This window comes from Mesoplodon bidens, assembly GCF_964165515.1.
Source record: "Mesoplodon bidens genome assembly, chromosome: 2".
In the NCBI taxonomy this organism is placed as follows: Eukaryota; Metazoa; Chordata; class Mammalia; order Artiodactyla; family Ziphiidae; genus Mesoplodon; species Mesoplodon bidens.
This window is the reverse complement of record NC_138177.1, coordinates 62201058-62410696: the sequence shown is the minus strand read 5'-3', so window position 1 is coordinate 62410696 and position 209639 is coordinate 62201058. Positions and strand designations below refer to the sequence as shown.

The 209639-nt window shown below is 40.2% G+C and overlaps 1 protein-coding gene across 3 annotated transcripts; it reads right to left on the bottom strand.

The window, feature by feature from the left end:
- Positions 1-44283: 44283 nt before the first annotated feature.
- On the bottom strand, positions 44284-170891 carry DRC8 (dynein regulatory complex subunit 8). 3 transcript variants are annotated; one of them, XM_081225527.1, is made up of 9 exons: positions 170191-170375; positions 169666-169824; positions 145244-145314; positions 102821-102905; positions 66482-66554; positions 50260-50339; positions 49389-49431; positions 49213-49279; positions 44284-44725 (listed from the first exon to the last, which is right to left on the bottom strand). In XM_081225527.1, the coding sequence occupies exons 3-9, from the start codon at positions 145284-145286 to the stop codon at positions 44610-44612; spliced, it is 507 nt and encodes a 168-aa protein (XP_081081653.1). In that variant the 5' UTR covers positions 145287-145314; positions 169666-169824; positions 170191-170375; the 3' UTR covers positions 44284-44609. The 3 variants fall into 3 exon arrangements, with proteins under 3 accessions (XP_081081653.1, XP_081081652.1, XP_081081651.1); XM_081225526.1 differs by lacking the exon at positions 66482-66554 and having other exon boundaries at positions 102826-102905; positions 169666-170891; XM_081225525.1 differs by lacking the exon at positions 145244-145314 and having other exon boundaries at positions 169666-170841.
- Positions 170892-209639: the final 38748 nt, after the last annotated feature.

Sequence of the window (209639 nt, the reverse complement as noted above, 5' to 3'; positions counted from 1 at the left end):
ATAAATCAGAAATAAAAAACCAAAATCAGGCTGGCAACTTCTAATTGCTAAGCAGAGGGCAGACTATGATAGATTTCACTCCTCTTTAATATTTTTCTTTTGAATAATTTCCAAGTTGGTTCAGGCACCAACATGCCAACGGAGCCAGTGGAGTGCATGTGCCAGAGGCGCCTGCATTTCTCCTTGAAAGAGAATCAAAGCAACTTACACCGTCCATGTGGTACCTTGATGAATATGCAAACAATATTTGCATATGATCTACTGGTATTCTGGGGAACCATATGACCATGTGTGGGCTGCCAAAAAGTCATCAGCAAGCTGATAACTTTAATTTGTGTACTTGGCCACTGCAAGAGAAGGGTTGTTATCCTGCAAGCTAAGGAAGGCTTTCCACTCTTAGATGATCATTTCAATCATTAATCATTTTATGCTCATGAATTCCTTTCATGCTAAATTCCAAGTTTGATTCCTGTCCAAAGTTCAGACAGTTCAGAAAATAAAGGTATACAAAGAGAAAGGGTGTGAACCAAATTTGTGTGGCTAGAGGGTTTTTTTTGTTTGGTTTGTTGGTGGCGGGGAGAAAAGACATTATTAAAAACAGAGAGGAAGATCAGACAATGAGTGCTCACCCCCTGACACTGGACACCAGATGCGATGTCTATGGACTGTGCTGCCACTTACCACAAGAAGTAGCCGGCTTTGGAAAGGGATCACAGCATCCTATGCATCACTGTTTATAACAGTGAAGGAAGAGAAACAACTTACGTGTGTATCAGTAGGGGATAGGTTTAATAACTTACAGTAGTCAGACCGTGGAATACCATGCAGCCATTAAAAATGTTTTCATAAAAGAATAATTTTTTGGAAAAAAATGGAAAGATGTTGATGATATCATAGTGTTAAGTATTTTAAAAAGTTATGTACAGTAAAATGATAATTCAGTGAAACCAAAAGAAAATTATATATGCAACAGAAAAAAAGAGAGTAGAATCTAACATCAAAATATTGAGTATAACAGCTCTTTCTGGGAGTTTCCAATTCTATGTTTTCTGAGAGAAGTTTAACATCATCATTATTATTATTATAAGAAAAGTTACTAAAGTATAAAAAGGAAATTAAAGCAAGTGTCAATTATTTTATTTATTTATTTATTTTTTGCGGTACGTGGGCCTCTCACTGTTGTGGTCCCCCCCATTGCGGAGCACAGGCTCCGGACACGCAGACCTAGTGGCCATGGCTCACGGGCCCAGCCGCTCCATGGCATGTGCGGTCCTCCCGGACCGGAGCACAAACCCGCGTCCCTTGCATTGGCAGGCGGACTCCCAACCACTGCACCACCAGGGAAGCCCAAGTTTCAATTTTTAGAAAAGGGATCACAAGGAGCTAGAGGGTAAAGGAGGTGGGTGCCCCATGAACATCCATAGCCATAAGTGTTCACACACACACACACACACACACACACGTACACACACACACATACACGTACCTGCACCCCTAGTCAAAGGATACAAAAACAAACAACAAAAACAAAAAAACCCACCATAGCTGGAGAGAGAGATGGGTAGAGAATACTGGTGATTAAAAATAAATATTTTGGGACTTCCCTGGTGGCGCAGTGGTTAAGAATCTGCCTGCCACTGCAGGGGACACAGGTTCGAGCCCTGGTCTGGGAAGATCCCACATGCCATGGAGCAACTAAGCCCGTGCACCACAACTACTGAGCCTGTGCTCTAGAGCCCGCGAGCCACAACTACTGAGCTCATGTGCCACAACTACTGAAGCCTGTGCACCCAGAGCCCGTGCTCCACAACAAGACAAGCCACCGCAATGAGAAGCTCGTGCACCACAACAAAGAGTAGCCCCCGCTCGCCGCAACTAGATAAAAGCCCGCATGCAGCAACGAAGACCCAATGCAGGCAAAAATAAATTAATTTATTAATGTAAAAAATTTTTACAACAAATTAAGACTTCAGAGCGCTTTACCAAAAAAAAAAAAAAGAAAAAAATAATCATACATCATTTATCTTTTACAACTTACTAAATTTGGAGTTAGGAATATAAAAGGGGGACCCCAGAGCCCTTTAGAGGTGAGGTGACTTGCCCAAGACAGAGATCCAGCAGGGAAGAAATACAGGCCCTTCTTTGGTCCCCAACCAGGAGCCACACACAGTCGCAGGATCAGAGGTGCAGCACATGTTGGTGACAGGTGAGACTTTAAAAGGCTGTGAAGGAACTTCCCTGGTGGTGCAGTGGTTAAGAATCCACCTGCCAATGCAAGGGACACAGGTTTGATCCCTGGTCCAGGAAGATCTCACATGCCGTGGAGCAACTAAGCCCGTGCGCCACAACTACTGAGCCTGCGCTCTAGAGCCCGTGAGCCACAACTACTGAAGCCCATGCACCTAGAGCCCATGCTCTGTAACAAGAGAAGCCACCGCAATGAGAAGCCCACGCACCACAACAAAGAGTAGCCCCCGCTCACCGCAACTAGAGAAAGCCCATGTGCAGCAACAAAGACCCAACACAGCCAAAAACAAATGAATAAATAAATAAATAAAAGGCTGTGAAGTCCAGGATATAAAGTAAAACAGAACCACTGCCTATCTGTTTGATGACTGTTCCGATGAACTTGTAACAGAGCTGGAGCAGAATATCATTATGTGTTGGATGCTGGGAAACATTTTTATTTAAAAGTTCTGAAACAGCACTCAGTTTAGAGGCAGGCCAGGTAAGCAGGTCAGCAGGACAAAGGAAACAAGGAGTCAGGGTAGTCAGAGAAAGGTGGGAGAGTCCCCCAGGAGGAGTCAGTGAGGGGACCCTTGGGAAAGTGACTTGACTGGGCCTTGCAGGGTGGGTCAGAGACTAGGGAGGGTGGGAAAGACATCAGAGACAAGACAAACACCCTGAAGGAAAAGGCAGGGAGGTCACAAGTGAGCTATTTTTCCAGAACTCAGAGTGCCTGTGGGAGTATGGAGAGATGGAACCACGTTGTGTAATAGTTTGAATGTCAAGTTTAGGAGTTTGAACTTCAGACAGTGGAGAACACTGAGGGGTTTCGAGTAAGTGAGGAACAGTGCCTAGGCCACACATAATATCAATCTGGTAGCACTTTGTAAAAAATAGTACATGGAAGCAGGCATACCAGTTAGGAGGTAAAAGGTGATGGGAGGTGTTAGAATTCCATGATTAGGAAACAAACAACCTAAAGACAAAAGATGTGGACAGTGTTTCATCAAAGCTATATAAATGGCTACTAAACCACATGAAACAATGCTTAACATCCTTAGTCATTATGGAAATGAAAATTAAAAACCACAATGAGATACCACTTCATACTCACTGGAATGAGTATAATCACAAAGGCAGACAATAACAACTCTTGCTGAGGATATGGAGGAATGGGAACCCTCATACAGTTGCTGGTGGGATGTAAAATGATGTGGCCACTTTGGAAAAGAGTTTGGCAGTTTCTCAAAAGTTAAGTATAGGGCTTCCCTGGTGGCACAGTGGTTGAGAGTCCGCCTGCCGATGCAGGGGACACGGGTTCATGCCCCGGTCCGTGAAGATCCCACATGCCATGGAGCGGCTGGGCCCGTGAGCCATGGCCGCTGAACCTGCGCGTCCGGAGCTTGTGTTCCGCAACGGGAGAGGCCACAACAGTGAGAGGCCCGCGTACCGCAAAAAAAAAAAAAAAAAAAAAAAAAGTTAAGTATAAAATTACCGTATTACCCATCAATTCCACTCCTAAGTATCTACCCAAGAGAAATAAAAACATACACCCACACAAAGACTTGCATACAGAAGTTCATAGAGGAATTATTCATAAAAGCCAAAATGTACAGACAACCTAAATGTCCATCAATTGGTGAAGGGATAGACAAAATATAGTATATCCATACAATGGAATATTATTTAGCAATAAAAGGGAAGGAAGTGTTGATACATGCTACAACATGGATGGACCTCAAAAGCATTAGGCTAAGTGAAAGAAACCAGACATGAGAAATCATATATCTTATGATTCCATTTATGTGAAATTTTCAGAAAAGGCAAATCTATAGAGACAGAAAGCAGATTAGTGGTTGCCTGGGGCTGGGGTTAGGAACAGGGATTAACTGTGGGCATGAGGGATCTTACTGGAGTGATGAAAATGTTCTGAAACTGATTTATGGTGATGGCTGCACTATTCAGTAAATTTATCAAAAAAAAGTTCACTTGTGTAAGGTGAATTTTATTATATGTAAAATATATCTCACTAAAACTGTTTTTAAAAAGTGATGGGAGGGACTTCCTTGGTGGTCCAGTGGTTAAGAATCCGCCTTCCAATGCAGGGAACGTGGGTTTGATCCCCAGTTGGGGAACTAAGATCCCACCTGCCACGGGGCTACCGTGTGCTCCGGAGCCCACAACTAAGACCTGATGCAGCCAAATAAATAAATAAATAAATATTAAGCATTAACTGTTAAACAAAAAGTGATGGGAGAGGTAAAATGGGATGGAAATGAGGGATTCGTTTCAGGGCTATCAGCACTCAATCAGCTAAGCTTAGAGACCAAACGAATGGAAGGAGGACACTTGAGGAGTCAAGGGTGATTTTCAGGCATGTGAGCTGAAATAGCATTTTCGACAACAAGGAAAATGGGAGGAATATGATGTGTTTGATTTAGAAAAGATACAGCCACAATAATCCAATTGCATTTTCCCTCTGAAGCAAAATTCCCAGAGAGAGGGTTGACCTGTGTGCCCACTTCAGGAATTCCGGCAGCTCCAGCTGGAATCCCATAGGGTCTCTCTTCACATTGACCAGCACTGAGAAGAACATCAAGAGACCCTGGCTGACCGCTGGTGGGAATAGAAGAGCCATGAAAAAAAAAACTGAGAATAGGTGCTTAAGAAGAACAGTTGTGATATTAGGATCTCTGTAAGGAACTGCCAGATGAGGGTCACTGTGGCTGGGAGGAGGGGGTGAGCGAGCATCGGCAGGGGCAGCAGTGGCTGGAAGCAGGCGCTGGGAACGAGCTCCACAGTCAACCACAGGAGGTGATGGGCAGAGAGGCACACGCAGCCCAGGGGAGGGCTTCACAGCCCATGGTGGAGGACAGGTGGCCATATGAGGATCCTGCTTGAGGGAGAGAGGCACTTGCAGGAGATGTGGGATTCCACAAGTTCCTCCAATGAGAGCTTAGAATCAAGACCAATTTTTCTAACCAGTGCTGTTGTTGCCCACACCCTAGATGGTCATCTCCCAGCTATGTGTTGCCTGAGCCCCGGGCACCAGCCTGAGGAGCCTCTGGTCCTCTGAACTGCTGAAGCCTCCACTTTCACTGCAACCATGCCCTCTGTTGCCCCCCACCCCCCTTGATCTCACCAGCTCTACGAGATCTGCCATCACACATCTGCATCACCAAAGACACCCTCTCTGTTCTACACCTGCTAGAAAGTCAATAGCTCTGATCTACTTGCATTTGCCCCCATTCACCTCATGAGTTGGAAATGCAGTGTGATGGATGGATGGATGGATAGATGGATGGATGGAGACATGACCTTGAAAAAAAACAGTGATCAGGTGAGAGTAACTGGTTAACAGATGCTCCTTAGTGGGGAAGCAGGGGCAGCCCACACTGTTTCTTATAAAAAGGTTGTGATTGAGATCAAGCTGTGATCCTTCCTGCTACTTTTCTAATATAAAAAAACCGCAGGATTTAAATATAAAGCTTCTTTTAAAAGCAAAACACAGATAAGTGTCAGAGAATTCAGGAATTATGGTTTCCACAGCAACGTTCACGTGGCCATCCAACTACTATTAAATAAATAAAATTAAGCATTTCTGTTGCCCTTGACATTCAGCCATATGCTAAGCAATCCCTTTATTGGTTTCTAATTCCTTGCAGCCACCTGTGCAAGAGGCAGCCTTCTCAGTCCCACATTAAGGATGAGGAAACCAAGTCCCAGGAGAATAATAATAATGTGCTCAGAGAAACCGTGGCCGTCTGACTAACTGGCTAGTCTGACTGTCCACGGAACAGCAGGCAGCAGGGTGAAATGTCAGTCCCAGGGCTGCCTGGAGTACACGAGGAATACCAGTCATCAGTTAATGCCTCCTGCACGCTGGGTCCTGCTAGTGTGCTTTTTCAGGCCCCTGACAATGAGGACAGAGCCACAGGCAACTACAGAAGCAATAAGAAAAACCAGGGGCCTCAGTGTTCCTAGTGGAGGGGATACGAAGAAATACTGTGTAGCCTCGGTTCAATGGGTCTCTCATATGACCAACTTCACTACCTGTCCAGAACTCTGAATGTATACTAAAGAAAGAAAATTATTCCTCCAGTGGTTCAGAAGAATGAGAGGCAATAAACACCTAGGTCTTACAGAACAGAAGCCAAGCCTAGCACACAAGATTGCCTTTGGAGAGTTCCCCTTGTTTGACAGATGAAGAGACCCCACAAGAGGTGACAGGTATTTACCTTGATAAAGCTTTTACTGAAGCAAATCCTAGCCAATCTCGTCTCTCAGACGCACCCTGGCGCATGGATTGAAAGTACAACCCAGGTTTCTGAGCTGCAAAATGTGATGCGTGGCCCACAGTCCCAAGGCAGGGAGGCCTGAGGCCTTAGTTGTCATCTTAATGAGTGATTTTAAGGACGAGTAAATGAGGACTAGTGAAATACAGAGCTGTGCTAAATTGAGAGGTGTTGCCAACAGTCCTGAAAAAAGTGAAATAACGTGTGAAAATGCAGTCTCAAAAGTGTGAGAAAATAAAAAGCACAAAGGCAAGCCAAAAACAGCAAACTTCCTACATCAAGGAGATAGATTTTGAATCCAGATTCTGAATGGTAGACAATTAGAAAGAAGTTTTCCCTAAAAGACAAGCAAGAGATAATAGGCTCAGAATTAATATAAACTTTTGCTATATTAAAGCAGACCCACCTCCTGCAGGAAGCTTTTCCCAATTAGTCCAACTTACATTCTCTACAGCCTCTCTGGGACTGCAGTCTTATCCTCCCAATATCCCTAATTACTAAGCATTAAGCAGATAGCTGTATAACAGTATAACTATGCATGAGCTGTCCATGTATCTGTTTTCAGTTGCCATCTTTTCTCTATTAAATGGATTACTCCTAAACAGTTCTAAAGCCACAGTGCAGTGCTAAGGTGCAACATGATTGTTAACTACAGAGCTCCAACTCAAGATGTGAGGCATCCATTTAATATTTCAAAATTGTGTGCACAACGCCTGTTAGATTATGAGCTTCTTAAGACCAGTGGACACATCCTTAATCTTTATGTCCCTAACACTCAGCACAGTGCTGGGTGTGGCTCTTAATACATGTGTATGGTGGAAATGAATGTGTACCACTATTTGAGTGCTGCGCTTTTCATGTGAAAAAGGTCACTTGAAATTTTTTTTTTTTTTTTTGGCAGTACGCGGACCTCTCACTGTTGTGGCCTCTCCCGTTGTGGAGCACAGGCTCCAGACACGCAGGCTCAGCGGCCGTGGCTCACGGACCCAGCCGCTCCGAGGCATGTGGGATCTTCCCGGACCGGGGCACGAACCCGTGTCCCCTGCATTGGCAGGCGGATTCTCAACCACTGCACCACCAGGGAAGCCCCAACAGTTACTGTTTGATCAACCCACTGCCTGACAACCCCTGTCCTTGAATCTGCATTCCTGCTGAATCTTTGCTTGTAGCTGAAGCAATGTAGGGAAGCCTGGTCACTTGAAATTTACCTTGAACACTGCATTCTGTTCCGAACGTCTTACAGCCCAAAAGACAAATGTAGTGACCAATCACAAGTAATTATAAAAATAACTATAGTAAAACAAGACCGTTTTCAGTAAGTCCATTTCCAGGGGTGAGAACAAAGACAGGAATATACCTCGTTCTAGAAGATTAAGATTTAGGAGTGATGGGTTTAGATTAGAGCTAAGAAAGTGCAGGCTTTCAAGGCCAAAATAATGACTGAAAAATCCAGCAGACTGTGTAATCATCTTCCTTAAGTACTGGAGGCAAGCCCTTCACTGTTGAATTTTCAGTGACGCCTGGATGATCCTCTAGTCCAATATTCAATTCTATGCCAGCACAGAACATTACTCTTTAGCAGCTGGGTTTTCAGAATAATTTATACCAAGTGATTAGTATCCCCCTCACCCCTTATTCTTCTATGAGGAACGCTGGCATAGGTATTTCACTTACACCAGTGAGATGCCCCAAAACACAAGAAGGCTAAACATCACAAAAGAAGTTAAAGTAGCAAAGAAGGGATTAGCCTTCCAAATCACAAAACATCCTTCTCTACTTACCCCCTCTTTGCTACAGTGAGCAAGCGATGTTGCTGTTCCAGGATTCCCTGACCCAGAGGACATGCTTCCTGAGACCTGCTCCTAGCTCATGTTTCAAACTCCCAGGCATTACCTTCGAATAGTCTTTATTTTTATGTTACTGACAAATCTACCCAGACTTATAAAACTGTTCCCTCCTCGTGCACCTTCATACAGCTGAGAGCCTCAGAACTAGTGTTCACACTCCTTAGGGCGGGGCACGGGGTGGGCGGGGAGGAGTGATCGAATGGTTAAAAACTCAGGCTCCAGGGCTTCCCTGGTGGCGCAGTGGTGGAGAGTCCGCCTGTCGATGCAGGGGACTCGGGTTCGTGCCCCGGTCCGGGAAGATCCCACATGCTGCGGAGTGGCTAGGCCCGTGCGCCATGGCCACTGAGCCTGCGCGTCCGCAGCCTGTGCTCCTCAACGGGAGAGGCCACAACAGTAAGAGGCCCACGTACCGCAAAACAAACAAACAAACAAACAAAAAATCAGGCTCCAAAGAAAAGAAGGTGGACATATTCTGCCTTTGATGGAATTTCAGCCGCATTCTCTACCCTTGTATATTCTCCCTTAGCAGGGGCTGGAAACCTGGGGACTACATTTTCCACCATACCAACCAGGAGGATTTCAGGTTAGCTTGTGTGATATTTGGGAGAAGGAAGCAATCTCGTTGCTCCCCCATCAGGAACAGGCAAACATGACCCACAAACATGAGCTTTGCCTTCACACATTTCCCCAGTAAAGGCCCGCCTCCGTGCTGCAGGCAAATGTGACACTGGCAATTGTTCCTGCAGGTTCTGAAATTTCCTGATTTTCCATAAGCTAGTGGTGGGCCTGAGCGCTCATGATGATTTTCCCTCACCTTTATACCTCCACTCTTCCAGAGATTTTGCAAGCCCTCTATTCCTTATATTAAGTCTCTTATTGCTTGAAATACCTAGAGTGGTTTCTGTTTTCCTGATTGGTTCATTGCCTAAGGAGTGAGAAGTCTCAACATACTCATTCATTCAACAGTTATTTACTGAGTACCTAAGACAGTCAAGGCACTATTCCGGGTGTTAGGAAAGCAGCAGCAAACCAAACCAAATAGACCTGCTCTCCTGGAACTTCCATTTTTGTGGGGCAACATACTGGAAATAAGTGAGTAAACAAACAAATATGGCAGGGGTTGATAAGTTCAGGGCAAGGAGGACCGACAGTGTGGGATGGGGTAAGGGGCACTATTATAGGGCAGCCCTGGAAGACTCCGTGCTAAGGTGAAATTTGAGCTGAGACCTGAAGGGAATGAGGGAACAGGCATGCAGCTATCTGGGGCAGAGTACTTCAGGCAGAGGAGATGGCAGGAACAAAGGCCCTGAGGTGCTTGGCCTGTTGAGGGAACAGCAGAGTCAAGCCTCTGTGGCTGCAAAATCAGAGCAAAGGAGAACAGTAAGAAGTGACCGCAGAGGGGTACAGGGAGCTAGCCCAGCATCTCCAAGTAAGATGAGGAGCCATTTGGAGGTCTTTAAACAGAGGAGTGACACAATCTGATTTATGTTTCGTTCAGATCGCTCTGACTACCACGTTGGGAATAGAGAGTTGGGGGCCAAGGCAGAAGCAGAGACCAGGTAGAACGTGGTTGCCCTAGCCCAGAGGAGAGATAAAGGCAGCCTGGACCAGGCTGGTAGCCGTGGAGGTGGTCAGTGCTGACCATGTTTCCTATCTTCTTGGAATCTATGTGTAGGTGCACTTTCTTAAAAAAGTAAAATATACATAACATAAAATGTGGTAAAATATACATAACATAAAATTTACCATCTTAACCACTTTGCAGTGTGTGGTTCAGTGGCACTAAAGCACCTTCACAATGTTGAAAACCATCACCACCATCTACCTCTAGAATTTTTTCGTCTCCCCAAACTGAAACTCTGTACCCACCTAACTCCCTATTCCCCCCAGCTCCTGGCAACCACCATTCTACCTTCTGTCTCTAGGATTTGACTACTCTAGATGCCTCACCCACATGAAATCACACAGTATTTGCCTTTTTGTGACAGTCTTTTTTCACTTAGCATAATGTCCTCAAGGTTCTCCTTGTTGGCTGCCATGTTTTGAAGGTAGGACTTGGCAGAATGAATGAGGAAGAGAGAACAAGAGGAGGCAAGAACGATTCCTAGGGCTTCCCTGGTGGTGCAGTGGTTGAGAATCTGCCTGCCAATGCAGGGGACACAGGTTCAAGCCCTGGTCCGGGAAGATCTCACATGCCGTGGAGCAACTAGGCCTGTGAGCCACAACTACTGAGCCTACGCATCTGGAGCTTGTGCTCCACAACAAGAGAGGCCACGACAGTGAGAGGCCTGCGCACCGCGATGGCCCCCGCTCGCCACAACTAGAGAAAGCCCACGCACAGAAACGAAGACCCAACACAGCCAAAAATAAATAAATAAATATTTTTAAAAGGCAACTATCAGAAGTCAACAATTAAAAAAAAAAAAAACAACAACAATTCCTAGATTTTTTGACCTGAGCTGGATGAAGGGAATACTTTGTGGAAAGCTGAGCTAATACATCAGCCCACAGCAGTGTCTCCCTTCCAGCATGTTCTCCCATCCCATTCGCCCCTCCCACTCCTACCCTCAGCACTTCGTGGGCCTCACTACAGCTGGCATGTCAACAAGGGACTGGTGAAACATTTAAATCTTTCCATCATCCAGATGAAAGAAACAAGGCGGATTTGGACATTCATCTTGCCTTCCCCCAATGTCAGTGAAACAGAAAACAGCTCAAGAGTCTAAGAACACCATCAGAGAACAAACGAGCATCTCAGTCACCGATCTACACACCAGAGTCGGCAATTCACCAGCTAAAATGCTACAAGATAAGATGCTGAGAGAATCTGGTAGACATTATCTCAACCTAAATAAAGAGTGAACGTCAGCAAGGAAAGCTTTCCCACCGAATCCGGCCCTGGAGCCTGACAGTTCAGTCCCTGTTCACAGAGAAGTTCTCAGAGCCAGTTGCTTTCCTCTTTTCTCTTCCCATGACCATTCCCCTTGGTCAGCACTCATTTCCTCATAACTAGGGTGTTGGTGGTGGTGTCCCCACAGGATTCTGCCTCTGGTTTTGCCCCACCCCAGTAAGTCTTACAAGGAGATGCAGATGAATCATCCCCTGCTCAGAGGTTTAACGGTCCCCTTTTGCTAGGGCATCAGTCCTTGGGTAGGAGGGATGGCTCAGTGGACATATGACACCCTTTGGAGGGGCTATTTCCAACTACCTCCACTCCTGGAGACTCTCAAACCACCCTCCTGGGGCTGTGTGTTCCCTCCTAATCTGGGAAGGATGGATCTGCACAACAAACTCCTTTGCATGACCTGCAAGGCCCTCCCTGAGCCGGCCCCAACCTAACCTCTCCACACTTAATCTCAACTACTTTCTTCCACACACTCTAATGTCCAACCAAGCTGAGCCCCTCATTATTTCCCCACACACATGCTGTGCAACCTCTCACCCATACATCTGTTTTTGCCTTTGCTTAGAATGGCTTTCGTCTTATCACCACATATTCAGTCCTCCCTCCTACAACGTCCAGCTTCAATGCCACTTCCTCCAGGAAGCCCTTCTTTGATGCCTCCACCCAGATTTACTATCTTCTCCAAATCCCCATGACTGTCTGCTGTGGGCTCCTTTCCTGTGAGAAGGTCCTTCTCTCCTATCAGACCATGAACTCTTTAAGGGCACCGTTCAGTCACATTCTTATTGGTTCCTCTCACAGGGCCTGACACGTGTCTTTAGGATTCAAAATTTGTTAAATCAATGAACAGATAAAACAATCATTTATGTGAGTCAAATATATAACTAGAAAATCACTCAGAACAGGGACTCCTGGAAATGTCAGTATCATATTCGTTTCCTTGCTCTATGCCTGCTACATATCATTTGTATTATCACACACAAAATCCAATGAGATAACAGAAAAAACACGTCAACTTTTATCATAGGTTTGTATTCACTTTCAGGTTCTCAATTGCCCTGTTTTTTCTCAGTCCTATTCCATAGTTTTAATATCTTATTATTGATCCATTCATTTCACTTCTTTACCAAACAAAGCAAAAACAAAAAAAGAACTTTAAAGTTTGTCCAATACTCCTGAGAAATCCTCCCTCCCACTTAAGTCAAAACAAGGGTAACTATAGTAGGTTGAATTTCGGCACCCGACGAGATACATCCAAGACCTAACGCTCTCCCATCACCTGTGAATGTGACTTAATTTGGAAATAGAGCTTTTGCAGATGTAATTAAGTAAAGGATCTCAAGATGAGATCATCCTGGACATGGAGTGAGCCCTAAATCCAGTGACTGGTGGGGGATCTGAGACACACAGACACAGAGGAGAAATGGGGGAGAGGGCCATGTGAAGGCGGCGGCAGAGATTGGAGTGATGCTGCAACAAGCCAAGGAACTCCTGGAGCCACCAGAAGGTGGAAGAAGCAAGGAAGGATCCCCACCCCCCAGAACCTTTGGAAGGAGCATGGCTCTGTTAACACCTTGATTTTGGACTAATGGCAGAACTGTGAGAGAATAAATTTCTGCTGTTTGGAGCCATCGAGTTTGTAATTTATTATGGCAGCCACAGGAAACTAATACTCATTGTATCAGTCCCCAAATGACACCCAAACCCAGTTCTTCAGCCAGTCTCCTCTCTTCTTATTACGTCTTTTTAAAAAAAAAAATCATCTCCCTTTCCCCATCTTATTTGGCTTTCCTCTCTCCCACCTTCTACCTTTCAGTCCCTGTCTCAGTGTGGGCTGCCGTAAAAAATGCTACAGACTGGGTGGCTTAAACAATAAACATTTATTTCTCACGTTCTGGAAGCTGAAGTCCGAGATCAGGGTGCGGGCATGTCGGGTTCTCGTGACTTCTTCCAGGTTGCAGACTGCCGACTTCTCCTTGTGTCCTCACGTGGTGGAAAGAGGGCAAGCTAGCTCTCTGGCCTCATATAAGGGCAGTAATCTGTTCCTGAGGGCTCCACCTTCATGACTAATCATCTCCCAAAGGCCCCACCTGCAAATACCATCACACAGGGGAGAGTGGGTTATATAAACATTCAGTCCATAACAATCCCCTTTCTGCCTTTCTGTTTTCTTTCTGCTTCTTACTGTTCCTTTCTGGTTTGGGTCCAACTATTCCTAACCTCGCTTCGTCATGCCAGTGGCACCTCTGGACCTCCCCCCTGAAAGTCCCCCGTGATGAATGCTGGGTTTACCCTGCACACTTCACCGTGTGGGAGCTGAAACCTCTCATTTGGAGCAAAAGCCACAGGAAATAAGCAAGAAGCTACTCATCATGTCAGTAGAGAATCTTAGCCCTCTTCCTATCCACTTGCCTCCCACGTCTTCTTTCTCTTTCAGGTCATCATCTCTCCTGATAACCAGTAATTTCAATCATTTTCTACATGTGTTTCTGTTGGTCTTCTGAGAATTCTCATTTTCCAGAATAGAAAGGCCTCATCGTCTTTGGTGAGCCTGGGTGGTGCAGGGGATTGGTGTGCTGGGGGAGATTACAGTGTGACAGGGATGGGGGCAAGATGGCATCACCCCACTTTCTGCCGACCCTCAGCAGAAGGGAGAAAACAGAGCAGACAGCACCTGGGAGAAAGGAGAGATTTCTAATTACTTCCTTCCCGGGTTCTTCCCCTGCGTTATTCCTACCCTTCTGGGGCTCTGCATTTCTCTCACTGAGCCAGACAAGAGCTTAGTGAATGAAGAGTAGAATGTCCTAGCTGCATAGGATGAGTGTAGGAAGTCATCAAACCAGGGCAGGAGGCCCCCAGCACAGCAGGGCTCACCTGGCGAAACACCACTCAGAAGTCACATTTTGTGTGTGTGTGTGTGTGTGTGTGTGCACGCACACATGCAAAAGTCCTCTTTTTGCGTCCTTTAAATTTTCTCTATCAAAGAAATGTATGTAAAATAGTTTAAAATCAAATATCCAGAGGTACTTTTACAATTCCTCTGCCCCACTCCTCTATTCCCCACCTGTGCCCCTCTTCCCTGGGGCACCAATTTTGAACTTCTTGAGGCAGTTATCTCCAATTTTTTTTTTTTTTTTTTTTGGCGGTACGCGGGCCTCTCACTGTTGCGGCCTCTCCCGTTGCAGAGCACAGGCTCCAGACACGCAGGCTCAGCAGCCATGGTTCACAGGCCCAGCCGCTCCGTGGCATGTGGGATCTTTCCGGACCGGGGCACAAACCCGTGTCCCCTGCATCGGCAGGCGGACTCTCAACCACTGTGCCATGAGGGAAGCCCTCCATTTTTTTTTTTTTTTTTTTTTTTTTTCTTTTTGCGGTATGCGGGCCTCTCACTGTTGTGGCCTCTCCCGTTGCGGAGCACAGGCTCCGGATGCGCAGGCCCAGCGGCCATGGCTCACGGGCCCAGCCGCTCCGCGGCATATGGGATCCTCCCAGACCGGGGCACGAACCCGTATCCCCTGCATCGGCAGGCGGACTCTCAACCACTGCGCCACCAGGGAGGCCCAGCCCTCCATTTTTAAAATGATGCTTATACTGTTATTTCTGTCACTTCTTGATTTGTCCATTTTAGACACTGGCTCTTCACTCTGTGTCATGATGCATGGAATTTTAGCCCTCTGCTCTCTGCTTCCTCTCACCTACAATACTAATAAAAACCAGAACAGGCTCCTACTTATGGGGCCCTTGCTGGGTGCCGGGCACTGTTCTGTTTTGGCACGGCTGGTCACCCTTTCCTCCCAGACACACGGTGGCTCCCAGGACCCCGCACTCCCTCTGGCTCGTCCCGCCTTACCAACCACTCCCTTGGTCACTTCTGCCGGCTCCTTCCCTTCTCCCTGCCCTCTTCAGGATGGAGCACGCAGGCCTCAACCCGGTCCTCTCTTCTTCACCATCTACTCTCCCCTGCTTGGTGGTCTCATCCAAGCTCATGGCTCTGAGTATCTCCATTTCTTGATGACTCCTGCCCTGACCTCTTCCCTGACCCCAGACCCTTATGTCTGACTCTCTTCTTGACGTCTCCACTTAGACGGCTAGTAGACGTCCCACACTTAACACATCTCACACCCACTCTGGCTGATCATTCCAAAAGCTGCTCCCCCTGCCAACTTCATCATCTCTGTGATGGCAGATCTATCATCACAATCGCACAGGTACAAAACCTGGGGGGAGGCTGCGGTACAAAGAGAAGACAGAGCCAGTGAGAAATTCCCCACAGCAGATGTGGTGAAGACATCTTTAAAACAAGCTACTATCACCAACGTTCATAGCAGTATTATTCATAGTAACCAAAAAGTGGGAAATACATAAGTGTCCATCAACAGATGAATGGATAAACAAGATGCGATATATCCGTACAATGCAATATTATTCTGCCATAAAAGGAACGAGGTTGATAAATACTCCAATATGGATGAATCTTGAAAACCTTACGCTAAGTGAAGGAAGCCAGACACAAAAGACCACATGTTGTATGACTCCATTTGTATAAAATGTCCAGAATAGGCAAATCCATAGAGGCGGAAAGCAGACTATTGGTTGCCAGGGGATGGAGGAAGGGGGAAATGAAGGCGAACACTAACGGGTACAGGGTTTCTTTCTGGGATGATGAAAATGATATGCCGTTAGATAGTAGTGATGGTTGAACAACGCCATGCATATACTAAAAACCACTGACTTGTACACTTTATAAGGGTGAATTTTATGGTGTATGAACTACCTCTATAAAGCTATTTTTATGAGCTAATATTCAATTTTAAATTGTTTGCTGTAATGTGTTACTAAGTAACTCATTCTCATTACTCCAACCTTCAGTTAAGGACTGCTACATACTCTGTCTCTGTTAGAACACTTTAAAGCAAATTGAGGGAAAAGAGTGATGTTCTGTGTTTGGGTGAATATGGAGAAAAGCAGACAGCCACACAAGGTGAGATGCAGAGAGGAGATCAAGAATTAAGGAAGCAAAAAATTAGATCAAGAAGTAGCCAGGAGAAGCCTGAGAGCTGTGAGGCTCCTAGAGGTATCAGTGGCAGGGGTGCCAGAAGGCAGGACCTGCTGGTTTTCCTCCCGTTAGAGGCATGGGGACTGTAGAGATATTTGCTCATTTCTTCCCAGCCTCCCATCCCTAGTTATGTTCAGATATGTACCTCTCCCTGACCCAGCTCATACATTTCATGGAAAGCCTTCTGTTATAGGGGCAGGGCATTGCCTCAGAACTAAGCTAATCAGTGATGGTCCCAAGAAGGACTTAGTGTGTCAAGTCAGAATAAAGTCCAAGACTATTGTTCCGTGACTGGGGCTGGAAACAGTGTTTCCTGGTGATATATCTCTGTGAGGGAAAGTCCAGGAACTGCCTTCAGCCATCTTGAGAATATGAGAGAAGAGGTGGTTTGAAAAATGGAACCAACCCAAGATACTAATTCTGACATGAGCCCTGGATCAAGCTGCATCTAAAGTTCTGTCTACTATTGGACTATTCAATTATATGAGACAATTAATTCCTTTTTATGGGCTGAGCTTTCTGTTACTTGGAGCAGCAAAGATCACATCTATGGTCAGGTGATAATGTTTGAGAGTACACAGACTATGCAAAATACACCTTGCTATCCCCCTACTATGTTACTAGTTTCGTTATCAGAGGTTTATAAAAAGGGGCATAAAACCTCCTGAAAATTCTGCTTATGAAATATTTGTCTGGGTTTCATGATAATTAATACAAATCCATAAATGTTTTAAAACTGAAGAAAAATGTAACTGACAAAATTAATTTTGATTTGTGTTTGCCTTAAATATTTTGAAAATAGAAGTCTAAGCTTGGCAAACCCAAGTTAGAGCTGGACTAAAACCATTCCTGTCAACATGTCCACTATTTGGTTTCTGTAGGAGGCCAGGTGCCATGTTGTTTTGGAGTTTAGTGGGCTGCAAGTCAAAGTTGGCCATGCCCAGCATCACTCTTCACCTGTAATCCACCCAGATTGCATGATTCCACACAGTTCATGTACCAGCTTCTAGGGGCCTTCCCATTCCAGGAACTAGCCTGGAAACTTTTCATGCGATGTTCTAAGTGACAAATGTCTCTGTATCTAAAATGGAAAATTATAGCAATTGCTGGAAATGTCACCATTATCGCTTGAGTATGCAAGAGATGCACCCAAAACAAAATGCTTGAGCAATGTTGAAAATAAAGTATGAGCAAAAAACTACCAGGCAAATGAAATAAGGAAAAAAGCTGGGGTCCCACGATATTTATGAACTGAACATAGAGGATCTCTTGCTTAGTGAAAAAAGTGTGATGTATAAAGACGCATAAAGCATGCTACTTGGGGCTTCCCTGGTGGCGCAGTGATTGAGAGTCCGCCTGCCGATGCAGGGGACACGGGGTCGTGCCCCGGTTCGGGAAGATCCCACATGCCGCGGAGCGGCTGGGCCCATGAGCCATGGCTGCTGAGCCTTCGCGTCCAGAGTCTGTGCTCTGCAACGGGAGAGGCCACAGCAGTGAGAGGCCTGCATACCGCAAAAAAAAAAAAAAAAAAGCATGCTACCTGCCTACACACTTACACAAACTCCCCCAAACTGGTGAACGAACTGAGTGGTTGAGGGAAAAGTTTCTAAGAAAGAATTCATTTTTACCCTCTGAGCCTTCACACTTTTTTTTTTTTTTTTTTGCGGTACGCGGGCCTGTCACTGCTGTGGCGTCTCCCATTGCGGAGCACAGGCTCTGGCCACGCAGGCTCAGCGGCCATGGCTCATGGGCCCAGCCGCTCCGCGGCATGTGGGATCTTCCCGGACCGGGGCACAAACCCATGTTCTCTGCATCGGCAGGCGGACTCTCAACCACTGCGCCACCAGGGAAGCCCCGAGCCTTCACACATTCTGAGTTTTGTAGCAAGTGCATTTTTATTCATTCAAAAAATAAATTAGATTATTTATTATTTTTACCTCCTCAGGTTATGATCATCCATATTTCTTTAACTAAATGGTGAACAGCCTCTCTAAGGCCCCAGCATACACACTGGGATCAGTTCCTTACTCATAATGGTCACTTGCAGTATGAAAAAGAAATCACCTCTTCAATTTCCTGTATTTTTCTTTCTAATGGAGGAAATTTGGGTTAATAAGCCCTTAAATGTTACATTTAAGTTTGTGGCTGGTCATTATTATTAAAGTCATTGGAAGTGAGAAATACTTTTACCTGATAATCATGACTATACCTTGGTCAATAATCCACATTATTTATTTACTCATTCATTTATTCCTTCATTCATTTTTCCTACTTGTTAATTAGAAGCACTTACTATAGCAGACTGTAAACCTACCCATAATTTCTCTTCTTGCTACCAGTAGGTCACTGGAGGGTTAATGGTTTTAGCAAACTCGAATATTCCCATCCCCACACACTAACCAGAGGCATGCATCGGGCTCGGCCAACACCTCATAGCCATCAGTAACCCGAGAGCACCCAGTTCTCTGCCACCTGGGCCCAACTCCTCACTGAGTGAGTGAATCACGCCCCTCTCCCAGCTGAGGAGCTGGTCAGCTGTCCCTGGGTAGACACAATCTTTTCTGTATAGAATGTCTGCTACAATCAAAGCTTTCTAAAAAGCCCTGGGAGCTGGTAAGCAGGGTTTTCCCAGTTCTCCAGAGGAAGCTGGAGGGTGAACTTCAAGGCAAAGCAGGAAACTTCACAACCTTCCTCACCAGCTCTGCCAAGTTCACCTGCCCTCATGTTGTTCTTGGCCCCTTTCCTTCAAGATTTACTAATGGTTTCCTGGAAGAGACTGGTCTGCAATTTCAATCTCAAAAAATGCAGTATAAGTGTCATAGTTTGTTCTAATTCCCTTCTCATCTATGTCTCGTGGCAGATCTTGGATATTTCGGACTCTAGGATCTTTCATTTGCCAATATAATTAAATACAGAGCAGAGCAGCCCACCCCATAGCCTCAAAATTATTCAAATTTTGCTCATCCTCGTGTGCCATGACTGTGGCATCTGCTTGAGCAACCATCCCCCTGCCTGGCAGTCATTATTTCCCATTTGAGGCATATTTAAAACTAAGTGGATGTGCTTTAGTCTCGCTGTTATCATTTACCAATAAAAAGAAGCCAGATTCAGTGACAACAAGCTCTCTGCAAATTGCTTAGCACTGGATATCTTTGGGAGCTTCTCAAAACCGGTGAAAAGAATGAAGAAAAACAGCAATTTTCTTTACAGGGTATAGAGGCTTTTCCATTGATATTTCTGAATGTCAGATAAGATCATTGCTGCCTTTATAAGTATTAGCCACAAGAAGAGAGACAAAAACAAAATAGTTTGTACCACACAGCACACAGCTGAAGAGCCAGGATATTATTATACAGTTCATCCACGTATTTAGTTGATAAAATATTTCTACAAGACCAGCTTGCATGCTATTTTGACAACTTTAATCTTTGTGTCTATAGATTAAGACAAAGAAAGGTTTTAGCCAGATACTCAAGGTGTCCAAAAGCTTTAGAAAAATATAAATAAAGATTTTGTACTTATAGTACAAAATAGAAACAAGAAACCCAGGCACTTTCTTCTGCCCCTAGTAGATTTCTCGTTTTTGACGCTTGCACCTGTTTGAGGAGGCCTAAGCTAGCTGGCTCCGGAAGTTTGTGCCCTTGCAAGTGCTATCTCTACCTGAAACAACCTCCCCTCTCCACCACTTGTCTGGAAACTTCCTACTCATCCTTTAAGACACAGCTCAGATGTCACCTCCTAATTTTTAGACTCCCCAAGCTGGGGTTGCTGCTCTATCTTCTGTGCTCCAGCCACACTTTGACCATCACTCGACCAGGGCATTGGCCATGAGTGTTGTGATTCACCCATTCACACGTCTGTCTCCCTCACTACACAGCAAGCCCTGTGAGGGCAGGCTCTGTGGATTAATCTTTAAGGCCCACTACACAGTTTGGTGTGCCTCACTCAAGGAAGGAGCTTACTCATGAACAAATAAATGAATCAGTGAGTGACTGAAAGACTGAATGAGATACATACGTCAAAGGTGGCAAACAGCTGGCTGGGGAAAGATAAATCAGTTGTCACCAGCTGCCAGGTCCTGCCAGCTGCACTGCTCCACTTAAGAGCACACCTCTGGTATCACTTGTGAGAACTGCCTCCCCAGATGTAACAGCCCCTCTTGAGGATCCATGAAGTAACAACTCTCCTCCTTCCCATTGATAAAGAGTGGGCAATAATTTTTTAAAATAATAATTTAAATTACTTGGTTGATAGCATCTCCCTTTAATATGCTTTTAAGACATGAAAACTCCACCATATTTTACCATACAATCAGGCATGCTCTTCAAGCATCACTGAATATCCTCTTGAATAAGAATGGCGGAAATGGGCCTCTGGCCAACCACTGAGCTTTGCATGGTGATTTCCACAGGAAAGGCATACATGAAGGGATCTAGAGACAGCCTAGGAAGACAGTTTTAAAAAAAGAAACTTGGCATGGAGACTAATGAGGGACTTGGCAGGTGAGACCAAGGATTATATTATAAAAAAACCCTATGTCATCTTTTTGGATGCTCTTTTAATAAATTGCTCCCTTTTCTTTTTCACTTCAATGAAAAATAAAATATAAAGTGCAAAATCAAGTCTCTTTTCTTTCCAAACCAGACATCCCATATGATGAAATGGTGTACCAGTGGTTGGCCTAACAACAGTGACAGACATAAGCTTGGTCCCTGGAGTCAGATCTGGGTTGGAATCCCCATTTCATCACTTCTTAGTTCCATGCCCTTAAGCTCTTTGTGTGTCAGCCTTTTCCACTGTAAAATGGGGATAATAACACTAACCAATTGTGAAGTTTCATGAGTAAAGTGCCTAGTGTGGTGTCTGACACGTGGTTAATGCTCAGACTGTTAAGTGTTAACACCGTTATTATCGTTAGTATGCTAATATTTCAGAATTCAGTTCTGTCTTCATATCGGAACATATTAATGTTCACGTTGTATGTTCAGAAGTGGCATATTAATTTTAGACTGGAAATCACCATGTTTTTGGTAGCCAGCTCTAAATGAATGTCCTCCTTCTATTGCATTTTTCCCCAAGGAACTGCATTATTGTACCAAGTGGTAATCACATTTTCGACTTTTATATTTCCCATGGTACCTGGTACACTGCAGAGCAAACAGTGGGCCTTATAAAATGGTACTGAACCAAATATAAGAAAGTGAAAAGAGGGACTTAACCACTGATCCAGTGGTTAAGACTCTGCGCTTCCATTGCAGGGGGCACAGGCTCGATCCCTGGTTGGGGAACTAAGATCCTACATGCCACGTGGCCAAAAAAAAAGTGAAAAGACAACAGAGTAATGCTTAGATATAGTCCATGCAGCAGAGGTGACCTGCAATCAACAACCTAGACACGAATTGAGTAAAGATCAATGAAAGTAACTCTAGGTACATTCTTAATAGCTTTCTCAGAAGCTTTATGGAGAAGTACCTGGAAACCTCATAAAACTAGCATTTCAACTCTGTCTTATCTGGTTGACTTGCTTCAACTGTGTCTCATTTGGCTGACTTGCTTATAAGACACTGTGATGAGCTTTTCAAGGCCCGTGGGGAGGTGGGGAGAGACTTCACAGAAAAACGAATCTTGGAAACACAGCATAATGAGCAAACGTTATTTAAGGAACAAGGTTAAGTGTGTTCTGTTTTTCAAAATATAAGCCTTTATTATAAAAATCACACTCAAAGTATAAAGCAGGGACAGGGATCTATTGTTTCATGGGTACAGAGCTTCAGTTTAGAATAATAAACTTCTGGAGATGGGCAATGGTGATGGCTGCACAACATTGTGAATGTACCTAGTGCCACTGAACTGTATGCATAAACTGGTTAAAGTGGTAAATTTTGTGTTATGTATATTTTACCACAGTAAAAAAAAAGAGTATAAAGAAGTTTGAAAATCACATGCTTTCACATATCTCTCTAAACATATGAACACACATATATAAAATTTGCACTGACTTTGTCTCACTCAGCTACAGATATCTCTTTTAAACTCCAATAATCTTAAGGATGACCTTAAATGAAATAATTAAAGTAATAAGGATCATTCATATAAAACAATAAAGTCAAATCCTTCAAATCAGCTGGTGGACCAGAGGGCTTTCAGGAAGTCCCCAGGCTTCTTGTTATGTTCCCTTAAATGAGCTCAGGTACAATAGATAGCATGTTGTTTATACAGGAAATTTCAAAGTCAGAAAGGAAAAGCTGTCTTTTATGAAAGTGAAGAGAAGAGAGACAAAGAAAGTAGGTACTGGAAATACTTTCAAGAGGTAAGAAAGACAAAATCCATAGAAATCATGAAACTAAACGATTCATGTCACCTTCATTAGTCTTACTTTTTGCAGCCCTAGAAAAGTCCAAGTGCACTGCAAAGAAATTGTTCATAGCTCCTTCCTTTTCTGCAAATGACTCGTGGGAGACCGAGGGGTTGAGAGAGCCATGCTTTTCTTTTACAATCACTCTGCCCTGCAGTCAGCAAGGGGGCAGGGGCTTGGGCACTGTTGTCCTCTGCAGGTCACCCTCAGTTTCGGGCACCAACCCACCCACATGCACTTGGTGCTCTCAGCACAGTGCACACGTGTGCCAAACACCCATCCAGGAAAGAGTGAAGAAAGAGGGGGAAGGCTGTCTCCCCTCTGTCTTTCTTATGTCTTTGCTGTTCATTCTCATTATCCCCTATTGCCAGAAAGTAAATTATAAAGTCAATTTTTAGCAGTAAAGTCTGTGTTTTTCGGTCTTTGTTTTCCTAGGATATATTTATTAGCAGGTTCAGTATATGATTGTGTAGTTGGGTTTTTACAAGTTTGCACATGCAGTTCTTTTCTGTTGTTTTTATTAAAGAGAAAAGTATTCTTTTCCTCAACACTCTGTAAGCTAGTCTATTACACTGGACCTGGGTGGAAGTTTCTTCCAGTAAGAAGCTTTCTCCCTCCCATTTTAGGGTGGATAAGTCCACACGAAAACCTTAAACCCCTTTGGCTATGTCAGTTCAATAGCCTTTTAAGGAGCAAAGATGGCAGGGCTCTGGAGGGGGAGTCGTCCATTGACATTTCCTCTTATAGCCTTTCTGTGGCCACAAGCCACTGCCAGCGTGGCTCAAACATGTCCTATCAACATGCCCAGGACAGGCGACAAAAGCAAAAACAGGCAAGTACAACTACATCAAATTTTAAAACTTTTGTGCATCAAAATTAACAGAGTGAAAGGCAACCTACAAAATGGGAGAAAATATTTGCAAATCTCATATTTGATAAGGGGTTAATATCCAGACTATATAAAGAAGTCCTACAACTCAACAACAAAAAAATCAAATAATCCAATTTTAAAATGAGCAAAGGACTTGAATAGACATTTCTCCAAAAGACAATATACAAGTAGCCAACAAGGATATGGAAAGATGGTCAACGTCACTAATCATCAGAGAAATGCAAATCAAAACACTCATTAGAATGGCTACTATCAAAAAACCAGAAAATAACGTGTTGACAAGGATGTGAAAAAAACTGGAAGCCTTGTGCACTATTGGTGGGATTGTAAAATGGTGCAACCACTATGGAAAACAGTATGGCAGTTCCTCAAAAAATTACAGATAGAACTACCATATCATCCAGAGGTCCCATTTCTGGGTATATACCTAAAAGGACTGAAAACAGACTCTTTTTTTTTTTTCCAGGAATTTAAAAGTTTCCTTTTTTTTTTCTTTTTTTTTTTTACAACTCACACACACACACTGTATTTTATTTTTACAAGAGATAAATACACTGACACCAAGCATTGTAAATGGATGACCACAACAAAAGCCAAGATTGCAATTACCAAACACGAAACACACTCATACTATGTCATAATATTGACATTCAGTCCAGTAATCCTCCACTGTAACAGCTCCTTTACTTTGCAGTGAAAATTGATTTGTATATTTTTTGCCTCTGAGTCCTTCTGGGACTTTTTTTTTAATTCAAACAGAAAGTCACAAAAATTATAATCATCCTCATCAGTTCACTCAGTCCCACGTAATTAATTTTTTTAATCTTGATCTTTTGTTAGCAGTTTTATGAATTCATCAGTTTTCCATTAGAGTTCTGAAAATGCTTATTCATTCAGTTCAGCAGTATAGTCAGTTACCAGAAACCTGTACTTGTCAGAGTCTTTTCCATGAATTCCTTGAAGATGAAACCCTTTTATAGGAACATTTTTGTAAAAGCATCAGAGTACACCCAGAACTGTCTGAAAACAGACTCTTGAAGAAACATTTGCATGCAGGCATTGTTAGCAGCATGATTCACAACAGACAAAAGGTGGAAGCAACCAAGATGAACAGATAAACAAAATATATGTACATACAATGGAGTATTATTCAGCCTGATAAAGGGAAATTCTGACATATGCTACGACATGGATAAACCTCGAGGACATTATGCTAAGTGAAATAATCCAGGCACAAAAAGACAAATACTGTATGATTCTACTTATGTGAGTTATCTAGAGTAGCCAAATTTATAGACACAAAAGGAGAATGGTGGTTACCAGCGGCTGGAGTAGAGAGAAAGGGGAGTTGTTGTTTAAAGGGTGTATACCATTTCAGATTTGCAAGATTAAAAAGTTTTGGAGATCTGTTTCATAACCATGTGAATATAACAACTGTACACTTAAAAATGGTTAAGATGGTAAATTTTATGTTACGTGATTTTTACCACAATTTTTAAAAACATGCTCCAAATCACAGAGACTTAAGAGCTTTAAGGAATTTTTTTTTTTTTTTTTTTTTTTTTTTTTTTGCGGTATGCGGGCCTCTCACTGTTGTGGCCTCTCCCGTTGCGGAGCACAGGCTCCGGATGCGCAGGCTCAGCGGCCATGGCTCACGGGCCCAGCCGCTCCGCGGCATATGGGATCCTCCCAGACCGGGGCACGAACCCGTATCCCCTGCATCGGCAGGCGGACTCTCAACCACTGCGCCACCAGGGAGGCCCAAGGAATTTTTTTTTAATGTTTTGGTTTTCTGTGCATAAACTAAGAAGAAAACAGACTCTCCCTTGATTTGAGTAAGGGTCTTGCCTCTGTCCCTTGGGGGAAACACTGCGTAGATGGAAAGCCACCTAATATTTCAGCTGACTTTCTAGAGGATGCAAACCATGCACCATTAGAGTTATTGTACCTCTTTCTTTCCTGCCCAGCAAAGTATGTCTGGAAAGTCAAAACAGGCCCCTATCTTTTTTAAGAAGTTTCATTCCTCAGTGCTTGTGTGCATGATATTAAAAAAAAGTCGAATTTCAATATTAATTCAGCTTAATTTTAATTTTAAAAGTTAATGAAGGCCTTAGTCCAAGGTACGCAATGGGCCAGGCATTCCAGATGAAACATGAGGGACTTACAGTTTAAAAGAGAAGTCAGATGAATGAATAAATCACTGTGCTACAAAATGACTCCTGCTAAAACAAAAACGCATACATATAAAAAGGTACAGCACAGTATGGGAAGACGAGGAGAGAATATCTAGTGGAGATAGAAAGAGTAAGGACAGGTCACCACTGAGCTGAGTCCAGAAGCATGAGGCAGTTCATCTTAGTGGTTAACCTACAACACAGACTTTGGAGCAGAGGGATTCTGGATGTCAAAACATGGCCCTGCCACTGCTAGCTTTGTGCCAGAAGCATATTAGTTAACCTCTCTGAGCCTCAATTTCCTTACCTGTAGAATGGAGACAGTAATTTTTAAAAACTCAATGTATAAAGTTATTATAAGGGTTACATTAAATAAACTAACATAAAGAAATGACCTGCTTGTAGCACATGCTCAATATATGTTAACAGTGTAGTGTTATCAGTTAAGCTAAAAGAGAAAGGTGACCCAGAGACAAGAACATGTGCAAAGGCATGAAGGGGGAGGCACGAGAGCTCTTCTGTTCTTTGGGAAGAGCCTGAGAGCCCGTGTGCATGGAGGGGAAGGCTTGCAGGGAGGAAGCAGGAGAGGAGGCTAGAAAGGCAGTCTTTGGGCAGTGGGGACCTGTGGAGGGTTTAAGCAGGACGGTGATGAGGAGACATTATCTGTGTCCCTCACATAGTCCCTTGGGCCTTACCATTTTAATAGCTGGTCTGATTTCCCTGTCTGAGGGCTTCACAGGCTCCCCGCCTCCAAGCACTGCAGGAGGGCCATGAACTGCTGCAGAACTGGCACATCTCACCCACCCCAACCAATGCCTGATGAGAGCTGGAGTATAAATACCCCAGCTCTCTCACCCCTCAGGTGGGATAAATCTGAGGCATATATTCCACAGTGACTCCACTGGTTCCCCAGCAGTACTCAGCTCCAGTTACTCACATTGGTATCTGGCTTGATAACACATCCCTTACTGGCTGGCTTCCCTTCCCCCATCTCACTTCCCTACTCCCACGGTATCATTTCCTGGGATCACCTCCCAAATAAATCAAGGACCAGAATCCTTGTCTCAGGGCCACTTTTTTTTAAATTAATTAATTTTATTTTTGGCTGCATTGGGTCTTCATTGCTGTCCGTGGGCTTTCTCTAGTTGCAGCAATTGGGGGCTACTCTTTGTTGTGGTGCACAGGCTTCTCATTGCAGCAGCTTCTCTTGTTGAGGAGCATGGGCTCTAGGCAGGCAGTCTTCTGTAGTTGTGGCATGCGGGCTTAGTTGCTCCACGGCATGTGGGATCATCCTGGACCAGGGCTCGAACCTGTGTCCCCTGCATTGGCAGACGGATTCTTCCCCACTGTGCCACCAGAGAAGTCCTCAGGGCCACTTTTGACAAAACCCATACTAAGACGTGTGCCATGACCTTACCTATTTAGAAAGATACTTCTTGAAGTAGATGAAGAATGGATTGGACTGGGTGGAGCTAGAGGCAGAATTAGGAGACCACTGTAATAATCTAGGAGGGAGATGATGAGGGCTTGAACCATATTGTATTACAGGAGTAGAGTGGAAGGGACACTCCAGAGACAGTGAGGCAGGTCCTGAGTGACTGATGCACGTGGTCTAGGTTGGGCAAACAAGATAGTTGAGGAAGAGCCTCCTCTTGTAGGTTTTGCTGCATATGAGGGACTTGCAGGACATTCACTGGTGAAAACCTCAGCAAAAGGTTGGATCTCGAGGTTTACGTATGGAAGTTCTTGGCTTGTAAGTGGTAAATGGGATCATAGGGATGAATGAGGCCACGTGGAGAGAGGATTAACGAAGAAAAGCTAAGACTAGCATCCTGGGGATGCTAAATATTTAAGGATAGTAATAAAAGGAGGCATCGGTCAGAGGTAATAAGTAGTCATCAACAAGAAAGGAGAGAATCTAGAATGAGTATGTCTTTGAATCCAAAAAGCAGGAAATGCTGTAGTGAATTCAAATAGATTAAGGCCTAGAACAAGGTTACTGGCATTGGCAACTGCTATGTCGGGGGTGACCTCCACCACAGCTTGAGTAGAGTGATGAAGGCGGAAGGCAGACTGCGGAGCCAGAGAGACAGAGGGAGGTGCGGGTGTGAGCTCAGAGAGGACGGAACTATCTTTCAAACTGCTGGGTGGTGACCGGAGGGAAACAGAGGGACCATGGACATGGTGGGGGCGGGGTGAACACATCTAAGGGAAGGGAAGGTGTCTTTTAATAGATGGCGTGGACCTGAATAAGATTATGGTCTGAGAGAAATAAGCACGTGGATAAAGCTAAAGCTAAAAGGACAAAGAGAATATTTGATAGAGGAAGGTCAGCACTGATGCAACCGGGGAGTGGGGACAACTGCATAGGAGGAGGCTGGCTTTGAAGAGAGTGTGAGGGCTTCTGAGAATGAGGTTAGGAGGTAGGGATGAGTAAAAACAAAGGTAAATTTAGAGATTAAGAGGACTGCACGCTGCACAATTGCACATAGAGGGAATCTGGGCTGGCGCGGGTTGGTAATGGAGAGTGTCAGGAATTAAAGGGCTGCTTTAGGAGCTTGGGCAGTGGTGGAGTGGGGGGCAGTGAGGACTCCAAAGGCCTGTGAGCTAAGGGATCTGAGCACCAGGAGAGGGCAATGTGGAGGCAGGTGCTGGCGCCAAAACCAAGGAGCAGACACTCCTGGGACAATCCCTGCCTGGCACCTGCACCTTCTGGCCCCGGATCTTACAGGTGTCATTTGGTCTTAGATGAGCAAGACTGGAGAGCGTGCAAGCCTAAGGGTGTACATTCTCTATGAAATAAGAGGCCAGGTCCTCCGATGAGAAGGCCCAGGGGTGGGGAGGAACTTGGAGAAGAGTTGCAAAGATCGGGAGCAGCCTTTGATTTCGTGTTGATTAAGGAGGTCAATGATGGGATGCAGTATGCAATCTCAGAGGGCCAGGGCCAGTGAACAGCTAAATGCCCACTTGGCTCTGTAAAGTCTGTTACCCGAATGCACACACATTTCCTTTTCCACATCTTGACTCTTGGTTCCACCTCCACTTTTGCAACTTGCAAACACCTAAAGCCAATAAAACTCCCGGTGCTGACCTTCCCCAGCATGGCACCCTGTAGGTCTCACGGTGTCCATATCCACTTGGTGGAATGACACCCCAATCACCTCCCTCCCAGCACGGTTTTCAACTGTTACGGATTGTGCCTCTTGTCTCCCTTTTAGGCCCATGGTCTCCACTTCTCTCTGTAGGTAGTGCTGACCCCTGCCCACTCACCCCCACTATTGCTTCACTGCTCTCAGGATGCTGAGGTCTGGATCTTAGCCATGTATTTGGATGATGTCCATCAAGGAATTAGAAATGCAATCTTTCTTTGGAGTTAGGTTGTCACTGTTTGGAAATAGTTCTATTTCCTATATCATATGAATTCTTAATAGCTAGATAAAGAGAATTTTAAAATTATCTGGTTAATCCTGATTATTGCAGAAATTAACTCAAATTTCTACCTGGCTTACAACTCCAGATTCAGTGGTAACCAATATGTGTTGTTGAATGACCACATTTAAAGTGGAAGAAACAGTAATAACAAGTTGCAAATGAGTTGTGTGATTTTCTTATTTTTCAGTATATATTATTTTGACATATAACTTAAATATATTAAATATCAAAATACACAAAAATATATGTGTGTGTTAGTTGATTATTTAATGTGTTTAGTTGGGGACGAATTATATTCAGAATTATTATGAATTCTTGCTGTGCTATTATTTATATAGTTATTTTAAATCAATCTTTTTCCCTATAACCCTATGATCTTTGAAACCTGTTTTATCAAACGGAAACAGCTTTATTAAAGCAAGTCAAACCCAAACACTTCACTTCCACCTACATTAAAGAAAAGACAGATTCACCGTGACAGAAACAGCAGTGTAAATGCTAACGCAAACACTGTAAATGCCAGAAAATAATAAGGTAAGAATGTTACCCAATTTAGCCTTGGCTGGCATAGGTGCCAAATGGGGGCTTACACTTCTGATAAGAACACAGGCAATTTCAAGCCCCCCTGTAACACACACAATTATAAAAATAAAGTGCATGTTTTTAAAAGAAATCAAGAAATATTTGTTTTGAAAAATTAAACAAAACAATGAAGGGAACTGCTGTATCCTTGCTTGTACATACTGCATTTCAAAGAAACCAAATGGCCCTTGAAGGAAAATTATCCTAAATAGAGTAATTCCAGCATATAAATGCAAAAGAATGATAGAATTTTTTAAAAAATCACCATTTCACAACTTCTACTAAATCATATTTATAGGCAAGCATTAGGGAAAGGTTAATGGGGAATGTTATACTGGCTGGATCACACTGACAGCAACTGAACCTGAGCAAGTGACAAAAAGAGAGACAACTCAGACATTACATGCCACCTGTGGGAAGGTGATAAAAATATGCCACCTCTGATGAAGTTGATTTACAGAAAAGCAAAAACAAAAGCAAAACTGACCCTGAATTTGATCAAGCCTCTAGATATAACAATGGGTCTATAGAAAATACAGGGAAGAGAGGGACATGTCAAATACCACCACAGAAATGCAATCAGACAAATCCAAAATGTGGGAAATAGAACCAATACAGAACCAACGGCCAGGGTTTTCAACAAATAAAGAGCAAGAACAAAAGTGGACAGGAGTGTTAAAGACTAAAAGACACATCAACCAAACTCAATGTTTGGATCTTGTTTGGATCCTGATTGGAATAAACCAGTAGTTAAAAGACATTTATGAGACAACTGTGAAAATTTGAACAATGATTGTGTATCAGATGATATTAAAGAATCATTGTTAAAATTTTTGTTATGATAATGGTTTCATGGTTGTGTGGAAAAAAGAGGAGGAGATCCTTATCTGCTAATGGTAATATCAAAGCCCTTACAGATGTGATGTCTGGAATTTCTTTTGAAATAATCCAGCAGGAGTTAGGGTGGAGGTGAGGGAAACTGTGGAGGGGGAGTAGGTAAAGCAAGATTAATAGGTAATGGATACATGGGGGTCCATTTACCCCATTCTTTCTGTGTTGAAATTTCTTAACAGAAAGTCCTTTTTTAATCACCTAAACTGCTGATGAGTCCGTTGCAAAGGTAGTTCTAAAGCAACTTAAACTTGGTTGTGCTCCATCCATAGACTCTTCCCTCATGTCCCCACCTTCTCCCATCAAAGCAAGCACCCCATCTTATTTCCAGTGTCCCCATAAAGGCCCTTGAAACCAACTGGTCATTGTCTCTGGCTCTGTATATTCAGTCTACTGCTCCCTGCCTCTTTTTACTCTGTCTTATCCCCGAACCCACCCTCCCTCCTTAGGTCTATTTTTATGGATTTTAGACTGTGAACATGACTTCTTTTGCCGTCACCCTCTGGCCAGCCTCTAACAGTCCACTCTACACATAGCCACTCTTCCTCTGTCCACATTTCTTCAACGGGTCTTGCTCCTGGTACCAGGGAGTTCTGAGCCAAGTGGTGGTCCACAGACCTCCTCAGTCTGGTCTCACCCTCCTACCTGTGGAGAGGAACACCTGCGATCCTCCTCCTCGTTACGGAGGTCGAGTACTACAGTAACAACCCTGGCTGTCTCCAACTGCTAACGTGGTCCTCCCCTTATGAAGAAGACAAATCTGATTGGTCCCAGACAAGGGTATGTGTTGAGCTTTGCTTTTACTGCTTTTTACCACTTTTTTGAAAAGTCTGTACTGGGCCTGCCTCTCCTGTATTTTTTGTTCTACCAACAAACAGGAAATTAAGGCAACCAATAAATCCTTCTGCCACTGGGATGTAAAAGTCATTTATTACACGGATCATAACAATGGATTCAGAGGTTCTACATGCACTGCTTTCCCCATAGATGAATCCTATCTTGATTTGAGAAAGAGGCCCACACTTTGGCCTCAGGTTCCAGCTACATTCTCCAATCTATCTTCTAGAATCAGAAACTATTAGGCTGCTCATAAACTGTCCTGGAGATGTCTTTGATCCCCATTTACCCGGTGAGTTTTGTGCCTGTGTACTATTATGTAGAACTGTGATGGAAAAGCAGGTAAGGGGACCTGCAAATCTCTAACACAAACCAAACTCTTCTTCCTCTACTTATTGTCTAATAACACATCATTGGAAAAGGCCACTGTTGGCCTTGATTTCAGGTCACTAAAGATTGACAACATGTCATTAAAAACTAAATACTATACAAGATCAACTTAAAACATCATTATATTATACACCTAGGAAGTGCTCAGAAGCCAACCCGAGAGGCTTTCATTAACCAAAGACCGTGAGCATCAGTAAGAAAAATAACTATAATGGATTGAAACATACCAATAGTCATAAGTTTATAATGATATTAAAAAAACTGATCACTGTTAGAGAATGCTAGGAGGCCAAATCATTATTTTGAAAATTGGTAAATAAAGGAAAATATTCAAACATTTATCCTGCTTTTCTTATAGGACTGAACCACAGGGTAACTGAGTAGTGGATGAGAAATATCTTTCTTTAAAGAACAATTTCAACTGATAAGTGAAGAAAGAATGACAGAATTAGATTATCACCATTTCACAGCCCCTGATGTATTAATAAACCCAGCATTCATCAATAACAGCATTGACATCATAGACAGACAACCAGATACCACATACTTCCTGATGGAAGGACAGAACACCTAAAAAGTCATCTTGCCCCACCCCCCCACCCCCACCAAAGCTGAATTTGATCAAGCCTAGATCCAACGGCCAATTTACCAATTGCAGAAGTCAGAGGAACACGTTCAACTACGTGTATACCAGAGGGTGCAACCAGCAAAATCCAGGCTGTGGGAAACTCTACAGGACAACTTGGTTCCTTCAATAATTAAGCGTCAAGAAAAAAGAAGTCTGGAGGTGAAAACTAAATGTCAAAGGAAACTTTAAAAACATACCAGCCAATCACAATGCAATCAATCTCATTTGACTTCTAATTCAAATAAGCTGTTTTTCTAAAAGCCACTCATCACATTTGTGGGAAAACTGATCATTTGAACACTGGAAAATTGATAATATTAAGCAATTATAATTCTTCAGGGGTGATAATAGTATTGTGGTTGTGTTTTTTTTAAAGAATCTTTTATCTTTTAAATATACATGCTGAAAAATTATGGATGAAATGAAATGATGTCTCGCATTTGTTGCAGAATAATGAGGGGGAGGTGATACCAGCAGATGGAGACAGGATCAGCCCTGAGCCGATGGCTGCCTAGGAAGGAGATCCTACGTGGGGTTCATTGTACCTTTGCCTGCTGACTCACCAGGATAAAACACCACAAAAACATGCATATCGGAGTCTTTTTGAAAGTGGGAGGATCCTCTCTGCCTAGCAGGACAATTCACAGAGTTATTATTTTGTTGTTGTTGCTGTTATTACTGCTGTTAAAAAAGAAAAAAAGGAAAAGAATTCATCCTCTCCTCCACGCCGCCCACTCCCTCAAGGGGGCAAACTGTGCTTTGAGTCCCAGAGAAGTGGGCTTCCTTTGCAAACGTGGCAGAATCAAAACCTTTACACAAACAAACAAACAGCTGACCTGTCTGGAGAATGCAGGTGGTCTCCGGGCCTGGGAAGCGGGAAGGCAGGAGAGGCAGACCTATGACCCCCATGAGGTTCTAACATCAGGAGGTATGTGCTGCCGGGGCTCTGCGGTTGGCTGGCGGGCAGTGGGGAGGGAAATGAACTTCCCATTCTCCATGGTTTGGCTTTCACACAGCCTTCTCTGCTACAGTTTCACTATAGTCTTAACAACCCTCACGTCAACATATTCCCTTGATGGATTAAGAAGATGTGGTACATACATACAGTGGGATAGGGCTCAGCCATAAAAAAGAATGAGATAATGCCATGTGCAGCAACACAGATGCAATCAGAGATTATCATACTAAGTGAAGTAAGTCAGACAGAGAAAGAAAAATACCATATGATATCACTTACATGTGGAATCTAAAATATGACACAAATGAACCTATCTATGAAACAGAAACAGACTCACAGACATAGAGAACAGACTTGTGGTTGCCAAGGGGAAGAAGAGATAGGGGAGGGATGGAGTGGGAGGCTGGGATTAGCAGATGTAAGCTATTATATATAGAGTGGATAAACAACAAGGTCCTACTATATTGCACAGGGAACTTTATTCAATATCCTGTGATAAACCGTGATGGAAAAGAATATAAAAAAAGAATATGTGTGTGTGTGTGTGTGTGTGTATGTAATTGAATCACTTTGCTGTAGAAAAGAAATTAACACAACATTGTGAATCAACTAGACTTCAATAAAAATAAATAATAAATATTCTCTTTAAAAGTCTGTCGAAAAAGCCCTATTTTTTTTTCTTTCTATTGGCTGTGCCATGCAGCATGCTGGATCTTAGTTCCCTGATCAGGGACCAAACCCGTGCCCACTGCAGTGGAAACTCGGAGTCTTAACCACTAGACCGCCAGGGAAGTCCCAAGCCCTAGTTTTAAAGAATGTGCTCAGGTGTCCATCGGTTTTTTCACAAGGGTCATTCTAGTTTTCTTGAGAAGGTGACAGGACTTGTCAGGTGGTGATAGGTGGTGATGACAATGATTGAAGTCAGTTTTGATGTTCAATGATTGTCATGTTCTTGGCCAAAACTGTTAGATTTTAGAGGTACCATGTAAGTGCCCAGATTCTTGTGTGACACAAGGTCAACTGAGGGCTCTTCCTAACATGATTGGCCAGTAGGGGCTTGGGGCCAGACCTGATTTAGAAAAACGAAGTCATGTTTCAGGCACAAGAGTGTGATGGTTCCCTGTCACACCTGAGAGTCACATATTATCCGTTCCTTCCTTCCCAAATTATTATAAAATTAAGAACCCCCGATCTCTTCCCACTTACCTTTAGACACAAAATTTTTGTTAATGGCTTACTTTTGGTACCACACTGGCTCACTGAGATCTAGCCCCTTTAATTTCTAACGTAGCCCCAAAACAGTGCCAATCAGGCCCTGCCTCAACCCACTTCCACTCGGATAAGAATGGTGACTGGAACCGAAGATCAAGAGAGTTTAAAAGAAATTCAGGCAATCATGGGGATCAGGATAGTTCAATTAGAATGAGATAAAAGGAGATTTAACAGATTTCACAAGCAAGTAAAAAAACTGGAGCTGTCATTGAGTTGGACATAAAATACTTGTAGTATTTTCTAATCCAGGTAAGTAAGTCCAGTTTGTCTCGGGGAATCTGAAGGACCACTGAATAGAAAGAACTGGGTGAGAGTCTAAACAGAGGCCCTCAGTGGCACTGGTGGGTAGGGACACAGTAGGATCTGGGATCGCCGGTGTGCGGTACGCGGGCCTCTCACTGTTGTGGCCTCTCCCGTTGCGGAGCACAGGCTCCGGACGCGCGCAGGCTCAGTGGCCATGGCTCACGGGCCCAGCCGCTCCGTGGCATGTGGGATTTTCCTGGACGGGGGCACAAACCCGTGTCCCCTGCATCGGCAGGCGGACTCTCAACCACTGCGCCACCAGGGAAGCCCCGCCTGTGTCTCTTTTGCTGATCTTGCTTCTCTTCCCTGTCTCTAAATGTGGACTGCCCCCAGGTTCAGTCCTCAGAGCCCTCCTCTTCCCTACCCACGCTCCCTCCTTAGGCGATCCCATCCAACCTATGGCTTTAAACATCATCTGTCTACTGACTGCTCCAAGCCTAGCCTCTCCCCTGGGCTCCAGGCTTGGAAAGTCAACCTGGATGTTTAATTGGCCTCTCAATGTTAACATGACCCCCACCACACTCTCCATCTTCCCCCTAAACTTTAACTAATGGCACCCAGTCACTTGGGCCAAAACCCTGTAGTCTTCCTTGACACTTCTTTTTCCACTCACATCTAATCCATCAGGAAATTCTTTTGATTCTGCTTTTCAAATGGATCCCAAATCCAACCACTTCTCACCACATCTACCATTATCACCCAGGTCTGAGACACAATCTCCCACGTGACAGCCCACTAGCTCATTCCATAGCACTCAATGGCTTCTCTTCACGTTTAGCAAATATCCAGGCCTTTTCCCTGCCCACACAGGGCCTGGGCCCCGCCTACCTCTCCATCCCCAGCTCCTACCCCTCCCTTCACTCAGGCTACCACAGCCTCGGGGGTCTCCTTGCTGTCCCTTCAGGCTGCCAAACACTTGGCACTTGATGTCCTCTCTGCAGGGAATGCTCATCCCCAGTACTGCCTCCTGTCTTCCAGGTCTCTGTTCACACGTCACCTCTTTGGAGAGGCCGTCCTCAGCACTCTAGCCAGAACAATACCCCATCACTCTCTTACCCCTTATCTTGCTTTGTTTTTCTCCGCTAGTGCTTATCCCCACATGACAGATATATCTATTGATTTATTATTGATCTCCCCAAAGAGAATTTAAGTTCCATAAGGGCAGGGACTTTGTTTTGTTTACTAGAGCAGTTCCTAGCATGGAATATCACTAAATAAATGTTTATGAGATGAATGAAGTTAAAATGACATGAAATCCATGCAAATCCTTTCCATGAAATCCCTGAGGTCCCTAGATTAGGAAAACAGCTTTTCTTATTCCCAGAAATCCTACAAGTATCTGGATCCAACCTCATTATATAATTTTAAAAGATTTAGAATATAGAGAAAATATTTATATTCAACAGATATTTACTGAGTGCTGTAGATACCATTATCAACTCCTGTGCAGGTAGCCCTTAATGCTCAGAATAACCCTATAAGGTAGATATGGTTACTGGCATTTCATAGCTGGGCAACAGAGGTACAGACACATCAATGACTTTTCCCAGGTCACATATCCTGTACCTGGCACAGCTGTAATCCAAAAGCAGGCCCATTTTCCACCCTAAGCCATGCTATAATTCTATTTTAGTAGGAGCCTCAAGCAATCCCATTCCAGAACATTCTCTCCCACCCTGGACTGGCAGCAATACTGCCAATATGAGCACAAACACCATTTGTGGTTCATCTTATCACTTCCTCTATGAAGTACTCTGAGAGTGCCACCAGCAGAGCTGGCTGCTCTCTGCGTTGATGCCAAAGCAATTTGCTAGCATTGCTGAACAATTATTCCTTGCTATAATTACTTGTCTCGCCGTCTCTCCCATAAGACTGAAATCTCTCAAGGACAAAGACTGTGTCTCCTATTCATCTCGGCACCTCTGGTGCCCAGCACAGTGTCTGGCATGTAGTGGGAATTCAATAAATGTTGACTGAATGAGCAAATGAACTACACTGGGAAACACATTCCCATCCCAAGAAGCGGGTAGTGGAGCAGATGGCCAGTCGGGGCCTCGTGTTCTTGCTTTGGTGATCATTCCTCACTTCTCATTTGCATGTTTATTTCCCCAGGTCCTATTTCTTTGCTTGAATATCTGTGACATCTCCTGCTAACTGTTCTGTGCAACAGTGGCTCATTCTCACTAATCACCTCCTCCAAGTGAAAATTGTTCAGAATGAAAGTGTACCTCTTGAATTCAGATTCTGCCTGTAGTGCTGTGCTTTGTGGGATCCACTTCACAGCGACCAGAGGGGTTCTTCTTTCTGACACAAAACAATCTGTGAGGTTGAAATTTGGTGCCTCCTTGAGTTAATCCAATTGAATTCTTTAGTATACATGGTCGTGAGCCTTTAGAAAGCTCAAGTCATCAACAGAATGCAAATTTCAAAAAATCAATTGAGATTATTTTTTGCCTATCAAATTGGCAAAATTAAAAACAAAAAAAAATTGCTGATGAGGGATTGGGATATGAGAACAATCTTCCTCTGGGATACCCTGAAAACACATTAACAATAGGCTTTTAAAAAGGTTCCCAGCTCTTTAAAGTTGACCCGACAGTCCCATTTCTAGGAATATGTTCTAAGAAATAATTAAATTAAGATTTAACCACCGGGATGTACGTAACAATTTATTATAACAGAGAAAAATTGAAAATTATTTAAATAACCAGGAATAAGGAATTAGTTAAATAAATTAAGGTACATCCCAACAATTAGATACATTAACAGAGAAAGATTGTTCGTGAGGTATTAAAATGTAGATTATATAACAGCATGTGTAATATGTACCTATAATAAATATTCATGGTGTTTATTTATTTCTCCAATAGCAACCTGATTTCTTACTGGAGTGTTTTCTCCCCCTCACTGAGTATAGCTGTTTGTTGGATGATTCTTAGGATGACCCCCGCTGCCTCAGCTCCCTGGGCTGTCTCTCCCAGGACCCTGACCTGAGTCAGTGCAAGGCCACCCCTGGAGCAGCGGCCCCTGACAGGCTGTGCCAGTCATAAGATGGTTGCTATGCCTTGCTCCCTGCTTCTTTGCCTCCGGAATCTTGCTTGGCTCCTGTCTGCCCTGAGCCTGGCTCCCCTGGCTCCTGTGGGCTCTGTGAACACCCCTTCCTCAGCCAAGGTACCAGCCTGTGAATCCCCTTTTGCTTCAGTTAAGCAGGCTTGTTTCTGTCCTTATAGTCAAAGAACTCCAACTGATAGCTTCTACAGTGATACTCCGAAGAAGTTATATAGAGATACATATTCTTGGGTTTTCTCTTCTTTTTGCTTACTGGTATTTTCCAATTTGCTTTAAAAATACCATAATAATTTTTAGAGTATTTTACATTTTACATTGAAAGTGAGATAACTGATTAGGGTGCAGCAAGAAAATTAGAATTTCTATTTTAATTTATACGCTATCTTCAAAATTAGAATGAGAGCTCACCAACATGTAATACGGATGGACACTAGCATCATCACTGGATCTGTGTGTGAGGCAATCACATATCCGGAAGGCAGGCATGTGTCCCAAGGGCAGCATGTGGGTGGCTTCACACCCACACACACACACACACTTTCACCTTGCTTAGTGCAGTGGTCTTACTAATTTTATGGGTGTCAGATAAGTGGAGGATTCACAGGTGTTATCTAGTTTTAACAAAACTAGCCCTAATAAACTGATAAGAGGCTAAAATAGTTTCCTACAAAGTAACCTTGAATTGAAAATAATGCTAATACCCTAAACAGAAGTGAACTTCAAGAAAATGGCAGAGCTACAATTCTCCTCCAAGGTAAAAACTATGACAGTCTAATGCGATTTGATGAGAAGTAACTAAGAAATATTGTAAATTATCAAGAAGAATGGTTGTAAAATAGATTTACCTTTACTATCACTAACAATGAACTCTGCCTAAGTAAATAAATATCATGCCTTCAGCAGGTAAACAGGTTCAGAATGGAGCCATCATAATTAGCAAGACATTTAGAAACTAAGCGTTCAGAACACAAAAATAAACCTCGACATTTTTCAAGCTATACTCAAAGTCAGGTGATACTCAATCCATACTTTAATAAATTTCATGATCAGCGATAAATGGTTAGAAGCCTCTTTCAAGATTTCTTACTGAGTAGCTGAAGACTTACTAGGGAAGAACCAAGAGATATCTGGCACTTTGTTCAGTCACTCATAGAAAACTATGTCCTGAATTTCAGAATGTGCCGCTTTATCTTATCTCTTTCTTCAAAGAACTAGAGTTGGCCCCAAGTTTTCAACTTCGTGAATATTTTTGTCAGAAAAGTGAAACACCTTTCCTCAAATGAATAAGAGCATTTTCTCCAGTAGGTGAGATGAATAATTCATGTTGCTCTAAAAGCACTATGACTGATAGCAATTTTTTTTTTAAGAAGAAAGATCCAGCAATCTCACTTACCAATATACATCCAAAAGAATTGAAAGTAGGGTCTCAAGAAGATACCTGCACACTCATATTCACAGCAGTATTATTCACAATAGGCAAGAGGTGAAAGCAACTCAAGTGTCCACCAATGGATGAATGCATAAACAAAATGTGGTACGTACAAATAAGGGAATATTATTCAGCTTTTAAAAGGAAGGAGGGGCTTCCCTGGTGGCACAGTGGTTGAGAGTCCGCCTGCCGATGCAGGGGACACGGGTTCGTGCCCTGGTCTGGGAAGATCCCACATGCCGCGGAGCGGCTGGGCCCGTGAGCTGCCGCAACGGGAGGGGCCACAACAGTGAGAGGCCCGCGTACCGCAAAAAAAAAAAAAAAAAAAAAAGGAAGGAAGCTCTGTCACATGCTACATCATGGTTGAACCTTGAGGACATTATGCTAAGTGAAATAAGCCAGTCACAGAAGGACAAATACTGTATGATTCCACTATATGAGATACCCAGAGTAGTCCAACTCATAGAAACAAAGTAGAATGGTGTTGCCAGGAGCTGGGGGCAGGGAGAAAGGGGAGCTTGTTGATGGGTATAGTATTTCAGATTTGTAAGATGAGAAAGTCCTGGAGATCTATTTTACAACAATGTGAACATATTTATTAACACTACTGAACTGTGCACTTAAATATGGCTGAGATGGTAAATTTTACGCCAGCTGGTTTCTACTACAATTAAAACAACAAGACAAACCACCTCCTAAAATCTCCTAATTGCACACTCTAGAAAGAAACGTGACCACTTATAACTAATAACACCACGATAGCGAATCTCCTGGTATCTGCACCAGTACCTCAGGTGGCTCATCACCTTCACGACATAGATCATATTATTATCTACCTGCAGTCCCACACTCCTGTCTATACCCAGGCAGCAGGTTGGCCTATCTGTCTGTCTCTCCCTTCCTTCCCAAGCCCTCTCTTTCTGCTTTTGTTCCTTCCCTTCCTCTCTGCCTCCCTTGCTGTTTTCCTGTAAATAATCATTTCTGTCACACTTTCATCTTTAAAGAATTTTCACTTTCATTATCTCATTTACACACCAGCCCTGTAAGGTAGGTGTTCTTTCCACTTTACGAATAAGACACAGAGACCCAGCAATATTAAACGTGTGCACCTAAGCACTAAGTGGCACAGCCCAGTTCCAAATCCCACACTTTCACAATATAACACTACCCCAGACAGTGGTTCTTACACTGTAGCATGCATAAGGCTCCCTTGGGAATATCTGTGAAAATGTGGGTTCCTGGGTCCCACCTCCAGAGAGTCTGTTCTAGGGGTCTGGAATGGGGCCCAGGAGTCTGAATTTCTAACACGCACCCCCTCCCAGGTGCATCTAAGCAGGTGATTAGTAACCTACACTTTCACTAGGTGCAGGCCTCGGAGACAGCCACGCCTGGCACAGGCAGGGCACATGTTACCATGAGGATCTCTGCTTACTTAACCTGCCCAGAAGGGGCAATGTAGTGACATGGATCTTCTATAGGGAATTGGCTATATAAACAATGTACTTTCTTAACTGGAAGCAGTTAGAAAAGGGAAAGAAAGGAAAGCAGGAAGGAAGGAGAGAAAGCCCTAAATGCACCTTGTTCCACAGAAAATAATCCTGTCAGTGAAAGTCCCAACCGGCCTGTCGTCTCAGACATTCTTCTTAATCTCTTACCATTGGACACTTGGACATCTGGTACATGCAAAGGGGACTACATCTGCCCTGCTTTTGGAAGGTGGAAGAAGAACTAGAGTTGGGCGCTTTATTTTCCAGACAGAGAGGCACAGGAGGGAAGCACCTGATCCAGAGTGAGTTACAAGCAAAGCCTAAACCAAGGTGCAAGGATCTCCAGACTGCCAGGCCTGCACCCCGGACCCTGAGCCATGCAGCTTCCCCAGCCCAGAGGTGTGAGAACGGACCTGTCTTTCCACAGGGCCTGGTATGGCAGGCTTTGCAGAAGCCCAGAGTCATTAAGGACAAGCAAACTATCTACACAGGAGACCGAGCACTCTTCTTGCCAGGAAAATGCCATTGTGATTTAAGTTGGATGTTGAGGGCTAAGAGGAGTGAAAAAAGGTAAAATATGAATCAAAATGGTTAGAGTATAAAGAAAAGTGTTCCTTTTGCAAATATGCTACATTTATTCTGCAGCTAGGAGATAAAGATGAGATTTCTGTGGGAAGCCTGTTGTTCTTTTTCATGGCCTTATACAAACAAATTTATGCTAAAGTGAATCATATTCCATAAAGCTAACTCTTACGACTACTGAAGAGATAGTGTTTCCTTGAGACGGGGTGTGAAGTTTGACATCAGTCAGAACTTTTGAAAGAATTCTAGAAGGTGAGACTTGGGGGTACCCAATCCTGAGGCATCCTTCCCGAGAAGAGAATATGATATCACCATTTATGAAGCAACTGGGGCTAATTCACCAGCCTGTATTTCTCTGGTATGACCAGGGTCATGCAGGGTAACGGGCTTAGAGAAGACAACTCAGAGCTGCCTTGTGGGCTCTGAACAAGTCCGTGCCTGGGCTTATGCGTTGGGCACCAGCACACGCTTTCACGCTACATGTTGGTGCCGGCCGCTGCTGCTAAATGATATGCCCCTAGGTATACTTCCCCCTTCAAGGGTGTTCATGTCTCTGGCACCCTCTTTCCAGCTGCAGTGTGTCGCCTACCAGAAGCCACCTGTCTGCTAAAGCTCTGGGGGTCACCACACCCTCTGCCTCATACTTCTCTGCCCTGGCCTAAGGGCATGTGGCTCATGTTCACCTCTGGGTGGTGATTCTAACAAGCACGGCTGAGTGAGTGGCACATCAGGCCTCCATTTGGCTCTCACCCCGGCATAATCTCGGGACACTAGTGAAGGAAGAAATGCCTCCCATTACTACACTTCTGTGGTTATTTTTCATAAAACCTTCTACAAATGATGACTCCTCTGCATCATTTCTATTCACTGTTTTTCAAATGGGATGACCACATATTAATCATTTAAACCAGGACACTTCTAAGAGAGAGATCTATTAACAACTACACTGGGACAACAAATGTAGGCTGAGACCACCCTGGGTAACCCAAGACACATGGTCACCCTGCTTAGGAAGTAGATGAACTGCACGAAGACGACACATGAAGCAGAGTCCCAGCCGCCTCCAGGTGACACAAAACATGAACAAAAAAGAATTCATTGTAGTAAGCCCTGAGCTCTTGAGTTGTTTGGTATCACAGCATAACCTAGCACAAACTGATGAATACAACCCCTTATAGCTGTGACCCGTATCGCTGGGTGGCTGGGAGGATTAAATCAGCTAATACATAAAAAGCACTTAGATCAGTGCCTGGCACATAGTGAGCAGTCCCCAGATGTTAGCTATTATTATTAATTACAATAATAACATAGGAGAATGAAGGAACACTCTAAAAACACAGTGAAGTCAAATTTCAAGCAAAGCATGTAATTACTCAGGAATGGCAGGAAAGCCCATCATCTCTCACTCCCGCTGCACAGCTGTTTGCCCCTTTGGAGGTCCTGAGGCCCTGCCTCCGCCTCTCAGTCTGAGAGCCCACTGCTACCTGTATGTATCTCTACTACTCAGACTCCAGAGAGCGTTGTTACAACTGCTTTCTTGTGAATTCCTCTACTCCCTTGACCTTTGGTTGCCTCCATCTCACTCAGATGACAAACCTTAACCCTGAATCAATACAACAATACATCATTTTTGTTCCTGGGCCTGAGTTACTGAATAAAATCCTCCAGGATTTCTTGAAATTCTTACATGGGCTCTTTCTCAACTCTTTCTCCCATTTCCCACGAGAGATATTTCCAAATTTTACCATTCTCCTCAAGCTCTGTAACCTACCACCGTCCTCTTCACTCAGAAAGCAACTAGAGGCCCTGAATGTGCCCTGTCTGAAATGTGGTTGCTGATTGACTTGCAGGTCTCCCTCACTAAACTGTGATCTCGACTAGTTAGGGACTGATTCATCGTGCAACTCCAGTTCCTAGTACATTATCTAATAATTCTCAGTAAGTGTTTCATGAATGAATGAATGAACAATGATAGAGTCTGTTAAGTAGCAGCCCCCTGCATGCCTAGGAGGAAGAATCACAAGCAGCATTAAATGTTTATATGTATATATATAGGCACATGTAGTGGTGAAGCATCTTTAAATAGAGATCACTGTGTGTATGTGTGTATGAGAGAATGATACAGGTTATGGAAGATTATTCATTTTCCTTTATCTTACTTTCCCCTTTGCTTTTCCATTGTGATTCTTTGTGCTCAGATAACTTTATCTCGCTCTTTCAACAGCTGTACCTCCTGCACCCCATAACATTTCTCAATTTTCTTACTCAGTATTCAGGACAATATTCTCATGACAGGTATTCTGAATAGGTTAAGAATTCTGAAGACCACAAGAGAATTGCCACTTCCATACATTAGCAATTTCCAATCAGTCTTCTTTTCTCAAGGTTCAATGATCTCAACTCCTTTACCTATTCCATAAATGGTAGGTAACTCGCTAGATCAGCAAATTTAAATTTTTATGCTAAGTTACTAGCGTCTAAAAGGAGATTTATAATTGGCACTCATAAGAAATTAATTATTAATATCCATTTCAATGACTTTCCTTCCACATGCTGATTGCTGAAGTGTTTGCTGTTTCAAAAAGAAGCTGTCGTCCCATTACTCCTCATCTTCAATTTATGGTCATTCTGCCCCAACCCAAGATCTTCACATGCAAAACTCTGGGTCATTCAAATCATTCTTCATTCTGTCAGCTTAATTAATTTGAAAGTAACATGGATTTTATTGCAGAAAATTAGTAACAATCCTTGGATAATGTTAAATATTTTAAGAATAGTTTTAAAATAATTAGCAGTTTGTCATTTCATAGAGCTAGCCATACTAAATAAATTTGTGTTTTAAACTGTTATGATCACCTTTAAAAAACAAAATATCTTGAAATAGTTGTCATAAGGCATTAATTAGCAATACGTAGGAATTATAAAATAAAATGTGAAATTAACAAGGACAAGCAATTCTTAAAATGATCTTTCAATTAGAAATGAAGGCTGTAGAGTGTTTAATTTTCATCTATCACCATCATTGTTATATAGTCCTTGTAATGAACTGAATTCGATTCTGGATCAATTGCAGCAGACAACATTTCTTCCATTTCCTCCTGAGAAAAAGGCTCACCTGGGAGGAACAAGAAGGGAAACTCATCATTTACAATCCTCTGATTTTTTTTCTTTCTCTTTCCACTAGCCCACTTAATTGCCATGGAGCCCCACCATCCCCCATTGTCTCTAGTTACTCTCCCTGGGGCCATAAAGCCAGCACATCATGACAGTCCAGAGGTTCAAAGAGCATGCTGTTGGACCCCTGGCAAATTCTGGAGTTATTTTACCTTGCAGGTATCATATCTCAAGCAACCTATAGAATCAATCGTTTCAGCCAAAACAGCAGGAGGACATGAAAACATCATAAATAAGGTTGTTTATTTACTTAAATTAAAATCACTAAAATCGCCAAAGTATTAACCTGAAGTCATAGTTTTACAGGGAGTCTAATCATTGTATTTAGTAAGGGTATGAAGAAAGAATTAACTGGTTGCTACGCAGAAATGCTGAAGAAGAGATAACAGAGGTTTAAGCTATAACAATGTCTATGAATATTCTCTAACCAGAGTAGGTCAATTTAGTGATCCAGCTGCACCCAGTGACAGATGCATTCATCAGCCATTTCAAAACAGTCCTCTTTGTTATAGTTTGGCCCAGTGCTGCTGTCAAATGAAACCACAAGCTGGATAGAAAATCTGTGGGCTTTAGCTGGATTCAGGTAATAGCTGAAGGCCATCTTGGATATTGGTTTCACCAAGATGAAAAGCAAATTCAGGAAGAACACTGGAAACACTGTCATCTATTTAATATAGAACTTCGTGCTGATATTAAACAAAAATACAGAAACATCCAAATCGCCAGCTCACCCCTAAAGAGTCTTAATCCAAGCAGGTAAATTTCTGAGTTTGTCACCTGACACTACAAACAACGTTTTCTAAGGTGGAATTCAGTTAATAATACAGAAATTATTCAAGTGGGGATTTTTATGACAACGATGATAGTGTTACCAAACAATGGGAACGTGCTTGAGTTCTTCTGAAATCATGTTTACGTCCTAAGGAAAGAAAGAATGCCTAAAAAGACAATTTCTTTTTTAAAATTTTATTTATTCATTTAATTTTTTAGCTGCATTGGGTCTTCGCTGCTGCACATGGGTTTTCTCTAGTTGCTGAGAGCGGGGGCTACTCTTTGTGGCGGCGTGTGGGCTTCTCATTGCGGTGGCTTCTCTTGTTGCAGAGCACCGGCTCTAGGTGCCTGGGCTTCAGCAGTTGTGGCTCGTAGGCTCAGTAGTTGTGGCTCGCAGGCTCTAGAGTGCAGGCTCAGTAGTTGTGGTGCACAGGCTTAGTTGCTTCACAGCATGTGGGATCTTCCCAGACCAGGGCTCAAACCCATGTCCCCTGCATTGGCAGGTGGATTCTTAACCACCGTGCCACCGGGGAAGCCCCAAAAGACAATTTCTGAATCTTTCTTATATCCTGACTGTTAAATACTAAATCCACTGCCAATGAACTTTGCTAGGCATGTAAGTCTTTATGAGAATACTGACAATAAACATTTATCGGGAACTACCGTGTGCCAGGCACTGATCTTAGTGCTTCACAGATATTAACTAAGTTAATCTCCCAACCACCTCATGAGAGGTAAGAACTATTATCCCCACTTACAGCTGAGGACACCAGCACACAAAGAAAACAGGCAGGCAGCCCCAGCCAGTGAGTGGTGGAACTGGATCTGCATGCCAACTCAAGGTCCAGGAACCACACTTGACTGCTTGGAACAAGGTTTTGCTCACAGTGAAATACAGAAGGTGGTCACTGCTTCCTCAGGCAAGGAAAGAGATACATAGTATTTGATTAAGGATGGGAGGAAAATAGCTTAAGGATTAAAAACACAAGCTTGGGAGCCAGACTGCCTGGGTTCAAATGCTCTGTCTCATTAGCTTTAAGATCCCAGGCAAGTCACTTAACCTCCCTGTGTCTCAGTTTTTCTGTCTGTAAAATGCAGATCATAATAATACTACCTATCTCATAGGCTTGTTACGAGAATTAAGTGTTATTATTTGAATAGCACTTAGAACATTGCCTGGCACATAGGCAGCAATATGTGTTTGTTCAAAAAGTTTTTTCAAGATCTTCCCTGCTGCTAAATGCTGTCTGACACAATTCACATACCTGGACACGTGCGGACTTCTATCTTGTAGGAACTTGATTCTATGTGATTTATTACATTCACCATACAACATCCTGGGCATTTAGAATGCATATTCTCAAAGTGATTAATATTCTGTGGACACTGTGAAAAGTTGCACTGTCTCTGTATCCACTGCAGTCTGTTTCTGATTCCCCTATTTCAGTCAGTAGCATTACTGTAATACCCATCGTCCAGGCCAAAGCCTTGTTACTTTTGACTCAGCTCCCGTCTTTGTCCCCGGCACTCTGTTACTCATCATGACCTGTGGATCCTTCTGTAGACAGTCCTATTGTATCAATCTCTTCTTTCCATTCCCACTGCCACTGCCAGATACAGCCCTTCAAAATGCTGAACTAGCCTCCTAACTAGTCTCCCCAGTCTCTCCTCTTTCTCGCTCATCTCACAAACCTACCAGCACCAGATTAACCTTCCCACAATCTCTCTTACATTGTGTGATTCACCTGCTCAGAACCCTGCAATGCTTCTCCATTGCCCGTAGGATGAATTCTCCTGAGCCCCGGCCTCCGCAATCTAATCCCAGTCAATCGACCTAGATTCATTTCCTACCGTTTGCCAACAAGACCCTCTGGGCCCCGTCTTCTCACAGGCTCCCGAAATATCATGCTCATTCCCACCTCCCAGTTTTTGTTCATACTTTTTATCAATCTATGTCTCCCCCTCATCAGCCCCTTCACCCATTCTACATTCATCTCCTCACTCATTCGTTAATTCAACCAACATTAGCTGAGACTTACTATGCGTGGGAGGTGCTACAATGCCGGAAGATTTTACCCCTGCTCTCAATAACCCACCCAGGTAATTCTACCATCTTAACAAACCTATTTTTTCTTTAAGTCTTCCCAGACCAAGCTTTCCAGGCTGGTCCAGCCCACGTTGATCTTCTGATACTCACTTTTTTCTACTGTCTTATATTTTGAATTGTTTTATAAGTTGGTTTTATTTCCTCCAATAAGACTATAATTTGCTTGAGAAAGGGAGCAGATTTTAGTATCATTACCTCTTGCTGTGCTTAGTATACCTCACCTACACAGTGGGCATGTCATACTAATGACGTTGAACTGTTGTGGCTGTTTTGACGAAATCCATATTGCCTAATATAACCTAGGATTTACTTCCCTTCAAGTAATTCCTAGGTTGGTGCTTTGAAACATAACATTTCCGTCAAAGTTAACCCCTAAGATAATTTTAACAAGGTCATGAATTCTTGGATGGCAGTTATGATGATCATGCCACTTACTCTCACCCCCTGTATTCTCACCTAATGGTAGATCAAGTCAAAAATGGTCCCATCAGTGGCACATGGAGATGCAGTCTTAATCTTCCTGACTCAAAATTCCCTGCACTTCTGATTGTCTCAAGTGATTAGCAACTCTGAATCACTCAGGACTCATCTATGAACTAGTGAACTGAACAGAGACAGAGCTCTAACTTTATATAGGAAGAGGGGAAGTGACTAATATGAGAATGGCTTCAAAAGAATGTCCATTAGGCTACTGACATTCAGGGAAAACAAATTTACACATCAGCCTAAGCAGAGAGAATTCCTAAAGGAAATATGTTGGCATATATAGGTGTGCATATATATGTATGTATATGTGTGTGTGCATGCATGTGTGTACAGTTCAAGTGCAAAGCAAATACATATGGTACCATTAGCATAAAAAACTGAAACATTTTATGTGAATTCATATTTATTTGAGGCTTTATTATCCCTAACTTCACCAACTGAAAAGTTTTTATAAAAGGAATTTTTATAGACTCCAATTCAAATCTTCAATCTAGTAACAAGCATTGATTTATAGTGATTGATAGTTCATGTTTTCCTGGTGGCATACCCTTTATTCTGGAAATACTCTAAGTGAATGGAATGACTTCAATTTATAGAAGTATCATTATACTTTACAAAATCCTATAAGGCAATAATCCATCTCCCCTTAACTTACTCTTTGTCCTCTTACCCCCTACAAAACAGAAACCACACCAAAACCAAAATAATAAGAAGAGTAAATAACTCCTTTTAACTGGAATGACTGATTTTAAAGTATCCCCTAGAATTTTTGCCTAATTGTTTTAAAATTATTAATCACTTAAATAAGTTACTGTTATAAGGTAAGTAATAAGTCACTCTCACTGGGCTTCCCTGGTGGCGCAGTGGTTGAGAGTCCGCCTGCTGATGCAGAGGACACAGGTTCGTGCCCCGGTCCAGGAAGATCCCACATGCCACGGAGCGGCTGGGCCCGTGAGCCATGGCCGCTGAGCCTGCGCATCCGGAGCCTATGCTCCGCAACGGGAGAGGCCACAACAGTGAGAGGCCCGCGTACCGCAGGGAAAAAAAAAAAAATTCACTCTCACCTTCTTCAGTCATATACTTGATCAATTCTTCCTTAGAAAGAAACCCACGTTTAGCTGGATCTAACACCTAGGGGAAAAGAAAAGATAGAGATTATATTTTTTGTTTGGTGAATAAATTCTACATGATGAATTTTTCATGTAAATATAAATATATATAAAATCTGGAATTTACACACCTCAAAAGCTTGATGAAGGATATCTTCTGGAATTGGTCTATATCTAATTATAAAATAAAAGGAGTAAATGCCACAGTGTTTAGCTCAGTCTCTATGTAACAAATGATCACATTAAAAAAAAAAGCTGCTAACATACTAGGATATTTAATAATACTTCCCTCACTGAAATATTTTTAGATATCTAGATAATGAAGTTGAAAGTACTCCACACCCACAAGGAATACTTAGTTAAAAATCACTGGCATGTTTGATGTTATCTATTAGCTTTTTCATTATTGTGCAAAATAATCCGGACAAAACTTGTTCCCATTATTATCTCCTCCCAGGTAGATGAAATTACATGCACTAAGACCCTGTGGGATGCATTGGAGGCCAGGAGGCTGGAGCATAGGAAGCAAGGAGGAGAAGGTTTTCAGATAAGGCTGGAGAGAGAAACAGGGACCAGAATGTACAGGGCGTTACCATCCTTGAAAGTGACTTTGGTTATTTTTGTTGATTTGGGGACAAAATTTCTACAGTAAACCAACTATGGTAAGCTAATGCTACAGTTTCTCTAGAAAAATAATCAGGGTTAATTCTTATTTATCATTGATAATTCAAAACAGAAGATAATAAGAATGCTGTTGATCTATGCTTTTTGCAGCTTATTTGCCCTTTAATTACACTTTGCTTATTAGATTAATACTGAAGTGGTTGATACTTCGGAGCACATACCAACCAGCAGTTCAGAAGTATACAGAAAAATTAGAAGGAAGCTATCCTATGATAAATATTGGTTGAGTATAACATATAAAGGGAAAAAGCCACGTGTTTTGAAATTAATGCAAGTCCAATCATTACCTTACCTTAACAATTGCACTTATTTTCTTACCTTCTTTCCAGTAGTACTTCAGTCATCACTGGAAGAAATTTTTCAAATCGAATGTATCCAGTGGGTTCTTCTTCCTCCACCTAAACATTCAATAAAAAATAGCCACTTAGGGCTTCCCTGGTGGCGCAGTGGTTGAGAATCTGCCTGCCGATGCAGCGGACGCAGGTTCATGCCCTGGTCCGGGAAGATCCCACATGCCGCGGAGCGGCTGGGCCCGTGAGCCATGGCCGCTGAGCCTGCGCGTCCGGAGCCTGTGCTCCGCAACGGGAGAGGCCACAGCAGTGAGAGGTCCGCGTACCGCAAAAAAAAAAAAAAAAAAAAAAAAAAAAAAAAGCCACTTATTCATTCAACAAATGTATTGAACAACTACTGTTTTCCAAGCACTGTGCCAAGTGCTGGGGATTTGATAGTGAGCATACTTGGGCATGGTCCCCACTGACAGAATTTATATGCTGGTAGTAGAGACATATATCCATCAACAAACAACAAAGCTGTGTCTAATTATAAGTTGATATTAAGTACAATGAAGTAAAGGAGCATAAAATAAAGAAAACTTTTCTGGGCCAAATCATCAGGAAAGGCATTCATGAAGAAATCACACTTGAGGTGACTTATAAAGGAGGGTAGAAGACAATCAGACAAAGACAGCAGGGAAGACACTCCCAGGTAGATGAAATTACAAGACCCTGTGGGATGCACTGGAGGCCAGGAAGCTTGAGCACAGGGAGCAAGGAGGAGAATGTCTTCAGATGAGGCTGGAGAGAGAAACAGGGACCAGAACGTGCAGGGCGTTACCATCCTTGAAAGTGACTTTGGTTATTATCCTAAGACACTGCTACCCTAAATCACTGAAGGTCTCATAGATGTGTGTCTGAAAGATCACACTGGTTGTAGGTGAGGCAGCTTCTGCTGTAGTCTAAGCAGATATGACAAGGGCTTGGATTAGAGTGGTGGCCATGGAGAGAGAAGTGGGTGCTTTCAAGAAATATTTAAGAAGTAAAACCAATAAAACCTGGCGCAGCATCTAATATGTGCAAGGATAAGAAAAAAAGAGGAGTCAAGGACAACTCCCAGGATTCTGACTTGCACAAACGGGATGGAGTAATGTTTTTCCTTGAGATGAGGAACACTGGGTAAGAGACCAGGTTAGGGGACCAATCTCAATCTCAAGGACTAAAATATCTATCGAATCCTTGTAATATTTATTAAATAACCAGATGGTCTGTGGAACATTGTTATATCACCATTAATTAAGCGAAGACAACACCTAAGAAAGGATTTTTGGTACCCAGCACCATTAGATGAGAATGAGGAAGACTCGTGCCCACAGGGTTCAACTTTGATGGTGTGGCTACCAATACGCTATTGATTTTAACTTTCATGTCACGCTATTTATGAGGGGCTGTAAATTTTCCACTCCCTGTCAAAAATTCTATTAAAAGGCTCACACATCCCAGTTCAGCAGTGGAGATTTTTAAAGATTTATTCTTTGAGCAAAAGATAAGAAATCTATAGGTGCTGCTAAGCGGAACACACTGTCATCAAATGACAACTATTTTTGAATGTTTATACTAGATTCTTACCTAGTATGAGTGAAGCCCTTGGACTCCACTATCAGCAAAAAATGTCATCCATCTAATGACAGAATGACGTGTTTCAGAACTTCTGAGCCCACCAATACATGAACAATTATTTTCAGCTGCCTCTAGATCCAAGGCAAGCTTTTTGCAAATTTAGGTTCATATGGCTCCGATGTGCTTGAGTAGCACTCTGTAACTCCCAACCCCGCAAGCCTCTTAAAAATAAAATGTCAATCTCATGAGACTGCCTCTGGAGGGATAATTTTTAAATTAAAATGTTGAGTTTCTATTCTAATTAATCCAGAAATCTGTTCCAGAAGCTAGAGCAATGGTTTGTTTCCCTTTCCCTACCCCCAACAAACCACTGCAGAGCAAACAGTCTTGACCTTAAAAGATCAAAGCTCCTCTTTAATTTTTGAGCATCCTCATTAATCTACAAACTGTTTTTAGTTTTTCTAAAGGGAGTTCAATTCTATAGCACTCTCTCCATCACATGAGAATTCACAAACACATACTATGTCCCTCATAATGCTTCCCCCCCCATCGCCACACTCCTGCACAACTTCCACAAGCCCTCGGTGCTCTGAACATGGGTGAAAATGTTGCAGGTCATTCTGGCCTGATAGATCTGTGTAGACCTAAAACTCCATAAAAATAATAAGTTAAAGCAAATCTCCAATAAATCAGAATAGCAGATGAAGCATACATTTTCCTTAGTTTTTTTTTTTTTTTTTTTTTTTTTTTAAAGAGGGTTAATGAACAAACAGGAGCCTTGGGGTTAAAAAAAGGAAGAAAAAATGTGTAAGTCCATCTTCAACTTGGGAAGATTGTGAAAATCTTTCTATGACTCAACACTGTCCTCTAGAGGTCACAACTAATCTGTTCTTTTGTACTAAAAGACGTACAAGCAATGGCATAAAAACAATACAATTATATGATATTTCTAAATACAGCATTAATGTACTGTATAATATATACTATATACTACTTTCTATTATAAAAAGTTTTTTATTCTTTAAATAAATTTATTTTTGAATAGTTTTAGATTTACAGAAAACTTGCAAAGATAGTAGAGAGTTCCCATATACCCCACCCCACCCCACCCCAGTTTCCTCTATTGTTTACCCTTTCCTTACTATGGGACAACTACACTTGGTTCATTATCACAACTAATGAACCAATACTGACACATTGTTATTTACTAAACTTTATGCTTTATTTGGATTCCACTAGTTTTCTAAAAGGCATTTTAGGGAATTCCCTAGTGGTCCAGTGGTTAGGACTCTGTGCTCTTACTGCTGGGGGCCTGGGTCCAATCCCTGGTCAGGGAACTAAGATCTTACAAGCTGTGCAGCATGGCCAAAAAGTAAAAATAAAATAAATAAGTTAAGTTTAAAAAAATAAATAAAAAATAAGAGGCATTTAAAAAAAATCTGGTATGTTCCTCTACCATAAAAGAGAAACAAGAAGAGTAGGGCAGAATACCACTCCTGGCAATCTGGAAATGAGTGGGTAGAGGGAGGAGAAGAGGTGTTTCTATTATTTCTGGTGCAGGACAAACTAGTTAACTTTATGAGGCCATGAGTAAGACAGGACAAAAACACTTCTTTCTAGAAATGTTATGCAATGATGGCTCAATGATTATTTAAATCCACATATTAAAATGTCTTTAAGATTTAATAGAAATATATCAAATATTGAACCATTCTTTATAGTATATTGTATATATACATATATAGATAGGTAGAGTTATGGGTTGAGTTGTATCTTCCCAAAATTCATAGGTTGGAGTCCTAACCCCTAGTACCTCGGAATGTGACTTATTTGGAGAGAGGGTACTCACTGAGGTAATCAAGTTAAAATGAGGTCATTAGGGTGGGCCCTAATCAAATATGACTGACGTCGTTATAAAAAGGAGAAATTTGGACACAGAGACATGCACACAGGGAGAACATCATGTGAACATGAAGACAAGCCATCTACAAGCCACGGAGAAAGGCCTGGAACAGATCCTTCCCTCATAGCCAACAGAAGGAACCAACCCTGCCAACAACTTAATTCTGTACTTCTAACCTCCAGAACTGTGAGACAATAAACTTCTGTTGTTTAAGCCACTGTTTGTGGTACTTTGTTACAGCAGCTCTAGCAAACTTTATACACACACACACAAACACACACACATGCACATTGTTGTGAACCTTACATGAGATATGACATAAAGGTTCTTTGTGAGCCTTGAATTATTATGATTATCTTTTTTTTTTTGATGTTGGGGGTAGGAGTTAATTAATTAATTTATTTTTGCTGTGTTGGGTCTTCGTTTGTGTGTGAGGACTTTCTCTAGTTGTGGCAAGTGGGGGCCACTCTTCATCGCGGTGCGCGGGCCTCTCACTATCGCGGCCTCTCTTATTGCGGAGCACAGGCTGCAGACGCGCAGGCTCAGTAGTTCTGGTTCACGGGCCTAGCTGCTCGGCGGCATGTAGGATCCTCCCAGACCAGGGCTCGAACCCGTGTCCCCTGCATTAGCAGGCAGATTCTCAACCACTGCGCCACCAGGGAAGCCCGATTATCATTATTTTAATCACTTCTGATTCTGTATCATGCAATGATACCTCCTAAAAGAATCAATCTCTGGTGCTAAAATTTTAGACACATCCTCCTTGACCCACCATATGGACCCAACTTTTTACAGAAGTTTGATCTTGCCTCCTATCTGTAAAATGTCACATGGAATGTGACCTGAATGTATTAAACTGCTAGGCTAATATCTTGTCCCTTGAGCCCTGGATCCCTGCCTAGAGGACAGGGTATGTGGATTACCAGCAGTGATGTCTGCTCCTTTGCTGTTCCCCTACATGCTTCCTGGACTGATAGGAGAGGGAGAATAATAGACAGCCACCAAACACCTCCCTACTCTTCAAAAGACAAAAACAAACAAAACAAATATATCTTGTTACTACAAACATGAATGAGGCAAAGTAAGTTATAATCTAGTCTGTTTCATCTAAGAGAAAGGCTTATGAGCTTGAAACGAGACAATAATTAGAAAGTAATCTCAGTAGCATTTATGAATGCAAAGCAAATAAAACCTCTTTGCAGGAAGATCCTCAGCTTAGCCTTCAAGTACCATTTATAGTGAATTCATCTTAATAGCCTGCCAGCAGGTGTCCGCCCTGATACACCTGGCTTCTCCTCCTCCAAAGAACTATGGTGGTAGAGGCGACCTGAAGACACTGCTTCCTTGCCACACAAAGGGGCCACCTGCACAAGGCTAGCACAGTGCCTTCAGACAGTCCATAGTCTCTTTGCATCCTTTTGCCCAATACAGAGAAGCCTCAATAAATATGTAAATACTGTGGGATTTTTTTTAAAAAAGCAACATTTATCTAAGTTTCAAAGCATGAGAAAAATACTGTTTCTCACTCTATTTTGGTAAAAGTCAATTTTCTTAATCTGTTTTGCTTCTGAGGAAACTCAGGCACAGGGAAGTGAAGTGCCTATCTTGGTCCTCAAAGTCGGTCAGGTGTTCTGATGGGATCATAGCCCAGGGTTCTTTCTCTCATTCCCATAGTGAAACCATCAGGCCATCTCTTTTCTCATTAAAGCATTATTTATTTTAACGCTGAACTTACTGATAGGTATAATAAAACACAGTGAAAATTCATTTCTCCCCAGTGACATACAATCAGTCAATAAACCGAACTATTTCATGCTTCAAGAAAGCAAGATAATACCAGTAGTTAAGATGGTTTATAAAGCACCTACATTTCATCTAGCTCCAGGTCACCAAATAAGATACACATATGATTTTTTAAAGCTACTTATAGTAAAAAATATAAAAACAAGGAGATACTTCAAGTTCAACTTGAATACCACATATACAAATTTGGACATAAATCATGTTTCAAAACCAAAACACAAATACAATTTAGAAAATATTTCTCTACTTTGGATAGAATAAAATAATAACAAAAATTCATTGGCATTTGCCAATTATATTATCTTTACAAATAAAAAATCTTAAAGCTACCTACTTTAGAAAAATTATTTTCTCCAAACATTCCAGAGGCTGTTGTATAAAAATTGGGATATGTACTTCTTTTGGGTTATAAGTCTCTTTCTTAGTACTGGAAGTACCAAAAAAGACTGAATCATCTTTTGGCTGGACTATCAGAAAGTCTAAGAATCAACAGGTGGCTAAACCACATAATCAATAAGGTCCCTTCCAACTGTAAGTTTCTATAATTTGAAGCGATGGGGGGAGTTCAGCGGCTGTCAAGCCATTAATTTCCCCATTTTATCCTCAGGTCAGGGTTGGGGTGGGGAGGGTAAGAGGCTCCAGCTACACTAATTGTTTCACACCCTTCAGTTTCATTTTCTCTCCACGGAGGCATTGAGTGTCCCTCCCTACTCCTAGTAGAGCCCTCTCCTGTTTGACAGAGGCAGTTAAGTATTGAAGCAATTACCACTAAGGTAATCCCCTACCCATTTATATCAAAAGCAATTGTTTAAAATTGTGTTGCAATAAGACTGGAGGAAAAGCTCTATCCTGGGTTGAGATTTGGTTAGCACAATAAATATGCAAATACTGTATAAACTTTATTAGGTCCACAGAAATATTTAAAATCACATTTATAACAACATGTTAATTTAAAAATATCACTGTTTTTATATTTTATGAAGCAATTTTACTCAAACTCTCTATGTATCTTCAACAACAGACTTTCTGGGTTTTTTAAATATTTAATTAATTAATTAATTAATTAATTAATTAATTAATTTCACTGTGCCAGGTCTTCGTTGTGGCAAGTGGGATCTTCATTGCGGCATGCGCGATCTTTAGATGCGGTATGCAAACACTTAGTTGTGGCATGTGGGATCTAGTTCCTTGACCAGGGACTAAACCTGGGCCCCCTGCATTGGGAACATGGAGTCTTAGCCACTGGACCACAGGGAAGTCCCTAGGCTTTCTAAGAGTTTGACTACTTTAGATACCTCATGTAAGTGGAATCATGAAGTATTTGTCTTTTTTGTGACTAGCATTTTCACATATCATAATATCTCCAAGTTTCATTCATGTTACTGTATATGACAGGATTTCCTTCTTAAAATGTTACTTTTTAAAAATTAGATAATAGTATGGAAGAATCATCTTGATGTAATATTGAGTAAAAAAGGTAAAATATTCTGGTTGTGTTTGAGTGATGGATACGAGAGATCACTCCCCTACTTTCTTCTTGTCCAATTTTAATCAGCATGTATTTTTTTAATAACGAAATTTTTGTAATAACATGGAAAATCGTTGTGATATAATTAGGGAAAAAAGCGAGGTTCAAAACTGTATATACCGAACTCTACTATAAGATTACTGTCATGTTAAAACCATGTACAGGAAAATAATATGGGAGGAAGCGCACTGAAACACTAACAAGGATTATATTAAGGTGATGGATTGGGGGTGTGGCCAAGATGGCAGAGTAGGAAGACCCTAAGCTCACACCTTCCCACAGGCACACCAAAATTACAACTACTTACAAAGCAGCTCCCTATGAGAATTATTTGAAGACTATCAGGAAAGACTTTTCACAACTAAAGATATAAAGAAGTAACCATAACAAGACAGGCAGGGGGGCTGGAGACACTGTATTGCCAGAACCCATACCCCTAGGTAGGTAGCCCACAAATAGGAGGATACTCACAATTGCAGAGGTTCCCCCCAAGGAGCAAAAGGTTCAAGCCCCATGTTGGGCTCCCTAGCTCAGGGGTCCTGTACCAGAAGATGAGCCCCCAGAATGTCTGACTTTGTGTATAAGAGAGCTGGAGGGCTGTAGGAAAGAGAGACTCCACTCATAAAGGGCACACATAAAATCTCACACACTCTGAATCCTAGCACAGAGGCAGTAGTTTGAAAGAAGCCTGGGTCAGACCCACTTGCTAATCTTGGAGAGCCTCCCAAAGAGGCAGGAAGCAGCTGGACCTCCGAGGGATGAAGACACTGGCAGCAGCCATTTCTGGGAGCTTCTTCTACCACAATGACACCAGCACTGGCAAGTGTCATTTGGAATCCTCCCTCTAGCATATTCGTGCTGGGGGCTTATCCAACCACCAGTGAGCTGGCAGCAGCCCCTGTCTAATGCCCCTCCCCAGGCCATACAGACAGCCTTGGATGGACCAAGCCCTGCCCCCCAGTGGGCCGGCAGTGGTTGCCTCCCCTCACCAGGCTGCTCAGCCAACCACACGGGAAGCCTACCCCACCCTCCAGCAGGACCACAGCCACTGCAGGAGGCAGGGCCTTGCAGCCAACTGGGCTGGGGACCAGCCCCGCTTACCAGCATGCCCACAGTAGTCAGCCCTGCCACAATAGAAGGACACACGCAGCCTACAGAGGGGGCATATAGCTCTGGTGACCAGAGGGGAGTGTGCTGCTGGGCCCCATGGGACTCTCCTACATAAGGCCACTACTCCAAGATTGGGAAACAAAACTGGCCTACCTAATACGTAGAAATAAACAAAGAGAATTAGGCAAAATGAAGAGACTGTAACAAGAGACAAAGAAGGACATTATATAATGATAAAAGGATCAACCCAACAAGAAGATATAACAACTGTAAATATATATTCACCAAACACAGGAGCACCTAAATACATAAAGCAAATATTAACAGACATAAAAAGAGAAATCAACAGTAATACAATAGTAGGGGACATTAACACCCCACTTTCATCAATGGACAGATCATCTAGACAGAAAATCAATAGGGAAATACAGACCTTAAATAACACATAAGACCAAATGGACTTAATTGATATTTATAGAGCTTTCCACCCCAAAGCAGCAGAATACATTCTTTTCAAGGGCACATGGAACATTCTCCAGGATAGATGCTAGGCCACAAAACAAGCCTTGGTAAATTTATGGAAATTGAAATCATATCAAGCATCTTTTCCAACCACAATGCTATGAGGCTAGAAATCAATTACAAGAAAAAATCTGCAAAAACCCACAAATATATGGAGGCTAAACAATATGCTACTAAACAACCAGTGGATCACTGAAGAAATCAAAGAGGAAATAAAAAAATACCTAGAGATAAATGAAAGTGAAAACATGATGATCCAAAACCTGTGGGTTCAGCAAAAGCAGTTCTAAGAGGTAAGTTTATACTGATACAAGGTTACCTTAGGAAACATGAAAAATCTCAAATAAACAACCTAACCTTACACCTAAATCAACTAGAGAAAGAAGAACAAACAAAACCCCAAGTTAGTAGAAGGAAAGAAATCATAAAGACCAGAGCAGAAATAAATGAAATAGACTTAAAAAAAATCAATGAAACTAAAAGCTGGTTCTTTGAAAAGATAAACAAAATTGATAAAACTTTAGCCAGACTCATCAAGAAAAAATGAGAGGGCCCAAATAAATAAAATCAGAAATGAAAGAGAACTTACAACTGGACACAGAAATACAAATGATCATGAGAGATTACAATTTTACACCAATAAAATAAACAATCTAGAAAAAAATGGATAAATTCCTAGAAACATACAATCTCCCAAGACTGAACCAGGAAGAAATAGAAAATATGAACAGACCAATTACCAGCAATGAAATCAAATCAGTAATTTAAAAACTCCCAACAAACAAAAGTCCAGGATCAGAAGGTTCACAGGTGAATTCTACAAAACATTTAAAGAGGAGTTAACATTTATCCTTCTCAAACTATTCCAAAAAAATTGAATAGAAAGGAACATTCCATGAGGACAGAATCACCCTAATACGATAACCAGACAAAGACACCACAAAAAGAGAAAATCACAGGCCAGTATCACTAATGAACATAGACACAAAAATTCTCAACAAAATGTCAGCAAACCAAATTAACAATACATTAAAAGGATCATACACCATAATCAAGTGGGATTTATCCCACGCATGCAAGGATGGTTCAATATTTGCAAATCAATCAATTTTCAATTTGATACACCACATTAAAAAACTGAAGAATAAAAATCATATCATCATCTCAATAGATGCAGAAAAAGCTTTTGACAAAATTCAACATCCATTTATGATACACACTTTCAATAAAATGGGTATAGAGGGAATATACCTCAACATCAGAAAGGCCATATATGACAAACCCACAGCCAACATCATACTCAATGGTAAAAAGCTGAAAGTATTTCTTCTAAGATCAGGAACAAGACAAGAATGCCTACCCTTGCCACTTTTATTCAACATAATATTGGAAGTCCTAGCCACAGCAATCAGACCAGTGTACACAATATCACACTGTGCACAATACCACACAATATGTGTACAAATAAAATACTGTCTTGATTACTGCAGCTTCATGTAAATCTTGCAATGAGGTAGTGTAAGTCCAACTTTGCCCTTTCTTGTCAAAATTATTTCAGTTGTTCTAGGTCTTTCACTTTTCCATTCAAATTTTAGAGTCAGCTTGTAAATTTCTTCAAAAAAGCTTGCTGTGGGGCTTCCCTGGTGGCACAGTGGTTGACAGTCCACCTGCCGATGCAGGGGACGCGGGTTCTTGCCCCGGTCCGGGAAGATCCCACATGCCGCAGAGCGGCTAGGCCCGTGAGCCATGGTCGCTGAGCCTGCACGTCCGGAGCCTGTGCTCCGTCCGCAATGGGAGAGGCCACAACAGTGAGAGGCCCGTGTACCGCAAAAACAAACAAACAAACAAACAAACAAAAAACAGCTTGCTGTGATTTGGCTGAGAATGTATTGAATCTATAGATCAATCTGAGAAGAACTGCCATCTTAAAAATATTGAGTTTTCTAATTCACAAACAGGTATATCTATGCATTTATTTAGATCTTAATTTCCCTCTACAATGTTTGTTTTCAGTGTATATGTCTTGCCTCTGTTAAATTTCATTATTTCACTTTTTATGTTATTGTGAATGGAACTGCTTGCTTAACTTCATTTTCCTAATTGTTAATTTCTAGTTTATAGAAATATAATTAACTTTGTATGTTGACTTTGTAGCCTGTGACCTGGTTAAATCCATATATTAGTTCTAATGGCTTTTAGTAAATTTCTTAGGATCTTCTAGATGAACAATCGTGTTGTTTGAAATAAAGACAGTTTTACTTCCTATTTTCCAAACTGTGTATTTTTTATTGTTTCTTGCTTTGTTGCACTGGCTAAGACTTCAAGTACTATGATGAACAGGAGTGATGAACATAGACATTCCTGATTTTAGGTTAAAAGCATTGAGCTTTCACCACTGAGTAAGATGTTAGCCTTAGGTTTTTTTGTAGATGCCCTCAGCCAGGTTGAGCTTCCTTTTATTCTTAGTTTGCTGGATATTTTTATCTTCAATGGGTGTTGAATTTTTTCAGTGTTTTTTTCTGTATTTATTGAAATGATCATATGGTTTATCTACTTTGTCCTGTTAATGTAGTAAATTACATTGATTGATGTTAAGCCAACCTTAAATTTCTGGGATAAACCCCACCTGCTCAAGATGTATTACCCTTTTTAACATATTGTTGAAATTGATTTGGTAAAATTTTATTAAGGATCTTTTGCATCTATGTTAATAAGGTCCATAGTTTTCTTTTCTTGTAATATGATTGTCTGGTTTTGGTATCAGAGTAATACTAGCCTCAGAAAGTGAGTTGGAAAAGTGTTCTTTCCTATAATATTTTCAGAAGGATTTTTGTATAGAATTGGTACTACTTCTATAAATGTTTGAGAGAATTCACCAGTGAAGTCATCTGAATCTCTAGCTTTCTTTGTGGGAAATTTTTAATTATAAATTTAATTTTGGTAATTGATATGAGACTATTCAAATTCTCCAGTTTTTCTTGGGTCAGTTTTGGTAATTTTTGTCTGTCAGGGAATCGGTCCATTTATCTAAGTTGCCAGATTTATTGGCATAAAGTTTTTCATAATGTTTCCTTATTATCCTCTTAAAATGTCTGAAGGATAATGATAACTCCTCCTTTATCGTTTTTTTTTTTTTTAACACAGAAGTTACTCTTTAATTTTTACTTCAAGAAGCAGGGATCAGTGACTACAGATCTCATACTATTAAGAATTGGTAGAAGGGAAATTTCATAATTAAATTGAAAGATAATTTTTTAATTTTTATTGAAGTATAGTTGATTTACAATGTTGTGTTAGTTTCAGGTATATAGAAAAGTTATATATATATATATATATATATATATATATATATATATATATATATACTCTTTTTCAGATTCTTCTCCCTTATAGGTTATTACAAGATATTGAATATAGCTCCCTGTGCTTTCCTTTAATCTTGACATTGGTAATTTGTATCTTAATGTCCTTAGCTATAGGTTTATCAGTTGTATTTGAAAAGACCAGTATTTTGCTTTCAGTGATTTTCTCTGTTCATCTTGTATTTCACTGATTTCTGCTCTTTATAATTTTCTTCCTTCTATTTATATTGGGTTTACGTTGCTCTTCTTTTTCTGGTTTCTTAAGATGAGAATTTAGATAATTACTTTTAGATCTTTTTGTCTTTTCTAATATAAACACTTAAAGTGGTAAACTGTCCCCTAAGTGCTGCTTTACCTGCATGACACAAAGTTTGACACACTGTATCTTCATTATTGTTCAGGGAAAAATATTTTCTAATTCCCCTTGTGATTTCTTCTCTGATTCGTGAGTTATTTAGAAGTGTGCTGCTTAGGGACTTCCCTGGTGGTCCAGTGGTTAAGACTTCACCTTCCAATGCCGGGGATGCGGGTTCGATCCCTGGTCGGGGAGCTAGGATCCCACATGCCTCAGGGCCAAAGGACCAAAACATAAAACAGAAGCAATACTGTAGCACAGTATTGCTTTAAAAGTGGTCCACATTAAAAAATCTTAAAAAAAAAAAGTATGTTGCTTAATTCCAAGTATTTGAGGATTTCCTAGTGATATTATTCTCAGTTGATCTCTATTTAATTCTTTTTTTTTGGTATAAGTAAACATATCCTGTATGATTTTAATTTTTAAAAATCTGTTATGACTTGTTTTATGCCCCAGTACTTAATCTATCTTAATGAACATCCCATGTACACTTGGAAAGAACATGTATTTTGTGGTTGTTGGGGTTAGTGTTCTATAAATAACAATTAGGTCAGAATGGTTGATGATGTAGTTTGTATCTTCTATATCTTTGCTGATATTTTATGTAGCTGTTCTATCAATTACTTAGAGAGGGTTACTGAAATCTTCATCTGTGATTGTGGAATTGTCTGTTTCTCCCTCTAATCTGTCCATTTCTGCTTACTGTATACTAAAGCTCTGTTATTAGTACATAGACATTTATGATTTTTAAACTTCCTGATGAATTTACCTTTTTTTTAAATCACTGTGCAATATAATGATCTCACCAACATTGGTATTATTTTCCAAACATCTTTTAGTTCTCCTTTGTAATTACTTTAAATTCTCCATAATACCACTTAGGTTTGAACTTTAAAGGATATAGACCTCTAAATATCCTTTCCACTTGTACTAAAATGCCATTATCTCCTCCCAGCTCTTGCACACTGAAGATCCTAGATAGTTCTAAATTAATATTAAAGAAAGAATTGTTTAGTAAGCTGTATGTTGGCAAAATTTTTATTAACCTTTCTCACAGTTGCTGGGTTTTGTGATATTCCACACAGGCAGAGATTATTTGGGGCAAGTGGCTGACTACAGAATATTAAGTGATTTTTTAAATGATCTATTTCAAGAGATACATCAGATTTCAAGTTGATCTCCAGGAAGTGGAGGGCTGAAAGTTAGTATGCATCGACACTAAAATTCAAGTAAATGACAACTAGAGAACCACACACAGATTTCAATTTTTTACAGAAGAATTTTAAAGCATAGTCATTATTTCATTTCAGAGCAAATGAGGCAGAAACAGTTTTAGTTCTGAAACTATGACAGAGCATTTAGCAACATGACATTTACCCCTAGATGTTTACTATTATGTAGCTTTGATTTTCTAAATGTATTTGAATCATACAAATATCTACATGCTTTTTTTCCTCTTAGTTATTTGGGAAACTTCAAAAAGGGTAGTCGCACCCAAAGCTCTTTAAGCATTTGGTTAGAATTTAATCAAAATAAACTGTGTTGTGAGCAAGTATAGAAAAACATTTATGGGCTTAGACAGCTCAGTGATCCCTACTTGTCCATAACTGTTCTAAATATCTGTAATTTTCAAAAGTTGTGTCAATGTACCTAAGAAAACTGTAAAGACAAAATAAAACATTGGGATCTGAGCACCTACTGTGGTTAACTACCCAAACCCATGGGGGCATTTTGGTAGAGAGCCACCTACAGAGCAAGCAAACCCAAATATGCACTGAGGGCCCACAAAGTAACAGCTGATTCCTCACAGTTATTAAATTTAATCTTCATAAAAACACTATGGTATTGTTGCATTCCTTTTGCAGATGTGGAACCAGGCTTTGAAAGATTAAGTGGCTCACCAAAGGCGACATGGCCGTAAGTGGTAGCTATGGGATGTGAACCTAGATCTCCTGACACTAGATGTGGTATTTGCTCTACTTTGCCAGAGAAACCTATAGATCAGGAGTTGGCAAACTTTTTCTGTAAAGGACCAGATCCTTTAAGCTCTGCAAACCATATGGTCTCTTAACTCCGTTCTTGTAGTAAGTAAACAGCCATAGATAATATGTAAGTAAATGAGTCTAGCTGTGTTCCAATAAAACTTTATTTACAAAAACAGGTGGTGGACTGGTCCAGGGGTTGTGGCCCAGGGGCTTTGGCCCAGGGGTTGTGGTTTGCTGATCCCTGCTACGGATTAAAACATACAAACAAACCATAAAAGAATTAGGCTCTAAAGTTTCTCATCTACTGACTTTCAGAGACATTTTCATTACTGCTCCCTTACTCTACTCAATTACACACAATAATTATGATTTCGCTGTAAATTCATCTTCCAGTTCCTAGGTCTTCCACAGTGCCAACTTTCCTCTCCCTAACACAAATTCTAGCTTTGATGATGATCACTTTACGGGAGTGATCAAAACCTTTTTTTTAAAACAGTGAGGACCAATGAAGGAAAACAGATTCTCCCCCCGCCCCGCTCAGTAATAATACCTTTACTGGATCCCCAAATGAAAAAACAATTTCCTGCTTTACTGAATACTTTTAAATGCTAATGAAAAACTGGTACTTCTTTTTAGTTATCAAAATGCTAACGTGGAGCAACAGAGTCATCTTTCTAACCTTCCATGTGCTTTAGGATTCAAAACATGTCTTTTTTTTTTTAGATGTTGGGGGTAGGAGTTTATTAATTAATTTATTTATTTTTGGCTGTGTTGGGTCTTCGTTTCTGTGCGAGGGCTTTCTCTAGTTGTGGCAAGCGGGGGCCACTCTTCATCGCGGTGCGCGGGCCTCTATCGCGGCCTCTCCCCTGCATTAGCAGGCAGATTCTCAACCACTGCGCCACCAGGGAAGCCGAAAACATGTCTTCTTATACATTATTTCATTTACCTTTGAAGCAAACTCTGAAGTAGGTGTCATTATGGAGAAACTGATATTCACAGAGGTTAAGCGACTCACCCAGAGTCACAACTCCTTCTCTTCTGTGTAACACTGAAGAAGCAAGTACTGTGCTGGGTGCAAGGAAGAAGGAGAAAAATAAAATCACACTTCCTTGCCTTTCTCCTTATCCTCTTTGTTGATCCCTGGCCTCCACCAAAACCCACATACCTAGATAAGCAATTCTGAAAAGATTCTTCTCCTGGTGGTTGCCCAGGTAGTTTTTTTTCCCTTCAGGCCTCTGCCTTGTTTTTTGTTTGTTTGTTTTTTGCGGTACGAGGGCCTCTCACTGCTGTGGCCTCTCCCGTTGCGGAACACAGGCTCTGGACGCGCAGGCTCAGTAGTTGTAGCTCACGGGGCCAGCCGCTCCGCAGCATGTGGGATCTTCCCGGCCCGGGGCACGAACCCGTGTCCCTTGCATCGGCAGGCGGATTCTCAACCACTGTGCCACCAGGGAAGCCCACCTCTGCCTTGTTGAACTGAAAGCTGTACTTGAAATCAGATTGGACACTTTTCTGGAAAACCAAACAGGGCATGAAGCTCTCTGGTCTTGGGCTGTTCATCACCGCTTTATGAGATAATTCCCTCCAGCAACTCATCTACACTATTACAAATAAGCATTTTCAAAATTCAGTGTCAAGGTAGTTATTATTTTATTTACTACTGCTTCTGAAAGTTAGTTATATTTCCCCAAATATATTCTGTAGTCTCTACTACTTCTATCCCCTTTGAAATGACGTTATTTACTATATTCCTTCATCTGTCAATATTCCCTCTGCATATAGTCAGTCCCCTGTGTCTACTGGCCTTTCTTCAACTAATTATAAAGTGGGTAATATCTAAAGTGAGGTCCTTACTTGACCCATTGCATTACCTGGTCATAAACATTTCTTCAAGGTCTGATATTAATTCTTGCAGATCCTGTTGATTTGCTAATTCATATAGCTGTCCTAATGTCTTCACTAAGCACATTTGGTAGTTTAGGGCATTTTTCACTTCAGGTAAGGATTTTTTTTTTTTTTTAATTACAAGAAGATAGAGTCGCGCAGAGAGTCTGCTGAATGGAACTTTCTTAGCCCTACTTACCTCTGCAACCAGATCATGTAGCTCTCCTTCACTAGGGCAGCATCCTAATGACCTGATAATTGTTCCGATCTCTCTGGGGAAAAAAGCAGTCAATTGCTTTAGAATATAAACTATGAAAAGACAAGTGCTATATTTCTCTAAATTATTTCAGAGCAGATGTAGCGTAGCAAACAAAGTCATACAATAAATATTGTATCAAGAGGATGGAAGATACTTTCTGAGGAAAGGAAAAGGCCGACAAGTGAACCCAAGAGAGAAGAAAGAAGTATTTGTGTTGACTGGCAAGTGCAAGCCCTGCTTGGGCCAAAATCAAAAAGTTCTAGAAAAGGAAAAGGAAGGAGGGAGAAATAAGAAAAAGAAAGGTCAGCCACTTACTAACTGGCTTTAAGTGTTAGTTGATTCTTTTAAGCCTCAGTTTCCACATCTGTAAAATGAGGATGATAATTTCTAATGTGGTGAAGTCTACATTAGTGGCAGAGAACCTAAAAGCAAGGGCTCTAGTGGCAGACTGCTAGGGTTCAAACTCCAGCCCTGCAATTTGCTAGACTGGGCAGGTTAATCCCTGTGCACATAATCCTGCCTTGGTAGGTAAATCCCAGTACCTCCCTTGAAATACTCAGAACTGGACTGGGAGCAGTCTAAGGGCAAAGAGCCGTCATAACATAAGCACAGCTTTCAGCAGAGCAGCCACCCAGTAAATATCAGCTACTCCCCACCCCGCCCCATGGTAATTTAATTCAATTCAACAAATAGCCTAAGGAAAGTAGAAATTATATTCAGTACTCCCTGGGTGCTGAGACAGAGGATTTATAATAGATTGTTAAATATTTCCGCTTAAAATGATTAAAAAGTTGTGATATTTTGAATGTTAATTTCACAAATATTCACTTAACTAGAATATTTAGCTTCTTTACCATTCTGGCTAATATTGGTGGTGTTATATTTACTGTCTATTTTACTGAGAAAATATTTTAAATAAGAATTTTTAAGTTCTTCACTTAAGGAGGCTGCAGGATGAGTATCAACTTAAGAGAAAAACCTGAAGTCAGTAACTGTGGAAGACAGGATTCTTGATGCTCACTGATTGATCTGAAGGCCAGCTAAACATGTAAGGTCTTCACGCCAACTCTGTTTCACATCTCCCTGAGCACCTTAGGCTCAACACCTCTGCACTGCTTTTCCTGCCCACAGCCCTCACTGAGGCAGGATCTGAACATGATGCTACTACTAGACACTAAAAATATTTTATGAGATTATACTTTCTCTCAAGAAGCCCCTAAAGATGACCCATAAGACTGGTTAACACCAATGTAGTAATGTTCTTGTAACATCAGACGGGGCTATTGCATACATTAGAACAAATAGTTAATGAGGCAGGGACAAAAAATATAATTTGAGAAGTATTCACAGATTTATCCCCTCCATAACCTCCTAGGCCTTCTGTTCTTCGAATCAGAGAACTGCTTCAACTCCAGACTCAGAAGGACAAGAACAAAGGCTTCCTTAACTCACAGAAACAAAGGGAGGGTAGGGAAGGGAGATGGGAAAGGCCTGAACGCCCCTGCAGGTTAGAAATCTCAGGGAGGTGGGATGGGGAAAAAGAGAAATTTCAGGCCTGAGCCGTGCAGTACCGTAGCTACTACCTCCATCTGGCTATGGGGCACTAGCAATGTGACTAATCCAGACTGAAATGGGCTCTAAGTAAAAAATATACATGGACTTCAAAAACTTAGTGTGAAAAAAACGTAAAATATCTCATTAAAAAATTTTAATTGATTACATGTGGAAATCATAATATTTTAGACATATCAGTTAAATAAAACATATTATTAAAATGCCCTTTCTTTTACTTCTTTAAAATATGGTTACTAGAAAATTTTAAATTATATGTGTAATACTCCTTTTGATGGTACTTTTCAAGGCAATAGCTGCCATCATGATTCACACTTTGCAAAGACAAGTACAGTACATAAAGAGAAAATTAGAATTACAGTGTGCTGTGTCAGCAACATAATCAATCCCCTCCTTGTGCTGCTCTGAGAAAATTTCAACCTTATTTCTTTATTTATTGGCCGCACCTCACAGCATGTGGGATCTTAGTTCCCTGACCAGGGGTTGAACCCGTGCCCCCTGCCGTGGAAGCATGGAGTCTTAACCACTGGACCACCAAGGAAGTCCCTCAACCATACTTAAATGAAGTCCTTTGTCGCTGACCCAGGTCTCATGTCTTCTGCAACATCTATGAAACAGTAACAGACTAACTTACTAGCTTTCAAGGGGGATAAAAGCAAACCATAGACTTGACATGTATAAGGATGCACAGGAGAAAATCTGGGCTGGAAACACAGGTCTGGTAACGAAGCCACAGGAGCAGAAGAGCTCCTCTAGGAAGAGTATCCCGGCTGGAAGAGATGACGAGCCAGGAAGAGCTCAGAGGAGTACCTACACTGACACAGTGGTCTAGTCCCTGTACTAGACACAGGGAAGAGCAGCCATGCGGTAAAAGCAGAAATTCAGGACAGGGTGGCGTCATGGAAGCTAAGGAAAGAGATGGAAAAACGGAGTCATCTTTGGTGTCAAATGCTGCTGGGAGGTCGAGTAAGACAAGTTCTGAGAAATGTCCACTGGATTTAGTGAAGAAGGAAATCAGTTCTGATTTTTGATCAAGGATGTTTCGCTTGAAAATGGGGGAGAAATCAGATTGCACTGGGTTGAGGTAGATGGATCTATAAAGTGAAGGGGAAGAAGAGATGTCTGGAAGGGGACATGGTGTCAAGGAAGATTTTTTTTTTTTTAATTTAAGACCAGAAAGAGGTGAGCATGTTTTAATACCAATGGGAATGAGCCAGTGCAAAGTAGAAGGGTGATGAGGTTACCATCAACTGAGCAGGTGGGCTTCCAGAGGAGGTGGGAAGGGCTGGGCCAGGTGCTTAGTGCTGCGTCCACAAAGCCATCTGATCTGAGGTCCTGCCACCAGCAAGTTGCTACCTGTGAGAGGGTGGCAGGATCCTCCTCACAGCCTTAGAAAATTTTACTCTATCCCTCTTCCTACTTCCCTTTGAAGAACCTATCACCGTCTTCTGCTCTTCTGAGTGCATCTAGCTGGATTGTCACACTCTGCCTACGCAGACCACAGAAAACAAAGCCTAATGATGTCCTCTAAGCATCAAGAAACTTCCTTCTCTCTAGTCCTGAAACACAAAGACCTGATCATATAAGAGAAAAGGGCAAAGACCCTTTGGCGGATGAGTCCACAGTGGCCTAAAGAACAATACAAAACTCAAGAGCTCACCTGTACACAATCAACAGGTCTGCTAGCTCACGCACCCTGCCTCCTGTGGAAAGCTAACCTCTTCCTCTGTACTCCGGGGCTCTGGAAGCTGTGGTCGGGATCCCTTCCGCTGAACTTGGCACAGAGGAAGGCGATGCTACCCCCGCCTTCAGGCCTCGACATCTCAGCAGTACAGTGATCTTCCTTCTCCTTGTTTTTCCTGAAGACTGCATCAGCCTTGGGATCCCAGAGCAACATGAGAGAGGAGAAGGAGAAGCCAACGAACGGCTAATGTTGACCTTTTCCTGGTCTTGGCACATGGGAAAATGGAATTTGATTAGATTTAGAAAAATACAGAAATGTGACACATCTTTGTCCTCTACTTCGTATCTGTAAGCCTAGTTTGTGGTTGGGAGTGGGATATGAAGGCCTGCCTTGCCTCTGTGTGGAAAGGCAAGGTCCTCTGCCAAGAGTGAACGGGGAGGCACAGGCTCTTATCTGCCACTCACCACCATGACCTGCCTCTCTAGGCACCCGTTTTCCAGACGGCGAGCCCGGCCCTCGCTCTCACACTCTAAAGCCTGGGCTTCACCGGCTCTGCTGCATATTCTCTGTGTGCCCCTCCAGAAGCCCTCTCCATTCTTCCCCTGCTCCACTCCCTGAGGGCCTGACCTCCTACTGCACCGGCTCCCTTAGCCCCAGGCTTCCGGTTGCAGCTGTCCAACTCAAGGCAGAGCATTGCAGGTTTCCGTTGCTGGGTCACATGCTGCCCAAAACGTAGGAGCTTAAACAACAATGAGTTCTTATTTTTCATAATTCTGTGGGTTGGCTGGACGGTTCCTCCACTGGTTTCCCCTGGGCTCACGCAGGCAGCTGTGTTTAGCAATTAATTAATCTACACATATGGTTGTTCAATATTCTATAGTCAACCATTCAAAATTGCCATTACCACCATCCTGGATTCTGGGCCCCTTAACTTCCATCCTGCCTGCTCTAATGAGCCAGAACCCTGAGCATCTCTAACTTTTACTTTCCTATTCCTGCAAAGCACTGCTGGAAGAAAATAATTAACAAAAAACAAAACAAATCAACCATGGTCCACTACAAATTCATGCCATCCAGCATCAAGTGTCCTGGACGTCGCCTGACAATCCTTTCTTTCATCTCCTTTTTTTTTTGTGGTACGCGGGCCTCTCACTGTTGTGGCCTCTCCTGTTGTGGAGCGCAGGCTCTGGACGCGCAGGCTCAGCGGCCATGGCTCACGGGCCCAGCCGCTCCGCGGCATGTGGGATCTTCTCGGACCGGGGCATGAACCCATGTCCCCTGCATCGGCAGGCAGATTCTCAACCACTGCGCCACCAGGGAAGCTCTTTCATCTCCTTTTGATTCCCTAGAAAACGCCTCCCAAAACAGCTCTTCTGAAGCCTCTCTTGCCTCAAGCTCCAAAGCACTGACTCCCTTAATCTCAGCAGAAAACCCTGTCACCTCCTTCACTGAACAGATGAAAACTGCTAAGGCTGGCACCATCACCAACCCTCCGACCACCTGCTCAGTCAGCTCAGGCTGCTCTAACAATTAGGTGGCAGATTAGGTGGCTTAAACCACAAACATTTATTTCTCATAGTTCTGGAGGCTTGAAGTCTGAGATCAAGGCACCAGTGGATTCGGGGTCTGGTGACCGCCCTCTTCCAGGCTTGCAGACAACCACCTTCTTGCTGTGTCCTCACAGGGTGGGAGGAGAGGAGAGCAGGCTCTGGTCTCCCTCTTCTTCTGGGGGCCCTGATCCCATCATGGGGGCTCCACTCTCATGACCTCATCTAAACCTAATCACCTCCCAAATGCCCCACCTCCAAATGCCATCACGTTGGGGGTTAGGGCCTCAACATATGAATATGAATTTGAGAAGGACTCAAACATTCAGTTCATACCACCACCTTTCCAGGCACTTCCCTCACACCACGTTAGAAGTACGCACATACCCCCTTCCTTACGCTCTCAACCCTGAAGGAATAAAAAGTGCTCTTCCTAACAAAGCTAACACCTCTCAGTTTTTCTTAGTTTCAGTCGTGGCTCTTAGTCTTGACACACCGGCCTCTCTCACCATCTTCACTCTTTTCCTTTATTAGTTGCTTCCTCTCTTGCTGTAAAACATTCACATATCTTCCTTATCCTGAAAAAATTTCTGATAGGTGCCCTACCACCTTCAACCATGCTATTTCTCAGCTTCCTTTTGCTATCACAATACTTCTTCTAAATTACTTATCTTGTAACTGTCGATTCCATTTCCCACTCATCCACTCCACACCTAACCCCTCTGCAAAATCCTGCCGTCACTGGGTCTCAACCCATCAATCAGACCATGTCTCTCTCTCGCTCCCATGTTCCCTTCCTTATCTTCATCTGACCCTCTCTTCTTCCTATAGCCCCCTTAAGTGCCCCCTGCCCAGTACCCTTACTTGCAAGATGATCTCTACTGTTAAAAATATTACAGAAGGCTAAGAGAATAAGAAGTATTTTAGATTTGGACAAAAAGAAGACCACTGGTATCTTAATAACAGCACTTACAGAGGAGAGAGGAAGAGAACTGCTCCCCCTCTCCGCCCCCAAGAGTGCTAGTGGTAAGAAAATCTAGACCACAAGTACAGAATACACAGTTGAGGAGGATGCCTACTGAAGAGAATGCACGTCATACCTAATGGCACAGCTCCACAGCACTTACTCTGTGCCAGGCACATTCTAGCACAGTGCATATATCAACTCATTTAATCCTCACCACACAATGAGGTAGGTACTACTATTATCTCCATTTTACAGATGAAGAAATTAAAACCCAAAGGTGTTAAAGAACTTGCCTGAGGTCACATATAGCCAATATGTTAAAGCAACGACTTCCTCAGGACTAGGGAAATCTCGGCAGCTGTGGAGAAGTCTGACAAGAGGGCTAAGTAGAGAATGGGGATGAGAACAGAAACAAAATCTCTCACGATGTGAGAAAACTAGATTAGTTAGCTTTCTGGCTTAGGAATGGACATCTCCTCTAAGACTCCTAGAAAGAACAGACTTCACATCTCACTCACCTCCCTTATACCACGATCATGATTTGTATGGATGTGAGAAAAAAATATCTCCTCACAATAGCTCTGTGTGGTAGGTACTGTTTTACAAATGAGGAAAACGTAACCACAAAAACATCAGGTACATTTCCCAAGATCCTAGTAAATAGTGGAAATGGGATTCAGACATACACAAGCTAGAATCTATACTCTTAACCACTGCACACTGTTGTCTCTCATAAATCTCAACTGAGCATATACTTAGGCTTAAAGGAGAACTTCTTGACCATAACAAGGTGCTTCTAAAGAAAGCTGTGGATGTGCCACCCTATGAGAGCCTTGAAGATAGATCCACAAACTGATGACCCAAAGAACAAATGTGGCCCTCAGATAAGGTTTTGTTTAGCATAGCATTGGTTTGCTTCTTCGTTTAGAAGGGACATACATAAATATCATGAGAACTGTCCTACACTTCTGATTCACACACTTACATTACAGGCCCGGTCTATGTAGGAATCTGTGTTTATCACTCTTGGAAAATATCAATTTTGTACTGTTTAGGAATTTACCTGCAAGAAGCAGGGGAAGGAGCCAAATGGCTTCTTAAAGTTCTCCCCAAGTGGTCTGACTCTAAGATTATTTTTAAAGACCCAGACACACAAAACCTGTGGCTTATAAAAGAGAATGTTCTTGTTCTCAGAGGATACACACTAGAGTACTTAAGGGAAAAGGTCCCAGTGCCTACAACTTACTCTCAAAGAGTCCAGCAAAAGGAAAATAATAATAAAATGCATAAATACATACATATAAATATATACATGTATGTACCTATTAATATATATGTACATATATATGGAGAAAGTGCACACAATCAAAAGCAAGTGTGGTAAAGTGTTAAAAATTGGCGAATCTAAGTGAAAGTACACAAGGGTTCAGTGTACCATTTACTATCCGTCCATAAGCCTGAAGTTTTTTAAACTTCATTTCATTCTCATAATCAAAACCAAAGTAGTAAGAAATTCTGCCTTGTATAAACTATTCATAAAACAATTTGTTTTTTCATGTTATACTATTTTTACCATTTTGGCTTGAAAAGCTGATTATTAAGGATGTCTTCGCCCTCAGTTTCACAATAAAATATATTAGTTACAACATTTTTCCTCAGTATTTTAGAATTTAATATTGAAAACTTACCAAGATGATAGATCTAAAATATTCTGTTTCATGAAGTACAAGTAGAGGTGAAGCTGGATACCAGTCTACCATTCTTTCAGGTAAAAGAAAAGCGTATGAAAAGGATGGAGCCCTTTTCATCCCTCGACCAAACAATGAGAAGGCAGCATGGGGAACTGTTCCTGCTGCTGCAGGAAAAGGGCTGTTTTTTTTTTTTTTTTTTAACATCTTTATTGGAGTATAACTGCTTTACAATGTTGTGTTAGTTTCTTCTGTATAACAAAGTAAATCAGCTATATGTATACATATATCCCCATATCCCCTCCCTCTTGCGTCTCCTTCCCACCCTCCCTATCCCACCCCTGTAGGTGGTCACAGAGCAAAGAGCTGATCTCCCTGTGCTATGTGGCTGCTTCCCACTAGCTATGTATTTTACACTTGGTAGTGTATATATGTCCGTGCCACTCTCTCACTTTGTCCCAGCTTACCCTTCCCCCTCCCCGTGTCCCCAAGTCCATTCTCTACGTCTGTGTCTTTATTCCTGTCCTGCCCCTTGTGAGTGACTCTAACAAGCACTGGGCTCAAGCTCTCTAAAGATGAGTAGCACGTCCAGGCGGAACAGTCAGATCAGCCTCTGACCCATAAGGCAGCTCAACGGGAGGTGGCTTTCTGTGGCCATTGGTTGACTGCACCGCCTTGTAAAAGCCACAGAGAGGGCGACAGAGAAGAAAATAATGCAAAGGCAAGTGAGGTGGAGAAGGGAGATGATGTTTAAACACTCATAGTCCCTTCCTCTCTTGTGTGCTCTTTCTTCAAATGATACCGGATGAGGTATCATATTTCAAGAGGCCTCCCGGGTTCCTAAATAGAGTCCTAGAGAGGACAGTAAAGGGAAATGACAGCAGAAGTAAAGGTAACTCAGAGCTTCTCTTTTCTTGCAGATCCTGAGGCACCAAAGACCAAATGATCCCCTGGGCTCCTCTCACATTATAATCCTAGTGCCAAGAACACTGGACGCAGCAGAAGGGTCAGGTGGGCTCTGAAGAACTCAAGATGGACCTGGGTGGGGCTGAGACCCTGGCCATTCTGAAGAAAACCATATTGTGAACATTCAGCCCCATGTATTGTAAGGCTCCTAAAGGTGAGCTAAGAAAAAAAGAGAAATGCAAGAAAGAACAGAGGCCAGAAAAAGACCAGACCATTAATTTTTTAGGAAGAGAGAGGTCTGAAAAGGAAGAGATCTAAAAAGGAAAATGTAAGAAAACACTGAAAGAGGTGAAAATATAGTTTTAGGGGGCAAGGAATAGAAATGTCAAAGCTTAATGAAAATAAAAGAGAGAAGTTCAGAAATAAGAGAAAATAAGATAGTAGACAGGAACTAGAAAATGAAATAAGAAAGTAATTGATAGAATTATATATAATATTAAGGCTGATTAACCTATCTAACTTCTACTGAATAAGATTGTGAATCAAGTGAATTGATCGAAAATTATTTTAAACTAACCTTTTAAAATAATTTTAATATTATTAAAATTATTAAAGTACTTAAAATTATTAAAGTCACCTTTAAAAATCTATTTAAGAACATACTGATGTCAAAGTAGTAAAATAAAATTAAAACAGTTTTTAAATTTTAATAATTTCTTCTAAAGTCTTTCTGTTAGGCTTTTGGAAGAGTAGAGAGAGAGAGAAGGCATAAACAAACTCATGTGTGTACAGGAGTGTGCATGTAGTCAACTGGTTCCTCAGGAGGAAAAGCCCTGATCAGGAGCATTTGCATCTCTATCGGTCAGTTTAAAGATGCCAATCTGACATCACTCAAGGCGGAGCTGGGAAGAGATGCACAATAGCACACCATCACGTGGTACCCTCACCATACAGGAGACATAAGTCATCTCCAGGGCATAAATAAGACAAAAACATAGTAGAGTAATTAGGAAGTGGTAAGTTTTGAGTATTTACTTTTGTTATTTTTCACTGGTAATAAAAATATTTATTTTACATTTTACATAGAACAACTTGGAAGAGTATAGAATGCTTTATAAGTTTGTGTGTCACCTTCGTGCAGGAGCCACACTAATTTCTCCGTACCATTCCAATTTTAGCCTAAGTGCTGCCCACGTGAGCACATTTGCTTTTACTGTCATTTACTTGTAAGTTTATATAACTTATTTTTTATGAGTTAGGTTTTGACAGTGGCTTGCAGGATTCCTGAAAACTTACTCATCAGTTCTTGTGAGCTGGTACAAGTCAACGTGATTTCACTCCAGCACACCACTGATCCTGTGAGTCCCAACCACATCATTCAACAGGTCAAGTGACTTCTGCCCTGCCATCTCTAGACAGGTGCATCTCCTGAACAACCAGCGCGGTTAGGACCAACTCACTTGAGTTCGGTTAGGACCAACTCACTTGTGTTCTACCATATACACAAACCAGAAACGAATACAAACTATGTAAAAAAAACAAAACAAAACACTTTTTCCTTTGGAAGAAAAATTTTCTTCCTTTTAAATCAATTTCATGGACTTTTTTCAGGGAAGTCCAATTTTAAGAACTTGAAGTGAAACAACTGATTTTCATTTTCTCTGAAAGCCCTACCAAAATTGGTGTTGGTAACTTTTTAAATAGTCCATGAGGGATTTCCCTGGTGGCGCAGTGGTTAGGAATCCGCCTGCCAAGGCAGGGGACACGGGTCCAAGCCCTGGTCCAGGAAGATCCCACATACCGCGGAGCAACTAAGCCCGTGCGCCACAACTACTGAGCCTGCGCTCTAGATCCCATGAGCCACAACTACTGAATCCCCCACCTAGAGCTTGTGCTCCGCAACAAGAGAAGCCACTGCAATGAGAAGCCCGTCCACCACAACGAAGAGTAGCCCCCTCTCGCCTCAACTAGAGAAAGCCTGTGCACAGCAACGAAGACCCAACGCAGCTGAAAAAATAAATAAATATATTTATAAAAAATAAAGTCCTTAAAATCTGCAGAGACATTTATCAGAGTAGATTTCTCTTACATTGATAAGAACTGCAAACTAACTCCAAAAGCTTTTTTGGTTAAATACTGGTTTAACTTTGGTTAAGAATTTGTTTCCATAGCTGCACTATATACAGAGTAGTAGATATGGAGGTGAAGTCATTTCACAACAAATGAGTCACAATAAGGTTGTCCAATAGTGGCATCATCATTTAATTTACATATGGCAATTGGACCACTTAAGATGTTTAGCCAAGGGGCAGGCTGGCTCTTGGTAGGCTGCGTTTTGGTGAGTGCAGTATCATGTTCCTGACGCAAGGTGGAGCCAGTGGCATTGAGCTAGGTTGTGAGTCTTCAGCTTAAGGGCAGTCTAAGGTCAAAAAGACCATAAAGTGAAAACCTAATTCAGGATAACTGTAATTCTAAGGGAGAAAAGAATAGGCAAAATATTGTACCTCCTCTATGAAATAGCTGACACTAGGCTAAGTATGAGAAAATGTTTAAAGCAATTCAAAAATGTATAAGAAGGAACAAAGTAGGATTTGAAAATGATTTTTATTTATTCAATAAATATTTTTGAACACTACTATGTGTCAGGTAGAATAGAGAACAAAACAAAGACCTTGGCCTTGTGGAAGGCATTTTTTCACAGACTAAGCTTATTTTGGCAAAGCCATGACATGAAGCTGAAATAATGCCTCATCTCCTTATTTAACAGAACTACTCTGCTCAAAGAAAGGCCTCGGGACTTCCCTGGCAGTCCAGTGCTTAAGACTTCGCGCAGCACTATTCGCAATAGCCAAGACATGGAAACAACCTAAACGTCCAACGACAGACGAATGGATAAAGAAGATGTGATACATTTATACAATAGAATACTACTCAGTCATAAAAAAATGAAATAATGCCATTTGCAGCAACACGGATGGACTTAGAGATTATCACAGTAAGCAAAGTAAGTCAGAAAGACAAGTACCATATGATATCACTTATATGTGGAATCTAAAATATGACACAAATGAACTTATCTATGAAACAGACTCACAGACATAGAGAGCAGACTTGTGGTTGCCAAGGCGGAGGGGGGTGGAGGAGGAATGGACTGGGAGTTTGGGATTAGCTGATGCAAACTATTATATGTAGAATGGATAAACAACAAGGTCCTACTATACAGCACAGGGAACTATATTCAATATCCTATGATAAACCATAATAGAAAAGAATACGAAAAATAATGTATATATGTATAACTGAATCACTGAATAAAATACTTGAATTAAAAAAAAAAAAAAGACTCTGTGCTTCCACTGCAGGGGGCGCAGGTTCAATCCCTGGTGGGGAACTAAGATCCAGCATGCTGCACAGCACGGCCAAAAAAAAAGAGAAAAAAGAAAAGGCCTCTTTCTCCAAAGTTTCCTATAATAAGTGAGGATCATTCTTCCACTGCTAAAATATGCTTTCTGAAAACCTTCTGTTATTTCTTATAGTTTCCTATGAGCTACAGTTCACAGCCTCCAAATGAGGAACTCTGGATCTACTGCGTATTAATTTAAAAAAGGCTCTATAAAATATTGGACATTATATAGAGAGATACAATAAATAAATAAGTTAATGACATCTTTACTTTTACATCTGCTATGGCTCAGACACTGCCCTAAGCACTGTGGTTACTGTCATGAATTAAATAGACTAGGTCCCTGCTCTAACCATGGAACTCACAATCAGGTAGCAGAAAGTACACACACACACACACACACAAATAAGTATGAGATAATTTTAGGCAGTGATAAATACTATCATGAAATCACAGACTTTCCTGGTGGTGCAGTGGTGAAGAATCCGCCTGCCAATGCAGGGGACACAGGTTCGAGCCCTGGTCTGGAAAGATCTCACATGCCACGGAGCAACTAAGCCCTTGCGCCACAACTACTGAGCCTGCGCTCTAGAGCCCGCGAGCCACGACTACTGACTGAGCCCATGTGCCACAACTACTGAAGCCCGCACACCTAGAGCCCGTGCTCTGCAACAAGAGAAGCCACCGCAACGAGAAGCCCGCGCGCCACAACGAAGAGTAGCCCCCGCTCGCCACAACTACAGAAAGCCTGCACGTGGCAGCGAAGACCCAACAGAGCCAAAAATAAATAAATAAATAAATTTATTTTAAAAAAAAATCACCATCACCATCACCATCATCATCATCACCATCATCATTACTATAACTGTATTAGTTTACTAGAGCTGCCATAACAAAATACCATGACTGGGTGGCTTAAAGAACAGAAATTTATTTTCTCACAGTTCTGGAGGTTAGAAGTCCAAGGTCAAGGTGCTGGCCGGTTTAGTTTCCTCTGAGGCCTCTGAGCCCTCTCTCCTTGTCTCGTACGTACCTGTCCTCTTGCTGTGTCCTCACATGGTCTTTCCTCTGTGTGCCTGCATCCCTGGTATCTCCCTGTGTGTTCAAATTTCTTCTTGTAAGGCCACAAATCAGATTAGATTAGGGCCTGCCCTAATGCACTCATTTCAACTTAATCACTTCTTTAAAGACCTTATCTCGGGGCTTCCCTGGCAGTGGTTGAGAGTCCGCCTGCCGATGCAGGGGACGCGAGTTCGTGCCCCGGTCCGGGAGGATCCCACATGCCGCGGAGCAGCTGGGCCTGTGAGCCGTGGTCGCTGAGCCTGCATGTCTGGAGTCTGTGCTCCGCAACGGGAGAGGCTACAGCAGTGAAAGGCCCGTGTACAGCAAAAAAAAAAAAAAAAAAAGACCTTATCTTCAAATAAGATTATATCCTGAGGTGCTGGGCACTGGAGACATAACTTGTGGGGTAACACATTCAGCCCATAACAAAAATAATAATTATTAGTATACTCCTACTCCCACCATCATTCTCTGACCACCGTTCTTGCCTGGACTGCTGCCATAGCCCTCAGGTAGTCATTCGGCTTCTGCTCTTACCAGTCACCTCAACGCATTCTCCTCACGGCAGCCAGAACAATCTTCTAAAAGTGAAAATCACAGCACGCATTCCCTCTGCTTAAGACCCTCCAGTGGCTCTCCAATGCACTGATAATCTAAACTCACTTTCATGACCTACAAGGCTCCACATAATTTGGGCCCTGCTGACCTTTCTGACTTGATCTTATACCACTCTCCTCACAGCTACATTGGGTTTTTTTCGCTTTTCTCCAACACACAAACCCCTCCTCTTCATAGGGCCTTCATATTTGCTCTCCCCCAGTTCATCACATGGCTGTCTCCTAATCTTAAAGATCTTAACTCAAAAATTACCTCCAGAGAAACTCTCCCTGACCAGAATGTTTAAACTGTTCCATCCCACCTAATCACCCCTCCTTCTCTAATACATCATCCTAGTTTTCATTTATAGCACATTTTATTACCTCATCCTGTTTTAATTACTTTATAGCACTTATTACTATGTGAAATTATATCTATTTATCTGTTTGCTTGTATACTGTCTGTCTCTTCTTTCTAAAATACAAGTTCCATAAAGACAGAAGCCTTTCACTGCTGTATTTCAACTCAGAAGGAGCTCACACCTAATAGGGACTCAGTAAATATATGTTGAATAATAAATGAATACTTTTCTATACATTCACTCATTTAATTCTCACATCAATCCATATTATAATACCCACTTTAAAAATAAGGAAACTGGAACTCAGAGAAGTCACTTGACCCACCCTATAGGAACATGACTTGTATGGAGCAGACCTGGAAGCTGGTCCCCATCCTCTGACCCCCGAGATTCTGTCTCTCAGCATTCTTTGCAATAATACCTTCTTAGAACAAATCATTGTGGTTAGTGTAATTTGGGATGAAAAGTAGTGACAGAGAAGAAGACTCGGATGCAGATCTGAATCACTATGCCTTCTGCATTTTTCTCATGGATGCTTTGGTTATAACAAGGGTTTAATAAATGTTTACTAAATTAATTGACTAAAACATTTTTCATTGTTGTAAAAGGGCTAAATAATTCCAAATTCAACATTGCCAAATGGCTGCTCACTGCCCAAACAAAGCAAACAAATAAAAAGCTTAAGAAATAACACTGAAACACCATTGGGCAAACACTACAGTAATCATTGTTATGGGTAAGATCAACCAATGGATGCTAAAATTAGTGGGCAAATATTAAGGAGAAATAGGATGTTTGCATGGCCTTGATATATCTCCCCAGGATATTTACTAATTACAAAGGGGAAAATAACAACCTTATAGTGGGGAAAACCTGGCAGACACTACCTTAACCAAGAGAGCAAGGTTAACATCAGCACTGAGATATATCAACATCAAGTACCCCAGCCATGGTGCTCTGAGAAAAATACAAAATCACTTCTATGGTATTCTTGCCCAAAATGCATTACCTCAATCTATGCATGACAAAACATCTGACATACCCAAACTGAGGGACATTCTACAAAATCACTGAGCAAGACTTTTCACAAGTATCAAGGTCATGAAAGACAGAAAGATTGAAGAAGTGTCACAGGATGGAGGACCTAAAGAGATACAATAACCAAAAACAACATAGGATTCTGCACTGGGTCCTGGAAGAGAGAAAGGAGATTAGTGGAAAAGCTGGTACAAATCAGTTAAGATCTATAGGTGGAGTTCGTGGTTTTGAACAAATGTTAATTTCTTGATTTTGATAACTGTGCTATGGTTATATAAGATATGACCATTAGAAGAAGCTGGTTGAAGGATACACAAGAATACTCTGTAATATTTTTGCATTTCTGTAACTCTAAAATTAATTTCAAAATAAAATGTTTTTAAAAACATCAAAAAGATTAAATTTTAAAATAATGGCATACTAAGTTCCTTTTTTCTCTATGGGCAAAGAATGGAGATTTCTGGTTAATCAGATATTTTTAAGGAGTTACCACTTTTACATATTAGGGATATTAGCCATTTGCAATATAACATTCTCTCAAGTTGTCATTTATCTCTTGATTTTTCAATGTGTTTTTAGCTTGAAAAAAACCTTTTAAGCAGAATGTGTCAATCTTTTTACTTCTGGATTTTATTTTGAGTCATTTTCTCTACTCCAAGTTCATAAAGGAATTCATCCACATATTTTTTAATACTTGTAAGATTTTATGTTTTACACTTAGATTTTTGTTGCATATAGACTTTACCTTGGTATACAACCTGAAGTACAGACCTAATTTTATATTTTTTTAAATGGCTATCTAGTTGTTAAGTCTATCTTTTCCCCACTTACTGGAGATGTCACCTATATCATGTATTACCTTTCCACTGGCACTTGTGACTATTTCTGAATTTTCTGTTCTATTTCATTGGTCTGTTATGCCATACTCTTTTAATTATAAAGGATTTGTCATATGTTTTAATATCAAATAAAGCTAAATTTACCTCCTTGCTCTCCTTTATCTGCATTTTCTTGGCCATTCTGCTTATCTATTTTTTCATATGAACATTAAATTCACTTTTCTAGCTCCAGAAAAGAATTTGTTGGTATTTTAGCCATATTTATATTAAGTTTATAAGTTGATTTAGGACCACTTGACATCTTTGTGATTTCAAGTATTCCTATCCAAAAACACGGTATGTCTTTCCATTTATTCAAGTCTATTTTTATATATTTTTCAGGTTTTCCTAATGTAGCACTGTATTTTTTTGTTATATTTATGTCTATACATTTTAACTTTTTTGGTGCTATTGTAAATGGGTCTTACCTTTCATATATCACCTAACTGGTCATTATTGGTATAACTGAAATCTTTTGCTTTCTGTATATTAAATTCATTTCCTACAACTTCATTAAACTTTCTTTTTCTGTGCAGTAATTTTTCCACTGAGTTTTTGGGTTTTCTAGATATTTCATGATTTCATATCTGCAAATACAGACAGTTCTCTTTCTTCTACCTTTTCTACATTCTACCATTTTGTGTCCAATATTTAGGCCTTTGTTATTACTTGTCTAACTGCTGGCTAAATCCTCTAATACTAAATAATAATGGGGAATATGGATATTCTTATTTTGTTCCTGAATTTATTGGAAATGCTGATTGTGTGTCCTCATTAAGTAAGAAACTGGATTTTAGGCTGAGATATACATATTTCATGTTATGGAACTATTTCCTCAAAATCTATTTCATTGAGTGTGATGGCTAATTTTATGTGTCAACTTGATTGGGTTTAAGGGATGCCCAGTTGGCTGGTAAAACATTATTTCTGAATGTATCTGTCAGGGTGTCTCCAGAATCTAGCATTTGAATTTGTAGACCTAGTAAAGAAGATTGCCCTCCCCAACTTAAGTGGGCATCATTCAATCTGTTGAGGTCCCAAATAGAACAAAAAAGCAGAAGAAGGGCAAATTTGTTCTCTTTGCTTGAGTTGAGACATGCATCTTCTCCTGTCCTTGGACAACCATCCTCCTGGTCCTCAGGCCTTCAGGCTCAGAATGAATTACACCACTGGCTTTTTGATTCTCCAGCTTGCAGATGGCAGATCATGGGACTTCTTGGCCTACATAATTACATGAGCCAATTCCTAAAATAAATCTCCTCTTCTCTTTCTCTTTCCTTCTCTCTCTCTGTATTTTAAAGATATACATGTCTTTAAAATGATGAATGTGTGCTGAAGTCTGTCAAATGCCTCTTAAGTATCTATAAATATGATCCTATGCTATTTCTTCTCAGGTCTACTAATATGATGAAATACATTAATACACTTCCCAACACAGAACTATTCTTTCATTCCTGATATAAATCCCATTTTGCTTTAATATGCTATTGCATTTTGTTGCAAGTATTTTATTTATAATTTTTGTATAGATGTTCATAAGTAAGATTGTTTTGTAGGGTTTTTTAATGCAATCTTTATTGTTTTGGGTATCAATATTATAGTCACTTCAGTAAAAGAATTTGGAAGTTTTTCTTCTTTTCCTATTTTCTAGAAGAGATTAAGTACCATTGGGAGTAAAATATTTTTAGGTTTGAAAAAATTCTATGAAACCATCTGGATTGAAGCCTTTTTGTGAAAGAGCTCTTTGAAAACTTGCCTACCGATTCTATGTAATTTAGTGTGTTTAGATTTTCTACCATTACTGGGATCAGTTTCTCTGTTTGTTTGCTTTGTTTTGCTTTTTATTTTTGGCAATTGACTTTTTTTAAAGTGTATAATTCAGTGGTTTTCAGTATATTCACAATGGTGAGCAGCCATTACCACTACTAATCCTAGAACATTTTCATCACCTCCAAAAGTATCCCCATACCGGTTAGCAGTCACTTCTCATTCTCCTCTCCACCTACCTCCTCACCATCATTAATCTACTGTCTGTCTCTATGGATTTGCCTATTATAGACATTTCATGTCATACAATATATGGCCTTTTTTTGTCTGGCTTCTTTCACTTAGCATAATGCTTTCAAGGTTCATCCATGCTGTAGCATGTATCAGTACTTCATTCACTTTTTATGGCTGAATAATATCCATTATGTGGATATACCACATTTCTTTATCCATTCATCAGTTGATGGAAATTTGAATTGTTTCTACTTTGAGAGTAGTATGAATAATGCTGTTATGAACATTCATACACAAGTTTTTATGTGGACATATTTTTTCATTTCTCTTGGGTATATACTTAGGAATGAAATTCCTGGGTCATATGGTAACTCTATGTTTATATTTTTGAAGAACTACAAAACTGTTTTCTCAAGTGGCTGCACCATTTTAGATTCCCACCAGGAGAGCGTGAGGGTTGTAATTTCTCCACATCCTCACGAACATTTGTTACTTTACTTTTTAAAATTATCCTAGTAGATCTGAAGTAGTATTTCATTGTGGTTTTGACTTCCATTTCCCTAACAACTAATGATGTTTGGCACATATTTATGTGTGTATTAGCCATTAAATGTGTTCTTTGGAGAGATATCTATTCAAATCTTTTACTGACTTTATAAATGGGTTATTTGTATTTTTATTATTGAGATATAAGAGTTCTTATATATTCTGGATGCTGGACCCTTATCAGATATATAATTTGCAAATATTTTCTCCCATTCTGTGGTTGTCTTTTTGTTTTCTTTATGGTGTCCACTGAAGCACAGAAGTTTTGAATTCTGATGAAATCCAACTTACCTATTTTTTCTCCCTTGGTTGCTTATGCTTCACGTGTCATATCTAAGAAACCACTGCCTAATCCTTGGTCACAAAGATTTACACCTATGTTTTCTTCCAAGAGTTTATGTTTCTTCCTCTATTTTGAGTTAAGTTTTGTATATGGTATGCTTCATTCATTTGCATGTGGATATTCAGTTGTACCAGCACCATTTGTTGCAAAGCCTATACTTTCTCCATTGAATTGACTTGCCAACTTTGCTGAAGATCAATTGACCATAAATGTAAGGGTTTATTTCTAGACTCTCAACTCTGTTCCACTGATCTACATGTCTAGCCTTATGCCATATGCCAGTATCACAGAGTCTTCATTACTGTAGCTTTGAAGTAGATTTTGAAATAAGAAGTGTGAGATCAACTTCTTTTTCAAGATTGTTTTTGGCTATTCTAGGTCCCTTGCAATTCCATATGCATTTTAGGATCAGCCTGTCAATTACTGAAAGAAAAAAAAAGGCAGCTGGGATTTTGATAGGGATTGTGTTGAATCTGGTGATTAATTTGGGGAGTTTTGCCATCTTGACAATATTAAGTGTTCCAATCCAGGTACACAAGACTAGGATAAGCTTTGACAAATTATATTTAACTAGGAAGTTGCCTTTTTCAGCTAGATTTTCAAATTTGCTTATAAAGTTGTACAAACCACTCTCTTATGATATTTTAAAATTTGCTGTTTTGATGGTTATTTCCACAAAGTCATCTGTGCATTTGTGCCTCCTTTAAAAAAAAATTGCCATTGGTTTATTTTTTTAGCCTTTTACCAAAAAACAGCTTTTCATTTTATTTATTAGTTCCTACTATTTCCCTGATTTCCAGCCCCATTAATTCTGTTTTTATCTTCTCTCATTCCTCCCTTTTGCTTTCTCTCAGTTTACCCTTTTTCCCTAGCTTTTTGAGTTGAATGTCCTATTCATTTTTTATGCCTTTATTTTTCTTGATATAGGCATTTAATGAGTTTTGATTTGGTTATATCACATAGATTCTGATGTCATTTCCATTTTCATATCTCATTTCCATTATAGTTATTTTCAAGAAGTTTTCAATTTCATGGTCCTAAAATTTCCCCTTTGACCTAAGAATTGTGTATAGACTTTAAATTTTTTCTAGGTTGAGCTCCAAATTTGGGTGTGAATGAGATCTCCCAGGAAAGGATGTAAAGTAAAAAGATGGATGGAGATGAAACTCTGGTGGACATTAATAAGCCAAATAGAGGGAGAGCTGTCCCCAAAAGGAGCTAAGAAGAGTCGAGTTGGAGATGTTGGATGAAAACAAAAGGAGATGTCATGGAAAACAAGGGACAAGACAATTGGTGACCTCAGGGAACACAGTTAGAATGGGAATGGGGTTGGTAGACAGAAGTCAAATTACAAACTGCATGTTGAAGAATGAACAGAGTGAAGGTTATCACTAAAGCAAACTCCTTTTTTTATTAAGATTCTTAGCTATGAAGAGAAAGACAACGAAGGAACATTAGCTGGGGTGGGGGTTACTGGGTAGAAGTTTTAACTGTTGTTTTTATATGGGAGACATTTGTGCAGTGGGGTAGTTTAGAATAATAATGGCGGCTTTTCCATCCATAATTCTTTGTACCCTTCCCCCCAACCTAGGCAGCTAGGGCATTCCAAGTTCACTGCCTCAGGGAGAGGATAACTCAGCAGAATACAGAGATCAGGGTGAATGCCAAAGAAAGCTTAGTTATGGAAAGGAATCATTACTTGTGAGAGTGTGGGTAAGGCATTTACACTATCCATGCCTGCCCCTGTGGAGACATCCTTGTTTCTGCCTGGCTTCAGGCTATGTGCTCAGGAGAGCCACCAGGCCTTGTTAGCTTGGAGAGCTCTCAGCGGCAGCTCTATGCTGCTTTTTCGCTTGCAGTCCTAACAATCGGGGCTTATTATGGACAGCTCTGTAAGGCCACCGCACACACATGATCATCCAAAAATTTTCCCAAGCTCTAATTAAGATTCCTTTGAGCACAGTATAGGAATCCCTCTTGCTCCATATACCCTTGTCTATACCTGCTACTGTGAGACTTTGTAGCACTGAAATTTGTTCTTCAAGTCTCTGGTTCAAATCTGCTCATTTTTCTGTGGTGTTTTACCTTCCCAGGTTTTTAGCTCCCCAGGTGATTCTAATGTGCACCCAGCACTAGGAACTACTGCTGTAGTCCACATGCCAACCTACCCACCATCCTGTAGCTAATTTCCTTTCTAAAAACCTGAGTCTAGTCTTATCAATTCTCTACATTTATGGATTTATCTTGCCTACATAACTGAATCCAGTCTCCTTAGGGCAGCGAACACTCACTCTCTGGCCCCTAATCCACCTTTACACATGCATTTCCTAATAACTCCTCACAACTAGTTACATACCTTCTGCTGTATATAGACAGACAAGCCTGTACACGTTACAGAACCCAAATATTAAATAGGTTTGTCTTTAGTAAGTTTATAACTTAGGAGAGACAAGACTATAAGCTTTCAGTTAAAAATATAAATACTTCTAGAGTTAAATTAGCAAAGGAAAGCCTAAAATGAGCTCTCAAGGTTAGAAACTATTACAAAATGCATCAATAGTTTTCAGAAAAAAGTAGACATTTGAGTGCCACTTCTCAGTAATTCAAAAACTAAAATAGAAGAAGGCAATGGGTTAGGAGCTGGTGAGGCTACCATGCCTTTAAATAAACCAAGAGCTGCCTTGAATTACAGGGCTGATGGCCTGGCTTCTGGCCTGGTTTCATTACTGCATTATACAGTGGCACCTCTAAACACTTGTTTCTGAATCCTTCAAAGACAAAAATAATGAATTCCCATGCTCCTTGGGACCCTGCTACTGTAAGCGAATCTTCTCCCTTTCATAGCCACCTGAATAGAACCAATACCTGTCCAGTCTTTCTCACCTCCCCCCAGGGAAAGAACAGATTTGGACATCTTGCCTTATTATCTCTGTAGATAAAATGGATGCACTTCCTGTCATTCACTCTATCTAGAATACATAGAACACTCAACTTCACTGCTGCAATTGACCACAGTTTAGATAAAGTTACTTGCTCTGTGTTCAAGGTGGAACCACTAGTTACACCTACTGACCTCCAAATAAATTTGGGGCAATTTCAAACAATGTATCTGATATCCATAACTTGTGATTTGTGGAAGAAGTCTTAAAGGGAGACATTCTTCATGTCATGCTTGACTGGAGTAGCAAAACAATGATGGCTCTTCTTCTCTACCCCAGCAGCCCCCTCTGAAGGAGCCACTCCATCAACCAACTTCATTCAGCTTAGGACATAGCTTAGTAAGATACCTAGGGGCCCCAAAGCCTTCCTTGAGTTCCTGTGAAGAAAATTCAATGAGGACAATCTGTGAGGATAATGGTCACTGTTATAACAAACACCAACATCCAGTGGCATAATACTATTGTCATAGAAGTGGCTTATACTAAATTCAGAATGAGTTTTCCTGATCAATAGGTGGCTTTCCTCCAAAAAATCATTCAGGGACCCAGCTCCTTCTATCTTCTGGTTCTATCATTTTCAATACATGACTTCCAACATCACTCTGCTTGCCTGTATCAAGCTAGAAAGGAAAGAAGCCTGAATGATCACACGTGGAGGTTTTTATGGATCTGGCCTAGAAGTGGCACACATCACTTCCACCTACATCCCATTGGCCAAAACTCAGTCATAATTCCCAGCCTCCCTGTATCTGCAAGAGATTCCAGGAATTATAGTTTAGTCCATGTTCAGGAAGAGAGCAAACAGAATTAGACCACCCAATCTCCACCACAGTCGACCAAAATGACATGAATCACTAGCACTATCAGGGAAAGGGGGTGTTAAGAAACCAGTGAGTTTATCACAGAGTTCCAAGTGGCCTAGAAATTGGGTTGGAATGGTCTATTATTAGGCTTATACAACCTCATCAGGATTTGGGGGTCACCATACCAGACAGGCAATAAGGTACCTGAAAGATCCACAGTCTTCCTGAGAGTTTCTTAGTGTATATATTGTTATGTTTTGTACCATTTGATCCACCTCCTTAGGCACAGCTGCTTTAAGCAGAGATGGCTACTTAAACAAAAAATGATCTCTCTCTCTATAGGCCTACAAGAGAGGCCTATGAAGTTGTCTACTGTAAGAGCACTGCTCAACAAAAGCACTCTCTACTCAATATTGACAAATAGCCAAAGCGGACTTTTCTCTCTTCTTCCTTGGGAGTTTTAAAGGAAGAAAAACAGATAGAGATACAGATGAAAGAGAGATGAAGAGGAATAACAGAGAGAGAGAAAACAGCAGAATCAGAAGGCATCAGAAGCCATGAGTCAGTAGAAGCAAAGGGACAGGAGACACACAGCGGAGGTTAAATTAGTCAGTAGCAAAGTAGGAAGAAGAATCTGGAAGAGAGGGAATAGAAGTATATGAGTAAACAAAGGGGAAAGGTGTGGGGGGCACTAAATTAGGAGTTGGGGATTAACATATACACACTACTATATATAAAATAATCAACAAGGACCTACTGCATAGCACAGGGAACTCTACTTGATATTCTGTAATAACTTATATGGGAAAAGAATCTGAAAAAGAATAGATATATGTATATGTATAACTGAATCACTTTGCTGAAACTAGCATCTGAAACTAACACAACATTGTAAATCAACTATACTCCAGTATAAAATAAAAATTTTAAAAAGAAGTGTATGAGTCAAATCACCAGCATGTTAGGCTATCAGAAGTGGAGTTGAAGTGGAGTCACAGAGCGACTGCTGAAACACTAGTGCTCTGTGTTCCCTTAACAGCAACAAATGTCGCTCCAGTGAGCTAAGAGGTTGAATGAACTACAGTCAGTTTTTTGCTTATTCCTTATGATTATAAGAAATAATTACTTCTTATATCACTTATTTCCAAATAGATCCTTACAATACCTTTCAGTAACTAAGAAAACTTAAAAGATTATCTGGTCCCATGCAACCTGAAAGAGTGCAACCAACAGAATGAAGACAGGGAGCCAGATTTCCAAACACGCCTGTGGCTATCTGAGCAGACAGTAATGCTTCTTGGGTGCGTCCCCTCTAACTTTCAAAGCTAATGAAGATACTGCCATGAACTGTCCTTTGTTATGCATTTGCATCAAGTCTTCCACATTTAATAATGCTGACAGTTTTCAAATGGAAACCAATATTTTATTTCGATGTTAAAGAGAACAGGTTGAGGCCACAGAAGTACGAACTTGGAAGCCACAGAGGGTACACACCCAGAGGCCCCAGGAAGTACACTCCCTGAGATCACCAATACTCAGAGAGCCTCTGGCTCCCAATTTTTGTAGACACACAGCAAACCCTGCACCTGATCTAGATAATAACAATAAGTACAACAGACAGATACCTACAATCCAGAGTCAAGAAAAGTTGACCTCCAAAGATAAAATACAAAAAGAGTCTTCTTTATAAAAACAGGCAATTAAGTACCCTGAACAGGATAGCCCGAACCCAAGTGTTATTTTTATGTCACAATGCCATCATATTAATCAACTTCCATCTATAAAGCCTGAGACATAGTTTACAGGGATACCTAGAATCCCACACCCTTTCTGATGCCCTCCAATACATTTATGCACTCAGCCTAAGATTAACTGGAGAACTACATCCATTCCAGACTCCTGAATGCCACTGAGAAGCCATAAAAATAAACTTCAGCACAGGTTTGACCCCATCCCATGAGAACATTATCATACTATAAATGTAACTGTATGAGTAAAAAAAAAGGGGGGGGCAAGAAAATAATATATATGCATTTTCTTGTATATACATAGCATATTCCTGGGGTGATCCCTAGAAACTAGTACTTTCATTGTTAGTATGGTTTGGAGGGGTTTTGAATGGCTGGTGGAAGGGGCTTAGAGGGACTTTTCTCTGTACTTTGTTCTCTTTGAATTTTTAACCATGTGAATATATTATCTATTCAAAAATATTTTTCAAAACAAATTTTAACTCCCTTTCCTGATTATTCTCTTCATATCCTATAACTGTTTAAGATCCACTGCTCTCCCTCAAATCTTACTTTCTCCTTTAACATCTTTAACAAACTCTTCTTTCAATCTCATAGAGTGAGTTTCTGTCTTTGTTCAGACTGCTATAACAACATACCACAAACTGAGTGCTTATAAACAACATATATTTATTTCTCACAGTTGGAGGCTAGGAAGTTCAAGGTCATGGCACAGGCAGATTTGGTGTCTGGTGAGAATCTGCTTCCTAGTTAGCCATCTTTTTGCTGTAACCTCACATGGTGGAAGGGATGAACTAGTTCTCTGGTCTCTTTTATACGGCACTAATCCCAGTCATGAGGGCTCCACCCTCATGACATAAGCACCTCCCAAAGGCCCCACCTCTAAACACTATCACACTGGGGGGCAGGATTTCAACATATGAAACTTGGGCGAACACAAACATTCAGACCATAGCAGTTTCTTATTTATCCTCTCCACCATCCTACTGTCAAAATTTAATTATGTAGATCAAAATACCCTACCTGCCAGCAACAATAATAAAAATCTTCCTCTTTAGGAAAAGGTAAAAAATAATTTGAGCTTACAGGATTTATTTTTTGGCATTCTAGGAAAGGGATAAAATCTTTGAACAATTCCACATGAATAATTTTAGCCCTGATACAATGGTAACATAATATCACAAATAACCCAAATTTCCAAAATTAGGAGATATGTCAAACTATGAAATGCCTTGTAGCCATTAAAAATAATAATATAAATTTATAAAATGTCATTTAGATACAAAGTATTCAAGTAAAAGCAAATGTTTTAAAGATGAAAGAACTCTTGGGATTAACATATACACACTACTATATATAAAATAGATAATCAACAAGGACTTACTGTATAGCACAGGGAATTCTACTCAATACTCTGTAATTACCTATATGGGAAAAGAATCTGAAAAAGAATAGATATATGTATATGTATAACTGAACCACTTTGCTGTACACCTGAAACTAACATAACATTGTAAATCAACTATACTCCAATATAAAATAAAAATTTAAAAAATAAAATAAAGATGAAAGAACTCAGGGAAAAACACCCATGAGCACTTTCTGAAAAAACAAACAAACAAATAAGAGAATCTAGACAACAGAAATAAATCAAAGAATTCAAGGATGGAGGAGGAAATGGTGGTTAGCAGAAATTCCATTGAACTGCGGGAAAAATATACTAAAAGATTGCATGAATACTAAAGTATGAACATTCTACCTTATCAATGTAAAAATATTAATAATAACATACCTAAGATAAACTGAGGTGGGGGGGGGGCCTGAGGGAGAAAAAGTAGAAGGAATTTTGAAAGTACTAACACCCTCATCTTCTACAGCAGGAAGTCAACTGATACTTTTATATTTGAAATGGGTAGTTTTTTTCAAAAACACAGTGACTACAACCTGTTAATGTTTTTCTTGTTATCTTTTCTGAATTTAACATAAATAATGTCTCTCATGGCTAACAAACATTTGAGGTTACACAATTTCTTCAATTTAAATTAATTTTTTTCTTGTGTTACATTCAAGTAAAATTAATACTTTTATTTTTAAAGAGCATGATTACTGTGATCTTATTTTTATAGGAATAGTCTCTTCATTTATTTAATAAGTTTTATTGGTGATCTACTACGTGCCAAACACAGTTCTAGGTGTTGAAATACAGCAGTGAACAAAACGACAGAAACCCCTGTCCTTGTGGAGATTATACGCTAGACTTTTATCTTCCATAATTTCTTTCTTTTTCCTTCCTTCCCTTTCCTCCTTCCTTCTTTCTTATTAACTCCCCACCCTTTTATCCATTTATCCTATTACACGTGGATAAAAAAGATCTAGAATAATAGTTCTCTGACATTAATAATTGTTATTTCAAGAGGTGGAATTCGGGATAATTTTTTTAAACTTTCTTTCGTGATTCTTTAATCACAGTTCATCAGAAGGACTATTACAAGCAAACCAATTTTTTACAAAGCGACTTCAAAGTGAGATGGTGAAATAAGATATAAACCACTCTTTAAAAATATTTATTGTTATGTATAATTGTGAACTATTTCAGATAAAAGTACAGAAAAAAATATTACAAGGAATTCCCTGGCGGTCCAGCGGTTAGGACTCTGCGCTTTCACTGCCAAGGGCCTGGGTTCAATCCCCGGTCAGAGAACTAAGATTCCACAAGCCACTCGGTGCGCCTCCCCCCCGAAAAAAAAAAATTACAGAGAGCCTTATATCCAATACCAAGATTTAACAGAAGTTAACATTTTGCCACATTTATTTGCTTCAGATTTTGTTCCCTAACAATAAAATATTGCAGAAACAACTAAAATTCCACTCTTCATCCCTCTCCCTCCATCTTCAACCACTATTCTAAGGATAATGTTTATCACTCTCATGCATGTATTTGTCTTCATAAACAATAGACTATCACTTTGTATATTTTAAATTTACATTATGCGGTTATCATAATGTTCACTTCCTTTTGCAATGTTTTAAACTCAACATTATTTTTGAAATTTATCCAAGTTACTCACGTAGTCTTATTTCATCATTTATTTTATTCATGTGTGTGAATTATCTTTGTATGAATAAAATTATAAAAATTCATTCCCTATCAAGGGGTCTGTGGGTCCAACAATCCCATTCCTCTTTTATAATATACTTTTCCATTCCACAAAATGCAGGCCCATTTACCTATTCAGTTTTTCAAAAGCTCTTTGAGTGGCTCCAAGCTTTCTCAGGTAATAATTGCTTGGGGAAACTGTCCATGCCACTTCTCCTCACTGCTCACACTTTTTACTACCTGATAAAAATGAATTGTGAAATGTTGTATTAACTTCTCTTCAAAAATAGTATTAAAAATGAAGAAGTTGGACTTCCCTGGTGGCACAGTGGTTACGAATCTGCCTGCCAAGGCAGGGGATATGGGTTCGAGCCCTGGTCCAGGGAGAGACCACATGCCACGGAGCAACTAAGCCTGTGCACCACAACTACTGAGCCTGCGCTCTAGAGCCTGTGAGCCACAACTACTGAGCCCGTGTTCCACAACTACAGAAGCCCATACGCCTAGAGACCATGCTCCACAACAAGAAAAGCCACCACATTGAGAAGCCCATGCACAGCAACAAAGACCCAACACAGCCAAAAATAAATAAATAAATTAATTAATTTTAAAAAGTGAAGAAGTAGAAGCAATATTTATGGCACCTCCAGTCCTCTTAGGAAGAGTTATTTCTAAATCATTACAAAAAGGTTCTTATTACCTATATCTTATTGAAGTTTAGACAAGTTCTAATACACTTAAGGTTCTTGCCAACTGCTTCAGAAACTTGTCTCCTTATCAGTAAAACAAATGAATACTGGGTGTTGCATGCCCCCAGAGACTCATGCTGAGTTGAGACGAAAGCTGTGAAAAAGAGACTCTGCATTAGCAAAATGATACCTGAGGCTGCTAGACTGCATAAAGTTTGCCTAAGACTAAAAAAAAAACAAGAAAATATTAGGAAGAAACTCTTATAGATGCAGCAGGTATAAAATAAACACAAAATAGTGTGGAATACTAATAATAAGGTCACTCTGCAAAAGCACTGAAGCTTAGGAACGGCTCAGAGGGATCTGTTTGGAGAAAACAGAAAGACTAGAACTTTTAAAACCAGCATTGAACACTACCTCACTTTGGTTCACCAAATTCTTAAGTATCAGTTTGTTCTGGAATTGATTAAAATTGAGTGTTTAAAAATATATGTTGGGGGCTTCCCTGGTGGCGCAGTGGTTGAGAGTCCGCCTGCCGATGCAGGGGACACGGGTTCGTGCCCCGGTCTGGGAAGATCCCACATGCCGCGGAGCAGCTGGGCCCGTGAGCCATGGCTGTTGAGCCTGTGCGTCCGGAGCCTGTGCTCCGCAACGGGAGAGGCCACAACAGTGAGAGGCCCATGTAACGCAAAAAAAAAAAAAAGATATATATATATATATGTTGATCTAACTTTATACTTTTCAAAAGTCATATTTTTTCACTTGATACTCAATATTCTTGTGGCTTAGGTCATGCAGGTATTATTATTGCAATTTTATAAATAAGCAAAATGAAATAAAAAGAGGCGGCCTATTGTAAAAATCACTGATAGAGCCAGCAACTGACTCTATTGACTTCTGGTGTACTTTTATTGCTAGAATCAAAGATGAAAAGAACACAGATTATAAAAAATGAGATATGTTTGTATACAAGATTAGAGCTACTTTCAAATTAAATTTATCAGCTACATGGAAAAATTAGCTTCCTTACTCCTTTCTTTTTGGTTGCGCTGCGTAGCTTGAAGCATCTCAGTTCCCTAACCAGGGACTGAACCTGGGCCATGGCATTGAAAGCACCAAATCCTAACCACTGGACCACCAGGAAACTCTCAAGCTTCCTTACTTTAGGGGTATTCCTTGTGGAGTGGGTTTTACTTTTTACCAAACTAGCTTTATTCAGGGTAACTTAAATTTATTTTATTAAAACTACTCTAATGACTTTTGTTTCCAAAAATTAAATCCATACTCACAAGGTGTGTCATATGATTAATTTTTCTAAACTTTCTGAATACATGAAAGTAGAAAAATAGTCGAAAAGTAGATGGCATACATTTCACAGCCTAAGGCTAAGATCTTTCATGTATTAAAAGATAAATCACTAAATGGAAAAATGGGGAAAGGTCATGAACTGCCAGTTCAAACAAAGGAAAATACAAATTGTCTTTAGACATGCAAAAAGATATCTATAATTAGGGAAATGAAAATTAACACTGAGTTTCTAATTTTCACATATCAGATTGGCAAAAGTCCTAAAGTTTGATAATTAAACTTTAAGACGGAGTGGGGAAATACACATGCTTGTATAATGATGTGAGAGAATATATTGTCAAGATAGCAACACCTACCAAAAATATTCATGCAATTTGACGTATTTCCAAGAATTTATCCTAGAGAAAAATCTCAATTTTGCAAAATGACATGCATACTCAGATATTCTTTGCAACATGAACTGTTGTAGCAAAAGCCTAGAAACAACCTATATATCCATCAAGGGTAGATTAATTCAATATATTATGGTTCATCCATACAATGAAATGAGGAAGCTCTTTATGTACTAATAAAGAATAGTCACCAAAATATATTTATAGGTGAAAAAAGCAAAGTGCATAGTGATTTATATAATATCTCACCACTTACGGTAAAAATACACACACATTCTGCAACTCAATGTCAAAAAAACAAACAATCCAGTTTAAAAATGGGAAAAGGACTTAAGTAGACATTTTTCCAAAGAAGATATACAAATGGCCAATAAGTACATGAAAATATGCTCAATATCATAATCATTAGGGAAATGCAAATCAGAACCACAAGATTCCACTTTATACCCATTGGGATGGTTATTTTAAAAAACAAAATGTATTGGCAAGGATGTGGAGAAACTGGAGCTCTGTGCTTCGCTGGTGGGAATGTAAAATGGAACAGCCACTGTGGAAAACAGTACAGTGGTTTCTCAAAAAATTAAACATAGAACTACCACATGATCTAGCAATTCTACATCTGGTTACACAACCAAAGAATTAAAAGCAGGGACTTGAAAAGACAGCTATACATCAGTGTTCACGGCAACATTATTCAAATAGCCAAAAGGTGGAAACAACCCAAATGGCTGTGGACAGATGGATGGATAAACAAAATGTGTTATATACACATAGTGGAATATTATTCAGCCTTAAGGGATGGAATTCTGATACATGCTACAACATGGATGAACCTTGAAGACATTATGCTAAGTCAAATAAGCCAGACACAAAAGGACAAATACTGTATGATTCCACTTACATGAGGTACCTAGTATACTCAAACTCATAAAGATAGAAAGTAGAATGGTGGTTGCCAGGAGCTTAGGAGAGGGGAGAATGGGGAGTTATTGTTTAAAGGGTATGGAGTTTCAGTTTGGGAAAATAAAGTTCTGGAGATGGATAGAAATAATGTGAATGTACTCAATACCACTGAATTATACACTTAAAAATGGTTAAAACAGGGCTTCCCTGGTGGCGCAGTGGTTCAGAGTCCGCCTGCAGATGCAGGGGACACGGGTTCGTGCCCCGGTCCGGGAGGATCCCACATGCCGCAGAGCGGCTGGGCCCGTGAGCCATGGCCGCTGAGCCTGCGTGTCTGGAGCTTGTGCTCCGCAACAGGAGAGGCCACAACAGCGAGAGGCCCGCGTACCGCAAAAAAAAAAAAAAAAAAAAAAAAAAAAAGGTTAAAACAGTAAATTTTATGTTATGCATATTTACCACAATAAAAATACATACATACATACAAACACTTGTACTTGCGTGGACTATCTCTGGAAGAATTAGAGAAACATAATAAATCTTGCCTTTAGAAAGGGGAACCAGATAGCTAAGTGAAGAGATTTACCTATCACTATATATTTTTTGTACCTTTAGAATTTTACCCCATGTGTATATATTATCTATTCAAAAATTTAATTTTCAATCACACCTATTGATTAAAATCTGAACATAGAGCAGGATAATGTATATAAGTAAAAATGTATTATGGTCTATGTTTTGTATGAGGCAAAATAAAAATGCCCCTAATTAATGCTACTGAAAACTTGCCTCAATGTTTTTCAAGATGCAACCTTCAAAAACTATTTAACAAGGAAAATGGAAAATAAAATGAACTGCTTCAGAACTTAAAAGATCAAAACAGAACACCCAGATATAAGTAAAAAGTTCTTATGAGACTAAAATATAACATTGCTAATCCAGATTAAATAGAGGAAAAACAAATCTAAATTATGTACTTCAAGAATATAAAGTAGAATAATAATACTAGCTAATACTGTTCTAAGCTTTAAATCCCAAACTAATTCGTTCCAAGTTAAAATTGTTCTAAGAGCTTTAAAAATGTCCACTGACAACAGCTGTTCTCAAACTTTTTGGTCTCAGAACCCCTTTTACACGCTTAAAATTATTCAGACTCACAAAGAGCTTTTGTTTGTGTGAGTTATATTTATCTATATTTACCATACTAAAAAGTAAACCTCAAAGTTTAAAAATATTTATTTACTAATTCATTTAGAAATAATGAGAAACCTATTATATGCCTACATAAATAAATTTTTTATGAAAAATAACTATATTTTCCAAAACAAAAAATAAATTTAATTAGAAAAATGGCACTGTTTTACATGTTTGCAAATCTAATGTCTGGCTTAACAGAAGGCAGCTGGATTCTCATATCTGGTTCTGCATTCAATCTGTTACAATATCACACATGTAGCTTTTGAAAAACTCCAATATACACTTGTGAAAAATGAGAATGAAAATAGCAAATACTGTCTCAGATTTTTTATGAAAATAGTTTTGATTTCACAGACCCCTGAAAGAGTCCTGCGGATACACAGGGGTATCCAAACCATTTTGAGAACTACTTACTTACATCAATCCTATGTGGCAAATGTAAAAACTGAGGCACAGAGAGAATAAATAAATTATAGTCACAAAGCTAGGAATGAACCCAGAAAGTCTGATTCTAATCCCCAGGGTTGCCCCTCAGAGCCAGGAGGAAAGCAGCAGGGGTCCATTTCATAATGTTTTACATAATGATTAAAAAAACCCCACTAGCTGCCTGGCAGTCACAATACCAGACCTCTACTCCACCTAATGTGCTAAAATTTCAAATTAAATCTTTTAATTCATGCAAAGCAGAGGTAAGGGGTGCTAGTCTGCCCTTCAAGGGAAACAGCATCACTTGAGGGATCAAGCACCTTAGGGCAGGAACAGCCAGATGCCCTGGAAGCTTCTCAAGGAACAGCTGTCTCTTCCAAACAGAGCTATTATGTCTGTCTCTGGAACTCTTACTCCATTCAGACTCCTCCTTACACCATTCAATCTACACAGAATACTGCCTTCAATTCTTAATTAAAATTTTGAAAAAGAAGAGTAATAAAGAGACTAGTTGTATCAGATAGTAAAGCATACTATAAATTGATAGCAATTAATATAGGATTGTCCTAGTATATATGATCAGGAGGTAAGGCAATAGATCAGAATACATAGCCTAAATTAGACTGAATTATAGAAAATGCAGTACGTTATAAAGTGGATCTAATAATTCAAGAAGTCAATAAACTGAACTGTTTAGCAATTTGAAAAAAAAATCTATTTAGACCTTCACTTTTAATCATATGCCAAAATAAATTCTAGCTAGATAAACTGTTTTTACAAATAGAGGAGCCTGCTGAGGCTGGGCAAGGCAGGACCAGACCTTATTCAGCACTGCATCCCCAGGCCTCTTCCAGGGCTGTGGCACAGCTGCCCCAAACAGAAGAAACTAATTTGAGTTTCAACTCTGTGGCTAGTCTATTATTCGATCTTGGGCAAGTCATTCTGCTTCTTGGTCCTTAATTTCTGATTTATAAAGAGTGGATAGTAATGATACCTGCAGCATGAGAACACTCACTGTAAACTTTAAAGTGCTATACAAATTAGCAAGAGTATAGACTAGAAACTGCATTCATCCATGTTCCTACCACTCAGATATGCTTAGCATTAATATTTTAGTGCTAAAAACAATGCCAATTTTCTTAGTAACTTTATTTTATAAAGTAGACATTTTAAGAACATACACTTGTCCTCGGGGCCTCAGTACAATTATTTTAATTCTGAATGGGTAAAAGATGCATCCCCTAAACATGTTTATTTCCCCTGAATTGGGCCTTCTATCAAAAAAGGGCCTGGCATCACTGCTCTAAGGGATTTGGGAAATTTTCTCTTCACTGCTACTTTCAGGAAGCCTCAAATCAGGAGATGAGCCCATGAAGTCCATGAAGGGTGGGGTGGAGGGGAGCAGGGAGGGAGGGGGCGACTCAGCCCAGCAAGACACCGAATTAGAGAAATGCTGACATGACCTTGAGCAAACTATTTACCTTCTCCTAGTCTCCAAAAACTGGAGATGCCAACCCTTACTGTACCAATAAAAAGACTAAAATGAGGTAATGTACACAAAAACCCTTAGCACCCAACTACAGGTAGACATCAGAGAGCAAGGCTTGAGTAAATGCTGGTTCCCCTTCTCTGTTTCCCCTCTCTTTCATAAAGCTATCCTGGTTCTTCTTGCACTTCCCTGACTTCTCTGACAATACCCCTCCTCTCCTTCCCCAGGAGAACCCTTCCGCTCCAGTGAGAGGTTTGAGGTAAAGGCACGTGCCATCCATATATTTAGTTATTCAACTTGCAGGCAAGAGTCGCAAGCTCCCCACCCCATCCCAAACCCTATCAACCACCACTCCTGTCCCACCCAGTTTCCCGCTAGGATACTCACACTGCGGAGTGTCATTCACAGTGCATACAGTGAGGCTGGTGCCACTTGGAGCTGTGCAGTGCCTAGCCCTGCACTTTACCCTCACACTTCCCAGACAATGGCTGAGCCAAGCCTCCCACAAGGCCGACTATAGTTGCAGTGCTGGAAGTTAACTCCATTCTCTACCCTATCCACTGCAGTAAAGCCCATAAACATAGTTGAGGTACCAAACAAAACTTTGTAAGGTGTTACTATAAGGTAATGGAGCTGACTGCACTTATCACTCTCCTTTCCTGTAATCACACCTTGTACCTTCAGGTGTGAGAAACTAAGGAATACATATACAGTCAGCCCTCCGTATCCGTGGGTTCCACATCCGAAGATTCAACCACCCACAGATCTAAAATACTGGGAGAAAAAAACGCAGAAAGTTCCAAAAGCAAAATCTGAATTTGCCACATGCCACGGGCAACTATTTTCATAGCATTTACACTGTATTAGGTACTATAAGTAATCAGAGATTATTTAAAATATACGGGAGGGACTTCCTGGTGGCGCAGTGGTTGAGAGTCCGCCTGCCACTGCAGGGGACACAGGTTCGCACCCTGGTCCGGAAGATCCCACATGCCGCGGAGCAACTAAGCCCAAGCACCGCAACTACTGAGCCTGCACTCAAGAGCCCGTGAGCCACAACTACTGAAGCCCGCACACCAAGAGCCCGTGCTCTGCAACAAGAGAAGCCACCACAATGAGAAGCCCACATACCGCAACAGAGTAGCCCCCGCTCACCACAACTAGAGAAAGCCCGCGTGCAGCAACGAAGACCTAATGCAGCCATAAATAAACAAACAAATAAATTTATGTATAAAAAATAAAATATACAGAAGGATGTAGGTAGGTAATATGCAAATCCTATGCCACTTTTTATAAGGGGTTTGAGCATCCCTAGATTTTGGTATCCTCGAGGGGTGAGGGGTTGGGGGTGAGTCGGAGAGGAGTCGAGGTGTGCCTTGGAACCAATCCCTTGTACATACCGGGGGACGACTGTAGCTGCAATTTGTCATACATAAAACCTCCTATTGTTCATTCAGTTTAGCTCATATTTAAAGCACTTAGTCCTGGGAGTTCCCTGGCAGTCCAGTGGTTATGACTCTGCACTTTCACTGCCGAGGGGCTGGGTTCAATCCCTGGTCAGGCAACTAAGATCCCACAGGCCACGCGGGGGGGGGAAGAAAAGCACTTAGTCACTTCCAACTGTTTTGTTGGCCTCTGTACGACTAGTTTCTGACTCTTGAGATTGTGATCCCATCAAATACTACTCATTCACCTTGGTCTCCTGGAACAATGGTTCCATTGCCTTTCTTTGATGTACATATGTGGCACAGATTCTACAGCTTCTGTTTTATGCATGTATAATCTCCTCTACCTTTTGCCTCTTCTTTTCTCGCACTATTCTTTGTCTCCTGTCCTCCATTCTAGACTTACCAGTATTCATGTCTTTTTCTCATCTTCTTATGCTCTTTTGTTTTGGTTCTTTTGGTTATTTTACTTAAGGAGTGTATCATGTTTAAGTATTATTAATCTTTCTTTGTAATATCACGTTCATAGCTTGATTACACATACCTATATATTTTATTTTATTTTTTATTTTTTTAAATTTATTTATTTTATTTATTTATTTTTGGCTGTGTTGGGTCTTCATTGTTGCGCGTGGGCTTTCTCTAGTTGTGGCGAGCAGGGGCTACTCTTCCTTGCGGTGCGTGTGGTTCTCAGTGCAATGGCTTCTCTTGTTGCAGAGCATGGGCTCTAGGCACATGGGCTTCAGTAGTGTGGCTCACGGGCTCTAGAGCACAGGCTCAGTAGTTGTGGCACACGGGCTTAGCTGCTCTGCAGCATGTGGGATCTTCCCGGACCAGGGATCAAACCTGTGTCCCTTGCAATGGCAGGTGGATACTTACCCACTGAGCCACCAGGGAAGTCCCCATACTTATGTATTTTAAAAGCAAATTCTATTCATTCACTCAACAAATATATACCAAGTGCCAACTATGTGTCTAGTACTAAAGCTATAGTAGAGTTAGCCTCATTCACAGAATATAATCTGTAGGTTAGAATAGGCAATGTGGATATATATTCTTTCCACCAGATTATGAAGAATAAGAAACAGTATTGATCTGAAGCAACAGATAGAAAAGACCTTTTACAGGGTACAGAAAAATAAGTACTTTAAATAGCATAATAAGTCCAAAGAATGTAAAAAGAAGAGAATGAACCCTCCTCTACTTTACAAGTTGTATCAGCAATTTAGAATTAGAAGAAAACATTTCCAAACCTCACATCCACTGTATTATTTGACTCATGGTCAAATACTTCAAAAGCTTCTTTGATTTTTTTGTGAAATTCTGCTACTGTTATCTCTGCAAAAGAAAAAGTAAATAAAAATTATTTTTTAACTTTAAATTCAAAACAAAAATTTCAATAACTAGAAATTCTAGGAAGGAAGAACATGACAGAACTCCTTCCTAATATTTTTTATTGGTGGGGGGAGAGGCTATGTAGGAGAATGTCTTTAAGCTTAGGAGAGGCATGCCGAACTCTTTAAGAGTGAAATGTTACGATGTTTGCAATTTACTTTTCTCCCCCCTTCCCAATATTCTTAATGTATCATTTGGCATGTTTAACTTCCTCTAGAGATCTCAAAGAATGGAGCTTTTTAAAAAACTTTTTCACTGAGGCATAATACACAAACAAGAAAGTACCAAAGGGGCACTGATCTCAAGTACACAGCTTACTGAGTTTTTATATATGTATATAGTCATAGAGCTGAACTACAACCCAGATCAAGATATAGAACATTTCCAGCACCAGTCTATCTTCCATCTCAGTTTGGGTAGATCCTAGCCTGAGAAGCAGAAGGAATCCAATGCCACAGATATTGTGTTTCTCTAGTGTGTCCACCTGTCTTGCTTTACTTTATGCTTGAGGAGGTTGGAAATTGGGGAGTGGGAGGCATACAAAAGCAACATGTTACACTCGCTCAAAAAACTTTCAAACTAGTTTTGAGACTAAAACTTACTTAGATGAAACAATTAAAACATCACTTATTCAGTAAATATTGATTGAGTACCTACTATGTACTACACACTATTCTAAGTGCTACGGTTAGAGCAAGGAACAAAATAGACAAAAATTCCTGCCTCTGTGGAGCTATTTTGTGCGTGGTGGGGGAGATACATAAGCTTATACACACTTGGTAAAATACACAGTAAGTCAAATGGTGCTAGAAAAAATAAAGCAGGGAAGGGACACGGGCGCTGGCAATGTGGGTAGGGGAGAATGGGATGGGATGGTGGTTTGGGAAGGCCTACCTAAGTGATAAGGTGACATCTGCACAGACCAGAAGGAGGAGAAAGAGCCAGCCTTGTAAATATCTGCAGGAAGAGTTTTTAGCCAGAAAGAACAAGAAAGGCAGAATGGTAGGAAATAAGGTCAGAAAGGTATGAGAGTTTGGGGGTGGGGACAGATTCTATAAGGGCTCTGCAGGCTACTTTAAGGACAGTGTCTTGTACTTTGAAAGAGATGAGAAACCACTGGAGGGTTCTAAGCAGCAAAGTGACATGGTCTGGCTTCTATTCACTTTGGCTATTATGTTAGGAATACCCTGGAAAGGAACAAGGGTGGAAGAAAAGAGACCAGTTAGGAGGATATTGCTATATTCTTTTTTTTTTTTTTTTTTTTTTTTTGCGGTACATGGGCCTCTCACTGTTGTGGCCTCTCCCGTTGCAGAGCACAGGCTCCGGACGTGCAGGCTCAGAGGCCATGGCTCACGGGCCCAGCCGCTCCACGGCATGTGGGATCTTCCCGGACCGGGGCACGAACCCGTGTCCCCTGCATCGGCAGGCAGACTCTCAACCACTGCGCCACCAGGGAAGCCCTGCTATATTCTAGATGAGAGAATATTGTACTTACTATTTGAAAAACAAATAATTTTTCTAGAAAAAGTGGAAAGGGAGAGACTAAACATGAGTTTAGATAATTATTTTAATTATAAATATATTCCCTTTACCCTAACATAACCACTAACATAACATTTTGCTGTATTCTCCTTTCTTCGTACACAACCTTTTGTAACTACCATTCATTCTCCTAACTGCTTCACTGAAATGTTTTATTTTTCCAGGTTGCAACATAACCTTCAATTCTGAACAGTACCAAAGGAATGTAACAATTTATTGATAGTGTTAATTTTTCTTTATTATAATAAATAACATGGCAGCAAACTTCTACTAGTTTAATAAGCAAGTAAATGTTATCTCATTATTTAAATTTACAGCTCTTTGCTTACAAGTAAGTCTAAATAATGATCCTTTATGCTTGTTTACCACCTCTATTTTCTATGTTATGAATTGTCTGTTCATGTTCTCTGCTCATCCCTACTGCCATCTTCTGTTTTTTCTTAACAATTTGTATGAGCTCTTTAAATAATAAAGACTTAACCCTATGTCATGATTACTGAAAACAATTTTCCAGGCAGTTGTTTTCATTGTTTTCCTAAAATGAAAACAGTTCCATCTCCTTTATGATCACCAAAATCACACATGATTACTGAAGAAAAAAAAAATGAAAGAAGTTTAGACTAAGTAAAAACCACTTCAAATCCTACCAAGCAGAGTTAACTACTCTTAATGTTGTCCTCTAATCTAATTTTTCACTCAACAATAAACTGTGAGCATCTTTTTATTCTCAAAAAAAATTTATTACATTATCATTTTTAGTGTCTGACATTCCATTATAGAACTTTATCATAATTTATTAAACCAACTCCCTAATTGTAGACATTTAGGTAGTTCCCGATTTTTTTGTTTTTACAATAATTCTTGAGTGAACCATTCTTCCCAATTCGTCTTTGTGCATTTGTCTTATTATCTCGCTGAAATACAGTAAGTTGAATTTGTGTTAGATATTGGGAAGGCTCTTATTAGTCTTAATAGTACCTTGGGAAAATCTCACTGGTTATAATACTGCCATTGCACAAAGCTGATGTTTGCTTTTTAAATTTAAGATTATTTTTTAAAGTACATTATCTTTTATTTTTATTTTAGTCACATCTGTTAAGATTTCTTCTCATCCTTTCAAGTTTAGAAATATATCCTTTGAAAGGACCACCAAAAGAGGGAGAAAATCATCCTTTTTCTATAGGTTTGGTGAATACTCAATTCTATTTTCTTCTTTTTAAAAATACACTTAGGGCCTCCCTGGTGGCGCAGTGGTTGAGAGTCCGCCTGCCGATGCAGGGGATACGGGTTCGTGCCCCGGTCTGGGAGGATCCCATATGCCGCGGAGCGGCTGGGCCCGTGAGCCATGGCCGCTGGGCCTGCGCATCCGGAGCCTGTGCTCCGCAACGGGAGAGGCCACAACAGTGAGAGGCCCGCATACCGCAAAAAGAAAAAAATAAATAAATAAAAATAAATAAATAAATAAATAAATAAATAAATAAAAATACACTTACACTTAAATCCATCTGAAAGTTATTCTGTCATGATTCAAAGTGAAAGATTAATTTCTAATCTTATTTTAGTAATTTCTAATTTACTAAGCACTTAAGTTCTTTCCTCCTACTTTATAATGTGTTATAATCCTTTATGTGATGGAGACTAGTTCTATTGATTGTCTATTCTATCAATTCCATTCTGAATTGCATTTCTAGTCTTACACCATTACCATCCTATTTTACTTATTACCACTGTTATTGGTCTTTTTTTAAGGAATGTTCTTTAATATTCTCACCCGTGTATTCTTCCGAATGAAATTTAGAAATCCAAATAAAATTTAGAAATTCCAAATAAAACACCATTGGGAGTTTTATTGCTATTGCAATGAAGCTATATGCTGAGAAAGAATTAACATTTTAAAATAGTTTTCGGACTTCCCTGGTGGTGCAGTGGTTAAGAATCCGCCTGCCAATGCAGGGGACATGGGTTCGAACCCTGGTCCGGGAAGATCCCACATGCCACGGAGCAACTAAGCCTGTGCACCACAACTACTGTGCCTGCGCTCTGAAGCCCGTGTGCCATAACTACTGAGCCCGCGAGCCACAACTACTGAAGCCCACGCACCTAGAGACCGTGCTCCGCAACAAGAGAAGCCACTGCAATGAGAAGCCCGCCCACCACAATGAAGAGTAGCCCCCTCTCGCCACAACTAGAGAAAGCCCGTGCGTAGCAACAAAGACTCAACGCATCCAAAAATTAAAATAAATAAAAATTTTAAAAGTCTTTGAGATATTCTAAAGAAACTTGTTAACTTTAATGTAGCATTTTCCAAATTTACTGGAACATGGAATCTCCTTTTTCCAATTGTCATCTGTCAGGAATAAATAATGCTTTAATTGACATTTGGAACTTCCCTAACTCAGGAATCCTCACCCACTGGACACAGGTATGATGTGAATGGATTACAGGGGCATCCGAAAATACCGATCCTCTCATTTCTCAGTGTGGCCAGGTCGAGGTTGGGCAGCAAAACGCAACTATTCCAGGGTTTCCTAGCAGGAGGCTCAAAGCAGTACAGGATCTGATGGCAAGCCCCTTGGTCACACAGGTGGCAAGCACAACAAATGCTATCAGGTACCCACTGCTCCACACTTGCCATGAAGGTGATCTACCACATGGGCTCCTATTTCAGAAGCCAGAAATCAAATGCACCACTGCTCACCATGGACAAGGAACCCATGGAGCCACAGGAATAGTTTGTGTTCCACATGCCCATGGAACATAATATGCAATCCAGTGCTGGGACTGAGGAGGCTTGTGGCTCTAAGAAACAGCCCCCAATCCTTATCTTCACATATATTGGCTAATTCTATCCCTGTGCAGCTGATGTGCCCTTTTAGTATCAGCCAAGCCTGCTTCATGGCTCTAGCAACACATACATGTTATATAAATTAAATCTTCACCATTATTTTTAAATAACTGATATGAGAAAGTTCAACTGGATTAAAAAACCATTTGCATTATATCACAAAATTTTCTAAGTTATATTTATTAATTAAAGAAGGAGTTTTTGACAGAAACAAACTCACAGATATAGAGAACAAACTAGTAACTAGTGGTTATCAGTGGGGAGAGGGAAAGGGTGAGGGGTGAGACAGGGCTATGGGATTGAGAGGCACAAACTACTATGTATAAAATAAGTAAGCAGCAAGGATATATTATACAACACAGGGAAATATGCCATTATTTTGTAATAACTTTAAATGGAGTATAATCTATAAACACTGAATCACTATGTTGTACACCTGAAACTAATGTAATATTTTAAATCAACTACACTTCAATTTAAAAAGGATACATTTTTGAGATTATAAATATAATTTCAACTGTTTTAAATTTTTTAGTGGTTGAGAAAAATACTTTTACATTTTTACATAAAGTTTCCCATTGGTAATAAACTATCAAAAATTGAGGAGCTTATATTTAAAAATCTGATCAGGAACTGAAAAAAGTCATCCCTCGAATCCACAGGGAGATTGGTTCCAGGACCCACGGATACCAAAATCCGAGGACACTCAAGTTCCTTATATAAAATGGCGTAGTATTTGCATATAACCTACACACATCCTGCCATATATGCTAAATCACCTCTAGATTACTTATAATATCTAATACAATGTAAATGCTATATAAGTAGTTGTTGGGCACACTTCAAATTCAAGTTTGAATCTGAAATTGAAAGCTTCGTATTGTAAACAACTCTATACCCATCACCTGTATCAAACTATGACTAATATTTTGCTGTTTTTTGCTTCTTCCCTATGTCTCTGTCTCTAAGTAAATTGCAGACATTACAATTATTCATCCCTAAATACTTCAACATGCATCTCCTAAAAATAAGGACATCCTCCTACGTAACCCCAATATAATTATGACATCCTTAAAAACTAACAAAAATTCACTAAAATCATCTAATATCTATTCAATATATAAATTTCTAAATTGTACCATGTCTTTTTTATAGTTATTTTTTCAACTTACACTCTAATTAAAGTTTATGTACTACATTTGGTTTTAATATTTTTTGGTCTCTTTTAAACTACCACAGTCCTTCATCCTTCCCTAGTCTCCTATACCCCTATGAAATTAGCTTGTGGAAGAGACCAGGCTATGCAATGTCTTAGAAAATGTCCTACATTCTGGACTTGTCTGATAGCAGTTCTTGTTTCACCTTCATGTTAAAAAACTACTTCTCCATTAAGTTTCATTCCTTCAGGACATATCACCTGCTACGCCTTCTCACTGCTATCTTTTACTGATTCTCTGATCACTTTCCTCCAAATTTATCACCCCAACTAATTCAGTTTCCAACAACCCATCCTCACAGTTCGATTTGATCATCAACACCTTTTGATTCCACTTATTAAATTCTTTTAAAATCTTTCTCTCTCCTTCCATTTCCACTGCCACTGCTTAAGTTTAGACCTTCATCACTTCTGAATTGGATTAATACAGTCACTTCCTGTCTTTTTGCCTTTAGTCTCTTTTTTCTCCATTCCCATTCCATCCTTCAAACCATAGTCCACATTTTGCTAGAATGATCTTTCTAAAACAAAACTTTGCTCATATGACTTCCTGGTTTAAAATCTTTCAATGGTTCCCAAGGTCTTTAAAAAAAAAACATTCAGTCTCCTTAATCAGGTACACAAATCCCTTTACAATCTTGCCCACTTTTTATCTCAAAAATGCCATTTCTCAGCACATTCCCATACAGATTCTCCACCTTGAAAATCTTTGTAGTTTTTCAATTAATATGTTTTTCACTGTCATTGTGATTGATAGTCCTTCTGTATGGAACAGTCCTCTCCTTTTTCCGGGCTAATTCTACTCATCATTCAAGGCAGTTTAAGAGTAACACACACCTTTCTGAAGGCTACCCTCATCCTCTTTTTCAATTAGGTACCCTCCTATGTAATCATGTAGTATCCATGATATCTCTATTATAATATTATATCAAACTATGTTGTAATCAGTGGTTTACTTATTTGTCTCCCCTTCCATACCTGTAAACACCTTGAGAACAACTTTGACACTGCCTGGAACATACTGAAATCTCAATAAATGCTTACTAAATAGTTAATAAATGCATGTGAGATAATCCATATCCCATTTGGTTATGACAATTCACAATTTCCCTTTTTAGTGTTTTGTTGGGTATTAACAGAATTATATTTATTTCCTTCATACAGTGAAACTAGGTAACGTTTATTTTTTTTCTATGTTATAGAACAATTTGTATAACAAGAGAATTATCTGTTGGGTAAAAATTGGCAGGGAAAGAATTAAGGTAGTATAACAAAATGACAGACAGTAAAATGCAGTGGTTGACAAATTCAGCCATGTATTAAAAGGATAACACATCATGACCAAGTGGGATTTATTCCAGGGAAACAAGATTGGTTCAAAATACAAAAATCAATCAAAGTTACATACCACTTTAATAGAATGAAGGCAGAAAAGCCACATGATTAGGACAATTGATATAGAAAAAGCATTTGACAAAAATTCAACACCTTTTCATGATAATAATATTCAGAAAACTAGGAACAGAAGGAAACTTCCTCAACATGATAAAGGCCTTATATGAAAAACCCACAGCTAATATCATTTTCAATGCTGAAAGACAAAGCTTTTCCTGTAAGATCAGGAATAAGACAAAGATGCTCTCTTTTACCTCTTCTATTCAACATAGTATTGGATGTTCTAGCCAGAGGATCTGGGCAAGAAAAAGAAATAAAAGGCATCCAAGTTGGAAAGGAAGAAGTAAGATCATCTCCGTTCACAGATGATATAATCTTATATGTAGAAAACCCTGAGTCTGCCCAAAAAAACCCAAAAAACAAACAAAAACAAACAAACAAAACCTGATAGAGCTAATAAACACATTCAGCAAAGTTGCAGGATATAAAATCAACACACAAAAATCAGTCACATTTCAATAAAAATTTCAATGGCTCACGGGCCCAGCCGCTCCGCAGCATGTGGGATCTTCCCGGACCGGGGCACGAACTTGTGTCCCCTGCATTGGCAGGCGGACTCTCAACCACTGTGCCACCAGGGAAGCCCTGTGGGATCTCTTTTATAAGAGCGCTAATCCCATACATGAGTGACCTAATGACTTGCCAAAGGCCCCAACTACTAATATCATCACCTTTGGGAGTTAGGATTTCAACATATGAATCTGGTGGGGGACACAAAAATTCAGACCATAGCACTAGCACTTACAGTATCTTGTTGAAAAGGTATGGTGAGATGGGACATCCTTGCCTTGTTTCTGATCTTAGTGGGAAAGCTTCAAGTTTCTCACCATTAAGTCTGATGATGTTAGCTGTAGATTTTTGTAGATGTTCCTTATCAAGTGGAGGCAGTTCCCCTCTATTCCTAGTTTACTGAGAGTTTTTAACATGAATGGGTGTAGGATTTTGTCAAATGTTTTTTCTGCATCTATTGATATGAACGTGTGATTGTTCTTTTTTAGTCTGTTGATGTGATGAATTACATTAATTGACTTTTGAATGCTGAAGCAGCCTTGCATACCTGGGATAAATCCCACTTGGTTGTGGTGTATAATTCTTTTTATATATTGTTGGATTTGATTTGTTAATATTTTGTTGAGGATTTTCCCATCTATGTCCATGAGAGATACTGGTCTGTAGTTTTCTTCCCTTATGATGTCTTTATCTGGTTTTGGTATTAGGGTAATGCTGACCTCATATAATGAGTTGAGAAGTATTCCCTCTGTTTCTATTCTCTGAAAGAGATTATAGAGAAGTGGTATAATTTCTTCCTTAAATGTTTGGTAGAATTCACCAGTGAACCCATCTGGGCCTAAGTGCTTTCTGTTTTGGAAGGTTATTAATTATCGATTCAATTTCTTTAATAGATATAGGCCCATTCAGATTGTCTACTTCTTCTTGTCTAAGAGACAAAAAGTAAAACGGTGGTTGTGGGGGCGGAGAGGATCACAGGAGGGATTGGGGGGTGGGCATTGGAGATGGGGAGATATTGTCTAATGGGTACAAGTTTCTGTTCGTTATGATGAAAAAGTTCTGGGGATGGACAGTCATGATGGTTGCACAGCAATGTGAATGTACTTAATGTCACTGAACTGTATGTACACTTAAAAATGGCTGTGAAGGGCTTTTTTTTTTGAAGAGAACAATCTCTAAAACTATGTTTTTACATCTAAGTATATACACCTAGATACATGCTAGTACCACTGTTGTGGCCTCTCCTGTTGCGGAGCACAGGCTCCGGACGCGCAGGCTCAGCGGCCATGGCTCATGGGCCCAGCCGCTCCGCGGCATGTGGGATCTTCCCGGACTGGGGCACGAACCCGTGTCCCCTGCATCAGCAAGTGGACTCTCAACCACTGTGCCACCAGGGAAGCCCCGTCGTCAGGTTTCTAACTGTGATGATGAAGCATGGTTACATTGGCGAATTTGAAATCATCGATGATCACAGGGCTGGGAAAACTGTTGTGAACCTCACAGGCAGGCTAAGTGTGATCAGCCCCAGGTTTGATGTGCAACCCAAAGTTCTAGAAAAATGGCAGAATAACCTGCTCCCATCCCGTCAGTTTGGTTTCAGTGTACTGACAACCTCAGCTGGCATCATGGACCATGAAGAAGCAAGACGAAAACACACAGGAGGGAAACTTGGATTCTTTTTCTAGGGATGTAATACATACGTGCAAATAAAATGCCTCAGAGAACAACAAAAAAAATCATATCCTTTATGTTAACTTTGGTCAATTATTTTTCTCTTCCTTAAAAAGTAATTCAAAGTAACAAGAAACAAAATTGTACTACAGTTTCAGAAAAGAAACTAAAAAGCATAAGGAAGAGTTCAAGTTTTTGCTCCTTTACTTCCTTATAATTGGATGTAACTAGAAGAGAGATTGCAAGGTGGGGACAAACTCAACATTATTAAGGGTCGTTTTTAGTAAGACATATTAAAGGAATTTGGATTTTATTCTAAGGGCAATAGGTATCAAGTTAGGATTTATAAAGTACGGAGTATCAGGCTAGATTTATAATCAAGGAAGATCACTCTTGCTGCTAGGAGGAAAACTCAACTGGAAGCAAAGAAATGGTTAGAAGATTCACACAGTGATCCAGAGAATAGATGATGAATGTATCCTCACTGTGCCCTATGCTTCTCCATAACTTTGTAATTGTTTGACTGTTCCCCTCACCCAGGGACGCTGACCTCCATTAGACTGTAAACTCAGTGAAGTCAGAGGCTTCATCTGTTCTCATCACGTTTATAACCCCAGGCCATAGCACAAAGCAGACACATAGTGGGTACTTAGTGCTCAATAAAAGTTGTTATATGAATGATTAAATGATTTAAAAATAAAGAATAACCACACAGATGCTAAACTTAATGAAAATACCCAATAAGCATTGCATTCTATAGCTCAGACAAGCTTCTAGTCTTTCTCTCCTAATCACCTGTGACTACAGATATACACCACCATATTTAGCCACATTTGAGAACTTAAATACAGCAATTATATATTCTTGAAAGAATGAAGAAGATGATGGGAAAGAAACAGTAGTTCAGATAATTTCAGATGGTGTTTCCAGAATAAGTTAGTTACTAACTGGAGGCTTAGAGTGAAAAGGGTAAAGGAGAGCCCATGTTTGTTTCATTCATTAGTTTATTCATTTACTCAACAAATATTTGTTGAACATCCCTTATATACTAGGCACTGTATTCTTTAAAATATTTATAAATAATGTAGTCCATACACTCTGGACTCACTACTCAGATCCCATCTTTGCCAAGCTACTATGTAACCTTGCACAAGTTGCTTAACCTCTCTGTGCCCTAGTCCTCAATCTGTACAATGGAGCTAATGAGAGTTACCTATTCCATAGAGCCGCCATGGGCATTAAATGCTTTATGTAAAGTGTTGGGCACATAGTAAGCACTCAAAAACATAAGCTATTTTTATTCTGTTACATTGGGAATTTGTAACTTGGGGATTGCCTTTACTTTGTATCCTAAAATGTGAAATATGGAACATTTTAGCTTCATTTGCAGGATGGGTATGGAGAATAGGTTTGAACAAATTTTATACATGTAATATATATCAGATCCAAGGGTTTTATATACATTTTATCTAAAAGCTAGAGCTCTGGAATCAGAGAGAACTGGCTTGAATCCACAAGGTCATACTAGCTACAGCAAATTACCAAATTTCCCTAAGGCTCAGTTTCCTCATATATAAAGTGGGGGCGACGGTGATGATCATGATGATGATGACAACTACCTTGCAACACTGCTGTGAGGATTAAAGGGAACAACGTATATAGAGACTCTGGCACACAAGAGTGCTTCGTAGGTGTGAGCTGCTATAATTATTTCCCACAAAAATCATCTGGATTAGGCATTAATATCCTTATCTTAATGATAATGTTACTGAGGCTTAATAAAGTTAAATAAGTGACTTGAGGGTAAATATCTAGTAAATGAGAAATTAAAGATTCAAGCCTAAGTCTGTATGGCTTCAAAGATTCTATTCTTTTAGCTACATTACTCTTCTTCTCATTGCTTTTAAAAACTTGCTTAGGTTACAAATAAATATTATCATATACAAGAGTTGGCATTTAAGATTGATATATCTGTAATTCTGCATAATAGGAAGCTTTGAATCTTTGAAATGTTTTTATGTGTAAGTTTTATAATGCTTGTAAGAGTTGTAAAAAAAAGACACAACAAATTGTATAATTTTACATTAATATATGGCACAATGAAATAGGACTTAGGGGTCCTAAGTTTTTGTTTCCTACTCAAGATAACTGTTCCAACTGTGACCAGTTTTATAGCCTATTTTTTTAACATCTTTATTGGAGTATAATTGCTTTACAGTGGTGTTAGTTTCTGCTGTATAACAAAGTGAATCAGTTATATATATACATACATCCCCACATCTCCTCCCTCTTGCGTATTGCCTCCCACCCTCCCTATCCCACCCCTCTAGGTGGACACAGAGCACGGAGCTGATCTCCAGTGCTGCTTCCCACTAGCTATCGATTTTACATTGGTAGTGTATATATGTCCATGCCACTCTCTCACTTTGTCCCAGCTTACCCTTCCCCCTCCCCATGTCCTCAAGTCCATTCTCTTATGTCTGCGTCTTTATTCCTGTCCTGCACCTAAGTCCTTTTTTTTCCCCCGTAGATTCCATATATATGTGTTAGCATACGGTATTTGTTTTTCTCTTTCTGACTTATTCCACTCTGTATGACAGACTCTAGGTCCATCCACCTCACTACAAATAACTCAATTTCATTTCTTCTTATGGCTGAGTAATATTCCACTGTATATATGTGCCACATCTTCTTTATCCCTTCATCTGTCAATAGACACTTAGATTGCTTCCATGTCCTGGCTGTTGTAAATAGAGTATAGCCTATTTTTAACATGATTCCATCATAGGGTCTTAAAAGTTACAGGTCATGTACATACTACAATGGGGGTTCTAGCCAGACATGAAAGATTGCAAGCAAGTTTTATTTTATTATATTTCTGCTTACCCAGCTTCAGGGAACATTTCATAACAACAAAAAGAAAGCAAGCAAACAAAAAAAAAACAGTAAAAACAACTCAAAATATTATTTATTTTTTGGCTATGCCACGCTGGCACCCTTGGCACTGAAAGCACGCAGTCCTAACTACTGGTCCACCAGGGAATTCCCAACCCCAAATTTTTAAAAACACAATTAGGTTGGTTCTCATTCTTTAATAGAGACAACTTAGTAGGGAATAAAGCAATGAAAAAAAATTAGAATCAATAGAAAAACTAAAATGAGGAAAATACAGCTTGAATAGAAAACATATAGAAAATGGAAGGATTACAGAAAATATATAAAGGGACTTAGTGCTTTTTATTTTAGTAAAATGCAACCATATTGGAGGGTCTCACATGATTATGATCCAAACCAAAGTCAAACTGAATCCTTTTTTTTTTTTTTCACCACATCATGTGCCTTGCAGGATCTTAGTTCCCCACCCGGGGGCGGAACCCAGGGCCCTGGCAGTGAAAGTGCACGGTCCTAAACACTGGACCACTAGGGAATTCCCCCTTATATAATTTTAAATTCTAATATGTCATGATAAACTAAACTTCTCATGATATACTTGTCATGCCTTTAGTGGAAGAATTTGTTTTCAAGATATAAAGAACTACAATATATGAATTATTACAAAAATAATTAATGAATTTAATGCATTAATTACTCTCAGAGTCTGAAGACTTCATGCTGTGGACTAGAACATCTATTTGTTTAACTTTAAGCCCTCTCTCACCCAAGTGACAGTCCTATATTTCTACTACATATCTCACCTCCTGAAACTCAACCTATCCAAAACCAAACTAATTTTCTATCAGAACTTCTATCCATCTACAGATGGAAGGCCCTATGAATTATAATTGCCTGTGGGCCATTTGCTCATACCACCAGTTCTTAAACAGGCTAGTGTGATTTCTCCACTCATGGACAATTCTCTCTACTCCTTTATTTTATTTTTTATTTTTTATAACATCTTTATTGGAGTATAATTGCTTTACAATGGTGTGTTAGTTTCTGCTTTATAACAAAGTGATTCAGCTATACATATACATATATCCCCATATCTCCTTCCTCTTGCGTCTCCTTCCCACCCTTCCTATCCCACCCCTCTAGGTGGTCACAAAGCACCGAGCTGATCTCCCTGTGCTATGCGGCTGCTTCCCACTAGCTATCTATTTTACATTTGGTAGTATATATAAGTCCATGCCACTCTCTCACTTCCTCTCAGCTTACCCTTCCCCCTCCCTGTGTCCTCATGTCCATTCTCTATGTCTGTGTCTTTATTTCTGTCCTGCCACTACATTCTTCAGAACCTTTTTTATTTTCTTAGATTCCACATGTATGTGTTAGCATACGGTATTTATTTTACTCTTTCTGACTTACTTCACTCTGTATGACAAACTCTCGGTCCATCCACCTCACTACAAATAACTCAATTATGTTTCCCTTTATGGCTGAGTAAAATTCCATTGTATATATGTGGCACATCTTTGTTACCCATTCATCTGTCGATGGAAACTTAGGTTGCTTCCATGTCCTGGCTGTTGTAAGTAGGGCTGCAATGAACATTTTGGTACATGACTCTTTTTGAATTACAGTTTTCTCAGGGTATATGCCCAGTAGTGGGATTGCTGGGTCATATGGTAATTCTAGTTTCAGATTTTTAAGGAACCTTCATACTGTTCTCCATAGTGGCTGTATCAACTTACATTACCAACAACAGTGCAAGAGGGTTTCCTTTACTCCACACCCTCTCCAGCTTTATTGTTTGTAGATTTTTTGATGATGACCATTCTGACTGGTGTAACGTGACACCTCATTGTAGTTTTGATTTGCATTTCTCTAATGATTACTGATGTTGAGGATCCTTTCATGTGTTTGTTTGCAATCTGTATATATTCTTTAGAAAATGTCTATTTAGGTCTTCTGCCCATTTTTGGATTGGGTTGTTTGTTTTTTAGATATTGAGCTGCATGAGCTGCTTGTAAATTTTGCAGATTAATCCTTTGTCAGTTGCTTCATTTGCAAATATTTCCTCCCATTCTGAGGGTTGTCTTTTGGTCTTGTTTATGGTTTCCTTTGCTGTGCAAAAGCTTGTATGTTTCATTAGGTCCCATTTGTTTGTTTTTGTTCTTATTTCCATTTCTCTAGGAGGTGGGTCAAAAAGGATCTTGCTGTGATTTATGTCAGAGTGTTCTGCCTATGTTTTCCTCTAAGAGTTTTATAGTGTCTGGCTTTACATTTAAGTCTTCAATCCATTTTGAGTTTATTTTTCTGTATGGTGTTAGGGAGTGTTGTAATTTCATTCTTATACATGCAGCTGTCCAGTTTTCCCAGCACCACTTAATGAAGAGGCTGTCTTTTCTCCATTGTATATTCTTGCCACCTTGATCAAAGATAAGGTGACCATATGTGCATGGGTTGATCTCTGGACTTTCTATCCTGTTCCACTGATCTATATTTCTGCTTTTATGCCAGTACCATACTGCCCTGATTAGTGTAGCTTTGTATTACAGTCTGAAGTCTGGGAGCCTGATTCCTCCAGCTCCATTTTGTTCCTCAAGACTGCTTTGGCTATTCTGGGTCTTTTGTGTTTCCATATTTTGTTCTAGTTCTGTGAAAAATGCCATTGGTAGTTTTATAGGGATTGCATTAAATCTGTAGATTGCTTTGGGTAGTACAGTCATTTTCACAATGTTGATTCTTCCAATCCAAGAACATGGTATATCTCTCCATCTGTTTGTATCATCTTTAATTTCTTTCATCAGTGTCATACTTTTCTGCATACAGGTCTTTTGTCTCCTTAGGTAGGTTTATTCCTAGGTATTTTATTCCTTTTGTTGCAATGGTAAGTGGGAATGTTTCCTTAATTTCTCTTTCAGATTTTTCATCATTAGGGTAAAGGAATGCAAAACATTTCTGTGCATTAATTTTGTTCCTGCTACTTTATCAAATTCATTGATTAGCTCTGGTAGTTTCCTGGTAGCATCTTTAGGATTCTCTATGTGTAGTATCATGTCATCTGCAAACAGTGACAGCTTTACATCTTTTCTGATTTGGATTCCCTTTATTTCTTTTTCTTCTGATTGCTGTGGCTAAAACTTCCAAAGCTATGTTGAATAATAGTGGTGAGAGTGGGCAACCTTGTCTTGTTCCTGATCTTAGAGGAAATGGTTTCAGTTTTTCACCATTGAGAATGAAGTCGGCTGTGGGTTTGTCATATATGGCCTTTATTATGTTGAGGTAAGTTTCTTCTATGCCTACATTCTGGAGGATTTTTATCATAAATGGGTGTTGAATTTTGTTGAAAGCTTTTTCTGCATCTATTGAGATGATCATATGGTTCTTCTCCTTCAATTTGTTATGGTTTATCACACTGATTCATTTGAGTATACTGAAGAATCCCTGCATTCCTGGGATAAACCCCACTTGATCATGGTGTATGATCCTTTTAATATGCTGTTGGATTCTGTGTGGTAGTATTTTGTTGAGGATTTTTGCATCTATGTTCATCAGTTATATTGGCCTGTGGTCTTCTTTCTCTGTGACATCTTTGTCTGGTTTTGATATCACGATGATGGTGGTCTTGCAGAATGAGTTTGGAAGTGTTCCTCCCTCTGCTATATTTTGGAAGAGTTTGAGAAGGATAGGTGTTAGCTCATCTGTAAATGTTTGATAGAATTTGTCTGTGAAGCCATCTGGTCCTGGGCTTTTGTTTGTTGGAAGATATTTAAACACAGTCTCAATTTCAGTACTTGTGTTGCTCTGTTTATATTTTCTATTTCTTCCTGGCTTGGTCTTGGAAGGTTGTGCTTTTCTAAGAATTTGTCCATTTCTTCCAGGTTGTCCATTTTATTGGCATAGAGTTGCTTGTAGTAATCTCTCATGATCCTTTGTATTTCTGCAGTGTCCATTGTTACTTCTCCTTTTTCATTTCTAATTCTGTTGATTTGAGTCTTCTCTCTTTTTTTCTTGATGAGTTTGCCTAATGGTTTATCAATTTTGTTTATCGTCTCAAACAACCAGCTTTTAGTTTTATTGATCTTTGCTATTGTTTCACTCATTTCCTTTTCATTTATTTCTGACCTGATCTTTATGATTTCTTTCCTTCTTCTAATTTTGGGGTTTTTTTTGTTCTTCTTTCTCTAACTGCTTTTGGTGTAAGGTTAGGTTGTTTATTTGAGATGTTTTTTGTTTCTTGAGGTAGGACTGTATTGCTATAAACTTCCATCTTAGAACTGCTTTTTCTGCATCCCATAGGTTTGGGGTCATGTTTTCAGTGTCAGTTGTTTCTAGTTATTTTTGGTTTTCCTCTTTGATTTCTTCAGTGATCTCTTGGTTATTAAGTAGCATATTGTTTAGCCTCCATGTGTTTGTATTTTTTACAGATTTTTTCCTGTAATTGATATCTAGTCTCATAGCACTGTGGTCAGAAAAGATACTTGATACAATTTCAATTTTCTTAAATTTACCAAGGCTTGATTTGTGACCCAAGATATGATCTATCCTGGGGAATGTTCCATGGGCACTTGAGAATAAAGTGTATTCTGTTGTTTTGGATGGAATGTCCTATAAATATCAATTAAGTCCATCTTGTTTAATGTATCATTTAAAGCTTGTGTTTCCTTATTTATTTTCATTTTGGATTATCTGTCCATTGGTGAAAAGCAAGATGTTAAAATCCCCTACTATGATTGTGTTACTGTCAATTTCCCCTTTTATGGCTGTTAGCATTTGCCTTATGTATTCAGGTGTTCCTATGTTGGGTGCATAAATATTTACAATTGTTATATCTTCTTCTTGGATTGATCCCTTGATCATTACGTAGTGTTCTTCTTTGTCTCCTGTAACAGTCTTTATTTTAAAGTCTATTTTGTCTGATATGAGAAGTGCTACTCCAGCTTTCTTTTGATTTCCATTTGCATGGAATATCTTTTTCCATCCCCTCACTTTCAGTTGGTATGTGTGCCTAGGTCTGAAGTGGGTCTCTTGTAGACAGCATATATACAGGTCTTGTTTTTGTATCCATTCAGCCACTCTGTGTCTTTTGGTGGGAGCATTTAATCCATTTATATTTAAGGTAATTATCAATATGTATGTTCCTATTACCATTTTCTTAATTGTTTTGGGTTTGTTATTGTAGGTCTTTTCATTCTCTTGTGTTTCCTGCCTAGAGAATTTCCTTTAGCATTTGTTGTAAAGCTGGTTTTGTGGTGCTGAATTCTCTTAGCTTTTGCTTGTCTGTAGAAGTTTTAATTTCTCCGTCGAATCTCAATTAGATCCTAGCTGGATAGAGTAATCTTGGTTGTAGGTTTTTCCCTTTCATCACTTTAAATATGTCCTGCCACCCCCTTCTGGCTTGCAGAGTTTCTGCTGAATGATCAGCTGTTAACCTTATGGGGATTCCCTTGTATGTTATTTGTTGTTTTTCCATTGCTGCTTTTAATATTTTTTCTTTGTGTTTAAGTTTTGATAGTTTGATTAGTATGTGTTTTGGCTTGTTTCTCCTTGGATTTATCCTGTATGGGTCTCTCTGCACTTTCTGGACTTGATTAACTATTTCCTTTCCCATATTAGGGAAGTTTTCAACTATAATCTCTTCAAATATTTTCTCAGTCCCTTTCTATTTCTCTTCTTCTTCTGAGACCCATATAATTCGAATGTTGGTGCATTTAAGGTCGTCCCAGAGGTTTCTAAGACTGTGCTCAATTTTTTTCATTCTTTTTTTCTTTATTCTGCTCTGAGGTAGTTATTTCCACTATTTTATCTTCCAGATCACTTATTCATTCTTCTGCCTCAGTTATTCTGCTATTGATTCCTTCTAGAGAATTTTTAATTTCATTTATTGTTGTGTTCATCATTGTTTGTTTGCTCTTTAGTTCTTCTAGGTCCTTGTTAAACGTTTCTTTTATTTTCTCCATTCTATTTCCAAGATTTTGGATCATCTTTACTGTCATTACTCTGAATTCTGCTTCAGGTAGACTGCCTATTTCCTCTTCATTGTTTGGTCTGGTGGGTTTTTACCTTGCTCCTTCATCTGCTGTGTGTTTCTCTGTCTTCTCATTCTGCTTAACTTACTGTGTTTGTGGTCTCTTTTCACAGGCTGCAGGTTTACAGTTCCTTTTGTTTTTGCTGTCTGCCCCCAGTGGTTAAGGTTGGTTTAGTGGGTTGTGTAGGCTTCCTGGTGGAGGGGACTAGTGCCTGTGTTCTGATGGATGAGGCTGGATCTTGTCTTTCTGGTGGGCAGGACAACGTCCAGTAGTGTGTTTTGGGGTGTCTGTGACTTTATTATGATTTTAGACAGCCTCTCTGCTAATGGGTGGGCTTGTGTTCCTGTCTTGCTAGTTGTCTGGCATGGGATGTCCAGCACTGTAGCTTGCTGGTCATTGAGTGGAGCTGGGTCTTAGCGTTGAGATGGAGATCTCTGGGAGAGGTTTCGCCATTTGATATTACATGGAGACGAGAGGTCTCTGGTAGACCAATGTCCTGAACTTGGCTCTCTCACCTCAGAGGCACAGGCCTAACACCTGGCCAGAACATCAAGACCCTGTCAGCCACACGACTCAGAAGAAAAGGGAGAAAGGAAGCAAGGGAGGGGGGGGAGGGAAGGAGGGAGGGAGAAATTAAAATAAAATTATTAAACTAAAAAAATTTTTTTAAGTATTAAAAATAGAAAAATTAAAAAAAAAGAAAGAAGGAAGAGAGCAACCAAACCAAAAAACAAATCCACCAATGATAACAAGCACTAAAAAGTATACTTAAAAAACCAAAAAAACAGTCAGAACCCTAAAACAAATGGTAAAAGCAAAGCTATACAGACAAAATCACACAAAGAAGCATATACATACACACTCTCAAAAAGAGAAAAAGGAAAATATATATATATACATATATATATATATATATATATATATATATATATATATATATACATAAAGGAAGAGAGCAACCAAATCAATAAACAAATCTAACCATGATAATAAACTCTAAATACTAAACTAAGATAAACATAAAACCAGGAACCAATTACATGCAGAAAGCAAACCCCAAGTCTACAGTTGCTCCCAAAGTCCATCATCTCAATTTTGTGATGATTCATTGTCTATTCAGGTATTCCACAGTTGCAGGGTACATCAAGTTGACTGTGGAGATTTAATCTGCTGCTCCTGAGGCTGTTGGGAGAGATCTCCCTTTCTCTTCTTTGTTTGCACAGCTCCTGGGGTTCAGCATTGGATTTGGCCCCACCTCTGCTTGTAGGTCATCTGAGGGCATCAGTTCCTGCCCAGACAGGACAGGGTTAAAGGAGCAGCTGATTAGGGGGCTCTGGTTCACTCCGGTAGGGGGGAGGGAGGGGTATGGAAAGCGGGGCAAGCCTGCAGCGGCAGAAGCCAGCATGACATTGCAACAGCCTGAGGTTCTCCCGGTGCCGTGTGTTCTCCCAGCGAAGTTGTCCCTGGATCACAGGACCCTGGCAGCGGCAGGCTGCACAGGTTCCCAAGAGGGGAGGTGTGGATAGTGACGTGCGCTTGCACAAAGGCTTCTTGGTGGCTGCAGCAGCAGCCCTAGCATTTCATGCCCATCTCTGGTGTCCGCGCTGATAGCTGCAGCTCGTGCCCGTCTCTGGAACTCGTTTAGGCGGTGCTCTGAATCCCCTCTCGTCGCACACCCCGAAATAATGTTCTCCTGCCTCTTAGGCTGTTCCAGCCTTTTTCCCGGACTCCCTCCTGGCTAGCTGTGGCGCACTAGCCCCCCTTCAGGCTGTGTTCACGCAACCAACCCCAGTACTCTTCATGGGATCTGACCTCCGGCCCAAGCCTCAACACCCAGCCCCCACCTGCCCTGGAGGGTGAGCAGACAAGCCTCTCAGGCTGGTGAGTGCTGGTCAGCACCGATCCTTTGTGCGGGCATCTCTCCGCTTTGCCCTCTGCACCCCTGTTGCTGCACTCTCCTCCATTGCTCCGAAGCTCCCTCCCTCCACCACCCACAGTTTCTGCCCGCGAAGGGCCTTCCTAGTGTGTGGAAACATTTCCTCCTTCATAGCTCCCTCCCAGAGGTGCAGGTTCCATCCTTATTCTTTTGTCTCTGTTTTTCCTTTTTTCTTTTGCCCTACCCAGGTACGTGGGGAGTTTCTTGCCTTTTGGGAGGTCTGAGGTCTTCTGCCAGCGTTCAGTAGGTGTTCTGTAGGAGTTGTTCCACATGTAGATGTATTTCTGATGTATTTGTGGGGAGGAAGGTGATTTCCACATCTTACTGCTCCACCATCTTGAAGGTCTCCTCCCTCTCTACTCCTTTAGATCCCTTTCTTAGATCCCAGGTATTTTTTTTCAAATCAAATCTGAGAATGGATCGTACTTCCAAATAACATTCAATGAATACTGAATGGAAGATGACCTTGGAGAAGACATAGGGTAATGGTGTGAAAGCTGGATTGTTAAGGGTGAGGCAGTAAATGAGAAGTGATATTTCTTAAACTGATTGAAAGCTGGCATTAAGTATAGCTGTTTCTTTTACGATTTTAGCAAGGATAAAGAGGAAGCACACACAACTGAAAGGCTGGCAGGACTAAGAGAAGAAAATATTTAGAGATTTGAGAATGCTTGTGGGCAAAAAAGGAAGAAACCAGTAAAGACAGAAATCTGAAGATATAGGTTGCCTGCAACCTCGTACCTTCAACTTCATCCTTCATATGGTTAAAGTGGTGTGCATAATTTGCATATCTGATTACATCACTTACAGCTTAAAACCCTTCGGAATCTCCCCATCACCTACAAGATAAAGTCAAAGATCCTTAGCAATACATAGGAAAATCTGTCTGATCTAGTGAGCTATTCCTGTCTTGCTCTCAACGTCATATGCAGTGATTCTCAAGTGTGAGAAAACCAGTACCACGCCAATTATATGAGAACATACACCTAAAAGCTTGTTGCAAATATGTAGCTATAAGCTCTGGCCCTGGAAATTCTGATTCAGTATCCTGGGTAGGGCCAGGAATCCGTATTTTTACAAAGTACCTGAAGGGATTCTGATGAGCAGCCAAGTTTGGTTAATATAGCATGGTAATTATAAAGGACATCAGACTTTGCATCCAGAAAGACCCCAAAACAAAGCCTTGCTCTACTCTTTAGTGGCTAAATGCCCTTGGGTAACTTATTTAGTGTCCCTAAGGACAGAAGATATTTTTCTTTTCTAAAATGGAAGTAGGGACTTCCTGGTGGCGCACTGATTAAGAAGCTGCCTGCCAATGCAGGGGACACAGGTTTGAGCCCTGGTCTGGAAAGATCCCACATGCTGTGGAGCAACTAAGCCTGTGCGCCACAACTACTTAAGCTAGTGTGCCTAGAGCCCATGCTCTGCAACAAGAGAAGCCACTGCAGTAAGAAGCCTGCGCACTGCAACAAAGAGTAGCTCCCTCCTGCTGCAACTAGAGGAAGCCCACATGCAGCAACAAAGACCCAATGCAGCCATAAATAAATAAATAAATAAATAAAATTTTATTTTAAAAATAAATAAATAAAATGGAAGTAATACTCTATCCACAGAATACTGTAAATACTTAGAATATGTATGTAAGCATATGCTAAGTATGCATGTAATAGATGTTAACTGTTAATAATTCTGTTTAACACCTAAGTGCTCAAACCATCCACTTACTCCCCATTTACTACCTTTGTTCATACTCCTCTCTCTGCCTGGTACTCTCCCCTCATTTTCTTTTCTGCTGACTTCTAAACCTTTAACATGCTGCTCCCCCAATCTCCTCCACCAAGCCTCTAGGACACACACCAAATCTTCCTTCCTTCATTCTCTATGTTGAGCCAAGAACACATCCTCAGTGATTCCACGGCACCCTGTACTTACTCCCTTCTCTTCATTCATTGAGTCCTACTATGTACTAGATGCTGAAGACAGTGTAGAACAAACAAACATGCTCATAGTCTAATGGAAAATTAGTAGTAAACAAACTACACAAATAATTGTGATTGAATCATTGTACTGCAATCAGTTGTTTGCTCCTGTCTTTCCCCCACTAAATACTGTCCTTCAAAGCTATATCAAATTCATCTTTATCGGGTTTCCCTGGTGGCGCAGTGGTTGGGAGTCCGCCTGCCGATGCAGGGGACATGGGTTCGTGCCCCGGTCCGGGAGGATCCCACATGCCGCGGAGCGGCTGGGCCCGTGAGCCATGGCCGCTGAGCCTGTGCATCCGGAGCCTGTGCTCCGCAGCGGGAGAGGCCACAACAGTGAGAGGCCTGCATACCGCAAAAAAAAAAAAAAAAAAAAAAAAAATTTCATCTTTATATCTTTTTTTTTTTTTTTTTTTTGCAGTACGCGGGCCTCTCACTGTTGTGGCCTCTCCCGCTGCGGAGCACAGGCTCCGGACGCACAGGCTCAGCGGCCATGGCTCAAGGGCCCAGCCGCTCCGCGGCATGTGGGATCCTCCCGGACCGGGGCACGAACCCATGTCCCCTGCATCGGCAGGCGGACTCTCAACCACTGCGCCACCAGGAAAGCCCCATCTTTATATCTTCTGGCACTCAACAATGTCTGGCATAAAAGAGGTATTAATAAATAATCTTAACTAAAGGGGAGGAAGGCTTAATTAATGAAGGTCCTGGAGTACCTCATTCATGATGAGATCATGAATACAAATGAGAAAATTAGCCTTGAACAAGAGTAGGAACAGCTCTTCTATTAGGATAACTAAAGGAAGGTGGGAAAGGAGAGTGCTGATGAAAGTGTGTTTATAGGTAGAGGCAACAAGTTAAGAGAGTTCAGGTCTGATGGCTACCATTTTTTAAATACAAGCAAGATCAACTACAGAGAATAAAGAGGCTGAAGTTGGATCAGATGGCTTAAAGGCAGACTTCCCCAATCCTCAAGCCAGTATTAGGCTAAATTAGACGTTGTGGATGCTGCCATCTCCTCCTTCCCCTTCCCCTTTCTCCATCTTTTTTTCTCCTCTTCTTCCTCTCCTTTTCCTCTTCTTCATTTTTTTTCACACCCAGAATCCAAAAATTCTTCCTGCTTGGAGAGAATCCCTTTGTATATAGTAGTATTAGCAGAATACAATATTCTCTCTCTCACTAAGTAAGTCAAAAAGGATAGATCTTCCCTCTCCTAGTCTTCTGGTGACAAAGGAACAGGCACGTGATCTAGGCTCAGTCAATCAGATGTTCTTGTGCAGGATTTTTGAATCTTAGGAAGTAATACAAAAATGTAGAGATAATTTTTAAATTATTTATGGGAATGGCAGAAGCAATAACAGCAAGAATTTAGTACCAGTGGTCCGGGGCAGTGGCACATTAACCAGATTGTCCTTACAGCATGACTTTAGCTGTGGTATAGGCTCCTTGGTCCTTGCCCTTTTGTCCAAGCTGGTTTCCCAGCTTTCCTGTTGATTTTGTGAACGCTTTACTATCTTCTAATAAATTCCTTTTCTACTTACATTAGCCAGAATCAGTTTTGTTTGATTAATAAACTGAGAGGAGGGAAGGGGAGAGAAGAATCAAGAAAACTAGAGGTCTTGATAAGATCCAACAGCAGGTATTTTATATGTAAGGAAGCAGACCACCACTGGAAATCTAGGAGATTGTAGCTGGCCAATATAGTGAAACAGTAAAGATTTCAAAGTGTCTCACAGGGTTTAGCCATGAAAATAGGATGTTGAAAAGGGGTAGAAGGTCACTGAAGTTGAAAATAACAAGAAATTATGAAACTAGTGCATTAGATGAATGAACCTTGTCACTGAAGTTATCCAGAATGACAGTAGAATTTGGAATGGAGGGAAAACTGATAAAGAGTACCAAAGGCTTTGATCAACAAAGAGTAAACTAGAGGGAAATTGATAAATGACAGTGACAAAGAGAGAAGCTGAATAAGGTGGAACAAATTTCAAAGGAAGAAGAATTTTTATACAACAACAAATGAGAATAATTGGAACTGGAAGTGGGCTGATTCAACTTACTACTTGAAGACAAAAAGACAGAGGGGAATGAATAGCCCTTACTCAAGATGGCCCCAAAAGAAGTGGTATTCCAGAAGGAAAAAAAAAAGCCAGGGTTAATTTAAGTAAGAGATGTGAAAGATGTTTATTTACTTTAGAATAAGTCTGAGGCTCCAAAAAAAACCTGCTGTATAGCATAGGGAGCTCAGTTTGGTGCTCTGTGATGACCTAGATGGGTGGGACGGAGCGGTGTGAGAGGGAGGTCCAAAAGGGAGGGAATGTATTTATCCATATAGCTGATTCACTTCACTTTACAGCAGAAACTGATACAACACTGTGGAACAACTATACTCCAATAAAAAATAATAATAAATAAAAGTAAAAAGGCAGAAAAGAATAAGTCTGAGGCTTCAAAGGACTCCGTGGAACGTGGTGAGAAGAAGTCAGAAGGATAAGGTCAGAGGTATATAGAGAAGGGAATACAAAAAAGGATAATTGATCAGAGATGTCCACATATGAAATGAAAGTCAAATACCAACTGCTGAACATAAGTATACTGAAGAAAATTCATATTTAAATACAAAGACAATAATCCTATGGGCTATTTATCTACTCTTTTATCTAAGGCCTAGGCTCCCAAGTTTTTTTTTCCCAAACTTAGGTTTAAAATCTATGTTCTCTACTGAATTCTTGAACAACTTACTTGATCTCTATAAGCTTTAATAGGGGGTAGCAGTTCCTTTCAGGACTGTAAATACCAAATGAACATGTGGCTATCTAACACAGTGCTTAGAACCTGTAGGCATTAATAAACACTCACGGGCTTCCCTGGTGGCGCAGTGGTTGAGAGTCCGCCTGCCGATGCAGGGGACACGGGTTCGTGCCCCTATCCCGGAAGATCCCACATGCCGCGGAGCGGCTGGGCCCGCGAGCCATGGCCGCGGAGCCTGTGTGTCCGGAGCCTGTGCTCCGCAACGGGAGAGGCCACAGCAGTGAGAGGCCCGCGTACAGCAAAAAAAAAAAAAATAAAAAAAAATAAACACTCACTACACTATGAACTTCTTAAAGGCAGGAACATGGTAAACAACCTCCAGATGGCTCCCATTGATTCCTGCCTCTTGATTTTCACTCATATGTATAGTCCCTTTTCACATTATACCAGCGTTGACTGTGTAACCAATAGAACATGGCAGAAATAACAGTATGTCACTTCCATTATTAGGCTTTTATCGTAGTCTCTCTCTCCCTTCCTCTCTCTCTCTCTCTCTTTTTTCTCTCTCTTTCTCTCCCACTCTCCCTCTCCCTCTCTCCCTCCCTCCCACTCTCCCCTCCAACCCTGAAGATAAGAAATGGCTTCTGGGCAAAGATCAAATTTGGAGCTCTGCCAGGAAAACAGAGTCTAAACATAAAACAAACTATGTGGCTGTAAAATTCTTTGTTAAGACCTCAGAATGATCAAATATTTGACCTCAGGGCACCATTCGAACTAGCAAAACAACCTCTAAAGAGTCTGAGGGTGTCACAGACCCTTTCAACCAAACAATAGTGTTTCGAAAGAAGCTTAATGTCTCTCAGCTCTCTCAGCAGAAGCTCAAGGTAAAAAATGGCTTATCTCTGGGCTTCCCTGGTGGCGAAGTGGTTAAGAATCTGCCTGCCAATGCAGGGGACATGGGTTCGATCCCTGGTCTGGGAAGATCCCACATGCCGCAGAGCAACTAAGTCCGTGTGCCACAACTACTGAGCCTGCGCTCTAGAGTCCACGAGCCACAACTACTGAAGCCCGCATGCCACAACTACTGAAGCCCATGCACCTAGAGCCCATGCTCCGCAACAAGAGAAGCCCGTGCACCGCAACAAAGAGTAGCCCCTGCTCACCACAACTAGAGAAAGCCCGTGTGCAGCAAAAAAGACCCAACACAGCCATAAATAAATAAATAAATAAATTTTAATGGCTTATCTCAAATTTGTGTATGTGGCTTTTATCTAATGGACAATAAGATTCACAGGCGGCCCATGAATATTTTAAGAGAATTATATTTGCAGAAACACCTCCATCTTGGAATGAAAGGGGATAAAGACAGTACAAAATGAAAAAAGTCTTTAACTCCCAAAAATTCTATTGACAGAAAACATGTTTAGAAAACTGACTAGCTGAAAACATTTACCATCTCTCATAAAATTAAGGATGACAAGAGAATATAACCAAGAGCCCAGAGGGCTGAGCTAAAAGCCACCTAGAATCATTTCTGGTCAATGGGGCCAGGTCCTAATCAAGAACCTTCCAAAATTTGCCCTGCTGGATTTTATGGACCAGTAACTCCTGTGTGCCTCCTATTTTCACCTTTTTTAAAGAGAAGTGTCTATGGAGGTTGTCCTTTACCCATTCCACCATTTCATGTCAGGTGGTAAGCATCAAATAACTTGTTTCTTTAGTTCGTAAGTCTACAGATGGACAGAAATTATACTTGAAGAGCTGTACTGTAGAACCTCATCCACACCTGGGCTTGATTTAGATATGACATTTTGGACTTTTACCTAATGCTGTAATGGGATGAGGCTTTGGTGGGTCTTGGAAGAGGGTACAACTATTCTATATGTGGGAAGAATGTGAATCATTGGGGACCAGAGGGAAGACTATGGTAGTTTCCAAGATGGTTCCCAATTATCCCCACCTTTTGGCAGTCACACCATTGTGTAGCTGTCTCCACCATTATTCCAGTGATGTCACCAATAGTATATGGCAAAAATAATGGTACGTCATTTCAGAGGTTAGGTTATACAAGCTATTGTGGCTTCTGTCTTGACCTGTCTTTCTATCTGTCTCCTGGATGACTCACTCTGAGGGATGACAGATGCCAGGTTATAAGGACACTCAGATGGCCTAAGAAGACTCCCATGCATCAAGAAACTGAGGCCTCTGGCCAACAACCAGTAAGGAACTGAGGCCTCCTGCCAAAAGCCATGTAAGTGAGCCTCAGATCTGTGAGACACTCTGAGCCAGAACCCCCCAGTAAAGCTACATCTGGAAATTGTGTGAGTTGTTTTAAGCTGGTAGTTTGGGGAAGTAATTGGTTGCACAGCAATAATTAACTAATACTGGGACTATGTTGAATTCATTCCTTTATTTCTGTAATCCTAGTTGCTTCACAAATTTTGCTAAATCTGATTAGTTTTATTTTCCCTTCCCTCTCACATCTGGGTTTGTCATTATCTAAATTTTATAAAGAACTTAAGGTTTGAAAATTTATTTTGGAAGTAGTGTTAAAAAACTTTTACTCACTAAACATATACTAAATTGTGCTCCACTGCTGCTGTGGTCTGCATTTTGAGGAAAATATGGTCCAACTTAGCTTTAAAATGAGCTGGATAGGTTTCTATCTTTTCATAGTTTGCTATTTTATTGTAAACAGCTTTTACAAATTTTAAGGAAAGGTTTTCCTTGATGAAAAACTTTTCAAGCCTAAAAAAAGTGTGCAATCACAGGCATATCTATAAAAAGATGTCTATCAACTGCACTTTATGGTTTAGAAGAAAGCTTATTGCAGTTTTCAGTTCCCATCAGCTATTCCTATCTCTGCTTTTTGGTGTGGTTTAAAACACACAGTCACAAAATGTAAAACGCCTTCTATAAAATTCAACTGATTTTTTTCTTGAATTAATTGGTCAATTTTAACAGCTTTCTTTACTTTCTGTACTATGAAAACCAGTGACCAAAAAAACAGTTTCCTTATGGATACTCATTTCCTGACTTTAAATAAATGTCAAGATGTTTATTTACATGATTTTCTAAAAATTTGGAGCATTAATATAAAAGTTTAAAATAGCAGGTAACAGCACAAGCCCTGCCTATTAGTAACTATATATTTAGGCCCTGCCTCCTACTAGCCTATTTCTTTTTTTTTTTTTTTCGGTACGCGGGCCTCTCACTGTTGTGGCCTCTCCCGTTGCGGAACACAGGCTCCAGACGCGCAGGCTCAGTGGCCATGGCTCACGGGCCCAGCCACTCCATGGCATGTAGGATCTTCCCGGACTGGGGCACGAACCCATGTCCCCTGCATCGGCAGGCAGACTCTCAACCACTGCACCACCAGGGAAGCCCCCTAGCCTATTTCTTTACCTATGAAGTGAGAAAAATACCTCATAGAGTGGTTATGGAGATTAAGTATAATAATGTATATAAAGAGATAAGTATTGAAGTTGGCTCATAGTAAATAAGCTCTCAATAATGTACCCAGAATAATAATCAGGAAGACTAATACCAAACAGAAAAATGTCCACTAAATTTATTTTATTAACTAAACAAGAAAAATATAACCCAAAATGGGCAAAAATGGGCATTTTCATCTCTCTCTCTCTTCCTCTCTCTCTCTCTACATATACATATGTACATATATATGAAAAGATGCTCAATACCATCTGTCATCAGAGTTAAAAATTATAACAATGACAGTACTGCCATTTTAACAGTATTAATTCTTCCAATCCAAGAGCATGGGATATCTTTCCATTTCTTTGAATGCTCTTTTAATTTCTTTATTAATGTTTTATAGTTCTCAGCATATAAGTCTTTCACCTTCTGGGTCAGGTTAATTCCTAGGTTTTTTTTTTTCTTTTTTTTGGGTGCAATTTTAAAAGATATTGTTGTTTTACATTCTTTTTCTAATACTTCATTGTTAGTGTAAAGGAATACAACAGATTTCTGAATGTTAATCTTGTATGCTGCTACTTTGCTGAATTCATTCATTAGATCTAGTGGTTTTTGTGTAGAGTCCTTAGGGAACATAAGTTGGAACAGCCACTATGGAAACCAGTACGGAGGTTCCTCAGAAAACTAAAATAGAATTACCATATGATCCAGCAATCCCACTCCTGGGAATATACCCAGACAAAACTATAATTCAAAAGGATACATGCACTCCTATGTTCATAGCAGCACTGTTCTCAACAGCCAAAGCATGGAAACAATCTAAATGTCCACTGAAAGATGACTGGATAAAAAAGATGTGGTACATATATACAATGGAATACTACTCAGCCATAAAAAAGAATGAAATAATGCCACTAGCAATAACATGGATACAACTAGAGATTATCATGCTAAGTGAAGTAAGTCAGAAAGAGAAAGACAAATGTCACGTTATCACTTATATGTAGAATCTAAAATATGGCACAAATGAACTTATCTACAAAACAGAAACAGACTCATAGACATAGAGAACAGACTTGTAGTTGCTAAAGGGGAGGGGGGAAGGGAGGGGGTGGGCTGGGAGCTTGGGGTTGGTAGATGCAAACTATTACATTTAGAATGGATAAACAACAAGGTCCTAACGTAGAGCACAAAGAACTATATTCAATATCCTGTGATAAGTCATAAATGGAAAATATTAAAAAAAGAATGTCTCTATGTGTATAACTGAGTCACTTTGCTGTACAGCGGAGATTGGCACAACATTTTATTTTATTGAAGTAAATCAGCTTTACTTCAATAAAAATAAATAAATAAATAATAGCAAAAAAATTAAAAATTAAAACAATGAGAATCTGCTTCAAGATGGCAGAGGACTAAGATGTGGAGATCACCTTCCTCCCAACAAATACATCAGAAATGCATCTACATGTGGAACAACTCCTACAGAACACCTACTGAGAGCTGGCAGAAGAACTTAGACTTCCCAAAAGGCAAGAAAATATCCATGTACCTGGGTAGGGCAAAAGAAAAAAGAAAAAACAGAGACAAAAGAATAGGGACAGAACCTGCACCTCTGGGAGGGAATCCTGTGTGCAAGCACAGGTCACCACCCACAATCCCCGGGAGCCTGCGCAGCACACCACTGCCAGGGTCACGTGATCCAAGGACAACTTCCCTGGGAGAACACACAGTGCACCTCAGGCTGTTGCAATGTCATGCTGGCCTCTGTTGCCACAGGATTACCCTGCATTCCAATTATGACTATATTACCCCTCCCTCTCCCCAGCCTGAGTGAGCAAGACGGCCCTAATCAGATGCTGCTTTAACCCTCTCCTGTCTGGGCGGGGAACAGACACCTCAGGGTGGCCTATACACAGAGGCAGGGCCAAAACCAAAGCTGAACCCTAGGAGCTGTGCAAACAAAGAAGAGAAAGGGAAATTTCTCCATGCAGCCTCAGGAGCAGTGGATTAAATCCCTACAATCAACATGATAAACCCTGCATCTGTGGAATACCTGAATAGACAATGAGTATTCCCAAAATTGAGACAGTGTACTTTGGGAGCAACTGTAGACTTCGGGTTTGCTTTCTGTATCTGATTTGGTTTTGGTTTTATGTTTATCTTAGTTTACTTTTTAGTGCTTGTTATCACTGCTGGATTTGTTTATTGGTTTGGTGGCTCTATTCCTTTTTAATTTTCTTTTCCTTTTTTCTCTTTTTCTGAGTGTGTATGTGTATGTTTCTTTCTGTGATTTTGTCTGTCTAGGTTTGCTTTTACCATTTGCCCTAGGGTTCTGTCTGTTCGCTTTTTGTTTTTTTCCTTCCTTTTCTTCCAATCTGTTGGTCCTCTGGCTGAGTGTCGGGCCTGAGCCTCCAAGGTGGGAGAGCTGACTTGAGAACATTGGACCACCAGAGACCTCCCAGACCCACGTAATATCAATCAGTGAGAGCTCTTCCAGAGATGTCCATATCAACACTAAGACCCAGCTCCACCCAATGCCCATCAAGCTCCAGTGCTGGATGCCCTATGCCAAACAACTAGCAAGACAGCAAACCAGCCCCACCCAATAGCACAGAGGCTGCCTAAAGTTATACTAAGTTCATAGACTCCCCAAAACACACTACCATACACGGCCCTGCCCACCAGAAGGACAAGATCCAGCCCCACGCACCACAGCACAGGCACCAGTCCTCTCCACCAGGAAGCCTACACAAATCACTGAACCAACCTCACCCACTGCGGGCAGACACCAAAAATAACGGGAACTGAAAACCTGCAGCCTGTGAAAAGGAGACCCCAAACACATTAACTTAAGCAAAATGAGAAGACAGAGAAATATGCAGCAGACGACGGGGCAAGGTGAAAACCCAGCAGACCAAACAAATGAAGAGAAAATAGGCAGTCTACCTAAAAAAGAATTCAGAGTAATGATAGTAAAGATGATCCAAAATCTCAGAAACAGGATGAAGAAAATACAAGAAACATTTAACAAGAACCTAGAAGAACTAAAGAGCAAACAAACAATGATGAACAGCACAATAAATGAAATTTAAAATACTCTCAAAGGAATCAATAGCAGAATAACTGAGGCAGAAGAATGGATAAGTGACTGGAAGATAAAATAGTGGAAATAGCTACCACAGAGCAGGATAAAGAAAAAAGAATGAGAAGTATTGAGGACAGTCTCAGAGACCTCTGGGACAACATTAAACACAACAACATTCGAATTATAGAGGTCCCAGAAGAAGAGAAAAAGAAAGGGTCTGAGAAAATATTTTAAGAAATTACAGTTGAAAACTTCCCTAATATTGGAAAGGAAATAGTCAAATCCAGGAAGCACAGAGAGTTCCATACAGGATAAATCCAAGGAGAAACATGCCAAGACACATATTAACAGCAAGGGAAAAGCAACAAATAATATACAAAAAAATCTCCATAAGGTTAACAGCTGATCTTTCAGCAGAAACTCTGCAAGCCAGAAGGGAGTGGCAAGACATATTTATAGTGATGAAAGGCAAAAATCTACAACCAAGATTACTCTACCCAGCAGGGGTCTCATTCAAATTCGAAGGAGAAAATAAAACCTTTACAGACAAGCAAAGTTAAGAGAATTCAGCACCACCAAACCACCTTTACAACAAATGCTAAAGGAACTTCTCTAGGCAGGAAACACAAGAAAAGGAAAAGATCTACAATAACAAACCCAAAACAATTAAGAATATGGTACTAGGACCATACATATCGATAATTACCTTAAATGTAAATGGATTAAATGTTCCAACCAAAAGACACAGACTGGCTGAATGGATACAAAAACAGGACCCATATATGTGCTGTCTACAAGACACCCACTTCATACCTAGGGACACATAGAGCCTGAAAGTGAGAGGATGGAAAAAGCTATTCAATGCAAATGGAAATCAAAAGAAAGCTAGAGGGCTTCCCTGGTGGCGCAGTGGTTAAGAATCCACCTGCAAATGCAGGGGACACGGGTTTGAGCCCTGGCCTGGGAAGATCCCACATGCCGTGGAGCAACTGAGCTCGTGTGCCACAACTACTGAGCCTGTGTTCTAGGGCCCATGTGCCACAACTACTGAGCCAGTGCACCTAGAGCCCATGCTCTGCAACAAGAGAAGCCACTGCAATGAGAAGCCAGAGCACTGCAACGAAGAGCAGCCCCCACTAGCTGCAACTAGAAAAACCCCACACGCAGCAACAAAGAACCAAGGCAGCCAAAATAAATAAATTAATTAATTTAATTCAAAAAAATGTTAGAGTAGCACTACTCATATCAGACAAAAGAGACTTTAAAATAAAGACTATTACAATAGGCAAAGAAGAACACTACATAATGATCAAGGGATAAATTCAAGAAGATATAACAATTGTAAAGATTTATGAACTCAATATATACGGCAAATGCTAACATCCATAAAGGGGGAAATCGACAGTAACACAATAATAGTAGGGGACTTTAACACCCCAGTTTCACCAATGGACAGATCATCCAACATGAACGTAAATAAGGAAACACAAGCTTTAAATGACACATAAAACCAAACGGACTTAATTGATATTTATAGGCCATTCCATCCAAAAACAACAGAATACACTTTCTTCTCAAGTGCTCATTCTCCACCATAGATCTTGGGTCAGAAAGGAAGCCTTGGTAAATTCAAGAAAATTGAAATCATATCAAGTATCTTTTCCAACCACAACGCTATGAGACTAGATATCAATTACAGCAGGAAAAAAACTGTAAAAAATACAAACACATGGCAGATAAACAATACACTACTAAATAACCAAGAGATCCCTTAAGAAATCAAAGAGGAAATCAAAAAATGCCTAGTAACAAATGACAATGAAAACACGATGACCCAAAACCTATAGCATGCAGCAAAAGCAGTTCTAAGAGGGAAGTTTATAGCAATACAATCCTACCTCAAGAAACAAGAAAAATCTGAAAATAAACAATCTAACCTTACACCTAAAGTAATTAGAGAAAGAAGAAGAAGAAGAACAACAACAACAACAAAACCCCAAAGTTACCAGAAGGATAGATATCAAAGATCAGATCAGAAATAAATGAAAAAGAAATGAAGGAAATAGCAAAGATTAATAAAACTAAAAGCTGGTTCTTTGAGAAGATACACAAAATTGATAAACCATTAGCCATACTCATCAAAAAAAAAGGGAGAAGACTCAAATCAACACAATTAGAAATGAAAAAGGAGAAGTAACAACTGACACTGCAGAAATACAAAGCATCATGAGAGATTACTACAAGCAACTATATGCCAATAAAGTGGACAACCTGGAAGAAATGGACAAATTCTTAGAAAAGCAAAACCTTCCGAGACTGAACCAGGAAGAAATAGAAAATATAAACAGACCAATCACAAGCACTGAAATTGAGACTGTGATTAAAAATCTTCCAAAAAACAAAAGCCCAGGACCAGATAGCTTCACAGGCGAATTCTATCAAATATTTACAGAAGACCTAACACCTATCCTTCTCAAACTCTTCCAAAATATAGCAGAGGGAGGGACACTTCCAAATTCATTCTACAAGGCCACCATCACCCTGATACCAAAACCAGACAAAAATATCACAAAAAAATGAAAACTACAGGCCAATATCACCGATGAACATAGATGCAAAAATTCTCAACAAAATACTAGTAAACATAATCCAACAGCACATTAAAAGGACCATACACCATGATCAAGTGGGATTTATCCCAGGAATTCAAGGATTCTTTGATATTTGCAAATCAATCAATGTGATACACCATATTAACAAATTGAAGAAGAAAAACCATATGATCATCTCAATAGATGCAGAAAAAACTTTCAACAAAATTCAGCACCCATTTAGATAAAATACCTCCAGAAAGTAGGCATAGAAGACATTTACCTGAACATAATAAAGGCCATATATGACAAACCCACAGCCAACATCGTCCTCAATGGTGAAAAACTGAAACCACTTCTTCTAAGATCAGGAACAAGAAAACTCTCGTCTTGAGAGGTGCCCCTCTCACCACTATTATTCAATATAGTTTTGGAAGTTTTACCCACAGCAATCAGAGAAGAAAAAGAAATAAAAGGAATCCAAATCGGAAAAGAAGTAAAACTGTCACTGTTTGCAGATGACATGACAGTATACATAGAGAATCCTAAAGACTCTACCAGAAAACTACTAGAGGTGATCAATGAATTTGGTAAAGTTGCAGGATATAAAATTAGTGCACAGAAACCTCTGGCATTCCTATACACTAACGATGAAAAGTCTGAAAGAGAAATTAAGGAAACACTCCCATTTACCACTGCAATGAAAAGAATAAAATACCTAGGAATAAACCTACCTAAGGAGACAAAAGACCTGTATGCAGAAATGTATAAGACACTGATGAAAGAAATTAAAGATGATACAAACAGATGGAGAGATATACTATGTTCTTGGATTGGAAGAATCAACATTGTGAAAATGACTATACCACCCAAAGCAATCTACAGATTCAATGCAATCCCTATCAAGCTACCAATGGCATTTTTCACAGAACTAGAACAAAAAATTTCACAATTTGTATGGAAACACAAGACCCCAAATAGACAAAGCAGTATTGAGAAAGAAAACCGGAGCTGGAGGAATCATGCTCCCGGACTTCAGACTCTACTACAAAGCTACAGTCATCAAGAGAGTATGGTACTGGAACGAAACAGAAATACAGATCAGTGGAACAGGATAGAAAGCCCAGAGATAAACCCACGTACATATGGTCACCTTATCTTTGATAAAGGAGGCAAGAATATACAATGGAGAAAAGACAGCCTCTTCATTAAGTGGTGCTGGTAAAACTGGACAGCTACATGTAAAAGAATGAAATTAGAACACTCCCTAATACCATACACAAAAAAAAAACTCAAAATGGATTAAAGACCTAAATGTAAGGCCAGACACTATAAAACTCTTAGAGAACAACATAGGAAGAACACTCTTTGACATAAATCACAGCAAGATCCTGTTTGACCCACCTCCTAGAAAAACTGAAATAAAAACAAAAACAAACAAATGGGACCTAATGAAACTTCAAAGCTTTTGCACAGCAAAGGAAACCATAAACAAGACCAAAAGACAACACTCAGAATGGGAGAAAATATTTGCAAATGAAGCAACTGACAAAGGATTAATCTGCAAAATTTACAAGCAGCTCATGCAGCTCAATATTAAAAAAACAAACAATCCAATCCCCAAATGCACAGAAGACCTAAATAGACTTTCTCGAAAGATATACAGATTGCCAACAGACACATGAAAGGATGCTCAACATCACTAATCATTAGAGAAACGCAAATCAAAACTACAATGAGGTGTCACCTCACACCAGTCAGAATGGCCATCATCAAAAAATCTACAAACAGGGGCTTCCCTGGTGGCGCAGTGGTTGAGAGTCCGCCTGCTGATGCAGGGGACACGGGTTCGTTCCCCGGTCCGGGAAGATCCCACATGCCGCGGAGCGGCTAGGCCCATGTGCCATGGCCGCTGAGCCTGCGCGTCCGGAGCCTGTGCTCCGCAACGGGAGAGGCCACAACAGTGAGAGGCCCGCATACCGCAAAAAAAAAAAAAAAAAAAAAAAAAAAATCTACAAACAATAAATGCTGGAGAGGGTGTGGAGAAAAGGGAACCCTCTTGCACTGTTGGTGGGAATGTTAATTGATACAGCCACTATGGAGAACAGTATGGAGGTTCCTTAAAAAACTAAAAATAGAACTATCATACGACCCAGCAATCCCACTGCTGGGCATACACCCTGAGAAAACCATAATTCAAAAAGAGTCATGTACCACAATGTTCACTGCAGCACTATTTACATTAGCCAGGACATGGAAGCAACCTAAGTGTCCACTGACAGATGAATGGATAAAGAAGATGTGCCACATATATACAATGGAATATTACTCAGCCATAAAAAGAAACAAAATTGATTTACTTGTAGTGAGGTGGATGGACTAAGAGTTTGTCATACAGAGTGAAGTAAGTCAGAAACAGAAAAACAAATACCATATGCTAACATATATATATATATATATGGAATCTAAATAAAAATGATTTTGATGAACCTAGGGGCAGGACAGGAATAAAGACACAGACATAGAGAGTGGACTTGAGGACACAGGGCGGGGGACGGGTAAGGTGGGATGAAGTGAGAGAGTAGCACTGACATATATACACTACCAAATGTAAACTAGATAGCTAGTGGGAAGCAGCTGCATAGCACAGGAAGATCAACTCTGTGCTGTGTGACCACCTAGAGGGGTGGGATGGAGGGTGGGAGGGAGGCGCAAGAGGGAGGGGATATGGGGATATATGTATACATATAGCTGATTCGCTTGGTTATACGGCAGAAACTAACACAACATTGTAAAGCAATTATATTCTAATAAAGATATTAAAAAAAAAGTGAGACACCACCACTCACGTATTTGAATGGCTAAAAGTCAAATAACTAACAGTACCAAATGCTGACAAAGATGTGGAGCAACAGGAAGAGTCATTCATCGCCAGTTGGAATGCAAAATGACACACTCACTTTGCAAGACAGTTTGGTAGTTTCTTACAATGGTAAACATAGTCTTACATACATGATCCATCAATTACACACCTTGATATTTACCCAAATGAGCTGAAAACTTATGTCCTCACAATAACCTGCACTTGAATGTTTATAAAACCTTTACTCATGGGGCTTCCCTGGTGGCGCAGTGGTTGAGAGTCCGCCTGCCGATGCAGGGGACACGGGTTCATGCCCCGGTCCGGGAGGATCCCACATGCCGCAGAGCAGCTGGGCCCGTGAGCCATGGCTGCTGGGCCTGCACATCCGGAGCCTGTGCTCCATGGCGGGAGAGGCCACAACAGTGAGAGGCCCACGTACCGCAAAAAAAAAAAAAGCTTTACTCATAACTGCCAAGAATTGGGAGCAACCACGATGTCTTTCAATAGGTGAATCGATAAAATTAACTGTGGTACATACATATATTGGAATATTATTCAGTGATAAAAAAGAAATAAACTTTCAAGCCATGAAAAGACATGTAGTGATCTTGCATATTACTAAGAAACCAGTCTAAATAGGCTACATACAATATTATTCCAATAATGTGAGATTCTGGAAAATCAAAACTATAGAGGCAGGAAAAAGATCAGCTGTCAGGAGTTTTAAAGCGAGTGGGTAAAATTAAAAAAGAAAAAAAATTTTTTAAAAACGCAAAGAGGGCTTCCCTGGTGGCACAGTGGTTGAGAGTCCGCCTGCCGATGCAGGGGACACGGGTTCGTGCCCCAGTCCGGGAAGATCCCACATGCCACGGAGCGGCTGGGCCCGTGAGCCATGGCCGCTAAGCCTGTGCATCCGGAGCCTGTACTCCACAACGGGAGAGGCCACAACAGTGAGAGGCCCGCATACCGCAAAAAAAAAAAAAAAAAAAACACAAAGAAAGAGAGTAAGTGATGGAATTTTTTAGGGTGGTAAAACTATTCTGTAGCATACTATAACAATGGATACATGACATTGCATTTGTCAAAAGCCACAGAACTTTATATAACACAAAGTATGAACCTTAGTGTATGCCAATTACAAAGAAAAACATTTAGGAGGTGGAGGCAATCTCAGGATGGGATACAGATTGTGACAAAAGACACTGTACTATAAATGTATGAAACAATCTCACTGAAGGAAACGGGGGAGGAAAGATGCTGACCTAAGTAATTTTAGGAATGAGCGGGATCTGTAAGACTAAAGACAAAAGTAACAAACGGCACATAAGCACTGTCCCTCAGTTGACAAAGTTGTTTCCCACGGGGATATGAGTCAACAATCTGACACTGCTATACATGTATGCTGAAATTGAACAATAAAGTAAATGGATAGTGTATGGTGGGAGCCAGAGTGGAAATTTACTGATAAGCAATAGTAGGAGGTTAGAATGATCCATGTAATAATGGATTAGAGTTGGAAATATCAATATGAACTCATGTTCAGCTTAATATTGTTCCACACACACACACACACACACACACACGTTAGTGTAAACACATATATTTCCTTGCTCTGTCAGCCAGGAGCACCTAGAAGCAACAACACCCCAGTAGCAGTGAGCACACCTAGAGCCTAGATCTTGGTTTCTAATACCATTCTCCAATAAAAGGAACCAGGGTTCTTTGAGAAATGGCTGATTCTAGGACTGGGGCAAGAAATATGAAGGATGAGCCCAGAGTATCTTGTTGTCAGAAAGTAAGGATGTGCTTTAATTTTTTTTTTTAATTAAAAAAAAAAACCCCTCACATTGATGGGACTGCATCAAAGGGACACAGGAGTCAACTGAAGAGCTCCCAATGACCAAAGCTGGAAGAATTTGAGCAACAAGATAAATAAGGTAGTAGTGGATTATAACCCAAAGTATAAAATAAATATCCATGAGGCTATACTGACACAAATGAATGACTGATTAAACAAATAAAAAGGAGAGAAGATACAAATCTCCTGTGCAGAAGAATTCCAAGTAATTTATGTAGATTTTCTGCCCTTAAGAAGGCAGAGCATTACTCCCCACTCCTTAAGTATGGGCTGTGCATAGTGACTTCCTTCCAAATAGTAGAATATGGAAAGGGGGAAAAAAGATTCTTACAGTGGAGAAACCTAACAAATACTACCTTAAATCAGGTGATTCAGGTAAACTTCAACAGTGATATAAATTATACTGACAGTATGTACCCTCGATATGATGTGAGGAAAATGGCACTTTACCTCTGTAGTCTCCCTCCCCACGTTCCATAACCTTTGTTTAATCATGAGAAAAACATTGTACAAATTCCAACAGAGGGGCATTGAACAAAACAGCTGACCATTAATCCTCAAAACTGTCAAAGTGGTCATGAAAAACAAGGAAAGTCTGAGAAACTGCCAGGGCCAAGAGGAGTGAAAGGAGACATAACAACTAAATGTAATGTACTATCGGTGATGGGATCTTGGAACAGAAAAGGGTATTAGGTAAAAATTAAGAAAATCTGAATAAAGTATGGCTTTAGGTAATAAAAAAAATTATTAACATCTTACTTTGAAAAATTTTTGCCACCATTTCTAGGTTGCAGCACAGTATAATGTTTAAGATCACAGATTCTAGTACCAGACTAGCTGGGTTTAAAGATCAGATCCACCAATTACTAGCTCTGTAACCTTTTGGATAGGTATGCTCAGTTATTCAGTTCCTCTCATCCGCAAAAAGGTATCAACGCTATCTTAACGTCACAAGGTTGTTTTGAAAGCTACTACCTGACTACGGTAATATTCAATAAAAGTTACCCATTAACAGTCTAATTTTTTCTAATTTGGGGGAAGTTGCTTAGTATCTCAGGAAAGTAAGTTACATAGATTTGATTGAGAGAAATTAAGTTTTCTGTTACCGTTGACCCTTGAACAACTGAAGTTTGAACTGTGCAGGTCCACTTACATGCAAATTTTTTTCAACAGTAAATACTACAGTACTACATGGTCCATGGTTGGTTGAATCTGAGATGCAGAACCGTGGACACAGGGGAACCGCATATGTAAGGAGGACCAACTATAAATTATATGCAGATATTCAAATATCTAACCCCTAACCCCACATTGTTCAAGGGTAAACTGTACTCATTTACATGAAACATATAAAGAAAGAGAAAGAAGGCAAAAATCTAATTTCACACCCAGGATTATTAGCATTAATTTTCATGAAGTCATAAACCTTACTAGAATCTGTTGGTATTTCACTAATAATATTTTTTGAACTAGTAATTACTATAATTATTATATAAGGTTAGATATGTAAATCATCTTTTTAAAAATAGTAAATAAAACTATATATTTCATTCTGTTAAAAATATATCTTTACATTATTCTTAGTTGTTCCTACTCTTCTAGGTCACAAAAGTATACAGCAGACTTCTTTATTACAAAGTAAATGTAACTAAATTAATATATCATAATACAATGCTTTTTAATTGGTGAAATTTCAGAGGCAAGTTATATCATTACACAGTAATTCCTTTTTCCTTCTTCCCATATTAGGCACTACCAAAGCCAACAATTTGACATTGTATTTGTTTTTCAGCAATGGAAACGCTAAAGCCAAAAACTATCTATTATACCAAGTTAAAGTCAAACCATACAAAGAAAAAACCAAAACAATTTAACATTTAATTTCAAAAGAAGAAATTAACGATAATAAACACAGAGGGAGCTGTCTTAACCAAAATATATGTCACACTGCCTAAGAAAACAGAGGTTTTTAAACAGTGCAGCTGGCTTTTTTTCTAAAGCTAAGATGTCTGTATACATATTTAAATATTTAACTAGGTACTCAAAACCCCACCTACAGAAATGAAGAGAAAATAATAAGCCCCAGGAGGAATCCTTACCATGAGAACTGTTTAAAACACAGAACAAAGAAGGTAAAGAAATGCATTCCAGGTTAATTAACTAGAAGTACAAATGATGTTGTTGTTCTATTTGACCCAAGTAATGCCAATACCTTTTCCAGAGACATGCTGTTTAAAAGGAAAAAAAAGTCAAGACCCAATTAAGTTGTTTTTTTGGGGAGGAGAAGGAGTTCTAAATGAATTCTTATTTTATAAACGACTTGATCCAAAAACAATATACCACCAAAACACCTGGCTTAAAAATAAAATACCGTATTCACTCATCATCTAGCTTTACGTTAACACACGCTTTCATTTATCAAATATTTATTGATCTACCACAAATACATTTTAATTTAAAAGGAAAACAAACCAGCTATAGTAAACTGTAACAGCAGATGTACTAAAACTCAGCAAAGTATGCAGACAGTACTATAGGAGCACAAGAGTGGCACCCAACTCAGTTTTGAGGGCGGGACTTAGGTAGAGACCATAAGATAGTCAGAAATTGAAATGGAGAGGTGTTAATTCATCCATAATCCTCTCCTCCAAATCTCAACATGCAGTCACAAAGAAATTTAGAATCTCCAGACTCTAAAACCTTCTTTATTTCCTCTGCTGCCACCTAGTCCAAGATACCACCATCATCTGCTCTTGCCCTGGTCCAATCTGCCACAGTGCAGGCAAGTGACGTCTTAAAAACATAAACTGAATTGTATTATCTCCCTAATTAAAAGGCTTTAATGACTTCCTCTTGGTCTTGGATAGAAGTCAGGACCCCTGACCCGGTCATCGAATAGGTATGGCCTCTGTCTACTTATAAACCTCATTTCACAGTCTTACAGTCTTACCTACCCTCACCTCTCCACTCCAGCTACACTGGCCCTTATATTCAATGCCTCTAATAAGCCATGCTCCTTTATTTATTTGGGCTTTTAAACCTGCAGTTCCTTTAGCTGAAAACTAGTAGGTTTTTCAGTATAGCAACTGCCACACTCAAAGCCCCTGAAGTAAGAAAAAATTAAGTCAGGAGTCCCTCTTCTAGAACTTTTTGAACTTATCCCCAATATCATTAAACGTTATGTAAGTATGGTTCTCTCCTCTACAGTATATAATCTCTAAGACGGTAAGGCCCAAATATGTTCTATTCTCCAATGTCCAACATAGTGCCTGACACAATAAGTTATAAGTGATAACATGTATGGAGCTCTTACTACATGTGGAGCTCTCTGCTACATGCTTTACCACCGTATGAGGTAGGTTCTACTGTACTCCTCACGTGACATGTGAGGAAGTTAGAATAGTTATGTACCTAGCCTAAAGTTACCCAGCTCTTAAGTGGCAGAGCTGGAATGTGAACTCATAAAGAGTTACTATAGATTTCATGTTCTTAACCACTAAGCAATACCATTTATTCGATGAAGCCCAGGATGAGAAAACAATATATGCACAGGCTTAGTACTTTCATTACAGGAACTTTCAAACTGTTCATTATGGTGAAGTATAGAACACATGGAGGATGGTACCTACCAGACTTGTGATTAGAGAAAAACCTGGAGAAATAAAACATCATAGTCTGCTCTGCTAGAGTTGAGACCGTTCTAAGGCAATGGGAAAACATTAAAAGGTTTTAAACAGAGAATACATCACCAGATAACCAGATTTTCAACACAGTAAATGAAAATAATTAAAACAATTAAGAGGCTTTTGCAATAATCCAGTAGATGCAGATAAATGTGTATGTGTCAGGAAATTGAGGGAGTTTCTATTTTATGGCTTGTATTTTCCCTGCCATATCAGTGAAACAGTGAATAGGGTGATGAGGGAATTAGAGATATGAGATCATGAATTGATATAGATGACCCAAACTCTTTTTGAATCAGTTAATGTTTATCCATGTCATGATAGATAACAAAGACTAAAGTACTGCTCTAGATTAAAGGGGACTAAAGAGACATGATCCTAAATACAATATGTGATCCTGGGCTGAAACCTGTACTAGAAGGGGAAGATGCTATAATAGGCATTATTGACAACAGGGACAACTGACAAAATTGGAATATGGACCATTGAATTAAATTAAAATGGTGTATCTACACCCCATTAACAAAACGAAAGACAAAAATTACATGATCATCTCCATACACACAGAAAAAGCATTTGACAAAATTCAACATCCATACATGATAAAAACTCTCACTGAAGGGGGTATAGAGGTAGCATACCTCAACATAATAAAAACCATTTATGACAAACCCACAGCTAACATCATATTCAATGGCTGAAAGCCTTCCCACTAAATTCTGGAAAAAGACAAGGGTGCCCACTCTCACCACTTCTATTAAACATAGTACTGGAAATCCTAGCCACAGCAGTCAGACAAGAAGAATAAAAGGTATCCAAGTCGAAAGGGAAGAGGTAAAACTGTCACTATTTGCAGATGACAAGATACTCTACACACAGACCCTGAAGTCTCCACACAAAAACTATTAGAACTAATAAATGAATTCAGCAAGGAGCAGGATAGAATTAGTAAACAGAAATTTGTTGCATTTCTTTTTTTTTTTTTTTTTTTTGCGGTATGCGGGCCTCTCACTGTTGTGGCCTCCCTCTCCCGTTGCGGAGCACAGGCTCCGGACGCGCAGGCTCAGCGGCCATGGCTCACGGGCCCAGCCGCTCCGTGGCACGTGGGATCTTCCCGGACTGGGGCACAAACCCATGTCCCCTGCATCGGTAGGCGGACTCTCAACCACTACGCCACCAGGGAAGCCCTGTTGCATTTCTTTACATGAACAATGAAATATCAGAAACAAAAAGTAAAAATATAATCCCGTTTAAAATTGTGTCAAAAAAAAAAAACAAACCTAGGAATAAACTTAAACAAGGAGGTGAAAGACCTATATGCTGAAAACTATAAAACATGGATAAGGAAAACTGAAAATTATTCAAAGAATGGAAAGATATCCCCTGCTCTTGGATTAGAAGAATTAATATTGTTAAAATGGCCATACTACACAAAGCAATCTTCAGATTTAATACAATCGCTATCAAAATACCCAAGACATTTTTCACAGAACTAGAACAAATAATCCTAAAATGTATACGGAACCACAAAAGACCCAGAATTGCCACAGCAATCCTGAAGAGAAAGAACAAAGCATAACCCTTCCAGACCTCAGACAATGCTACAAAGCTACAGTAATCAAAACAGCCTGGTATTGGCACAAAAAGACATATAGATCAATGGAACAGAATAGAGAGCCCAGAAATAAACCCACACACCTATAGTCAATCAATATATGACAAAGAAGGCAATAAAATACAATCTCTTCAGCAAGTGGTGTTGGGAAAGCTGGACAGCTGCCTATATATCAATGAAATTAGAACACTCCCTCACACCATATACAAAAATAAACTCAAATGGTTTAAAGACATAAATATAAGATATGACACCATAAAACTCCTAGAAGGGAACACAGGCAAAACATTCTTGGACATAAATCTTAGTAATATTTTCTTGTCAGTCTCCCAAGGCAAAAGAAATAGAAGCAAAAATAAACAAATGAGACCTAATCAAACTTAAAAGCTTTTGCACAACAAAGGAAACCATCAACAAAACAAAAAGACAACCTATGGACTGGGAGAAAATATTTGCAAACAATGTGATCGACAAGGGGAATATCCAAAAATACAAACAGTTCATACAACTCACTATCAAAAAAACAAACAACCCAATCAAAAAATGGGTAGAAGATCTAAAAAGACATTTCTCCAAAGAAGACATACAGATGGCCAACAGGCACATGAAAAGATGCTCAACATCACTAATTATTAAAGAAATGCAAATCAAAACCACAATGAGTAGGGACTTCCCTGGTGGTCCAGTGGCTAAGACTCCATGCTCCCAATGCAGGGGGCCTGGGTTCGATCCCTGGTCAGGGAACTAGATCTCACATGCTGCAACTAAGAGTTCACATGCCGCAACTAAGACCTGGCACAGCCAAATAAATACATAAATAAATATATTAAAAAAAAACCACAATGAGGTATCACCTCACACTGGTCACAATAGCTATCATCAAAAAGTCTATAGATAATAAATGCTGGAGAGGGTATGAAGAAAAGGGAACCCTCCTACACTGTTGGTGGGAATGTAAATTGGTACAGCCACTATGGGAAACAGTGTGCAGGTTCCTTAAAAAACTAAAAATAGAATCTCACACAAACACACACAGGAATATTACTCAGCCATAAAAAAGAATGCCTATAGAATATTATATTAAGTGAAGTCAGTCAGACAGAGAAAGATAAATATTATATGATATCACTTATATGTGGAATCTAAAAAGTAATATGAATGAATCTATATATGAAACAGAAACAGACTCACAGACATAGAAAACAAACTAATGGTTACCAAAGAGAAGAGAAGGGGGGAGGAATAAATTAAGAGTATGGGACTAACAGATACAAACTACTATACATAAAATAGATAAGCAACAAGGATTTACTGTACAGAACAGGGCACTATATTCAATATCTTGTAATAACCTACAATGGAAAATAATCTGAATATATATATATATATAACTGAATTACTGCTGTACACCTGAAACTAACACAATATTGTAAATACTTCAATTTAAAAAAAAGTGTATTAAGTTAAACTTCATAGAGATTTTACATAAGAGATTATCTTTTTTCTTATGAAATACATACAAAAGTATTAAGGAATAAAGTGACACAATTGTATGTAACATACTCTCAAATGTTTCAAGCAAAAAAATACATATATTATAGATACATAGTATGTTGGATTTGTGTGTGTGTGTGTGTGTGATATGTGGGCCTCTCACTGTTGTGGCCTCTCCCACTGTGGAGCACAGGCTCCAGACCTGCAGGCCCAGCGGCCATGGCTCACGGGCCCAGCCGCCCCGCGGCACGTGGGATCTTCCCGGACCGGGGCACGAACCCATGTCCCCTGCATCGGCAGGCGGACTCTCAACCACTGAGCCACCAGGGAAGCCCCATAATATGTATTTTTAATATATGTATATGATAGAGTGATAAAAATGTGACAAAACGTTGAAATTAGTTAATTTGGGTAAAGGGAATGTGGGAATATCTATACTATTCTTATAATTTTTCTGTAAATTTGAAATTATTTCACAGAATTATTATACAAAATTATTTTTAAAAACAATCAGTGCTGAATAAGAAGGTAGTTCAAGAATAAAATATCTGAATTTAAGATGTCAGAGGCGGCACAATTCTAGATGATGCAATATACAGTTTGGCCATGAGAGTGGGCAGCTGAAGTATAATGGAGATTAAAAAGTCACTGAAACTGAGGTCACATTTGAAACAGTTTCCCTCTCATTTCATTATTGTTGCACAGTTTCTATGAAATTTCATTTACTGATTTCACCTGAAGTTTTTTAATCTCTAAATTCCCTTTCACTCTTCTTTTGAAGCTTTTAGTGCTTATACTATTTTATAATGTAGTTACCAATGCAAATCTACCAACCAATTAAAGAGGTACATAGCTCCTCTTCCTCATTACTAATGAAGATCTTAAAAGAATTTCAAATCCCCATCTCTTTGACATCCTATTAGACATACTACCACTTTTCAGATTTATTATCTTGGGTCCTACTCAGAAGTACTTACCTATGTGGTAATATTAAATTGAATACAAATGTTAGTATTTCAGCTACTATATCAAAGTTGGTAAAAATTATGGCACATCACCCCCTACCATCAACTGTGCCAGGTATCCCTAAATCTCTCTGATTTAAAGTAAACTTCCAGTCTTCTGCATGGATGGAAGGGAAGTTATCAGCTGGTTACTCCAAGAGATGACAGATCCAACCATTTGCCTTATGAATTTCATCCAAACCTCCCAAATTTAGCCTTACTCCACACACAGGCCATCAGAGACGGCTGCTGCCTCCAATCCTAAGCCCTTCCAGGATTTTACAGCTCCACTTGGTTTGTTTCTTTTAGGCTCCCTCCTCTATAGGCTTACGTTTAGTTTCTTTGGTTCTGCTAAGTTAGTGGCCACTCATCCATCAATTTAATGATTTATTACCTCTTCTAGTAATGTCTTTTTACAAATCCCGTTATCTCCTCTCCTATTCTCTTTATTTTTGTAAGTTTATAGCTTTTTTTTTTTATCCCTTTACTGTCATTCTAGTGGGGTTTCAGAAAGGGTAAAAATAAAGGGGTGTTCAATCATCATGTTGAAGTAGAAGTGCCATTCTAGCTGTTTAAATGATGAGCTTGGATTAAATATGTAATTTCCAATCTGAGTGCCTCTGCAAATGTAATGAGGGTAACTCTGAGCTATTTTCAATATTTTTAGAAGGTTAACAGAAAAATACATTTACCCATAATAAGACCATGCAGGGTGACATTAAACTTCTTTACTCAATGTGTTACTCCTGGTTTATTCATTCCTTCAACAAATATTTACAGGCTGACTACTACCTCCTACAATTGTTCTAAATTCTAGGGATTAAACAGTAAGTGAAATAAAGTCTCTGACTTCATGGAGTTTCCACTATAATAGGACAAACAATAAGCAAAAAGATGTATCTTACCCTGATCATAAGCTGACTGATAATTATGTATCTTTGATGAAACATTTTTAAAAGAAAATAATGTAAGTAGTACAAAAGAATCACAACAAGGTACTCACAGAATTTAGAAATTAGATTACCTTCTGTAACTCGTAAGTATTATAACTGGCAAGAACCAACAAAGACAAGATTGAATGAAATCATTTTTCCAAAGGGGATAGAGGGTGGGGATCAAAGCTGTGTCAAAAGATTCTTGACAGGGCCTCCCTGGTGGCGCAGTGGTTGAGAGTCCGCCTGCCGATGCAGGGGATACGGGTTCGTGCCCCGGTCTGGGAGGATCCCATATGCCGCGGAGCGGCTGGGCCCGTGAGCCATGGCCGCTGGGCCTGCGCATCCGGAGCCTGTGCTCCGCAACGGGAGAGGCCACAACAGTGAGAGGCCCGCATACCGCAAAAAGAAAAAAAAAAAAAAAAAAAAAAAAAAAAGATTCTTGACACAAGGCATTCATTGAATATTCACTGCAGCATTATTTATAGCACAGAAAATTTGGAAACAATGTAAACATCCAACAGTCAGGGAAAGCTTAAATATATTTCATAAATATAATGAATGCCAGGTATTAAAAATAATGTTTGAGAAATACTTATGACATGAAAAAGTGCTTATAATAGTAAGTGGAAAAGCTGCATATAAAACCATATACATGGTAATCTCAAATCTGTAAAACAAAAAAAATACAAGTCTGCCTAGAAAAAACCTGGAAGGAAATATATTAAAATGGCAAATTTTACTCTAGATTCTAGATCAATGGTTTTTTAATAGCATCCTCATCCTAAGGTAACTTGTTAGAAATGCAAATTCTCAGGCCCCCAATCCCACCTCAGCCGTCCCAGACTTAGCTGGTTCAGAAACTCTGGGAATGGCGCCCAGCAGCCTATGGTTTAACTAGTCCAGGTGATGCTGATGTACACTGAAGTTTGAGAACTACTGCTCTAGATAATGAGATCATGGACCAATTTTTCCTTCCTTTTATATAAAATTCCCCTTGACTTCTCTATATGGGGTATAGAGGCTAAGAGCACTGGCTTTGGAGTCCTTGCTTCAACACTTAGCTAAGTGGCCTTGGTCACATTGCTTTACCTGTCTTTCAACACTTTAAATATTTCAGTCCACTCTATCCTGCTTTACATGGTTTCTGACAAGAAGCCTAGGTAAGGTTTTTTTTTTTTTCTGGCTTCTTTCAGGATTTTCTTGTTATCTTTGGTTTTCTGCAGTTTGAATACAATATACCAAGGCATAGCTTTTTGGTATTTATTCTGATGGTGTTCCCTTAGCTTCCTGGATCTGGTTTGGTGTCTGTCTGTCATTAATTTTGGAAAATTCTTGGCCATTATTACTTCAAATATTTATTGTGCTCCATTCTTTGATTTCTTTCCCTCTGGTAATTCCAATTATGTGTATTTTACACCTTTTTTAATTGTCCCAGTTCTTGGATGCTCTGGGTTTTGCTTTGGCTTTTCATGTTTTCTCCCTGCATTTCAGTTTGGGAAGTTTCTATTGACATCATTTTCAAGCTCAATGATTCTTTCCTCAGCCATGTTGAATCTACTGATAGATAGGCCCATCAAAAGCATTCTTCATTTCCATTACACTGCACTTGGTCTCTAACATTTCCTTTTCTTTCTTAGAGTTTTCATCTCTCTGCTTACAATACTCATCTGTTCTTGCATTTTGTCTACTTTTTCTATTACAGCCCTTAACATATTAGTCATAGCTCCTAAATTTTTTATCTGATAGTTCCAAAATCTGTATAATATATCTGAGTCTGGTTCTGATGCTTGCTTTCTCTTCAGGTTGTTTTTCTTGCCTTTTAGCATGCCTTGTAACTTTTGGTTAAAAACCACACATGATGAACCAGGTAATAGGAACTGAGACAGAAGATCATTAATGTGAGGCTTTATGTCAATTTGACTAGGAATAGGGTGTGTTTAATGTTTGCTGTAGCTGTAGGTGCCAGATTCCTCTGAGAATTCCTCCTTAAACACAGTTTGCATCTCACACATCTTTCACTTGTGATCCAGTGTTATTGTACTGTAGCCCTGTTGATGTGGTGATAAGTTGTAAGTGAAGAAAAACATTCTATAGTCTCATGATTAAATGTCAGTTTTTTAATGGACCCGGGTCTCTGAATTGTGACCTTCACAAGTGTTTTTTAGCTTATCCCCATCCTCTTAGATGAGACAGGAAGGCTACAGGGCCCTGGAGTTGGTTAAATAAAGATAGGTAAGACAAAGCTCTGGTAAGGTCTTTTCCTCCTGGAGAGCAGGTCTTTGCTATGAAGAATGTTCTGGAGATTTTGGGCTTCCCTCGTGGCGCAGTGGTTGAGAGTCCGCCTGCCGATGCAGGGGACACGGGTTCGTGCCCCGGTCTGGGAAGATCCCACATGCCGCGGAGCGGCTAGGCCCGTGAGCCATGGGCACTGAGCCTGTGCGTCCAGAGCCTGTGCTCCACAATGGGAGAGGCCACAACAGTGAGAGGCCCGCGTACCACAAAAAAAAAAAAAAAATGTTCTGGAGATTTCAAAATGGTTACTTTCTCCCTCCTCCCTGCTAGAGCAACAAGGAGGTCTTTCTTGACACTTTACCAGATAGCCTTGTGGAATTCCTGGAAGTAAAACCCAAGGAAGTGTGAGGGACCTCCCAAGACTGTAGGCTCCCAGAAGTTTCTCATTTACACAGCCTCCACATAGCCATCAGCTATTCACCAAAATTACCAAGTATTTCTTCCAGTTTATGGCAACAGGGGTGATGACTTCCAAGCTCTTACCTGTTGGAGCTGAAACTGGAATTCCACTTTACCATCCAAGCCCCTGTTATTTGTAGAGAGGGGATAAAAGAGGTATCTCCCAATAGGTTTGTTGGAAGGATTAAATAACATAATTCACGTAAAATATTTAGCCCAGTGCCTACTTCAAAGTGCTCATTAGATGAGAACTCTTTGAAGTTTAAAGAAATTAAGTGACATGCCCAAGTAAAATCTGAAAAAAAGCAGTGTCCAAATTCAAGCCCAGGTCTTAACCTCCAAATTTATTGCTACATTTTATTTATGTTTTTAAATGAATTTATTTAATTTTGGCTGCGTTGGGTCTTCGTTGCTGCGTGCAGGCTTCCTCTAGTTGTGGCGAACAGGGGCTACTCTTTGTTACAGTGCACGGGCTTCTCATTGCAGTGGATTCTTTTGTTGTGGAGCATGGGCTCTAGGCAAGCGGGCTTCAGTAGTTGTGGCATGCAGGCTCCGTAGTTGTGGCTCGCGGGCTCTAGAGCACAGGCTCAGTAGTTGTGGCGCACGGGCTTAGTTGCTCCACGGCATGTGGGACCTTCCTGGACCAGGGCTCGAACCCGTGTCCCCTGCATTGGCACGCAGATTCTTAACCACTGTGCCACCAGAGAAGTCCTAGTGCTACATTTTAAAAATGTTATTTTATTATACTCTTAATATCTAAAAAAATCCATACTAGAGGTTTACAAAGCATTGTGAAGTATTGGACTTGGTAAATATGTTTTCACAAATGGGTAAGAATAATTTATAATTATCATTCAGATTTTAAAATATAAAAATAGTTGCTATGTGAGTCTTAAAATTTTGTAGAAATGACATTAATATGAGACTCTTTAAAAATAAATGCCCCTGGAAAAATCTGACCACCCTGATATCATCTTCTGTTTTCCCCTGTCATTCTTACACATTTACACACATAATTTTTATATGGTTTTAAATGGCTACAATCCAACAAGTCAATAACAATTTACTTTGTATCCCCATTTGTCAGATAAGTAGATTTTATCAATGTCTCCAAATTTATAAAAAAACTTTAAGTAATACAAATTTCCAAAGTGCCTTCCAAAAACAATGACAATTTTTTTTTGGATGAAACATTTCCATTTGACTTTTTTTAAGTATGGTAAAATAGACATAACAAAAAATTAACCATCTTAACCATTTTAACCATCTTAACCATTCAGTAGCATTAAGAATATTCACACTGTTGTGCAATCTCCAGAACTCTTATCTTGCAAAACTGAACACTATACCTGAAACCTAGCAGGACCCTGTGGAGCTCCTGGGCAAAGAAGCCTTTCTGTGTCCCCCATTTCTTATTTGTAGGGAATAGACTCCAGCCTCCATGACCTTTCCTGAGTCCCAAACGGCAGATTCGAACAGTTGCTAATCAGGGAAGGGAGGGGATACAGAGACAAGGGAGGAGCAGTCAAGAAACAATAGTGCAGCCTTGGGACAGGGTCCTGGTTCCCCTTCAAGGGATACACATAACCATACAGTAAGTCCCCTACATATGAACCTTCAAGTTGCAAACTTTCAAAGATGTAAATGTGCACTCCATCAACATCAGGCATGAGTGAAATTGCAGCTTGCCCTCTGCCTCCTATTGCTGATGATCCTTCAGCTCTACCATCTCCCACCTCCCCTCCCTCCTCCAGTCAGTAACTCTTCTTGTCTGTTCACTCGATGCCAGCACCTGTATGTCAGCTGTCTTACTGTACTACTGTACTTTTCAATGCACTGTACTGTAAGGTTAAAAATGTCTTATTTTTCATGTTTGTTTGCTTTTTATATATTTGTGTGAAAAGTATTATGAACCTATTACAGTACAGTACTATGTAGCCAATTGTGTTAGTTGGGTACCTAGGCTAACTTTGTTGGACTTACAAATTGGACATACAAACACTCTCTCAGAATAGAACTTGTTTGTATGTAGGGGACTTATTGTATCTTTAAGCTCTTCTGCAGAACTAAAACCCCCACCAAATGGAAGATGTTCCAGAGAGAAGGTCACAGTTTGATAACCTCAAGAAGCTCATCAGGAGACCACCTGAGGCCATATTAAAGGGATGCAGGCTCTGCACACACCCTGATCATTATTAGCAACCCATCCTTGAACCACTGCTATAAAACTCCTCACCAAATCCCACCGGGTTGGGACACACAGTTTTTCAGGGCACAAGCCAGCTGTATCCCCCTTTGCCTGGCAAAGCAATAAATCTATTCTTTGCCAAGACAGAGAACTTTACCCAGTTCTCTGTCTCCAAGATTTGATTCAGCACCAGTGCACAGAGGATGAGTTTTTGGCATCAAATTTGGCACCCAACATGGGGCTGACTTGCGGACAGCCCCACAGGGGTCCCCTGGTTGAATCAGACACTCCAAGGTTTTCTCCATGTCAGCCTCTTTCAAGAGAGCAAAGGATTGGAGAATTCCTTTAAAGGCCAGATAACCTGGGACACTTGCCTAGAAAGGATGAGCCCCAGTCATACCCATTCCACCATCCCGGCAGCTGGAACTCCCAGGTGGGAGCAGATGGAGGAAGCGGGACCATCCTATCAGCTGCTGAGGCCATCTTCATCTCAAGAACATTCCTCTCTTCTTCCTGCCCATGACAGCCTGAATGTCCTACTCTAAGGAATTATTTTGGGGAAGGAGAAAAGTAGTGTCTGGGACATCATGATACCTCAGCCAGCATGTGGTACGTCCCCTGGCATGCAGTCTGAGGCCCCTTTGGCCCTGTCCATTTAGAGGAACCCTGGTTCCCATTTGGGGGATTTTTTTATTCTGGGAAATCCCATTTGGAAGGCACGCTGCTTGAACAGAGGTCACAGGCTAAGTTGGGACTTGGAAGCCAATTTGAGCCTTGTGCTATTTGGTTTTTAGTTTCTGTTTGGTTTTTGGTTTCTTTGGTTTGAAGCTTCTGTTGCTGGCAAGGATTTTGGTTTGTTCTTAGTCCACACATGAGTGTTCTATCAATCAAACATGGGAAGCACTTCTTCTTAAATTCCATCTGATAGCCCCCTGGGGAAAATCCTGGTAGACTGGTTGACCTATAGTTATAAACCTATGGCTAAGAAAAAGGAATGAGATTCTATTGTAATTCTGTTTGGGCAACATATATTCTTGAAAATGAGGAAAGGTAGTCTTTGAATGGTAGCCTAAATTACTATACTATCGTCCAGCTAGAGTTGTTTTCTCACAGGAACGAAAAGACAGGAGAAATTCCGTATGTTCAAGCACTCATGCAGCTACATAATAAAGAAAGTGAACAGTAAGGTAATAGGAGAATGGTACAAAGAGAAAAGAAAGTCATTTTGTCCTAGAGCTGGTTGTTTCTGAATGGGGAAAAAAATAAGGGACAAAATAATATGGATGCAGAATGTGATGGAAAGTGTGTGAAAAAGGGACACTGAGAAAAGAGTTGTGCATGATCAGGATTTTCTAACATTGAATTAAATCTATTTGGGTAAATGGATTTTGCTGGGAGTGGGCTGGGGCAAGACCGGATTTGGTTTCTCCCTCCAAAGTTTTCTGGGAATATTTTGATAACAGCTTATGAGTTTCTTTGCCTTTAAGTGATCTGTATTTGCCTTTGAAATCTTTTCACTTTGGTTAAGTAAATAAGTATTGTTTGGCAGATTCTAAAAGTTCTTCAGACCTCCAGCCAACTTAGGTCCTTCAGAGGAACCTTGAGGCATCTCAGATAAATACTAAATTAACATGTTAAATTACATGGGAAGCACTGTCAAGTCAGTAATTCCTAAAATTCTAGCATGTCCTGGTAAAATTTTATCAGTCATAATTCTAGTTATTTGTAAATGTTGTATGTCACAGCAATAACTAAGTTTCTTTTGTCAATCACTGTGACTAAATGTTTAACCATGACTTTTTAAGTCTTTCTGTGATTTATAGACAGTTATTATTACACTCTGATACTTTTGAAAAGTGCTTCATCTTCAAGAGGATTTATGTGAAGGACCCTTTTGACAAATACAGGTCTCTGATAAATTTCACATCACACTGCTGAACTGGGTCTACTGCTAAAAGCACATGTACAATGCTTGTGTAACAATTGGGTATAAACAATAAAGTGTATGGTCTATAAAGTGTTTCCTCATTAACATACCTCTGAGCTCATTCACAATACCTGATCAGTTCTCCCCCAATGTGGACTACCTAGGCAAATATAAAGGAGGCATAGCAGCAAGGGACATCATCTACACCCAGAGCAAACAGCTGAATCACCCCAGCATCAAGGGACAAATATTTCAATCATCAATATTTTCTACTTGAAATCAAAAGAGGAAATGATGAAAGAAAAAAAAATCTGTATGTATTGTGGTATGGGGAAGTCACTCTGGCTTATACATGGTTTAAGTTTTAAAAGTGGCCTATTTTGTGGCCCTTTGGACATGCATTGTAAATCTGCTTTGGCCATTGAGGAGGAGAATACATTTGAAGGTCAAAATGGAATAACTACGGTTCAGATATCCAAGGTAAAACTAAGTGACCATTGTGGAAGTTGTGACTCCTCTTACTTCTAACTGGGTCTGTTGCACCAAAATGGTGGACCAAGGGATTGAGATCTTAATCATACAAGACTCGGATCCAGGACTTGGAACTCAAATATTTTTAATTTGGTAGCCATTCCGTAAAATTTAGGCAGGACTATACCCCATTTCAGCAGTAAGTAGCCAGAGTGGCAGTAACCCCATTCCCTGAAAGATTTGGGGAAAGATAAAACTGAAAGGGGGGATTAAAACTGAATCCCCCTAAAACAAAGTTCGTCTGCTAAGTTTATGACTGTTTCTATCCAAAATGATTATTCCCTTTCTTGTCCAGCATCTGTTCTCAAGACTGAGGAGGAACAAAGAAAAGGGGGGAGAGAAACCAAGCACGACTCTGTGGGGCTTCTGGGCACAGAAGCCTTTCTGTGTCCCACATTTCTTGCTCATAGGAAATAGACTCCAGCCTCCACAACCTTCCCAGAGTCCCAAAGGACAGATTTGAACAGTTGCTAATCAGGGAAGGGAGGGGATGCAGAGACAAGGGAGGAGCAGTCAAGAAACAGTGGTGCAGCAGGGTCTTGGTTTCTCCTTCAGGGATACACATAACACCTTTTAGCTCTTTACAGAACTAAAACCCCCAATAAATGGAAGATGTTAGCATTCTTCATTCTAGATTAAAGGAACCAGAGAAGTTCTTCAAGAGAACACCTGAGGCCAGATTAAAGGAACCACAGAAACTCATCAGATCACCTAAGGCCAGATTAAAGGAGTGCAGGCCCTGCACACACCCTAATCCTTATCATCAACCCCACCCTTGAACCACTGCTATAAAACTCCTCACCAAATCCTCCTGGGGAAGGACACAGAGTTTTGAGGGGCACAAGCCTGCTGTGTCCCCATTTGCCTTGCAAAGAAACAAAGTTATTCTTTTCTACTTTGTCCAAAATTCTGTCTCCGAGATTCAATTTGGCACTGGTGTACAAAGGCCGAGTTTTTGGCATCATACCCATTAAACAACAACCTCCCTTTTATCCTTCCCCTGGCAACCACCATTCTACTATGAATTTGACTACTCTAGGCACCTCATAGAAGTGGAATCATACAGTATTTGTCTTTTTGTGACTGGCTAAATCCACTCAGCAAAATGTCCTCAAATACGCATGAACATATACATCCATGCAGTGTATATGTCAGAATTTCTTTCCTTTCTAAGGCTGAATAATAATTATGTATATGCCACACTTTGTTTATCCATTCATCCACTGATGGACACTTGAGTTGCTTCCACCTTTCAACTATTGTGAATAATGCTGCTATAAATACAAGTGTACAAATATCTGTCCAAGTTCCTGCTTTCAATTATTTGGGGTATATACCCAGATATAGTATATAGTGGATTTGTTGGATCATATGGCAATGCAATTTCTAATTTTCTGAGGAACCACCATACTATTTTCCACAGCAGCTGCACCATTTTACTTTTTACATTCCCAGTTAAATGTCCACAATGGCTTCAATTCCTCTACATCCTCACTAATACATTATTTTGTGTTGCTGTTGCTACTATAAAAAACAACAGCAATGGGTATGAAATGGTATTGCATTGTCCATTTGATTTTTTAAATTATAAATTTTCTTGACAAATTTTTATAGGTTAGTACAACTAAATTTCAGTCCAATTTTTCTCCAAACTTTTCTTTCTTTCTTCTTTTTTTTTTTTTGGTTGCGCCACACAGCTCACAGGATCTTAATTCCCTGACCAGGGATTGAACCCAGGATGCCAGCAGTGGAAGCGCAGAGTCCTAACCACTGGACCACCAAGGAATTTCCTCTCCAAACTTAATAATTCTGAATTAGAGGAAGCAAATTAGGTTTCTATAAGTTCGTTTTCTTCTTCAGTTAGTCTCTCCCTGAATGCTAATCAGTCTAAAACAGGGAGAAAATTTATTAAATGGCCCCCAAATATGCATGAATGCATCATGTGTGGGCAATAATTGGTAAGACTTAAAGTTTTTCTTAACCCTTAGATTCCATGTCATGCATATAGAATCTACTAATCTAAACAGCTACTAACTCCCTAGAATGCACCAACCACTTTCCTTCCTATTTATTCAGCATTCCTTTAATGCCAGGCATTGTGGGGTGATGAGGGTAATAAGGATGAATAAGAAAATACTGCCCACATTACAACAATATTATGAAATAGATATAACTATTCCCACTTTACATTTGAGGAACCTGAAGATCCTTAGGTTTAGCATCTTGGCTAAGATCAGATACAGCTTGAGAAAGCTGTAATTCAAATTCAAATCTTACTCCAAAGCTCACGTTTTCTACTATTCCATACTGTGCTCTGTACTATCAACAGTTCACTTTTTAAAAAATAATATTCACCTGTAATTTCTATTTTTTACTTTAGATTTCCAAATGTTGGGTTTTGAGAGGAATGACACAATATGGGGAAACAAAACACAAAACAAAACAAAAAAAACTTGTAAAACTTCGAAGACATCCAGGAGTTGATAAGGAATTGGAAGCACTTTACCAAGCAATATTATCAAAGCATGCAAAGTCGAAAGAATATTTTAATACAAACAAAAATAGTAAATCCTAGAAAGAACTTTAAGTATCTGAAGCTTGTTTTAAAAAAAAAAACTGACACACCTTCCAAAGCTCACTAGCCTGCCAAAAATTAGAATGTTATTCCTAAGCAGTCTGTTTCCTAGACATGATTTTAATCACAAGTAGAAGATCCTTCCAGTCCCATATAAAATTCTCTAGGAGACAGAAACATTAAAATAAGATTTAAAGATCCAAAGAATCAACAACTGCATTGATTATCCATTTTAAACAAATAAAAAAGAAGAGAAAAAAACAAAAACCATAATGCTCTGGCTGAGGAAACTTATACAGAAATGACAGAAATTCAAAAATATTTTTTCCTATCCCATTTCAAAAATCCCCCTTTCAGTAAAACAAATAAAATTAAGTCCTTTTTAAAAAAATTAACTTGATTATAAAATATTTAATTCTTCTATTTGCTAACATAACTATGTTACATTTTTTAATCTAGGAAAAAAGATAAGTTATATTATGTTAAAGTACAAAAATGCTACAAATAAGTATGACAGAAAAATTTTATAAATAGAGCAAGAAACCCGTCACAGATTTAGTTACTTTTCCTTACCAATATTCTCACTACTTGTATCAAGATTAATCCCTAAATGTTAAAGAAGAGCTAGGTGCAATGGCTATCCAGAAACTTAATCCTCCTTTACAACTTTAAAAAAATTCAAGATTAAATATGAGCAATTCAAAATACATGTATTTTTTATTTTTTAAAGACATGCCAGTGAATACCATGGCTCTCAAAAAATGTTTGCTAAGCCAGATGAAATAAAAGCATATAGCTTACCTGAAAGAAAAAGGAAAAAACCCCTAACAATAGCTTTATGTGTTTTATGTGTAGATTTTTGGGGAAACAGTAAGTAATGCTTTGATTAAAACATAAACACTTTTAATTAATTCAAATGATCTGAATGCAACAATATTTATTGAATTCCTACCATGTGCTGTACACTCTGCAAGACACTGAATATAAAGAAGTGACCTCCCCACCCTCTTTGAGCTTATAAGGTAATGGATATATCCTTCAAAACTATCCTTTTTCTTTTGCATGATTCCATGCTCATCAAGAAACTTTAGAAATATAGATTTGCCCTCTCCAAAAGCTTAATACACATAAAACAATATATGATATTGCAGAGGTCAGCTTTCTGATCAATGTATCAACATACCCCTATTTAAATTAATAAATCACTATTCAGGTTTGCACATCACTCTTCACAAGTTTAGTTAGCTTGTGTGTATCCTCAAAGCCAGGTCTATTCTTATTAATTGGTTAGATGTAATTTCTGAAACTTCAGAGTTCAGAATCAAATATAGGAGTGGAATATGTGTAAACAAAGATGATATCAGCATATGAATCTCTAGTTTATCCTCAGACAACATACTTTTATTTCATCATGCCCTTCAAACTGCAGTTAACTCATAAAACTGTTGTAAAGAGTAAATGAGACTCCCTCTTGTGAGAGCACCAGAATCACAACTAACTGCTGAACAATCATCAACAGAAAGACACTGGAACTCACCAAAAAAAATACCCCACATCCAAAGACAAAGGAGAAGCCACAGTGAGACAGTAAGAGGAGTGCAATCACAATAAAATCAAATCCCATAACTGCTGGGTGGGTGATTCACAAACTGGAGAACAATTATACCACAGAAGTCCACCCACTGGAGTTCACTCCCAACCTGGGGGTCCAGCAACAGGAGGAGGAATTCCCAGATAATCAGACTTTGAAGGCTAGTGGGATTTGATTGCAGAACTTCAACAGGACTGGGGGAAACAGAGACTCCACTGTTGGAGGACACACACCAAGTAGTCTGCGTGTCAGGACACAGGGGGAAAGAGCAATCACCCCATAGGACACTGAACCAGACCCACCTGCTAGTGTTGGAGGGTCCCCTGCAGCGGCAGGGGGATGGCTGTGGCTCACCACAGGGACAAGGACACTGGCAGCAGAAGTTCTGGGAAGTACTCCTCGGCGTGAGCCCTCCCGGAGTCCGCCATTACCCCACCAAAGAGAATGTAGGCTCCAGTGTCGGGTCGCCTCAGGCCAAACAATCAACAGGGAGGGAACCCAGCTCCACGCATCAGCAGACAAGCTGATTAAAGCTTTACTGAGATCTGCCCACCAGAGCAACACCCAGCTCTACCCACCACCAGTCCCTCCCATCAGGAAACTTGCACAAGCCTCTTAGAGAGCCTCATCCACCAGAGGGCAGACAGCAGAAGCAAGAAGAACTACAATCCTGCAGGCTGTAGAATGAGAACCATATTCACAAAAAGAAAGACAAAATGAAAAGGCAGAGGACTATGTACCAGATGAAGGAACAAGATAAAACCCCTGAAAAGCAACTAAATGAAGTGGAGATAGGCTACCTTCCAGAAAAAGAATTCAGAATAATGATAGTGAAGATGATCCAGGACCTTGGAAAAAGAATGGACGCAAAGATCAAGCAGATGCAAGAAATGTTTAACAAAGACCTAGAAGAATTAAAGAACAAACAGAGATGAACAATACAATAACTGAAATGAAAAATACACTAGAAGAAATCAATAGCAGAATAACTGAGGCAGAAGAACGGATAAGTGACCTGGAAGACAGAATGATGGAAAGCACTGCCACAGAACACAATAAAGAAAAAAGTATGAAAAGAAATGAAGAAAGCCTAAAAGACCTGTGGGACAACATTAAACACAACAACATTCACATTATAGTGGTCTCAGAAGGAGAAGAGAGAGAGAAAGGACCCAAGAAAATATTTGAAGTGATTATAGTCGAAAACTTCCCTAACATAGAAAAGGAAATAGCCACCCAAGTCCAGGAAGCACAGAGAGTCCCAGGAAGAATAAACTCAAGGAGAAACACTCCAAGACACACAGTAATCAAATTGACAAAAATTAAAGACAAAGAAAAATTATTAGAAGCAACAAGGGAAAAACAACAAATAACATACAAGGGAACTCCCATAAGGTTAACAGCTGATTTCTCAGCAAAACCTCTACAAACCAGAAGGGAGTGGCATGATATATTTAAAGTGATGAAAGGGCAGAATCTACAACCAAGGTTTCTCTACCCAGCAAGGATCTCATTCATTTGACGGAGAAATCAAAGCTTTACAGACAAACAAAAGCTAGGAGAATTCAGCACCACCAAACCAGCTCTATGATGAATGCTAAAGAAACTTCTCTAAGTGAGAAATACAAGAGAAAAAACAGACATACAAAAAAAAACCAAAACAATTAAGAAGATGGTAATAGGAACACACATATCGATTAATTACCTTAAATGTGAATGGATTAAATACTGCAACCAAAAGATAGAGGCTCGCTGAATGGATACAGAAACAACACCCATATATATGCTGTCTACAAGAGACCCACTTCAGACCTAGAGACACACAGACTGGAAGTGAGGGGCTGGAAAAAGATATTCCATGCAAATGGAAATCAAAAGAAAGCTGGAATAGCAATACTAATATCAGAAAAATAGACTTTAACATGAAGAATGTTACAAGAGACAAGGAAGGACACTACATAATGATCAAGGGATCAATCCAAGAAGATATAACAATTATAAAAATATATGAACCCAACATTGGAGCACCTCAATACATAAAGCAACTGCTAACAGCTATAAAAGAGGAAATCGACAGTAACACAGTAATAGTGGGGGACTTTAACACCTCAATTACACCAGTGGACAGATCATCCAAACATAAAATTAATAAGGAAACACAAGCTTTAAACGACACAACAGACCAGACAGATTTAATTGATATTCATAGGACATTCCATCCGGAAACAGAAGATTACACTTTCTTCTCAAGTGCACGTGGAACATTATCTAGGATAGATCACATCTTAGGTCACAAATCAACCCTCAGTAAATTTAAGAAAACTGAAATCATATCAAGCATCTTTTCAGACCACAATGCTATGAGATTAGAAATCAATTACATGGAAAAAAAATGTAAAAAGCACAAGCACGTGGAGGCTAAACAATATGTTACTAAATAAACAAAAGATCACTGAAGAAATCAAAGAGGAAATCAAAAAATACCTAGAAACAAATGACAACAAAACACAACAATCCAAAACCTATGGGATGCAGCAAAAGCAGTTCTAAGAGGGAAGTTGCAGCAATACAAGCCTACCTCAAAGAAACAAGAAAAATCTCAAATAAGCCATCTAACCTTATACCTAAAGGAACTAGAATGAAGAACAAACAAAACCCAAAGTTACCAGAAGGAAAGAAATCATAAAGATCACTGCAGAAACAAATGAAATAGAAACAAAGAAAACAATAGCAAAGACCAATAAAACTAAAAGCTAGTTCTTTGAGAAGATTAACAAAATTGATAAACCTTTAGCCAGACTCATCAAGAAAAAGAGGGACAGGACTCAAACCACTGAAATTAGAAATGAAAAAGGAGAAGTTACAATGGATACCTCAGAAATACAAAGCATCATAAGAAACTACTATAAGCAACTCTAAGAGAATAAAATGGACAACCTGGGAGAAATGGACAAATTCTTAGAAAGGTATAACCATCCAAGCCTGAACAGGAAGAAATAGAAAATATGAACAGACCAGTCACAAGCACTAACATTGAAACTGTGATTAAAAATCCTCCAAAAAACAAAAGTCCAGGACCACATGGCTTCACAGGTTCTATCAAACGTTTAGAGAAGAGCTAACACCACCCTTCTCAAAATCTTCCAAAATATTGCAGAGGAAAGAACACTCCCAAACTCACTCTATGAGGCCACCATCACTCTGATACCAAAACCAGACAAAGATACTACAAAAAAAGAAAATTACAGACCAATATCACTGATGAATCTAGATGCAAAAATCCTCAACAAATTACTAGCAAACAGAATCCAACAGCACATTTAAAGGATCATACACCATGACCAAGTGGGATTTATCCCAGGGATGCAAGGATTCTTCAATATACACAAACCAATCTCTGTGAAACACCATATTAACAAATTGAAGAATAAAAACCATATGATCATCTCAATAGATGCAGAAAAAGCTTTTGACAATATTCAACATCCATTTATGATAAAAACTCTCCAGAAAGTGGACATAGAGGGAACCTACCTCAACATAATAAAGGCCATATACAACAAACCCACAGCAAACATCATTCTCAGTGGTGAAAAACTGAAAGCATTTCCTCTAAGATCAGGAACAAGACAAGGATGTCCACTCTCTCCACTATTATTCAACATAGTTTTGTAAGTGCTAGCCATGGCAATCAGAGAAAAAAAAAGAAATAAAAGGAATACAAATTAGAAAAGAAGTAAAACTGTCACTGTTTGTAGATGACATGATACTATACATAGATATTCCTAAAAAATGCCACCAGAAAACTTCTAGAGCTAATCAATGAATTTGGTAAAGTTCCAGGATACAAAATTACTGCACAGAAATCCCTTGCATTCCTATACACTAAGAACGAAAAATCTGAAAGAGAAATTAAGGAAGCACTCCCATTTACCACTGCAACAAAAAGAATAAAATACCTAGGAATAAACCTACCTAAGGAGACAAAAGACCTGTATGCAGAAAACTGTAAGACACTGATGAAAGAAATCAAAGACGATACAAACAGATGGAGAGATACACCATGTTCTTAGATTGGAAGAATCAACATTGTGAAAATGACTGTACTACCCAAAGCAATCTACAGACTCAGTGCAATCCCTATCAAATTACCAAATGGCATTTTTTACAGAACTAGAACAAAAATTCTTAAAATTTGTATGGAGACACAAAAGCCCCCAAATAGCCAAAGCAGTCTTGAGGGGAAAAAACAGAGCTGGAGGAATCAGACTCCCTGACTTCAGACTATACTACAAAGCTACAATAATCAAGACAATATGGTACTGGCACAAAAACAGAAATATAGATCAATGGAACAGGATAGAAAGTCCGGAGATGAACCCACACACCTGTGGTCAACTAATCTGTGACAAAGGAGGCAAGGATATACAATGGAGATAAGACAATCTCTTCAATAAGTGGTGCTGGGAAAACTGGACAGCTACATGTAAAAGAATGAAATCAGAACACTTCCTAACACCATGCACAAAAATAAACTCAAAATGGATTAAAGACCTAAATGTAAGACCGGACACTATAAAACTCTTAGAGGAAAACATAGGAAGAACACTCTTTGACATAAATCACAGCAAGATCGTTTTTGACCCACCTCCTAGAGAAATGGAAATAAAGACAAAACTAAACAAATGGGACCTAATGAAATTTACAGGCTTTTGCACAGCAAAGGAAACCATAAACAAGATGAAAAGACAACCCTCAGAATGGGAGAAAATATTTGCAAACGAATCAACAGACAAAGGATTAATCTCCAAAATATATAAACAGCTCATGCAGCTCAATAGCAAAAAAACAAACAACCCATTCAAAAAAATGTGCAGAAGACGTAAATAGACATTTCTCCAAAGGGCACATACAGATGGCCAAGAGGCACATGAAAAGCTGCTCAACATCACTAATTATCAGAGAAATGCAAATCAAAACTACAATGACATATCACCTCACACTGGTTAGAATGGGCATCATCAGAAAATCTACAAACAACAAATGCTGGAGAGGTGTGGAAAAAAGGGAACCCCCTTGCTCTGTTGGTGGGCATGTAAATTGATACAGCCACCATGGACAGTATGGAGGTTCCTTAAAAAACTAAAAACAGAATTACCACATGACCCAGCAATCCTACGATTGGGCATATACCCAGAGAAAACCATAACTCAAAAAGACACATGAACCCCAATGCTCATTGCAGCACTATTTACAGTAGCCAGGTCATGGAAGCAACCTAAATGCCCATTGACAGACGAATGGATAAAGAAGATGTGGTACATGTATACAACAGAATATTACTCAGCCATAAAAAGGAACGATATTGGGTCATTTGTAGGGACGTGGATGGACCTAGAGACTGTCATGCAGAGTGAAGTCAGAAAGAGGAAAACAAATATCATATATTAATGAATATATGTGGAATCTAGAAAAGTGGTACAGATGAACTGGTTTGCAAGACAGAAATAGAGACACGGATGTAAAGAACAAATGTATGGACACCATGGGGGAAAAGCAGGGGTGGGGGGAAGGATGAATTGGGAGATTGGGATTCACATATATACACTAATATGTATAAAATAGATTACTAATAAGAACCTTCTGTATAAAAAATAAAATAAAATTCAAAGAAAACAAACAAAAAAAGGAATAAATGAGATATACTATAAAACAGTGCTTCTCAAACTTTAATGTGCATGTGGATCACCTGCAGGTGTGCTTAAATGCAGACTCTGATTCAGTAGGTCAGGGGCAGGGACTGAGCTCCTTCCTTTCTGATAAGCTCCCAGTGATACCAGGCTGCTGCCCACAGCAGGAGGGGACAGACTGCCCCGTCCAGCTGACTGTTCCCTCCCATTTATGGATGTCTTATCTCCCTTACTGATCTCACCTTCCTTGGGAGAAAAAAATATTTTTTTCAGTATTTGTATCCTCCGAAGTTCTAACCTAATCAGAATGCCTTCCATATGGTAGGCATTAAACACATGCCAACTGAATGAATGACATCCAGCTTTTAACAGTCATTACTTCTATGGCTATAGACAGAATTGTTTCTTCTTTGAATTAGCTTGTTTTAAATAGAAACATATTTTTGAAAACTGAGAAATCAAAACAGCTTTCAATCTACTTTTTTTAAATGAAGAAAAAAAATTGTATTTGCCGCACAATACAGTGCTTTTTTTCCTCAGGCTGACCTAATCATCTTTTTTAAAAATCCACGATTAACTTGTTAAAATTATCTTCTAATGATTCTTCCATTTTTTTGTAAATAATAATTCAATAAATCAAAGTAAGTCATCTGGTTTTCTGGGGAAGTTTTAAAACTAATACCAAAAAAAGTAATCATTTTCTTAGAATGTACCTTATACTTTTCAAGCAGCACGATAAAATTATAAGGACATCTTAGGAAAGGTAACATGTAAAAAATAAGTCTGACTTTTAGATTAACGGCACCATAAAAAAATCAAATATTATTATTGCTATCAGTAGGTAGCTCTTTTGCAGTTTCGTGGGTTTCTCCGCTGATTTTCTGTTATCACCGTGACAAGTGACTAAGTATCTAGGGCTGGCTTCTAACACTTGTAAATATTACTTGTTAACCTGATTACATCTTCGTTCCGTGCTGAGAAAAATAGTATGTTGATGTTTCAAGCACTCAAGAAAAGAACAAAGGTGGAGTATTATTTTCATTTCTAAGATGTTTACCTCTACAGTTTCATGGCCTTTTTGATGTTTTTGCGATGAGTTTGCCAATTACCAAAATAAACAATTATTTTTGAGTAACTAACGTAGGATAGTAACCGAGAATCAAGTTTTTAAGCAAACCGCCGAATTAAAACAACGTAACGGTCTTGCAAGTAAACATGGATAACCGGGTTTTCGCTTCCCCACACATGAAGCACATCAATCCCCCCGATATGGCGACCCGGAGCCCCGAGGCCCAGTCCCGCCTCTAACGCCGCGACCGCGCGCGCTGGTCCGGCTGGTACCGCAGCAGAGACCAGGCCAGCGCACAGGGCTCTACGAGTTCCCTCTGGAGTTTGCTCTTTCGTCTTTATTAAAGTTGTTTTTTGGTTTTTCGTTTAAGACAATACACCAGGAGGGTACCATAGCGCCAGCCGAACAGGCACTTCGGAGCCTGGAGCCTCGGAAGGAGCGGCAGTGTCCTAGAAGAGGTCCTCCTACGTCCCCATTACGGAGGCAAAATGGTGGCCGCGAACGCCAGCCCGCTGGCCCGGGCGGGGTTTCGGCGCGGCAGGGGAGGAGCCCGCCAGACTCTGGCGGCCGGATCGGTCCTCACGCAGGCCCGCCCCGGGGCCCACAGCCCGAGAAGCTGCCGGCGTGGCGCCTGCGGCAACCAGAGCCCGGTCGAGGGATTGGAGGCGGCGTACCCGAGACCGTGAACAAGGACGCCATTATGGCCCTCCCCTGCCAGTGCCTCGGCCGCAACCCGCGCTGGAAGCGAGGCTCGGGGCTCGGAAAAAGGGACGAGGAAGGGGATCGGAACCAGGGCCGGGCGGGAACAGAGAAGCGGGAGGGGCGGGAGGGGCGGGATGACTGCCGGGCGGGAGCGGAGGGGCGGGGCGGGGCGAGGCGAGGCGGCAGGAACATGGGAGGGGGCCTCCCTTGCAGGGCTGGCGGCGGGACCCGGCTCAGTTAGCCCTCTCACTGCGGGTGGGGTCCAGAGGTAGGGCGACCCACCCTGTCCGGAGCTCCCCCGTGCGGCCCGGGATCGTGGCGGGCGGCTAGGGCTGCGCTCCCGCAGCGCCTCTTACCTGTGCCTTCCCCGTCTCTGTCGTCCGCCATCTTGTTGCGGCGCCGTCGCCGGGGAGAGCGCTGTCGCTAAGCTAGGTCGCGGCGTCCTGGCCCCCTGTAGCCCTGCGGCTAGTCGGCCCTGGAGGATAGGCGGCTCCGAATCCCGAAGGAAGAAGACCCTGGGCGTGGGCGGGGGAGGGAAAGTTTGGAGCGCGCGCCCTCCCCCTTCCCGCCATGACCCTCTGGCGCCCGGGAGACCGGAAGCCCGGACCCGCCGCCCGCGACCACTGAGCCGCGTCGGGGGCTTCAACCTATTCCTTCAGTACCGAGGCCTGAGCCCTGGTTTTTCTGGCGTGGAGGAAATATTTAATAATAAAGTTCCGAACCCCTCCTTTCCCTTGTTTATGATCCGTTTGGGGACACAATGCTCTCCCCCTCCCCTCCAGTTCGTAGGATGTGGCGTTGCTCGATTCTTTTTACTGCATATTTTAAAACGCAATGGGAGAGATGGGTGCAGAACTCGGCTCCGGGGTGACAAAACCAACCGGCAATCCCACCTCCTCTTCTTCCAGTCCGCACCCCGCGGAGAGGCCGGACCTGCCCCCCCCTCTGGCCCCCCGTTTTCTCCCGTCCAGTGCTCGCCGCTTGTTCCCAGAGATGGGGACTGCACGGCGGGCGAGAGCTGGAGCTGGGACGGAAAACTGGGCCGGCGCGGGAGGAAACCAGAGCCGTTAAACTGTTATTACTGGAGGAGCGGAATCGCTGTAGAAAAACGTGTAAAATCGGCGCAAACACTGCGTCGTCAAGGCTGCGATTTCTGATACAAAATAGAAGGTTCTCATAGCAACAAAAACGTGCCCATCTTATGCTCACTGTTACGTACATGAAATTTCTTGTGAAATTTGACAAGACCTCCAGTTAAAATTACTGGGAGGGAAAGTTTTAAATCTCGCTTTTCTAAAACTTCGAAGCCGTGGCATGTTAAGTTTTTGTCTCATTTTAAGGAAAAGTTCACTATACTGGAATATTTTCTTTTAAAAATGATTTTTGAGTAATATGCCTAATAGTATGGTTCAAGCAAATATATATTTTTAACGAGTTTTAGATGCTATTTAAATGCATGTGTGTACTAATTTAAATTACTTGATTTTATGTAAAAATCGATTATAAACTTAACTGTAAATATTAAGAGGGCTTCAAAATAAAAGGTATTTAATGGTTTTACTGAGTTTTTATGCTCATATTATTCTGCTTCTATCCCTCAGTAAATCCTAAAGAAAACTGACTAATATTCTTTATTAAAATATTTTTTCTGTAGGAGATATATGGTGCTGCATCAGCATTCTCTCTGAAATTGACTATAAACAATTGAATCTTCACAAAATGGCTCATATTAGAAGATATATACTTACATAAAATGAATACAATCGTGAACAGTAAGGTCTCAATGCCGAAAAATAGCGAAAAGTAGTCATCAGCACTCATGTATATTTAAATTTCATAGTCATCATGGTCTAGCTATTGGTTTTTTAAAGACCCCTCTTTCCATATGGACGATGAAGGCCTTTGAAATAAACGTGGGAAACGCCATCTTTAGTCTTCAGGCCTGCTACTGTGCCTTTTCATGTGCTGTTTCAGTTCCTTTTTACGGAATGACTTTCCCTCCTCTCTCTCTGCCCTAACATTCACCCTCCCACAGACACACATATGTCCCATCCCTGTTGTCAGTGACCTCCTGAAAGGTCATGCACTCGAAGCTTTCCCTGTCAACCCGTTACTCTGAGGTACCATAGCCATACTGTAGACCCAAATCACATTGATTTTCAGTGACTTGTTTCCCCCTAACAAACGGTAAGCTCTTGAGGACAGGAAGTGCTTTATTTGTCCATATATCCGCAGTGTCTAGAACAGCTTTTCAATGTTTATGTCTAAAATAATGTGCATTTTAAAAATTAGGACAGAATTTAGTCTTCTCAATGACTTATTAAGAGACAAAGCTTTTCATTGTCTAGATTATTTCGAGCCACGTTTATCTCTACTCTGAACTTCTACAGCATATTTAAGGCAACATTCTTTAAGTCTGGATGAGTAAAAACAATTTCTGTTAATTAACTCCTCCCCCCAATTAGATTTGAAGACTGGATCCTAATATATGCACCTTTTGTATACCCACAGTACCTATCCCAATTTGGGGCACATACTATGAGCTTAATATGTACTTTTCAATTGACTAATTAGCTGATTAGACATAAAAGTCTGTAATGATTCTGGAAAACTTTCCACAAAGTGAAGAAAACTGGTTATCCAAGTGACAATTTAAGCCCACTCTGCCAATCAGTGGGGCCAGAGGGATGTGTACAGGTTATGTCTTTTTGCATGATTGAATTTATAGTGTTAAATTTCTTCTCACAGGCATCTGTTCTGTGCCCATGAGGGAGACAGAAATGTTTCTTCTGAATACAGCTGACTCACTTACCTAAGGTGTGGGTAAAGTGGAAAGGGTAAGTGGTGTGAATAACGCAAAATGACAGTAAAAAATCTTCACAGCACCTTTACTGTCCTAGTATGGAGATTGTTGACATCTCCTTGGACTAGGAATAATCTTTTTTAAACTGGATTTTCCTCAGCCATTGCCCTGTACTGACTTCATGATCCTAGGCAAGGTGTGTAATCTCTTTAAAACTTAGTTAACTTAGAAAAATGGAGATAGCAATGTCCAAGTTCCTTGCCTTAGAGTTTTCATGAGACTGAATAGATGTAACTGAAAGCTTTGAAAATTTTAGAGAACTTGTGAGGAATCCCCACTTCCATGTAGGAAGGAGTACTTAGAGGTCAAACCCCAACTTCTTTTCTGAGATTCGACTTGGAGAGTTTCCTTTTCCAGTGCTTCAGCTACACGACTGGGAGGTGGTCTGACTCCAGGTCTTACACAGGTTACTACAAGAATCTGCTGCCTGCCTGATGTGATCTAGCTTACATGATAGAGCTTCATCTTAAGTTTGTGGCCCCTTCCTGATTTCCACCTTGCCATTTTTAAATCTTACCAAGCATGAGCAGCCTTAAACATATCTAGCTTCCTTGGGCTCTAGACCCAGGAAAGTGAGAGGGATGGTGTTACTTCTCTGGTCTAATTCCAGTTTTCTAATGGAAGCTGCATCCCTTCCTTGGATGATTAACATCAAGAATGTCCAGCCTTGGGGCTTCCCTGGTGGCGCAGTGGTTGAGAGTTCGCGTTGCCGATGCAGGGGACGCGGGTTCATGCCCCGGTCCGGGAAGATCCCACATTCGCAGAGCGGCTGGGCCCGTGAGCCATGGCCGCTGAGCCTGCTCGTCCGGAGCCTGTGCTCCGCAACGGGAGAGGCCACAACAATGAGAGGCCCGTGTACCGCAAAAAAAAAAAAAAAAAAAGAATGTCCAGCCTTTCAAGGAAGACACTACTCCTACACTACCCCTACCCATAAGGCAAGTAACCTAACCCTGTGATCTGAAAAGGAGAACCTTATTAGAATACAACAGAATAAGAGTACAGTTTCATTACAGTTACAATAATAAAAATAACTCTTTAAATACTTTGTATATATTATCTCTTTTAATCTTTATGAGGCTGATAGCAACTCCGTTTTACAGATGAAAAAGCTATATATTCACATTAATGGCCTGTTTAGGGTTTCAAAGCTGGTTGGTAAGAGCTGGCTAGGAATCTAGTTCTGATTCCAGAGCCACTCTGCTATCCTGCTTCTTTATAAATGTAAGATATCATCATTATATTCTATTTCGTAACCTGAATATTGAGAGAAGAATGTTAAGGGCAAAAATTCTGGGCGGAATTTGTCACCTTCCTCCCCCACTTTTTTTTTTACTGCTTCAAAACATCAACCAAAGCAACTGGCAGGACTCTTAGGAACTTTAAAGCAACCAGATAATGGCATGCATGTTGTCCTTGTCTGGACAAAGAATTAAGCTAAAGGCCTAGCAGGAGAGGAAGTGAAACCCACTCTTCTACCGGGCCCCAGTGGTCTGCTCACCTTCTTTTCTTTCCTTCCCACCTTCCTGCAAGTTGAGGTTTCAGGTCTCTCAGTAATGAGGGAGAATTGTGTTAAATCCTTGGCTCTGGACAAGAGCATATTCAGTGCCAGAGTTCCTTCAGGCTTTTCAGGGAGACCCAGAGCAGGAAGCTGGAACTGCAGCACTTGTGGGCAGCTTGAAAGTAAATCTTACATGAAACCACAACTCTTAAAGCATTTGGAAAAATAACCTCCTGGCCCTACTTCTGGCAGAAGTACATGTTTCTTTCTATTTCCCTTAAGAACACACACTGACACAACAAGTTACTGTTTAATTCATTGCTTAAGCATTTCCTGTTCTAAGCAGCACTTTTCAGGGACACTCATTGCTAAGCAACTTTTGATGAGTCCCTGTTCTTTATTCATTGAAAATCAGACCTGAAAGGGGAAGGGTGGTAGCTAACCCAGAGATTCAAAAAATGTTCATGATCTCTTGTACAACTTCTTACCCCTTAAGTGTGAAAATAGAGGAAAAGCTAGAATTATACAGGTAATTGACTTTGGAATAATTTTTTTTAGTTCCAGCTTCAAAAATAAATCTTTGAACTTAACTTTCACTTCTTATCATGTTTACATTAGGAGATAGAACTGTATAGAAGAATTAAGCACGTAGCCTTAGGAGGTAAATGGACCCAGGATTGAACCTCAGTCCACTGTTCATTAGCTATATGACTTTGGACATGTTATCCTCTCCTCTGTAACCTCGGTTTCCACATCTGAGGTTACACAGAGGTAAGGAGATGATTGACCAGGTGGGACATGGAGGCCACCTCTGCTTCTCCCTTGACTTCTGGACTGATTTGATTCCTTGAGACTATGGCCTCGGGACTCTCTGCTGACTCTAGGGCCAATACTGATAATATTTGGAGCATTTACTATGTTCTAGGAATGATGCCCAGCATTTTACATCATCACAGTAATCTTATAAGAAGGACACTGATATGGTTCCCTTTTAAAGATGAAGAAAACCAGAGTTAAGATCCCAAAATTTCTTCTCTGAGAGGAAAGGTGGCTTTTCTCTGCTGAGCTTCAAAGCCTTTCCTGAGATGCCTCCTCAGAACCTTAGTCTGGATGTTCCATTTCCTCCTTATAACAAACCACTGGGACACGACTGCTTTCCTGCCTCTTGAAGGAGGCGTTGTCTAGTCAACGAGGTGAAGAGGGGGTCTGTGAGGGGGCCGGAGCATCCCAATCTCTCTAGCTCCACCTTCCCTGCTACCCTTGGTATGACCATGTAGACTTTTTTTTTTTAATCTTAAGGGTTTCACTACTGGCCTATGGGGAAAGAGGTAGGATAATAAAATTAACAAATGTGGATGTTATAAACGTCCTGGAAACTTAAAAAATTTTACAGACATGGTTCCTGATTCATAAAGCTCTTGACTGTCTCTGAGATGGTAAGAGCCTGTGCCTGGCTCTTCCTTCACTCTGCCATTCCAATACTGCCACTACTGAAATTAATTTTCCTTCCCAGAATTTTTTTTTTTTTTTTTTTTTTTTTGCTGTACGCGGTCCTCTCACTGTTGTGGCCTCTCCCGTTGCGGAGCACAGGCTCCAGACGCGCAGGCTCAGCGGCCATGGCTCATGGGCCCAGCCGCTCCGCGATGTGTGGGATCTTCCCGGACCGGGGCACGAACCTGTGTCCCCTGCATCGGCAGGCGGACTCTCAACCACTGCGCTACCAGGGAAGCCCCTTGTATCATTTTTTAAATTAGATTCCACGTATGAGTGATATCATATGATATTTGTCTTTGAGAGACGTGGATTTTTAAATTTCAGATACTGAGAAGTAAATTCATACTATTATTTTGTATTATAGATAATTCCAATACTGTTTGCAGCTTTAGAATTGAGCAGAAAATGATCAGTGCTGTGCCTCATCTTGACTTTGTAGGCCTGGCCTGTGATTATGGCCACTTACCCTTAATAAAATGCCTGTGAACAGCAATCAGTTGAGACTGCCCACTCTCCTGCACTGGAGGCTAACTCCTTGAAAAAGTTCCACATTATCTAGTAACTGCCCTAGAACAGAGATCTGCAACCCCTTCCCCAAGAGAGAATACCACTAAGCAAAGCAATACAAACACAAAAAGATTTTTAAATCTTCACGGGTTTTACTGGGTTTTTCTTTGTACTTTTTTTTCTTTTTCAAGTCAGCTGTATTTTCAAGAAGGTAAGGGAAGGTGTGAGATTGGGAGTGAAGAGCGGTGACAGGAAAGAGAGGTTAGGAAGTTATTTTTAGGAAGGCTTGGAGGGGAAGGGAAAGTCAATTACATACAGGGAGTGGGGCAGGGAGGCTAAGCCAAGGGAAAGCTAGTTAACTGGGGAAGGGCTTACTTAGTCCTCTGGTCCCTCTTGTTTCTTCCTACATGTTCACAATTCTAACTCACCAAGTAGTAAAAGAAATGCAGCTGCGAACTCCTGGGTGGGAGGCGTGACCTTGTTCATTTTAGCCTCCCTCTCCATTCTTGGAGAAGGAAGTTTCATTCAGTTATCAGAAAATATTTATGAATATTTTATGTCCTGTGTGCAGGACGGTCTGTTAGGCACAACAGAAAGTACGCAAACATGATAGCTGATAGCTGCCTTCCTTTTGCTGAGATACTTTTAGAGCTGGTAGTGTTAAACTAGCAATCTTTTGGGAATTCCCTGGCGGTCCAGTGGTTAGGACTTGGTGCTGTCACTGCCAGGGCACAGGTTTGATCCCTGGTCAGGGAAGTAAGATCCCACAAGCCTTGTGGCCAGGCCAAAAAAAATAAAGAAACTAGTAATTTTGGGGGTTTGGGTTTTTGGGTTCTTTGTCATCCAATCTCTTGGTCCCGAAGGTTACTAATTATTGGCCCACAGAACTCAAGTACCCACCCACCAAAGCTACTTTCTCCTTCATATGATGTATAGTGTGTACTATACCCTTCCCATAGTCTCAGCGTACCCAACAATGGTTTGTATCTACAGTATGTGATCAATTATTAGTTATCCAGAACACCATAGAACTGTGTCATTGGATTGAACTAATGGTGTCTTTTCTCCAGGAGATAAGTGGTTGCAAATTTAACTAATTTGACTAAGTCTATTTACTAGGTTGTTTTTGTGTGTTTGTTTGTTTAGGCTGCTCTGTGCAGCTTGCGGATCTTAGTTCCCCAACCAGGGATTGAACATGTGCCCCTGTATTGGGAGCGTGGAGTCCTAACTGCTGGACTGCCAGGGAAGTCCCTCACTAGGTTGTTTTATTTCAGTGCCTGGAGTGGGTCCCAAGGCCACCTTCATAGACCTTTAACTAAGTAGAATATTAACTAGAAATTTAGTACTAACTATGGCTTACATCTCATAGAGGAATGTATATTGTAATCATACGATGATGTTTTTCATGGAAAAAAAATATACAACCAAGAATGTAATAAATACTTTTAAAATTGATGTCCACAAACACAAAACCCTCCCTGGATGATCTTAAATAACTATGCCTATACAGAAATAAGGGTTAAAGCATATCTTCTTTTTTTTTTTTTTTTTGGTACACGGGCCTCTCACTGTTGTGGCCTCTCCCGTTGCGGATCACAGGCTCCGGACGCACAGGCCCAGCGGCCATGGCTCACGGGCCTAGCCGCTCGGCAGCATGTGGGATCTTCCTGGACTGGGGCACGAACCTGCGTCCCCTGCATCGGCAGGCAGACTCTCAACCACTGCGCCACCAGGGAAGCCCACGTATCTTCTTTTTAATGGCCTTCTCTTTAAAATGTGAGTGATATGAGTGTCCAGTAGACTGTGTTCTTTCTTTACATTAGTTATTTTTAAAGAATAATCACTTTAAGAAGGAACAGCATAATGGGATAGCCAGGCACAAGGATCTTGAATTTTATTTCTATTTTTGCTCTAATGTTATTTAAGAATATCTACTGCTGGAATTTCTGTGGATTTATTAGACTTCTATGCCTCCATTTCTTTAAAATGGGTATAACATTTTTACCACTTATGCTCTGAAGTCTTAGAGAATTATGATCTCTTCCGTTAAGTATCACTTGCCTAGTAACACCACGAACAGAATTTGGGGATCAAACATGTTGAATAGGATCACTATCTTATCTTCATAATGTGAAAAGCAAATTTTATATCCAATCCAGGGTGTATACACCTATATGCCGTCCAAATCTGTCGTACTCTCATCTCTGTCTGGTCTTGAGCTATCCTGGCAATGAATACTTCTTTATACCCCATAGCAAAATATCACTATTAAAATAAAATGAATAAGAAAGATATCAGCTCGATATAATCCTAGTTTTAAACAACTGGCCTCAATACCATTCTTTGTTTTTATAAATAGACTTTATTTTTTAGAGCAGTTTTAGGTTTACAGGAAAATTAAGCAAAAAGTAAGAGTTCCCATATACCTCTTTTTAGCTCGCTCTACACACAGTTTCCCCTACTATTAAAATCATGCATTAATATATTCTTTTTTATTACATTTAAATAGTTGAAGACAGCTATTGCTTTGGTGAATAAGAAAAGAAGTATTCTAGTGATCTTAAGGAGATTGACCTGCTGGCTACTGACAGAATTTCTTTGGCACCATTTACACACAGACTAAAGTTATTTTATTCGGTAAGAATTCCCATATTTAAATAGCTACTCACCTAGTTGGGGGCACAGTTTGTAACCAAACATGATAAAGGAAGCACTAAACTTGTAACATTAAACTATAGACTGAGGTTCTACTCCTAACTTCCCTTGGTTAGTAGCTTTGGCTGTGTCTCTTAACCTCTGTGAAATTCTGGGATGGATTAGAGAAGCTAAAACAGTCCTTTTCCATTCTTTCATGAATTTCATAATCCCTTGTTCCCAAAGTGAGTAGAAGACTATTTTAAGTGGCTCAAATATGTGTGTGTGTGTGTATGTGGTTTTTGGGGGTTTTTTTTTACTTCTGTTTTTATTTTAGTGTGTATTAAAAAATCTAGTACCTTGGACCCATGATTTCACAAATGTCATCGCTTAAGATGAGCTTGGTTTTTGGTTTTTTAAATTAGTTAATTTATGTCAAATTAAGGAAAATGTTAAGTATCTAATTATAGAAGTAACAGGGATATGACAAAAACCAGAAGTAAAGAGCATGGAATTCCCTGGCAATCCAGTGGTTAGGACTCTGCTGCGCTTTCACTGCCAAAGGCCCAGAGAATTAAGATCCCACAAGCCACTCAGCGGAGGGCTAGGGTGGGGCGGGGTAACTGAATAAGGTTTGGGAAACACTGGATTAATTAATGTACTAACCCATTTGAGAAATTGTTTCAAGTGGGGCTGTGTCCCACAACTCTTTTTTGTAATCTATACTCTAAATAATTTGGCTCAATTAATGAAACTTAAAATTTACAGGAGGAAGACAATACAATAAGAAAAGTATTTTATTAGAGAAATGCCAAGAAGTTAGGGAGCGCAGCACAATTACATCTAATCCCAAAATACCTTCACTATTTCTGGAAACTAGACAAAATCTACAGGGCCAATTTGGGAATAAAGGGAAGGGCTAATTAAATCCATCTTAAAGTTTTTCAGGCTCTAACAATTTCCTCACATTATATGGCTTGTAACTTGATAAATTAGCCATAAATTTATCCTAGTGTTTGAGTTAATTCACAGCTCTTTCTCAAGTAAAATGCTGTCATGATTCTATCAGTCGGCAACTCCATTCTGCGTGGCACCAACTGAACTGGCTTTTTATTTGGGGGGAGAAGAGACGTTTGACTCTCATTTTTATATCAGTATAAGGCTTCCTCTGTCACCTCAAGTATCTAAAGCATGTGACTCTTTCTTTAATCCACATATGGGACGTATAAGGCCAAAAAGAGTAATGCATTTTATTCATCTCCGTAACCCATGTATCTTTGCCCAATGCCTGAAACAAATACTTGTTGAGCCAAAAATTGAAATAAGTTAATTGTGAATAAACCATGATCCTGTTCTGGTAAAGATACACTTAAAATATCAGTCATTTGAAATTCTTGCATCTGTCCATTTTTCTGGATTTTCCATGCCCTACTGGTGTAAATCAGAAGGCAAAGAACTTGGAGTGTCTCAGTTCCCAACCATAAGTTATAATATAGTACTCTTTTAGAGAGTGGACAGAAGGTGCCTCACTTGAATAATTATTTCTGTGGTGTGCAAAGCTGCTGTTGAAAATATCTGCTATTCCATGCAATGTACTGTATTTAAAGGTTCATTTAATAACCTCTTATTAAGTTTGGATAGTCTTCACTGATGAATGTTTATTGTTTCTTTGCCAGAAAGCAAAATCTGTCTTTTTTTCCCTTAGCTCTTGGGAGCTATCAGTCCTTGATTATAGTAATCCACTTTTTTCAGGTACTTAGTAATACCTATTGCCTCTGTTACTTTTGTAAATGACAATAGCTAATATTCAGAATCCTATGGTGCTAGGCCCACAGCTAGCATATATGACTTTAACACTCACAGTGATCCTATGAGGTATATGCTATGATTATTCCCACTTGATGTTTTAGAAAACTGTGGCCCAGAGAAGTGAGATTCCTTGTCTTTTGACCAAACTGAGACATGAACTTAGGTAGTCTGACACTAAAACCTGTGCTATTGCTACTCCCCTATGGTTCTGTCCCTAATTCTCCTATTTTGCATCATGTTTTTTTTGTTTGTTTTCTTTTTTTTTTTTTTTTTTTTCCGGTACGCGGGCCTCTCTCTGTTGCGGCCTCTCCCATTGTGGAGCACAGGCTCCGGACACACAGGCTCAGCAGCCATGGCTCACGGGCCCAGCCGCTCCGCGGCATGTGGGATCTTCCCGGACCGGGGCACCAACCCATGTCGCCTGCATCGGCAGGCGGACTCTCAACCACTGTGCCACCAGGGAAGCCCTGCATCATGTTTTACAGATAAAACTTTCAAACTATTTTCCAAAGGAGAAAGGTTAATGTTCCTAAATTTAAAAACCAATTTTATGGTGAGTCCTTCTGTGAGTTTTTTTCAATCCTTTGTATTGTACTCAAAAAATGCATTCCTAAAATGTATCTGTTTTTATATTTGTATTCTTATGCAAAGATTTGCTTGATGTGATGTGCCATTACTTCAAGTTATAATACAATAACCATCTGTCATTCTCTTCTTCATGTTCATGGAATAAGATTATATGATTTAAGGACCACACATTCATGGTTTCTTCCCTAAATAATCATGCCTACAGCTGGGGCACCCCAGCAACTAATTGTGTGCTCCAGACAAGATTTTAAAAGTAGGGCACTAAAGGAGGCCCTAAGCTGCATCCCTTCTCCCGAAAGCCACTGTGGTCCTGGGGAATGAGTCCTGGGCACAGTGACAAGAGTTTTTATCTGGCACACCAGCTCCCAGGGTTTCAAATGACAGAATGACAGGGTGTTAACCCAAGATTCTAAGTCTGCCATTGTAAATCTACTGAACACAGAGGGAATAGTTATGAACGTAGCTTCTGTCCCCCATCCTTTCTAGTTATCTACCAGTCTAGCCATGTGTGTATCTGCACCCCCAAACATTTGAAACATTAACTGTCCTCTCTTCTCCACCTAAAGATTTTAAGAAAATGTATATTAGTATGTGTTAAGTACTGAAGCCTCAAAATTAATAGGTTTGTAACTGATGCTATTGCAGACAAATAAATAAGAATATATCACCTTAGTTTATTTATTTGCACATGTAGATATATGCATGTATATATGTATTTTCTGCTGTAGAGAAAGGATGTACCAAACCTGAAACAGAGGATAGATAATTTTATACAAATGCATAATCAGTTTATGCATGTTCTTCTGTTTCTTGTTGTTGTTGCAACTGCTGTCACTGCTTTCCATGACTTGGTATCTTAGATTGAATTTCTGCTCTTGCTATGTTTAGAAACTATTTTTATCTTGGCCAACTGACTTAATATGGAACCATGTGAGTGTTGCTATTTTTAAATATATAATAGTCATCCCTAGAACCCATTTAAAGCCCTGTAGAGGACCATTGTGTGCCTATCCCACTCCACTGCACATGTTCCAGGATGTAAGATAATGATTTTTAAAAGATAAACATTGACTGAGTTCCTACTGTATGCCAGGCAGCAGGCTGTGTACTTTCATGTTTTTTTACTTACTAACAACAACAAAAAAAGCCTGTGTTGCTAGAGACTTCTTGCCTTACCAAGCATATTGTACCTCTACATGTAATTATAAAGCTGTGTACTGAGTGGAATGAGCGTGGGTATTAACTCCAGTCAGTCCTGAGTTCAAATCCTATCTTTTTTTTTCTAAGAAGATATCTAGGGGGCTTCCCTGGTAGTGCAGTGGTTAAGAATCTGCCTGCCAATTCAGGGAACAAGGGTTCGATCCCTGGTCTGGGAAGATCCCACATGCTGCGGGGCAACAAAGCCCGTGCGCCACATCTGCTGAGCCTGCGCTCTGGAGCCCACAAGCCACAACTACTGAAGCCAGAGAGCCACAACTACTGAAGCCCGTGAGCCACAACTACTGAAGCCCACATGCCTAGAGCCCGTGCTCCGCAACAAGAGAAGCCACTGCAATGAGGAGCCTGCACGCAGCAATGAAGACCCAACACAGCCAAAAATAAATAAATTAATGAATTATTTTAAAAAAAGAAGACATCTAGGATGTAGGGACCCTAATACAACGTTAGCCAATATTTATTTATTTGTTTATTTATTTATTTATTTATGGCTGCGTTGGGTCTCCGTTGCTGCGTGCGGGCTTTCTCTAGTTGTGACAAGCGGGGCTACTCTTCATTGCAGTGTGCAGGCTTCTCATTGCGGCAGCTTCTTCTGTTGCAGAGCACAGGCTCTAGGCACGCAGGCTGTAGCCGCGTGGGCTTCAGTAGTTGTAGTTCGCGAGCTCTAGAGCGCAGGCTCAGTAGTTGTGGCGCACGGGCTTTGTTGTTCCACGGCATGTGGGATCTTCCTGGACCAGGGATCGAACCCGTGTCCCCTGCATTGGCAGGCGGATTCTTAACCACTGCGCCACCAGGGAAGACCTCAAATCCTATCTTTGCCACTTGTTATATATATGAAATTGGACAAATTACCTAAACTCTCTGAGCCTCTGCTTTTTCATTTGCAAAATGAAAATAATACTTCCTTATACGTTGCTGTGAAGAAATATTGGGTTGGTGTAGGATACTAGGCACTTATACAGTGTCTGGCACAAAGCAACACAGTAAAAGGTAGTTATCGTTATTTTTTTTATTATTCCTAGTTTCTTTCTGTCCTGAAAAAGAAAAGATCAAAGAGCTTGGAAGACACCTGCTAGTTAAGGATCACTACGCTACTCCTAGAACTGTTTGACCCGAGCAGTTTCAATCTGCATGGCTAGAAAGTGCTGCAGTAACCTGATGTGGCATTTGAACAACTGCCATACCTTTTGATTGGGGCCTTTTGCCCCTGGGAGTCCTCAGACATCTGCTGGAACCCCATGAGTGAGTCCTGGTAATTGTTTAACAGAATATTAACTTTGAGGCATGTGTCTTTGTCTGCTTGGTCATGACACAGCTTATTGAAGAGCAGCAATGCATTACACACACCTTCAGGGGAAATCGTTGGCTCTCACATCTACATCCAACTGGGTCTGGGTTGACACCACCAGGTGAAGATTTCAGAACCCCTGAAATGTTCTCTGGGAGATGTATTAGATGCTCTCCGGATCAAGGGCACCTAGAGCTTTTCTGGGTTGTCTGAGATTACACCTTGTGAATTGGAGTTTTCCCTGAATGCCAACAGAAAAAGCAGGTTTGGTTCCCCCACTCCTGCTCTAGTGGTCCCTTGGTGTGGTCTTCTCTACTGTCTGCAATTGGACTGTCCTCTTAAGAGGACTTGATACAGTTCCTTTAATTTGGGGGCAGGAGTTGGGAGACCTGGGCTGCTGCAGTTGGTGAGGAAAGAGACAAGAGGTCTTACATTTACTGAATACCTACTATTCTGCCAGAAACTTCACAATGAAGGTAGCATTGCAACAGGTAAATTGGGGGAAGATTTTCCTCCAACTGTTTGCTTAGCATGAAATTTCACATGTAGTTTAAAAGCAAATTTTATATGACTATTACAAGAAACAAATCATTTTCTTTTGGTTATCTGAACAAAATGAAAAAAAAAAAGAGTCATCTTGCACTGAAAGTTCACTGATGATCCATGTCTTCTACGACACAATATACTTATAAGAAATATTTCTAGAATGTAATTTCGACAGTCTGATTCCGATACTTCATGGGTTCTTATGGACTTTCTCAAGCGATTATTATACCCTCAGGTATTTATTTACTCCTGAAGTGCAAGAATTTTGACATTTCCCAGATCACCTAAAATAGGTCTCTCTCATAGTGTCTGGTTCATAGCAGTTGCTAGGGCAATGAAAATTTCAATGATGCTGTCTAATACCTCAAGGTAAACATTTTTCCAAGCATTTTTGCATGGAATTTTACTAAGTGAAGGGCTCTCACTTTGTTTCATAAAAGTAAATGATCTAAGCAGTCCTTGGAGATGGTTGATATTTTAAATCTCTCTCTCTTGTGTACAGTCTTGTTTGGAAAACGGTTGTTTTATTTGCCTTAAACAGGCAGTCAGGATTTATGTAAATGGTTGATTGTTCATATGATACAATTTTGCCAGCAAAAATCAAGTATATAACCACAAAAAGAATTTTATATGTAAATGTAATAGTTACTCAAAATTTTGAAAAAATAGATTTTAATATTTTCACATCTAAATCAAGCTTACTATTCTGCTCGTTATATTTTAAAAGTGTCCATGTTAAAAAATTCGATGTTCTTATTAGAGTTTTTGCAGTGGATCAGGCATCTTTGCAGAAATAATGTATTGTTCACTTGAATGCCCAGCAGGCAGAGTTTAGCAGTTGTTATAAAGTAAATTGGCTTTAATGTGGTCATTTAACTGGTTTAACTCATATATATATATTATCAGACTTGAATGGGACTTTTCAGGGAATTTAGTTTGGATTTTTTGTTTTCAAAGCTTTAAAAATTTATAAAAAGAAGCTCTCAGTGAAAAGGATAGTATAATTTAAAATTCTCTGGAAATTCCCTGGCGGTCCGCTGGTTAGGCCTTGGCGCTTTCACTGCTGTGGCCAGGGGTTCAATCCCTGGTCAGGGAACTAAGATCCCACAAGCGGCATGGCACGGCCAAAAAAAAATTCTTTTTTTCCACTGCTTAAAAAGGACTAACTATTTTTTGAATCAGTAATATATGCGCATGGCACAAAATCAAAAGGTACAAAGGCTTTAATAGTGGAAAACAGTCTCCCTCCCTCCCTGTCCGCCACCAACCTAATATCTCTCCCTAAATACAGTTACCAGGTTTTTTTTGTTTCTATTTTTAAAAAAACAGATGCAAATATATATACATTTTTATTAATGTCTTTTTAACCTTCCTTTTTGAGTAACTCCAAAAATGTCATAGCATATAATCCTTCCAGAATTCTATATAAAGTCCTTATTCTACATATGAAGTGCAGAGAAAATAAAAATTGTTTATTTTCTCTGACCCTTAGGAAAGTCTTCTATTATACATTAATACAATAATGATAATAAAGTAAATTCTGCTACAGATTATGAAGGAAATAACCAAAATGACCATATCGTATATTTTAACTAAATAGAAAACTAGTTGCATTGAAGTTAAAGATTATAATAAAATATTTTAGGGAATTCCCTGGCAAGCCAGTGGTTAGGACTCGGCGCTTTCACTGCCAGGGCCAGGGTTCGATCCCTGGTTGGGGAACTCAGATCCCGCAAGCCTCGAGGCCAAAAACAGAAAAAAAAATTTTTTAATTATTTGACAATCATTTTTGTATATACTGTTTAATTTTCTAATGTTCAAATAATTCCTGAATCAAAGCTTTTCATGAATTTATACAGGATTTGAAAAAATCTAGTTTCCCCTCACTGGGAATCCTGCTCTCCTTACTATTTTTTTCATATGCCAAGTTCAAAAAGTAGAATGTACTGGACATTTTAAATATATTATGTCTAATCCTCATAACAACCTTGCAAGACTGGATTTGTTGTCCTCTTTGGAGATGAAGAAACTGAGGCTTTGAGAACTGAAGTGACTTACCACAGGTTCAAGTAGTAAGTGCAAAGCTGGGGTGCACATCTAGTTCTAAGGACCCAAGACATGACCCACAATGTTATTTGAAACACAAATCTCCTGGTCTAGAAAAAGGATGTGATGCTTGACGGTGTGGATCTCATTTCATCAGGCATGCGTCAGAAGCCTGAAGACACATTTGTAAACAAAATAGAGTCAGGGAAACTAGGTGAAAATAGATTTAGGTGAGGTGATAATGAATAAAATAACCATATCCTTCAGAGTGTTGATTAGCAGCCCATGTATTTCTGTGAGTCGGTACAACAGGACTCCATCCTTGGCCCTGTTCTGATCAACATTTTATTAATGCTTAGAACCAGAGCAGTGACTATGGTATGGTAGGACATATAAATACCCATTGAATAAATGAATGAATGATTGTGTTAATCATATATTTAGCTGTCACAAAATTTCAAGTTGCAATAATTATATCAAACAGGAAATTTAAAATTAAAGTATCATAACAGGCAAATGTGATAGGTCAAGGCTAAAACAATGAAATTTAATAAGGATAAATGTTAAATCCTAAACTTAGGCTTCTATAATTGATTTTACAATGAGAAGATATAGGTATTAAGGCTTTCAGTATGAAAGAAAGAGTAGAAAAGGAAGGAAGGGAAGAAAGAAGGGAAGGAGGGAGGGAGGATTGTACTTTTCATGAATAAGAACCTTAAAATGAGGCTAATAATATGATATAGCTACTGAATGAAATTAACAGACAATTAGGGAACAAAATAAGGAGGGTATTTCTTATGCTTGCTCTACAATAGTCAAACCCCATCAAGAATGTTGCAAACTCTGGTTCTCTCTTTTAATGGGAACAAAAGCCATATGAAAAGAATCCATAGGAAAGCGACTAGGGTGATGAACAGAATTAAATCTGTGACATAAGAAGAATAGTAATGGTATTAAGGACTTTAGAAAAAAATAAGTTGGGAAAGCACAATAGCCATCTTTGAAAACTTGAATGGTATATGGAAAAGAAACTATATTTACAGGATATTACTGGACCATAGACTCACATGTTTGAAGAATCCTCAGAGGTTATCTCACCCACCTATCCATTTATAGCTTGAATCACAGATTATAACTTTTACACATATCTCAACGAGAGCATAACAGAGTTGTTGACCTGGAAGCTAAATTAGTGGGACTCAGAGTGTGGGCCCAAGACCAGCAACACCAGCATTACGTGGGTTCTCGTCAGAAATATAAAACTCTTGTACCCCCATCCTAGATCTATGGAACCAGAAACTCTGGAGGTGGGGCCCAGCAGCCTGTATTTTAACAAGCTCTCCAGGTGATTCTGATGCACGATAATATTTGAGAACCATTATAAATCATCAGATGTAGGTGTCTAGCCAAAAACCTTGATTGCAGTTTTTTTTGAAAACCTACCTTCCCCTCAGTAATTCCTATTCATCTATCCTTTGACCAGGTCCAACCATTAATCCAATTCATCTTGTGCAACAGATATTTGTCAGGTTTTGGCTACACAGCTTCCAAACCTCCTTTCTATTAGGATTGGTCTCCCATTTTATGAGTCTTAAGGGTAGAAAAGGTGTCCCACTGTGGATGCCAAAGGGTCCAGATATTCCCTCTTCCAATCCTCTGGGAACAAGGTATAGACATGTGAGCCAAAATGGCAAATTAGTGGCTCCTGCCTGGAACTCTTAACCTTGAGCAACTAACACAAAGACAAAGGGATGGTTTAGAATTCATTCATTGAGCAGGATCTAGGGGCAGCAGATGGCAGGAGAGTCTGATGCTGGTGGTGGAAGCAGAGCATCCAGCAGTTTTCTGTGGGGTGACCTTCATTTTGGGTGTTTCTGCCTAGCTTTCTGGGGTTTCTGTCCCTTTTCTGAGCCTGTCCCTTTTCCAGCCTACCTACTGATTCTATAATCCACCCTATATCCTTTGAATTCAGTACTAAGTGAGACAGAGTTTGTTTCTGTTGCTTACCAGAACCAGAAGGATACCTACCTACTACTCTTCCTCAGCACACATTGCATATCAGCTAGGCACCCAGATGAAAATAGGTAATCACTGCCGTCCAACGTAAGCAAGGAGTAGAAAAAAAGGTTGAAGCTAGTGGCTGGATAGGGCTCTTTATGCCCTACCATAGTGAATCTTTAGGAAAGATTCCAAATGCTTCCTGAAATAATCCAACATTGCTTGATTTTGTAGAAACTTACTAAATTACCAATGGCTGTACCACCTCTGAAATAGTCTCACCAAAGAAACCGAAACTGAATCTAATCCAGCTTCTTGAGCTTTCATTTATAGGAAATGGAGTTAATGGAAGAATGAGTTAAATGACATCAGGAGGAAGCAAACAGGCGAATCCAAAATATGGGACGTTGTATAGGACAACTAATCTAGTCTCTTCCATAAGTTAATGACATTAAAAAAATCAGTAGGGAGGAGGGAAGGAGGTCACTCTAGAAGAAAAGAAAATTAGGGGGTATAACAACCAAATGTAATGTGTACATCTTGTTTGGATTCTGATTTAAATAAACTAATTGTGACATATGAAGAAGAGTAAATTTACAGATAACAAATAAAAAGAAAACAATTTCTCCAAAACCTGTTATTTATATAGTGCCATAAAGCACACCTTTGATTTTTCCATAAATGTTAAATAAGAAGATGACTTGCATTTAATAGTAATAAAAAGATATCTTATGGAATAGAACACCTAATAGTTTTAGACCTGTGAGATCTAATCATGGTTACTGCTCTGTGACCCTGAACAAATTACAGGACACACTCAGCTGTAGAATGGGAAGATCCACAAGAAATGGTCAAAGTACCTAATAAAGGCTATGGTAAAGAACATGACAAGCACAAGTGCTACAGAGCTGTAGCTTTTTTAACTGAGAGGGTTTTTGGTTTTTTTTTTTTACTATTTTAATGAATTAATTATTTATTTATTTGGCTGTGTCAGGTCTTAGTTGTGGCACTCGGGATCCTTTGTTATGGCGCGCAGGCTTCTCTCTAGGTGTGGCGTGCAGGCTTAATTGCCCTGCGGCATGTGGGATCTTAGTTCCCAGATCAGGGATCAAACCCATGTCCTCTACTTTGGAAGGTGGACCACCAGGGAACTTCCTAAAGCTATAGCTTTAAAACAATAGTCCAGGACTTCCCTGGTGGCGCAGTGGTTGAGAGTCCGCCTGCCGATGCAGGGGACGCGGGTTCGTGCCCCGGTCCGGGAAGATCCCACATGCCGCAGAGCGACTGGGCCCGTGAGCTATGGCCGCTGAGCCTGTGCGTCCGGAGCCCGTGCTCCGCAACGGGGGAGGCCACAACATTGAGAGGCCCGCGTACCACAAAAAAAAAAAAAAAAAAAAAAAAAGACATGCGGTGTATAATGAATGGACCAAAAAAAAAAAAAAAAAGGCACCAGCCTGTATTCCTTCCTATGAACAGATTTTGCCTTAAAATATCTCAGAACGTGCCCATGAATTGATAATTATGTGTAATTGATAATTATGTGTATCTCCACTGCTTAATAGAAAAGTAACATTATTCATGGAAGAATGTGTATCTTAATGAACCACAGGCACATTAAGAAAGGAAAAGAGCCAGACTACCTTTCTTTTTTAAGAAATTTACCATCTTAATCACTTTAAGGATACATTTCAGTAGTGTTACATATACTCACATTGTTGTGAAGCAGATCTCCAGAAATTTTTCATCTTGCAAAACTGAAACTCTATACCCATTAAACAACAATTCCCCATTGTCCCCTCCCTCCAGTCCCCAGTAACCACCATTCTACTTTATGTTCCTACGAATTTGACTACTTTAGATACCTCATATAAATAGAGTTATACATTGAGACTGGCATATTTTGCTTAGTGTAATGTCCTCAAGATTCATCCATTTTAAAACACGTGACAAGATTTCCTTCCTTTTTAAAGGCTGAATAATCTTCCGTGTGTGCATACCACATACTGTTTATCCATTCATTCATCAATGGACATTTGGGTTGCTTCTACCTCTTGATTATTGTGAATATTGTTGTTGTCAACATAAATGTGCAAATATCTCTTTGAGACCCTGGTTTCAATTCTTCTGGGTATATACCTAGAAATGAGTTTGCTCGATCATATAGTAGTTCTTTTTGTAATTTTTTGAGGAACTGTCATATTATTTTCCATGGAGGTTGCACAATTTTATAATCCTAACACTGCACAAGGATCCAAAATTTCCACATCCCTGCCAAAACATAATTTTCATTAAAAAAAATAATAGTAGCCATCAGAGTGAGTGTGAAGTGATATCTCATTCTGGTTTTGATTTGCATTTCTCTGATGATTAGTGATTTTGACCATCTTTTCATATGCCTGTTGGCCATTTGTATATTGTCTTTGGAGAAATGTCCATTCAAGCCCTTTGCCCATTTTTAAATTGGACTATTTGATTTTTTTGTTGTTGAGTTGTACTTCTTTATATATTCTAGATATTAACCCCTTAACTGATGTATAATTTACAAATATTTTTCTCCCATTCTGTTAGTTGCCTTTTTACTCTACTGATTGTTTTCTTTAATGCACAAAAGTCTTTAAGTTTGATATAGTTCCATTTGTCTGTTTTTGCTTTTGTTGCCTGTGCTTTTGTCATACCCAAAAAATGATTGCCAAATCCAATGTCATAAAGTCTTCTCCTATGTTCCTTTGAGGAGTTTAATTTTGGGTCTTTAATCCATTTTGAGTTAATTTTTGTATATAGTGTAAGATAATGGTCCAGTTTCATTCTTTGGCAAATGGATATCCAGTTTTTCCAACAGCATTTGTTGAAGAGACTATCCTTTCTCCATGAGTGGTCTTGGCACCCTTGTTAAAGATCATTTGACCGTATATATTAAAGTTTATTTCTGGGCTCTCTATTCTATTCCATTGGTTTATATGTTTGTCTTTATGTCAGTAACACACTGTTTTGATTTGTAATATGTAGTTTTGTAATATGTTTGAAATCAGGAAGCGTGAGTCTTCAAATCTTGCTCTTCTTTTTCAAAACTCTTTTGGCTATTCAGGGTCCCTTGAGATTCCATATGAATTTTAGGATGTTTTTTCTATTTCTGGAAAAAATGCCATTGGGATTTTGATAGGAATTGCATTGAATTTGTAGATTGCTTTGGGTAGTATTGACATCTTAACAATATTAAGTCTTCCAATCTATGAACATGGGATGTCTTTCCATTTATTTGTGTCTTCTTTAATTTCTTTCAGCAATGTTTTGTAGTTTTCAGCGTATAAGTCTTTCACATCCTTGGTCAGGTTTACTTTGATATTTTTGATGCTATTGAAATTGGAATTATTTGCTTACTTTCCTTTTCTGATTGTTCACTGTTAGTGCATAGAAACATCCCATTTTAAAAAACAGGAATATATTCTTTACGTTCAGGCATTTTCATATTTCTGAGATTTTGTTCTTTACTGATGCTCCAGGGGAAATGTTTTACAGGGTTGACATACATTTGGAATGAGTGAAGAATGCTATGGAAGTGAGAATTTTCATAACATACACATTTGTCTAAAAGGCTTGTGAGTACAACAAACTTGTGAGTACCTGTTTACCTACCATTAGAGAAATCTATAGGATAATTGACGATCGGAAAGTAACTTGTTTGCATAGCACCAACAGGAGAGGGATTTTGACAAGGCCGTTTGTGATTGTCCAGCCCCAGATCCATGAAAGGAAATATTAGGCCCTCAGGCATATATGAAAGAAAACCTTCATAACCTGCCTCAAGCAAAAAAGAGGACACACACAACTGCAATGTCCAGAGGCAGAACTGGGTTTTGGCTTGGCTTGATCTAGGAGTTGAAATAATGTTCCCAAGCCAGCCTCCAATACCAGCCTTAGGCCAGAGCAAGAAGGGCCCCTGCCCAGAACCCTGTGCTGAAGGGCCTGGATATCACAAATCTGGAAACGCAAATACATTTTTTTCCCTTTCAATCTTTTAAGAAAGTTTTCAGAGTTTGGCAAATTATGTGAGAGGGATGCAGTGCAGTCCTCAGTGTAGAGGATGAGGGGCTTCAAGGTACCCCTGTGCAGAAGAGAAAACTCTAGCCTCTGCCCTGGGAAGCCAGAGAAAACTTTCTGGCTGTTTTGCTTGCTGCTCCAAGTGTAGGTGTCCAGACCTGGGGGTGGGGGTGGGGTCCACATCTGACTACTGAGCATTTAAAATGTGGCTATTCCAAATTGAGATGTGAGTACAAATTACACACTAGAAGTTCAAGACTAGTGCAAAAGAACTAAGTGGAATACCTCATTAATAAAACTTTATATTAGTTACATGTTGAAATGATAATATTTTCACCTGTTTAACTTTTTATAATGTAGCTGCTAAGTTTTGTTTAATGACATGTGTGGTTCAAACTATATTTCTATTAGGCAGCGCTGGGCTAGGCAGACCAAGTTTTCCAGAAAATGCTACACCCTCCCTCTCCTTTGCTCAGGTGGCTTCAGGAAGTGCTTAGAACTGCTTGGAAAATTGAGGTGGGGGGTTGGGGGGAGCTGCCTGCCCCAGCTTCCACCCTGCCCTGGTGGTGAATGGCACGTTGCTATCCCTAGAACCTCCGTTAGGATCATGGGGGTAATCCCAGGTCAAGAACATGTTCAGGGTGACACAGAATGATACCATTCCACTGCTCTGTGGGGGTCAGATGGTGAAGGAAGGGCTCCCTAGTTTAACGAGGTACCAGCCATGGCTCATGGGCTGGTGGCCCAGAACTTAACGAATAGAATCCTAGAGCTGTAAATATTACATTCCCAAATTCAGAGATTCTTGGTGAGATTGTCTGTCCCCACCCACACCTTTTTTTTTTTTTTTTGCAACAGTTTTTGGATTATGAAAATTGAACCAGAGGCAATTGAGGGAGCTGTCAGGAATCTGCTTCAGCACCAATCCACTCCTGCAGCAACCTGCCTGGAATACCCAGTGCTTCCACTAAGGCCACTTAAGCCTCCATCCAGCTTAAGCCAACCAGAGTGCATACCACACCCACACATGGCAGAGGCAACTGCTTCTCTCCACTCAGTTTGTGCTGCATTGTTCATTTTTTCATTTGATTTTTGTATATGCTATTCAAAGTACTTTTTCAGATGTTCACTTTCTGACCTCCCAGATGACCAAAGGAGCTTATCTATCTTCTTTCTTAGCTGTTGAGTCTCTACCCTGGTGTTCTGGGCACAAAGATCACTCAATTACTCTTGACTATCAGTGGAATCTCTTCTTACCAGACTCCTCTGGAAATTGAAGTCTTTACCACCAATGTAGGCCACTCCACTCCATTACTTCCAGGTCACCTAATAGCCACAAGATCACCATGAGCACTCTAGGTAGCTTGTGAACACATAAGGTAATGCATGGTCATGATTAGAGCATTGTTCTCTGCATATCAAATTAAGAACCAAACCAAAACAAAATCAAACAAAAAAGCAATCTCTATGGGACATCTTGGTGAATCAGCTGGGTTTACTTGGCAGTACATGGATGCCAAATCCCTGCCCTGTTCTCCTGTATTGGCTAGTTTGCCTGCCCTCTGATAATACATATCCGTCCCTCCCACAAGCTGTTTAAGGACAAGTAATCTTGTCTTCATCTGGGTTGACTAGGATCTCCATCTAATCATGCTTCTCACCCTGACCCTCTACTCTTCATCTGAACTACTGCAGCCCAAGTTCAGGCCTTAATTGCCTGGCCTGTGCAAAAGAGTCAGCCTCCTAACTGGTCTCCCTGCCTTTAGTCCTGCTCCACTAGAGTCCATCTTCCCCACTGCTATCATCTTTCTAAATGACAGATACGATTGAGTCACTCCCCAGCTCAAAAATATTTAACACTTCTCTATAGCCTATAGATAAAGTCCAAAAGCCAAAATACTCTACTACAATGCACTTTATTATCTGACATATAACTTTCTAGCTTCCCGCCTAGTGGTACTCCAGCCCATACCAACCTTTTCTCTCCCAAAAGCCTTTGGCTAAAAGAAATTCCTGCATGCTTTAAAATACTTTTGCTCAGATTGTCCTCTGAACCTGAAAAGCCCTCTTCCTTGCAATAAATAATAACTAACATTTGTATAACACATTGTCCTTCATGAAGAGAAGCTTTCTGATAAACACTCATTTGAGAGCTTCATTTCAGTGACTGGGTTTTAATTCGCCACTTATTTGCTCTATAATCATACGCAATTGATTTAACCTCTCCAGGTTCCTCCTCTTTAAAAAAGAGTTAATAATAACGTCTTATCTCCCAGGCTTGTTTTGAGGATGAAATGAGTTAATACACTTAAAGCCTTCAGAACATTGCCAGACACACAGCACACACTGAATGTGGGTTAGCTGTTATCTGTTGTCCTCACAACACTCTCACTGTTAATCAACAAAGAGCCCAAATTGTTAGAAGTTAGGACTTGGATTTTCTGACTCTAAAGCTTAGTCAGTGGATTTTGCCATAGCACATTGCTTTTCCACCTAGAGAAAATCCTACTCATTCTTCAGAGACCCAGCTCAAGAATCACCTTCTCTCATCTCTATGTGACCCTAGGACACAGTGTATTTCATTGAAGATGCCACTGATTTGTTAAGATGCACCGTTGTTTTGTGTGTCATTAAGGAAAAAAAAAACCTGCCAATAATAACTGTGAGATGCCATCCATTGTAAGATGCATCTCAATTTCGGAGATGTTAATGTGCACCTTGGAATCGGTGAGATAAGGTAAACTCTCCCTTTCCTGGGTTTAGGTGGCAGGCTGCACATATCTCTAATAAGCACACATTGCATTGCGTTACAGCTGATTGTTAAAAGGGCTGCTTTCCCTGCTAGATATGAGTAACTTTAGGGTAGGAAATACATCTTACTTACTTTGGCATCCCAGTGCCTCACACTGTGCTTGGTACAAGATAGATATAGTCAATATCCATTTGCTTAATATAAACTGAAATCCTCATATAAAATCATATTAGAGGGCTTCCCTGGTGGCGCAGTGGTTGAGAGTCCGCCTGCCGATGCAGGGGACGCGGGTTCGTGCCCCGGTCCGGGAAGATTCCACATGCTTCGGAGCAGCTGGGCCCGTGAGCCATGGCCGCTGAGCCTGCGCATCCGGAGCCTGTGCTCCGCAACTGGAGAGGCCACAACAGTGAGAGGCCCGTGTACCAAAAAAAAAAAAAAAAAAAAAAAGAGGATAAGGAAAATGTTCATCTCTACATTCTTTTGCTTTCTTTCCGTTATTCTGGAGGGTTTGAATGACCTGCCTTTTAAGGTTTAAAAATAGGTGCCCAGACTGGGCTTTGAAATATTTCAAGAGTACAGAATTACATGAATCCCAGATTCTGTAAAGATTTTAGCTGCATTTTCATCCCTACAAACACTGTGACTTATGTCATGCCTTCAAAAACATTAGCAGTGTTGTGGTTTTTTTTCCCTCTTCATCAATCCATTAATCTTTCAATGAAAAGAAAACTTCAAGTGGCGAAAGAAGGTCACTTTTGAAATCTACTCTGTTGATCTTAAGCACGCATGCACGGTGCAAACCAGCAGTCCAGGGAACACAAACTGACCCACCTGGAAACACGGTGTAGATGAACCTCCTCTCCACTCAGAAGGATGTCTTTAGAGGGGTTCTTGACTGGCTTTCTTAATGACAGAGCAACAACTATGACTGCTGATTCCACTTAGCCTCTCTCTCTTTAGTTGTATAAAACCAAAGAGACCGTATAGTGGATGGTCCATGTAATGCTACGTTTGTGTCTTGCTCATATTATTCTTCTAAGATGTGGGTGTTCTTTGTGGATATTACTCAGAATTACTGTTCTCTATGAAGCTTGGATTTTTCTGCTGCTGAGACATTTTCTTGTTTCTTTATTTTCCTGGTATTCTTATATGTTTAAAAAACCTTTTAAAATTAAAAATATGGTACTTCTGAACAAACTTGAAACAATGAAGAAATATATGTTGGTGTCAATGAAAACTCCTGCTTTCCCATTTTAAGATCCCAAAGAAAACCTTGCACATTTATTTTAACAAATCATGTTCTGTAACTTGCTTTCTTTACTCAGCAATAAATCATGAGCACCTTTCCATAAAAAAAATTATCTACCTATCTAAACATCCAGATCTTATTCTTTGAAACAGCTGCATTGTATTCCATCGTATGCATATACTATATTTTACTTGACTTATTTTTTTAATTAATTAATTTATTTATTTTTGTCTGTGTTGGGTCTTCTTTGCTGCGCACGGGCTTTCTCTAGTTGCGGCGAGCATGGGATACTCTGTGCTACGGCGCATGGGCGTCTCACTGCGGTGGCTTCTCTTGTTGCAGAGCATGGGCTCTAGGCGTGCGGGCTTCAGTAGTTGTGGCACACGGGCTCAGTAGTTGTGGCTCGCGGACTCTAGAGCGCAGGCTCAGTAGTTGTGGTGCATGGGCTTAGTTTCTCTGTGGCATGTGGGATCTTCCCAGACCAGGGGTCAAACCCATGTCCCCTGCATTGACAGGTGGATTCTTAACCACTGTGCCACCAGGGAAGTCCCTTTATTTTTTATTATATTTTTTTTGGCCGTGCCTCGTGGCTTGTGGGATCTTAGTTCCCTGACCAGAGATCAAACCCTGGCCCCCTCAGAGAGAGTGCCAAGTCCTAACCACTGGACAGCCAGGGAATTCCCTTGACTTTTTTATTAACCACAATAATCTGATACTAGTGGCTGTGGGGCTGTTTCAAATTTTCAAAAAACCACAGTACAAATACAAAAGCCACCCTTTCCCACCCATGTTTATGTATTCATGTAAATATTTCTGTATCATAAATTCCTAAAAGTAGAATTTGGAGGGTCAAAGGAATGCACACTTAAAATTTTAATAGATGTTGCCAAACTGCCTCCCTACCAGTTGAGGTCCTCTAAGGCTCACTCTGTTTCTTGCCATCTAAAGCATGGCAATGTGTAACCAATGTGGATTTGGCTGCACTGAAGGTCAGTAACTCCATCACAGTCAAGCTGATTATGCCCAAGTTAAAAGTACCTAATGGAATCTATCCCTCATCACCTGGGAAGTGAAGGTGTGTCTTGTCATGCTGTCAGTCTGTTTTACAGACCCTTGCTCAAGTAGGTTACACTGAAATGAGTACCTTGTACATTTTGAGAAATTCTTGTGATTGTCATTCAAGAACTGTTATAAGCTGGGATTTGTCCTCATAAAAGGCAACAGTCAAAAAGACATACATTAATTTCAAATGTATTATTTAGTGCAGCAGTGTGAACTGAGGTTAAGTCTAAAAAAGATGAAAGTTTTATACAAAACTGCACCAGGCAGATTTTATGCATGGAGGCATAAAGTTAGAAGCCATCCTTGAACTATGCTATTTGGAAAGGACATGTGTCCAATGATATTAAAATAGACAAAGCAAAAATTGAATTAAGGAAGCTGAACATATCCTTTTAAAATGTAGCAGACTAAAGTGCCAATAGAGAAGCAAGGTCTAGGCTAAACTGAAGGTCGTCTTCATTCAATAACCTTTATTAAGAACCTATAGGGTCCTGTGCTATGTACTAGGGATTCAGAGACAATTAGGATCATTCTCTGCCTCAAGAATATTACAGATCTGTGAAATCATAAAATAGTATGGGGCAAAAGGCCTGAGAGACCTGGGGTAAATCTCACAGAGATGACCTCTGGATGGAGACTTGAAAGGTAAGTAGGTATTTTTCAGATCAAAAAAGAAGGGGGAACTATACTCCAATAAAAATTAAAAAAAAAAAAAAAAAAAAAACAAGAGGAGGGAATTCCCTGGTGGTCCAGTGGTTAGGACTCCAAGCTTCCACTGCAATGGGCACGGGTTTGATCTCTGGTTGGGGAATTAAGATCCCGCATGCTACGTGGCGCGGCTGAAAAAAAAAAAAAGAAGGGGGAAAGCAGTTCAGGTGAAGGGACAGGATATGTAAAATGATCTGACAAGTCTAGGGAAGGTGCAAAATGGTAAGTTTAGTGCTTTTGTAAGATAGTGCTAATACGAGTATTGTCAGGCATACTTCATCTGATGAGCATCTTTTATGAGCCGTGTGTCTCAGATTGGATCCTTTCTCTCTGTCTTCATTTCCTGTCTGGGATGTGCTGTTCGATGGAAGCCACTGCCCACATGTGGCTATTGAACACTTGAAATGAGGTGAGTATCATCAAGGAACTGAATTTTAAGCTTCATTTATATTTTAATTAGCTTAAATTTGAAAACAGATGCTCAGTTCAGTTATTGGAAAAATCGTTAAGTATATTTGGGATAACCTGGGTATGTGAATGTACTTTTTCAGCTATAAATTTTGTGCAATCTGAACACAGACCAAGTACTTCTGATGAAAATTTAGCATCTGAATTGAGATGTCCTATAAGTGCAACATATATACTGGATTTCAAAGACAATACAAAAACAAACAATATAAAACAGCTCATTGATAATTCTATATAGATTACATGTTCAAATAATAATATTTTAGGGGCTTCCTGGTGGCGCAGTGGTTGAGAGTCCGCCTGCCGATGCAGGGGACACGGGTTCGTGCCCCCGTCCGGGAAGATCCCACATCCGCGGAGCGGCTAGGCCCGTGAGCCATGGCCGCTGAGCCTGCGTGTCCAGAGCCTGTGCTCTGCAACGGGAGAGGCCACAACAGTGAGAGGCCCGCATACCGCCCCCCAAAAAATAAATAATAATAATAATATTTTAGACATATTGCATAAGCAAAATCTATTATGAAAGTCAACTTCACCTGAAAATTTTTTTTCCTTTTTAAAATGTGGCCAATAAAGAGAATTTCCTGGCAGTCCAGTGGTTAGAACTCCGAAGTTTGACTGCTGAGGGCCCAGGGTTCAATCCCCTGGTCAGGGAGCTAAGATCCCACAAGCCTCACCATGTGGCCAAAAAAAACCCAAAAAAATGTGGCCAAGAGAACATTTTAAGTTATGTGTGTAGCTTGCACTGTATTTCTGTTGCTATTGTCGGTCTACATCCTCATCACTTCATGCCTGGATCTGTGCAATAGCTCCCTACATATTCTTTCTACCTTCCCCCTGTTTATCCCATTCTCTACACCATTACTAGACTCATCCTCTCAAAACACTAATTTCATCAGACCAGAATGACGAACTACAAATCACTCATCATGTCCTGAGACTTCTACTCCCTCCTTTCTCCTCAGTCCAGCCTGCATGAGGCTCCTCCATCCCATGTGGTCTCCCTTCCAGTACAGCTGAATCTGCTCTTCTCCCTGGCTCAAAACCCTGCTCCATCTTCTGATTTTTACAAGAGAAATCCAAATTTCTGTGTGAATTTTTTTTATTTTTAAAGTGTTGACAACTCTGACAGAAACTTCCTACCCAGTAATGATTTCCTCCTTTTAAAAAAAAAAAAAAAACAGAACCCTGCTTTAACCCAGGTAGTAAGTCTCCCAGATTAAAAAAAATAATAATAATATCATTTTCCATTTTCCTTTTCACTTTGGCTGGATAATGAGGTAAAAAAGGGATGGAGCTTCCCTGGTGGCGCAGTGGTTGAGAGTCCGCCTGCCGATGCAGGGGACACGGGTTCCTGTCCCCGTCCGGGAAGATCCCACATGCCACGGAGCGGCTAGACCCGTAAGCCATGGCCGCTGAGGCTGCACGTCCGGAGCCTGTGCTCCACAGTGGGAGAGGCCACAACAGTGAGAGGCCTGCATACTGCAAAAAAAAAAGGGAAGTTGTGTGGGAAGTCCAGGTAAACTCCTGGGCCAGCTCAGCGGGAAAGTGCCCCTTTCTTCCTCCCCATCTTCCTCCTTCCCGACAGAATGAAAATGACTGGAGCCCCAGCAACCACTTTTTTACCATAACACAATATAGAAGATGGAGGAAATTCTCTGGCCATCCAGTGGTTAGGACTCGGTGCTTTCACTGCTGGAGCCCGGGTCCAATCCCTCGTCGGTGAACTAGGATCCCACAAGCCAAGCAGCATGGCCAATATATATAGATATATGATGGAAGCCATGTGTTAAGAATGGTAGAGCATGGGTTTCTCTGGTGGCGCAGTAGTTAAGAATCCGCCTGCCAATGCAGCAGACACGGGTTTGAGCCCTGGTCTGGGAAGATCCCACATGCCGTGGAGCCACTAAGCCCGTGCGCCACAACTACTGAGCCCATGCACCACAACTACTGAAGCCCACACACCTAGAGCCTGTGCTCTGCAACAAGAGAAACCACCACAATGAGAAGCCCGAGCAACTCAACAAAGAGTAGCCCTGCTTGCCGCAACTAGAGAAAGCCCACACACAGCAACAAAGACCCAACTCAGCCAAAAATAAATAAATAAATAAAATAATTAAAAACAAACAAGCAAACAAAAAAGAATGGTAGGTTGGGGAACCTACCATTAAGCACATCTCAATTCAGATGCTAAATTTTCATCAGAAGTACTTGGTCTGTCTTCAGATTGCACAAAATTTATAGCTGAAAAAGTACATTCACATACCCAAGTTATCCCAAATATACTTAACAATTTTTCCAATAACTGAACTGAGCATTTGTTTTCAAATTTAAGCTAATTAAAATATAAATGAAGTTAAAAATTCAGTTCCCTGGCAGGCCAGTGGTTAAGACTTCATCTTCCAATGAAGGGAGTGCATGTTCAATCCCTGGTCGGGGGACTAAGATCCCACATTCCTAGTAGCCAAAGAACCAAAACATAAAACAGAAGCAATATTGTAACAAATTCAATAAAGACTTAAAAAAAATGGTAGAGCAGAAGGATAAGTGCCTAGGATCCTGCTGACTCTGGAGTTACCACCTTGAGTTGCCCACCATTAGTTTTTCTTTTACATGAGAGAGAAATAAACCTCTATCTTATTTAAGCCACTAAATTGGGTTTTCTATTCATAGATGGCCAAGCTTAAGTTGGCAGCCACTTTAATTTTTTAAAAAGCACTATGTAGACACAAAGAAACAAAACAAAAGCAAAAGCACAAAAAACATGCCCAAGGCTCACTTAAAAGTATTTGGGCCTCAGTTTCCCTATTTGAAAAATCAGTTCACTTAATCAAGTTTTGGAGACTGTTTCCATGTCTAAAACTTTGTGTTTATTTATTCATCACATATGTGAGTGCCTATTATTTACCAGATACTACTTTAGGCACTGGGGTGCAGCAGTGAACAAGAGTATAAATCAAGCTCTTCCCTGACACTTGTACTATGATACAGTCAGTGCTGCTCTTTAAGCCCAGGTCTGCCCTAACACACTGTGCAAACAATACAAGTCACTTCATTTCTTTGTTCTGGTTTGTCTAATCAGCAAATAGGTTAATAATGCTTTACCTCAATAAAAATAGCTAACATATATATTTGGAGATTATCTCATTTAATCCTTACAACTACCCCAATTTAAGAAAAATGAGAAAAGAAATTAGATAACTTGCACACAGCCAGTAAGCACTATAGCCAGGTTTCAAAATCAGTCTAATTATTTGGACGCTTTGAGGATCGAGTGAAAATAATGAATTTGAAAATATTTGGTGAAATTAGCAATTGCATACAAATTCTTTCCATTACAAAGGTCACTAGAAAACTAGAATGCAAACAAAGTTTCTAAGTGGATGATGTGTGTTATACATATTCAGAGGTAATATTCACTAGTTTCTCTGTGTCAGGTACACTTCCCAAGAGCTCTATATCCATTGCCCATTAGGAATACAATAGTGGCCTGCATGCTGGGGATACAGGGGTGAATAAGAGCAGGTAAACTGTAGAAATGAATCCACTAAATTAGGGGAACATAATTTCAGGTTAACATTATTTGGGGAACTGCCTCAGCAGCCACAACCTCCTGCCTTCCTTCTAGAGCCTCCTTGCACTCACCATCCTAGTTTGTTTACCAACTTGATTAGCTGACGATTTGCCCTAATCAGTATCCCTTAATGATGGTTCACTCAATCATTTCACCTTTTGGTTATTTTTTCAGTGTTGGAGGAAGATAACCTAGAGAAAATACTATGATAAAAATGACAAAATATTAACTTCTGTGATCTTCGTTCCACATGGCACATTGAGAAAAATCCAATAGGTTATTTAATGTATTTGATCAGCTTATATCTTTGCTGAAGCATTTAGGGTTCAATTAGTGGTAAGTACACAGCAAATTAAGTAAATAAAACAATGAGGCAATACCTAACACTAGGAAAAACTGTGTAGGAAAGAAAATTTAATTAGTCGTGAACTATATTTATACAGTCATAATAATATAAATTGCAAATATTGATTTAACAAAAAATTATGATGTGACTGTATTGGGAAGATGGAGAGAAGGTAATGGAGCAAGAGTTGGGGATCATCTTGCATAAAAGAAAACAAGTAGATTCAAATAACCAGAAGAAACAGTTAAAGGAATTCAATGTGGTTATCTCTGGGGAGTGGGAACAGGGGATTAGGAAAGGTGAAACAAGAGACTGCTGGGTTTTTTTTCTCTATTATTTGCATTGTTTATTTTTTTAAAATAATTTTTATTGGAGTATAGTTGCTTTACAACATTGTCTTAATTTCTGCTGTACAGCAAGGTGAATCAGTTATACATATACATATATCCACTCTTTTTTAGATTCTATTCCCATATTGGTCATTACAGAGTACTGAGTAGAGTACCCTGTGCTATACAGTAGATTCTTATTAGTTATCTATTTTATATATAGTAGTGTGGAGACTGCTGTTTTAATTATAAAAGTCTAATAGCAGTTTTGACTCTTTAATGTATAAAACTAAATTTAAAAATCATTATAACTTATATAAACAACCCTTTGGCTTTGCCAACTGCCTGATATGTCAAGTCAAATTCTTCAGCCTGACCATGAAGTGTCTCCACAATCTGTCTCCACCCTCTGTTATCTCTGAATTTTTTTCCTCCTTGTACTCATGGTTCCCCTCAAGCACTATTCACTTGGCATTCCTTAATCCCTTCAAAAACATCATTCACCCAGCCTGGGATGTCCTCTCTCCTATCTGATCTAAAATCTTACTGGTGGGTGGAACAAAGAAGCACTGGAGTGAAGGTCATCCTCCAAACAACATGAAGAAGCACAAAAATGTTAAAGATGAGATCAGTCAACAGTAGATTGAAAGCCTGATAAACTGGGAAAGATGGTGTTAACAGAATAGGGATGGTCTATATGCATTTATAAAAAGTAGGATATTGAGTCATTCAATATAAATTCATTAAGTGCCTAGCATGTACCAAGTGTATACTCCTGGGAGAATATAACAGGAAGTGGTAGAGTTAAATAGCAAGAATTCAGAGGGACAGAAATATTACAGTTAGTCTAGAGGGATAGAACTTTCTAGAAAAGAAGGGTCAATAGACGACCACAAATGCCTTTTCTACTAAGCAGACATAATCTCTGCAGAGAGGAACACTACAGGCTTCATGACGTTAAGGGAATGGTTTGTTTAAGATTCATTTTGTGTAAAACTCAGGGCTAGGTGCCTTATATTCATTTTTCTGAACCATACAGCAACCCAGTGGGTTACCAATTATTAATTCCATTTTTCATATGAACAAACTGACGCTCATAAAAGCCAAAGTTTTACAGCCAGTGTCAGAGGAAAGATTTGATTTCTGGTCCAATTCCACAAAGAATTTAGTGCCCATTCTTCTCCCACTACACTCCACAGCCTCCCCAGGCAACTAAATCATGCATACCAAGCAACATCTGATTTAATGACTTCACATGTAGGAAAAAAATGTTCTGGTTGGTCAATAAAACCTTACTTTGCTAAGCAGTTAGAATAATAGTAAAAATACTAGCGGCTAACATATTAAACATTTGTTATGTGCCAGACACTGTGCTAAGCACCCTATGCACATGAAGTAGAAACTATTATCTATACCCATTTTACAGAGAGGAAAACTAAGGCAGAAAAGATGTGAATAATTTGCCTTGGGACACAGAACTAGTAAGAGAGAGAGCCTGTGTTCTGACCATTCTACGTGTATTGCTATCTAACATACACTGTACTGTTTTAAAGATATCCCTTTAAATAATAGTTAGTGAGCACCCACTCCATGGTTTGGGGCTTGTTGGAAGAATATCAGTAAAGTGTAAGACCTACTCTCTGTCTTCCAAATATTTACAACTGAAGCAAAGAGGCAAGATATACACAGTAAAACTGTTAGGTAACGACTGAGGTTTGTACATAAAAAGTACAAAATTGATTAGGGCAACCAGTAAGGGTGTTGAGATTTCAGAGAAGGGAGGTTACCGAGAGCCAAAGCAGAGATGAGGTGAGCTGTGAATAGAACCCAGCAGGAGAGAGAAGACTCTAGGACAGGAGTGAGCATGGTGTCCTGGGAGCCGGGGATCAGCTGCCCCCAGCAGTGGAGGTTCCTAGTGTGAAGGAATAGGATTCACAGGCAACTTCCTTTAGAGCCTCACCTCAGAAATTCTAAGGTTCAGGAGAAGCCTTCTTGGGGCTGCTGGACCAGTCCCCTTTCCAATTCAACTTCAGACAATGAGGTGTCAACAAGGTAGCATGAGCTTCTGAGTTGTAGCCCCATCATCTCCTAAGTAGCTCCCCAGAGACTCAGGAACTAGGAGATTGTAAGCTACTAGAAGGCACACACACACAAAAAAGGTTCATCCCCATATCCCAACACCTCTGACAGAGACAGCCTCTTGCAGGCACTCAACAGATGTTTGTTATAAACCAGGAAGGAAGGACCCTTGCACAGATAGCTCTTAGTGTAGACGGGCGGCTAAGGGTGTGAGTGGCAGCAGAGTATCACAGGGTCTGCTGTGTGGCCCTCCAGTTACTTCACCTATTATATCTCAATCTTCTCATCTGTGAAAAGGGTCTATTGAAAATATCTTCCTCAGAGGGTTATTGTTGTGAACATTAAATGAATGAATAGATGTGAAGCACTTATTCACTTATGTGAATAGGGATGGTATCTATTAAGAGCTATTTATATTACTCTTATTACTATGGGCTCTAGAGACAGACCAAGTGGTTTGAAACCTATGTCTGCTTATCAAGTGAGTAGTCTCTCCAAACCTCAGTTTTTCCATTTGTAAAATAGATATTACAGTAATACCACCAATCTCATGAAGTTTTGTGAGGATGGAGTTAAATGCACGTCAAGCACCAAGCACAGGTCCGGGGCATACCTCAGTAACACAGGAGAGCATCATTCTCCTTGCTTAGTCTCTCCCCTTACTCAGCTACTGGAGCTGGCAGGTGGCTAGCACATCTCTGAATGAGGCAAGACTTTATGGCGTTGGTGTGGTTCTACAATCATCAGTTCCTCTTCGGCTTCCTTCTAGGGTGGTTTCTATTTTAAAATAAAATTTAAATTTGTTGTTATGCAATTTTCAAACATATATAAAACCAGAGAGAATAACACAGGGCCTCCCTGTGTATCCATTACCCAGCTTCAATAGTTATCAACACATGGCCAAGATTATTCCATCTACATCACACCTACATTTGCTCTCCTCTCTGACTAGATTCTTCTGAAACAAATGTCAGATATTGTAAAATTTTACCCATAAATACTTTTGTATGTATCTCTAAAATATCATCTTTTTTAAACATAATCACAATCATACTACCACATCTAAAAGTTTTAATGAAGATCCCTTAGTACCACCAAAATGCCAACCAGCATTAAAATTTCCTTGATTTTCTCATACATTATCTTTTGCAGCTTTTTTTTAATTTAATTTTTATTTTATATTGGAGTATTGTTGATTTACAATGTTGTGTTAGTTTCAGGTGTACAGCAAAGTGATTCTGTTATACATAGACATATATCTATTCTTTTTCAGATTCTTTTCCCATATAGCTTATTACAGAATGTTGAGTGGAGCTCCTTGTCCTTGTTGATTACCTCTTTTGCAGCTTTTTTTTTTTTTTTTTAAAATTGGGATCCAAATAAGGTCCAGACATCGCATTTATCTGGTTTTTCCAGTCTCTTCCCATCTATGGGTTTCACACCCTCCTTCCTTTCCCTTTTGCAATTTATTGTTGAAGACACTGAATAGTTTGTCCTGGAGAGTTTCTCATTCTCAGTGTTGCTGACTGCTTCCCCATGATGTCATTTAATATGTTCCTCTGACCCTTGGAATATCTTGTTGTACCGGAAGCAAGGAAGCTGTGAAAGATGTCTAGGGTGGTGTCAAATAGACACAGGAGCACTGGCAGGAAATGGGATATTTTGAGCATCAAATAAATAAGTAAATAAATAACTGCAGCATATTGAGATACATCAAGTGTGATAATATCCACAGGTTCATAGTAATGCTCCAAAAATAGACTCATTGGTCACCTTTGAAGGTTGTGGAGGAAGCAACTCTTTATTCCAAAAATGGGTAGATAAAAATAAAGAATCAAGCACTCATTTTACTCTTCCTGTATGAACTGTATCTTGGGGTAATCAAGTAATTAATGAGAAGAGATCCTGCAGATAAATGAAGAAGGGATGATACAGTTAAAATATTGCCATTTTGCAACCCTTAATGAATAAAGTATCTAAGAAATGATTATCAAGGGCTGCTAAAACCATAGGTGAAGAGCTGGTGGGGAACTTTGTAACCGACATACCAGGTAAATAGTATCTGTCAACAAACACTGTCATCACAAAAAGAAAAGCCACCAGGTATTATGTGCCCTTGATATGACATAGTATGAAATGTGCAGCCTGTGAAATATTCATGCCAAAAATTCGAATCTGATTAAGCCTCTTCTGGCAACTATTACCTTAAATGTAGTTTGTACTCTTAACATTTATTCTTTTTTTCCCCAAATGAGCAAATACTAAATGAAAACCCAACAAAAATCACAAGGCACATGTCAAACCGGGCACCTCCTAATGTGGGTACCTAAAACAGTTCCAGTAAGTAAATGCAGTCCCCCCAGTTTCAGAACCATTACATTCCTGAGATTAGGATAGCTCTGCGTATGACAAGTGAACGCTGCAGAGTACACAGGGCTTTTAGACTTCAGGATGTGCATGGGCGACCTTTTGGCCCCGATATATAAGATGAACTTGTGTTCACACATGCCATGCCTTTAAAATATATTGTTACCGTGCTCAAGAAAATGATGTTACATTGGCAAGCTGTCATCTGACAGCCGAATCGTCTGTCAAGAATCCCCGTCGGGGCTTCCCTGGTGGCGCAGTGGTTAAGAATGCGCCTGCCAATGCAGGGCACAAGGGTTCGAGCCCTGGTCCGGGAAGATCCCACATGCCGCAAAGCAACTAAGCCCACAAGTCACAACTACTGAAACTGTGCTCTAGAGCCCACGAGCCACAACTACTGAGCCCGCGTGCTACAACTACTGAAGCCCGCGTGCCTAGAGCCCGTGCTCCGCAACAAAGAGAAGCCACCGCAATGAGAAGCCTGCGCACTGCAATGAAGAGTAGCCCCCGCTCACCGCGACTAGAGAAATGCCTGCACGCAGCAACGAACACCCAATGCAGCCAAAAAAAAAAAAAAAAAAAAGAATCCCCGTCGGTGTGAAAGGAGAAACGGAACCGTATTTCTGAAAAGCCACAGCACTGGGGCGAATTCTGCAGCCCCGGGACACGCGAGGGAGGCGGTCGTGGGTGCGCATTGGGAGCTGCGGGAGCGGCTTGCGCGCACGCGCGCGGACTGGTCAAGAGGGTGCCTGCCTGTCCCCTGGGTCCGGCGGCGCGGTTCCCAGGGAGGGCAGGGCCCATCGCGCGCTGCCTGCCTCATTATTTCCTTGAGCGTGTTTTTGATGAGGGCTGCGAAAACCCAGCGGCCATAGGCTTCCTCCTATTCTCCAGTGTCAAATTCTGTATTCCTGAATAAGGGCAGGCAGATTCGGATATCATTTTCACAGAGAGCTTAATTACATATATTTTGAAAACCACAACTCTTAAACATGACCAGCTGGCCGGCAGTGTCTACCATATTGCACGTTTATTTAGAGTTGTTTAGTACTCCACTTTGTGCTTAAGACACTGATACTTTTTTTCTTGAATTTTATTTCAGAGATCACATGAAAAGTACATGAGTCCCAAGGAATTAAATTACAATATGAAAATGATCCCTAGATGCTTACATTAGAGAGACTATAAACAATTTTAATGTATAGGAAAAGTTCAACGTCCACTGGATTCTTCAATTTACTTTCATTTTCACATGCACAAAAGAAATAACCAAATAATACTTTAAAAATAATTTTGAACAAATAAATTCATCCTGAAGAGCAGAAGTGACATCTTTTCCTGCTCTCCTAAGTTCTGCCACAACCTGGCACATCAGTAAGAAAAGATCCAAGATGTATTCTGGCATTTATCTTGGTTCTCTTTGCCATTCTCGTGGAAATGTGGTGAATGCAATTTCCTCTTAACGGTAGTATTTAGCCTAGGTTCTATGAATTCAATTTTTGGGGGGTGGGGTGGGAGAGGTAGAGTGGGATACACATTGGAGTTGAGTCTGAGCTTTTTTGACTTGTGTATGTTGAATCTGAAGGGAATTTTCCTTGCACAGGATGAAAAGTAAAAGATAAGTCCCCTAGTTTACCATCAGCCCAGGGCAGAATGATTATTCCAAGCCTGACATTTAATACACTGGTGATCACAGATATTACCACTGAAAGCTTTCCCAACAAAGCAGGAACCAAAGAACCTTGCAGCAGTGTCTAACTTTAATTTGCAAAAGTGAGGGAGCTGAGAGATGAGGATAAACACTGCAGAACACTGTCAAGTATCTCTTTTAACACAAGGGAAAGAACAGCAAAGCAAAGAAAACCGCATGTATACATATAAGTATGGGCTTACATAGTGCATTGCACATCCAAATGCAATGTGAAAGTCTGACTGTGAAGAATTGTTTAAAGTATGTTATTTTGCCCAACCCTGTGGGACCCAACCTCCTGGGAACAGTGTCTATGCTACAATCTCTAGGCAAAGAATAAACTGGGATGAAGAGAAAAGTAAGATAAAAATTCTTTTTGTATGTTGTATCTGCATATTTTTTTCCTTTCTCTAAGATGCCTAACCCCAATAGCTCTCTTTATAAAATAGTAAAATAGGATGGGGGGTGGAGGGAAAATACAGTTATGTATAACAGTTGTCATTTCCGTGCTTTTGCCTTTACAGCTTTTTCAGTGGTGCTTATACCAAAATATTATTAATTCTTCAATCCATTCATTATCTTGTCTTTGAACTTGTTTCTACAACCACAGAGAAATGTTACTAAGGCTCTCCTTCAGGCCAGTACCGTATTGTTAAATTTTCAACTGTATATTTCACATACAACGGTTGCTAAGGAACTTTTGTTAGAAAAGTAAAAACGATCATTTGTTAAAGATCATCCTTGTCATGACATCAATATGCTGGATATGGTTTCTTCTTCATTTAATCAGGAAGGCTGTGAGCTTCTCAAGGCCATGGCCATCCCCTCTCCTTCCTTACCCCAATGTCTTTTACACTGCTAAGACTGCAGGATGTGTTCAGGGGATATTTGCTAAATAGATGAAAGGTTCATGATTCAGCTTAATTCATTTCTGTTATAAGTAGAGGGCACTGGTGAAATATCATGGAACACAACTGAAGAGAAAACATTTAAAGATCCAGCTCTGGACTTCCCTGGTGGCGCAGTGGTTGAGAGTCCGCCTGCCGATGCAGGGGACACGGGTTCGTGCCCCGGTCCGGGAAGATCCCACGTGCCGCGGAGCGGCTGGGCCCGTGAGCCATGGCCGCTGAGCTGGCGCGTCCGGAGCCTGTGCTCCGCAACGGGAGAGGCCACAACAGTGAGAGG

What these genes read in the sequence shown, in the direction of transcription:
- DRC8 (XM_081225527.1), bottom strand. Translation starts at nt 145,286, where the DNA reads ATGATGTTTTATTTCTCCAGGTTTTTCTCTAATCACAAGTCTG. An exon ending in AATAATACAGTGGATGTGAG is followed by an intron (nt 66,555 to 102,820) that starts GTTTGGAAATGT and finishes TTTTTTCCCCAG; the next exon opens with AGAGATCGGAACAATTATCA. An exon ending in GAAGTACTACTGGAAAGAAG is followed by an intron (nt 49,432 to 50,259) that starts GTAAGAAAATAA and finishes TTTTATAATTAG; the next exon opens with ATATAGACCAATTCCAGAAG.